Raw genomic sequence first — 277,009 nt, 5'->3', positions numbered from 1 at the left:
CAAACTCATCATACCCCAAACAGAACACACCATCTCCTCCCCGCCTCCCCCCCAACCAAGCTCCTGCTTCCGTTTTCCTTGTCTCATGCCTCGGTGGACAGCACTCCCATCCAGCCATTTGCACAGACCAGAAAGCTGAGAGCCATCCTGGGGCTCCTCCTTCCTCCTTCCTGCACATCCAGTCAATCTCTGCATCAAACATGGGTCCACCTTTACATCTCACTTGTCATCTTGCCAGCTGTGAGTCTGGCTCTCCCTCTGGACTTAGAAGACTGAGGGCAAAGACTGTCTCTATTTGTCTCTGTACCTCCAGCACCTGGCACATAGTAGGCACAAAGAAATGTTTCTTAAATGGGTGGATGAGTGAATAAGCAAATTAAACATAGAAGCAGCAAGGTTACTGTCAGACTTGGGGGAGATTGAGGTAGTTGAGTGAGTTTTTCTTGGCTGAGATGGTACAGACAGTGGAGCTGGGTGGTGGGGTTGCTGGAATAAATCCTAAAGCCTTGGAAAGGAGAGGGACATTCCAACCTTTGAGTTGGGAGGATGAGAGAGAGGAAAGGATGGAGGTTAGAATTAGCGGTGTTGGGAGATGGAGAGAAATGTGCTCATATTGATAACCTCCGTCAGTCAAGAGAGAGCTGAGGTCACCTTCTGAGCTGAGGCAGGTAGAAGAGGAGCATGAGTGTGTGAAGCATAAGAGGAAGTGCCCTAGAGAGGGGTAGAAGGACTGTCTGTGGGCAGAAGAGCCTCGCTGATGTCTCTCAACACGGATTTGCCATTTGAGAGGAGCCACTCACGTGGCTCTGTTGACTTTCTCTAGCCACACTTGGCAGTTCAGGTGCAAAAGCCACGCAAATAGACAGTGGGATCGACTCCAGCCTGGGAGCTGGCAAGGCCAGCACTGTTGAAAGTCAAGGGGTGAGAAAAGGAAATTCTCACATGGGCCATGCTGGGCAGCAAAACATGTCTTGTCATTTAATCTTCACAACAGCCCTGCAAGAGAGATATTTTGATCTTTGTTTTTCCCAGGAAGAAATGAGATTCAGAGAGTTAATTGGCTTGGCCAGAGTCACACAGCCACAAGTAGCAGAGCTGAGCTGGGGTTCATATCCAAGGTAGCCTGACTCCTAAACCTGTGCTTGTCACACTGAAGCATTTATTTAGTGCTTACTGCACGCCAGGCACCGTGCTAAGTCCTTTCCATCCATCCCTCTCTCTTTTTTTTTTTTTTACTTTTTGGCCAGGCCGTTCGGCATGCAGGGATCTTAGTTCCCCGACCAGGGATTGAACCCGTGTCCCCTGCAGTGAAAGTGTCCAGTCTTAACCGCTAGACTGCCAGGGAAGTCCCTCCATCTTTCCCTCTTGTTCAGTCTTCAAAATAACTCAGTGAGGCAGGGATCATGATTTTCCCTGTTTTGCAGCTGAGTTACAGAGGCTCAGGGCAGTTAAGTCACTTAGACAAAGTCCCCCAGCCAGTGAGTGGCAAAGCCAGCATCAGAAGCAGGAAGTTATAAAACAGTATCCTTACCAGTTATTAGAACAAGCTGTGAAGCTATGGACTGACAGACGAAGACAAACGTGGAATAGCAGTGGCGCATCTGAGCCCAGAGCTCTTAACTACCATATTTTACTGCTTCGCTCTTTGCAAGTCTCCACGCATCTTCATTTTTACTGTTTATTAATGAAAATCCCAAACATAGAAAAGTAGAGAGAATGGTATAATGAACTCATGTGACCAAACCCAGATTCAATTCTTTTCAACATTTCCCCAGTCTTACTTCATCTATACCCCAACAAACTTCTATTTTCTAGAATATTTTAAAGCCAATCTTAGTCATCGAGTCATTTCACCCATAAGTACTTTGGTAAGCATTTCTAACTGATAAGGATTTTTTTACATAATCACATGCCATTATCATAGCAAAAATAACAAAAATTTCTTAATATTATCTAAATCCCCGACCATTTTCAGAGGCTGCTGATTGTCTCAAATGTCTTTTTTTTTTTAAATAAATTTTATTTATTTATTTATTTTTGGCTGCATTGGGTCTTCGCTGCTGCACGCGGGCTTTCTCTAGTTGCAGCGAGCGGAGGCTACTCTTCGTTGCAGTGCGTGGGCTTCTCATTGCAGTGTCTTGTTGCAGAGCATGGGCTCTAGGCTCACAGGCTTCAGCAGTTGTGGTACGCGGGCTCAGTAGTTGTGGCTCGCAGTCTCTAGAGAGCAGGCTCAATAGTTGTGGCACACGGGCTTAGTTGCTCCGCGGCATTTGGGATCTTCCCGGGCGAGGGCTCAAACCTGTGTCCCCTGCACTGGCAGGCGGATTCTTAACCACTGCGCCACCAGGGAAGCCCTCAAGTGTCTTTTTAGTTAATTTGTCAAATCAGATCCAGATAAGGTCTTACATGTAGCATTTTGTTGTTTTTCTTCTCATTAATCTCTTCTAATCTATAACAATCCCCTTCCCTACCATTCTTTGTGTCACTAATTTGTCCAAGAATGATCATGGCTGTTATGATTCTCTTTTTGACATATCAGGAACTGAAGTTCAGAGAGGTTAAGTGATTTATGGAAAGTCACCCAGCTAAGAGACAGACTTCTCATTTGGGACTGCCCCCAAAGTCTGTTACTAGTAGGAGGAGATTTAGTGCCAGAGGGGGTCCCAGCTGAGTAGCCATCAGGCAAAGCAGCAGGGAGAATGGTTTAGGCCTGACAAGGAAAAGGTAAAGATGGAAGGTGATAGCAATACTAACACTATTTTTGGCTGATTCAGTTCTCCCAAGGGGCTGGGCATCTACTCAGAGCTCCATGGCACTATTTCATTCAGTCCTAGTCACAACCACGAGTAGGTCATACTTATCCCCATTTTACAGATGAGGAAACTGAGGCACAGCTTGGCATATGGAGTTGCCCCAAGTCCCACAGCTAGTGTTGGCGGATCTGGAATAGGCCAATTTAACCCCAAAGTCTGTGCTCTTTTTTTTTTTTTGCCGTATGCAGTCCTCTCACTGCTGTGGCCTCTTCTGTTGTGGAGCAAGGCTCCAGACGCGCAGGCCCAGCAGCCATGGCTCACAGGCCCAGCCGCTCCGCAGCATGTGGGATCTTCCCAGACCAGGGCACGAACCCGCGTCCCCTGCATCGGCAGGCGGACTCTCAACCACTGCGCCACCAGGGAAGCCCCTGTGCTCTTTTTGACTGTCACTAGAGAGGGGACTTTTCAGAAACCTGAGATTTTGAGGCCTCTTGGTTGGGAGAGAGAACCCTGGCCTGGGGCCCAGATACTTGGGCTCCATGTCCAGCTTTGTCAGAGACAAGCAATGTGATGCCCAGTAAGCCACACCCACCTCCAGTGTCTTCATCTGCCAAATGGAGCGAGCATAAGAGATGATCCCTGAAGGTCTTTGCCCCTCCCCAGTGGCAGGGTTCTCAGAGGAACTCTTCCCAGGATGGAAGGCCTGGGGGCAGTGATGCTGGGGAGGAACCACCCCCATCTCCCCTTTCATTTCCACATAGCTCGGCTTGCTTAGATGTTTTCTTGGTACATCATAGAGCAGATCCTTTCCACAGGTGTGGTGTGTGTTGTTCTCCCTGCAGCCCTCATGACCTTCCCTGGAGGGCTGGGCCTGCCCCGCCTCTTCCTCTGGATTTCCCCTTGAGCCTCCTTCGTTCCTGGAGTACCCTCAGAAAGGGTGTGGTATGGGCACTGTTTTTCTTGTGGTTTGAGATTCCTGTCACATGCTTTGATGTCATCCTCATTGAAGAATCATCCCAAATCACAAGATCAAACAGATAGTCACTGGATCCAGAGGCTAAAGCCAGAGCAGTTGCCTGAGGCAGGTCCATGGGGTCTAGGTCATGATGCAGTGCCCCAGGTGCCAGGGCAAAGCCCACTGGGCCTGGAAGGGCAGCAGAGCATCTCAGGATCTCACCACTCAGGGCTGGAAGCTCTATAGGCCGCTTCCCCCTATGCCCAGATCCAGATGACCATTGTGGGCAGCTACAAGGGCTCTGGGGAGTGGATGGCGTTTAGAGAAAGGGACTGCCCCAGCGACAGGGAACATGGGTTGCGAATAAGGTCTGGAGGGGGCTCTACATAAATGACCCTGAACTAAAGTATCAAAAGTGCTTTATAAACAATGAGATGCAATAAACACTTACTGTAAGGCCCTGAGAGTGCAGAGCAACAAGGAAGAGGCTGCCAGGCACTAATGGATCTGGGTTCAAGTTTAGGCTCCTCTACATTTCAGTTCTGTTACTTTGAGCAGATTATTTAACCTCTGGGCCTCAGTCTTCTCATCTGTAAAATGAGAGTTAGGTAGAGTAAAGATATCTCTGGGTCTTTCCAGCCTGGAAAGTCTAGGGTTCTGGGTGACTGCTGCCAACACTCTACCCCTTGCTGAAAATTCACGGTGCAGAGGAGGGACTCAATTTGCCCAGGCACATGGCACATATCTGGCAAGTGACAGACACTCAGCAAACGTTGTGGCTAATCTTTTCTATCAGGGGACTGATACTGGCTGGCATTTACTGAACAGTTACTACGGATGACCCCATGCATGGTCTGTGTGTTATCTGTTGCTGCACAACTTATTTTCACAAAACTTAGCAACTTAAAACAATAATAGGGCTTCCCTGGTGGCGCAGCGGTTGAGAGTCCGCCTGCCGATGCAGGGGACACGGGTTCGTGCCCCGGTCCGGGAAGATCCCACATGCCGCGGAGCGGCTAGGCCCGTGAGCCATGGCCGCTGAGCCTGCGTGTCTGGAGTCTGTGCTCCGCAACGAGAGAGGCCTGCATACCACAAAAAAAATAATAATAATAATAAACACTTACTATCTCACACAGTTTCTGTGGGTCAGGAATTCAAGAGCAGCTCTTTATTAACTTATGAGGTCAATATTATTGTCATGTGGTTCCAGCTCAGTGTCTCTAATGAGATTGTAGTGAAGATGTTGGCTGGGGGTACAGTTCAGTTTATCTTGAGGCTTGACTGGAGCTGGAGGATCCACTTCCAAGATGGCTCATTCACATGGTTGGCAAGTTTATGGGAGGTGTCAATTCCCCAGCAATTGTATCCCTCCACAGGGCTGCTTGAGCATCCTCGTAGCATGGTGTCTGGATTCCCCCGCAGAGATGGCTTCCCCCGCAGAGAGATTGACCTAAAAGAGCAAGACAGAAGTTGCCATCAGCAAAGCCCATTAACAATTCCCAGGAAATACAAATAGAATCTGGGTAATAAAATAGTGTCTAACCTTTTTCTTCCCCCTTTGTGTTTAGTCGTTTCACTTGCTCATAGGGTACCGCATGCAGAGGCCTTGCACCTGGCACTTCAGACCAAAGCTCCTAGTGCAAAATGGCTGCGCCCAACACTTCAGCTCGATGGGCTCGAAGCGCTGCACACGACACTGCAATTCAAGATGGTAGTGGTGGGCCATGTGCAGGGGTGCTGCACCCAGCACTGTGATCTGGACCTGTGAGCAGCACAGCTGCACCTCTTCCACAAGAGCTCTGCCCCTACTCCCTGTGGACAAGAACCCTGTAAAGCAGCCCTGCTAATGGCCTTTTGAGGAGAGCGTGTGCTCTAGAACATGAGCTCACACCTCTCCATTCCTCGCTTAAAGAATAAAGCTTTCATTTGCTTCTGAACCAAACTCAGTCTTAGAACTCGGTCTCGTTCTATTGGCTTGAACAACATTGGGGCTGAACGACCCTTGTTAGAGACCAACTTGGGAGGGTCAGTAACAAAATTTTGGCATCCAGGATGGGGCACACCGTGCCCTTTTAACCTGCACTTATCCACAAGGCTCTGAACTTGCCCTGGCTCCAGCAAGAGGATGGCGGAGGCTTTGGGAGGTTCACCTGAGAATGATTGACTCTGATCTCTGAGTTCACTCTGACAGGCTTCAGTCAAATTCAGTGTAACTCTGCCCAGCACACTGATACCGGGTGTGGTGCACACACAGCACAGCACTGAGTCATCTGGACTGCGCCCCCTTGAGGGGATCACACTGTGGCATCACTGGGGATTGGAGACTGAAACTCATGCATGTCTGCCCACTGCTTCTGACTGGTTTTTTCTCCGTACCAGACACCCGGGGAACGTGGGGACCTGTGGACCAGGGGGAGCTACAGCAGTCTTCCCACTGTCTCGCCAGTAGTGCTCCTCTTGGCCCCTGTACAAGGCAGTGTGGCCGCACCAGGGCTTTTTGTTCTCCTCGTCGACCTCCAGGGGTCAACAGTAGCATTCTCCATAGTCATTTCAGTTTGGTAAAGGAAAGTGGCCAGCCCTGTGAGCCAAGAGGTGAGACTGGGAAAAGGCCCAGGTAATGAGGATGCCTGATAAAATGGAACAAGGACGCTCAATCCAAGTTCAGGAAAAGGCTGCAGGGACACCTGAGTGCAAAAAGGATCCCAAAGTAGGTACGTGAGTGGTAACTTGACCTCTTCTGGTCAGTGCTAGTTTCTTTGAAGTGGGCTGGGGAGCCCTATGAACTGCTCGCCAAAGATAACAGAGCTATAGAGGAAGAAAAGTCAGAGGATAAAAGGGCCCAGAGTCAAGCCCACCTACTGGCTATTACCCTCCAATGTCAACTGGTCAGTACAGGAATCTGGACTAACTGCCCACAGAGACTCTCAACTCCAGTAAGTGACCCCTGGCCCCTACCAAGGGGGCTATCTCAAGCCAAGGAAACTAGGACCCAATCAGTGCGCCATATGTAAAAAAGAGGGACCCTGGAAGAGAGAATGTCCTTGCCACCCCTGAAGGGGGGCAGAAATGGCAGATTCTGGCCATTACCCTCGAAGGCAGATGGTCCAAATAGATGAAGAAAGACAGGCCAGGGGGCTCCTAAGCTGGCGTTGCAATCGACCCCCGAGGAGCCCTGCTGACACTGCACATGGGGGGAAAGCCTATTGAAGTCTTAGTTGACACTTACTCGGTTCTGAACCCCAAATCAGGCAAAACTGGTCACAAGACTTGTAAAATGATGGGGGTAAAATGTAAAATGGTTCAGGGAAGGCCCAAGAATGGGCATTCATAAAGCCATTAGAATGTAAATTGGATGAACACATGCTCACCCACCATTCTTTCCTGTATGTCCCCAAATGCCCTATACCCTTGCTAGGAAGAGATATTTTACACAAATAGTGGGCTACTATCCACTTAATGGGAGGCAAATTGGAGACTGGTATTCCCTTAGACAAAGGGCACAAGATGATAATGTTAATGGCTGACGACAAACCTCCCTGGACAAAACAATAATTGTCCAGCATTTGTGTCTCAAGTGATGAAGGGGATAACGGGTGCCTTGGGCATAAAATGGACCTTGCACTCAGCCTGGAGGCCCTTATCACCAGGGAAAGTAGAGAGATCCAATCAAACCTCGGAATGGGCCTTAGTCAAGCTATGTCAGGAAACCTAAGAAAATTGGGTTAAGTTGCTGTTGATTGCCCTGCTCTGCATTCAGTTAGCCCCAAGAGATAAGTTTAAAGTTAAGTGCATTTGAACTCATGTCTGGTAGACCCATTCCCAAGCCTGAGAGAAGGGACACCTTAGCCCCCATGAAATGGAACAACCCAAGTATGCCCTCCAGGTAGGAGAAACCATGAAAGTTGTCAACGAATGAGGTAACCAGGTGCTTCCTGCACCCACTGACCTGGCCCTACACTCCTTCCAGACAGGAGACTGGGTGAACCCAAAAACCTGGAAAACCGGCAGCACACAAGATACCCTGGTAATTGCTGCCATCGTGCTGGGTCTTCTTTGCGCCGCCCGCCCGCCCCCCCCGCCCGCAGACACATTTACCCCAGTGCTTGCAAAATGAGGGCCCTATACTTCCAATTTATACTTCCCATTGTGGGAATTAAAACGTCCTCCCCACTGTCGCTCCATATGGCAAAAAACTTTCTTCTATAACATGATCAGAGATATTCAGGAAGGACGGAACTTCACTGATTGTTGGATCTGTGTCACGTCCAACCTGAAACAGGAAAGGACCGTCAGACATATTTAAGAGGAACCCCAATAACCAAGGAGGAGGCATTAAATAGCACTCTCTTCCCAGCAGGTGGTAAACTGTTAACAAGTTGAAGTCGTAGCTGGTCCCAGCTGTGACACTTAGGGGTCAAGAGCACCAACAATTATGTGACTCAGGCAGTCCAACGAGGGAAAACTGTCGAGTTTGGTACCTGGGTGCCCTAATAGGACCCTGGATATACTTACATGGATGAAAAAACAGAGCACTGACCCTTCAAAGATTCAAACCAATGACACAGGACTGGTGCACTTACGAAGAGGATACATGTTCTTGGGTAAGCCCCCCAACTCAACGTGGGGTTGGGCATCTCAATGCTTAGAGGGGATATGTCACCATAAGAACTGTGGGACAAGATCCAAACTTTAATTAAGTTTACAGTCGGGGGACTTCCCTGGCGGTCCAGTGGTTAAGACTTCACGTTCCAATGCAGGGGGGTGTGGGTTCAATCCCTGGTCGGGGAGCTAAGATCTCACATGCCTCGTGACCAAAAAAACAAAACATTAAAAAAACAGAAGCGGGCTTCCCTGGTGGCGCAGTGGTTGAGAGTCCGCCTGCCGATGCAGGGGACACGGGTTCGTGCCCCGGTCCAGGAAGATCCCACATGCCGCGGAGCGGCTGGGCCCGTGAGCCATGGCTGCTGAGCCTGCGTGTCCAGAGCCTGTGCTCTGCAACGGGAGAGGCCACAACAGTGAGAGGCCCACGTACCGCAAAAAAAAAAAAAAAAAAAAAAAACAGAAGCAATATTGTAACAAATTCAATAAAGACTTTAAAAATAGTCCCCATCAAAAACATATTGAAAAAAAAAAGTTTACAATCAGACCATTACCCATAGGAAGAAGCCACGACATTCCAAAAGAGTCACAGGGCTACTAATTGCAGAAGTCATTGCACACATAAGGGTGCTTAGTGATCCTGGCCAGGGGAACCATATATAACGCTGTCAACATAAAAAACATAATAGCCACAGTACAACAGTGGCCAACAAGACTGGACTCGACTTCAACTTATTAGAAAAAATTTGACATGTGAAGCAGGACAAACCCTTAAACCCCATACAAAAATCTGTTGGCTCACTGGCTGGTATGGTCCTAGATAACAGAATTGCCCTAGATTATCTGTTAGCTGACCAGGGAGGGGTCTGTGCACTGACCAATAGGTCAAGTTGCTTTCATGTTAATGCAAGTGGCCTGATTGAAGAAAGTGCACACAGCCTACTAGAAAAAGCAACTTGGCAGACAGGCCAGGCAGCCTCATGTGGCCCGACAAAAATGCAGTGGGTGAAACAGGCCCTCCCCAGTGTCCCTTGGTTTCTACCTTTCCTGGGCCCCTTAATAATAACCTTTGTCCTCTTGCTGATATTTGAACTACGTATCTCAAATTGTCTGGTGTCCTTTGTCTCCAAAAGGTCAGAATCTATAAAACTTCCAATGGTGGTCACTCAGGGACATGAACAGCCGGGCTAAGGCCTGGTGACAATCCAAAGGCAGCTGAGGAGAAATTCTGCTCCTCTCCCAGGGTTATGATGACGCCCAAACTCAGCAGGAAGCAGTTGCAGAAGACAGACCTCTTTGCCCCTCAGCGCCCCTCAAGAAAGAGGAGCAGGACAGAAGACAGAGGAGGGATTTGTTACCAGCAAAGCCCATGAACAATTCCTGGGGAATAAAAATAGAATCTGGGTAATAAAATAAAGTCTAACTGTTTTTCTCCTTTGTGCTTAATGTAGTTTCACTTGCTCACAGGGTGCCGCGTGCAGAGGCCTTGCACTCGACGTTTCAGACCAGAGTTCCTAGTGGGAAATGGCTATGCTGACACATCAGCTCTGCAGGGCCGTGTGCAGAAGTGCTGCGCACGACACTACCATTCAAGATGGTGGCGGCAGACTGTGTGCAGAGACACTGTGCCCGGCACTGCGATCTGGAACCTGAGCAGCACAGCTGCCCCGGACCACAAGAACTCCACCCCCACCCCTGCTGACAAGAACCCTATAGAGCAGCCCAGCCCACAGCCTTTGCGGGAGCTCGCACCTCTCCATTCTTTGATCAAAAAGTAAAGCTTGGGCTTCCCTGGTGGCGCAGTGGTTGAGAATCCGCCTGCCAATGCAAGGGGCACGGGTTCGAGCCCTGGTCCGGGAAGATTCCACATGCCGCGGAGCAACTAAGCCTGTGCATCACAACTACTGAGCCTGCGCTCTAGAGCCCACATGCCACAACTACTGAAGCCCGCACACCTAGAGCCCGTGCTCGGCAACAAGAGAAGCCACCGCAATGACAAGCCTGCGCACTGCAACGAAGACTAGCCCCCCTTCCACCACAACTAGAGAAAGCCCGCGTGCAGCAATGACGACCCAATGCAGCCAAAAATAAATCAATAAAATAAATAAATTTATTTAAAAAAAAAAAAAGAGTAAAGCTTTCCATTGCTTCTGAACCGAACTCGGTCTCATTCTATTGGCTTGAACAACACCAGGCAGAAGGACCCATGTTGGGGACCAACTTGGGAGGGTCCGTAAAAAGTAGCAATGTCTTTGATGAGCTAGACTCAGACATCTCACACTATCATTTCCGCTGTATTCTATTGGTCACACAGATCAACCCAGCACAGTGGTGGGGGGACCACACAAGGATATGAGTACCAGGAGGCAAGAATTACCGAGGACCATCTTGGAGGCTGGTTATCACGGTCTGTTCTAAGTGTTTTATAGCTATTAATTAATCTATTAATTCATGAAGTCAATACTGTTATCATCCCCATTTTACAGATAAGGAAATTGAGTCACAGAGAGATTAGGCCTAAGGTTACACGTCTAGGAAATAGTCTGGGGTAATTGTTATGAACTTAATGTTTGTGTCTCCCTGAAACCCATATGTTGAAGCTCTAACCCCCAATGTGATGGTATTTGGAGATGAAGCCTTTGGAAGGTAATTAGGGTTAGATAAGGTCATGAGTTGGGGTCCTAGTCCAATGGGACTAGTGCCCTTAGAGACAGGAGAGCCTGCTTCCCCTCTCTCTTCATGCACACACATGAGGAAAGGCCGGGTGAGCACACAGAAATGTGGCAGCCATCTACAAGCCAAGGAAACAGGCCTCGGAATGAAACCTACCTTGCCAGCACCTTGATCTTGGACTTCCCAGCCTCCAGAACTATGAGATATAAATTTCTATTGTTTTAAGCCACCCAGCCTGTGGTATTTTGTTATGGCACCTCAAGCAGACCAAGATAGGACTTGAACTCACGGAGTTCAGGATTTGAACTTAGAGGGTTGGGGCTGCTTAGCCCTTGCTCTTAAAACTTCTCTCCCTCTACTGCCCCATTAACCATGGCCCTGACTCACCCTGACCCCCGCCTGGCCCCTGGGCTATTCGAGAGACTCTCTTCACTGATAGAGAGGCCAGGGCGGCACTGGGAAGACCCGGAAAGGGGCTGGAGGAAGCTCATGGCAAACTCAAGGCCCAGGGCTCAGTGCTGACACTGATGTTCCGGTGCTTGTACCCCAGAGAGTCTTGGGGGCCAGCTCCCCACCCAACCCGGCCTGCTGCTCTCCACCCCCACCAGCTTGAACCTGGGCTTTGCCACACACACCCTCAGATGATCTAGGTCATAAACAGTAAGCAGGCGGAAAACAAACTATATTTAAACCTGCAGTTGCTCCATAAACAAAGATTAAGAGACAAGTGACCGTTGGGAGAAAACAGAAGAAACCCACGTGTCGATAGCCATAATATATTAACGTTCTAAAAACAAGCAAAGGCTATAAAAAGGCAACTTACAAAAGAATAAATGCCAATGCCCCTTCCCCAAAACCAAAACCAAACAAAACAAGGCACTGGTCCTCGCTAATTTTAAAAATCTCATTAAAACCACAATAAAACCTGATTTTTCCTCTATCAGGTTGACAAAAATTAAAGATTAATAGTATCCAAGGTTGGTGAAGGTGTAGGGCAATGGATCCTGCCACTACTCTTGACCTTGGGGGAGGGGGTGCAATTTGACAAAATCAAAATGTGATATATTTATACATGTGACTCAGCAGTTGTATTCTGAGGAATCTATTTTATCAAAAAACTAGAAAGATGATGACAGAAAGATATACATACTTAGCTAGATAGGTATAGATGGATATTCAGATCTATAAATCTATTTGCATACAAGGATGTTTTCTGCAATATTGTTTGTAGTAGCAAAACCTTGGAAACAACCCCAGTGTCCATCAACAGAACAAATAAAGAAATTGTTGTGAGCGCATAGTAAATAGTATACAGCAATGAGAATGAACAAATATTACCACATGTAAAGACATAGATGAATCTCATGAAGAATGGTGAACAAAAGAGTACATACTGTCTGATTCTATCTTCACAAGGTTCAAAACAGCCCAAACTAATCTAAGCTTTTAAAAGTCAGGATAGGGGCTTCCATGGTGGTACAGTGGTTAAGAATTCTCCTGCCAATGCAGGGGACACGGGTTCGAGACCTGGCCCGGGAAAATCACACATGCTGTGGAGCAACTAAGCCCATGCACCACAATTACTGAGCCTGTGCTCTAGAGCCCACGAGCCACAACTACTGAGCCCATGCACCACAACTACTGAAGCCCGCATACCTATGGGCCATGCTCTGCAACAAGAGAAGCCACCGCAATGAGAAGCCCTCGCACCGCAAGGAAGGGTAGCCCCTGCTCACTGCAACTAGAGAAAGCCTGCACGCAGCGACAAAGACCCAACACAGCCAAAAATAAATAAATAAAAAATTAAAAAAAAAGTCAAGATAGTGTTATCCTCAGTGGGGGGGCTGGAAGGGGACAGAAACCAGGCTCCAGGAATACTGGTAGTGATCTTGTCTCTGACCTGAGTGTAGGTTATGCAGGTACACTATTTTATGAAAATGCCTTGAACTGTACACTTATGGATTGTGCCCTTTTCAGAATGTATATTTACTTAAAGAAAAAGTTTCCTAAAAAATAAAGCAAAAGCATACCCCAATAAGCATTCCAACTGTCTATGGAATAAAAATCATATATACGTAAATATTCATCCAATTAAAAAAATGACATTGAGCTTTCTATATGGAATACCAACATGAAAAGATGTCAGTGATATATTATTAGGCACAAACAGAAAAATACATGCTAAATATATGTAATCTGATTTTTTCTGTTAAAAATAATATGTATGTATGTGTAAATAAACTTATATATCAAAAATGTTGTACAGGCATCGAAAATGGCTGAACAGAAATCCTTACTGTTAAAAAGTTACTGTTCCTATGGATTAAAATTCAAGGAGCTGGGGCTCCTTACTGAGGCCTCTAACCAGGTCCAGGAGGAAATCTGAGCTACAGCTGAGTAAGCTGGGCTCTCCCCTCTGTCAGAGCTCGGCCCTGGTCAGGAGGCCTGAGGGGACTTAGGATCAGGGTTTCTGGAAGCACTGTGAGACCCCAGAACAGCCAGGTCAAGGCCTGAGGAGTGCATTTTAAGGCCCCTCTGGGCAGAAGGAGGGCAGGAGAACTAGCTCTGCCCACATGGGCCCCAGTGGTGGTAGGAAAGGGGGGAAATGGAAGGGGTCACAGCCCTACCCGGGGACCCCACTTAATCAACACAGCCCTGTGAGGTATGTATGACTGTCTTCATTTCTAGATCAGGATGCCAAGGTTAAGGATCTTGTCCAAGGTCAGACAGGTAGTAAATAGAACAGCTGGGCCTTGAACCCAAATCAGTCTGAACCTCAAGAAGGGGCTCTGCACTAGACTGGGGAGGGAGAGGGCGAAGACAGCAGGGACGAGCTGGCTGCCCTTGGCAAAGACTCAAAAACCCACCCTATAGTTCTTTGCAGGGCTCAGAGCCTTGGGAGCCCCCAGCTTACCAGGAATCACAAAAGTAGGTTCTGCCCAGTGTCTGCAGCCATGCCACCCCTCTGAGGTCAGGGCTCAACCACTAAATCTGGCCCCAGGGGCCACTCTGTAACTCAGCACTGACACCTCTGCTGGCAGCCCCGAGGTTAGTACCATCCAACATAGATCCCAGGAGAGAGAGCCTAGTCAGTCCACTGCACCTCTGCACACAGCCACCCCCAATCCCCCAACTCCCTCTCCACCCCCTCACTTCCTCTTCTGCTGCCCCTGCCCCAGCCCTGGGTTCTGAGTCACTCAGGCTCTTAGAAAGAAACAAAGTGTTGGGCCATGGGGACTAGAACAGCCTGGGTCCTGGATTCAAGTCCCTGAAGTTTGAGCCAGATGTGACCTGGCTGATTGTCCTAAACAGCTTAAGACAAGCTAATTTTCTCATTGTTGGGTACAAGGTGGGGGTAGTCATTAGCGGTTGAGAGCCTACTATGTACCAGTTTTATTCAGTCCTTACAACTGTGAGAAGTAGGTATTAGTGCCTCCAATTTACAGATAAAGAAACTGAGGCTCAGAAGGGAGGTAACTTGCCCAAGGTCACCCATAGCTTGGACTGGAACCAAGGAAGACCTAGATTTTGAGCCTGGCCCTGCTACTTACTGGCTGTGTGGTCTTGGGCAAGTTACTTTACCTCTCTGAGCCTCAGTTCCCTCATCTATAAAGATGATATTAAATTAATATCCAACTTATTAAATTATTTGAGGATTAAAAAAGGTAATATTAAAACTCTTAGCATGATATCTGGTACAGAGAAGGTCCTCAGTCAATGTTATTATGACAATGTTATATATAATTCAATTATCTGACCAAGGGCTTCCCTGGTGGCGCAGTGGTTGAGAGTCTGCCTGCTGATGCAGGGGACACGGGTTCGTGTCCCGGTCTGGGAAGATCCCGCATGCTGCGGAGCGGCTGGGCCCGTGAGCCATGGCCGCTGAGCCTGTGCGTCCGGAGCCCGTGCTCCACAACGGGAGAGGCCATGGCAGTGAGAGGCCCGCGTACCGCAAAATATAAATAAATAAATAAATAAATAGTCTGACCAATGAGAAGGTTCACTCTCTAGGAGCAGTGGGGCTAGGGAAGGTTTTTAAACTTCCCAGATCAATCCAGGAGGTCTTCCTGAGAGAAGCAGCATTCCTGTCCCATTTTTAATTTGAGACCACGAGTTCACTGTGTGTGCGTGTGCGTGCATGCGCACGTGCATGTGTGTGTGTGGTTGTGCTGGGGCGGGTGCAGGGGTTATTTGGGAGAAGGTGGCACAGCTTGGGTAGGGAGCGTTGCCTCAGTCTGCTGTGGAGGGGTCAGGTCAAGTCTAAACATGGGCAGGACTCCAGGCCTTGTTCTTGGAGGATGTCTCAGCAGCCTGCTATGGCACCTTGGATAACAAACAGGTTGTCACCCTTCAAACCCCAAGTGAACTTGATAAATCCTGGCAAAGCTGAGAAGAGGCCCATCTATAAATACTCCATGACTCAGGCCCAGTGTCCTGTTGAAAGGGCTGCTTGTGTTTATGGTTCTGTTGCTCTGTGGAGACATTCCAGTTCAGGGAGGAAGGTCTGGGCCACCCTGAGGTCTCAGAGCACCCAGTTCACTCTGCTGGGGCAAGTTTGTGGTCTGGGGCCAGGCCCACCAATGCCTGGCTTAGTATCCAGTCCATTATGAGACTCTGGGAAAATCTCTCATCTCACCAGGTCTCCTGTTATCCAGGAAATGAAACATGTTGACTCCTCCTGCTTTTGCAGATAGGCTATGAGGCAGGATTGCCTAATGGTTGGGCACACAGGATTGTTTTCTTTTGGGTTTTTTTGGTGCTGGAAAAACATGGGCTCAAGGTCCAATTTCACGCCTTAATTAGCGATGTGATTTTTTTTTTTCTTGGCGGTACGCGGGCCTCTCACCGCTGTGGCCTCTCCCGTTGCGGAGCACAGGCTCTGGACATACAGGCTCAGCGGCCATGGCTCACAGGCCCAGCCGCTCCGCGGCACGTGGGATCCTCCCAGACCGGGGCACGAACCCGTGTCCCCTGCATCGGCAGGCGGACTCCCAACCACTGCACCACCAGGGAAGCCCGTTAGCGATGTGATTTTAAACCAGTCACTTCAGTTTTCTGAATCTCAGTTTCCTGAACTATAAAATGGGGATAATAATGGAAATTCTTTTGCGGGATTGTCATGAGGATGAGAAGAGAGTATATAAGGCACTTGGCACAGTAACCAGCATGTAGTAAACCTCCAGTTAATGATAGGTATTAAGATTACAAATTAAGCAGTTTAAAATACTTTGATAAAGGAGTACTTCGGCATTTGGTTCTTCCAGAGAGAGACTTGGAGAGTCAATGGTTGCCCCAGATCTTTACCATCTCTCTGCTTTCCAGTATGAAGAGCGAAGGTATGAAGAAAACAAGACTGTTCCCAAGATTGGTAGGGAAAGGGCAAGGAACTGTCATTCATCAAACACCTACTGTGTGTCAGCTGCTGCCACGAACATCATCATTTCATCTGACTCCCTAAACACCAGCAAGGTGTAACTACCGGAAGACCAAGGCCTGGTGAAGTTCACTGAATGGCAGAGCTGACATTTGAACCCTGGTCTGTGTGCTGCCAAAGTGCTTGTTGTGTGTGACCCACTGCACCACAGTACCTTGTTGCCTCCCTGGTCTAGAAAGGAGGCCAAAGAAGGGATAGAAGTGAGAGAATGAGGAAGGAAGAATCAAGAGCTTGGCAACAGTCTGGGAGAGTATAGAGAACTGGAAGCACAGTTGGAGATAGGGAGCTGGTTGGGGAAGACACATGACTTTGGGGTGACTGCTCTGTGAGGTCAACCAGTGGACAGAAGGAAAAATACAGCTGAACTCAGAAGAAAGATCAGCCTGGGATGGAAGGAAATGTCCTTTGCTCAAGACTGTCTGAAATGACTTCTGAACTTACAACCCCCACAAGACCTTCTTCTACCTGGCTTTGAATGCCCTCTCTGAAGCACCCATCTCAGGGCCTTTGCACGTGTGGTGAGCTCTGCCTAAAATAGTCTCTTCCCTTTCTCAACTGAGATGTTACCTTTCCAAAGAGGCCTTCATTAGCCACTCTATTTAAATAGGTCCCCATCCCATTACCCTGGATTTAGCACCTGTTCTTTCCTTAAATGTATCACAATCTGTAATTGTTTTACTCAATTTCCTTGTCAATTAACGTCACCACCTCCATCCAATGAAGTATCTGTTGCATGAGTACAGGGATTGGATGGGCTTGTTCACTGATATATTCACAATCCCTGGCATATAGTAGGAGCCTAGCAAACAGTTGTGGAATGAGTGAAAGATCCAGCCCTCCCTATCTCTTAATATGCCCCTTTTTCTGATTCTCCACTCCTTTGAGACTGCTCTCCCGTATTTCACCATCATATCTTCTTCATTCTCCCCTCCTATGTGCCTTCACTTGGAGCGCCCTCACTCCTCTGCCCGTTCAAACCCTGCCCAAGGCTTGGCTCCCACGGGACCTCCTCTGGGAAGTCCACTCACCCCTGGATCCAGTGCCCCTGTGAAGTAAACAACACATACACTTGTGCATGATGTCCCTACTCCAAGCACCGCTACTTGTATGAGATCTTGAACAAGTCACTTTCGGGTGACTCTGGGGCCCATTTGCCCCACTTAAGTCTATCCTTGGGATTGTATCTAAGGGAAATAATTTAAAAGCAGAGAAAAGCTATAAATGCCCAAAGGTATACTTTGAAACATTATTTAAAGTAGAATAAAAATTTTAAACAACAATAATGTTAAATCTTACAGTAATAAAAGCTACTGTTTAGTGAGTGTTTGAACAGGCCAGGCATTGAGAAGAGCATTAAGAGCTGCAGTTGAGAGTGCAGGTTCCAGAGCCTCAGCCTCACCACTTACTCTCTGTGATCTTGAACCAGTGACTTTACCTCTTTGAGCCTCAGTTTCCTCATCTGTAAAATGGAGGTGATAAATATTCCTACTCCTAGGGCTTTTGTTGTTATTGTTGTTAAGCAAAATTTTATTGACTATAATCCGAATACAGAAAAATATACAAATAAATGTGCAGCTCAGTGAATTTTCACAAAATAAGCACAGGTGTGTAACCAGCAAATAGGGCAGCTTTGAGGATTACATGAGCCAACACCTGGAAAATACTTAGAGCACTGGTAATGGTTGGCTAATGTTACTTGCTCTGTATTTCATGGGCATAGTGCTAAGTGCTTTATGTGCATTATTTTATTCAGTCCTCACAGTAACTCTATGAGGTAGGCACTAATATTATCCTCATTTCAAATAAGGAAACCTAGATTCAGAGAAGTTAAATATACTGGCCAATGTCACAAAGTTAGTAAATGACAGAGGTAAGAGAGGAACGCAAGTCTTTTGCCAAGACCTTCCTCCCAAACCCCTTGATACACTGATTCCCCAAGACAGTGACTACAGTATCAACTAATAAGTTAAAAAAAAAAGGGAAATCAATGACCGACTAGAAAAACTGTGGTTTTCTGAATTCTTGAGTCAATTAAATAAATATTTATTGAATAGCTACTATGTACCAGGCACTGTTGTAGGCACTGGACATACAGAGCAAGCAAGATAGAAAAGTTCCCTGTCCTTGTGGAATTTATATTCTGGTGGGAGAAGACAGACACAGAAATAAATAAAGAATTTCTGATAGTAATAAATGCTATCGGGCTTCCCTGGTGATGCAGTGGTTAAGAATTCTCCTGCCAATGCAGGGGACATGGGTTCGAGCCCTGGTCCGGGAAGATCCCACATGCCGTGGAGCAACTAAGCCCGTGCGCCACAACTACTGAAGCCCATGCACCTAGAGCTGGTGCTCCGCAACAAGAGAAGCAGCGCAGTGAGAGAAGCCTGCACACCGCAACGAAGAGTAGCCCCCGCTCGCCGCAACTAGAGAAAGCTGGTGCATAGCAACGAAGACCCAAAGCAGCCAAAAATTAATTAATTAATTAAATTTATAAAAATAAATGCTATCGAGAAAATAAAACAGGATAATGGGATGGAGAGAGACTTGCAATCGGGGGGGCTGTTTTAGATAAGATGTTCAAGTAAGGCCCCCCAAGGAGGGGACCTGAATGGTATGGAGGAGTCAGCCTCACGGCAACCTGGGGGAAGCCCACTCCAGAGTAGCCATGAACTTGGCATGCTTGAGGAACAGATAGAATATAATGCAACCATTCTAAAATATCATTTTGAAAACTAAAACCTGGAAACAAGTAAAATAAAAAAGTACAAGATACCCCAAGATGCTATCTTGTCCCAACATCTGCTAGATAGACAAAATTCTCAGAAAAGTGAAATGGTGTGATGAATTGGATGGTTTTTAAATTTTTTCCTTTTCAGAAAATATCTGCTGTTGTCATGTTATGGTTTCCATACTTTTGATAAAGTCAAGAAAAAAAGGAGAATTCCAAGAATCTCATACAGACCAAATAAGATAGTTCTCTGGTTACCTGTGAAGGTTATGCAAGTGAGTTGGACGTATCATCTTTGAGAACAAGCTGTGCAGTCTCCACCAGTCACACTCCCTCTCTGGGCCACAATACAGAGCATGCAGCATGCCACATTGCCTGGTGCACCTGCCAAAAGTGAGGTCCCTCATAGATGAAGGCACTGGCAAAGTCAAGCCTTTCTGCTATTCATGTGACACATAATTAAAAGAATACATTTTTTAATAACAGGAAAAAAACATATTGAATCATTAATAAAAATCAGTCAGAAGAACGAGACAACAAGCCACAGACTGGGAGAAAATATTTGCAAAAGACATTTGACAAAGAACTGTTATCCAGGGGACTTGCCTGGTGGGCCAGCGGTTAAGAATCTGCCTTCCAATGCAGGGAACGCAGGTTCGATCCCTGGTCAGGAAACTAAGATCCCACATGCCGTGGAGCAACTAAACCTGTGCACCACAACTAGAGAGCCTGCGCACCACAACTACTGGTCCCCCATGCCGCAACTAAGACCCGACATAGCCACATAAATAAATAAATAAATAAATATTAAAAGAAAAAAAGAAGTTAACATATACAAAGAATTCTTAAAACTCAACAATAAGAAAATTAACAACCCTATTAAAACATGGGCAAAAGATCTGACCAGCTCACTAAAGAAGATACATAGATGGCCAATAAGCATATGAAAAGACATACAACATAATATGTCATTAAGGAACTGCCAATTAAAACAACAAGATACCATTACACACCCATTAGAATGGCCAGACCCAAAACACTGACCACACCAAATGCTCGTGAGGATGTGAAGCAACAGGAGCTCTCATTCATTGCTATTTGGAATGCAAAATGGTACAGCCACTTTGGAAGACAGTTTGACAATTTCTTACAAAACTAAACATACTCTTACCATATGATCTAGCAATCATACTCTTCGACATTTACCTAAATGAGTTGATAATTTATATCCACACAAAAACCTGCATGTGAATGTTTATAGCAGTTTTATTCACAATTGTCAAAACTTGGAAGCAACCGAGATGTCCTTCAGTAGGTGAATGGATAAATAAACTGTGAGACAACCCATTATACAATAGAATATTATTCAGCACATGCACCGAAAAAGAGCTATCGAGTCACATAAAAACATGGAGGAAATTTAAAGGCATATTACTAAGTGACAAAAGTCAATCTGAAAAGGCTACATATTGTATGATTCCAACAATATGACATTCTGAAAAAGGCAAAAGTATGGAGAGAGTTAAAAAGTTCAGTGGTTGCCAGGGGCCTGGGGAGAGGCAGTGATTAATAGGTGAAGCACAGGGAATTTTCAGGGCAATAAAAGTTTTCTGCATGGTACTCTAATGGTAGATACACGTCATTAAATGTTTGTCAAAACCCATACACACAAAGAGTGATGTCAATTATGGACTTTGGGTGACAATAATATGCCGATGCCGGCTTATTGACTGTAACAAATGTACTGCTGCGGTGCGGTGGGGGAGGCAGGGGGTGGGAAGGACAGGGGTATATGGGGACTCTGTACGTTCTGCTCACTTTTACTGTGACCCTAAAAACGCTCTAAAAAATTAAAGTTTTAATTTTTTTAAGTCATTTAACAAAACAAAGAAGCACTGTCTGGTAAAATTTTTAGCTCAGGTGGGGGAATGGGAAATTCCTGGAAGAGCTTTGTTCCTTGAGGTCTGCCACTCACACGGGAAGAAGCGAGAAGGAAGTAACGTGTGAAAGAAGAGATTATACTACCAACACCTACACTTTACCAGACAGACTGCACACTAAGCCCTGTGCTTATGAGTTATTTCATTTGTTCTTTCAACAGCCAAATGAAAATGTTTATATTACATGAAAGACTTGAAAATATTGTTCCCAGTTAACAGTGGAGGAAACTAAGAGATATAGATTTTTCCTAGTCACCCTGGTCTGTCTGAGTCCAGAGGCTGAGTTCTAAGCCACTAGGGTGGGTTGGGGGCTCTCTGAGCCCGCTTCCACCTTCAACATTCCACCATTCCATGAGTTGATTTGTCTCTTCTGGGGGCACCATTGGGGGGCCTTGCTCACTTGGGCATTGGATCCCTGGAAGGACAGTGCTGTGTCCTTAGGGGACTGAGAATTTGACTGCCTGGAGCTTGACTTCATGCAGGAATTTCGCACCTTCCCAGACCCTAGACTGCAGGTGGAGGGTGTCTGGCGGGAGAAGGGGCTAGGTGCTGCCAGCGAGGCCTGGAAGGGCCACTCCCACAGAGAGTGCGAGCTCCTTCTCCAGCCCTCAGCCACAGGTTCCCCAGCCCTGCCCTCCCACCCTCCACCTCCTCGTTGGAATGCTAAATCCAAGAGCTGATGGGGCTGGTTGGGTATTAATAACTGGACGCTGACGTTAGTGCTGATTAGAAAGGCATTCCCTCTTGGCAGCTGAGACGTTTGATTGCCTTTTCAGCTTATCTCTCCAGGCCTTCTGTGGCCCTGAAGAGAATGAGGGTGGCGGGATAATAATAGTAACAATAGCTACCCTGTTTGGGTGCTTTACTTTGCCAGACAGCAGTGCCAAATGGGTCATCCACACAGTTGCCTTCAATCCCTTCAGGTGCTTTTAGTATCTCTGTTATGTATATGGGGAAACTGAGGCTCGTGAGAGGTCAAGGAACACACTGCAGGCCACACAGCAGGTGAGCAGCTGGGCAGGAGCTCAAATCCTATCTGCCAGCAGCACCGAGCCCTCCCGTGGGTGGTGAGAGCCAAAGACAGGCATCTGCTCTGGCCACATAAACATGCGGTCCAGTTCCTTTAACTTCCAGGAACAGAGTGACTGGGAGGGTGTAGGGCGTGGGGGAGGGGCGGCTTCCAGGAAGTGGATGGCAGGACCTGGTCCTGGCCCCAGGCCCGTGACAGCCCAGGGTGAGGAGTGGGGGGATTGCGGTTCTGCTTAGGGCAGACCTCGACCCTCCTGCTCCCCTGTTTTCTTCTGGTGCTGGTTCTCCACGCTTCACTTCCCCCTTCACTCCTTTGAGGTGCTCAACTATTTGGGGCCTCCCAGAAGACAGCGTCAATACCAGGGAGAGGTGAGCAAAGGGGCTCATTGTCCAGGGGCTCACGGTCACAAAGGCCTCAATGTTAGGGTTTTGACATTAGCTTTTGAGGAGCAGTGCAGCATAATGGTTAAGCCTGTAGCCTCTGGAGCCAGACTACCACTGGGTCTCCCTTCCAGATCTGCTACTTAGGGCTGTGTAGCTTTGGTCAGATTCCTTAACCTCTCTGTGCCTCAGTTTCCCCATCTGTAAAATGGGGAGAGATACCTACCTCATAAGGTTGTTGTGAAAATTAAATGAGCTAAAAAATGTAAAGTGTACATTTAATGTAAAGTGTAAAGCCTGGCACAGAATAAGCACTCACTCAGTGTTAGCTTCTATTTCCAAATGATGTCACATAAAGAATCACAAACAGGGCTTCCCTGGTGGCTCAGTGGTTAAGAATCCGCCTGCCAACGCAGGGGACACGGGTTCGAGCCCTGGTCCAGGAAGATCCCACATGCCGCGGAGCAACTAAGCCTGCGTGCCTAGAACCCGTGCTCCGCAACAAGAGAAGCCACCGCAATGAGAAGCCCACGCACCACGACGAAGAGAAGCCCCTGCTCACCACTAGAGAAAGCCCGCATGCAGCAACGAAGACCCAACGCAGCCAAAAATGATAAATTTTAAAAATATATATATATATATATATACATTCTTTTAAAAAAAGATGTGATACACACACACACACAATGGAATACTAATCAACCATTAAAAAAAAATGAAATCTTGCCATTTGCAACAACATGGATGGACCTCAAGGATATCATGCGAACTGAAATAAGTCAGACAGAGAAAGGCAAATTCTGTATGGATTTCACTCATATGTGGAATATAAGAAACTAATAAACAAATGAACAAAAACAAAATAAATGAACAAACCAAACTAAACAAAAACAAACATGTAGATACAGAGAACAGAGTAGCCGTTACCAGAGGGAAAGGGGCAGAGGGGAGGTGAAATGTTTAAAGGGGATCAACTGTATGGCGATGGATAGAAACTAAATTTTTGGTAGTGAGCACATTGTAGGGTATGCAGCAGTAGAAATATAATGTTGTACACTTGAAACCTACATAATGTTTTAAATCAGTCACCTCAATAAAAATAAAAAATAAGGGCTTCCCTGGTGGCGCAGTGATTGAGAGTCCGCCTGTCGATGCAGGGGACACGGGTTCATGCCCCGGTCTGGGAAGATCCCACATGACGTGGAGCGGCTGGGCCTGTGAGCCATGGCCACTGAGCCTGCGCGTCCGGAGTCTGTGCTCCGCAGCGGGAGAGGCCACAGCAGTGAGAGGCCCATGTACCGCAAAAAAATAAAAAATAAAAATAAATCATCTCCTATAATCCCACTATTCAACACAACCACCAACACCGTTTCACTCCATTTCCTTCTAATCTTTCTCCTGTCCATCATTTTTACAACACTGCAATCACAGAGTACTTACAAGTTGTGCAACTTTGGGACATTTTTTTCATTTAACATTTTAGTCTAAGCCTTTCCTATAATCATTCAATAGGCTCTTATTGAGGGCCTATAATGTATCAAGCCTTATTCTAGGCTCTGGGCAAACAGCTGCCAGCAAAACAGACAAGCCCCTTCTCTCCAGGAGCTTATATTTTAGTGGGCATTGCTATGTTGCCTTCAGAACGCATTCTTTTACATTGCGGTCTCATCTACATAACAGCAGAGAGCACAAATATGAAGTGTGGAGTTCAGGTAATTTTTACATATATATTCACCCATGTAACTGCCACCCAGATCAAGACGCAGAACATTTCCATCACCCCAGAAGATTCCTTCACCTTCCCCATCAGTTACCACCCCTCCTCCACATAGATTAGTTTCATCTGTTTAAGAATAGGATCTGCCTCTTTGAGAATGCCTATTTTTCAGTGGCTGCAGAATATTCTGTCCTATGGATACGTTGTTGGACACATCTTTTGCTTTCAGTTTCTCATTGTTGTCCATAGTGCTACAGTGAATGCCACGTTTTTAATTATCCCCTTAGGCTCAACTCTCAGAAGTGGGATTGATTTTTGAAAGAGTTCTTGGTAAATATTGACAGATTGTTTTCTTGGAAGGTTGTACATATATTTCAATTAAAAAATAAAAAGTTTACAGCTCCACCAGCAGTGGAAGGGGCAAGCTGTGGGCACATAGCAGAACTACAGTCCCTCTTGATCACCTGCCTTCTTAGCTAGACTCACCTAGAATTTAGCTAGAACCCTCAGCATATAATACAGTGGTACAGAAGGGTGTCTCCATGAGAAATCTGACTGGCAGGAGAAGGACTCACAAGGCAGGATCTCCCTTGGTCCTGAGTTTGGGACTCAGCTTTACAATGTCAAAGCTGATTTCCTGCAGCCCTCCAAGAGGAGATTCATCTTTCATCAATGGATTGACAATAACCAAGCAACATAGTCTGAATCAATCATTAAAGCAGGTATCAATCTAAGAACTTACAAAGATAAACTTAACAAGAATGTACATACCAGAAGACTGGTGTGTCCTCTCTCTGTTAGAAGGCCACAGGGAAAGCCAAATTATAATGAGAACGTATCTTGGTGGTTCAATCTGGGTTCCCCAGAAAGCAGAGCTGGTGAGAGGAAGCTTGAGATGTCAAGAGAGGGTACCTTATCTTCAGCCCAATGGACCCTCTCAGCTCCGAGTCCTTAAGGAAAACTGAGTTCAATCTAGCATTCCTTGACAATTTGTCCTTCCCACCCTAAACCTGAAAAGCCCAGATCCTGTGCAGTCTCCCACTTGCCCTTAAATCTATTTCTCCCCATCTCCCTGATCACAGCCTAGCCCACAGCAGCCGAGAACTTTGCAACTGACCTCCTTCACATCTGTCTCACTCACTCTTGATCTAATCTCCACCTGACAGCTAAGTGATCTTTTAAACTGGAAATCTGATCAAAGTGTACTTAAAACACTTTGGTGATGGAAGGATGAATAAACAAAAATCATTGGATGAGTGGATAAAAAAATGTAATATATACATACAATGGAAGATTATTCAGCTTTAAAAATGAAGAAATTCTGACATGCTACATGAATTGAACACATTATGCTAAGTGAAATAAGCCAGACAAAAAGGACAAATATTGTTATATATTATATATATAATGTTTATATGAGTTACCTGTAGTAGTAAAATTCTTAGAGACAGTAAAATAGTGATTGCCAGGGGCTGAGGGGAAGAGGGAATGGAGAGTTATTGTTTAATGGGTACAGAGTTTCAGTTTGGAAAAATGAAGAAGTTCTGGAGATGGATAGTGGTGATGGTTGCACAACAGTGTGAATGTACTCAATGTCACTGAACTGTACCCTTAAAATGATTAATTTTATGTTATGCATATTTTACCACAATTTAAAAAAACTTCAATGACCCATTACTTTTATCTCAAAATCGATCACATGGTCTACAAGACCCTGCAGGATGTGGCCCCTGTCTTATATTGGTGTTTGGGGGCTGATCATCACACCTCTTCCCCTTTCAACTGGGATCTGGACCTGTTAGGAAATGGGAAAGGAAATCAGGAAGATGGAGAGATAAAGATATGGGCTTGGGACTCCCCAGGTGGTCCAGTGGTTAGAACTCCACACTTCCACTGCAGGGGGCACGGGTTCAATCCCTGGTCAGGGAACTTGGATCCTGCATGCCATGCAGCGTGACCAAAAAAAAAAAAAAAAAGATATGGGCTTTATTACTGATAAAGTTGGACTGGAGACAAGCCTTGTAACTATAGGCACAATGGAGCTTCCTCATACCTTCCTCCCTCCATTGCTTCCCCCAAATCATGATTTAATCTTCCACCTCAGTTCTTGGTAGAGCTGCCAGACACATATATTCCCTCCGCCCATGGTGCTCGTCCCTCCACTGCTCACTTAGCCAATTGCTACTCATCAGTCACTTCTTAGCACAAATGTCTCACGTGGAGAGGTCTTCCATGACTCAAACAACCCATCCTACCACCACTCCATGCCCTTAACTAATCTTGTGGCCTTTAGAGTTTCTCCTTCATAGCACTTTTCACAGCTGTATTTATGTGTCTCTTTCCACCATCCCTCATGGAAGTAAATAAAAAGGTAGGTGAGGGACTTCCCTGGTGGCGCAGTGATTAAGACTCTGAGCTCTCAGTGCAGGAGGCCCAGGTTCCATCCCTGGTCAGGGAACTAGATCTCACATGCATGCCGCAACTAAGGAGCCCGTGTGCCACAACTAAGGAGCCCACCTGCCGCAACTAAGACCAGGCACAACCTAATTAACTAATTAATTAATTAAAAAAAAAAAAGGTAGGTGTGCTCTGGGAGAGCAGGCCCTGTGTGCATTTGTGACTGGCCATGTGCCCAGTGCCTGGCACAGGGCCTCGCTCTTAGGCTCCATACATGCTGGAGAATATTATATTTACTAGCACTCATCTCAGGGAGAGCTCTGTATACTGTTGCAAGGAGGATGTGGGTAAGGCTTCGGGTTTGGGAGGTAAGGGGAGAGCCTAAGCAACATTTGGTGCTACACTGAGCATCAGGCCTTCTTTGTTTTGCTATGTGGGGTCTACAGGTTTTGCCCAGGGCGCAATGGCCCAGGACCATCAAGAAGCTAAGTGCGGTTACCTGGGGCTTCCTTCTCTCCCTTTTCCCCAAACACTGCACAGCCCCTGCCCTAAATAACTGTTGACCAAATATTTAAAGAATGTCAGCTTGTAGGAATGTCAAAGTGTCTCACTTGGGCCCTCAAGTCTCAATTTCAATGCTACCTCCTGTCAAAAGGCTTCCCTGGGGCTTCCCTGGTGGCGCAGTGGTTGAGAGTCCGCCTGCCGATGCGGGGAACACGGGTTCGTGCCCCGGTCTGGGAGGATCCCACATGCCACGGAGTGGCTGGGCCCGTGAGCCATGGCTGCTGAGCCTGCGCATCCGGAGCCTGTGCTCCGCAATGGGAGAGGCTACAACAATGAGAGGCCCGCGTACCGCAAAAAAAAAAGAAAAAAAAGGCTTCCCTGATCCCCCAGACCCCTTCATATCAGAACAGCTTAGGGTCCCCTCCTCTGGGCTCATATAACCCCCTTCTGGAACTAATCACCTTGTACTGTCTTTGCTCAATTAGGTGTTTCCATCTCCCCTACTAGACTTTGAGGACCATGAGGACAGGGGCCTTGCCTTCTTGTTCACTGCTTTTTACCAGCATCTAGCATAATTTCTTGCACATAGTAGATACTCACTAAATAGCTGTTGACTTAATGAATAAAGTGCCCACCATGTGCCGGGTACTAGCTGACTCCTCAGTAAGGGTATGTGTAGTGACATTTGCTGGCTGCCCCTCTAGCCTCTGGACTTAAGCCAGTAAGTTCCATCCTCCAAGGCACAGAGTGTGGTCAAAGAAGAGCCCACAACCCTAGATGAGCCAATCAGTTCTTGCACTGTGGTCTGAGGAACAGAGATTGGAAGTGACTTTCTTGTTCCTGTGGGACGTGAACTCCTATGGCTGAATCCCTAGGAGCGCTGCTGACCACCTGGGCCCATGAGAAGAGCCAGCATTAAGATGAAGTCAGCATCACTGAAGGATCTTTGGTGATATGTGAGCAGCTAAATCAAACCTTCCCTGAAGCTAGCCCTCCCACCTCCATTCTTCTTGGGCAAGCATAGCGTGCCAATCGTTCCTTTTTTTTTTTTTTTTTTTTTTTGCGGTACGCGGGCCTCTCACTGCCGTGGCCTCTCCCACTGCAGAGCACAGGCTCCAGACGCGCAGGTCGCTGTCCGTGGCATGTGGGATCCTCCCGGACCAGAGCACGAACCCGTGTCCCCTGCACCGGCAGGCGGACTCTCAACCACTGCGCCACCAGGGAAGCCCGATCATTCCTTTTAAGTCAGTTTGAGTTGGGTTTCTGCCCTTATAACATGAAGCATCCAGAAGGGTCAGAGGCAGCCCAAGTTTCATCATCTCAGTACCTGCTGAGAAGCTGAATGAATCCACAGTTTGGGATGCTCTTGGGACCTTATCTTGCAGCCCTCAACTCCTCATCCACCGTGATTCTCAGATAGGGACAACCCCCAACAGCAGCTCTTGGCACCAAGGGCAGGGGATATGGCGTTTCGTCTTAATTACCAGATACTCCAGCTGTTCTCAGTCCTCACCAAGGAGACAACTAGGACCCATCCAAAGACAAAACAGCTTGTATCTGGCACATGACCTTCTTGGGCCCCTAAATCACTTGTCTGGGGGCTGGATCAGAAATGATCATTTCAGGGAATTCCCTGGCAGTCCTGGAATTCCCAGTTGTTAGGACTCCGAGCTTTTACTGCCGAGGGCCCAGGTTCGATCCCTGGCCGGGGAACTAAGATTCCCCCAAGCCACGCAGCATGGCCAAAAGAAAGAAAAAGAAATGACCATTTCAGTCTTCTTGGTACAAGCATAGTAGAGGTGTAGGATTGAAGAATCAGAGTGTCAGAGCTAGAGGGATCCTTAGCGATGAGCTGGTCAGACCCTTCATCTTGCAGATGGGGAAACTCAGTCCCAGAGCAGGGAGGAGACTTGTTCAAGGTTACACAGCATGTTAGTGCCGAAGGAGTTTCTGCATCAGCCTCCCCCTGCAGAGATGGGGCTAGGGCTCCCCCAGCTGGGGAAGGAGAGAGGAAGGAATACTGATGGGGATTCTCCCTGCTATGGCAAGATAGGTGCTTCTCCCCCAAACAGTCACTGGTAAGCCTGGTTAGTTAGTCACCCTTAATAATTTGATAGCGGGACTTCCCTGGTGGTCCAGCAGTTGAGACTCCACACTCCCAGGGCAGGGTGCCCAGGTTCAATTCCTGGTCGGGAAACTAGATCCCACATGCCACAACTAAAAGCCTGCATGCCACAGCTAAGAGATCCCAAATGCTGCAACTAAAAGATTCCAAGTGCTGCAACTAAGACCTGGCACAGCCAAATAAATAAATAAATGAATTTTAAAATTTTTGGTAGCATTTTGATAACACCTTGTGGTTGGCCTAGGGTGAGATGACTTTAAAGGGTACTAAGTCTCTGGCAAATCATCAATGATGCCTCCAGAATTTCCACAGGGGAGGAATTTAGGGCCAGCAAACTGATGGGAAAGGGGACCAAGAGACTTGCCTTGGAGGTGCATGCATAGCAAATCTACTGTTGTTACTTAGACCAGGGTTTCTCAATTTCCACACTACTGACATTTTGAGCAGGATAATTTTTTTGCTGCTGGGGACGGTTCTATGCATTGTAGCATGTTTAGCAGCATTCTTGGTCTCTCCTACTGGATGCCTGCAGCACCTACCCTCCCAGCTGTGATAACCAAAAATATCTCCAGACATCACCAAATGTCCCCCAAAGGGCAAATCACCCCATCTGAGAAGCACTGACATTACGTTTAAGTGGCTGAGAGGGAATGATGGAGATTCTTCTAAAAGAAGAGAGGAGATAAAAATATAAGGAGCCACCCCTTTGTATAAGAAAAGAAAATCGCCAGAGGGATGGTCAGCTCTAGGGAGAACTGTGAACTTTGACCTTACTTGCCCCCCTTCCCTTTTTTTGACCGTTTTCTTCTTTCTTGGCTCCCATTCCTACTTAGAAAAAATTAATAAAATATTCAGGAAAAAATTAATATTTGCATTCATGCTAAAGTGAGACAAGCAGTGTACAATAGTTACTAGAGGTTATAAACGCAAGCATTATACACTTAAACTGTGAGAATTTCAGTGTATGTAAACTATATCTCAAAAAAATAATTTAAAAAACAAATAGGGGGCTTCCCTGGTGGCGCAGTGGTTGAGAGTCCGCCTGCCGATGCAGGGGACACGGGTTCGTGCCCCGGTCCAGGAAGATCCCACATGCCGCGGAGTGGCTGGGCCCATGAGCCATGGCTGCTGAGCCTGCGCGTCTGGAGTCTGTGCTCCGCAACGGGAGAGGCCACAACAGTGAGAGGCCCGCGTACCACAAAAATAAAAATAAAAAAAATAAAAAATAAAAAACACATAGGAAATATAGTCAGACCTGGGTTCAAGTCCCAATTCAGACATTTCCTAACTGTGTGACTTAGGACAAGTCCTCTCACCTCTTTCTTTCTTTTTCTTTCTTTCTTTCTTTCTTTTTGGCCACTCTGTGTGGTTTGTGGGATCTTAGTTCCCTGAACAGGAATTGAACCACAGTCCCGGCAGTGAGAGTGCCAAGTCCTAACCACTGGACCACCAGGGAATTCCCTCCTCTCACCTCTTAGAACCTCTGTTTCCTCAGTTGTAAAAGGGGAGTAGTAATTGTATGCCTCACAGGATAACTGTGCAGAGTAAATGAGATAATGTATAAACAGCACTTTGTACAATGCCTGGCACTGGAGGTAATAAGAATATTACCTATTATGTATTTACATTTCTATTTCTTACTTATATTTGTAGTTTACAGGTGAAATTGCTCCCTGATGATCTGCTTCCTGTGGACCTGTTCTAATCAGGGGCATCTCTGCTTGCCTCTTCCCATGTGATCCCTTGGTTAAGATAGGAAAAGTAAGGCCTTCCCTGGTGGCACAGTGGTTGAGTCTGCCTGCCGATGCAGGGGAAAAGTAAGGTCCGGAAACACAGAAATTTATGGGACTTTGGACCCTTGGCTCCACCAGTGACTTATTAGTCCCTCTGAGTCTCAGTTTCCTCAGCTGTAAAATAGTATACTAATATTACCCACTTCGTAGGGCTCTAGGCAGGTCTGGGAATTCAGACCTGCCCTAAGGTGGGGTCAGCAGCTGCACCAATAGAAGCTGCCACCAGGGGTCAGGATCGCTACAGCCAAGTTCCCACCTATCCAAGACATTTCAATTTTTTGAGCATGGTTGTCTAACTTTATATTATGGAAAAATTCAAACATACACAAAAAGTAGAATAGCATAATGAAGCCCATGTACCCAAGTTTCAACAGCTAACAATATTTTTCCAGCCTTCCTCCCTCTTTTTGTTTGCTATGCTGCTTGCAGAGTATTTTAAAACATATCCTTAACCTCATTTCATTTTATCCAGAATACATCACTGTGCATTTCTAATTGAAAAAGGCTTTTATTACCACAGGCACTATGTCATTATCACACCTAACAAAAAAGAACAAATAATTCCTTAATCAGTTAGTTCACATTCAAATTTCCCTGATTGTACCAAAGATGTCTTTTGACAGTTAGTTCACTTGAATGAGGATCCAAGTAATGTTTTTGCATTTGGTAAGTGTGTTGAGTTTTATGATTTAACATTCTACCCCCCTTTTTAATTTTCATGCCATGAATTTGTTGCAGAAACCAGGTCTCTTGTCCTGTAGAATGTCCCACATTTTGAGTTTGGCTGACGGTGGTGTTTTGTCTATGCCCCATATTTCTGGTAAACTGGTAATTAGATCTTGGCTTGATTAGGTTTTTTTTTTTTCCAGGCAAGAATATTCCATGGAGAGCACTGTATCCCCCTCTTAATGATTTTAAGGTTGGTCAGTGAGTTCAGGCAGTGTCAGCCTAAGGTCTCCATTACAAATTTTCCCAACAATTTTTCATCCAGTTGTTTCAGCATCATTTCATGATTGTTGTCAAGACTCATTATTAGGTTTTGCAAAATCGTGCTTTTCTAAACCTATCATTTCTCCTGCATTTATTAATTGGATCCTTCTATAAAAAATAACTTTTTCTTATCTACTATTTGGTTATCTGCAATATAACTCATCAAGGAAAGAGCAAAAAATTTTTTTTCTTTTATTTATCAATGTCTGTAGTAATTAGTTGATTTCCTGTAAAACTACATTGAGAAAAAATGTGTTGTTTTCCTTACATATCATTAATTATTTTATTTATTTTATGTGTTGCAATCTATTGAAGTCATTATTTTTCTTTTAATGCTCAAATTGTTCCATCTTTGGCCAGTGGAGCCCCTTTGTATTAGTTCCTCAGTCATTGTTATGTGATCCTAATAGTCTTTGATAGCTTCCTGGTTTTCAGGCATAAGACAACCCAACCTCATCTTTCCTGCTCCAGATCTGGAACCAGCCATTTATCAAAGGAGCCTTGACTTTCTTTGTTTAATTCTTAATTGATTTTTAAACTGGAAAATGGTATTTAGAGACCAAATCTGTGCACTAGGGGTGTTCATTACTACTGGGTTGGTCTTTGCTTCTAGGCCTTTTCAGCAGAGCTAGAAAATACATTTTTGAGAGAAAAAAATACATATTTCATTCATTCTGCTATGTAACTCAGATCTAAGTTCATCCTAGGCTTCTTTAATACTTGCAACTCTTTTTCTCATATGTTGAAAATCTTGATTCCTACTGCCACTGACACAACTGTTTTATCCAAAAATATAACTACCATAGCTTCAGAATAGCAATATTATTACCAATAATAAGGCTAACAAATGCAATTTAATATTTCTATGCAGTTCTAGTTCATCCTTAGATTATATCCTATTAGGGAGGTACAGTGAAAATACCTATAAAGCCACTTGATGGGGTTTATTCCAGGAATGCAAGGATTCTTCAATATACGCAAATCAATCAATGTGATACACCATATTAACAAATTGAAGGAGAAAAACCATATGATCATCTCAATAGATGCAGAGAAAGCTTTCGACAAAATTCAACACCCATTTATGATAAAAACCCTGCAGAAAGTAGGCGTAGAGGGAACTTTCCTCAACATAATAAAGGCCATATATGACAAACCCACAGCCAACATTGTCCTCAATGGTGAAAAACTGAAACCATTTCCACTAAGATCAGGAACAAGACAAGGCTGCCCACTGTCAACACTCTTATTCAACCTAGTTTTGGAAATTTTAGCCACAGCAATCAGAGAAGAAAAGTAAATAAAAGGAATCCAAATTGGAAAACAAGAAGTAAAGCTGTCACTGTTTGCAGATGACATGATACTATACATAGAGAATCCTAAAGATGCTACCAGAAAACTACTAGAGCTAATCAATGAATTTGGTAAAGTAGCAGGATACAAAATTAATGCACAGAAATCTCTGGCATTCCTATACACTAATGATGAAAAATCTGAAAATGAAATCAAGAAAACACTCCCATTTACCATTGCAACAAAAAGAATAAAATATCTAGGAATAAACCTACCTAAGGAGACAAAAGACCTGTATGCAGAAAATTATAAGACACTGATGAAAGAAATTAAAGATGATACAAATAGATGGAGAGATATACCATGCTCCTGGATTGGAAGAATCAATATTGTGAAAATGACTCTACTACCCAAAGCAATCTACAGATTCAATGCAATCCCTATCAAACTACCAATGGCATTTTTCACAGAACTAGAACAAAAAATTTCAAAATTTGTTTGGAAAAACAAAAGACTCCGAATAGCCAAAGCAATCTTGAGAACGAAAAACGGAGCTGGAGGAATCAGGCTCCCTGACTTCAGACTATACTACAAAGCTACAGTAATCAAGACAGTGTGGTACTGGCACAAAAACAGAAATATAGATCAATGGAACAGGATAGAAAGCCCAGAGATAAACCCACGCACATATGGTCAACTTATCTTTGATAAAGGAGGCAGGAATGTACAGTGGAGAAAGGACAGCCTCTTCAATAAGTGGTGCTGGGAAAACTGGACAGGGACATGTAAAAGTATGAGATTAGATCATTCCCTAACACCATACACAAAAATAAGCTCAAAATGGATTAAAGACCTAAATGTAAGGCCAGAAACTATCAAACTCTTAGAGGAAAACATAGGCAGAACACTCTATGACATAAATCACAGCAAGATCCTTTTGGACCCACCTCCTAGAGAAAGGGAAATAAAAACAAAGATAAACAAATGGGACCTAATGAAACTTGAAAGCTTTTGCACAGCAAAGGAAACCATAAACAAGACCAAAAGACAACCCTCAGAATGGGAGAAAATATTTGCAAATGAAGCAACTGACAAAGGATTAATCTCCAATAAACAGCTCATGCAGCTCAATAGCAAAAAAACAAACAACCCAATCCAAAAATGGGCAGAAGACTTAAACAGGCATTTCTCCAAAGAAGATATACAGACTGCCAACAAACACATGAAAGAATGCTCAACATCATTAATCATGAGAGAAATGCAAATCAAAACTACAATGAGATATCATCTCACACCAGTCAGAATGGCCATCATCAAGAAATCTAGAAACAATAAATGCTGGAGAGGGTGTGGAGAAAAGGGAACACTCTTGCACTGCTGGTGGGAATGTGAATTGGTACAGCCACTATGGAGAACAGTGTGGAGGTTCCTTAAAAAACTAAAAATAGAACTACCATATGACCCAGCAATCCCACTACTAGGCATATACCCTGAGAAAACCATAATTCAAAAAGAGACATGTACCAAAATGTTCATTGCAGCTCTATTCACAATAGCCTGGAGCTGGAAACAACCTAAGTGTCCATCATCGGATGAATGGATAAAGAAGATGTGGCACATATATACAATGGAATATTACTCAGCCATAAAAAGAAACGAAACTGAGCTATTTGTAATGAGGTGGATAGACCTAGAGTCTGTCATACAGAGTGAAGTAAGTCAGAAAGAGAAAGACAAATACCGTATGCTAACACATATATATGGATTTTTTTTAAAAATGTCATGAAGAACCTAGGGGTAAAACGGGAATAAAGACACAGACCTACTTGAGAATGGACTTGAGGATATGGGGAGGGGGAAAGGTAAGCTGTGACAAAGCGAAAGAGAGGCATGGACATATATACACTACCAAACGTAAGGTAGATAGATAGTGGGAAGCAGCTGCAGAGCACAGGGAGATCAGCTCGGTGCTTTGTGACCGCCTGGAGGGGTGGGATGGGGAGGGTGGGAGGGAGGGAGATGCATGAGGGAAGGGATGTGGGAACAGATGTATATGTATGACTGATTCACTTTGTTATAAAGCAGAAACTTTAAAAAAAATACCTATAAAGCCACTTGAAATTATTTTCCCTGTGTAGTTATACCACTTCATTTGTTTCCATTTGTTTTTTGTTTTTAAAATTTATTTATCTATCTTTGGCTGCGTTTGGGTCTTTGTTGCTGCATGCAGGCCCTCTCAAGCTGCAGCGAGCAGGGGCCACTCTTCACTGCGGTGTGCGGGCCTCTGTCATTGTGGTGGCTTCTCCCTTCGCAGAGCACCGGCTCCAGATGCGCGGGTCTCAGCAGTTGTGGCTTGTGGGCTCTAGAGCACAGGCTCAGTAGCTGTGCACACGGGGTTAGTTGCTCCGCAGCATGTGGGATCCTCCCAGACCAGGGATCGAACCCACGTCCCCTGCACTGGTTAGGTGAATTCTTAAACACTGCGCCACGAGGGAAGTCCCTCCATTTGTTTTTAATTTTTATGGAGTGTTTTATTCTTTTTATTGAACTGTTTTATAAGTATGCAACAATTACAAGGTTCCAAAATAGTAACTATATAATAATGTATATTCACAGAAGTCTCATTTCCATCCCTACCCACTCCATCCCACATAGCAATTTTTAGAAGATTGAGTTTAGTTTTCTATTGTTTAACTTTTAAATATAAGCAATTAATGTATATTTATATCTTCCCACTTTCACAGAAGATAGCATACTATAAACGCTACTATGTATCTTATTTCCCTTAACGTATATGGGCATCACTACATATTAGTTTCTGTTTATCAGTAAATATAAGAACTCTTCCACATATCTTTTTACAGCCGCATAGCACTCCATCCTGTGTTTGTACTATAATTTATTCAGCTAGTTCTTAACTGACATAAGCAGTTTCCAATCTTTTGCTATAAAAATAATGCCATAATGAATAGCCTTGTGCACAGAGCTTTTTGTATTTTGCCAATATATAGATTCTTGCAAGTTTAGCCCTGACCTAGGTTTACTGGGTGAAAGAGTAAATACATATGTAATGTGGCTATAGATTGCCAAATTACCTTAGTTAGAGTTACATCATTTTGCCTTCCCATCAGCAATGTATGACAATGCTATTCTCAGGAGTATTTTGGTATGATATCAAATAGAGGAGGATGCAGAAATGAATCACAGACAAGGTTCCTGTCCCCAGGAACTCTCAGCCTAGTAAAAGGCTTATGGGCAGGCTTCCCTGGTGACTCAGTGGTTGAGAGTCCGCCTGCCAGATGCAGGGGATGCGGGGTCGTGCCCCGGTCCGGGAAGATCCCACTTGTCGCGGAGCGGCTGGGCCCGTGAGCCATGGCCGCTGAGCCTGCGCATCCGGAGCCTGTGCTCCGCAACAGGAGAGGCCACACAGTGAGAGGCCCGCGTACCGCAAAAACAAACAAACAAAAAAGGCTTATGGGCAAATATAATGATATAATGTAATCTTCAGGGCAGATTTATTCAGAGTCCCTCACAGAGACCCTTTCCAAGGCCCCAGCAATGTATTCACAGGTCCATTTTGTAATCGTTTTCCTAAAGAGGACACCCCAAATTGTTTAAACATCTACCTCACAGACTTTAGAGCCAGTTCCATAACTTTGGAGTTATGGGAGTGGATTTCAAGTTCTACAACCATCTTGAGAGGAGGGATTCCTGTACTTAATGACTGAGACAAAGAGACAAAAAGGCTCCTTTGACCAAAGAAATACCCCTCCCCAGATTGTGATCAGCTACACACAGGTAGGTAGCTGTCTACACAGAGCCCTCTACTTTCCCTTTGTTCTCAAGGGCAGAAACCAAAACTCAGAATACATCAGTATTCCCAGCTGACAGCTGAAGGTTGGTACACTGCACTCAGGACTAGTCTGAACAGATTACCGAGCAGCGTTTTGTTTTGTTTTGTTTTGTTTTGGGGGGGGTAGGAGGGTTTACACCAGGGGAGAGGGTATTCAAGGCAGGTGCCCCCCACCCCAAAACAGACACCTTTCTGTCAAATAAGGCAGAGGTCTGCTTCCTTACCTGTAAAAACAGGGTTAGTAATAAACCCTGCCCTCGTAGGGTTTGGTTAGGATTAGGAGAGATCACTTAAAGACTTAACCCAGTCCCAGACTCTCGGGAGAAGGTCCATAAATGGAGAACAGAAAATAGAACGGGTAATTGGTTGATCCTTGAGAGCAGTAACAAGAAATTCTTTGCACATTGTGCCTTATACAGCACTGGGAAGAGGAACAACCCCTTTATTGACAAATAGTAGGTGCAGATTAAATCGGCGAAGAAGGAATGGACGTTTCTGGCGGTTGTTTACTGATCTATGAAACGAACTGAATGACCGATTGGTCCGGGTCTCTGAGCAACTGATAGTCCCGGGCTGCTGTCAGGCGAACGCAGGCCTGGATCTGGCTGACGGCTGTGGGGTGCCCCAGTGCCTCAGGCTGACGGTCGGGCCCCGAAAACGGCTGTCCTCGCTGTCAATCCCGGCCCCGGCCGGCCCGGACCTCCGTCGCTAGCTGCACAAGCGGGGGGCATCCCAACTCTCCACGAGGAGCTCGAGGGTGTCGCCGCCAGGCAGGGCGTGCGCGCGCTGCAGGAGCCAAGCTCCGGCGCCGCGGCCCCTTCCTCCCCGCCGGGGGCAGGGCGCCTCCGACTCGCGGCTGCCGAGCCCCGGAACAACGAGGCGCCGGCTTCTTTAAGGGAGATACCACCGCTCCAGCGGAGCAGGGGACGGCGTCTTCCCAGATGATCGCACCCAGCCCCGCGCCGCCGCCGCCGCTGCCGCCTCGGCAACTGCACCGCCCGCAAACATGGCTCAGTGACTCTGACAAAAGGTGCAGCCTCCCTCCAGGCGGGGCGGGCGCCAGGCCTCCCAGCTCGGGCTGCGCCTCCCCGCAGGTCCGCGGAAGAGGCCCGCTTACCGCAGGCATCCTAGGCCCGCGCGGAGGAAGATGCACCAGGCGTTCCACCCCAGCGACCCCGCACACCTGCCCGCAGCTCGGTAGGTCGGAAATGGGGGCGGAACGGGGGAGGGGAGGCGCACCAGGCGCGCGCACCGCCCTCGGCCCGGACCTGTTGCGGGGGACCACTCCGGGGACGCGGGCCGTGGACGCCCGCTGAGGCTGGAAGGCGACCAAGCCCTGGGTGTGGAGTGGGCTTCCCCGATCCCAGCCACCCCTGCGGGGAGGGGCACGAGTGGTGCGTTCCGGAGCGCGCACCCCTTCCGCCACTCCCGGCTCGGGAAAGCCACGGTAGCCGGGAGCAGGCCAGCGGAGCGCCGGGCACGCGCCCAGTACCACCGGCGGTTGGCGTCCCGGCTCACGCTACGGAGAGCCGGAGGGGGGCGGGGTCTCGCGGCGTAAGGGGGTGTGTCCGCGCGCACCACGGGGGCGCGCGCCGGCCTCTGACTGGAGGCCGCGGCGGCGGAGGCGCGAGCAGCCTGATAATGGCGGCCTGCAGAGCCCGTGAGAGGGAGAAGCGGCGGCGGCTACCCTGAGGTAAATCTGGCCCCTCGGCGTGGCAGAGAGGCTTTGCTGCAGAGCCGAGGGCCCTGCACGTGCCTCCCGCCCCAGGAGGCCTGTCACAGAGCTGTCAGCGGAGGCGTCCCGGGGAAGGCCCCGCGTGCCTCAGGCCTCCGGCCCCAGCAGCGGCCTCCTCTTCTGCCCGTGGCCTCCTCCTCAGGCCCCAGGCCTAAGTCGCTGGCCCCGAGGAGTCGGGCAGCTGCAGGACTGGCTCCTCGGGGTGAAGGGCCCCGGCAGGATCCCCTCCGGGTTTAATCTGGAAGTAACCGGGGAGGGGGAGGGCCTGATACTTGGCCAATGAGCGGGGCCCTGAGCCGCCGCGTCGGGCAACACCTCTGCCTAGGACTGGCCCTTCCCGGGCGCCAGCAGGTGTACGGCCTGGCCGGCCCGAGTCCGAGCGCTGGGTGCGCCCGGCAGGCGCGGGGGCCCGGGGGATGCCGTCCCAAGTCCCCGAGGTTTGCGCGGGATGCATCACCGTGCTGTGTTTTGACCCAGGATCTCAAGGATTGCAGAAACACCGTCCCTCCCCCTTATTCAGGGGCTCCCTTGTATGGGGATATGGGACATCTTCAAAGGCAGGAGCCACTTTGAGATGGATAGGAGTTGGCGATCCACGGAGAACAGGAATGTCCGCTGTGCAGCTGGGGCAGAAGATTCTGTGGCAGGAAATCAGACCCTAGGAAATCCTGCAGGAATTTGAAGAGTGGGTGTCCAGTTAGAGGAAGTGGGACTAAGAAGCAGTCTCAGAAGCTTTCATTTTCTTTATTAAATCTATCCTATGGACTTAAAATAGCCGGTCCCAGTTTCACAGGCTCTAGTGTCGGTAGCTTTTTGTTCCCCTAAACTGTACAATATAAAAATTGTTCAATCTCAGGTTACTTTTCTTGCCCACGCTGGCATTCTACAAATGAGAATTTGTTCCTGAAGCTCTTCAGAATCTTGACATTCTTCGGAGAGTGAGGAGGTACACTTTAGACTTTCTTGATTCAACACGTGAGCGTTTCCGTGTAGGGCCTTTGCTCCTGCCTTTAAATGATTTATCACACTGAATTCCAAAGAACTCCCTCAGAGAACCCCTTAAGATGCAGGACAGTTTTCGTTGGCAAAAATGACCTAGATCTAAATAACTATTGCTAAAACAACAGCAAAATTTAACTGTATTCTAAGTAACTTACTTTATCTTTAAAGAAACGTTTTTCTCCACAGACTGTATTTTCATTTATTTTGCAAGAAATAAGGAAATAACAGAAACAAAATTAAAATAAGAACATACACAGTTTGACCATTTACTTTTAAATAATAAAAACAACTGCACATTTTCACTTCTATATGTGATCTTGTTCACTTTCAGTCCCTAAGCATAAGTCAGGTTTTTGTATTTCTAACTGTGAGGGTTGGTTTTTGGTTTTGCCATTTTTATGACCTTTTATGTGTGTGTCAGTTTTCAGGAGAAGCTGGAGTTTTGTTTGTTTTTTCACAATCAGTAAATAAATACTGAATTTTTTGGTTTATTTTTAGCAGTGATGTTTTGAAGCAGTTCATGTAAGAAGCAGTATAGTGTAGTGGTTAAAATGAAGGCTGTCAGAGCCAGATGGCCTGGTTTCAAATCCCAGGTCCACCAGTTACTAGCTGTTTGACTTTGGGCATGTTGCTTAAACTCTGTGCTTTAGTTTCCTCATCTATAAAATGACCATAATAGTATCTACCTCATCATGCTGTTGTGAGGATTAAATGGACTTAATGTTATAAACTGCTTGGAACAGTTCCTGATACATGGTAAGTACTACATTAGTGTTACCTGGTTTACTATTATTAAGATATTTAGATTTACCCAGTGTATAGCAAATATCGTTCAAGCACTGCAAACAGTGAGACAGATGATAACTAAATCGTGCATAAGAAGAAATACAAGCCAGTAGGCAGACTTAATGTCAACAGAGCACTTTGTTGATTTTTCCAGAAACCTTGACCTTGAAGATGGTGAGTAGCCAGCCAAAGTACGATCTAATACGGGAGGTAGGCCGAGGTAGTTACGGTGTTGTATATGAAGCAGTCATCAGAAAGACCTCTGCACGGGTGGCAGTGAAGAAAATTCGATGCCATGCACCTGAAAATGTTGAACTAGCCCTGCGTGAGTTCTGGGCACTAAGCAGTATCAAGAGCCAACATCCAAATGTGATTCACTTGGAGGAATGCATCCTACAGAAGGATGGGATGGTGCAAAAGATGTCCCACGGCTCTAATTCTTCCCTTTATTTACAGGTATGTGTGGTTGAATGGGAAATAGAAATGATTTGAAAGTAGCATTGGTCAGCAATAAGAGGAATGAAAGAGTCAGACGAACTTCTACTTTTATTTATTTATTTTTTTTAAACAAGATGTTGGGGGTAGGAGTTTATTAATTAATTTCTTTATCTTTGCTGTGGTGGGTCTTCATTTCTGTGCAAGGGCTTTCTCTAGTTGTGGCAAGCGGGGGTCACTCTTCATCGCGGTGCGCGGGCCTCTCACTATCGCGGCCTCTCTTGTTGCAGAGCACAAGCTCCAGACGCGCAGGCTCAGTAGTTGTGGCTCACGGACCTAGTTGCTCCGCGGCATGTGGGAATCTCCCAGACCAGGGCTCGAACCCGTGTCCCCTGCATCAGCAGGCAGATTCTCAACCACTGCGCCACCAGGGAAGCCCCGAACTTCTACTTTTAAATGCAGGTGTTTATATAGTTAGGGGTAGATGGGTTCTGCCAAGAACCGAGTAGACGTTTGCTTTAAAACAAGGTTTTATTTAAACCTGTGTTGCAAATACCTAAAAATAACATATGCCACCTGTTATGCCATGATACTTGCCAATCTGCATAGGAATGGGGCAACAGGAACTAGAGAAGTGATCGAGACTAGAGTCTAATTAGTTCACTTATTTGAAATCAGTTTTTTTTTGGAACTGAATACAGAAGAGAAGGAAAAACTGTACAACTAGTAGTAGTACCCATAGGTAATTGGGCATTTCTTTATATATCACTGGCTTGAACATAAGCCTCTCCTGTTTTAGAAGGTTATTTAATGTCTTAACCATGCAATTCCATTGAATTTTCATGGAGTATGTGGTGTAGCACCTGAATGTTACTAACAGTGCTGATCGCTAACATTTGGGTTCCTACTCATTCCATGCTCTGGGCTCAGCAATCCTATGAGGAAAGTACTATTATTACCATCATTACAAATGAAGAAACTGAGGCTTAGAATAGATAATGAGTTTATCCAGAATCACATAGCAGGTGGCAGAATTGGGAGCTAAACATAGGAGTATCCAGCAGCTAAAAATTGTGCTCTTTTAACCTCCAGATTACTGTTTTGCCTCCAAATTACTCTTCTGTAGACCTGGGGAAAGCATTAATATAGGAAAACAAAATCTTTTTTTTTTTTTTTAAGATTGGCTTCTGCCATAGGTCAAAATCTCTAGTAGCTCTACACATGATGAAGAGAAAAGATACTTAAGACATAGCTAGTTAAAGGCCAGAGCAAAATTTCTTAAGTCCAGTTATTCCTGGAATAGGAAACAACTTGCCATGAGTGTGTCTAAATTCAGAATTTACCATCAGGGTACAAAAGTCTGTTTTAAAACAACAAAAGCTTTTGGACTAGGAACAACAAAGAAAACTAATGCATTATTCTGTGTAATTAGAAAGTTGCAAGTTTCATTGTATGGTAAACAAATATCAGTCTTAAGGACCTAATTTATACTGCAAGTTTAGCATGCTATGCCCTGAAGTTTTCTCTCTTTAGTTAAGGGATATAAAACACAACTGTTTAGCCTCTGTTTGTTTTATTGTATTTTTTTTCTAAAAGTGCTTATTATGTACGTTGCAGTGATAGAAAATATCAGAGGGGCTTCCCTGGTGGCGCAGTGGTTAAGAGTCCGCCTGCCGATGCAGGGGACACGGGTTCGTGCCCCCGGTCCGGGAAGATCCCACATGCGGCGGAGCGGCTGGGCCCGTGAGCCATGGCTGCTGAGCCTGCGCGTCCAGAGCCTATGCTCCGCAACGGGAGAGGCCACCACAGTGAGAGGCCCGCGTACTGCAAAAAAAAAAAAAAAAAAAAAAAAAAAAAAGAAAATATCAGAAACATTCTTATCACATTCCCTCCTAAAAGTGGATAGAACCTTGCTGGACTTTGCACTGAATTTTGGAGACTAAAGTGCATAATCAGACTGCAAGTGCAAAGACATTTAAACATATGATGTGTTTGCAAGTACTGATGGTATCCTTGAGTCCAGATCAAGCAACTGTTATAGTAACTAGGCATTAACCAGCTAATCTTTCAAGGCTTTAAGATGTAAAGTACTTCCAGACTTGATTCAGTGATTTTTTTTTAATCTAAAGTACCTTCTTGTTTAGTAATTTATTTCATCTTTTTAAAGCCTAACAGACCTGTGTTTGACTTGTGGCACTTTTTGCTAGCTGTATGACCTTGGATATGTAACCCACCTTTTCCCAGCATCTGTATCTTCATATGTAAGGAATAATAATTTCTACCTTCCATGGGAGTTGTCAAAATTAGAGGTGATGTAGATACAATACTTGGCACATAGGAGGTATTCAGTAATAAGCAGCTCTATTAAAATTGTCTTTTCTGTGGATTTATTTCATTGACCAGACATTCATCCACGCTTTAGCAAGTGCCTACTTTAAATTTACACTAGTAAAGACAACCAATATTTACATGTAGTAAAGACAAACAAATCTATAGTGTGACCACAGAGTCTCTATACATGGTCTTACCATTCTGTACATAAATTTTTTTTTCTCCATGTTTTTCTGGATATCTTCCTTGTTCTCATTTGGAATCATTCAGTCAGTTCCTGATAGCTGAAAACCTCACCTAGAAGAAATGTAAAATAATTAACAGAGGATAAATCTTATGCATAGGAACTTAGTGGCCAATATGTGTACTTGTGATGAGTGTCATGAATGAAAAGTACAAGATGGTATAGGCACATAGAGTAGGGAACCTGACATAATCCTGGGGTTCAGGAATTAAGAACTGTTTCACCTGAAACTTGCAGGGTGAATAGGAGTTAGCCAGGTGAGTGACTGAGAAAACTTCCCAGGCAGAAATAACTATACATACAAATGTCTAGAAGCAAAAAGCATGAAGCGTTCTAAAAATTGAAAGAAAATACTAAGACTGCACTATACAGGGAGAGTTGTTTTAGATGAGGCTAGAAAGATCAGCCAGGATCAGAGCACACAGGATCCCGTAGCCCATGTTAAAGAGCTTAGACTATATCCTAAGAGAACAGGGAAGCTATTAAAGGACTTCAGGCAAGAGAACCAATGGCTAACATCCTCTACACGTGACAGTAAGCAAACTGGGATCTGTATTTCTGTAGCTCTCAACCAGGGACCCTTAGACTATAGCCCTCAGCCTGTTTTTGTATGGCCTGGATACTAAAAATAGTTTTTACATTTTTTAAGAGTTGTTTAAAAAAAAAGAAGAAAGAAAAGGAAAAAGAATATGGAACACAGACCTTATGTGGTTTGTCAAGCCTAAAATATCTACTATCTGGCTTTACTCTAAACCATTATTTGAATTCTGGAAGTCTGCATTGTTCAAAGCTATTTAGGAAGTTTTCTTTTGAGAATGAAGACAGAAGAAGAGAAGAAATGAAGGAAGAGTGATGGTGCTCATCTTTAATCTCAGCATATTTAGTAACAGTGCACCTGGTAAATAATTGTATGATCTGGACCTTTCTGTTCTTTCTCTGTCTCAGTGGCAAACACATGCAACAAGGAAAATGTATGCAAAGAAGACATCTGCAGACCATTGCAATTATGGCTGTTTGCCATTGGGGGAGATGGCATGGAGAGGCGTTCTTTGCCTCTGCCCACCAAAAAGACAAAAGGAAATATTAGTAGATTTAAACATAAAATTAGCGGTTCACTCAATCTTCAGCAACTCCTCACCTTCCCTACTTAGTTTCTATTCAACCCATGGGCCTGAAAAGGACACCATAGGACAAATGCTTTCAAAGCACTGTATTTTAGAAGATGGCTCATGTTCAGTGAAGTAATTACTCTTGAATTTCAGGTAGTAGGAGAGTTATAATTAGATAATGATATAAGTAAAACAGTGGTTTATTCTAGATTTTCAGCTTGTATCAAACAAATATACAAACTCAGATTTGAATTTTTATATCAAAATGCATGTATGATTTTTATAAATTGGTTTTTAGAAGCCATCTGTTGATAGAGATAGCCAACATATTTGCATTCTGCTTGTAGAAGTTTATGAAGTAATGATGTCTTTAGTTTTATCAGTGACTACAGGAGCACTTTATTTCTATAACAACTGGTTGTTCCTTCATAATTTTCTCTCAGTTTCACAGATTATGTTGATAGTGTAAGTGCAATATGCAAGAAGTAGATTTCAGACAGTTTCATGGAATAGAATTTCCTAATTGATGTTTATTCCCCAGCTGGCAAATCTACCTGCTGAAACTTTGATCTTTTCAGGAAGCTATTAATTAGATGGTTAGAGTTCATCTCCATTGACACATGTAGAAAATGTATAGCCAGTTGGATACTTTTCAGAATAAAGCTATTTTTAAATAAGTTTTTACCTCTTGACTTGGAGATTTGGTGTGTATTTGTTAGGGACAAAGTGACAGTTTGAAGTACTAAAGTTTAAAATAAAATGCACAGGGCCTCCCTGGTGGCGCAGTGGTTGAGAGTCCGCCTGCCGATGCAGGGGATACGGGTTCGTGCCCCGGTCCGGGAGGATCCCATATGCCGCGGAGCGGCTGGGCCCGTGAGCCATGGCCGCTGAGCCTGCGCATCCGGAGCCTGCGCATCCGGAGCCTGTGCTCCGCAACGGGAGAGGCCACAACAGTGAGAGGCCCGCATACCGCAAAAAAAAAAAAAAATAAAATGCACATATGAAAGCACTGACCAAATAAAATATTCATGGAATTTCCACTTAACACTGGAGACTAACTTAATCAGTAACTCCTTCTCTATAGCTGAATTGTATAAACTATGCAGATGATTGTAATCTGTTTTTTCTTATAGCTTGTAGAGACTTCACTAAAGGGAGAAATTGCCTTTGATCCCAGAAGCGCCTATTACTTGTGGTTTGTGATGGACTTTTGTGACGGAGGAGATATGAATGAGTATCTGTTGTCCAGGAAACCCAATCGTAAAACTAACACCAGCTTCATGCTTCAGCTGAGCAGTGCCCTGGCTTTCTTGCATAAAAACCAGATCATCCATCGAGATCTAAAGCCTGATAACATCCTGATTTCTCAAAGCCAGTTGGATACCAGTGACTTGGAACCCACACTGAAAGTGGCTGATTTTGGTCTAAGTAAAGTTTGTTCAGCATTTGGGCAGAATCCAGAAGAACCTGTCAGTGTAAACAAGTGTTTCCTTTCCACAGCGTGTGGAACAGATTTCTACATGGCTCCTGAAGTGTGGGAGGGACATTACACAGCAAAAGCTGACATCTTTGCTCTGGGGATTATCATCTGGGCAATGCTGGAAAGGATCACATTCATAGACACAGAGACAAAGAAGGAACTCTTGGGGAGTTATGTAAAACAAGGAACTGAGATCGTGCCTGTTGGGGAGGCACTTCTGGAAAATCCCAAAATGGAACTTCTCATTCCTGTGAAGAAAAAGTCTATGAATGGGCGAATGAAACAACTGATTAAGGAAATGCTGGCTGCAAACCCTCAGGATCGTCCAGATGCTTTTGAACTAGAACTCAGATTAGTACAAATTGCATTTAAAGATAGCAGCTGGGAAACGTGACACATATATTATTTGCAAACATCTTGGATAATATGCTGCTTCTGTTTTAACAGTGATGCAACATAATGTGGCTGAAAAAGCATATAAAAAGCTAAACTCCACCTTTTAAGGGTTTAGATTTTATTGTGGGATTTTTTTTTCCTCATTTTTCTTAAGTCCAAGCTGGCCATTTTGTTAATATGTTTTAAGTGTGTATTACCAATGTGAGTGTAAATTTTTTTAAATGATCATTGGGAGAAGTTTGGCAGGAAAATTTTCTAAGAGCCAAGAAAAGAAGAAAGTCCAGTTTTCTGGAAATATGTCTCTAAGTATTTTAGACATTCCTCGTCAGTATTAGGAATTTCCATGGAAGAAGAGGTTTGCATGCTGGTAATGCAACCTTTGAAGCTTTGTAAAGGAAACATAAATGTATATATTTATGTATATGTAAGTATGTGAATGTGTGCATTTTGCATTCCATATGAAAAAAATGCCACTTCTGTTTAAATTATTTGATGTAGGTTTGGGTTTTTGAGATTTGTTGGTGAAATCAGTGATGAAAAATAAAAGAACCTTCCCTCGTCTCCTACCCTGTCCCTCCCTCTAATGAAATCATACTAAGTTTTTTATTTTTATAATATTCTACAGCTTTTTTTTAAGGCATCATTTTGGAGAGTCTAAAATTATCTGATTAAACGTAAGTGAAATTAAGTGATCCAAAGCTGCTGAAGTATGTTTGAGCTCTCCAGTGCTGTAAAGCAGCAGGAGTTGAATTAGCCATGCAGTCATGTGGTACAGGTTGGCAAGGAGATTGATGGTTCAGTTATACCTTCTTTAGATAACCACACATTCAATTAACTAATTAAACCACTGCATTGGGACATGTCTGCACTTGAGCATCTGCAATCTGATACAGATCTGAACACAGGATTTTTCTGTATCTGAAAACTTTGCTGTATATGAACTATACTAATTGATATATTAATTTTTTATTTCAAGACTTTGTCTAAGCCTCAGCATCAAGTTGAAGAAACCAAATGAGCTCTACCCTCACGTTGCCTGCCCTAATATGGTCTCTCGTTTAATCACTGGAATTTCTTTCATTTTGGCACTAATGCTGTTTTCTCTTGTCTAATTTGACACAGTAATGGTAGTGATATGGTTGTATTCAATGTTGATCACCTTTTTCTAAAGTGGGAAATGATACACAGTTTGGCAAATGGGTAAAATACTGTGGCATAAGTTATATCTTTCAAATAGAGAGGTTATCAATTTTATACAATCACTTGGTATGGTCTGTGTCAAGAACCAAAAGACCATTATTCTTCTTGAAGTCAGTTTGATTTTAATCCCATATGGTTGTCTCCAATTTTTTTTCCTATAAATGCAGATAGTTCAAATGTAAGGGAAGAAAGTTTTCCTAAAACAGAACATTAACAACCTTTAAGGTTGTTAATACTTTAAGACCATTGTATATAGATTAATCTTTATAAAGCACTAGAATCTTTGGTCAAAAGTTTTAAAAAAATTTTAAAAGGTAGTAGAATATTGAAATCATTGATAATTCAGTCTCCTAAGTTTTTTGAACTTCCACAACTTTTGGAATATTCCTATCGTAATTTTTTCCTTATTTAAAATGTGTTTGGGGGACTATAAAAGGTGAAAAAGCACAAAAAATTGGAGTACATAAAATTTCTGAACTATGCATTACTTGGTATGAAGTTTGAATAATAACTGAAAGGTTTTATTAAAAATAAAACCTTTTAAGTGAAAAAAATCATACTTTTAACATTACTCTCAAGCTGATAAATGTAAGAATTCTTTTGGAAATTAGAGGTGGAAATACACTGGAACTTCATGATAATTAACCCTCTGGGTAGCCAAATTAGTATAACAGATCTGGCCAAGGGGATTGAGTTACTGGAAGTAAAAAAACATTATAATGTCTAATCAATAACATGGCACTTCAGCAAGAGATTCATGATGACTTAGGTGATGGTATGCCAATGCTTCATTTGCTCTTCAGATATCTACGTGTCATGGTTTTGGCCCCACCTCACTTAAAATAGTTAATAATTATAATTTATTTTGAAAAATATTCTATGTTACCTATGAAGTGGAATTATTTCTTTCATTGGCGGTAAGGATGTCAGGCGATCAGGAAGTTTCTTCTGAAATTTTCTCAAGTCCTTGTATTCTAAAATAACCCACGATATCAAGAAAAATTATAGTAAATTCTTTGTCTCTGTTCTTTCAGTCAGGAGGTATTAAGTATCTACTGTGTGCTCAGCACTAAAGATCAGTTGATAAAATAACAATTAAAAAATGGTATATAGCCATGGGCCTTTTCCAGCCAGGAGTAAGAAATAAAAGATGATTAGTGAAGCTGGGAAATTCCTGGGTATTGCTAGGGGAAAAATGAAAGCAAGAATTTGTGCACAGTGCCTTGCACATAATAGGTACTCAATAAACAATTATTCCTCATAGAGTCTCTTGCCATGGTTTATAGTGTTTTATGAAATTTGTCTTAATTGAAAAAAGACCAAATATTTCAAATAAGCTTATAGGCAGCTGTGGCCAGTTAAAATAATGGGGTTGTACAGTTAGTTCCTAGAATGTTATTTTGCACTAGTTGTCACTTAGAAAGATGGGGTTCCTGTAGTTTTTTGGTGCTAAGGGATACTTTGTCATTATGATGAAGTAAATGTTAAGTGTCAGATAAATAGCACACTGAATAGTTCTTTCTGCTGGTCTGTTTTTTCCTCTTTGTTGTTGTTGTTTTTAACTGTAAAATGTTTATCAATCAAACTATTGTAGCAGCTACAGATAATTCACCAGCATGACAAAATGGTCAAAAAATAAGTCATCAGCACTTCAAAAATGAAAGTAACTTTTGAAATTTTCTTTTAAAATTGTCAAATATATTTTATGAAGAATTTATAAAAGGGGGAAATGATTGTAATTTATTGTTCATGACTTCTTTTTTTTAAATAAAGTGAATTTCAACCAAAAAAACACCTGGAAATGCTACATTGCTGCTTTGGTGGCTCTGTGAGTAGTTCTGTAATGCTTTACTTCATAGACATAAAATAGAGCATATAAAATTTGAAACAATGTCTTTTTCAGCCTTATCTATTAAATGAAACTATAATAGAAGCTATTGCGGAGGAAAAGATGATTGAATTATAGGAGTTTCAGCATTTCAAGTTCTCTAAAATTTTAATGTTTGCTGTATTAGAGGAACTTGTATTGCCTGAAATAAATGATCTTTTTTCATTTTTCTTTCTATCTCATTAAGCTGAGGATGCATCCCAGACTCAGAATGAAGTGTAGTAAAAGTACTAAGAGGATGCAATTTTTCAGTCTTTAACTTGAGACCATGGTTTCTATAAAAAAGTCATCTGAGCCACTTTTTTCCCTTCTTTTATAGGTTTTATTATGTATGTCTTCTCCAGAATAAACAAAGTACTGAGGATGTACTGTACTTAGTGGTCCAATGGAATAGCAGAGGGAAAATGAGAGACAGAAAACTTTAACTCTACATGTGATCTAATGATGAGTAGGAAAGTAGGTGTCAGAATTGTGGCTGCTTCTGACTCTGCCACCTCCTGGTACAGCCTTTGCAGACAGGTAAATTTTGCTTTATATTTATAGGGTTTTGTTTTGTTTTGTTTTTGAATCTTGAAGCTATAAATACTTGTATTTACTAGCCTTTTCCTTTGCAGTTTACAAAGCGTTTTCACATAGTTTTTACATATCTTTTCAGTGAGTTTTACTTAAAATAGGGGCTGATTTCTTGAGGAAGAGATTAATAGCAACTTAACACCAGCTAATGAGGTAAAGGTTTTACCTTAACACAGGGTTTTAGTGCCTAATCTCTGACTCCAGTTGGAGTTTACTCTGACAAAGCTTTATCTTTCTCACTGAAGTAATGACCCTAGGTTGTTCTGGTCTTTTCTTTAAATTCAAATGTTGCTTTCTTGGTTGACCAATCATAGATGTCCTCTCAAAGTGCAGTGTAATGATAGACAGTTGGTTCTGATTAGATAATAACTTCCACTTGAGAAACCTACCAGCCACACTTCTTGGAAGCCACACCTCTTGAGGGCAAGTGCCTCTTTTAAAGGCAGCACCTTCCCTTTTGCCGTTGTCATTGGTTAGAAGGGAGTTGTTTTTTTAAAAAAAAAATATTGCCTGAGCTTGGGACTTCACTCTTTCATTTCCAGTTCAGCCCTGGTATTTCAAGCTTGGCTTGTTCTGAGCAGAGGTTGGGCAACTTAATGTTACCAAAGGCATTGTGGTCTCGCTGCAGAAGCACAGGCAGGTAGCAGGTCTCATATTGAATACTAGCTTTCACAAATACCTACATAATTAATGTGTGGCCTTGGGCAAGTCACTTCATTCTGAGCCTCAGTTCCCATATGTGTAAAATGGAGGTGATAATATTTACATTTCAGGGGTTTTGTCAGAGTCAGAGATAATACACATAAAGTGCCTGGCACAGGGCTTTCCTGGTGGTGCAGTGGTTGAGAGTCCGCCTGCCGATGCAGGGGACGCGGGTTTGTGCCCCGGTGCGGGAGGATCCCACATGCCACGGAGAGGCTGGGCCCGTGAGCCATGGCCGCTGAGCCTGCGAGTCCGGAGCCTGTGCTCCGCAGCGGGAGAGGCCGCAGCAGTGAGGGGCCTGCGTACCGCAAAAAAAAAAAAAAAAAAAGTGCCTGGCACATTAAATTCTCAACTGGTAGCCATTGCTGTTACTGTGTTCTGATTTTGATGATTCGTTGAATGAATGAATAGATTCCCCATGAACCAGTCTTCAGTTGTAGCTTTTATTCTTGTCCCTTTGGGGAGAATCTGATGAAGGCTCTACATCCTCTCCTCGGGAAAATGTTTGCCTATAATTTCAGGAGATTTATAGATGCCCACATCGACCCCAAGTTAAGGGACCCTGAGCTATAGGCTCTACTGAGTACCTCTGTGCTATAGCTCCTGGGCTGAAAGTGGGCCATATGTGAGGAGACTTCTAGGGTACTTGTACCACTTTGTTTCTTGACCTGAGTGCTGGTTAGATGGGGTGTGTTTACTTTGTGAAAATTCATCAAGCTGGACTTACAAGTTTTACACTTTTCTCTACTGATTTTTTATACTAAAGTAAAAATCTTATTTAAACAAATATGCATTGGGGCTGGAAACTATTGTGCCAGCTGTTGTCAGAGACAGAGAGGGAAAGGACACAGACTTGCAAATCAGACACTACTTTTCTGTTACTAGCTATGTGACTTGCATGAATTCCCTAACCTCTCAAATCTATAGCTTCCCACATGTATAAAATAGAGCTAATACCTGACTCAGAGAACTGCAAAGATGAAATGAGATGCTGCATGTAGAAAGGCACGGCACAATCAACAAATGATTGCTTCCCATTCTCTTTGGAGGACTCAGGGAATGACTCTGAGCTGCTTTTACTGCTAATTTACACCCCTGATAGAGAGCAAGTTTTGTTTGTTTTTTATTTAATTTAGCTTATATTTTTACAATATTTGAAAAATATCTTGTATTCCATGACTATAATGTCCTGTCCTGCCTGACTCTTTGCCTTATACCCTCCACGGGTATAGTTCTTAACTGACAATCTCCTTAGCCCAGTCTTCTTTCCTCTATTTGCTGATAACATGATTTCTGTCCCTCAGACGTAGAGAACCATGCCTAGAAATTTGGAGAGTACTCATAAGTACCAAATCCTAGAATGTCATGCCATTTCTCCTAGCTTTGCATATAAGGCAAGGAGAATGTGAGTTAACCTGCATGATTTGAGAGGTGACAGTAGAAGCACGGCTGCAAGGGGGCCAGAGAAAAGCATGGCAATAGTGGCTAAAACTCCAATAGCAAGAATAGAATTAGACTACAGTGGTTCCCAACTCCGGCCACACATTAGAATTTTAACCTAGGGAGATTGAAAAAAAAACCAAACTGATAACTTCTGCTTCTGGCCATTAGGGGGTGACAGGGCCTAGATTTCTCTTCCTGCCTTATACAGCTAAAACGTCAGACATTGGACAACTGGCAGTGCGGGATAGTGATCCCTGGGAGAAGGAAATCAAATGAGGAGCACTGTGATTGCCCCAGCTTGCTTCCTGTAGAGAATCTTCAGGCTGCCATACAGGGAAGGGGCATCTAAACCAAGTCCAGCAATCTTGCTGAGTTGAGGAGACAGCATTCAGAGTTCAGGGAGGCCGGGTCAACTAGAATTCATGGGAGAGAGAGCTGAACAAAGAGAGAACTCCAGACATTTGCGGAGAGCTTTTTCAAGACATTGGCTGAGCACTGATGAGTATATGCTTGTGAGGAAACTACCTGAGAGCAGGAAAGACTGTCTGAAAGGATCAGGCAGAACAACCCTCCCAGCTCACACAGGATCAAGGATAATTGCTGTTCCCACCAGCCAGAATGGAGAGATCTCCTAATACATCACAGAAGTACATCCATCAGGAGTGAGGCCAAATTAGTCCTAGGCTAAAGGGTATTCTGGATCTGTCTAACAAAGCTTAAAAGTAAATCTTGAAAGAAATTCTTTTCCCTAAGAAACTTCATGTGCCGGGACAAAGCTCAAAATTACTTAAAGGAGTACAAAAATTCCAGTCCTCAATAACGTAAAATTCACAATGTCTGCCATAAAATTAAAAAGTATTAGGCATGCAAAGAAAGCAGGAAAATACAACCCACGTTGAAGAGAACAACCAGCAGAAACAGACCTCAGAAATAACACAGATAAAGTACTATACAAAGATGTTAAATATACTTCGTATGTACATTTGAAGGCAGAGGGAAGCATAAGCATGGTAAGGAGAGAAGGTATGGAATATATATATTCCAAAATGAAATTTGAGAAATGAAAAATATAATTACTGGGGTGAAAAATACACAGAAATTAGACACTATAGAAGATAAGCAACCTTGAAGACAATTCAATATAAGCTATACAAAATGAAACAGAGAGAAAAGAAGACTGAAAGAAAAAAAAATGAGCACAGCATTAGTGAGCTGTGAGACATCAAGTGGCCCATGTATAACTGGGATCCCAGAAGAAGAGATGAGAGTTGGAGAAAATATTTGAAGTAATAATGGTCAAAATTTTTTCCTAAATTTGATGAAAATTAGAAACTCAGAGATCCAAGAAGCTCAATAAGCCCAAGAACAAGAAAACTATACCAAGATATATCAATTACTTAAAATCAATGATAAAAGAAAATCTTAAATGGAGCCAGAGGAACAACATACCTTACATACAGAAGAAAAAACAATTTGATGACAGATTTGTTGGAAATAATGCAGACCAGAAGACAGTGGGATGACATCTTCTAAATACTTAGAGAAAAAAAAAATCTAGAATTTTACACCCAGAAAAAAAATACCTTTCAGGGCTTCCCTGGTGGCGCAGTGGTTGAGAGTCTGCCTGCCAATGCAGGGGACACAGGTTCGAGCCCTGGTCTGGGAAGATCCCACATGCCGCAGAGCAACTGGGCCCGTGAGCCACAACTACTGAGCCTGCGCATCTGGAAACTGTGCTCCGCAACAAGAGAGGCCGAGATAGTGAGAGGCCCGCACACCGCAATGAAGAGTGGCCCCCACCCGCCGCAACTAGAGAAAAGCCCTCGCACAGAAACAAAGACCCAACACGGCAAAAAATAAATAAATAAATAAATAAATAAATACCTTTCAAAAAATGAAGGTTAAAAAAAGGACTTTTTTCTGAAGTACAGAAGCTGGAAGAACTCATCACCAGTAGATCAGCACTATAAGAAATATTAAAAGAAGGCTTTCAGGGACTTCCTTGGTGGCACAGTGGTTAAGACTCAGCGCTCCCAATGCAGGGGGCCTGGGTTCAATCCATGGCCAGGGAACTAGATCCTACATGCCACAGTTAAGGAGCCCGCATGCTGCAACTAAGAAGACTGTGAGCTGCAACTAAGGAGCCTACCTGCTGCAACTAAGACTCGGTGCAACCAAATAAAAATGAATAAATATTAAAAAATAAAAAAATAAAATAAATAAAAGAAGGTTTTCAGGGAGAAGGAAATGATAGCAGATGGATCTGGGCCTATACAAAGGATGAAGAGCAACAGAAATGGTAAATATGTGTGAAAATATAAAACACTTTTCTTTAAAAATCTCTTTAAAAGAGGAAAAATAATAACAATGTATTGTGGGATTTATAATATATGTAGAATTAAATGTAGGACAACAATGACACAAAGGCCAGCAGAGGGATAAAGGAAGTATACTGTCATTATGTTCTTAAACTATACGTGAAGTGGTATAATATTATTTGAAATAGACCGTAATAAGTTAAAGGTATATACTATAAACCTTAAAACAATTACCAAAAGCAAAACAAAACAAAAAACCAAAGAGATATAGCTAATAAGACAATAAAGGAGGTAAAATGAAATCATCAAAACTACTCACTGCAAAAGAAGGCAGAAAAAGAGGTGAAGGGAACAAAGAACAGATGAGACAAATAGCAACATGGTAGATTTAACAATGTGATTTACACTGAAGGCTTTGGAACACATCACATCAGTTCCAACCTCCAGAGGAACTGGAGACTGAAGGAATTGAACTGAACCTCTGGGAGGGGCTGGAGACTAAAGGTCAGCCATTCAAGCACTGTGTGACAGAGCCCCATTCAAACTCAGGGGCCCAAAGGCTCAGATGAGCTTCTCTGGTTGGCAGTACTCTGAGTATTGTCACATTTTAACACCGGAAGAGTAACGTGTTGAGGATGATAGAAGCCTCACTTTTGGAACCTTCCCAGACTATGCCCTTGTGTATCTCTGCCTTTGCTTACAATTCTAGTGGGTCTGGTTCTAATGGTCTAATTGCTATAATAAAACTGCCGTCGTAAGTATAACACTTTACTGAGTTCTGCATGTCCTTCCAGCAAATTATTGAACCTAGGGGTGGTCCTGGGAACTCCTGAATTTGTAGTTAGCACCTGGGAAGTGAGGGTGACCCTGGGACTCTCAGAAGTTGCTTTTGATGTCTACAGTGAGGTCAGTCCTATGGGGAGTATGCCCTCAGTCTGGGCAGTATGCCCAAACTCCCTTATAACTATTCAGCAATAAAAAGGAACAAATGCATCTTTAATGATATTGTAAAAGCAGCCAGGCCCCTCCCCTGGGGAGGTACATACTGTATGGCTACATTTCACGTTAATAAAATCTAGAACAAATATACTAGAAAGCAGCTCAATGGTTGCCTGGGGATGAAGTGGGGTAGGTGGTAGGAGCATGGACCACAGAGGTGCATAAGGAGGAAATTTTGGGGAAAATGGGTATGTTCATGGGTTTCATATATATATCAGAATTTTCCAAACTATATACTTAAATGTATTTTATTTTGCATCAATAAAGTCGTGTAAATGTTTAAAAAACTGATGCCCAGGGTCCGTCTCATATTAATTAAGTGAGAATTTCAGTAGGTAGAGTACTCACACTAATATTTTTAAACTATTAGTGACCCTAATGTGAAGATAGGATGAAATGTTGCAACTGAAAGAGCATCGGTCAGACTTTGGGATAGGTAGATTAGGTCAAAGTATGGTCTTTCAGATTCACTTACCCTCTACCAACCAGCAGCACCCCACCCCTGTCTTCACCCTCAGGTTCCTTCTACCTCATGTTAGAACTTAACTGTGTTTCTGAGAAACAGAAGAGATAAATCATTATCAGGTATTTTGCTCTAGGGGAGGGCTTCTTAAGCAGGAATCCAACAGAGGGCTCCAGGATTGTCAGCAGACTCCCTAGAATTGTAAGCAAAATTTTGTGTATACATGAATTTTTCCATGGAGATGTTCCATAAATTTTAGCAGATTCTTAAAGAGGTCCAAAAGACTAAGAACCACTATTCTACTCACATAAGGAGAACTCTGGGTGCAGGGTAAATTGGGTGGATATTAAAAGGAAAAGAGGGGCTTCCCTGGTGGCGCAGTGGTTGAGAGACCGCCTGCCGGTTCGTGCCCCGGTCCGGGAAGATCCCACGTGCCGCGGAGCGGCTGGGCCCGTGAGCCATGGCCACTGGCCTGCGCGTCCGGAGCCTGTGCTCCGCGATGGGAGAGGCCACAACAGTGAGAGGCCCGTGTACCGCAAAAAAAAAAAAAAAAAAAAAAGGAAAAGAATGAACACCAAAGGGTTTGGAAAACTGAGTCAGAGACTAGCCTAATGCAGCCTGGAGTTGCCTGGTTGTCTCCTGAGAGGCAGCCATTCTTATGTAGGTCTGTGTGTCAGAATACAACTACTTGTATCTGCAGGGGCTCTGGTCCTTTTCCAGCTGGCTCACAAACTAACCAGCCTGCTCCAGAGGCTTGATTTGGGCCCTGCCTTTTCCATTTTAGCAGACAGGATTCCTGAAGCTGATGAGAGATCTGGTGGGCCCTCAGCCCCTCTGCTCTAATCATATCAATACCAGTGACTGGAGGAGGACACTTGGTACTTCCAGTCCTTCCCAAAGGAATGTCTGTACGTGTGAGCTACAGTGGGCTGTGGAGAAGAATTATTCTTTAAGGTTGCTCACTTCCCTGTCTTTCAACACTTTGAGCCATTTCATTGCCCTTGAGACTTGAAAAGCAAAGCACCTGGGGACTTCCCTGGTGGCGCAGTGGGTAAGACTCTGAGCTCCCAATGCAGGGAGCCCGGGTTCGATCCCTGGCCAGGGAACTAGATCCCACATGCATGCTGCAACTAAGAGTTCGCATGCCACAACTAAGGAGCCCACCTACCACAACTAAGACCTGGCTCAACCAAATAAATAAATATTAAAAAAAAAAAAAAAGCAAAGCGCTTGTCTCCCTACTGGGACAAGTGAAGCTATAGGCCTCCAGGACAGAAAGCTCTATTGCCCCCTTGAAATGGCAAAAGGAAAATTGCCTCTTGAGAAAATTAGCCCTACTGTGTGCTGAGCACTTTGTTAGGTACTTAAAAAAACTATTTTATTAACAGAAATCCTCTCTCAGTTTACAGATGAGATGTAGGAAACTAATAGTGACACACTATATAAGAAAGAATAGTAATAACCCCTAAAAATGTATCAAGCAGTTACAATGTGCCAGGCACTGCTTTAAGTGCTTCACATGCATTGACTCATATGATCCCCGCAACCCTGAAACATAAGTACTATTCTTTACCATTTTACAAGTAAAGAAACAGAGACACAGAGAGGGTAGATCACCTGCCCAAGGTCCACAGTTAGTTCAGGATCTGATGCCGATCAACTAACTGATGAATACAGTTAGTTCAGACCCAGGCTATCTTGACCTGAGAGCCCATGATCTAAATCACTACTCTGCACTGTACAAACAGAGGAAGCCCAGAATTGAGTAGAAATCATGGAGGTGCTGAGATGGACCACTGCTGGGAATGTATGTCAGGAAAAAAATGTTGGATGAATATAATGAGATCAAATTATGAAGGGTCTTTGAAGACAGGCAGAAAAATATGAACTTGTGATCAAAGCTGAAAAATTAATGCCTTTCTGTTCCACCTCACTGCACTGTAACATGCAGGGGTTCTTAATGTAGAATCCATGGATGGATCTTGGAGAATCTTGACCCCCCTGAAATTTTAGTGTATTTGTATCAATGTACACATTTCTGGGAAGAGGGTCTAGAGCTTTCATTGGGTTCTTAAAGAGGTCCATGTCTTCCAAAGATTCTTAGCAAAAGTTCTTAACCTTTAGAGGGTGAATACCAATGGTTATACCAAGTCCCGGTTCAGCCCTAGAGTTGGTGTAACCTTGGGCAAAACTCAGTGCCTATGTTTCTTCATCTGTAAAATAGGGATAATAATATCTACCTCTCTAGGTTAGCTGGGCAAATTAAATGATTTATTATCATTATAAATCATAATATATACAAGTCATACTATATGAAACTCATAACATTAAATGTATAAAAAACTCTAAAATGTCATAAAACAAATAAATGTGAGTTATAATGAAACATTTCATTTTAACATTTTTTCCCAACAATACAGTGAATTGGGTACCTGAGTAACCCTCCTGATGAAAAAAATTAAAATATTGCATAGAGGGGCTTTTTAAAAATTATTTTTTACGATGTTGCTGAGCTGCTGTGAAAGTAAGGAATATGCCAAGCCCCCAAATGAAGTGAAACCAGGAACTGTGGAGAGGGGAAAGTAAATGCCCAAATTGTCCTTAACCCTTACAGGATGCCTGTCAAGGCCTGGAGACCGTAATGTCCTCCTTTTGTGTGTGCAAAGGATATATGGGAGACAGGAGATAAATCCCAGGGCCCCTCCCAGATAGAACTCTAATAGGATATCCCAAAGGATTATAAGTACAATGCAAGAGCCAATGTCAAGTAAACCCTCACACTCAGAAAGGAGGAGATATGAAAATTTCCTATATCAACTCTGGCCCGGGGAAGAGGGGAAAACAAAATTCTCCTTTAAGAATTCATAATTTACAAGTCAGTTCCCTCATAAAATCTGAAGTCAAATCACATTACTTATATAATCCTAAAATCCTCAAACAGAGAATTTAAAGTGGTGTGGGCTGATGGCACCAGCACGTTATTGACAGCAATAAATGCACATTGTCTCTGAAGGAACTCAATTTCAACACAGGCCTCTCACAAATTTCTAGGCAATATGAGCAGCTCATGGTAAAAAAAAAAAAAAAAAAGTCACCAAACACACAAGGTAACAAGGCACCATAAGGGAGAACAAGTAGAACTGAGAGGTGGTGAAACAGACCTTCAAAGATATTGGAATTACCAGACACACAATATAAAATAAACTTGTTTAATGTATTTAAAGAAATAAAAGAGAAACTTGATACTATGTGGGAACTAGTACATTTGGAAAAAGAACCAAATACAATTTCTGAAAATACAAAAATATGTTAATTGGAATAGAAAACTCAGCAGATATTAGGTTAGAATTGCTGAGGTAACCATTACAAGAGCCTACAACCTCCAAACAAACAGAGGTGAGGAGTGGGGAGATCAATCCAAAAAAAAAAAATGTTTTAAAAAAAGAGAGAGAGGGAAAGTTCAACAAATATAATGCACATTACAAGATGAGAGAAATAAATAAAAATATATCAATCTCATTGGATGAGCTAAATTCTCCAGAGATAAAGGATGTCAGACCAAATAAAACAAAATCCAGCAATGTTCTGTTTACAAAAGACAGATCTAAAACGTAAGAACACAGAATGACAAAGTTTGAACAAAGAAATACTAGGCAAAAAATAAAAATAAAGAGGACAAAATAACTATAGTAAGGCAAAAAGCATCACTAGAGATAAAGAGGGTCACTACAAGTTGTTAAACTTCAATTCACCACAGAGAGAAGGCACATTTCTAAGGTGGTGTGCACTAATACCTTAGCCTCGAAATACTACAGAGAGAAATGGGCAAATCCACCATCCCACCGTGGAATATTTTAACACAAATTGTTAAATTTGTAACTAATTGATAGGTCAAGTAAACAAAAATTCAGTAAGGACATGGGAGATTTAAACTGTACAGTTAATAAGCTCTATATGTTCCAGTCATCTATTTGTCTATCCCTACTTCACTGTCTTATTTACTGTAGAATTAAATAAATCAACCCTTAACCTCATCCTTGTCACACAGCGAGTGCTCACTAGATGTTAGTGCAGCAGCAGCAGTAACTTACTATGTGACTTTGGTCGAGCCACTCAACCTGTGAGCCTCAGTTACCGCTTCTAAAAATGGTCATAATAATAAATTATTTTTCCAAGTTGCTTTGCAAACCAGAAGAGTATGTTTGTGAAGATATTTCATAAACTATGGGGAAAAACATAAATGAAGGATCATTGCTTTTACCAGTTAACTGGTATTACAAAGCACCAAGGGTCAAGGTAAATAACCGTCAGAGTGGTCACCTGGTGGAGCAGCAGCACTAAGGGTGTCCAGGGAGGGCACATTATGCCAGCCGTGGTGTGGACCCTTGGGCTATTGGAGCTGGGAAGAGAGCCCGCAGGTGAAGGCAGATCAGGAAAGCTAGAGGGGTGAAGGTTGCCCTCTGGTGGATGTGCCTGGAATACCTTGCTCAAACACAGACTTGCACTTTCTGGGTGTCCTTAGGTAAAGCACTCCCTAGTCGGCACCTCTACATCCCCTCAGTTCCACAGACTTGCTTCCTATATACGATGTACGGTAGGGTGGGGTAATTTGGAAGCAAAATTTTCATTGTGGCCTGTGCCTTACAGTGCCAAGAGCTCACCTCATCTCAGAGCCTTGCTAGGGTCAGTCTCTAAAGGTAAGTGATTGACCGTAGATCCCACAGTACGTCAGTAAAGAAGACGGCCTGGGCTCCCACCTCCTGATGACCAATCTCTTTTAGATCAGAGGATGGCAAGCGCAGCCTCTCTGACTATGGTTGGAACCTCCGGAAGCCAAAGGGGAGCAGATGACTCAGGATCCAGGGCCTTTATGGCACAAAGACTTATTCTCAGTTCTCACCTGAAGGCATTGAAACATTATCAAGGCTCTGGAACTAGTGGGTGCTTAATATTTGTTTGTAGAACAAACGTTGAAGGGAGGAAGTGGGAAAGGGTGTCCAAATTTGTAATAAAGTAGAAAGAGATGTTTGGGAGGAGCTGCTCAGAAGCCCCCTTCAGATGGCCTGGGGATCTCTGAAGGGAAGCTGGAGAGAGGCTGAACTGTTCCTGGGGGCTGGAACAAGAGTATGTCCCAAGGGTAATACACTGCTGGTGTCATGGCTGGATTTTCTGAAAACAGACAATGAGACAGAATTTGGGGTGCAAGGTGTTTATTGCGGAAAAACACCTATGAAGAAAAGGAGCAGGAATGAGGCTTAGGCAGAGAAAGAAGTTAAATTACAATGCAGGTTTGCAGATGACATGATATTATACACTGAGAATCCTAAAGACTCTACCAGAAAACTACTAGAGCTAACCAATGAATTTGGTAAAGTAGTACAAAATTAATGCACAGAAATCTCTTGCATTCCTATACACTAATGAAAAATCTGAAAGAGAAATGAAGGAAACACTCCCATTTACCACTGCAACAAAAAGAATAAAATACCTAGGAATAAACCTACCTAAGGAGACAGAAGACCTGTATGCAGAAAACTATAAGACACTGATGAAAGAAATTAGAGATGATACAAACAGATGGAGAGATATACCATGTTCTTGGACTGGAAGAATCAACATTGTGAAAATGACTATACTACCCAAAGCAATCTACAGATTCAATGCAATCCCTATCAAACTACCAATGGCATTTTTCACAGAACCAGAACAAAAAATTTAAGGATTTGTATGGAAACACAAAAGACCCCGAATAGCCAAAGCAATCTTGAGAAAGAAAAACGGAGCTGGAAGAATGAGACTCCCTGACTTCAGACTATACTACAAAGCTACAGTAATCAAGACAGTATGGTACTAGCACAAAAACAGAAATATAGATCAATGGAACAGGATAGAAAGTCCAGAGATAAACCCACGCACATATGGTCACCTTATTTTTGATAAAGGAGGCAAGAATATACAATGGAGAAAAGACAGCCTCTTCAATAAGTGGTGCTGGGAAAACTGGGCAGCTACACGTAAAAGAATGAAATTAGAACACTCCCTAACACCATACACAAAAATAAACTCAAAATGGATTAAAGACCTAAATGTAAGGCCAGACACTATCAAACTCTTAGAGGAAAACGTAGGCAGAACACTCTGTGACATAAATCACAGCAAGATCCTTTTTGACCCACGTCCTAGAGAAATGGAAATAAAAACAAAAATAAACAAATGGGACCTAATGAAACTTCAAAGCTTTTGCACAGCAAAGGCAACCATAAACAAGACCAAAAGACAACCCTCAGAATGGGAGAAAATATTTGCAAATGAAGCAACTGACAAAGGATTAATCTCCAAAATTTACAAGCAGCTCATGCAGCTCAATATCAAAAGAACAAACAACCCAATCCAAAAATGGGCAGAAGACCTAAATAGACATTTCTCTGATGAAGATATACAGATTGCCAACAAACACATGAAAGAACGCTCAGCATCACTAATCATTAGAGAAATGCAAATTAAAATTACAATGAGGTGTGGTGTCACCTAACATGAGTCAGAATGGCTATCATCAAAAAATCTACAAACAATAAATGCTGGAGAGGGTGTGGAGAAAAGGGAACCCTCTTGCACTGTTGGGGGGAATGTAAATTGATACAGCCACTATGGAGAACAGTATGGAGGTTCCTTAACAAACTAAAAACAGAACTACCATATGACCGAGCAATCCCACTACTGGGCATATACCCTGAGAAAACCATAATTCAAAGAGTCATGTACCACAATGTTCAATGCAGCTCTATTTACAATAGCCAGGTCATGGAAGCAACCTAAGTGTCCATCAACAGATGAATGGATAAAGAAGATGTGGCACATATATACAATGGAATATTACTCAGCCATAAAAAGAAACGAAATTGAGTTATTTGTGGGGAGGTGGATGGACCTAGAGACTGTCAAACAGAGTGAAGTAAGTCAGAAAGAGAAAAACAAATATCATATATTAACGCATATATGTGGAACCTAGAAAAATGGTACAGATGAACCAGTTTGCAGGGCAGAAATTGAGACACAGATGCAGAGAACAAACATATGGACACCAAGTGGGGAGAGCGGTGGGGGTGGTGGTGTGCTGAATTGGGCAATTGGGATTGACATGTATACACTGATGTGTATAAAATTGATGACTAATAAGGACCTGCTGTATAAAAAAATAAATAAAATTAAATTTTAAAAAAATTCATTCATGAAACAAATGTATTGAGCACCCACTGGGCACCAGGCACTGTTTCAGGCACTTGGGATATATCAGTGAACCAAACAGAGATCCTTGCCTTCATTGAACTTACATTCTAGTTGGGGGCGGGGAGATATTTATGAGCACAAACAAGTAAATTAGTATGTTACAATGTGATAAGTTGAAACAAAGAAGAAGCAAAGAAAAAGTAGAACAGAGTAAAAAGGATTGGGAATGCTGCAGAAAGGGGCTGGCTGACTTAATAAACAAGGTCAGGGTTGGTCTCACTGGGTGAGATATTAACCAAGTCCTAAGGAAGTAAAAGAGGTATCAAAGCGGAGAACTAGAGGAAGGGCATTCCAGGTGGAGGGTCAAAGGCCGTAAGGTGGACATAGTCGGGCGTGTTCAAGGAACAGGCCAGGAGGCGAAAGGTACCTGGGGTAAAGTGGGTGAGAGGGAGGATAGTAGGAGATCGGGTCAGAGAGCTAGCAGGGCCGGGTCATGTAAAGCCTTGCAAGCCAGTGAAGACTTTAGCTTTCCCTCAAGCGAAACGAGGAGCCTTTTCTGGGATTTGAGCAGAGAAGTGACATGATTGACTTTATATATATATATATATATATATATATTTTTTTTTTTTTTTTTTTTTGCGGTACGCGGGCCTCTCACTGTTGTGGCCTCTCCCGTTGCGGAGCACAGGCTCCGGACACGCAGGTTCAGTGTTCATGTAGCCAACTGGAATCCACCCAAGGAACAGCTTTGGGGAACCACTGATCTGATCCACTTTCCTCCTTTTAACAGATCAGAATCTGAGGGTGGAGAGAGAAAGTGACTTGCTCCAGACCAAAAGTGAGTTCATGTCCAAGTCAGGACCATAACTTTGGTCTCCTGACTCCTTATGGGAACTTCTGCTGCTCTTCCAGGCCAGCTTTACCACAAACCTGGAAATATCTGGTCAGCATACCTGAGAAATTAGTGTGGAGATGGGTCGGAATGGTGGGCAAACCAAGGCTGCACATGTTCAATGCTACAGGCACTGTGATGAAGGTGACCTAGTTGGGGAGAGAATGATGTGTTTCCTTCTGGTTGATCTTGGTTGTAAGTGACTTAAAAATCAACCCAACAGGGTTAAGCCAAAAAGAAATGTACTGGCTTACCCAGTGTCAAGACCACGTGTAGGTTTGCTTCACACGTGATGAGATATGGAGGCTCCACTCATCCAGGTTGGTTTTCACTGTCTGTTCTCTGCTGACTCTGTCCTCAGGCAGGCTGTCCTCTCAGGGCTCTGTCTTCCCAGGTTCTTGCACAGCAGAGAACAGAGGGAAGCTTTGTCTCAGTCGTCTCAGCAAAAGTCTCATCGGCTGTAATCAAGTTACATGTCCAGCTTTAAATGACGTACTGTAGCCAGAGAAATGTGATAGGCTTTTTGACCCACACTTAGGTCAAGTGCCCCACTGAGTCATGTTACCCCACTCTGGGAGCACAGGGACTGAGAGTGGGAGAAAAGTGGCCAAGATCAGGGTAAGAGTGCCAGGAGAAAGATGAGTAATTGCTGAAAGGTCAAAACTGCAGATGTTTCCAGTCCTAGGAACGATGGGGAACCTGACAACGGCCCTGGAGAAGGTGGTGGTTATAATCCAGTGGTGATATTAAGGTGTTGGTTATAATGCTATGGTGGTGTGAGAGATGGTGGTTATAATGCCCACCTCTTGGGGTGTCCGCCCAGTCCTCAACCTCCACTTTCTCTGGGAATTGCCCTCTTCACATATAAAAGGGTAGGTCCTCACCTTCGGGTATGTTCAGTGTGACACAACACCTCCGTGGCCATAGCTCAGTGCTACATTTACAAGTGACCAGAGAGGCTCCCACCCATAAAGGGCCCTTGATATAAAAAGTACCCCAAAAGGGCCTCCCTGGTGGCGCAGTGGTTGAGAGTCCGCCTGCTGATGCAGGGGATACGGGTTCGTGCCCCGGTCTGGGAGGATCCCATATGCCGCGGAGCGGCTGGGCCCGTGAGCCATGGCCGCTGGGCCTGCGCATCCGGAGCCTGTGCTCCGCAACGGGAGAGGCCACAACAGTGAGAGGCCCGCGTACCGCAAAAAGAAAAAAAAAAAAAAAAAAAAAAAAAAAAAAAAAAAAGTACCCCAAAAGTCATTTATTAAGGACCACATGGGCATCTGCCACTCAGGACACAGTGCTCAGCGCTGCACAGTGTAAACTCAAACCCTCAGCATCTACTCAGCCCTAACACCATTCGGCCCCAGGGAAACAGACGCTTCTCCACACCTCTTACCTCGTCCTCCAAACAAAAGACGATTGCATCGCTCTGCCGGAAGGTTTGCACTGCTGCTGAAATTGCAGACAGCCACTGTTTGGAGTGTGGGGAGACTGGGGAAAGCCCTTAGGTAAGAGAAAATGCAGATTAATTAACTGGTCAAATCTTTCCTCTCAGAGAGCATTAATGCGTAGATTCGTTCGTAAGGGAGTATTGTTTCCCAGAAAGTGCTAGCATCCATTTTCTTGCTTCACTTCGTGCTCCAGTGGGTAGCATGGTATTTGCAATAGTAGCGTATGATGGCTGAGGAACATTCTGCAGCATTAAACAATGCATTTTACACTTAAATTTGTAAATGAAGGCGAAGCATAATATGGAAGAAGTATTCTTGCCAATTCTTTACTGTTATGAATCTAGACATTGCTTAATGAGATGGTAAAAGTCGTGATATAAGATATAGGGATTTATATGATGTCATTAAGATACATTGTAATATGTTCTGTGCTGATGATAATTTATCATATACACACCATTTAAATATTTGAACATGTTATGTACCATTTATAATTCATCTCTAAATTTAAGTATTAAGTATTGAAAATTTATTTTCAATTCTAACTTCTACTACCTCAGCAGAACAAAGTTTCCTCAAATTGAAATTTTAAAAAACTGAAAAAATAAAATAACAGACTAAGTAAAAGTGGTCTAATTAGACATTACTATCAGCAGAATACAAATTATGTGAAAATTTAGTTATAGCAACACAATTGGTAATTTTGCTGAAATCAAAGCAAGAAAAATAGGTTTTATGGAATGAAGATATAATAATTTATTAATTATTCACATCTTTGTTTTTTCGCTCATCTAACATTGCTGACCCTCATCTAACAAAACATCTATGTGTGCTCAATGATAGTTAAATTCAATCATCTTTGGTACTTTGATGACTTTCTCTGTATAAAAAAATCAAAACATATTTTTCAGTGTGTCATTATGAAAGTGTATTTGTCAAGGTAGGAGGATAGATTTCTTGCCATTGCTTTTCTATGAGAAGCCCCTGATTCCCTTCCACGTGTTCCTCTACTTTGCTTAGTGTAGACTGGATGCTTTTTGTTCCTTGTGCTCTATCTAAAGGCCACTTAGTGAAGACAGTGGTGGAAGGTAGAATGCTGGAGATGTTGTTGATAAAGACGGGATGATGCAAGTGTAGGTGATAAGGCCTGGAGCACAATGCAGTTGGGGCTGACCTCCTTCCAATCCTTGCTTGGGTCCAGAAGACTTGGAAGTCCTGCCCAGCCAACAGAAAAGCAAGGCAGGAAGGCCAGCGGGCAGGGAGAGCAGACTTGCTTGAGCCCCGCCTGAGGGGTAGAATCGAGGCAGGCAGTGCTGCTCAGTGGGTAAGAGCCGGCTCTGGAGTCCCAGCTCTACCATCTGCAAGCTGTGTGACCCTAGGTGAGTTACTTTGCCTCTCTCTGCCTCTGTTTACTCACCACTTCACATGGGGTTTTGTGAGGAGTAAGAGAGGTACTGAGAGTCAAGCACTTAGCAGAGCGCCTAGCACAGAGTAAGCGCTCAGTAAATGCAGCTGGTTTTGTTCTAACTCTAGGTTATAAGCTCCTGAGAGCAGAAATCCTATCTGTTTTATTTCCGTTGTTCGTTAGCATCTTGTATGTGTTCCGGGGGAAAAATGTTTAATGACCCCCTCCTCCCCTCTTCGGCCGCCCCCGCGGCGAGTACCCGGCAGCAGGCGGCGCCGGCTCTGCCCAGAAGCCACACCCCTCGGAGGGAGAGGGCGCGGGAGCCAGGCTATTGTTGTGGCCGAGATTCCTTCCGAAACGGAAAGCCCGGAATTAGGGGATAGCGGCTCTAATCGGTACGGGGCTCACCCACGGCCGGCGTAGGGGGTCTCCTCCTGTGGTGCCGGGGCGTTACAGACCCCAGTCTGAGCCCCTCCCTCTCTCTGAACTCTCCACCTCCCACTGAACCCCCGTCCCCTGCCCTGAGGCCCCACCTCTCCTCTAAGCCCCCTTCTCTCACTGAGCCTGCCTTTGCTCGGTGTCCCCATCGCCTCCCTGCGCCCATCTCCTCACAGAAACCCCTCTCTTCCCTGTACCCCCTCTTCTCTCTAAGTCCTCTTGAGCACCGGCCCCCCTTCCCTCTCAGCAGCCGCCTTCCCTAGCCTCTTGCCCTCACTGAGACCCTGGCTCCTGCCGTCCCCTTAGCCTATTGCTCTCACCATCCCTCCCTCAACGCCCCCCCCCAACCCTGCCCTCTACAGCCTCCCCGCCCTCCCATCCCACCCCCATCAGAAATCCCCTCCAGACCCAGATCTGATACCCCCTCCTCTTTGAAAGCTTCCCACCGCAGCCCGGGCAGAACAGATGCCCCCCCAAGTGCCCCTGCTTTTTTCAACTTTGCTAACAGCAGCGCTGCTCACACTTGAGCTGTGATCAGTCCTTCACACTTCTGTTCCCCCGACCCCTGCAGCAGGGTGAGCTCCCTGAGAGCAAAAGCCAGGTCTGACCCATCTGCTGCACAGGGCAGTGTTCAAAACGACTTGGTGATGTGGCTGACAGTGAGACTGTGGGATGAGAAAAAAAGACTTAGGCCGTTGGGGTCGGGGAAGGCGCTGGAGGGCGAGACCTGAGAAGCCAAGACTGAAATTTACAAGCACCTGAGGCACCAGGTGCTTTCTCAGGCACCACTTCTTTGCGCCACACAAAAGCTGGTCTTACTCCCATTTTACACAGAAGGAAACTCAGAGAGGTTAAGTTCTTGCCTGAGGCCTCAGAGCCAGTGACTGACAGACCAGGATTAGAATCAGAGGCACCGAGGTGTGCTTGCCTGTGGTGAGGGGGCAGTATCTGGCTGGTGAGGGAAGTGACACATTTCTCCTCTGCGACAGTGTGGATCTGGGGCCTGAGGCTGGAGCTGAAGGTTCTCCTGACCTGTCCTCATCACTCCTGACACTGACCAGAGATGTGTCCCCACCCTCCCACCACCCTCTCCTGGAAGGAGCCAGTTCTGACTCAGCCATTCCCATCTACGCTCATCCTCAAGGTGATCCGGGAATGAGCTCGGAAATAGGAAGGAAACATCCCTCAGATTTGGCCTCCCCCCTCAACAAAGGTCCTGGCTCTAGGGCCAGAAGGAGTCACTTTAAGGCTCTCCCTGGGGACCCATGACCAGAAAGACAGATGATCCAGTTCAAGTGTGACCAAGAGACAGGCAGGGCAGGCAGCTGGATCTCCCACGATCTCCCCCACCTCCCACCTCTTTCAGGGCTGACTCCTTCAGGGCTCGCTCAGCCGAAAGCCAATCCAGTCAAACCTCGCCCCCATGACTCTGCTCTCCAGGATGGTAGTATGTGTCTATTGACATCCTGGGATAGGGTACCATCACCCCTCAGACTGGGAGCTCCTGAAAGCAGGGCTCTTTGACCAGTCCCCACCCCCAGACTCCTGAGGGCAGGGCTGTGTCTGGCCCTTCTGACTGGGGACTCCCAGGGCTGGGGCTGTGTCTCCCTACTCTGAGCACTCCTGAGGGGAGGTGGGCTCACTTTTAGTCACCCTCATCAGACTGGGGGCTACCCCAGGGCAGCACCTGCATTGTACTCTGAATCCCCCTCTTTCTGTAGCCCAGTATCTGTCCGGAGCTGAGAAGGAGGCCCCTGCCTGCCCTGCCACCCAACCCGGATGCTCCTTTAAGACCAAAGGGATGGGGGTTGTATAAGAGTCAGACACAACAGCCCCATCCTCCCCCTCCTTCACAGGCCAGGTTTCCTGCCATTGACAGCATCCCAGCTGGGCCCTGCCCGGCCTCATGCTTAACCCCTTCATGACCAGATCTCAGGGCTACTGGCCTGCACCTGCAAACTTCATCTATAAAATTAGGAAAATAATTGGGTTGTTTTGAGGATTAAATGTGTTAATCATTGTGTGAAGTACTCAGAACAGTGCCCTAGGATATAAGTCTCTCAATAAAAATTAGCCGTTCTTCCTAATTGTGTGAGCTTGGGTTAGTCATTTCACATATCTGAGCCTCAGTCTCTTAAGCAGTCAAATGGAGAAAATAACAAACCTACTTCCGAAACATAGTCCTGGGGATGAACTGTGATAATGTATATGGGAGCATTTTGTAGAGTGCTGTAACAACACAATATGGAACTATCTATCATGAACAAAAAAAAATACTCCCTCTAACTAAGTAATAAAAATCTCTTACCAGGAGATGGGGCTTTTGGTTTTCAGACTTATTACCTCACTTGACAGGCAGAAGGTACAGTGGAAAGAGTGGATTTGGGTTGGAAATAAGTACCCCCCTTTAATCCTGTTTCCTTACCCATAAAGTGGGGTGGTCACTCCTGCTGGGTCCTCTGTTTAGGGTCCTTGGGAGGGACAAAGGAGATCAGAGAGCACAGGTGTGAATGTGCTTTGCAAACATTAAAAAGTGCTAGAAGGGAGGGAAAGGGATTTGTGAAAAGTGGCCATGGGGTGGTGGTGCAGGAACCTCTTGGCAAGGACATTGGTCTTTGAGCTCTGGGTACTGCAGAGTTTACCCACTGGGGAGAGAAGAGGGGCTCTCTTGGAACCAGCATTGTGGAGCCTGGGCTCCCCCTTGAGACATGAGGTGTCAAATAAGAAGCTGTGCTAGCTCTAGAATTTCCCAATGGGGGCAGAGAAGGAAGGAGGTCCTTTACCCAGGCTTGGCCCCAGAATCATCCCTTCATCAACCTCTTCCCAGACAATCCCATTTGCCATCAGAGGACCTTGAGCAGAGGCAGCTCCAATGGGCTCCCTTGTGACCTTCATGCCAAGACTTGCTGGGAGGGGCTCACCCAGCACATCTGCAGCACCACTGCCCCCGCCTTTAGGTTGCAGATTCCTGGCCTCACCCCTCGGGAGAGCAAGCTTGACACCATCCACACACCTGGACCAGGACAGGTCTCAACCTGCTACAGAGGGGAAAAGCTGGTTAACTAGAACCCTGCGCCTTCTCATCTGAATGAGGAGGATCTGCCAAGGCCCAGCAGAGGGGGCTGACCCCACGTGAATCGCATGTCCCCACCCCAGGCCTCTGGAGGAAGCTTGGGAATCAGGAGACCTTGTCTGGGGTGCTGGCTGTGCCCGAGGCTCACTGTGCCTCTGTGCAAATCACTTAACCTGTCAGGGACCGTTTGACCATCTGTAAAGTAAAGGAGCTGGATGTGGTCCAAAGGTCCTCTCCAGCACTGAGACTGTGACCAGGAAGGAGTTAACAGAGGCCAGGCTCCAGGTCAGGAAGGCAAGGGTTAACCTGGGGGGGTGGAGGCTCTCTTGGCTTTTCCTGTGTAGCGTGAGGTTTGGCTGCCACCAAAGTTACTTCCAGTCCCTGCTGTCCCTCCTGCCTTCAGTCTGGACCTGCCTGGGGACCCTGGCATTCAGCCTCACCATGCAGAGGTGAGTGCATCCTGAGCCCAGGGCTGGGGTGGGAGGGCACCCAGGGACCCAAGGGCAAGGAGGCTGGCACCAAGCCAGTGAGCACAGTCCCCTAGCCTGCATCTGCATCCAAAGCCAAATGCTTGGGCAAAGTTCGGACCACTAACCCCAGTACTGGGAGAGGGTGGGCAAAGGGATGGCGGGCACAAAGATGTCTGCCAGGCTTCTAGGGTGGAATGTCTGTGGTTGGGCACCAAGGCAGCCCAGAAGGCAGGGAAGAGGCAGTAGACAGCAAACTATTTTCGTCCCTGTGTTTAGGAACTTTTTATAGCCGCCTGCACAGCGCTCGGAAGAGAAGGAGGGGACGGGAGGATACCCTTGAAGTCAGACAAGCACAGTGCCCTCCTGGGACCTTGGAATCTGACCTATTGCCAAGTTTAGTCCTTGGGAGGCAGGAAGGAGGGCACTGCTAGGCTTTCCTTGCTGCCTGGTTTCCCAGTCACCAACTACCTATGGACTGACTTGCTAGACCCTAGATGGGTGTATGTAAGTGTGTGGGGGGGGGGAGTGGGTGGGTGTTGGTGTGTGTGTGTGTGTGTGTGTATACACACAGGCTTGCCCTGGTGTGGGTAGGGTTGGCAGAGTCTCTGCCCCAAGGCCCCTTACCAGGGCTCCCCTCCCCCCATCCCTGGCAAGTTCTGTTCCTTTGTTGCCTGCAGACCCGAGGTCTCCTCAGCCCCCAGAACTGATGTGTCCCTCTCAGCTGAATGGAGGATGGGGGGAGCAGGGAAACGGGGATGGGGTAGAGTGTACTGAGCCGTGTGGGTAGCCCATTCTGTTACTGCCAAGGGAACTGTCAGCTCTTGATTTACAACCCCTCCGGCCCCCCTTCCCCAGCAGAAGGGAGCTGGATGAGAAGGGTCACGGGTTTTAGGATGAGGGACCCTGAGGGCAGATTTCTGGGAACGCAGGTTATTGGGAAGAATTAGTGGAAGGAAATTTTTAGTGAGATAAGGGGCCAATCTCTAGCAGAAAGTGCTTGGTTTTATAGCAGCAGGAATAGAAGCAAAACATAGAGGAAAGTTTTGACAGGCAAGTGAGATACTCATTTTGAACAAGTTCTGGACTGCAAAGCAAGAGATCTGGGTTCCAGTCCTGGGCCCAAACTCTCAGTAAGACCTGAACAAGCCTCCTCCTCTCAGGGCCAGTTTTCTCTTCTATGAAATGGAAATGCAGAGGTAAACAAGGTGATGTATACACTTGGGCATTGTGGAATTCCCTTCGCAGGGGCACAGAGCAGGTGGCAGGTAGCTGGCTGAAGTGACCTGGTGACCATCTCCCTCTCTTTCCCTGATGGCCCTGCTGGGCCTGGGCAGGGCAGTTGGCTGCAATTACTGGAGGCTCCTACCCTGTGGTTATATCCCTGACCTCTGTGTTTGGGGGCGGGATGGGTGGGTCCTGCTGGAGCCAGCATGTGGCTGGGAAGCCTCCTTGTCTTGGACTCAAAGTTGCTAGGTTGGGAAGAGGTATTTTTTCCGGTTGAGGCTACTTTCGGGAATTGGGCAGGGACCAGCCCCATTTCCTTTTCCAAGTGTCCTGCTTGCTGATGCTTGCTTGGCATGGCCCTGTGGCCAGAATGGGGCACCCTCAAAGGGGCATATGTTTCTGGGTGGCCAGGGAGCCCCTGCCCATTGTCTCTGAGGGACGGGCGTGGGAGGGATACCTGAGCCTCTGACCCCTGGGCATGGCACCTGGCTGACTTGGATGGGGGAGGGGTGGCTGACTGAGCCTATTCCCAGGAATGCCTGCAGGAGACGGGCAGGGACATTTCCTACTCTCCCCCTGACCATTCCTCTTTCTCCACAGGTCCCAGGAGGCCCCAGCCAATTGCTCTCAGCTCCTCAACTATCTGCCTACCTCCAGTGGCTTATGGGGCACTGTCCTGCCCAGTTCTGCTAAGATGCTCCTGGCCTCTCCCTCCACCCCATCCAGGGGACGGACCCCCAGCGCTGTGGAGAGGCTGGAGGCCGACAAAGCCAAGTACGTCAAGACGCACCAGGTGATAGCGCGACGCCAGGAGCCAGCTCTGCGTGGGGGTCCCGGGCCGCTCACCCCGCACCCCTGCAACGAGCTGGGGCCCCCTCCATCGCCCAGGACGCCCAGACCTGCCCGCCGGGGCAGTGGCAGGCGGCTGCCAAGGCCTGATTCCCTCATCTTCTACCGCCAGAAGCGGGACTGCAAGGCTTCAGTGAACAAAGAGAACGCCAAGGGCCAGGGGCTCGTGCGTCGCCTCTTCCTGGGCGCCCCCCGAGACGTCGCTTCAAGCAGCCCAGGCTCAACGGAGCGACCCGCGGCTCCTGGGGGTTGGGCCGCGCCCCAAGATGCCCCAGAAGCAGCGGGAAAGCGGGCATTGTGCCCCACGTGCTCGCTGCCCCTGTCGGAGAAGGAGCGCTTCTTCAACTACTGCGGTCTGGAGCGCGCGCTGGTGGAGGTGCTGGGCGCCGAGCGCTTCTCTCCGCAGAGCTGGGGCACCGACACCAGCCCCCAGCCCGGAACGTCGCCGCCGCCCGGCTCTGGGGACGCCAGCGACTGGACGTCCAGCGACGGCGGCGCAGAACACCGGGAGCGTGCGGAGTGCGGTGGCTCGGAAGCGGCGGGCTCGGCGCGGGACGGGCGCCCCCAGGTGTCGGTGGTGGAGCGCAACGCGCGCGTCATCCAGTGGTTGTACGGCTGCCAGCGCGCCCGCGGCCCGCCGCGCGAGTCCGAGGTGTGACTGCCGCCGCTCGTGAGCAGGCTCTGGTGGAGTCCGGGGTCCGGGGAAGGGCAAGGGGTGAGCGCGGGGCTGGACCCAGGCACGGGCGGGGACACCCTGCCTCTCACGCGCCGGGTGCTTTTGGGCAAACCCTTCCCTTTGGATCTCGGTTTCCCCTCATGAACCTTGGGAGGATGGAACAAAAAGATCCTGAAGGCCCTTCCCAGCGCAGGCGGCGGACGGGGAGGGGGCGGCCTCGTGGCCCCTGTGGAGGCCGGGAGGCTAGTGAAGACTGGGCGAGTGAGGACTGGGATGGGAGATCAGAGAACCTGCTGAATAAAGTCAAAAAGTTATTTAAAGGAGTCGAGAGGCTGGATTACAGAGCAGACGCGCGAGGGTTTTTGGAGTGTGGGTTCCAGGCAGACTGTGCCTCTCGGGACCGCAGACACACCTCTCGGTGATCAAAGTATATTTGAAATGGTCACAAAGCGCTTGGCAAAGTTCCTGGCATATAGAAAGTGCTCAATAAACGAAGCCGCTATGACCACTACCGAATTAGCACTAACACTATTATGATCGTCTCCGCCACCGACCCCCCAGGAGGGTCCAAATTAGAGCTGGGAGCCGGGAATCGCGCGTTTGTGGAGTTTTGGGGAGGGGTCTGCTCCAGAAATCTGGGGTTCACCAGCCCCTGAAGGCTCCCATTCCTGGAGCTTTGCTACCCATTTTGGTTACTAGATATGAAGGGCTGAGATGTGGAGGATCCAGAATCGAGGACAATAAAGGACTCTTCAAACCAGGACTTTGCCAACCCGCAGCCTCACATCTTGTCACCGTCTTCCTTTCCCTCAAAGACAAACAAGGTCACCTGTTTTCCTCACATGTTCACACCTGTAAGTCTTTGTTCAAGGCCTCCTCCCTTTTCCTGGGTTACCTTCCCCTTTCTCTCCACTCATCCTTCTAAGATTTCATATACGCATTCTCTCTCAGGAACTCCTGAATTTCCCAGCCGGGGTCATCTCCTCTGAGCTCCCAGCTACAGCCTTATTTTTGTGCCTCACCTTATCACCTTGTGTGGGACCCGCTGGTAGTCTGGGTTCTCTTGTTAGTCACTGACCTTCCCCTAGTACAGGGACAGCCCACGTAGCGAGGCCACAGGAAACGTTTGTCGAACTAAAAGGGGCTGGACAGGGCGGCGGTACTTGTCCTTTAGGGTTCCCCAGATTCCTGGAAAGTTGGACCCTAAATCGAACACAATCTATCCTGATACCTAGGAGGTCTCTGGTCATTTTCTCCTTGTACGTTTGTGGGGGGAGAAGGCGAGGACCACTCCAGCTGGACCCTGCCCTGAGGTTGCCCACCCAAAAGCAGCCTTCCCCGCCGTATGGACAAAAGCACGCGGTCACACGGGGTGTCGGGCCAGGGTTTTTTTTTTTATCGCGGGAGGGGAGAGGCGGTCGCCCAGTTAGGCCGGCAGACTAGTCGCCCTTGGGCGCAGCTTTCACCCTCAACTCGGCCAGTTTGTGGGTGAGGAAGCCCCACTTGAAGCCGGCTGCGGGATCGGCTTCCCGCGGCTCGGGGCGCTCGGCGGCCTCGTCCCCGGCTTCAGGGTCCTGATCCGGAGTGGGTTCCGCGTCGCGTAGCATGGACGCTGCCGCCGCCTGCTGCTGCTGCTGCCACCTGCTGGCGAACGCGTCCCAGAACCCGGTCCCGCGCGTCTCCGCCGCCGGCGGAGAGGAGGGCTGCGCCGCCAGCGGGCTGCAGGAGAGAGGCGGGGTCAGGGGCTGGCCGAGAGGCCCCGGAGAGGACAAAGGACAGGAGGCGGGGTCAAGGGGCCAGTAGTGGGGCCAGTGGGGCCCGGGTGAGGTCAGGGGCTGGAGGGGCCCGGGAGACTGGGGGCAGGGCCTGGAGGCAAGGGGAGGGCTCAGAGGCACTGGGAAAGGGGGCTGGGGTGGGACAGGGTCAGGGGATTAGGTGAGGGGTCTGGGAAGAGGGGACCGGGATCAGGATCCCTGGGGAGAGAGCTGGGGTCAGGGGTTTACGGTAGAGGAGAGAGACGAGGCCAGAGGAGGGGAGCCAGAGGCGCAGGGTCTGGGAAGGTGGAGGAGGAGGAGGAGCCCTGAGAGAGGGGCGGGCGGAAGGATGCGAAGAGACTTTGGGACCAGAATGGGAACGTTAGATCCGGGGAGGGGGCGGGGTCAGACTCTGGGGGCGGTCGTTCCGGAACCCGAGGGCAGAGCCCTGGGGAAGGAGACGGGGCGGGGACAGGGGTCTGGCTCTGGGATGGAGGAAAAGAGGGTCCAGAAAAATGAGGGACGCTGGGGAGAAGGATGGGTGGAGCGACCCCGAGGGAAGGAGAAAGGCCTAGATCAAAGGCTTACGGGAGAGGGGGACTAGGGAGGTAGCAAGTAGATGTGGGGGGGAGGGCAATCAAGGAGCAGTGATGAGGCTTGAGGTAGGGAGAGGGAGTGAGCAGGAGGGAGAAAAGGAACCCTGGGGCATGAGAGATGGGTGGGTCAGGGGGAATCTAGGGAAGAAAGGAATAGGGGAATGCCAAAAGGGAAGTGTGACTGGGCTGGAGGAAAGGGCAGAGATGGAGTGTGTGACAGAATAGAGCTAGGAGGAAGACAAGGCCCAGGGTCTGACCCTCTATGCCCCCAGCATCAAAGGCCTGTTAAGACAGTGGTTCCTAAACTATTGTCCTCAAGTCTTCAGGGAGCTCGCTGAAAATATAGATACCAGGCCTCAGCCAACACCGGCTGAATCAAAATCTTTGAGGGAGGGTCTGGGAATTTGTGTTTGTCTCAAGTTCCCTGGGAGGATGAGGGTTTAGACCAATACTTGGGAACCACTGATCTGAACCACTCTCTGTTGCAAACACCTAAAGCTTCTCTCCTGGGTTCCCTTCTTCTAGGGAGATGACCCCTCCCACATGGATGGGGAGAGAGAGCCCATAATACCTTTTAGCATCTCAATCCCAACAGCTGGTAAATTCCTCCTGAGATCTAACCTAATCTCCCAGATATGCTGATTGGGCCTCTTGCCTGCTGAGAGAAACAGAAACAGCCAGGGGCTGGCCCTCCCTAGTCCTCCGTAGTCAGAAAGACAAACAAACCAGAAGGAAAGGACACGGGAGAAGGGGATCCCCAGGCCCATCCCAGACCCCCTCAACACACACACGTACTGGTCAGCACAGGGCTCTGGGGGCAGCAGCTTGTCCTCATCTTCTTTGTTAAACAGAGACGACATTGTCAGCCAGCCTCTCGCCCCAACCCCCTGAACCTGGGAGAGAGAGGGGCTGGGAGTCAAGGAGGGGCCCCAGCACCACCCCCCAGGACTCCACAGCAGCTTCTGCCAGGCTCCCCAGGGTTGGGGTGGAAGAAGGGAGAACTCACCCGGCGGGCCAGCTGTGACATGGGATTGAAGGCCTCTTCAGCTGGTTCTGCTGCGTCAGACTCCACTAACGCTGGGTTCTCCTTCTGGGACACAAGACCCCTACCCAGCATGAGAGAGGCCCCAGAGGAATATGACCTCCCTCCCCCACTGCTAGCCTGGCACACATAGACCTGGCACCCCAAACCCCATGGAACAAGACGCACACCTAGGCCCCTGACACCCTCCAAAAATACACGCAGCTGTACCTCTACGCAAAGCTACCTGTCACACATTTCCTGTACAGTTAATCCTTGCAGACACCTTTGAGCTCGCATACTGCCCACCCACAAACACATGCATACACACTGCAAAACATGTGGACAAGGGCTTGCATGCCAGTATAGACACACACCTGTACAGGAGCGTGCCTCCACATGGCTACAACTCTTCACCTGTATGTACACAGATATATGTGCTGTGAGGCACCTACACAAGGACACTTACACAGTTATACCATTCACACCTGTGCACTTCCACAGCTGAAGACAGCTGCATGGAGGCCCACTCACAGCACACAAAACCTCTCCACCCATCCACAGACACCAAGACACAGATGTTCACACACACCCAAACACACATGCCATACAAACATAGTACCTGCGAATGCCTGCATGCCTCTGTAGACTTCTGCCCCCCCAAAACACACCTGAAAATACCTGTAACCGGTTCACACCTGCACACACACCTTAACTGGGGATTCCACACGGACGCCAATCCCAATACTGACCCACAGATACTTCTACACAGGGCCAGCCCTAGACACCAACCTGTGTAGACATACACATGTTCACACTGACATACACACACCCCAGCACTAGTTCCTGCCTCTGCCATATCTGTTTGTGCAACTGCCATTTATCACAGCCTCCAGAGGTAAGACTGTTTTGGAGCCTTTTCAATTTTTCTTTTTAAATGTCAGAACAAACATGGTCCAAGTATGGCTCTGTTCTGTTGCTGCTACAGTAACCCTCAGTGTACAAGTGCCACTTCCCCTACTTCCCGGGGGCTTGCTTCCTCTCAAGGCGAGTCATCCTGCTTTTGCTCAGCTCTTCCCATTAGAAAGTTGTGTCAAGCTGAGTGTATCTGCGTGGGTACTGCGCATGGGTCCTAAAAGGATCCCTTCCGTGTGGCAGCCCTTGAGATCTTTGGAGACAGTGACCACTCTTCCAGTGCCCCCCAAGTCTTTTCTTCCTTGGTTTTCTGGAGCGTCCTGACTTTCTGACACTGCACCGTGCCATTGGTCATCCATGAATTGCCAGTTGCTTCTGCACAAATCCCTCTTTCTCCCTCTCTCATAGCCAGTCCCTTGCCCTTCTTAGTATCTTTCACTCCTGCTGCCCCTCTGCTCATGCCCCATCCAGCAAGCAGGATAGTACCCACCTCCTCTGCCAGGTCCTCCTCAGATTCCCCACTCAGGGTCTGTAGCACTTTGGACTTGTAGGTTTTCCAGAAGGTTTGGTTCATGGCTGCAGGGGAAATGGGCCTGGCACCCAGGCACAGGAGGCACCCAGTGTGTCTGGCTCCAGGAACTTGGTGAGGCTGAGAGCCTGTCCCAGGGATCAGGTGACCTCATTAAAGATGCACCAGCCTCCCCAGATGGCACAGTGCCCAGCAGGTGAACCCGATCCAAAGGAGTCTGTGGTGAGAGCCAGCTTCTGCCACTTCAGCCCCTCGTCTTGACCCATATTCGCCAAGAATAATGAAGACATAGTGAAGACTCCCTCCACAGGAGCCTCCTTCCTGGGCCTAGGAGTTCTTGAATTTGATCATTTGGAATGGCTCCAGAAATATTCTCTTCCATTCACGAATTCCATTTACAAAGTCCTTGGGCTCAGGACCCACAGTGGTTCCCCTGTGACTGTAGCCATACCAGCTGTGCCCTCAACAGGGCTCTGCCCTGTGTCTGCACTCAGCCTCTGTGAACTGGAGTGGGAAGGTCCCAAGGCTCCCAGTTGGTGCCCTGGGCTTACATTTCACCGCTTTGTCTGGGCTGGAAACTGATTCCTTTCCCCAGGGATGCACGTGCTGGTCTCCCTGTTTCCTGGCAACAGGTTCCAAGGAACCCGGAGCTCCTGAATTATTGCTGAGTTCCTCTGGTCAGCCTGGAAGGCACCAGGCTCTGGTGCATGGGGAAAGGCTCTCTGGCCCTCTCCCCACTCTGAGCACACAACACCTGGGCCGTATCTCTCCCTTTGATGCCAGCCCACGCCTGGGAGTCCAGGGCTCAGAGAAGGGGCTCAAAGATGGGAGGTCCTTCTGTGAGCATCTCCTTTTCCTGTGAGAGGAGCCGACCCCTCTTGAGTCTGACAGTACGCCTAAGCACTGTGATCTCTGGGGAGGAATAACTGGGGAGGGGTGAGAAGTGGCGAGGGCTTTCTCAGGGACTAGATGTATTTCTGTGGGGGCCGGGATCCCAAACTTACTCACTCTCATTCATTTATTAATTTATTAACATCACATTTTTCAGTGCCTCCCAAAGATGCAGCATCCCCCCGACACACCCGCAACGCGGAGTCTAAGATCTGGGAACCAGGAAGGGGTGATAAGGCCAGAGGACGGTGCTGTGGGCCAGGCGGGGCGGGCAGGGCAGCGGACGGGCCGGCATCCCCCCAGGGCACGCACCACCCTGCCCTTCCAGCGACGGAAGAGGACGCTTCGTGGGGTCCGGCCCCGAGCTCCGTCACTGACGTCGACGGCCGCCTGGGGGCGCTCGAGGCGCGGCCCGCGCAAGTGACGTCATCAGAGGCGGTCTGGCAGAGCCTGATCATTCCCAGGGCGTCTCAAGGCGTCATTGAGCAGTCCGGAAGCGCCCACACGTGTTCTCCCAACTCGGCTCTGGGACCCCTAGTCTTGCTGTCACCCGCCATGGGTCGCTCCCGCCGGACGGGCGCGCACCGAGCGCACTCCCTGGCCCGCCAAATGAAGGCGAAGCGGCGGCAGCCAGACCTGGATGAGATTCACCGCGATTTGCGGCCCCAGGTTGCCGCACGGCCCCGGCCAGACCCAGGCGCGGAACCCGATCCCGACCTGCCAGGGGGCGGCCTGCATCGCTGTCTGGCCTGCGCGTGAGTTCCGGCCGGGCCCAGCCTGAGGAGGAGAAGGGTCCGCGGTACGGGCCGGGGGTGTGAGATCCGGGTCCCGGGACGCGCAGGGTCTCTTCTCCTGGGACCAGTGGGTCTGCCGGCCTCCCATCCCTTCAAGCCCGGAGCCTAGCATCAGGGAATGAGCTAGGGTCAGGGAAATAGGCGTACCTGAGAGGTATCACCTTCTAACTATCCTCCTTACCCCCCATCCCTACAGGAGGTACTTCATCGATTCTGCCAACCTGAAGACCCACTTCCGATCCAAAGACCACAAGAAAAGGTATGAAGGAGTAAGGAGAGGATTGATGGATGTGTGCCGGGCAGACAGGGCTTGCATCTGGTCAGCTCTCAACTCCTGTTCTTTTTCCCAGGCTGAAGCAGCTGAGTGTGGAGCCCTACAGTCAGGAAGAAGCAGAGAGGGCAGCGGGTATGGGTTCCTATGTTCCTCCCCAAAGGCTGGCAGTGCCCACAGAAGTATCCACCGCAGTCCCTGAGATGGACATGTCTACCTGACATGGCCTGAGGATGCAAGGCAGAGGAGCTTCCCATGGACAATGATGCAAGGGCTAGGCTGGGAGAGACTATGCCAGCCTCTTTTGGTTTGGGAAGTAGATGGCCTCTTCCGGGTGCCCTCCCTCCCAATAAAAGAACTGGATAAAGAGGACTTGCCTGTGACTCGCTAACCTCCAGGCCACTCCTCCAAATTCAAGCTCTGTAAGGGTTTCTCTCTACTCCTGTGTACAGGGTCCAGGGTGTTTGCTCCCTACTTGATTCAGCTTTAGAACCTGCATCCTTTCCTTTCTTCAGGGGTCCTGGCATATGAGCCGAAGCCCCCCATTGCAGCCCAGGTGTGTGGGGGGGATGGCTAGGATCAGGTTTATACTACCTTGCTTCCAATGAGGGCAGGGAGTGACCCCCCCCCCTCAGAAAAGAAGTAGGCTCCTGAGATTGTAGCCCCCGCGAGTCACCTACCCCGCAGGGCCGAGGTGAGAGGCTGCCCACTTCATCATGGAGCCTGTGGCGGCCGCCGCTGCCCCACCATCTTCCAGACAGCATAGCAGGAGCCGCCCAGCCCGAGGATAGCCAGCAGTGCAGCCACGATCCCCACCAGCGGACTCCGGGGCTCTGCCTTCAGCTCCCCGGCTATCTGCATCTGGAGGTGCACAGAGGGTCCACCTGAGGGGTCAGCTGAGGCTTCTGGGAGGGTGGGGGGTGGAAAGGGGCTGAGAAGCTACAGCTGAGGGAAGGAGATATGGATACCATTGCTGCCCCAGGGAGATTCCACCCCAATCCCTCTCGCTTCACTGCCTATGTGGGCCCTGGCTGCTCAGGCGGCAGGGAACGTGACAGCCTGGCTGCTGGGTATCATCCCAGCCATGGTAGGGGGAGGAAGGGGTCGGTCCCAGAAGCCACCATTTGGGGTGTTTACCTGTAGCACTCGGAAGTAGCCAGGTGTCAGGCGTCGAAATCGCATGGTGGGTGCTGCTAGTCTTCCTGACGTCCTGTGGGATGGAAGCGGGAATGAGTACCAGTGGCGTTCATGGTGCCAAGAAGTGGAAATCAGGACAGAGAGGATGCTCACCAGCGTCTGCCTTCCCAGGTCTGGCAGGGGGCGGGGCAGCTAGACCTTTAAATCTGTCCCTTCCCCCGCCTGCCCGCCCTGCCAGCCTTAGGAGCAGCTGTCAGGAGAGATCAGCATCAGGCCTGAGCAGCACCTCCCCCACCCACCAGGGAGTCCAGGCTGGGTAGGCAGGAGAGGCCTTGCCTGGCAGTGTTGAGAAGTCTCAGGCCTGGACCAGGTATGGGAGGGCCTCCCAGCCCTGGTCATGGCCCTAACCCTACCTCAGATGATTGGATGTCACCAGCCAGCTCTCAGCAAAGGAGGGGTTGGGTGCCTTATTAGCACCCCCTCCAAACAGGAATAGGCCTTTTTCACTTGGTTTCTGTTGGATCAACCACACCTACCTTGGGGGAAGGCACATTCCACCCCTTTCCCCAAGATGGAGTTCCTGTAGGGACTTCCTTATCTCAGCTTGGGGACAATAAAAGATCTGCATCTTAAGAAAGCTGTCTGAGGGCTTCCCTGGTGGCGCAGTGGTTAAGAATCCGCCTGCCAATGCAGGGGACACGTGTTTGAGCCCTGGTCCGGGAAGATCCCACATGCCGCGGAGCAACTAAGCCTGTGCGCCACGTTTACTGAGCCTGCGCTCTTGAGCCTGCGTGCCACAACTACTGAAGCCCACATGCCTAGAGCCTGTGCTCCGCAACAGGAGAAGCCACCGCAATGAGATGCCTGCGAACCGCAACGAAGAGTAGCCCCCGATCGCTGCAACCAGAGAAAGCCTGTGCACAGCAGCAAAGACCCAATGCAGCCAAAAATAAATAAATAAAAATAAATAATAATAACATTAAAAAAAAAAGAAAGCTGTCTGAGGTGTGCTAAAAAATAGTAGCTGACTGGGAGTTCCCTGCTGGCCTAGTGGTTAGAATTCCAGGCTTTCACTGCCATGGCTTGGGTTCAATACCTGGATCCTGCAAGCCACGTGGCGTGGCCAAAAAGAAAAAATAGTAGCTGACTGTGCTGGGCATTATTCTATGATTTCATTTGGTATTGATTAACTCATAAAAATGGGGGGACAAGTATATTTCCAGAATAGCATGTAGAGTATCTGCATATAGAGAGGATGGAAGAACACCCAGAAAACTTAACAGTGGCCCAACCTGGGCAACAGGATGGGGACATGCTGGGGAAAGGGCATATCCTCCTTCCACTTAATGACCTAGTTATCGCTGAAATTTTTACAGCGAATAGATCCAAAGACCTTTCATAAACTCACAAAACTACCTTCAAAATAGAAGCTGCCATTTACTGTGCCCCTAACTGCCTAGCCCTGCCACGTGTTGGGGGCCCAGAGTAAAGGCACTGGTGTGGTTGTTAGGACCCCAGTCCTTTACAGGGAGTATCTGAGTACACGTGGTGAGTTCTTGTTGGTTTCTCCCCTACAAGATTGTGAGTTCAGGGAGGGCAGAGGCTGGCTGGCTTCTCCCCTCTATCTTGTGCCAGCTCAGGGTAGGTGTTTGATGAAGTCAGGATGGTGGAGATAGGTCTGTGTTTATTGGGTTTTCCCAGAGTGCCACAGGGAGGCCAGTGTAAGAAGAGGCAAAAACATTAAAGGGGAAAGCACCGAGGAGTGTTAAAGGGATACACACAGTGCAGCGTTTGAGGACGTGAGGCCAAGGACAAAGCCAGAGAGGTGAGGGCCAAATTGCAAATTGGAAGCCTACTGGTTCACAAATGAGGGAGCAAGTCCTGTGGGGACCTGGTGAGCTGGAGTCCCCTTGAAAGGAAGCAGCCGACGATCTGCACTCATGTTTGATGCCACGTGTGAAGGTGGGATGGGGTGAACAGAGCTGGCCAAGTTTCAGAGAACTCAATTTGTATGTGAAATTGTTAAATGATGACAAAACACACACACCACATGGACATCTGTGGGCCAGATTCAGACTTCAGGTCTCTGGGTGACAATCAAGATCATGACAGGCTTTGGAGGCCAGGTATTGGGGCACTGGTAGAGATTCCAAGTTAGGTGACACAGAGGGGGCAGGCCTCCCAGGCCCCTCCCCACGGAATTAAAGCAATAATAACTCATATCTACCTCATATTACAGATTTCAAAATATTTAAAAGACATCCTCACAGAGCTAAGGTCTAGTCACACACCCCCAGCCCCTGGCTTTTAGAGAGGAAGAAACAGGTTCAGAGAGGTGTAAGGGGTGGGCTCAGTCACATAGCAAGTGGAGCTGATTTTTTTTTTTTGGCTGCCCTGGGTCTTAGTTGAGGCACGTGGGATCTTTTTTAGTTGCAGCACGTGGACTCTTAGTTGCGGCGTGTGGAATCTAGTTCCCCAACCAGGGATCCAACCCAGGCCCCCTGAATTGGGAGCATGGAGTCTTACCCACTGGACCACCAGGAAAGTCCTGGAACTGATTATTTTTTTTAATTGAGATGTAGTTAATTTACAATGTGTTAGTTTCAGGTGTACAGCAAAGTGATTCAGTGATATATATATATATATAAGAATACAGGGCTTCCCTGGTGGCACAGTGGTTGAGAGTCCGCCTGCCGATGCAGGGGACATGGGTTCGTGCCCTGGTCTGGGAAGATCCCACATGCCGCGGAGCGGCTGGGCCCGTGAGCCATGGCCGCTGAGCCTGCGCGTCCAGAATCTGTGCTCCGCAATGGGAGAGGTCACAACAGTGAGAGGCCCGCGTACCGCAAACAGAAAAAAAAAAAAAAAGAATACATATTATATATATATATATATATATTTTTTTTTTTTCTTTTTTTGGCTGCACCACACGGCATGCGGAACTTCCCTGACCAGGGATCAAACCCGTGCTCCCTGCAGTGTAAGTGCAGCGTCTTAACCACTGGACCACCAGGGAAGTCCAAGAATATATATATATTCTCGCATATATACTCAAATTCTTTTCCCTTATAGATTAGTACAAAATATTGAGTATAGTTCCCTGTGCTATATAGTAGGTCCTCGCTGGTTATCTATTTTATACATAACAGTGTGTATGTTCATCTCAAACAAGTGGAACTGATTCTGCCTGATTCCAAAGTCGTGGGAGTCCCCTGGCCTGGGATGATGATAAGGATGATGATAACTGCAGACACTTAGTCTGTGTCAGACATTGTTCTAGAGGAAAGCTCTTAACCCGTGCTTCCCAACTCAGGGGGCCTATAAACTTGCATGGCAAAAAAAATTATATATTTATTTTCACTAACCTCTAACTGAAATTTACCACTTCCTTCTTCATGGATTGAAATATTAGCAGTATCTGTGGCTTTGTCACCAGTAGAAATCACAGATATTTTCATATCAAATTGTAGTTATCACAAGTATCCCAAAATATCACTTATGCTCATAACGATCTCAAAATGGTGACAGTTATGAACCCACTGCTAAATCACACTGTTTCAGACACTCCTGCAGCATAGCTGCCATTGATGGTGCCCAGTAGAGGGTCAGTGACCAAATGCTGAATCCATCTGCTCTCACATTGGTCACTCAGCTTATTTGTGACTCTCTTGCAACCTCTATCTGTAGGTGTTGGCTGATCAATAAGTGCAAGGAGGTGAGTCAGAGGCCACCTCCACAGCTCAGTGTTATTCACGCTGAGTAACAACATGCTGATCATTAGAAAAGGAATTTAATTTGCCAGTCTTGTTATTTAATGCTGATAAATGCATATTACTATATCATAAATTTGTGGTTTTTAATATATTTTGATAACAACTGTCCTCCTTGTAATCTTCAGCATTTTGCTTTATGCTTTTAAAAGCATCATTCTAAGAAACTGTCCAGGGTTTCCACCAGATTGCCAAAAGGGTCCACGGTGCAAAAAAAGAGGGGGCTAAAAACCAGTTCTAAAGATTGTAGAGCTATTAACACTCTGCATAGCAGCCCTCTGAAGTAGGAACTATTATATCCATTTTACAGACAGGGAAAGTGATACCTGGTGGGTAAGCTTAGCCCTTGGTCACACAGCTACCAAGCTGCCAAGTCAAGATTTGCACCCAGGCTCTGGCTTCCTAACCTCTGCGCTTTGCTACCGTGCTCACTGCTCGCTTTTTGGCCCCTTTTTGAGGAGCCTTGAAGGTCAGGGTCGCACCCTGCCATTTGAGGCCAGTTTTGGGCGGGGATCCCAGGCCAGCTCTGAGGTCCCCTGGGTCACACATCAGTGGCACCACCCCCAGGTCTGGCCCTAGGATGCCTGAAGGGCAGGGCAGGAGGTGGACAGGCAGTAGGCCAACGGCTGTCACAGCACCTCACCTAGCCAGCTTTGTGGGCCCAGGTATGCTAGTGGCTCCGCCCCCAGCCCAGCCCAGCCTCTCCCCAGGTCAGAGCTCTGGGAGCGGAAATTCCTGCGCGGGCGAGACGGAGCTGGTGCGGATCCGAGAAGCCGAACTTGGCCATGGAGCCAGTAGCGACCTGGACCCCCGGGAAGGTGGCGGCTTGGCTGAGAGGTGGGTGGGGCTGGGGCAGCGTCGGGCGTGAGGGGCACCGGGACGGGGAGAGGAAAAGGACAAAGGACCTGCCGAGTTTGTCAGTTGGTTAGTCGGTCAACAAGTATTTACAGTGCCTGCCGTGAGCCTGGCAGAAGGATAATGGACATGACCCCGGGGGGCCCCCCCGGAGGACCCAGAGGGGGTCTCCCATCCCTCCAGAAGCCCAAGAAGCCTCCAGGGTGGCAATGGGGAGGCAGTGGTTGTGTAGGGAACACAGACGGTGTCTCCCCAGCTGCCCGCCCCCACTGTATCTCCTTCATCTTCCCTCTGCCCCAGGGCGCAGTGGGCTCTCATTAAACCCATTTTTCAGAAGCCGAAAACTACACACTGAGCCAGGAAGTGATTTGCTGAGGCTTTGGAATAGGGCCGGTGGGGTGTCTTTTCCCTTCCCCCCACCCCGAAGCTCCCAGTGAGAGCAGAAGCCCCGGCCTGACTGGAGGGGTCAGCACAGCCCCTCCCTAGGCCTCCAGGGGGGATGAGCCCAGTTGGGTGGGAAAGGTCCCAGACTGTCAGCCGACTCAGAGAAGTGAAGACCTTCTGACATGCAGCTGGGAGCCGGGAGGTGAGTCAGGACACTCCTCCTACAGGGAGGAGCCAGAGTGGAGGGGGCAGCCGGAGTCCACTGAGGGCAGGCTCAGGGTGACCAGCCCCGGTGAAAGCAGGGATTCAGGGCTGGCGTCAGACTCCCAGACTGAGTTCCAGGCCCAGCCCCTCCACTCACCAGTTGAGTGACCACAAGTCTCAGTTTCCCTATCCATAAAATGGCAAGGGCAACTCTGATCTCATGAAGTGAATCAAATAAGACAATCATGTTGAGGGCCTGGCGCGTGCAGTTCATCAGGGTCTGTCGGGAGGGAGGCAGCACGGCACATTGGCTGTGTGCACAGGAAGGGAGGTGCTCGAGGGCCCAGAGCCACGGAGCAACAGGTTCACGAACTCCTAGTCAAGTGCTCTTAATGTCACACAGGGAATGAGGGAGAGCTATTGATCCCAAAAGACCCTGGCTTGGAATGGCAGGGGTTCCTTCAAAGAGTGAGAAAGCTAACTGTTAACCTCTATTTGTATGTTTTCCCACCTGTAAAATGAGGATAACAGTATCTCTGCTTTCTAGATTCGGTGAGGATTAAATGTGTTAGTATGTATAAAGCCCTTAAATTTTTCCTAACACATAGTAAGCATTCACTAGATATTTTTCTTACTTGTGAGTGTCTACCTTGTAAGAGGCCTGGGCTGGAATTAGAGATGAACACTTGTTTAAGGCCCAGTCCTTGAAGAGCTCGTGATCAAGTAGGAGAGGTTAGTGCTTTGATGCAGGGGTTTGTGGAGGTGCAAGGGGCAGTGAGAGCAGCCCCCATCCCAGCCTGAGGAGTTGTGGAAGGCTTCCTGGAAGGTGTAAGATGAAAAGGGACGTGAAGGAGCTGTAAGAGCAGTCCAGGCAGAAGGAAGAGCACATCTGAGGACCCTGAGGCAAGAGAGCATTCCACGAGCTGCAGGGAGGTAGTGCTCTGGATCTGAAGTGTCTAGTTTGACGGGCTGTGCGCCAAGAGATGACTGTAGAGGCAGGTGGCGGCCGGATCATACAGGGCCTTGGGGATCACGGTAAAGAGTCTGGCAATAATAATACGGGGGCTGTTACTGACTGTCTACCATGAACCAAGGCAGTTGGCCAAGTGCTTGACATGTGTCGTGTCATTTAATACACATGATTAGAAGGTAGGTGTTTTAATTTTCCCCATTTTATAGGTGAGGAAACTGAGGCACGGAGTAATTAAGTAATTAAGCTCAATCGCTGTCACTCAGGTCTCCCTGACTCCAAAGCCCCATCAAGCATGAGTTCAGCAGCATCAGAACACCTGGAGGATTTGTTAGAATGCAAATTGCTGGGCCCTGCCCCTGAGTTCTGATTCAGCAGATGTGAGAATTCGTTTGTTTTTGTTTTTTTGGCCATGCCGTGTGGCTTGCGGGATCTTTGTTCCCTGACCAGGGATTGAGCCTTGAGCGGGGGCCATGGCAGTGAAAGCCCAGAATCCTAACCATAGTCACCATGCTGTACATTACATCCCCCAAACTGACTTATAAATAGAAGTTTGTACCTTTGGACCACCTTCACCCATTTCCCCTACCCCCTCATACCCTGCCTCTGGCAATCATCAATCTGTTCTCTGTTTCTATGAATTTGGGTGTTTGGGATTCCACAAGTAAGTGAGATAATACAGTATTTGTCTTTCTCTGATTTATTTCACTTAGCATAATGCCCTCAAGGTCCATCCATGTTGCTGCAAATGGCGAGATTTCCTTCTTTATGCCTGAATAATATTCCCGTGTGTGTGTGTGTGTGTGTGTGTGTGTGAGAGAGAGAGAGAGTGTGTGTGAGACATTTTCTTTATCCATTCATCTGTCAGTGGGTACTTAGGTTGTTTCCATGTTTTGGCTATTTTTCTTTTTTTTTTTTTTTGGCCATGCCACATGGCTTGTGGGATCTTAGTTCTCCGACCAGGAATTGAACCCGGGCCACAGCTATGAAAACACTGAGTCCTAACCACTGGACCACCAGGGAATTCCCAGAATTTGTATTTCTAAGTTTTCCAGTGAGGCTGCGGCTGCTGGTCTGGGGACCATCCTTTGAGAACCACTGCCCTATATGACCCTACTTCTCAACTCAGTAGGCTTATCTGTGAAATGGGCAGGGCAGAACACTGCCTGGGTCTCAGGGTCATTAGGAGAAGGACTTGTGCACTGATCAGAAAGGCCTTGACCCCCCCTGGCTCCCCCATGCTGACCCTCGTTCTTCCACCAGGCCTCGATGATTCCCTGCAGGACTATCACTTTGAGGACTGGGAGCTGCCTGGCAAGTACCTGCTCCAGCTCTGCCCCCGAAGCCTGGAAGCTCTAACTGTGTGGCCTCTGGGCCACCAGGAGCTCATCCTGGAAGGGGTAGAACAGCTCCGGGCCCTGGTGAGTGAATGGCGGCCACACTGGCTGCAGCTTCCACCCACCCTGGGGGTGCTGATGGGGGGCTGGCCGCTGCCAGGAATTAACCTGCCCCTCTGTGGTACAGAGCTCCGGGCTACAGTCAGAGAACCTGCAGAGCCTGACAGAGGGGCTGCTGGAGGGGATCCGGGCATTCCAGAGCTTAGTCCAAGGTCGCTTGGGGGGCTGTGCTGAGCCTCCTGCAGATGTCCTCAGCGCAGCCACGGAGCTGGTGCATGAGGCCCGTTCCCTCCTCTTCTGGCTCAACAGGTACTTCAGTCTCCTCCTAGGGTCTGAGTAACTGGTGAGGGGACCCTTCTCATCCTTGGCTTCCTCTGGGACCTGGGAGAGAAAAATAGAGCTTTGCTCTTGTTCAGATATAGTGGAACTGGGCAAAGAGGTTAAGTGGTCTGTGTAGGGGCACTGGGTTGCCTGGGTTCCCACCCCACCTCCAGCTTGTAATCATGACAGTCACATCAACAGCATTATATAAAGAGCTCTCTACCCCCTTCACTGGCCGCTGCTTGTCCCATAGGTCCGAGCTCTAATGTCACCTCCTCGGGGAAGCCTTTCCTGTTACACAGTCTCAGAGCTCCCTACACTTCACAGCAGTAGAAGTTAAATCATTATTGATGTAATTAGATGTTTCATGTCTGTCTCCCCAGTGCCTAGAACAGTGCCTGGCATTTATTAGGCACTTGACTAAGGTCTTTAGATGTATCAGTCATCTCCTTTACCCCAAATCAAAACCCATCAGAGTCTCAGATGCGTAGCCGGCGCAGGGTGGTTCAGTGGCTTGACTGTTAAGCTCAGTTCCTTAACCACTGCTCCATCCTTCCCTCTGCCAGGTACCTCTTCTCCCACTTAAATGACTTCTCATCCTGCCAGGAGATTGGGGAATTGTGCGGGGAGCTGGGCCAGGCCTTGCAGGAGGTAGGAGGACCAGAGGCCAGGCTTGGCCCAGGCTGTAGAGACCAAGTCAGGCTAGAGCTTTTTATAACTTGTGAATCAGCACAGGATCAGGTGTGAGAGCTGGAAGAGGCGAGGGCCGAAAGAGAGGAGGCCCGGCCGCTGGGTAGGGGGTGATGGGGGTGTGGGAGCTCTCACTGGCGAGGGCAACACAGGAAGTTTGATTCTCAGGAGGGGGTGGAGCGGGGGAGGGCATGTGTGGTGACTTCTGGGGGCCTGGCGTCAGGGGGATGAGACCTTGGGGCGAAAGCTCTAAGGCCATGTAGTTCTGGGAAGGGGGCCAGGGTACGGGACGCCGGGAGGGACGGCAGGGAATCCCCCTGCCCTCAGGCGAAGGCAGTGCGCCCTGCTCACTCTGCTTCCAGGACTGTCCAGCGGCTGAGAAGGAGAGCAAAGTCCTGAGGATTGTGAGTCTGGGGGGTGAGTGGGGTGTGGGGATGGGGTGGGACGGGGCTCAGGCTAGACATCCTGCTCTCCATCCGCCAGAGCAGCCACGTGGCCGGGATCTGCCACAACATCCTGAGTTGCAGCCCAGAGGAGCTGCTGGAGCAGAAGGCCGTGCTACAGCACGTGCCGCTGGACGAGCCTTCGGTGAGCCCTGACCTCTCAACTCTCACCCCTGACCCCTCGGCAGCCTTGTCTGGGCCCTGAAATCTGGTTCTAGGATCCCACAGAATCCTATACTGTCACAGCTGGAAGGCCCTGTTTTTTTTTCTTTTTTTGGCCGAACCGCGTGGCATGTGGGATCTTAGTTCCCCCACCAGGAATCAAACTTGCGCCCCCTGCAGTGCAAGCATGGAATCTTAACCACTGGACTCCCAGGGACTTTTTGTACAGATGTTAAAGGCCCAGAGGACTTCCCTGGGGTCTCACCGTCCTTCAGCCCCTTCTCCGGTCCTGAGGGGCTGCAGCTGGTGTGGTCTCAGGTGACACATCCCAGCCCTGGGACACGGACCTAGGGGAGAGGGGAGAGGACATGAACTTTCTTGCTTTAATCTTTGACCAGTTGGGAAAACCAGAGGCCCCAGCCCTGCCCTGTCCTGCTTCTGTCCCTGAGGTATGAGATGCTTCAGGAAAGTTGCTGAGAATCTCATACCTCAGAAGTCTGCAACCCGCTCCCCTCAGCCCTTAGGGGAGGAGGAGGCAGAGCTCAGAGAGGTGCAGCGCTGAGCCCGAAGTCACGCAGCAAGTCGAGCGGTGCCAAGCTGAGGCCAGCTCTCTCCCCCATTCCACTCACCTGTGAGTCCTGGTGCCTAACAGGCATCCTGGTCCAGCGGTCCCCACACCCTTAGTGACTGCAGCCTCTGCCCTGCAGGGCCTGGAGATCTACACCACCAGCAACTGCCTGCACTTTGTGTCTCGAGTGGGCACCCAGGTGAGACTCTTACACCCTTCTCAGCCGCCCACCCCCGTGGCCCTCCAACCTGCCAGCCAAGCCAGCTTCCAGCCCCATGAGGGTACACCCTCTGAATCCTACCCCCCACCAGGTCCCCACTGATTCCCGGCTGCAGATCCTGCCTGGAGACGAGATTGTCCAGATCAATGAGCAGGTGGTGGTGAGTGAGGGGAGGGGCATGGTGGGCGGAAGGGGGTCCTGAGTAGAACTCAGGTCGGTGGGTGGGGAGGTTCCCTTGGGGAGACCAGGGCTGTGGGAGCTGCCTTCCGTGAGGCCAGCCAGCTCACACAGGTCAGAGGGGCTCGTGGAGGCTTCCTGGAGGAGGAGGAGGGGAGGCTGAGCGGGAGGCTGAGGGAGTGCTCTGAGGCCAAGGGCTGTCGGGTTGCCTCAGAGCCTCCTGCCCAGTTCAGTCCCGCCCAGCATCCCTGCCCTGCCCTCTGCCCTGTCCCCCAGGTGGGCTGGCCCCATAAAAACGTGGTGAGGGAGCTGCTCCGGGAGCCAGACGGGGTCAGCTTAGTGCTGAAGAAGGTCCCAGAGCCGGAGACACTCTCACAGGTACCTGCCGCCCGCCCCTGCCCCCAGTCTGCTTTCAGACCCCTGTCTGTCGCCAGCTCCATCACCTGTTTCTGATTATTCCTCAGAGCCCTCCTCAGGCCCTGGGCCCTCCACGCCCAGTGAGCCCATCCCTGGCTCCGGCCCTGCCGTCTCCCAGGTGACGGGCTCGGGTCCCGGGTAGGTCTTGGCCCCGGGTAGGTCTTGGCGGGTGGGCCATGGCTCACCTCATCTCTCCCTAATCTCTCCAGGGCCCCATCGGAAGACGTCTTCGCCTCCAACCTGACTTCAAACCCAAGTCCCGGACCCAGCCCTGCTGCCTGGACAGGTAATTTCAAAGCCCCACCAGTCGGCAGATGCCCTGGACAAGGCATGTGGGCTGCCTGACCCTGGACTCTTACACCCCGCCCCTACCACTGGGCCCGGGTCTGAGCTCAGGGACCCTCCCTCTCTCTCCTCCCTCCCTGACAGCCTCGACCTCCCTTGACCCGGAGCCCCTGCCCAGCCCCCATGCACCCTCAGCCACACTCCTAGCTGGGGTAGCAGACGCTCCAGAGCCCCCAGAACACCCTGACAAGGTAAGCTCTGGGGCTCAGCAAGGAGGGGTGTGTGGCTTTGAACCCATACGCTTCTCTAACCTCCTGTGGTCTTTTCAGAGTCCTGTCCCTGGTCGCAAGAAATCAAAAGGTATGAAATGCACCTGACGGTGTGGGGGTGATGCCCTGATAGGAGGAGCTCTTAGAAGTCTTTACAGTGCTGGGCAAGACCCCCCCCCCCCACCAACACACACTTCACACACATCCTCTCCTGGAAACAGCTCTGTTTCTGGGGTCAGACAGACCTATGCTCCCAGCCTGGGCCTCTCACCAGCTCTGTGACTTCGGACAAACAGCTCATCCTCTGATCTTCAGCTTCCCTGTCTCTAAAATGGGAAGAGTCATCCCCACCTCAGAAGTGACACGTGTAACATTCTGAGCCCAGAGCATGGGTTCAGAAATATCAGCTGGGGGTGCTTGTGGGGGGCAAGGGAGCAGGTTGGGGGTCCGGGACACCCCGCCAGCCCCTCACTGACCAGCCGCGATGTGCTGCTGCAGGCGTGGCGACGCAGCTGAGCCGCCGGCGGGTGTCCTGCCGGGAGCTGGGCCGGCCTGACTGTGACGGCTGGCTCCTGCTGCGCAAGGTGCCTGGGGGCTTCATGGGCCCTCGCTGGCGCCGCTGCTGGTTTGTGCTCAAGGGACACACGCTCTACTGGTACCGCCAGCCTCAGGTGAGACCCCATACACACACACAGGTAAGCAAGTGAGTCACCTCAGGGCCTCGGCTCTTGTCCCTCCTCCACGGTCCACTCCCATCTGTGGTCACAGGTGGGCCCCAGTGTTCCTATGTGTAAAATGGGGACACTCCTCAGAGAGAACTGAGCAGATGTGTGTATAAAAGCGGTCTGGAAAAGGTATCACAGGCCGGGTAGAATCTCTTTGATTCCACCCGCCTTTCCTTCCTCTTCTGTTAATCTGTTCATCCTAGTTATGGGCCGTTCAAGCAATTGTTTATTCATTCAACTAACATTCAAGGTGCCTACTGTACACCCAGCTCTGGGCCGGGCCCTGGGCCACAGGGAAGAATTGGACCGTTTCCGTTACTCAGGCTGGTGGGGAGAGGGATGAATACACACTCAGGGACAATATGGGAACACAAACTATGATGGCAGAAGAGCCAGGGGTGGGTGGGAACCCAGCAAAGGTGGCCAGTCCACCTGAAGAGTGGTGAAGGCTTCCTGAAAAATCAGTGCCTGAGAGTTAGTCAGATGGAAAGGAGAAAGAAAACCAGGCAGGGAGAGGAGCATTTGCAAAGCAGCTTTGTCTGTGTCTGTGATGGAGCAAATGCACGAAGGGGCTCCTCTTCCTTGGCTGTTTCTCTGGATATCTTTGGCTCCCCGTGCCAGGCTCAGAGGCACCCCTTGGTCACACCTCCTGACCTCACCCCAGCTTCCTGCCCTGAGCTCTGGGCACTGAGAGATGAGCGGTTAGAGAGCCCAGGAAATGCCCTCTCCCCTCCCCCGCCCTTAGGAGCCTGACTGGGCCTTGAGGGTATTGGGGCTTCAAGCTGACCCTCACACTATGATCTCCCCAGGATGAGAAGGCTGAGGGCCTCATCAATGTCTCCAACTACAGTCTGGAAAGTGGACAAGATCAGAAGAAAAAATAGTTAAGTCCTGAGGTGTGACAAGCTGGGGGTGGGGAGAGAAAGGGAGAGGTGGGTGACAGGAGGGGCGGATGGGGGCAGCAGGTAGCTGGGATGCCCAGTCCAGCCTCTCTGCGTTCTGGATGGGCACCCCCAGGTGAGTGAGGCCCCTGTGCTCCCTGGCAGTGTGTTCCAGCTCACCCATAACGTGTACAAACCCTTCATCTTCGCTGCTGATACCCTGACGGACCTGAGCATGTGAGTGCCACCCCCTTCACCTCCACAGCTTGCACGGGAGTGCCCAGGGGCTTGGACTCAGGAGCCTGGATTCAGAGCCCAGCTCGCTGATACGGCTCAACAAGACACTCACTCCTCTAAGCCTCAGTTTCATCTTCTCTAAAATGGACTAGTAAGAATTCCTATCTCTCAGAGTTGCTCTGAGGATTAAATTAGACGATGATATAGGCGAAAACCCCTGGCATACAGTAAGTGGAAACTCCCTGAGACCCATTTGCCCCTCCACAGGTGGGTGCGCCATCTCATTACCTGCATTTCCAAGTACCGGTCTCCAGGCCGCGCCCCCTTGCCCCGAGAGGAAGGTGGGTGCCTCACAGGGCTGGGTCTCCCCTGAGCCTCTGCCTTCCCTGGGATGGGGGCTGGGAGCTCAAGTCCCCCGAGCCCACCCCCCTGGCCTGCCCAAACCCTGTGAAGCTGAGTGGGTTCCCCAGCCACTCTTGTCCACCCCAGACTGCTACAGTGAGACGGAAGCAGAAGACCCCGACGATGACGCAGGATCCTGCTCAGCCTCGGTGAGTGGGAGCTGACGCGGGGTGAAGGGCAGGCGTGGAACTCAGACTGATACCCTCCTCTCCTTCCACCCTGCCCCCAGCCCAGCCCGGCCCAAGCTGGGAGTTCGCTCCACGGAGACACATCACCTGTGGCCGCCCTCACGGAGGGCAGCCCACAGACCTCCTTCGGTTCTCCGACAGGTGCCGAGCCAAGCGGGGGGGGCGGTGTGTGTGCTGGGAGCCGAGACGGAGGGCTGGGGGCGGGGGCGGGCACACGCTCACCCTGCTCCCCCTCCCACAGACAGCAGCGAAGGGGCCCTGGAAGGAATGGTACGGGGGCTGAGGCTGGGTGGCGTGTCCTTCCTGGGCAGGCCACAGCCCCTCACTCACGAGCAATGGCGGAGCTCTTTCATGCGGCGCAACCGAGACCCCCAGCTCAATGAGCGAGTGCACCGCGCGCGGGCGCTGCAGAGCACGCTCAAGGTCAGCAGGCGCAGGGCACTGTTAGGGGCTGGGCTCGGGGCTTTCGGCTCGGTTCCTGGCCCTCAGCCCTGGGCTCTGCTGTGGACTGGGCCGAGTTCTAGGTTCCTGGAGCCAGGCCCTCGATTTGAGGATGGGGGCTGGACCGGGCCAGGTGCTGGGTTCTAGGCCACTGGACTCCAGAGCCAGCTCTGGACTCAGGCTCTGCCCGCTCCCCGGGTGATCATGGCCCTAACCCCTACCCCTCTTCCAGGCAAAGCTGCAGGAGCTGCAGGCCCTGGAGGAGGTGCTAGGCGACCCCGAGCTCACTGGGGAGAAATTCCGCAGGTGGAAGGAGCAGAACCAGGAGCTCTACTCAGAGGGCCTGGGGGCCTGCGGAGTGGAGCGGGCCGAGGGCAGCTCCCAAGTCCCGAACTCTGACTCCGGGGAACCGTCTTCCCACCCCCCACCCTCTCAGCCTGAGGAGCATTCCTGTCTCTGCCCCCTGACCCCAGAGAGTGACCTCTGACCTCCTGACTTCTAACTGACCAGCACCCTAGTTCCTGACCTCTGGCCTTGAGGACCACCTCTGACACATCTAGGACTGAGCATGCCTGCATTCTGTTCCAGTTTGGAAGTAGTGCTTGTCCGTGGTTCTGTCCCAAGCTGACTGCCTCTTCCTGAGCTGCTGCCATTTCTGCTCCTTCCTCCCCTGGAGTGGGGTGAAGTGAAGTGAGCTTTGTGCCAAGGAAGGAGCAAGAGGCGGGGCCGAAAGAACTCTCTCCTACCCTGTGCTCTCTGGGGTCACAGACCTGCCCCCTCCGCCCCGCGGCACTTCGTTCCCCAAGCCAGTCTGTACGGGCGTTCTTCACTTTACCCAGGAGACACTTTTCAACTAAATAAAGTCAGTTTCTTTAACAGAAACCTACATGTGCCTTTGACTTCTGTATTAGAATCTGGAATCTGCTTCCCGGAGGGGACTGGGATGAAAAGCTGTCAGACGGGGGGTGAGCGCTTTTGGTCACTAGTCCACTGTGTGGCCCACCAGCCTGGGTTCTGTACCTGAAGCCCCATGCTACCAGGGTGGTGGGGACTCCTACCCATGCCCATCTCTCCCCAGCCCTTCAGAGACCGGAGTGCTGTCCTGCCCCATCTCCAGGGGCGAAAGGTGAAAAATAGAGAACAGCCTTTCACTCTACAGCTGGGGAAACGTACCTTGCCTGGAAAGGCGGCCGTGGGGGGTGGGCAGCCCTGGAGACTGGAGTGGTGGGATGGGGTAGCTGGCGGGCAGGGTTGCAGGCTGAGGTCTGCTAGGAGGAGGACCACAGAACGAAACACCTTTCTCCTCTTCTCTCCTTAGCCCAGTCTCACCTCCAGCTCCTAGACGCAGAGCAGGGACCCGCCCCTGTGTCTCCATCCAGGCTGCACAGGAGACCTGACCTGCTCTCAGCCTCTGACCTCTGACCCCACCCAGCCCCTTGGTGTCCGTGGCCTCCTCTGTGGCATACTGAGGTGAGTCAGTGGGAAGAGCTGCTCTTGGTATGAGAATTCCTTGGTGGAATGCGGACAGGTGGAGGTCACAGAGGCCTCTATGATATCACCACGAAGGGGGGCAGGACGGCTTGGAATGAAGTTTCTTTGAGGAGTGGGAGGGACACTGAGCAACTATGGCGGATAACCAGAGGACCTGGTGGCAGCACTGGACCGACACCACCTATATCAAGCCTTTGAACCACATGGTAGGTGGTACCTGCCTGGCTGCCCTGCCCAAGCTGAGCATCCTGGGGCGGGACGGGGCACTGGAGGACCATACTGAGTCCGGAGGGGCAGTGGCTGCACTGATGGGCCCTCTCCTCACCCTTGCAGAGGGCCGCTCACGAGCCCTACCTCCAGCCAGAGGAGCAAATGCTCATCAACCGCCGAGATATCACCAGCAGTAAGGTAAGGCCGAGGCCGGGCCTGCAGCCTGTCGGGGGGCCTGCAGCAATCCTCACCCCCACAGTGACCCTTGTGCAGCTGTGTCTATGGGGCAACCGGCCCTCAGAATACCGCTGCCCCTTCTGCCTTCTAAATGTCCCAGCTGTGATCCCTGCAGTGACCACCCCCTCCATGGTATGTTAGTAACCACCCGGCTGTGCCCCTACAGGAGCCCCTATATAATGACAGCCACTCCCCAGCAGAGACCCCAAAAGAGTCTCCCTTACAATGACCCCAACAAAGACCACCCAGCAGTGACCCGCTTTTAGTGGCCATTTAGGTAGTGACCTCTACATTGAGGCCCCCGTTCCATGATCCCTTCTCAGGCAACTTCTTTCCCAAGAGTGGCCCCCAAGGGTCCCTATTTACTGAGAGCAAACTTCCAGGCAGAGGCCTCCTGTGGTGACACCTGCCTGAAGGAAGGTCCCCCGCCCTCTCCCAGGATGCCTGGGACACGCAGGAGTTCATCACTTGCATGTACGTCAAGAAGCTGCTCCGACACCCGGCCTTCCAGCTGCTGCTGGCCGTGCTGCTAGTGGTCAACGCCATCACCATCGCTCTCCGCACTAACTCCGTTCTTGGCCAGGTGGGACTCCAGCCTGACCTCTGACCCCACTGATCTAACAGGGGCCTGGGCAAGCCACTTCCCTCTCTGGGCCTCAGGTTCTTCATCTGTTCATGATGGTTGGATTGGATGCTCTTCAAGGGCCTGTCAGTGCTGACTTGCCTAAAGCTCAAGGAAGACTTCGTGGTGGGGGGGACCCAGCTTTGAGAAATGCATTGGATTTGCAGAGGAAGGGCAAGAGAAAAATGGTGTGAGCAGAGGCAGGCAAATGGGTGCCTTATGGGGAAGGGTATCCCATTTTAATCAATAGCCACTAAGTGAGAATCACTCTGTACCAGATACTGCACTCAGTGCCAGGTATGGACACAACAGACCCAGTTCTGTCTCAGATAGACAGACATATCATTCCAAATGCCTGGGTGTCACAGAGTATGTGGAAGCTCAAAGGAGGCATTGACCCTAATCTGGGGGTCAGGGAAGGCTTCCTGGAGAAAGGGACATTTAAGCAGAGAGCAAAGAATGAATAGGAGTTGGCCAGGCAGAGAGAGGTGGAGAAGAGTGTCTTGGGCAGAACAAACAGCATGGAAGTGAGTTCTGTGTGTCCAGCTTGAAGCTTGCTATGGCTTGGGTCTTACCCGTGATGTTTTAATTTCTTACAAGGAGTCTACCATATACATGAATTGTGCTATTGAAGATCAGTATTTTTAAAATGTCCAGTGTGGTGACTGATGAGTTCAGAGAGGTGGTCAGCAGCCAGATCACACAGGGTCTTTAAGTTTTGTTAAAGAGGATGGGTTTTATCCTATGTCATTGGAAAGCCAATGTTTATTTTATTTTATTTTACTTTTATTTTTTTAATTGAAGTATAGTTGATTTACAATGTTGAGTTAATTTCTGCTGTACAGCAAAGTGATTCAGTTATACATATATATATATATATATATATATATATATATATATATATACACACATTCTTTTTTTATATTCTTTTCCATTGTGGTTTATCATAGGATATTGACTGTGGTTTATCACAGGATATTGTATAGTTCCCTGTGCTATACAGTAGGACTTGTTGTTTATCCAGGAAAGCCAGGGTTTAAAGTATGGCAACGTGAGAGTGACTGGCATCTAGGTGGATGGTTGCCGAAGCTCAAGGAATGGATGAGGTTGGCTGGAGAGAGTGTTGAGTGAGAAGAGGACCAAGACAGAGCTCTGAGGAGAGCCTCCAAGTAGAGGGCAGAAAATAGAGGAGGAGATGCCAAAGGATGCTTAGGAGGAGTGGCCAGAGGACTGGGAGGAACCCCAGGAGAGCGCATTACCAAGGGAGCAGGCACAGGGTCAGGTGTGGCTAGGAGACAAGGCAAGGAAAGGACTCTGAAGCGTCCCTTGTTTAGCTCTTGTGACCTTGACAAGAGCTGCCTCTGATGTGGTGGAGGCAGAAACCCAATTGCCAAGGTTTGCAGAATGCATGGACTACAGGGCAGATCAAAACCCATCAATGGCTCATGAAATGTGTTCAGAGTGTAGATAGCAGCATTTTGAAGTAGAATGAAATAAAATGAAAAAGAATGAAGTAGAAGTTGTAGTGGGGGAGAGGGAGGGAGGGGAGAGGGAGAGAAAGCATTATGGTGTAAAATGTAAAATATATTTCTTTGAGTCCCAGTCAAAAATGCTAAAATCCCTGATATAGGGTATGTGCCCATGAAGGTCAAATCCTAGAGACTTGTGAATGCTAGACTGGTTTTGAACCTCACCCTGCAGGCCATAGGGGGCCATGGAAGCTTTGTGGGTGGAGAAGGCAACTCTGATTTAGCCACAGATGTTCATGACTTGGAGAAGGCAGGGGGACTGTTTAGGAAGCTCTTTCAATAAATAGTAAGGAGAGCCTATTGCCACCAGTGGCCAGTGGGTAGAGCTGAAGGGAAAGATGAAGGGAAAGAAAGCCCTTCCTTGTTGTAGGCAGACGTCCCTGGCCCATGATGCCCTTTGGAATTTGGAACAGGCTGGAAGTCCATAAACTTTAGCTCCCATCTGAGTTTCAGAAGCTCTGCCTAGAGAATTCCCTGGTGGTCCAGTGGTTAGGACTCCACGCTTCCACTGCAGGGGGCCTGGGTTCGATCCCTGGTCGGGGAACTAAGATCCCACATGCTGCGTGGTGTGGCCAAAAAAAAAAAAAAAAGAAGAAGAAACTCTGCCCAGCCTCGCATTGGCTGGTGGATGGGGTTGGTGGCAAGGTGTGGGGAGCAAGAGGCTTGAAGCACTGAGTCTGTGGGCCATGGAGGTGAGGAAAGGGAGGAGTCCAGGTGACTTTGGTAACTGCCAGGGTGGAGTCGGGGGCTGGGAGCTGTTCATGTCCCAAACTATAGCAGAGTCACAGCTTAACAGGAGATTGCGTGAACGTGAGTTGGGTTTTAAACAGAATTCAAAGTCATGGATCCACCCATCAATCCATCCACCCAGGGGACATGTCTTGGACCCGTGAGTAGGGGGATACCCAGGAGTTTGGTCAGGCCTGGCTGGGGGGGATTTGGGAGCTGGAGCAGCAGGAGTGGTTGGGACAGTCAGAGAAGCAAGGATGGGGCTTGGTGTCCTCCATCTCAAGGGCCAGGTCTTTTCCTCCCAATCCTGGAGTCTCTTCTGCCTTTCTCCACCTCCCTTTTCCTACTCTAGAGGTTAAGAACAAGGGTTTGTAGTCAGACAACAGTCTTTATCATTAACTGTCTGACCTTGGGCACCTCTCTGAGGTTCCCATCAAGTGCAAGATGGAAATAAAACCTACTTCATAGGACGATGGTGATGGTAACATGAAATAATACATTTGTGGTCTTAGCATGGTCCTACAAAGATGCTGAGGATGAAGAGCAGTAAGAACCTGGGCTTCCCCTCCCCTGCAGACATGCTCTCTCCCTGGTCTTGCCACCCCCCTTACTCACCTCTCTGCCCTTCCTTTTCTCTGTCTTCCATGTAGAAACACTATGAGTTGTTCTCTACCATAGATGACATTGTGCTGACTATCCTTATCTGTGAAGTTCTCCTCGGCTGGTTAAATGGCTTCTGGATTTTCTGGAAGGTGAGATCCTGGGCCCTCCCTGCCATCACATCTATTCCTCCCATCCCCACCCCATCCCCATCCCCATCGCTGTGCACCTGGCCCTGGAAGGTGCAGAGGGGGAGGGGTGTGTGTGCATGTGTGTGCATGTGTGCTCATGCAGAAGGAGAAACTTCTACTTCTGAGATGTCTGTGATGGGGCAGAAAGTTAATTTGTACTAGAAGTGCAGCCTCCCGGGGTTCCAATTCCTGACCCAGCCTTCCCTGGTTCTGCGATCTTGGGCAACCCTTGATTTCCTTATTGGAGAAATACAGTTGAGAGTAACCACCTTAACTTACAGGGTTCAAGAGCAGGGGTCAGCAAAGATTTTCTGTAAAGGGTGTTGACCTTAAGAATAAAACAGTCAGTTATTTTACCAGCAAAAAAGGGTTTATTTGGGAATAGCAGAGGAATCGCAAATCAGTACTAGCAAACTACAGCAAAAGCCAAAGGCTAGTCCCACAGACAATGGAGAGGAATGTTATTTTATAGAGAAAAAGGAGGAAGTTCGGAAGGGTTGTTTTGAACCAAAATCTACTGGAGAAAAGTGAGATATCAGGGTGATGATGGTCTCTCATTGGCTGAGTTGCTGGAATAGTTGATTTCTTGTAGGAGATGCAATGTACATCTTTTCCTGTTGGGGCCTGTAATTGATGATTCTTTCCCCTTTGAGATTTTTCTGTTGAAGTCTGTAATTGACAATTCTTCCTGTAATTGACATCTAGTGATACTGCGTGAGAGCTCCCCCTTTTGGCCTCCCAATTCCATTGTAGTGACGTTTTCCTTTATTTTCACAAGGGCCAGATAAATATTTTAAGCTTAAATATTTTAAGCTTTGTGGACCATACAGTCTCTGTTGCAAACACTCACTTCTGCTGTGAGAGCACCAAAGCAGCCATAGACGGTACACAGAGAAATGAGCATGGCTATGTCCCAAATCAGTTTTATTTGTGAATACTAAAATTTGAACTTTATGTAATTTTCACATGTCACAAAACAGTATTCTTCTTTTGATTTTCCCCCTAACCATTTAAAAATATAAAAACCATTCTAAACCTGAGGGTCTTTAGAAAGAGGGGCTGCTGGTCAATTTGGCCCTTGGGCTATAGTTTGCCTACCCCTATTCTGGAGGTTATCAAAAAGCTGGGTGGGAACAGATCTTAACATTACATACAATGAGACAAAGACTCAAATTCTTTGTTTGAATAGGACTTCTGGAGTCAAGGGATTTACCTTGCCTTTGGGCATGTGCAAGAAGAGGCTTTAAAAAAAAAACACCTATCAGATTTTTATACGTTTCATAAAAAGGAATCATCATTTAAATACCTTTACCAGGAAAACCAATTAGAATTACCAGCTTTCCAGGGCTCAGAGGTGTCACTTCACAGAACACAGAATGTAGAACCTAGAACAATATTTCTGAAGTCCAGATGTCTTTTTTTAAAATATAAATTTATTTATTTATTTATTTAATTTTTGGCTGTGTTGGGTCTTCGTTGCTGCACACGGGCTTTCTCTAGTTGCGGCGAGCAGGGGCTACTCTTCTTTGCGGTACACAGGCTTCTCATTGCGGTGGCTCCTCTTGTTGCGGAGCACGGGCTCTAGAGCACAGGCTCAGTAGTTGTGGTGAACAGGCTTCGTTGCTCCGCGGCATGTGGGATCTTCCCGGACCAGGGCTCAAACCCGTGTCGCCTGCATTGGCGGGCGGATTCTTAACCACTGTGCCACCAGGGAAGCCCCAGATGTCTTAAAGACTGCTTTGTGAAAACACCACTTGGGATGATGTTTATTAACAGAAAATATAATAGGATGGTGCATATTTACATGTCTCCACACTGGAGAGGAGAATAGGTACCATGCTTTTTGTGAATATTTTAATGCACCAATTTTTCAGAACTAGCTCTAGGTTACAGGCAGACATCTGTTGCATGAGAACATTTCTTCCTTCCTGTAGACGTGAGATTTCTTTTGTTACCGGCCAGGGTTCTTGGCCTCCTTAATTAATAGAAACTGATCAGAGGCCAGACAAGAAATTCAGGCAAGGCTTTATTGGGGCCCCTGCTGCAGCAGGGGGGAGAGAGAACAAGTAACAAGTTCCCTTGCTCACTCGCTTCGGAGGGGGGATGAGCTTGTGGCTTGGGTGGTTTGCCCACCCCTTTGGTGATGTTGTGTGCAAGGGGCATGCACAGTACCCTGCTTTTGATCCCAACCCCCTGCCTTTGCTCCCTGCTCTTCAGAAGTGGCATTTGGACCTTTTGTATCTTTTTATCCATAATTTGCCCCAGCTGCTCATGTGGGCAGTTATTTTTAGTCCCTTATAGTTTCTTTGTATTTTGTTGCTCCAGGAGTCGTGTATCAGGTGCAAGCACTGCAGCCAAGGGTCCCAGGTCCCAGCCTGCCTCACTTTTAGCAGTTAGGAAGGTCTGCACTTTCAAGGGGGCTGCACTTTCAAAGCTAAGCTCCAGCGTTTCATTAGCACAAGAGAACTGGAGCAAGCCTGAGAATCTTCTGTTCTTCCAAGCCACTCTGCTTGTCCTATCAAGGACAAGATTTCTCAACCTTGGCACAGTTGACATGTTGGCCTGGATAATTCTTTGTCGTTGGGGGACTGTCCTGTGCGTTGTAGAATGTTTAGCAGCATTCCTGGCCTCTACCCATTAGATGCCATTAGCACCCTCCTACCTGTGACAATCAAGGATGTCCCCAGACATTGCCAGATGTCCTCTGGAAGGCAAAACCACCCTCCAGAACTAATGGCTGAGAACTAATGTCCCAAACCCTAACCTTCATCTGGGGCCAGCCTCCCAGGGCCAAAAGCCAGGGCTTGTTAGAGGCCCTCTGCCGTCTCCTTCCCCACCCCCAACCCCTCCCCTGGTCCCAGTGTACAAGGACTGCTCCCTGTTGAATGGGTAGATGGAAAGGGAGAATGCAGGGGAGGGAGGAAAGTCTGCAAGTTAATATCTCAAATATTACCCAGGCACGTGGGGATCCCCAGAGTTTTGCTCCCAGTGCCCCCTTTTCTATGGCCCTTGTGTGACTCCTCCCTCTCCTTACCTCCATAGCCCATTAATTACTATTTCACCACCTAAATATTTCTCAGATTTCTTGCTGCCTCTGCATCTCTGCTATCCCTGTTCTAGCTCTTACTTTGTCTTCTCTGACCAGGATGTTGCTATGGCTTCCTGTGTACCCCACCTGCCATCAAAGTAATTTTCCGAAGGCCCAAGACAAAGTACCCTTAAACTACTCCAGTGGCTCCCTGTCGTTTATAGGATCAGAGCTAAATGCCTCACTGTGCTTAAGGCCTTCCATGATGTGGCTCTTGCTTGCTTTTGCAGCCTCATCACTCCTGGCCTTACCCTTGGGTATTCCAGCTACGTCAAGCTGCTTGTAGTGGCATTCCCCAACACACACTTTCAAGTGCATGCATGCACACACACACACACACACACACACACACACACTGCTGTTTCTCACCTCATGCCCATGCTGACCCCTAGTCTACAAAATCTCTTTGCCACTTACTCACTTGCTTTCCTCCTACTTACAGCTTAAGACTCTTGCAGATGTCTTCTCTTCCAGGAAGTCTTCCTGTCTCTTCCAGGCTAGGTTAGTTGTTGCTGTGTCTCCCTAATGCTTTATACTCACCTCTCACCTGGAGTTAAAATTTACTGTCGATCCACCTCCCTCAAAATAGTCTGTGAGCCGAGCAGGGCAGAAATCCTATATCTTCAGGATCTGATTTGAGGTGTGGAATATAGTAGGAGCTTAATACTGAATGGATAGAGGGATGGATCTGTAGACAGGCAGACTTGTGTCTCCCTGTGTATGTTTAGGCACCGACACTTTGAATGTGAAACACCAGGAGGGCTTGTGTTTATTGGACTGCCTAATAAATTTAAGAACTTTTTCTCCATTAAAAATCATTTTTTGAATATTTAATGCAGCTACATATTGGTCAAAACTGTACTGAGAGACTGTCATATAGAATGAAGTAAGTCAGAAAGAAAAAAACATTACCACATATATGTGGAATCTAGAAAAATGGTAGAAATGAACTTATTTGCAAAGCAGAAATAGAGACATGGACGTAGAGAACAAACGAATGGATACCAAGCGGGGAAGGGGGGAGGTGGGATGGATTGGGAGATTGAGATTGACATATATATACTACTATGTATAAAACAGATAACTAATGAGAACAGGGCACAGTGTGTATGGCACAGGGAACTCTACTCGGTGCTCTGTGGTGACCTAAATGTGAAGGAAATCCAAGGAAGAGGGGATATATGTGTACGTGTGACTGATTCACTTTGCTGTACAGCAGGAATCAACACAATACTGTAAAGCGACTATACTACAATTAAAAAAAAAAAAGACTGTATTGAAAGGCACACACAGAATTCTTGTTCCCACTCCTGACCCTTCATCCCTTTCCCTCACCCACACCCTCTTCAGATAATCTTCGTTATTTATGATCTCTTGTTTATCCTCCTAGTGTTTATTTTGCAATCATAAGCAAATATGTACATATTTTTAGTCTTCCCTTTCCTAACAGTAGCATACTGTAAACACTGTTCTGCACTTTCCTTTTTGTCACTTAATGGATCTTTCTATATCAGTACATGGAGACCTTTCTCATTATCCTGTACTCCACTGAATGAATGTGCAGTAGTTTATTCAACCAGTGTCCCAATTGCTGAATACTTTGGTTATTTTCAGCCTTCTACGAATGTCATTTTGTACTCGTACTAGAGTTTGTGTGGGTCGGATTTCGCGAAGTGGGATCACTGGTCAAAGGTAAATGCGGATTGTTTATTAGAGCGAATTCTCCTCTGTAGTGGTTGTGCTCAAATTTGTCATACACATGAGCTTCCTTCCTCCATCCCTATTCTAAAAGAGTTTGTGCCATATTGGGCAAAGGGCTTGCAAAATGTGCCTTTCTTCCACAGTGAGAGTTAGTTCACCTCTGACCTGACTATTGAAGCACTGTTCCTTAATGTTTTGTTTTGTTTTTTTTGCCGTACGCGGGCCTCTCACTGTTGCAGCCTCTCCCGTTGCGGAGCACAGGCTCTGGACGCACAGGCTCAGCGGCCATGGCTCACGGGCCCAGCCGCTCCGTGTCATGTGGGATCTTCCCGGACCAGGGCACGAACCCATGTCCCCTGCATCGGCAGGCGGACTCTCAACCACTGCGCCACCAGGGAAGCCCCCTTAATGTTTTAATCAGTATTTATTTTCATTTTATTATTAATTGTAGTGTGTGTCACACAAAGTTGGAGCATCCAGACACTCTCAGGTCACCTAACTGCAGGGCAAGGCCATTGTCAGCAGCGCACTAGCCAAGGTGGGCACTCAGCTTAGGAGCTGGCTGTGTATATGTGAGAGACTCCACTGTGTGCTTCAGACACTGCACTTGGCTATTGACACATGTATGAGACAGCGAGCGCATGCATGTTTTGTGGCATGTTTGGGGCGACAGCAGGATGAGTAACAGCAGTGGATGGCAGATGACTGGCCCTGCTTCGAGAGGACCATTGAGTCCCCCATCCTTGGGGTGTAGGGAGGGCAGACCCAGGATGAACCCATGGGCTGCGCCTGACAGACCCTGCTGGGGCTGGCCCACCCCCCAGGACGGCTGGAACATCCTCAACTTCCTTATCATCTTTATCTTGCTTGTGGGGTTCTTCATTAATGAACTCAGTGCCATCTCTATCACCTACACCCTCAGGTAAGCTGGGAACTCTGAGAAAAGAAGGGACCTGTCTGGACCCTGGGAAAGAGAGGAAGGGGTTGTTACCCGGTGGGGATCAGCTCTGCCTTTTTGGGCAGATGGGGAGACGGTGAGGAGGAGGGGTCTGGGAAGGGCCGAGGGGCACCCCTGAGAGGCTCTGCCACAGGGCACTTCGTCTGGTGCACGTGTGCATGGCGGTGGAGCCCCTGGCCCGGATCATCCGTGTCATCCTGCAGTCAGTGCCCGACATGGCCAACATCATGGCCCTCATCCTCTTCTTCATGCTGGTCAGTGCCCTCCCCTGCCCCCGGCTACTCCCCTTCCCTGAACAGGCCCCTAGGTCCCTGGGGATACAGGGTGTCTGGAGAAGAGGAGAGGCTATGGGCCTGAAGCCCTGTGACTCCCCTGGCAGCTCATTTGCATGTCCTGTCCCCAAGTTCCTCGGGTGAAGTCCGGGCGGTCTCTGGTCTCTCTGGCAGGTGTTCTCAGTATTTGGGGTCACTCTCTTTGGTGCGTTCGTGCCCAAGCATTTCCAGAACATGCAGGTTGCCCTGTATACCCTCTTCGTCTGCATCACCCAGGATGGCTGGGTGGACATCTACAGTGACTTTCAGTGAGTGCCCATGGGGCTTCCAGTGTTGGGGGGGGCCAGTCCAGGGGAGCTAGGCAGGGAGGGGCTGGGCTCCCAGGGGCAAAAAACTGACTGGGGAGGGAGACAGGCTCTTGGGTGGGAGTGCGGCTCCAGGGCTTGGGATGAGGATGGCACAGCAGGAGGGGGATGCCTGGGGCTTTAAACTGGAGAAAAGCAGACTCCCTGGAGCTGAGGGCTCTGGGTTTGTAGTCTATTTGAAGAGTCATCCCAATGAAAACTCCACCCATTCAAGGTCCCACTGCAGGCTATTCATAGAGATTTCTCCCATTATGCTCAGCAGCTGGGCAGCTAGGCCTCGGGCAAGGGAGCAGGTCTGTGGTTGCATCTAGGGTTCCAAGGCAGCCTCCCAGCCCACACTGGAGCCCACCAAACTGCCTGGACTCCTGAGAACTTAGGGTCTCATTTATTCATTGAGACCCACTGCCCAAGGTCATTATTGGCCACAGATGGCTACCTGGGTTCTGTTCTTTACCTCTTTCCCATTAAGCCTAAACCCTATTTGTTTCCAGTCTACTCCAGGGAGTGGGTCCCCCTGAGTGATTTTCTTTTTATCTTCTTCGTGTGAGAGTAGAAGCCCAGTTGGTAAAGGGGCTCCTGCACTCACTACCCATTATGATGTAGGCAGTGGAAAAATCATGGAGTGTGCAATAAAGGTGGCCTGGGGTTTTGAGTCTGCTTCACTGCACTAGCCATGCAGCCATATGAGCCTCAGTTTCCTCATCTGTCAACTGGGGATTATTAACCGTGTCATGGATTGCTGTGAGAATTAGTAGAGACTGGCACTGTGTGCACACACATGCACACACACGCATAGCAAGAGAGAGAAAACTATTATTTGGGAAAGTATTTTATGGGAGATTTACAATAGGTATTAACAGTGAGTGGGATTTTTTTCCTGTATATTTTCCTTCTGATCTTTCTATAATGAGCTTGAATTACTTTTTATAATAAGAACGACATGACTAAAGAACATGGCCAGTAGATTAAACTCGATAATGCTGACATACAAATCCCCACCTTGCAGGGCTGGCTTGAGGACCGCCCACTGTCTGGCAGTACAGCTGGTGCTCAGTAAAGAGCAGCTGCGGGGACTATTAGGAGTAAGGCATTAGAGCTCCACAACAGCAGAGAGGCAGCAGAAGTCCCAGTGGGCCTTGAGATAATTTCACAGATGAGGAAACTGAGGCCCAAAGGGCCAGGGAGGTGATAGGGCCCCTGACTGCCATCTCCAGGATGGAGACAAGGGAGTACGGAGTGGAGATTGGGGGCGCCATCTACTTTGCCATCTTCATCACCGTCGGTGCCTTCATTGGCATCAACCTGTTGGTCGTCGTGGTGACCACCAATCTGGAGCAAATGATAAAGGCAGACGAACAGGGGCAACCGCATCAAATAGCCTTCAGTGAGGTGAGTGAGACGGGGAGGGCAGAGGGGGGAGAGGCAGAGTGTATATGAGTGCTGAATTGAGCATGTGTGTTTGTGTGCGCGCGCACACGAGAGGGTCTGAAGAAAGCCAAGCCTGAGATGCAGAGGCAGCATTGCCCACGGCCAACTCAGCAACGGGGGCTTCTGAGGAGTGTGGAGTTCCTAGGTGTCTTGTTCTATGGCAACTAAAATCTAAGCAGCTGAGTGACCTTAGGGCGTTTAACCAATCTAAGCCTCAATTTCTTCTCCTGTAAAATGGAAATAATAGTACTTCATAGGGCTATTATGATAATTTCATGGGTAAACGAACAGTACTTGGCACAAACTAAGAACTCAATAAATATTAGCTATAGTGTTATTCATTCAGGGGTAGAGCTTCCGAAAGGCTGGAAAGTGTAGGGTGGAGTATTGCCTAAAATGTAGAGTGCTGTGGGCTGTGACTTGAGAGTAGATAGGGTTTCAGAAGTTTGCTGGGTAGGATTTATCAGGAGTGAAATGGTGGGGGAAGCACTAAGTTTTGAAAAGGGGTGAGAATTTCCAAAAAGGTGAGGGATGGGCTCGCACATTTCAAGTTGAGCTCCCACAGCAAAGGAGAGAGCCTAAGATTGGTGAGAGCTGAAACAAGGGGCATTAGAACCCTGGTGTCCTGAGACTCATCCTCCCTGAAGCCAAGCAGGAAGGGGCAAGGGGAGGGGGTGCCGGCTGAGCTGTCCTTCCCTCTCCATTTCTCCCTCCGCAGACAGGCAACGAGGAGGGAAATGGGAATAACGAGCTGCCGCTGGTGCACTGTGTGGTCGCCCGTTTGGAGACATCTGGCGTCCCCCAGGAGCCGTTTATGGGGGGCCTCCCGACGAACCTCTCAGAAAACACATTCGACAACTTTTGCTTGGTGCTTGAGGCAATACAGGAGAACCTGATGCAGTACAAGGAGATCCGAGATGAGCTCAACACGTAGGGCGGGTACTGGGGGTACCCTCGAGTCTCGTGAGTCAGGGCTGAGTGGAGCCTCAGGTTCTTCTGGCCTCAAACCCTCACCATTTTTTTTTTTTTCTGGTACGCGGGCCTCTCACTGTTGTGGCCTCTCCCGTTGCGGAGCACAGGCTCCGGATGCGCAGGCTCAGCGGCCATGGCTCACGGGGCCCAGCCGCTCCGCGGCATGTGGGATCTCCCCGGACCGGGCCACGAACCCGCGTCCCCTGCATCGGCAGGCGGACTCTCAACCACTGTGCCACCAGGGAAGCCCACGCCCTCACCATTTTATAATGCGGACCCTGGGGCCCAGAGAGGTTAGGTGAATTGCCCAGTTTCCCCAGCCCGTCGGTGAGGGAACTGGAATCCAGACCTCCCGGTTCCTCGCATCTCACAAGAGCCTTGAGCCTCGGCCTGGGTCTCTCTCAGAGTAAAGGGGGAGGGCGAAGGGGGCTGGACACTAGGGAAAAGATGGGAGGGCAGCCTTCCAACCCTCACCCTCGGAACGCACTCACCCCTCCGCCCTCAGGATAGTGGACGAAGTACGCTCCATCCGCTTCAACCAGGAACAGGAGGAGGAGCTGATGCACAGGCACTTGTCGTGGAGCCTGTCGAGTGTGAGCGGGTCCTCCATAGCCATCCGTGAGATGACTTGCCAGCAAGACTTGATCACCGCGCTCGTCAACAGGGAAAAGGTGCAGCTTCCCTCTCCTACCCAATGGGTACTCAACTCGCCACGCCACCCAGCTCAGCCTCAACCCCATTAGTGAAGGTCTCTGTCTATTCCAAGATCTGGCCGGCCCCCTAGACTCCCAAGCACCCCAGCAGTCACCGCCAATCTGGTTAGGTTCCAATTTTTCCTTCTTCTGGAGGCCCCGCCCCTCCCATAGGGCTCCATCCACTGAGCCATCTCTGTCTTCAGCACCGTCAAACCTACCCTTTCTTAGTGAGACTTGAGAGGTTCAGTTCCTGCTTAGTGACAGATACTCAGGCCCACTGGGGGCATAGGACCCCCAGGTCCTGTCTAGGGTGCATAAGAGGAGCAGCCTCCTGAGGGAGGAAGATTCTATGGAGAAAAAGTCACACTCCCACATTATTTAGTTTCTTTCTGCTTCCCACACCATCAGACGGGGAGCCTTGTGAATGTCCACGGCCTGAGCTCCCACGGTCGGAGAGCAGACTCGGCAGGCTAGAGTTAGACGTGAAGGACTTCCTGCCAGGCCTGGATGAACAGCTGTTGAGCTGAAGGAGGGGAGTAAGGGGGTGTCTGCCATGTCAGGGTGGGGGTATTGACAAGAAGACCTCTTGGTTTGCAGGTTCAGGAATCCAACACAAATGTACTCCTTAACAAACACAAGTCCAGCCGCAGAGAGGGCAGGACGGGAGCCAACGGGCATGAGCACACACACTCAGCCACTGCATCTTCTGCATCACTAGCATGACTTGGCACATCCTGGCCTGAACCCATCCTCTCCCTTACACCCGGGCAGATGCCTGGGGATGGAAGGGGGCAGCATCTCTAGGGCTTGTGCCTGTGAGCCCCAGGTCCAGAGGAGCCGGGATGGAGAAGGATGCTGGATGAGAGTGGGAGCCCTACCATGAGGATGAGCACAGAAGTGGGTGCTGGCCAAGGCAGCCAGGATTTGCCCTAAGGATGGGCATCCCTGGAATCCTGCTAGACCAGAACTAGATGGAGTCTAAGTGGGCCCAAGCACCGAGAGAAGAAAGGTGAGGCCAGTGGGGCCAGGTATCTGTATCAACAATAAACTTTTGTGTTGGGACCAATGTGTCTGACTGGTGGATCTCCAAACCCTTGGGGCAGCCTTGCCCCTCGAAAGCCTGTTTGTCCAATGGGAGAGTCACTGACTGTCCTCCAGAGCTTCCAGTCTAATGGGAAAGAAAATCCACACCCTGAAAATTTTTGACTTAATGGTAGAGATATAATCCCTGCCCTTAGGGTCCTAAATTCGGGGGGTGAAAATCTGGTCCTCACAGTTGGGAGTGCCTCTCTTATGAAGGAGAGGAGACACCCTACCCTCTCTCTGTGTCTGAAGGTGTAGGAGACTGGTCCTCATTCTGGGGAGTTCTAGTCTGATGGGGTCACCATCGACCAAGTCATGCAGGTACAGGAAGCTCTATCCTGGATCAATGGAGAATGGCTGGGCGAAGTGTGGGTCCTGGAAGGCTCTCTGGGGGAGAAGAACACTGAAGCTTCCTGGAAGGCATCAGGAGGAATTTGAGGGTCAGGTGAATGAAGTCCGGTGGAGAACTTGGGACCTGTGAGACCTCTTTGGGAGCTTCATACCAAAGAGCCACAGCAGGTTCCTGAGCCAGGCAATGCAGAGGCTGAGAAAGCTGTGGCAGTCGTGGGCGCTATGAAGAGCTGCCTTGGTGGATTCTCATCCTTGGGCAAATCACTGGGCCTCATTTTCCGCATCTGTGCAATCGGAAGAGGATACGAATGAGCACCAGCTCTAAAATCAAATGGCCGGCACTCAGCCCCAGAGTTGGGAGACTGATGAGATCAGCTGTAGGGCTGAGACTCAGGTTCCCTGATGTTGTGTGAGGGGGAGGCTGGAAGAGATGTGTGAGAGTTCTGCCCAGCGGTTCAGCAAAGACTGACAGCTAGGGGCCTTGGGGATATTCACCAGTTGGAATGGGAATCCCCAGAGGCCCACTGATTGCAGGTGATGGGAAACTCCACCCTTCATCCCCTCCCACTGGCATTGCTTCCAGCCCTGAAAAGCCCCCTGGGGCCTGCTGGGAAGGAGTCCGGACAACTGGGGCAGGGGTGGTGCTCTCAGCAGGCAGGTGAGAGGTGGCACCCCAGCAGTGCTTCACTGTCTTGGAGTGCTATCTGTTTCCCCTGTTTGGGCCAAGACTCCAGGACCATCAACCAGCAGAACGATGGGCAGCCAGTGGCTTTCGCTGCTGCTGCTGCTATTTATTGGGAATGGAGCCCTCAATCTGCCTGGTGAGTAGCCACATACACCCTTTCCATCCATCCTTCTCTGGGGGCTCTCAGCCTTCTGGCTCACCAAGGAGGGGAAGAAGGTGGTGGAAGGTCAAGTAGTGTCCCCAGGAAGATCTCATGTGAGCACAGCCATCCCCCAACCCACCCCTAAATTGTCTGAAAGGCTTGGGGCACCAATGAGCTTGGGGGCAGGAACATGATGGGATGACCTCCAAAGAGCTTCTGGCTTTGCCCATCCATCCTCATCCAGGATGCTATATTTGTCTGTCTATTCCCTCCATTCTGTCTGTCATCTCAGCTGTCTCCCCTTTTCTGTCTGTCCTTTCCATCTGGGCTGGGCCAATAGCTTGGGGTTTCAGTAGGCTAGTTCCCTCTCAATCTGGCCCAGAACTGAGGGCCCAGGGGCTTGGACCCCTGCTGCCCTCCCCTGCCCTACTCCAGCAAAGATCAGCCGCCACCCCCAATGCCTCACTGAGCCCGATGGAGGAGTGCAGCCCTGGATCCTGAGCTCCTAGGACAATATAGGGGAAGATATTGGGAGGTGGCAGGGAATTGCATGTCTTAGCAATCCCATGAGTCATGACTTTTTCCAAGGCCAGGAGTATCCTTGGCAGAACACCCGGGAAGCAGATAACAGTTTTGGTAGGAGGCACAGAAGGGGATAATTATTATCAATAGCAGTTTCTACTTATTGAGCACCTACTTATGCTAAGCACTGTGCTAAGTGCTTCACATGCATTATCACATTTAATCCTCATGACCACCAGTGAGGTAAGTATTGTTATCACTGCCGTTTTACAGTTGAGGAAACCGAGGCTCAGAGACATAAAGTGATTTGTCCCCTCATCAGAGCTGGGAGTCTGTCCCAGGTCTGACTTAGAGTTCAGGCCACATTCCATTGTTTCTCAAAGGAGCTGCTGTTGGCAGGAAACTTCAGTATCATATAAATGTCAGTTCTTACCAAATCTTTAATTGCGACACACTTCCAATCAAAATCCTAACAGGGTTTTTTGTAGAAGTTGATATGCGGATTCTAATACACATAAGGGAGAACAAAAGGCCAGCAATAGCCAAGATAACTTTGAAGAGCAAGATGGGAGACTCACTCTACCAGATACTAAGACTTACATTAAAGTAAGATCATGTGGTGGTGTTGCAACAATAGACAAGCAAACCAATGGAATGAAAGAGCAGGGAAATCGGCCTGGAGGCGTAATAACAGGTAGCATGACAAATCGATCAGTGGGAAAAGGATGGACATTTCCATAAGGGTTCAGGGACAACTGGTTAACCACATGGAAAAAACATAAAATCAGATCCAGTGGAAACATCTCTTCCTGCAAGTAAAAACTCGAGACTCCGGTAGCAAGACATCTGTTCATTTCAGCCTGGAATTTTGTTGCAAACAGACCCACGGATCACTAGAGTTTAGAGGACTCTTGCGATATTAAGCCCAAGTCCCTCACTGTGCTGAGGGGGATGTAGAAGCACTGAGAGTGGTGGGGGTCTTCCGCAAGACTACACAGCAAGTCAGTACTAGAGCCAGGTCAAAAGCCTAGATCCGGGCTTCCCTGGTGGCGCAGTGGTTGAGAGTCCGCCTGCCGATGCAGGGGACACAGGTTCGTGCCCCGGTCTGCGAAGATCCCACATGCCGCGCGGAGCGGCTGGGCCCATGAGCCGTGGCCGCTGAGCCTGCGCGTCCGGAGCCTGTGCTCCGCAACGGGAGAGGCCACAACAGTGAGAGGCCCGCGTACCGCAAAGAAAAAAAAAAAGCCTAGATCCCCCACTCTTTCTGTGCATCCTGGCCAGCACTCCTGCCCTATTGTGACCTCTTAGCTCTATTCAGGGCTAGAAGAAAGTGGGAGGTGGAAGGAGCAGATGCCAGATCGGGGCGGGGTCAGGGAGAAGGATCAGTGCCTCTTTGGAGCTAGGTTGTGGGAAGGACAAGCCCATCACCTCCAGTTTTCTGAATTAGTCCTTTGACAAAGACCAAGGTTGCAATGACAGGGCATCAGGTGATGCGCCTATTTCTGCCCATTGCCCAGGGGAAAGGGGAAGGTTTCCAAGGGATCCAGCTCAGTGTAGCTGATTTGGGCCTTTTTCTCTAGAGAGGGTGGCTGGCTCGGACATGAGAAGGAAGCAATGTCTTTGTGAGGCAGTGCAGCGTGGTAGGGAAGACATTGGGCTCTGGGATTTGATGGATCTGATTTCAAATCCAGTGCCACCACTTCCTGGTTGTGTGACCTTGAACAGATGCCTTCAGCTGTCTGAGCCTCAGTTTCTTCATCTGATAAATAGAAATAATTGTCCTTACTTCAGGGTGGATGTGAGGATTCAGTGCACCAACACTTGCACATTGGAACAGCACCTTAATCAGACAAGACGAAAAACCAAAGTTTGTCAAAATTATCTTTGACTGCTATTGCACTAAATGAAGCACTTGGCTTTTGATTAGGGGTCACGTTGTAAAAAAAAAAATTGTGTATCTTTAAATATTAGAATCATATTCAATGCAGTAGGAAACTCACATCAAAAAAGGCATTGAGGGCTTCCCTGGTGGCGCAGTGGTTGAGAGTCCGCCTGCCGATGTAGGGGACGCAGGTTCGTGCCCTGGTCTGGGAAGATCCCACATGCCGTGGAGCGACTGGGCCCGTGAGCCATGGCTGCTGAGCCTGCGCGTACGGAGTCTGTGCTCCGCAACGGGAGAGGCCACAACAGTGAGAGGCCCATGTACCGCAAAAAAAGGCATCGAGAAATCAAAGATCAAGGGTGATAATAGATTTCCATCTCTTTCTGACTCTGTCTATGTAATAGTTCTTGAGTGGAATGAGACATAGTTGCCAGAATTAGTTAAATTCGCTCTCCCTGGCATGCATCAGCTGAGATCTATGAGCACAGAGCTGGCACATAAATGAATGCGTGCCAATGTAGTTGGTGTTTTGTTTTTTGTTTGTTTTTTGTTTTTTGTTTTTGTTTTTGGCTGCGTTGGGTCTTTGTTGCTGTGCGCAGGCTGTCTCTAGTGGCGGCGAACGGGGGCTACTCTTCATTGCGGTGCACGGGCTTCTCATGGCAGTGGCTTCTCTTGTGGAGCACGGGCTCTAGGCGCGCAGGCTTCAGCAGTTGTGGCACGCGGGTTCAGTAGTTGTGGCTCGCAGTCTCTAGAGCGCAGGCTCAGTCGTTGTGGCTCACAGGCTTAGTTGCTTCGCGTCATGTGGGATCTTCCCAGACCAGGGCTCAAACCTGTGTCCCCTGCATTGGCAGGTGGATTCTTAACCACTGTGCCACCAGGGAAGTCCCATGTAGTTGGTGTTGATATCTTTTTTCTTTTTTTGCGATACACGGGCCTCTCACTGTTGTGGCCTCTCCCGTTGCGGAGCACAGGCTCCGGACGCACAGGCTCAGCAGTCATGGCTCACGGGCCCAGCTGCTCCACGGTATGTGGGATCTTTCCAGACCGGGGCACGAACCCGCGTCCCCTACATCGGCAGGCAGACTCTCAACCACTGCGCCACCAGGGAAGCCCTTGATATCATTTTTATTGAATCTTCCAATAAGGATATTTGATAAAGTGAGAACATCTGAGAAGAACTCTGGATTGGTGGAGGGAACGGGTATATAGGTTTCTTTTTGTTTGTTTGTTTGTTTTACAGGCATTATGACAACCTGGATGTCAGCTACAACATCTTCCACAAAAGACTCTGGAACTGTGGGAACTATAGAGTGTTCCTCCACAATTTCATCTCCATCCAACAATGGGAGAGACCATGGCCCTGCAGTTCCACCTAACGCCTCACCAACAACCGGCAGGACAGAACCGTCTGAGTCCCAGCAGCATATCACATCAACTGCTCCTCCAGTTTCACTACCAGCCAGCAGCTCTGCTGGGTCCACTGAGCAGACAACCCTAGCACATGAGACTCAAGAGGAGAGATTAAATACAGTTATCACCACAACCTCTGAGGGCACAATGCTGCCAAATTCCATGATGACTTCTACATTGAAGGACCAGAGAGGGACAACCAGAAGCACAGCCTCATCCAGCATGGCCACATCAGCAAACCCCTCAAAACAGAACCAGTGTGCTCCAGCTGCAACCCCATTCGCATCAAGCTCCGGAGCCAATGGATTGGAGTCATCAGTGGTCGCTGACTCTCCAAAAGTCAGCCACGATCACAGCTCCAACGGCCTTAAACACACCAGGCAATGACGTCACATCATCGGGGTCCATGAGAACCACTGTCTCTGAGAAGTCAGCTACAGTGCCATCCCCCGCAACATTGGACAAAATCACTGATGTGAAAGAATCTTTACCTGTGACAAGCCGTGCAGTTACACCGCTTCGCTAACCATGACCACCTGGAGACAGACATGCCTGGCACTCAGGAAGGAGTAACTACCGCTGCACCCCCAACCCCAATAACAGCCCCTACGATGAGCATGCTGTCCAGAAGACATCACAACATCATCACACAAGCACCTTCCCATCCAGTGGAATCAGCCCCCAGTGCTGGCACTGCAATGGCCCAGTCACCTGAGACAACAGCTGCTCATTCAACAACCCTTATCGCCAGCTCCTCGGGGATGACAAAATCTGCTGCCAGCACTGGAGCCAGTCAAGCCTCCCCTAAACACACCAAGAACAGTAGTCCTGGAGCAGGAGTCTGTACTTCGGATGACTACCCAGCGGACAGGAGAGTTTGTATGTGCAATAACAGCTACTATGCCCACTCAGGTAAGTCTGAGGAACTCATGTCAGTACAGCGAACAACTCTTCACAACTCTGTGAAGGCCCAGATGAACACATGTCCAAAGGGTGTGGGAGGGCCAGTGAGGTTTGGTCAGACATTGACATCTAAAGAGTCCATCTGGGCAGAGGTGATTTCTAGTGAGAGGAAAGGTAGCTGAGCATATGAATTCGTCTTAGTCAATTCAGGCTGCTATAACAAAATACCATGCACTGAGTGGCTTATGGACAACAGAAACATTTCTCACATTTCTGGAGGCTGGAAGTTCAAGATCAAGGCACCGGTAGGTTTGCTATTAGGTGAGGGCCCACGTCCTGGTTCATAGAGAGCTGTCCTCTTGCTGTGTCCTCACATGATGGAAGGGCCAAGGGAGCTCTCTGGGGTCTCCTTTATAAGGGCAGTAATCCCATTCATAAGGGCTCCACCCTCATGACCTAATAACCTCCCAAAGGCCCCACCTCCTAATACTGTCACATTGAACATTAGGATTTAACGTATGGATTTGGGGTGGGGGTGTGTGCAAATATTCGGTATATAGCAGAGGTAGAATGGACAATTCATCAACCCCCAGCCCCCAGGATTCTAATTACTGACTAGAGATTAAGCCTTCCTGGGGGGAGTAGATGATGATCCACCAAAGAAAAAGGCTGTAGCCCCAACACAGGCCTGGAGGACTAGACAGGGAAACTGAGGCAAAAATCTTGTTGAGAGAAGACCAGTGTGGCTGCGTTCACAGGGTCTCCCTGTGTTAGTAGCAGTACAACTAACACCCAGGCTCACCCTCTGGCAGGGCAGAAGCTGGGTCCTGGGAACCAAAAAAGATAATGGTGTCCCCCAAACATATGCCTCCTACAGTTGAAATAGATCTAACCCCCCAAAACTTTTCAAGTTAGCAAAATTCTGATTTTCCTAAAATGACTAGCCTGCTTTTTTATTTCTTTTTTTGGCTGTGTTGGGTCTTTGTTGCTGCATGGGCTTTCTCTAGTTGCAGTGAGCGGGGGCTACTCTTCGTTGCTGTGTGCAGGCTTCTCAATGCAGTAGCTTCTCTTGTTGCAGAGCACAGGCTTCACTATTTGTGGCTCGTGGGCTCTAGAGCACAGGCTCAGTAGTTGTGGCACATGGGCTTAGTTGCTCTGTGGCATGTGGGATCTTCCTGGACCAGGGATCGAATCTGTCTCCCCTGCATTGGCAGGCAGGTTCTTAACCACTGCACCACTAGGGAAGTCCTACCCTGCTTTTTAAAATATCAAATTTCTTCAAAAAATATTTCTTTGGCATTCCTGCTTTGGTCTATTGGATAATCCAGCCTTAGGATGAAGCTCCTATTACATTTAAAACTAGGCAGTGCTTAACTTATGGGCCAGTATTTTCCAAAATGTATTTTGTGGGACACCAATGCTATGGGATTTCAATAGACATTACACTAAAACAAAAGGGTTGTATTGTCAAATATATTTTAGAAATACTGGATTAAACAAAACTGGTTTTGTTTTTTTTTTTTTTTTTTGCGTTACATGGGCCTCTCACTGTTGTGGCCTCTCCCGTTGCGGAGCACAGGCTCCGGACGCACAGGCTCAACAGCCATGGCTCACGGGCCCAGCCGCTCCGCGGCATGTGGGATCTTCCCAGACCGGGGCACGAACCCGTGTCCCCTGCATCGGCAGGCGGACTCTCAACCACTGCGCCACCAGGGAAGCCCCAAAACTGGTTTTTGACTGCAGGACTTTTCAGAGCCTTTAATATTTAGTATTCCACTGTTCACTGTGACTCCTTTCAAAGTCAGAATTTTAAAACAGATTATGGCATGCATTTTCCAAGAGGGTCCCCAGAAACCTCATTCTTAGAAACATTTAAGCAGTACCTTGGAATATACCCTGTTGCCAACGAGGGAATTCAGATGAGAGTTGAGCAGGCTGGGCAAGGTAGAAGTGACCAGGACGACAAGTCTGACCCAGCGGGACTTTAGTCAAACTCTGGCTCATTAGAGGTTTGTCCCCATCTCAACAAACTCTCCTGGGGAGACCAGGGTTATGTGCCCACTTGTACAACGCAACATGTGTCCTTCCACAGAATATAGGAAGTATATCATTGTGTTTTCACACATTGAGAATGAGACACCTTTTCTTTTCGTGTTAACTTTCTTCCCTGTGAGTAAGAACATGGACTGTGCAAGATAGACTGTCTGGGTTTGAATCATGACTCATTTTCTTCTGCTGGAGATAATATGATCACATTTACTTCAGGGCATCAGTTTTTGAGTGTTAGCTATTACTGATATTATTATTTGGCATTCCATATCACAATATACTATTGTTGCAATAGCAGAAAGTTATGTGACTGACTTACACTGCTCCCCTTCCACCAACTCAGGTTGGTACAAAACATCTGCTCTTTTTTTTTGGGTGGGGGAACTTCCCCCACCAGGGATTGAACCCAGGCCACAGCAGTGAAAGCCTGGAATCCTAACCACTAGGCCACCAGGGAACTCCCAAAGCACCTGCTCTTATATTGCAGCCCATCCCTCTGACCAAACATGCCTTCCAAGATAGAATCAGTGAGCTTTTAAAAAAAGGAAAGGAAAACAAAATCTTTAAATTCAAAGTAATAAAACAAGTCCAGAAATATTTAATATTTCCATAACATTTTACATTTTCTTCCCTTTTTGCTTTTTTTTTTTTTTTTTTTTTTTTTTTTTTTTGCGGTACGCGGGCCTCTCACTGCTGTGGCCTCTCCCGTTGTAGAGCACAGGCTCCGGACGCGCAGGCCCAGCGGACATGGCTCACAGGCACAGCCGCTCCGCGGCATGTGGGATCTTCCTGGACCGGGGCACAAACCCGTGTCCCCTGCATCGGCAGGCGGACCCTCAACCACTGCGCCACCAGGGAAGCCCACATTTTACTTTTTAATGACTAACTATAAGCAGTTCATCCCAAATTCAACAGCAAGTGTGGAAAGAGCAGACACAGAAAGAGGGAAGGGTTAAGTATAGATATTAGCTTCTCCTTCATCACCTGAAACCACTGGTGCCTCACATGTATCAGGGCACCATGTGGTGCCAGGGGCAGAAAATCAACACTAACTGGCTTGAGCAAAATTAATTAATTAATTAATTTAAAAAATTGAAAACATGAAACAAAATAAAACAAAATTTGTTGCCTCATGAAACTAAGAAATCTTAAAAAGGACTTGAAGACTCACTCCTCTCCCTCATGGCTCTCAAAGGCACTCCCTCCCTCTCCTCCCTCAGTAATGTCTCTTTGGGATTTTAGGCTTTTATAAAACAGAAAGAGCCATTGATTTCAGACAGTTTAGGTCCCTCAAAAAACCCCCAAGGCCCAGGTTACCTGCTGGAATGAGAAGGAAATCAAAGAACAAAACAGATAATATCTCCAAAAATAATCTTCCAGGCAAGTAACAGAAACCAACGGGGCTGGAGAAGGGGAAACAGGAGAATTTATTACAAGGGCATCTCATGGAGCCCAAGGATAGCCTCCAACCAGGGTCTCCAGGGACTTGGAACCATGCATGTGGTGGAACCCAGGGAGTTGCCTCTCTCTTCTCTCAGTCTTGCTTCTCCCCTTCTGCACCTGTACCTGCTTTGTTCCCTTCTCCACACACTGGCTTGTCCTGCCTCTCAGCCCACGTGGCAGAAGAGGGCTCCCTCACAACTCTCAAGCTTTATACCGCCTCCTTTCAGGCTCAGTTCCTGGGAAAGTGGTTCTGAGTGGATCAGCTAAGTCCAGGAATCAGGGTCCCCCTGTGCAATCATGGCAGAGGGGTCTCACCTCCCGCTGGGGAGAGTCTTCATTTAAGCGAGTTGTTATGGGTTGGGCTAATATCCCCACAGTGTTTCCTCCACCCAGATTAGAATGCATGGCATTACCCTTACCCATGGCATCATCCCAGGAGCCTCAGGAGGCCTCTGCCCTGGCTCTTGTCCTCCTGCAGAACTATCCAGGGTGTTGGTGGCCCTGCGCTGCCAGCCGCAGGAAATTGAGGTGGTCCTGAGCAGCTGCTTCCTGAAGACTCGCCACTGGATCTTGGAAGAAGGTGCCTTTTCAGGATGCTCCAGTGTCAGTAAGACAGAGGAAGGTCTTAGTGTCCAGGTCTTCACAGTGGAGAAGAAGGAGGGTACCTGTGGACTCCGCCTCTCCGTGAGCAATCTGGGAGGGGCCCTCTGATAGGAAGTTGGGCTGTATATGTGTTTTGGGGGAGGGACTGGGAAATGAATGATCGGGCACCAGTTGTGACTTTATTTCCATTTAACTGAAGAATAATTATCTGGAATGGAGTCCAGTCTTAGCAGTCAGACCAGTCTTTTTGGGGAAGAGACCACGTTGTCCCCCATCAGATTGGGAATGCCTTTATACATGGTGCCATGATTGATGGACTGGGAAATTGGTTTCCAAACTTGTCAGCCACAGAATCCTTTAAAATAATACCTACCACAACCACAACCAATATTTAAAAATTTCTTACCGTGTACCATGTGCTGTGGGTCAAATTCTTTTTGACGTGCACTATCTCACTAAATCTTCACAATAATCCCGTGAGGTTCCCATTTTACAGATGAGCAATCTAAGGCTCAGAGACGTTGAGGGATTTTCCCAAGTCACACAGCTAGTTATTAACAGAGCTGGTTTGTGCTCCTAACTGCTCGCTCTGCAGTCACCTCCTCTCCTTGGAAGGGATCTTACATAAAAGCCAAATATAAAAATAAATATATAAAAGCAGGGCCGGTCTGATTGAATGGAGTGGGAGGAAGAGTGCTCTCCTGGGTCAGCTTCCCCCTGGCACATAGGTGGGCTTTAACGCCCCTTCAAAGAGGCTCTGGAGCTCCCCGGGCTCACTTTGAAAACTAGACTTTGTTCTAACGGCAGAGTGGGGTGGGTGATTTAGTTCCCCCAGTGTCTTGTTCTGCCACCCACAGATTCATGGTTTCTCTTGCCTAAGTCACAGAACAGAATCGGCAGTTTCAACATGTAATAGCTAAGTCCTTGGGTCTGCCCCTAGAATTCTCTATCAGTGTTCTTTTTGACTAAACTGCTGGATTTATAGCAATAAAACAAATCATTTTGATTCCTTTTTTAAAATCCTATGGAAACAACGAAATACCAAAAAGATATCTGAATCTTGGGATAAGGACCAGGACTTGGCACTTTTAACAAGCCCCACAGTGATTCTTTTATTTTTTTCCAAGAGATTCTAAAATGCACATTGAAATTTGAGAACCACTGGCACAGAGGTTAAGAACATGGGCTCTGGGATCAGAGAGATGTTGAATTCTGGCTTTGTTAGTTGCTTTGGGCAAATCTTTTTACTTTCTAAGCCTCAGTTTACTGTTCTGGGAATTCCGTGGCGGTCCAGTGGTTAGGACTCTGCGCTTTCACTGCTGAGGGCCCGGGTTCAATCCCTGGTCGGGGAACTAAGATCCCGCAAGCCACATGGCGCGGCCAAAAAAAAAAACAACTTCAGTTTACTCTTCTGTAAAATGGGACTAATAACAGAACCCTCCTCAGAGAGTAGTGGTCAGGCCACAGTGCCTGAAATACAACCCACGCTCAGTAAACTTTAGTCATTACTCTTATTTAAATGAACAACTTGAAGCAAATGGTGATGGAAGAAAGTGATTCCCCTGGAGAGCTGAGAGTAATGGCTGCCTCCCTGTTTCTTCTAGACCAAGAACAGCCATGCCCTTTATGCTCTGGAGGCTCAGCTTCTGCAGGTTCACCCTGACTATACCAATACTGGCTCCACAATGCTCAACTTCAGCTGCACGTACCCTCTGGTGGTAAATGTCAGCCAGACTTACCCCTACCTGGTGGTCTTCTTCCCGTGAGTTCCTTTCTGTCAGCTGCCTCTTGGGCTGGGCCCTGCGGAGGCTCTCGAGTTCCCACTGCTACCTATAATCCAGGCAAAAGGAGTCAACAACCTCAGGATGTTGCCCCGCCATGCCCACCCATCATAGGTACCTCTTAGATTGAGACTCGGAGTATTATTGGAAGAAAAAGATGTTCTGTGAAGTAACGCATTATGGGTTGTTTATGTAAATTACCTTGAGGTAGGATGGCTCAGATGGCTTCAAGGGTCCTGGGGTCTGGGGATCTGTGATGTGGCCCCTCACTTTTTAGGGGGTCCAGGAGGAAGGTTAGCAGATTTGCTCCTCCCCTCCCCTCGTTCTCTATGGCTACCAGTGCTCAGTGACCTAGGGTGCAAGGCAGAATGCGAGTGATGCCCCTACCTCTAGGGTTTGGTGGTGAGGGTCTCATTCCCGTCCCTCTCCAGATATATCACCATCCATATTACGGGCACTGGGGACACCATTGTCATCCTGGGCATCTTCACAGACCCTCAGCTCTCATCTCCACTTGAGAAGAGACCAGTTCCCCTTGGCAAGCCTCTCTACGTGGTCCTCAGAGCCACAAGCAGTGACCCAGACAGATTTGCCCTGGTGGCCAATGAGGTCTTTACCAGCACCAACATCTCCAGGACAGGTGCTGTTAAGGCCACCTACTACTTTGTGAAGGAGAGGTAAGTACCTGTTGGACTCTGGTAACCTCTTTTCAGTGCCACACTAGCTCTTGGACGGTAGCTTGTGCTGGATGGTTTTGTACCTATGAGCACAGATCCTGTCACTCTTCTCTGTATCGCTGGTACATAGACAGTGGGAGAAAGTAAGTGCTGGGTGAATGTTTGTTGAAAAATATGCAAGTATTATTACCATTCCCATTTTTCAGATGAGTAAATTAAGGCGTTGGGAGATTAAGGTCTGTCCAAGATTACAGCCAATTAATGACACTCATTCCTTGTATTCTTTCCTCAAACAATTACTGAGGACCTACAGTGATAAAAGTAAAAAACAAAAACAAAACTAACATTTCAGGGTGCTATACACTATGTAATATATTTGACATTTACTCCATGTCTGACACTGTTCAAATCACTTCACATATATTAACCCACTTAAGCCTCACAACACACTCTATGAGATAGTTATATTTTTGTTCCCATTTTATAGATAGAGAAACTTAGACTCAGTTCACACAACTCGAAGCAGGAGGTCTTGCTAAGTGCTGGGCCAAGTCCTTACCCTCAACAGCTCATGGTCTAGGGAGGGAGCTGTGTCTCCTGTCTTCTGGTTGTATTTCATTAATATTAACAAGTCTTCGCAGAACACAGTGAATCACTCATTACCTCATTTATACCTGAAAACAACACTGTGAATTATTATTTCCCCCACTTTAAAGATGAGGGGATTAGAGAGGGTACAGAGTTTAATGACTAGACCAAGGACATAATGCTGGTCTACTCATGCTCCAGAGTCCCGGTTCTGAAATACCTCAGAAACAGTCCTAGCATGCAATTCTTCCTTTGTCAGGAGGAAAGAGAACCTAGTGATTAAGGGTATGGGAGGGCACTGCAGCCAGGTTGCTACCTGAAGAAACTTGGACAACCTACTTAACTTCTCTGAGCCTCAGCTTCCTCATCTTTAAAAAAGAAAAAGACCATCAAGGGGGGAAACTAGAATGGACTTATTGATGGTGAGTTTGATTCCTGGAATAAAGATCACAGGGTAAAAAAGACTAAATGGGCTTCAGGAAGCACAAGAGACAGAGTTCAGAGAGGTGACTCCCTAATGCCCACAGGAGGTAGTGTCTGTGTGGCTGGTAACTCAGTGGGAAGATAATTTCCTGTCCCTTAGTCTTTTGCATTGGCTGTTTTCTCTTCCTGGAACCCTGAACTCCCTGATACCCATATGGCAAATTCTCCTCTCCTTAGTCTTTGCTAAAATGGTACCATTTCAATGAAACCTATCCCGTTCATGCTATGTAAAATTGCAGCTACCTTCCACTCATCCAGTCTAGATCCCTATTTCTTTCTTCTATCTACTTAACACCTCCTATTATATACTACATTACATGAGATCATTTACTTTTTTTATTAAGTTGTTTTTTGTCTGTCTCCCCTCACCCACAAGAGAATAGGAGGTTTGGTCTGTTTTGTTCACCCAGTTTTCTAATTCTGCCAAGCACCTAGAACAGGGCCTATGTATAATAAGACTTTCTTTCTGCCCATGGACTCTACACCACAGGTCTATCCAAATACTACCAGTTATAGTGAAGGGGTTACATCTAGGTTATTGTTATCTCAAAAAAAGTCACCATGACAATAACGTGAACAGTTGAAGCCTATCTATCTCCGAATCTCTTAGCTCAGAATTTTATATGTCTACCAGAGTTTGTCACCAGCAACTAAAGTTTCCTTTTTTAATGTGGAGAAGTTACTGCTAATAAGTGATCACTGATAAGCTATGCCCGGTCAAGAAGCAAACTTTATTGAAGGGGAGAGCCTTAGAAAAACAAACAAGAAAATTAGAGGTCATCTTGCCATGATTTACTACCATCACACCGTCAAAATAATAATCGAAGAGGGGAAGGAGAAGAAAGGAAAAGACAGAGGGAGAGAAAATGTGTTAGAAAAAAAAAAAGAAGGAAGGAAAGAGAAAGAAAGAAAAAAGGGAGGGAGGGACGGAGAGAGAGGGAAGGAAAGAGGGAAAGAAGGAAGGAAGGGAGAGAGGAAAGGAAGGAAGGAAGGAAGGGAGAGAGGGAGGGAGGAAGAAAGGAAGAAAGAGGACGGGGGCAAAACTGTCTTCCTGCTAGCACTGATGTGAGGATGAAATGAAATAATGCATGTAAATTTTCATTATGAGACCCAGCATCTACACCCACAGGACAAGCAAAAAAGGGGAAATCAGTGTTTGCCGGGGCTCCTAGTAGTGGGTGACAATAAATGCTTATAAAATAATCCACCAGACAACACTTAATGCATGTGGAAGTAGCTCTAATTACATGATTATGAAGATGCAGTTAATTTTCTCACTTTCCTTGGTTAAATTAGGGTGGGACATAACTGGCCAACTCTAGTCTTTTTTCAGTCATGTCAGGTGATAGTTCCATTCATATATCTTACTGAAATATGCAAGTGGGTTTTTTTTTTGAATTTTATTTTATTTTTTATACAGCAGGTTCTTATTAGTTATCCATTTTATACATATTAGTGTGTACATGTCAATCCCAATATCCCAATTCATCACCCCCCAGCCCTCTCGCCGCCACTTTCCCCCCTTGGTGTCCATATGTTTGTTCTCTACATCTGTGTCTCTATTTCTGCCCTGCAAACCGGTTCATCTGTACCATTTTTCTAGGTTCCACATATATGTGTTAATATACGATATTTGTTTTTCTCTTTCTGACTTAACTTCACTCTGTATGACAGTCTCTAGATCCATCCACGTCTCTACAAATGACCCAATTTCGTTTCTTTTTATGGCTGAGTAATATTCCATTGTATATACGTACTACATCTTCTTTATCCATTCATCTGTCGATGGGCATTTAGGTTGCTTTCATGACCTGGCTATTGTAAATAGTGTGCAGCAAGTGTTTTAAAATAGTAAAGTAACTGAAGATTTACTATGTCATAACTAAAAATTGTGAATATTCTCTGAAATTAGTGCCAAAATTTTTCGTTAAAATATAAATGAGGAGTCATTCACATTTGAAAATTGGTATTATAATAATGGAGTTACCTTTAAAACATAGATACCCATTGGAGAAAACTGTACAAGTGTACTGTTTGCCAGTTGTAAATTTAAATCTCAGCACTTCCACTGTTCCCAGTCTGGTTTCTCTTCCATTCTCCGTATCAGCTTTTCAAATCTTCCCCATTCTTCTCAGCCCTCTACATGCCTCTGTTCCCTCCCTCCTTACAGTTGCTTTTCACCAAAGAAATAGAAGCCATCAAGTGGGTGTTCCCACCACCCACCAGCCCACAAATTTACTCATTTACACACCTATCCTTACCATTTATATTTTAATAAAGACTTCTGGTCTTAATTTCAGAGAATACTCCCTAAATTCATCTATCATATCATACCCAGATTCATTAGCAATTAAATCTTATTTTCTGCCATCTATATTCTTACCTTAAAACACTATAAGAGAGGGCAAGTGATAGAACCCCAGAGCCCTTCCTTTAGAGTGAATTTGGTCTGGTAATTAACTCTTCATGTCTGGTTCTTCAAAGTTAAGAAATCACACAACTTTTATTTTTCTTTTGTTGAGTTATAATTGGCATACAGCACTGTATGAGCTTAAAGTGTACAGCATAATGACTTGACTTATACATTATGAAATGATTATCACAGTAAGTTTAGTGAACATCCATCATCTCATACAGATGCAAAAGTAAAGAAATAAAAAAGAATATTTTTTCCTTGTGATGAGAACTCAGGATTTACTCTTTCATATATAAAATACAGCACCGTTAATTACATTTATCATGTTGTATCACACAACTTTTTAATGCCTCTCCCTCCCAAGTCGAGTTTCCAGATACCTGGAATTTTAAACAACTTCAGTCTGATTTTTCAAGTATGTATTAATGCAGATAAACTTAGTTCCTTTTCCTAGGGACCGAGTTTGAGTAGAGAGGCAAGACTGACCCCTTACCCTTCAACCTGAGTCCTGATCACAGATTGACCACTGACTCTAATCCAGACCAAGCCCTGACCCTGGTAAGACAGTGACTCTGGCCACACCCTGACTCCTGGTCACAACGTCACCCTCTGCTTCAGGTGGGAGTACTGATAGATGGTGAGGAATGGGAGGAGGGTGGGCAGGTTAGGTGGGACCCCGGAATGAGCTGCGCTGGCTGCCAGCTTCTCGATCTTCACAAGCCAAGCAGACCACTTCAGGCCGGGGTGAACAGGGCTCCGCCCAGAGGCGAGACCCGCCAAGGGGTAGAGGCAACGGCAGAGAGCGGCGGCGGGATCATGCGCAGAGAGATCCGTCGGTTCTCTGCGCCGAGGGCGGCGTGCAGGGGCGGGACACCCGCGCGGCCCGACTTCTAATTGGTCGTACGAGAGCGGAAAGGGGCGGGGCCGGGGCGGTGCGCGCTCTGAGGCGCGCGGCCTGGCGGGTGTGTAACGGCCGTTAGGCGAGCTGAGGCGCTGAACCGCCGTCCGCAGCCGACGTGGTCGCAGTGGTTGGTGTCCCTGAGTGAGGGATTTCGCTGCCCGCTTTCAAGCTCACGTAAGTCCTCCTCCCTTCGGGGGCCCCCGTCGGACTGACAGACCCTGTCCCCTGCCTAGAGAGCCTTGGCGGAGCCTCAGACACTCTCGACCGTCCTCCGTGGTGGGGAGGGCCGCGGGAGAGCGAAGAGCATGCGCAGAGCGACTGAGCCGTTCGCCTTGGGTCTCTGACGCCCCGGCTTTCTGAAATAATGTCCCCCGCTCGCCTCCTTGGGTCTCAGTGGCCTCCCGCCCTCATCGCCTCGCTCTCTCCCCGTCACTCACTCCGCAGCTGTTGCGGGACCTTTGCGATGGACGGGCCCAGTGCCGGTCGCCAGGGCACGGCGGGAGGGAAGTTCTTGCCCTCCAGGAGCTCGCAGCCCCGGGAGAGGAGTAGACATCCCGCGGGTGGTTGCTCGGCCAGCACTCAGTAGTGCAGGGTGGAGAAGTACGGGAGCGCGGAACCCAAGGCGCCGACGGAGTCTGAGGGGGCGGGGAGCCCTCCCCGAGGAAGTGAAGTTTGAGCCGAGATTTGGAGAAAGATAGAGGAGGAAGGTCGGGGGACCGAGAGCCCTTGTGAAGGCGCTAGGCTGGAGTTTCTCAGCCGGCGCGATTTTGCCCCCCACGGGATATTTGACAGTGTCTGGAGACATTTTCGGTTCTCACAACTCGGGGATTGCTCCTGGCATCTGATGGGTAGAAGTCAGGGGTGCTGCTAAACAGCCTGCAGTGTGCAGGACAACCGCACATCAAAGACTTACCCGACCTCCAATGTCGTTAGTACCGAGCATGAGGCACCCTGCTATAGACAGGGAGGAGCTGGTTCTCTGGATGAACAGAAAGTGTGTTAGAGCTTATTTATGCAATAGAAGGTGTTCAGAACTTACTTCATCACATTAAACCGGGAGGATCGGAGCCCTGTTTGTCTTTTACACCAGTCTACTTCCACGATATGGCACAGAGCCAGGCAAACAGGCTGGCTGTTTTGGTTGATGAATTGAATACGGTGTGCTAGGAAGGGAGGAGTAGTGATACAAGGACGATTAAGAGAACCATGCTTCGTTGCTTGCCCTTAGGCCCTGTCTGTTTTATTATGTGGTGGTGTTCAGGACTTGTTCTTTGTAAAGGCAGCATCTTGGCAAGGATTTGGCTTCTCTTTCTTTAGGTTTGGTTTAATGAATGATCAAGGCGATGAAAATAGTGTGATGGTGTGAGGTTCTTAGTGTGTCAGTGTCAGCTGCCTGTGTTTCCCTTCAAATCCTCTACTGTCTTGATGTGGTTCTGTCAACAGCTGCCAAGTGTGTTCCACACTAAGATTATAATTCTTCAAGGGGAGAACTACTTATAACAGCCAAAATCTAATTCTCGGGTAGCAACTTGGGAAATAGAGCCTGGGTGGTGACCAGGGACAGAGTGAAGAAATTACATGAGCTGCCCCTGCTCCTAACTGCTTTAGGGCTTTTTTTTTTTTTTTTGCGGTACGCGGGCCTCTCACTGCTGTGGCCTCCCCCGTTGCGGAGCACAGGCTCCGGACGCGCAGGCTCAGCGTCCATGGCTCACGGGCCCAGCCGTTCCGCGGCATGTGGGATCTTCCCAGACCGGGGCACGAACCCGTGTCCCCTGCATCGGCAGGCGGACTCTCAACCACTGCGCCACCAGGGAAGCCCTGATTGACTTTTCTTTTCACAGACAATTTTTCTATAGCATGCAATGCTGTTTGATACTATTTTCCCCACAATGGAACTTCTTTCAAGATTGGAGTCAGTCCTCTCAAACCCTACTGCTGCTTTGTCAACAGAGTTACATAATATTCTAAATCCTCTGTTGTCATTTCGACAGTCTTGACAGCATCTTCACCGGAAGTAGTTCCATCTCAAGAAACCACTTCCCTTGCTCATTCATAAGAAGCAACTCCTCATCTGTTAAAAGTTGTATCATGAGATTGCAGCATTCAGTCACATCTTCAGGCTCCACTTCTAATTTTAGTCTTCTTCCTATTTCCACCACATCTGCAGTTACAATAGTAACATCAAAGATCACAGATCACCATGACAGATGTAATAATGATGAAAAAGCTTGGAATACTGCGAGAATTACCAAAATGTGACACAGACACGAAGCGACCAAATGCTGTAGGAAAAAATGGCACCCTTAGACTTGCTTAACACAGGGTTGCTGCAAATCTTCAGTTTGTAAAAAATGCAATCTGTGTGGGGCTTCCCTGGTGGCGCAGTGGTTAAGAATCTGCCTGCCAATGCAGGGGACACGGGTTCGAGCCCTGGTCTGGGAAGATCCCACATGCCGCGGAGCAACTAAGCCCGTGCGTCACAACTACTGAGCCTGCGCATCTGGAGCCTGTGCTCCGCAACAGGAGAGGCCGCGACAGTGAGAGGCCCGCGCACCGCGATGAAGAGTGGCCGCCGCTCGCCGCAACTAGAGAAAGCTCTCGCACAGAAACGAAGACCCAACACAGCCATAAATAAATAAATAAAAAAAAAAAAAAAAAAAATGCAATCTGTGAAGCTCACTAAAGTGAAGTTCAATAAAAAGATGTATGCTTGGACTTAATACATGAAAATGGAAACTATCAATGTTCTGTCTGCCTCCATTCATTCTTACCTTTCTTGGCTGTATAATTGGTTATTTGTGTTACTGCTGTTTATTTATTTTTAATTAATTTATTTATGTGGCTGCATCGGGTATTAGTTGCAGCATGCGGGATCTTCGTTGTGGCCTGTGGGGTATTTCGTTGTGACTTGGGATCTCTAGTTGTGGCATGTGGGCTTAGTTGCCCCGCGGCATGTGGGATCTTAGTTCCCCCACCAGGGATCAAACCTGCATCCCCTGCATTGGAAGGCAGATTGTTAACCACTGGACCTCCAGGGAAGTCCCTGTGTTACTTCTTATACATTCATTTCTCTCACTTTTATCTCAAGAAGTCTGTCTCCTTCAAATGGTCCTAAAAATTTCCACCAGTAGGCCATCTACTTCTGAACTTAAGTAGGAAGAAGTTTAAAATTATTTATTCTGTACTGTTTTACACCTTGGAGTTTTTTTTTTTAATTAAGGTATAATTCACATACCATAAAATTCAATTTTATGTATGTCCAATTCAGAGGTTTTAGTATATTCACAAGCCATCATCACTATCTAATCTCAGAACATTTTAATCACCCTAGTAAGAAACCCCATACCATTAGCAATTGCTCCCCATTTCCCCCTCTCCCTGCCCTCTTAGTCCCTGACAACCATTAATCTGCTGTCACTATGAATATGCCAATTCTGGACATTTCATATACATGGAATTATACATGTAGCCTTTCGTGTTTGTCCTCCTTCACTTACTGTAATGTTTTCAGTAGCAGGTATCAGTGCTTCATTCCTTTTTGTTGCCTAATAATATTCCATTGTGTGGATGTACCACATTTTATTTATCCATCAGCTAATGGACATTTGAGTTCTTTCTATTTTTTGGCTATTATAAATAATGCTGCTATGAAGATTTATGTATAAGATTTTGTATTGACATATGTTTTTATTTCTCTTGAATATATAACCAGGAGTGGAACTAGAGTCATAGGATAACTCCATCTTTAACTGAGAGTTCGTTTGTCATCCCATTTTCAACCCCTCTGAATTTGGAAAGGTGTCAGAATCCAGTGGGCCTACCATTTTGTTATATTTTAAAGAAAGGGGGACTTCCCTGGCAGTCCAGTGGTTAAGACTCCACGCTTCCAATGCAGGGGGCATGGGTTCGATCCCTGGTGGGGGAACTAAGATCCCACATGCTGCGCGGTGCAGCCAGACCAAAATAAAATAAAAGATCCTTAATTTAATCACATCCGGAGGAAAAAACCCTTTAGAAAAAAAAGAAAGGGATTAAAAAAAGCGTTTTAATATTGACGATTCGGTATGAATAGCAGGTAGGGTACCCTTCTGTGTCACGAATAAAACGCTGAATAATACTAGCGATAAATGGAATCTTTTTGCGGTACGCGGGCCTCTCACTGTTGTGGCCTCTCCCGTTGTGGAGCACAGGCTCCGGACGCGCAGGCTCAGCAGCCATGGCTCACGGGCCCAGCTGCTCCGCAGCGTGTGGGATCTTCCCGGACCGGGGCACAAACCCGTGTCCCCTGCATCGGCAGGTGGACTCTCAACCACTGCGCCACCAGGGAAGCCCCTGGAATCTTTTTTTAACTGAACAAAGTTTCTCTTACCCAGTATGTAGAGACCTGGGATTTCAGGGAATGGTACAATTTCTGTTGTAGATACAGTGAATTAGTGAGGGTTTGTGTTGTTGTTACTAAGAGGAGACTATAGAGGTCAGTAAAGCACATCAGAGAAATAATACCATAAAGCTTTTTTTTTCGCCACCCCCCCCACTCCAGAGTTAAATTTCACCTCTCAGAATTGTGTTCTGTTGACAGGGTTTGTCCCGAACTCTTTTGGGGCTCTTATAAATTCAGAGTTTCTAAATTTGTACTTTATCTTCTGAGGACTGTACTGTGTCACTTTTCATTAATATAAACTGTTAATATGCCAAGTATAACAAAAACATTAATTAAGCACTTAATATGTGTCAGGCACCATTGTAAGTTAATTATAAATAAGTTAGAATGAATTAGGTCCTGGCTTTATCCTCATTTTTATATGAAGGAACTGAGGCACAAAGATATTAAGAAATTTGCCCAAGGTTACACAGCTAATACATTGCTAGTGTCAGGCTTCAAACCCAAACTGTCTGATCAAGAGTCAGTACTCTGGGGACTTCCCTGGTGGCACAGTGGTTAAGAATCTGCCTGCCGGGCTCCCCTGGTGGCGCAGTGGTTGGGAGTCCGCCTGCCTGTGCAGGGGACGTGGGTTCGTGCCCCAGTCTGGGAGGATCCCGCATGCCGCGGAGCGGCTGGGCCCGTGGGCCATGGCCGCTGAGCCTGCGCGTCCGGAGCCTGTGCTCCGCGGCGGGAGAGGCCGCAGCAGTGAGAGGCCCGCGTACCACAAAAAAAAAAAAAAAAAAAAAAAAAAAGAATCTGCCTGCCAACGCAGGGGACACAGGCTCAAGCCCTGGTCCGGGAAGATCCCACATGCTGCGGAGGAACTAAGCCCGTGCGCCACAATTACTGAGCCTGCGCTCTATAGCCCGCGAGCCACAACTACTGAGCCCGCATGCCACAACTACTGCAGCCTGCATGCCTACAGCCTGTGCTCCACAACAAAGAGAAGCCACCACAATGAGAAGACTGCACACTGCAACAAAGAGTAGCCCCCATTCGCCGCAACTAGAGAAAGCCCGCGCACAGCAATGAAGACCCAAAGCAGCCAATCAATCAATCAATCAATCAATCAATCAATTTATAATAAAAAAATCAATACTCTGAACCACTTCTCTTACTCTGTACTGCCTCTCAGTTACTGTGCATTTACAAGGTATTATTATTATTTGCTATTATTAGTTACAGTTAAAGCTTTTGTTTACATAGATAGTAATCAGACTTATGCTGAATTCTCAGAACCTACCGTTAAAATAAATATAAATGTTTTAAGGAATGGGGTAATGGGAAGAAAACCTCATGTTCCCAGCTGAGTATTGAGGTTCTGCTTATGACCAGAAAATCTATCTTTGTACATGATATGACTAACTTTCAATACTGGAAGGAATCGGGGAATTCATTTTATTTTAACCATAACTGAAGTTATAATACTTCACTGTTGGTTTGGTTATTTAGTTTTTTTTCCACCTCACTCTTCCATCCTGTTCCCATGAGTAAGAAGATCCATGGCAATGTTTGTTAATTAAAAGTAACATTTTTAATTTTTGCAACGATTGGAGGGGCTCTAGCTAATAGGATCAGTATTGGGAATCTGTTTGGTTCTAGGTTTTTTCTTCTTGCTTCAGGAGAAGTAGAGTGGAATATTGGGAGTTGCTTTGCCTTAAAAAAACATCCTCAGGAGTAAAACATGTGGAAGAATACTTGAATACTCTGTGTGTTTTTGACAGTTTCAGCTGAGTGAGAACAAGTTACAGGAAGTTAAAAGATAGTGGAGAGATCTAACTGGTTCCTTCATTCTACAGCTGGCTCAAATAACTGTTGATGGCCATGCAGGAGAAATACCCAAGTGAGCGGTTCTCTCATGCCACATCACCAGGTGAGTAGTCAAAGTTTTCTGGGTTAAATTCTGACCTTTGCTCTATTATTTTATAACAGAAATTTCCTTAAAAGGAAATACTGAACAAACAAGCATTCACTGAAAGGCTGGCGCTTAAAGAACAAAAATGACATGGGGCTACATTGAATAGAAAAATAGGTCTCTCTGAGAGAACAACTGTTTATCTCTGGTCCTACGTAGCTTCCAACAAGACCACGTGATTGACTGGGAGAGGAGGACACATAAAGGATTGGAACAAAATGACTTTGGAAGATAGTTCCATTTGAAATCAGAAAAACACAGCATAAATTACTGTGTTCTATGTTGTCTTTGTAGTCCTGTGGGTGGGTCAGTCATCTGTTAGCCCACAAAGATTGGAATTCTTCTTGGATGCCAACAGTCTCACTTGTGTTGTCACTAGAGACTCAGGAATTTATCTCTAGAATGGATTTACAGGGTTTTGAAAGCTCAGTAGATACCCTAAGTTGATATGTTAAAAGTTTGTGTATGTATTTAATAAATATATTAAAATGTAAATATATACACATTCTCAATAGACAATATTAAGTAGATATGGTATATTCAAATAGGAAGTAGCATTTTAGAAAAATAACTTTTGAATTTGGGGGGATTTATAAAGAAAGGAGTACAGGGCTTCCCTGGTGGCGCAGTGGTTGAGAGTCCACCTGCCGATGCAGGGGACACGGGTTCGTGCCCCGGTCTAGGAGGATCCCACATGCCGCGGAGCGGCTGGGCCCGTGAGCCATGGCTGCTGAGCCTGCGCGTCCGGAGCCTGTGCTCTGCAACGGGAGAGGCCACAGCAGTGAGAGGCCCGTGTACCGCAAAAAATAAACAAATAAATAAATAAAGGAGTACATTTGATGGAACTAATGGTATGTTTTCTTTAACTTGAAAAATCCCACAGTGCCTTATAGCAGACATTTGGTAGATATGTTCTCCTAGGCATACTGCCTTGCATATAATAATAAGCACTTCTAAAAGCATTTGTTGAATCAATTCAAGGTTCATTCAGCAAATATTTATTGAACATCGCTATGTGCCACGCGCTGTCTTAGGATTGAATTATACAATTTCTTATGACACTTATGTGTATAGTGCACATTCTTGGAATGTAGCAATTCCTAACAAAGCTCACTGCTTTTCTGATGGCTTTGTTTTCAGTAGTCTCTCATTTCCTACTTTTTTTTTTTTTTTCCGGTACGCAGGCCTCTCACTGTTGCGGCCCCTCCCATTGCGGAGCACAGGCTCCGGACGCGCAGGCTCAGCAGCCATGGCTCATGAGCCCAGCTGCTCCGCGGCATGTGGGATCTTCCCGGACCGGGGCACGAACCCGTGTCCCCTGCATCGGCAGGCGGACTCTCAACCACTGCGCCACCAGGGAAGCCCAGTAGTCTCTCATTTGATTGATAATGGTCTTAATATTTGATAAGGATCCTGCTGATATGACATGATACCAGCTTTCAGACTTGAATTTTGAAATAATCATAGTCTCTATAACTACATCAAAGCATATTTTTATTTTACCAAATATCACTTTTATTTTTTTTTATTTTTAAAATTTTATTTATTTATTTATTTATGGCTGCGTTGGGTCTTTGTTGCTGTGCGCGGCTTCCTCTAGTTGCGGTGAGCGGGGGCTACTCTTCGTTGTGGTGTGCGGGCTTCTCATTGCGTGGCTTCTCGTTGTGGAGCACGGGCTCTAGGCGCACGGTTTTCAGTAGCTGTGGCTCGCGGGCTCTAGAGCTCAGGCTCAGTAGTTGTGGCGCACACGGGCTTAGTTTCTCCATGGCATGTGGGATCTTCCCGGACCGGACCAGGGCTTGAACCCGTGTCTCCTGCATTGGCAGGCGGATTCTTAACCACTGCGCCACCAGGGAAGCCCCGCAAATAATCACTTTTAGAATTGATGTATGGAGTGGGTGAACAGAAAAGTGGTAGTGGTGAAGAAGATTAGTAGTAGTAACAGGGAGTGATTTCCAGTAGGAGGCCAGGAACATGGTAATAGAGACCCTCAATTGATTTTCACTATTCAAAAGACCTGACAAATTGTACACTGACTAGAGAGATAATGCCATATAGACTCACCAGGAGGTCAAATTTCTTTGCTTCTGGCTAGAATTATGTTAATTTAGTATAGTAACACTGGCTAATCTTATGCTGATCAGATGCTCTGATTTTTGGCTGTGTTTTCTGTTAAAGATTGTTACAGGGACTTCCATGGCAGTCCACCGGTTAAGACTCTGGGCTTCCAATGCAGGGGATGCGGGTTCGATCCCTGGTGGGGAAACTGTGATCCCGCATGTCACGCGGCACAGCCAAAAAATTTTATAAAAAAAGAAATTGTTACAGATTACTGTGTGTATATAGATTCTTTCAAATCAGGCAGTCCACTGAGACCCAAAGAATAAAAGGAGTTCTTGGGGAAAGTGAGGTTGTCTTCAGTAGAAAGCAGAAGTAAGGGTAGCAAAAAAAAGGAGCAAATGTAGAAGAAAGTAGGTTCAAAAAATGGGAGAAGCACTAAATGCAAATATCATTTGCTTCCCACTAAATCATAGAGTCTGTAGAACCACATTTTCTGATTTCAGGTCAAACTCTCATGCTTTAAATGGGTAAGTAGCTACCATTACCTGTTTGTTTGTTTACATGGATCATCAGGTAAAGTTTAGAAAAATTACAGTGGTTTTTAAAAAATAATTTGAATTTAATTCTTTGCTAGTATATTAGTAAATCAAGTATTTATTGAACACTTTGTATCTACCAGCCCTCAAACAGCAAGCTGATAAAGTCAAATAAATCTCATCAATCTTGTTTCATCTTACCTGCTCAGAAACTTTAGTAGTTTCTTTGCATTGCCCCCACCCCACAAACTCTTCAGATTAACTTATAAGACTCATCTTGATTTACCCTAACCACAAGGGTACCCTGATGCAGTCAAGCAGTGGTTTTCAGCAGAGGACTGGATTGCCTGTTACCCTGCAGAGCATTTGGAAACATATGGGATGTTTTCAGGTTTTATAGTGATGGTGGGATGGAGTGAGAGCTGCTGCTGGCATTTAGTGGACGGGGAGGGACTAGGAATGCTTAACCATCCTGTAATATGTAGACCATACGTTGAGGAATTGTCAGGCCCAGAATGCCAAAAGCACCTGTTGAGAAACCCTGTAGGAAAGAATGTGGGTATTGGAATCAGAACAACCTGGGTTCAAATCTCAGCTCTATCCTCTGCAAAATAGGGGTTACAATACTTTTCAGTGAATAGGTAGATGAGATCATGTTTGTAAAGTGCTGTGGCTTCTAGATTGCAAAGAATGGAGCTGCTATTAACTATTACTGTCCCAGTACTCCTGGATTCTTGGTAGTTTTTATTTCTGTCTTTGAACATTCTCACCTCTTATGCTATTTCCATTTAAAATTAACTGGGCTTCCCTGGTGGCGCAGTAGTTAAGAATCTGCCTGCCAGTTCAGGGGACACGGGTTCGAGCCTTGGTCCGGGAAGATCCCACATGCCGCAGAGCAATTAAGGCCACGCGCCACAACTACTGAGCCTGTGCTCTAGAGGCCGCAAGCCACAACTACTGAGCCTGCCTGCCACAACTATGGAAGCCCGTACACCTAGAGCCCACGCTCTGCAACAAGAGAAGCCACTACAGTGAGAAGCCCACGCACTGCAGTGAAGAGTAGCCCCCGCTCGCCGCAACTAGAGAAAAACCTGTGCGCAGCAACGAAGACCCAATGCAGCCATAAATAAAATAAATAAATTTATTTTAAAAAAAACTCCCTAAAATTAACTAATTCAGAGTAGCTGAAATAGGCACAGGAGAAAGAAAGGTGTGGGGTGCCACTATTCTCTGATAGGTTTATGTGGTTTTTTAAAAAGTCTTGTGGGGTTACATGAGCAGGTTCACACTAAAGGTGGGAAATGCCACTTGTTTCAGGTTCCAATGTGATTCAGAGGGGAGGTTCCCTGGGGACTGAATGGCAGACCCCAGTTATCTCGGAGGGCTTTCGGAGCCGCTTCAGCCGCTGTTCAAGTATAGCCGACAGTGGGGACACAGCCATTGGCACATCATGCTCAGACATTGCAGAGGGTAAGTTTGGATTAATGATTTGATTACCAAAATGTGTTGTCAATTTCAAATTGTATTCCACGTATATTGTCATTTCCAGAGTATTCATAAATCAGTCCATTCAGTCAAGGAGTCTTCTTGATTCTTCTTATCCTATGCCCCTCACAGCCGGTCCCTTCCTCTCAACTTCTACTGTTTGTCCTGTCTGAAACAACTTTCTAATAGGTTTCTTGGCATCAGGTCTTTCCCTCTCCTACCAGATTAATCTTTCTAAAAGCCTGATTTCATAGTTTCCCTTTCCTGCAAATCCTCAGTTGTTTCTATCACTTGGAGGATAAAGGTCAGAGTCCCCAATTCTGTGATATGGCCCTATCCCATTCAAACATATTTCTTACTCTCACCAGGTATGTTGTCTTAACTATGCTACGAGCAGAACCTTTTGTTTTGTTTTGTCACTTGAGCTCTTTCCTTCTTTAATCTGGGCCCCTTTGTGCTATTCTCATCTCCTCTTGCCCCTCCCAGCTATGCTTATCTTATGATCTAATGATGCATCTGAAAAAACTTTTCCAATTTCTTCCTCCCATTACTGATCTTCCTTTTTGCAATTTTATATCTTTATTTTTTTCTGCCACTTGTTTTTGCACTTAAGTATTAACCGTCAGGCTGTACTTTACAAGAGTATTTTGTTTTTTCATTTAGATGGTGGGTTCCTAGGAGGGCAGAAAACCTAATGATAATAATTAATTACTGTTTATCAAATACTTTATGATGCATACTGTGCTAAATTTTTTCTACATTTTTTCATTAATACATTTAAGAACTCTATGAAATATTTTATTTCCAATCTACAAATGAGAGAGCTGAATTTCAAAATGATTAAATGAGTTGATTAAAGTCATAGAACTAATTACCTTGGTACTTGGTGCATCTGATAAGATGTCACACCCACTAGGATGGCTATAATCAAAAAGATAGTAACAATCGTTGGTGAGAATGTAGAGAAACTGGAACCTTTGTACATTGCTGGTGAGAATGTAAAATGTTGTAGCTGCTTTGGAAAGCAGTTTGGCAGTTCCTTAAAAGGTTAAACATGGAGTTGCCTTATGACTCAGCAAATCTAGGTATATATACACGAGAGAATTGATGAAAGCATACATCCACACAAAAACTTGTACACAGATGTTCATAGCAGCGTTATTCTTCATAGCCAAAAATTGGAGACAACCCCATGTCTATCAATTGACAAACAGATGAGTAAAATGTGGTATATCCATATGATAGAATATTATTCAGCCATAAAAAGAAATGAAGTACCAATACCCCCCACAAACTGGATTAACTTTAAAAACATCTATGCTAAGTAAAAAAGCCAGGCGCGAAAGACCACATATTGTGTGAAATATCCATAATAGGCCAATCTGTAGGGAGATAGAAAGTAGATTTAGTGGTTGCCTAAGGCTAGGGAAGTTAGAGTAAATGTAGCATGACTGCTAAAGGGTAAAAAGATTTCTTTGGGGGGTGATGAAAATGTTCTAAAATTGATAGTAGTGATGGGTACATAATTCTGTGAATGTACTAAAAACCATTGAATTGTATGTTTCAAGTGGGTGAAAGTTGTACAGTATGTGAACTATATCTCAGTAAAGCATTTAAAAAAAAAAGAAATGTTTGGAAAAAATAAAAGAAGAATGAAAAGGAGAAAAACACATCCACTACATCTACTACTAGTACTGACTCCTGGACACCTGGCATTTAATTTTTTTTTTTTTTTTTTTTTTTGCCACACCACGTGGCATGCGGGATCTTAGTTCCCCGACCAGGAATGGAACTCACGCCCCCTGCCGTGGAAGTGGGGAGTCTTAACCACTGGACCACCAAGGAAGTCCCTGGGATTTAATTTTAATAGTTTGACAGCTGTGTGTATATGGGCCCAGTGTCAATAAATATTGAGTTAATGGAATCATAGATTTTAAGGTAGACAGAACTTTAAAAATCACTTAATCCAGTTTTTTTGCAGGTGAGTAGCAAAAATTCCCTGAGGGGTTAAGTAACTTGCCTGGTCACACAACTAGTTATCAGATTCAGATCTCCCACCTGTAGTGTTCTTTCCATCACTTGTGTAATCAGAAGTGTTACTGTCAATGTAGTTGTGACTTGTTAAGGTTTTGTCTACATGTGCAGTCATGGGACCTTTTTCATTCTGACTAAATAATAGGACTTATAAAAATCAAACAATGGTCTAGATTTTTTCCCCCCGTTGAATTGACTGGCTATATCTCATTCAGTCAAATTGTTACACAGATTGTGTGTGACTGTGTGCTTTTTATTCCTTTGGGGAAATATATATATATTAATTGCATAGTACTTTTTTTTTTTTTTTTTTTTTTGGCGGTACGCGGGCCTCTCACTGCCGTAGCCTCTCCCGTTGCGGAGCACAGGCTCCGGACGCGCAGGCTCAGCGGCCATGGCTCACGGGCCCAGCCACTCCGCGGCATGTGGGATCCTCCCGGGCCCAGGCACGAACCCGCGTCCCCTGCATCGGCAGGCGGACTCTCAACCACTGCGCCACCAGGGAAGCCCATTAATTATCTATTTTATATATAGTAGTGTGTATATGTTAATACCAAACTCCTAATTTATCCCTCCCCCGTCACACCTTTCCCCTTTGGTAACCATAAGTTTGTTTTCTAAGTCTGTGAGTCTGTTTTCTGTTTCGTAAATAAGTTCACTTGTGACATTTTTTTAGATTCCACATATAAGTGATATCACGTGATATTTGTCTTTCTCTATCTGACTTACTTCGCTTAGTATTATAATCTCTAGGTCCATCCATGTTGCTGCAAATGGCATTATTGCATTCTTTTTATGGGTGAGTAATATTCCATTGTGTATATGTACCACATCTTCTTTATCAATTCATTTGTCAATGGACATTTAGGCCCTTTTTTTTCTGGCTGCACTGTGCAGCTTGTGGGATCTTAGTTCCCTGACCAGGGATTGAACCCAGTCCACAGTAGTGAAAGTGCAAAGTCCTAGCCACTGGACCACCAGGGAATTCTCCATTTAGGCTTTTGCTTCTACCCTTCTCTAAGGTGTTTTACCTTGAAGATTCTCAAGGGACAGGATAGAGGTGAGTACTGGAGAGCTCAGAAGGCTTTCAGTTTTTTGATAAAGACTGAAATTGTCACTGGCATAATTCAGACTACCATACCTCATAAACCAGTAAGTGATGTAGGCAGAAGTGATCAAAATTTAGCAATAGCTAAGTCTACCCCTTACCAAGAAAGGGAGGTTGCTAGAAAGAACAAATTGCTTTTGGGGGGGATGGGGGTTTAGGGGCAGGGAGCGTGTTTGAGGAAAGGAGAAATTTAGAAATATATCCTTGAAGTGGCAAAAACCCAGTGATTTGGGGAATTGTAAACTTCTCATAAAAATCACATATCCCATACACTAAATTTGGAAAGCCTTTGAAAATTGTAGAAGATAGTGGCCCTTCTGAAAATGTGTTGCTATTTCGTTTCAGAATGCTCTAAAACACAAACCAGACTTAAAGTGTGATCTAACTTGACATTTTATAGCACTTTCTGAGGATTACACAGTTTCCTTAATATAAATAGATAAACCCAGTAGATAAGTGACAAATGCTGACAAAGACCTCACTTCATCATCCGTAGGTGGACCACACTCACCAGAAAATTAGAAAAACCATATTCTCTTGGGCAGCTGGTACCTTTCTTCTTGGCTTTGGTTTTGCCATTACTGCTAGGCATTATGGGCTCAAAACTGAATTTGGTGAGTCTTTAGAGAGAGTGGTGCTGTGGATGGAGAATGGAAGGAGGTGTTGCTGAGTTCAGCATAGTAGCAGCCCTCATAACCACAGTCTTACTGTCCTCTGTTCCATAATTATATTTTGGGAGTGGGGACCCTTGGTGAGAGTGGATATTATGGTGCCATTATGGAAGATTTCAAGTAGAGAGCTTACTAGTCTCAGAAGTCTTCATCACCACCAGTCTACCTTAACTCTGTTGACTAGTTCTGTATTTAAGTTTTGGGACATCAAAAACTGTGTCCTTTGACTCTGAAATGCCCTTTCTTGGTCCTGAGAAGCTGATGCATGTCATCAAAAATTACTACTTGTTTTGCTGCTTGTTTGTTTTTAGTATGGCATTTTATATATCCCACGATCATCTGAGTAGAGGAAATTAGATACTGTGCATATATTATAAGGGATAATTTGGCTTGCCTGTGTTTTTAAAGAGCTGCTTACAAACCCATATGAGAAGATGATAGCTGATCTATACTCATATAATTCTGGAAAAGGTTAGTATCTGTCCTCATTACCTGAGTGTGTTCTGTGTTGGTTGATGGAAAATGAAAAGAAACAAATCTGAGGTCTACTCTTCTCCATGGTAGACATGCTTAGTTTGGAAAAGAATACTAGACGTAGTTGAAAAAGGAAGACGTTAATGTTCCTTGTCCCCCTCACTCAGTTTTCTGCCTGCTGAAGGTAACAGGTGTGTTTCCTCATATTCCTGTATTGTTCTTCACTTGCAGCCTACTGTCCCGTGTTAATTCTGTGACCTTGTAGTCCTCTTCAGAGTAGCACTTGAAAGTTGGAAATATGTAGAAATATGAACCTTCTATAGCAGGGCCAATCAGCGAGTTGTCTCCCAAGACTAGGCAGGAGCTAAAGGAAACATAAATCCAGTCTGAAGGAAAGTGAAAAATCACAGTTGTATACAAACAAGTGGGTAAATAAAAGGCAAAATATAAAATAGAGGATTTCACTGTTTACCACTTGAGAGTGCTCACTGTGCTAGAATGAAACCTGAGAGTTACTAAGAATAACTTCACATATCCCGGCAGTCAGGTCTGGTGTGTGGGAGAGAGAACAGAATCCTGATTCAGATGCTGTGCTCCCTGCCCTAGATACAAAGCAGCACTATCCAGTTCGCCTTATTTTTTGGATAGTTTAGATTCATTGCTCACCTTCACAGGGGAGCTTTTGGAGATCACAGAGGATTCTGGCAGCCCTTGGAAAAGACATTTTTATTAGATTGGATTATAGCTTAGAGTTACCCAGCTCTTAGAAGAGTAGGATCTAATCCATTTCCCTTAAGTAAGTGATTTTTTTTTTAAGTTCCGTTTTCAGCTTTGTTGACTGGCAGGATTTTTTATTCAAATACAAGGGACAGAGTATAAGTTAAAAGTGAAGCCAGTGTTGCCTTTTGTTGGTTTGCCTTGTGAATGGCATTTGAGATCCTAGAACACACATCTCCTGTTTAGGCTGCTGTGTTTTTTGCCTGATACTTGTGATGACAGTGCCTTTTCTGCGTGGTCTTAGGACAGGCAGAGAATGTCTGGCATAGCAGCCAAAGTCAAGAAATTTTGACTTATGGAAGACTGTTCTCTCCACAGATTTTTGCAGCTCAAGTAGCAGTCCTTCTTTCCAGCCCATCAAAAGCCACGTAACCATTCCAACAGCCCATGTGATGCCTTCTACTTTGGGGACCTCTCCTGCCAAGCCAAATTCTCCTGCCGGACCCTCTTCTTCCAAACTTCCTTTGTCAGGGTTGACTGAAAGTGTGGGGATGACAAGAAATGGAGACCTCGGTGCAATGAAACGTTCTCCAGGCCTATGTAGAGATTTCACGTATGTTTGTGGTGGTGCTAGAGAGAATGGAGTTGAGCAGTCCTGGTTTCCAGCAGTGGGCCATGAAAGAGAAGAAGAGGCGAGGAAGTTTGATATTCCCAATATGGAGTCTACCCTCAATCAGTCGGCAATGATGGAGACGCTTTATTCAGATCCCCACTACCGAGTCTCCTTCCACAACCCAAGAACCGACCCAAACAAGGAGTTATACAAAGTGTTGCCTGAGACCAAGAAGGCACCAGGCAGTGGGGCAGTATGTGAGCGGAATGGACCACACCCTAGTGGCAGCGGGGTTCTTCCCTTGGGTCTCCAGCCTGCTCCTGGGCTCTCCAAGCCTCTACCTTCTCAGGTGTGGAAACTGAATCCTGACCCTTGGCATCCCCGCGAGCGATCTTCTGAGCTCAGCAGTTGTCAGCAGCATCTGGATTTGATCCGTTTACAGATGGGACAAATGCAGGTAGAGACCCTTCTTTCCTTGGATTTTGCAGTTTCTGTGCTGATCTTAGAACTGTATAGGTTTTGTCCTATAAGTTTTGACTCCAAAGAAAGCATTTATAAAAAGGAGGAAAGATGTTTGTAGATAGGAAATGAAGTCTTGTGAATGTCATCAAATCTGTTGGTGGTCTAATTAAACACCATATAGTTTCTCCAAAGCAGAGGGTTATAAAGGGAAACCCAGAGTTAGGACACCAACACTAACTGTGTGTGTATGTATTTATGTACCAGTCACTAGGCTAGGTACTTTAACATTACAGAATCTTATTTAATCCTCATAGCACTCTGATGAGGTAAAGGTAGAAATTTACCAGGTTCTTAGAATAAGTAATCTGTCCAGGGTCACAGAGCTGGTGAGTGGCAGAGTTCTAGGGTTCAAAAACTATCTTTGAATCCCAGGTTCTTTCCACTATAACACTTTTGGGTTAAAAAAAAAAAAAAAAAGTCCGTGTGCTGCTTTCTGGGAAGAAAGGAAGCAGGACACGTTCTCCTTTCCTGGTTGGTGAGGACATCTTAGCTCCTGGTTAGCTTCGGTTGCCTGATAATGAAAGACAACTGACCTTTTCTTAGAAACTGGAGCCTTTCTGAGCAGGGAGTGTCCAGTTGGCAGAAGTCTCCCTAGCAGGTTCTTTCCAGTCATACATCAGAGCTAAAATTATTTCATAAACAGTGGGCCTTCTCAGACTGAGCCAAAGTAAGCCTTGACTGCAGACCCAGCTGTAGTCAGGTGTTTTCAGGTGCCTGTAGGTCAAGATTAAGCCGCTCTGGGCCTGCTTGTCTTTCAGCTTCAGAATGGAGCCAACTGCCACCATCCTGCTGCTTTTTCTCCTTCATTGCCCACATTAGACCCAGCACAGTGGATCAGCATCTTGAACAGTAATGAAAACCTTCTGAAGGAAAAGGAGCTCCTTATTGACAAGTAAGGGGGCAAGGGGTGTCATAGGGCTAGGCTCTGCTGTCCCAGCCCCCACTAAGGATGTCTTCCCAAGGGCAGCACATCCTCCTCTGTTTAGGACCCTGCCTTGCCTCATGATAGAGCTAGGTCAGTAAGCAGCCTAGTCCAGTATGTGAGTAATGTGATAGGCCAGTTGCATATCTCTGCAGGGGCTGTGGGGAGTGCCTAAAGGAGGCAGCTGGCTCTTCACAGCTGATCTTTCTTCAATTCCCCTGTCAGTTTTCTCATTTGCTCTTCCTCCTCCAGGAAACAGCACTGACCAGAATCCAAGGTCTTTGCTTAAAAAATGTGGTTTGTACCTAAGGAAAGTGGGGGCTCATATTGCAAGTGGATTTGTGTCAGGACCCTGGACCTCATTCTATTCTGGCTTTTGCAGGCAGAGGAAACATATCTCTCAGCTGGAGCAGAAAGTGCGAGAGAGCGAACTACAAGTCCACAATGCTCTTTTGGGCCTCCCTGCCCCCTTTGGGGATGTCTGCTTGCTGAGGCTGCAGGTAAGCCTTGGCAGCCAGGATGGCATTCTTGTCATAACCCAGTATCTTCCCTGTGCTTGGCACTGTTAGGCATCCAGGAGATAGAAAATGGACCAAGTGATATAAGGTGTCCCTGCCCTCAAAGAGTAAACATTTTAATTATAAAGTATCTCCTGTTCTGCCCTTGTGGGGGCAGAAAAGGCTTGAGGGTAGATCAAGTGGAAGTCCAGGTGCCTTGGTATCAGGACATACTTGGGAGAAAAGGAAGGCAGAGCAAGGTACATAGTAAGACCCTAGAACTGAGTGATGCTTTGAGAAGTCTTAATATAGCAGCCCTGGCCAAATGGAGGGGGAAGCAGAGGTAATGCAGGATTTAGAGCCATTCCCACTTTTATTCTTCCATGTCTAGGAGCAACTGAAGGAAACCATGCTCTCACTTAGGTCAGTAGCTCTAAAAGAAGTTGGCCAAGCTTCTTCTGTAATTTGGGCTTTTGAGTGATGTCTGTTAGACAGATTATAGTACTGTACTGGCTTTGCCACCTAGTGGGCCTGTTAAGATAGTGTTCCATCTTGTAGAATCAGAATGTTAGTGTGAGAAGGGCCATTAGATAAAATCTAGTTCGGTCCTCTAATTTACTGATGAGAAAATTGAGGCCCAAGAAGGAGGAAGAATTTGCCTGAAGACATATAGAGAATGAGTGGAGGAGAACCAGGCCTTGAGCCCAGGTCTTCTGATACAGTGTCCTGTATTCCTTTGTAAGACTACAACTCATCAAGTATTGCTTTAAGCCAGTGGTTCTGAAATTTGAGTATGCATCTGAATCACCTGGAGGGCTTGTTAAAACACAGATTATTGAGACGCATCCCCAGAGTTTCTGATTCACTGGGCCTGGGAGTTGGGCTTAAGAATTTGCATTTCTAACAAATTCCCAGGTGATGCTGAAGCTGTTAGTCCTAGGACCACACTTTGAGAAGCACCGCTTAAAGAAATTCTTAGAGAAAGGTGATATTTGACCACAAAGTATACTAGGTATAAGTAACGTGTATGGGACTGTCAGGGTAAGGAACAGTTATATATTGAGAATCTTTCTGCAGGAATTGCAGCGAGAGAACACTTTCTTACGTGCACAGTTTGCACAGAAGACAGAAGCCTTGAGCAAAGAAAAGATGGAGCTTGAAAAGAAACTCTCTGCTTCGGAAGTTGAAGTCCAGCTCATCAGAGAGTCACTCAAAGTGTCATTGCAGAAGCATTCAGAGGAGGGGAAGAAACAGGAAGAAAGGGTGAGCTAAGGAGCCGATAGCTTTCTAATTCACAAAGGAGTTGGCAGTCAGTCCTCTCCTGACAGACCCTAAGCTGTTTCTGGCCCCTATTCTTGGAACCTGGAGGAGCCAATTGGGTGAAACCCCCTGCATTGACTTCTTATGCAGGATTGGTCTGTTAGAAATGGAACCCCTCCTTTCTGCTTCATCTGCACAAAACTACCACAGACAGGGAAAGCCGTATAATCCCTCACTGTCCCAGGTTGTGATGGGCTACCAGCTGGCCTGGGTGGAAAATCAGCCTGGGCAGTCATACGAGATTGTACTGTGGCAAGATGTACCTGTGGTACATCATTCAGCCTGGTTTCTCCTCACTCTACCTAAAAAGTAGGTGAAGAATCCCATATATGCAGATATTTTGGGAGTTTTAACGTTTTTGCCAGTGCCCTTAGAATTGCCTTAGGGTGAGATTGGTTATCATAGAAGGAGCTAAATCTTTTGGTTCTGTTCACAGGTTGCACTAATGCAGACATTCTTGGGGAACCAGTTTAATAATGTTTAGTTCTGGACCACTTGCATCAAAGTCAGCTAAAGCAGTGTTTCTTAAACTTTAATGTGCTTAAGAATCCTTTGGAGATCATGATAAAAATACACATACAGATTCAGTAGTTGTGGGAGGGAAGGGGGCCCTGAGATCCTGCATTTCTAATAAGCTCCCAGGTGATGTTGGTGCCATTGGTACAGCATAGACTTAGAGGCTTGTTAAAAAAGAAACTTTTAATCAAAATAATACATGTATCTAAGTTAAATAACCAACATGTTATCAAATATCAACATATTTATAGTAAAAATTAGTGGTTCTGTACCCAGCCCCACTCCACAGAATTATCTGTCCTCAGCTCTTTCTTTCTCCTGATATATACCTCTATATTTCTGAATAGTATTCTTTTATTGCATTTTTTGCTGTTTTTGTTTCATGAATGCAATATCTTTTCTCTGATGATATTGATTATACCTTTTGGGATATCTGCATCTGCTCATAGTGTTGTTTCTTGTTTCCTTCAGGTCTTTTTATTTTGTTTTGGTGTCTTTCATGTTAGAGGCTTGGTGATCCTTGAATGAAAGAGTGCTCATATTTAAGAATGTAGTATTTTAGGGACTTCCCTGGTGGTCCAGTGCTTAAGACTCCACACTTCCACTACAGGGGGCACAGGTTCGATCCCTGGTTGGGGAACTAAGATCTCACATGCCTTGCGCTGCAGCCAGAAAAACAAAAAAACCCAACGTATCAGTAGTATTTTAAAGCTGCGTGGAAGCTCTGGGTTCATGGTAGTAGCGTGGTGGGCTTCCCTGTGGGATGATCAGGCTTAATCTGCCCTTTTCACTTGGGAACCTTCAAATATCAGTATCTGAATATCTCATCTCACTCTCTAGGAAAGAATCTTCAGCCTGCTGCCTGGTGGGGAGACTGGGGACAGGAATGATTTTGGCCTTTGGGTTCTCAACACTGAGGAGATTAGGTTTAAAGTCCCACAGTTCTATACATAGATTTTTACTTATACTTATTTTCAACACAGTGCCTCACACACACTCTCTCTCTCTCTCTGCCGTGACTGATGTCCCTGAGCTTGACTCTCTCTCAGTTGCCTTCTCCGGAGAATAAATCTCCAGTCTCCTTTTGGGGAAACCTAGGGTGAGAATGGTATCCAGCTAACCTGAATGTAGACTTCTAGCGAGTCCCCCTATTTTTCAGGTCTATGGCTGATACATACCTCCCTCAGGTATCTGGTGCTTCAAGTACAGGGGTTCTTGGGGATTGTGAAGGGCACCTTGTTTCCCAAGTTGTCTGTAACTCCTACTGCAGGTTATAACTCCTGTGCTCCAAGTCATTTATCCCCCCATTCACTTGTATCTTCTGAAAACATGTTGAAGTATCTTGTATACCTTTGTCTCCTCTGTTGACTTTTTAAAATCAGTACTTTATTTTCCTCCTGTTGTTTAGAGATGTTTTGGAAGAGAGAAAAGATAAACATCTCTGGCCAGTCTACCATTTTTTAAATTCACAGTTGGTTATCAGCATTTTTAATAAGCTTCCCAGGTGATTCTGATGCATATTAAAATGTGAGAATCTGGAGAATCACGTGGAGCTTAAAGATTGTACCTGGGGTAAAGGTTTTGACTGATCTTCAGGGATCCCTCTTAGTACTGTGTTATCTTTGGATTAAATTAGGCCTGTGCCTCTTTGGCATCAGTAGATCTGCCTTACCTTTTCTCTGCTTTCTCTTACTTCCTCCCCCTTCTTTTTTCATAAGCCAAAGAAAAAGCCATAATAGTGAAGAAAAAGTTTCCATTCAACAAATCTTTTTTTAAAAAATTTATTTGTTTTATTTATTAATTTTTGGCTGTGTTGGGTCTTCGTTGCTGCATGCGGGCTTTCTCTAGTTGCGGTGAGGGGGCGCTACTCTGCATTGCGGTACACGGGCTTCTCATTGCAGTGGCTTCTTTTGTTGCAGAGCACGGGCTCTAGGCACGTGGGCTTCAGTAGTTGTGGCACGCGGGTCAGTAGTTGTGGCGCATGGGCTTAGTTGCTCCACGGCATGTGAGATCTTCCCAGACCAGGGCTCGAACCTGTGTCCCCTGCATTGGCAGGCGGATTCTTAACCACTGCGCTACCAGGGAAGCCCCATTCAACAAATCTTAATTGATCGCCTGCTCAGTGCCAAGCATTGTGCTGTGTGTTGGGGATATGATAATAAGCAAAATGGACACAGCCCCTCCTCTCAAGGAGTTTAGAGTCTCATTAGCCCTTCCAGATGATTGCTTAGCTTTATATCATATGTGGTGCTTAGGGAAGAATGCATTACCTATCTCACCAGAACAGACCAGACCAGGTGTATGTCTACTGTATATACAGTTATATTTACTTTTGCAATTCAGTCCTGATGCAGACCACTTAGAGTTAGCATTAGATTCCACAGGTTTAAGGGCATGGTCCCCCAAAAGACTATGCTTATTTGTTACTTCCGATGCCAGCTGCAAGTTTTGGGTTCCCTAGACTGCCTTCTGACCAACTGGCTATAAATCCAGGGGTTCCCATGACCCCTTCAGGTTCAGTAATTCACCAGAACAACTCAGAACTCAGGATTACTTAAGATTACAGTTTTATTATAAAAATACAAATCAGGACAAGCCAAATAAAGAGACAAATAGGATGAGGTCTGGGAAAGTCCTCAAAGCAGGGCTTCTATACCCCCTTGGAATCAGAGCCTGTCATCTTCCTAGCACATCCATGTGTTCACCAACCAGGAAGCTCCGCTGAGCTTCGGTGTCCAGGATTTTTAATTGGGGTTTTATTATGTAGGCATGATTGAACTCAATCTCCTGTCTTTGTCCCCTCTTCACAGGGAGTTGGGCTCAACTCCATCGGTCTTTATAGTGACCAGTCTGCTTTCTGGCTCATCTCATTAGCATAAATGCATTTATGGTGGGCTCTGGTCCACTAAGAAAAACAAAGATACTCCTGTTCTATTATTTGGGGTATTCTAAGAGTTTAGAAGTTACCTCCCAGGAAGCTGGACAAAGACCAGACAAATTTTTTTTTGGCTGCACTGTGCAGCATGTGGAATTTTCCCAACCAGGGATCCAGGGATTGAACCCAAGCCCCCTGCAGTGGAAGTGCGGAGTCTTAACCACTGGCCTGCCAGCGAAGTCCCAAATTCCTTATTATATGGTAGAGCTACCAATTTTTGAAAACTCCCAAAGGAGCCCCCCTTCCCTGCCCTTGATTAGAAGGTTCTTGTGTGTTAACTCTGCATTTTATGCCCTAATCTCAAATGGCAAAATTTTATCAGCTTCTTGCATTCATTGTAGTGGAAAACATTTATAGCCCTAAGGGCAAAGACATCACTTCAAAAAAGTTGATGTTCAGGGTTGTAGAGGAGGAGTCAATGAAGACAGATTCTCGACATTTCTTCCCAATAGGTCAAGGGTCGTGATAAACATATCAATAATTTGAAAAAGAAATGTCAGAAGGAATCAGAGCAGAACCGGGAGAAGCAGCAGCGTATTGAGACCTTGGAACGCTACCTGGCTGACCTGCCCACCTTGGAAGACCATCAGAAGCAGAGCCAGCAGGTAGCAGCAATGTCTGGGCATACCTGGGGCAAGAAGGGAGTGGCCAAGCAGGGTGGCTTTCTCAGCCTCTGCTGCATGCAGTTACCTTGTGGCTTCCTGAAAGGAAAATCCCAAAGGAGTCATGTCCACACTCATATCACAACTGAACTGCAAATTTTTTGAGATACCCAGACAGAGTCTTCCTTGGCCTGTTGATCTAAGCATGGAATCCTGTCTTTCAGCTTAAGGATTCTGAGTTGAAGAGCACAGAGCTGCAGGAGAGAGTGACTGAGCTGGAGAGTTTGCTGGAGGAGACCCAGGCAGCCTGCAGAGAGAAGGAGGTTCAACTGGAAAGCCTGAGACAGAGGGAAGCAGAATTCTCCTCCACTAGACATAGGTAAATACCCCTGTGGGGTTGAGGAAAGGAGTAGAGAGCTATGTTCTGGTCCTGGCTACCCCACTCATTACCTGTGTGACTTTGGGCAAATCACTTCACTTCTCTGAGCTTCATTTTCTTTGGATTGTAAGTAATAGGAAAGCTGTTTATGGACAAGGACTATGCTTTGAGATGGAATGTGGGGGGTATAGTGGTGCAGTGGGGTGGGATTTGTCACTGTATCCTTTGGAGGGCTCCAACCCAGTACCTGGCATAATAATACTAGATAATAATCCTTGAATATGTATGTGTTGAATGAACGGGAGCACTTTATAAACTGGAAAATGAGTATCTATATTTGCAAAAGTAGCTCCTGGTGCTGAGGACTGGGGGTTATCCACATTTTGAATTTTACAAGGTAAAACCTACCAGGAGCATCTGTTTCTTCTCCTTAGCCCTAGGGATTGCTCTCGATTGCCACAGCAGGTTCTGAGAACAAAACAAGATGCCATAATGTACTCTCAGGGTGTCTTGGGAGCCTCCTCCATGTTAATAGCAGTTTCTGAAAATGTAGTGGCTGTGTTTCAGCAGCCTCTTGGACCAAATCCAGCTGCTAATGGGATGGATTGGATTTCTCATCCCATGTTCAACCACAGTGACCCTGTTGTTTATTTCAGCAGATGGGCCATGATGAAAGTGATTGTGGGGATCCATGGGAGGAGACCATTGGTTGGAGTCAGAAGCGAGGTTAGGGGACATGGCTGGGTCTGCCCCAGACTGTATGTGCAAAAAGAAAAAGATTTTTTTGGTATTTTCTAAAATTTCTGCATTGTATACGTGTGACTTTTATAATTTAAATACATGTGATGAATGTTTACTTTTAAATATCAAAACAAAGAATAAAAAAACCTTGGGCAGGTAGAGAATTGGTAGCACATTGTATAGATGCTGGCCTCTAGGGAATGGAACTAGCACAGACTGAGCAAGCAGCTTCTGTGTGGCACTCCCTACGTTATACAGACCTAAGACATTATCCCCACCTATGGCTTGGAAGGGCGTAAATGTCTTGCCCCAAAACGTACAGTAAATAGCGGAATCAGGAATCAAAGCCACATCCCTCTAACTTCAGAGTTCTTTAAGAGGCCACTGTTTTTCAGCCTGCAAGATAAGCAGTGTGTGGAGGCGGCCAGTGGAGAAGATACAGCTCAACGGGGAGAAGGTCCCCAAGTGGAAATGGAGTCCTGGCAGAAGGAATGTGATTCCCTTCGAAAGGTGACTGAGGGTTTCCAGGCTGTAACGGGGTAGGCTTAGAGGAAAGAAAAGATTGGGTATTGGTAAGGAACCATGAATTTCTGACCCTGAGCCCCCTAGGATCTGCTGCCCAGAGTTTTTCTCTCGTTTCTGAGAAGTCATCCCTGCATAATAAATTTGCATTTTAGATATTCATCCTTATGACTGGCAAGCAAAGTTAGGGAAGGACATGCCTCTGAACATCCAAATTTATATGCTCCAAAATGGTACGCTGAAGCTTGGCGCACTTCATTCATGGCTCAGGCCCTATTCAGAACCTCTTGCATTGGGCAAAGTTCTACCCAGTTTGGGGGCTCTAATTCAGCAGAGAAGAAGGAGCTCAGGGCCTAGCAGTGAGACTGGTTGAAGGTCAGCAAAAAAGAAGACCCAGAAATGGTTCAGAGAGTACCTGAGGTCTCAAAGGACAGGAAACTAGGCCTTTGTAGGTTCTCTCCTCGAACAGTCAGTGTGACCAAAGCTATAAGTAATGATAACTATCACAGCCCTGGATAGGGCAAGCTTCATTAAACTGAATTTTCAGTCATGTCCTTTACCAAAGAACCAGAATATACACTGGCTGTATATGAAGTTGATTCTACTGGCCTACAATCATCAGGGTGAGGGTGTCTCTCTCCACCTGACTTCCCCATGGTGGTCATAGGTCCACACTACATTCCTCTTTGTTTAAATCTCTTTGTGACTAGAGCACAGGAGTGTGAAGCTAGTTAGCCAGGATAGGGAGTCTGGGTTATATTTCTGTAGGTAGAGCTAACTTGTCTTCACTCTGTTCTCACTATTGACTGGCTGTAGCCAGTTGGGCTAAGAGCCAGACCACAGATCCTAGTACAGCCTCTTGCCCTCTGACCTCACTATCAGCATGTGCTTACAGCCTTCCTTGATAACTTTGCCTTTCAGATTGTGGAGAAGCAACAGCAGAAGATTGATCAGTTGCGTTCAGAAGTACAGGTGAGCTGGAGTCCTTGGGACATGGTGGGCAGGACCTAATGATGGAATTTCTAGAATTCAACCAACACTATTCTCTGCCATGCAATTTACTCGGTGTTAGGAGCACAAGAATGAGACCCAGTCAGTGCTTTTAGCCTACATTCTTGTTGGGAAGGGGTTTTAGCACATTACTGTTAGAGCACCCATATGACCCTGGGGGAGCATAAAAGAGTCAGTGGAAGTAGGGAGGTCAAGGAAGGGTTTCTGGAGCTCATGAGCCTTCTTTTTTTTTTTTTTTTTTTTTTTAATTAATTATTTTTGGTTGCATTGGGTCTTCATTGCTGCACACGGGCTTTCTCTACTTGTGGCGAGCGGGGGCTACTCTTCGTTGCAGTGTGCAGGCTTCTCATTGCGGTGACTTCTCTTGTTGTGAAGCACAGGCTCTAGGTGCGCAGGCTTCAGTAGTTGCAGCACACGGGCTCAGTAGTTGCGGCACGCGGGCTCAGTAGTTGCGGCTCACGGGCTTTGAAGTGCAGGCTCACTAGTTGTGGCGCATAGACTTAGTTGCTCCGCGGCATGTGGGATCTTCCCGGCCCAGGGCTTGAACCCATGTCCCCTACATTGGCAGGCAGATTCTTAACCACTGCGCCACCAGGGAAGCCCTCATGAGCCTTCTTGAAGGAGGAGGAAGAGTTAGCCAGTCAATGAGGAGGCGCAGGATAGGATGGTATTTCCTGATAGAAGGAACAGCATGGGTAGGAACATGAAGGCATGAAACAGCAGGGTTTGCACATGGAGCTGCAAGCAGTTTGATATTGTTGAAGTAAAGGTGGTAAATGGAGACCTGGGCTATGGGAGGGCTGGGACTGTTCAACCAAGTTAGCTTTTATTCTTTAGGCAGGTGATGGGAATCTACTATAGTATTTAATTGGGGCGTGATGTGGTCAGGTTTGCAACTCAGGCTTGAGTGTGGAAGAATATTGGCACTTGGAGAGTTACAGGGCTGGAGGCCAGTGGACTGTAGCAGAAATCCTAGTGAGAGATGATGAAGGATGATGCATAAGGCAGCATTGCAAGAAGGAGTTGTGAGGGGACAGATGTAAATGAATTTTAGGGGCAAAATTGAGAGGAACCAGTGACTGATAGAACGTAGGAGGTTGAAGAGTAAGGAGAAATCAAAGACAACTCCTGGTTTCTATTTTGGGCCAGAGTAGGAGTGGCCTTAATTGGGTTCTCCAAGAAATCCTAGGTACAGATTCTCTTTGGACTCGAAAAGAGGTTTTCACACCAAACAGGAGAGATGCACGTCCACTGAGGAAGAACTGAAAGCTGCAGTCCTACCCTTGCCATTATGGGGGTCTATTTAGTTCACATATTTCAAGTCCTGTAAGGAGATAGTCCAGCCTAGTGAGTGTTTACATCCATTTATTATTATTATTATTATTATTATTAGCTGCGGCGCTCGGCTTGCAGGATCTTAGTTCCCCGATCAGGGATTGAACCCAGGCCCTTGGCAGTGAAAGTGAAGAGTCCTAACCACTGGACTGCCAGGGAATTCCCTACATCCATTTAAAATCCCAGGATTTTAGTAGTTTTTAGTGGATCTCAAAGTATGTTTCCTGGAACTCTGAGGTTCCACAGCATTTAAAGTAGTATATTTACCCATGTTGAGACTTTGGTGGAATTAGGTGGATTCAAAATGGTCACTTTGGGTGTTTCATAGTGGTGAGACGTTCTCCTTGGCTGCTAAATTTTTTATTAATACAAAATGGAAAAGCTCAGAAATACTATTTATACTTTATTTGTTCAAGTCAGTTTCAAAACTCGGGGGAAATTGGAATGAACCAGAATGAGAGGCAGAAGATAACAAATATAAATACCCCCCTCTCCTGACCCTGACTACCCCTACACACACACGCACGCACGCACGCATTCTAACTAGATGAGGTGCCCGAGAGAGTGCGCTCTCTACCCTTTCTCATCTCTGTCAAAAACATTTAATACACAGTATTGTCAAAGGCATTTGGCTTTGAGCTCCTCAAAAACAGGGATTGTTTGGTATTCTTTTTAGTATCCCCAGTGCCTGTCAACAGTAATTGCTCGATAAATAATTGAACTCAACTTAATGGACGTTCCTTGCCCTCAAGAAAGTTATGGTCTAGTGGAGGGAGGAATCATGTGCACAGCCAACAAATGTATTCATGAGCCATGATGGAGGTATGAGTAGCAGGGCAGTATTAGGATTAATTGGATCTAATTTGCAGATTAAGGAAGGTTCTGGCAGAGCAGAGGGGCATTCTGGGCAAAGGGGAAGAGGAGTGAACAACAGTTTGGGAACTGGAACCTTTGGTGATGAAGGACAGTTAGTCGTTCAGTGTGACTGGAGTAGAGGCTGTGTGGAGGGTAGAAAGAGATGAGGATAGAAAAGTAAGTAAGGGCCAGTCTGGTCAGGGGCTAGAGAAGGGTTTTGATGCAAAGTCGCAGGTCAGGGCTGTTGTAAAATAATCTCTTAGCAGCAGTGTGTGGGCGGGGTGGAGCTTTACTATGTATATAGTCCAGACCAGAGGCGATATGGTCTGAAGTAGACTTGTTACCCCTGATGTGTTCTCCCACCCTCCTTGCCATGGGATGCAGAGCCTAGAGCAGGAAGTGGCTCAAGAAGAAGGAACAAGCCAGGCCCTGAAAGAGGAGGCCCAGAGGAGGGAGACAGCCCTGCAGCAGCTGCGCACAGCTGTGAAAGAGGTGAGTAGCAACAGCTAGGCCTCTTGGTACTGTCTTTACAAACCTGATTTCTCTGTGTGTCCTCCCGATCCCTTCTCCCACAGGAGCCCCCACGTTGGGGAGGTCGCTGCTAAGCTTTTTTGGCAGAGGAGTAAGAAGGGACATTGCATCATCCTTTATATTAAAGGTCCTAAGCCTTTGAGTGGCCATAATTACCCAGGAATGCTTTTTGGATATGGAAGATCACTCTCTTATTTTGTATTCCCTCAGCCACAGGTTTGTGGGGTTAGGGATAAAGGGTTCAAGAAGATTGAAGGTTTGGTGATCCTCATGGAGTAAACAGAGTTGTCGGCAGGGGGCGGCCAAGGTCACTGCCCAAGTGCTGAGGAAGGAGTCTCCCAGAACTAGGATTGTCACATGGCCCAGTGTGGGTGAAGGGCGGGGACTGGAGGAGAAACTCTATTCAGTGTCTTTAAAACAGAATAGAGGTAGGAAGGGAAGGAGTGTGCATTAAGCTGTTCTGGGAAAGGGAGGGAAAGAGACACAGATAGACGTGAATAGCTGGTCTCTGTAGTGAAGCCTGACTCCACTGAGGTGAAGGATTGAAAAGGCAGGACACATTTCAGCACTATGTCCTCCAGGTCCCCAGCTTCTTCAGCACCCCCCGCCCCATCCCTACCCACCCAGTGGCCACTAGCTGTCTTGTTGTCTTTCTTGCCTGCTTTATTCCTCTGACACACTCTGATCCGGCTGGCTGGTGGCCACTTTTGTCAGGGTGGCAGGGAGAGATTGAAACCAGTGTCTTCTCAGATTTCACAGTTCACGTTAAACCTTCTCTGATAGCCTGGCTAACAGAGTTGGCTGAGGGACTGGCTTCAGATAGAGTTCCGAGGGGCGGGAGTATCTTCTCTGGTTCCTGAACAGAAAAACCTGGAGGCTGCTGACTCAGTCTGCTGAGGTGCAGTTTCCCCTCCAATGCTGCAGCCCTGTGGGCCCAACCTACCTGCAGGAGAAACTAGGCCTGATATGTAGGGGAGAAGAGGGGAGTGCAAGGAGGGGGGACATCGCCTTTGACTCATAGCTTCCCCTCCACACACATATATATATATATCCACACTCATGCGCAGATACTCTGCTTTTCCCTGGGCCTGGGTTAATGTGCTCACCTCTCTATCTGCTCAGCTTTCAGTACAGAACCAGGACCTCATTGAGAAGAATCTGACGCTCCAAGAACACCTGCGCCAGGCCCAATCAGGGTCCCCATCTTCATCAGACGCGGCCCAGCTGGCATTTGAGCTGCATCAGGAGTTGGCCAGTTGCCTTCAAGATCTGCAGGCTGTCTGTAGCATTGTGACCCAGAGGGCCCAGGGTCATGACCCCAATCTCTCCCTGCTTCTGGGCATTCACTGTGAGTCCTCAGGCCAGTCTGGGACCCAGGAGAGAGTGGTTTTCATTCTCCTCTCACCCCTATCCACCTTTCCCATCATTACTGGTAATGTGTGAACTGGGCTCCGTAGACCTGGTCACCACTCTCTGGGAGTTTATGTGTTTTTCAAAGTAGATGTTCAGTAAATCTGTTTTGGAAACAGGCATCCTTATGGGGTACCTGGGTGAAGGACAAACACAAACGTGGCCCTTAGGCAGCAAGATTTCAGCCCATTATCCCTAGGTGCTTTTTAAAAAGTGCCATGTTCCAAGACCACAGGCCTTATGGTACTGCATATCCGTACTGCGCTTTCCACAGGAAAGTGTCTCCTGAGTGATCTACTAATAATCTCTCGAAATGCTCTCCTCCCCAGCTACACAGCACGCAGGGACTCAGCTAGATTTTCAGAAGCCGGATGTGATCAGGAGGAAACTAGAAGAGGTTCAACAGCTACGCCGTGACATCGAGGACTTAAGGACCACCATGTCAGACAGATACGCCCAGGACATGGGAGAAAACTGTGTCACACAGTGAGGAATGCTGGGGGTGGGACAGGCTGTATTCCCCAAGGGAGAATCTGGTCTGCTGAGAGCCCGGTCCAGCAGGTCCTGCCCTGACAATCTCCTGCCTCCTGTCTGCTGCTGTTCCCAGAGAGAAGGGATGGAGGGGAGGTATGAGCCTGCATCTGGGGCCAAGGGCTGATTAGAGAATTTTGTTTGCCCTGCCCCACTCTGGCTTTGTCTTGTTGGATTGCATTTGTCCTGTCATCCTGATTCACCCTTTGAGGGTGAGTTAATTAACTTTTGCAGGTAGACTGGTAAGTCCTCACAGATTGTTCCCAGTTGCAGGCTGACGTCAAAGGCAAGCAGGCCGCTTTACCTCCTTTCTCCATCCTTTGGGATGGCTCCACATTCATTCCCACTCCATACCTTCGTCGTGCTGATGCCCAGAGTTCCTTAGAGGGGCCAGGAAAGGCTGAGTACCGGTAACAATGGCCATTTGAGAATTCTCAGGCCCCATGTGCCAGCCTTCCTGGGACCTGAGCTGGCTCTGGGTTTTCCTAGGCCCAGTCCCACTGCTTCTTCCTCAGGGCTCTTGTTCTCATAGATGCCTCAGGGTGATCTATTCCTTAGCAAAGTACTAACTAGAATTGGGAGCCCAGGGATTATAACCAGGGCTTCTTCATCTGTGCTACCATGCCCGTTTACAGGAGACCCCACTCTAGTTGTCCTGTGCCCTTGGGGCCCTCCCTGGTCGTGTGGTTAGCACAGCCCTTTCTCCTTTGTTCTCAGGCTGGCCAGGTAGCCCCCTTGAGTGCAAGCTCACTCCTCTATGGTTCTGGGTTTGGGCAGGATTTTCCCCCAGGATACCGCAGGGCAACTATCAAGCTGCTCACCCCCTTCCCCCCGGGGCTGGGGCCAGTGCCCGGCCTTCTGATTTGTGCCTCTTGTGTTTGGGATTGGGGGTCCTTTCCCTTTCCTGCTTTGGGCTCCTTGAGAGTTCAGAGTACCCAGTACAGGTCAGCTTTAAGGTACAGCTTTCAGTGTTTTTCGTTGTTTCTCCGGGATCTTTGGACCCTCTGCTTTCTGGTTTCTCTTGCCTCCTCGTTGAGGGAGCATCTCGTAGTTGATTGTATCTGGTTGTTGGGCCAGCCCCAGGCCTCCTCTAGGTCTGGAGCCAGGCCAAGCCAGGCCGTGTGTGGGGAAGCGGGGGTGGGGGGGGGCACTGAGTAGTTCAGGAGTCCAGAGCCAGCCATTGGGAGATTCTTGCTAAGCTTTGGGCTGGCAGGGCAGCATCCTGGACCTCACTCCTGGCCTGAATGAGACTCCTTAAATGTTTTTACAAGTTTGTGTTTTATTTATGTAGTGACTTATCCCTTCCATTCAGAGCAGCCCCACCCAGCCATCCCCTCAGCCTCTGGGCTCCTGCCTCCTAAAGGCAGAGCTGCCTGATTGGTCTCTACCCTATATTGGCAGCCCAGCCACCATGCTCACGGGTATTTTTCCTCATAAAGTTTATAAGCAGTTATTTATATGAATCCTTGTTATGTCAACTGGTTTGTATTGCCTATTTTTATTACAAAATAAAAATTTAACAGACTCCTCGGTTTCCCATTGCTTTCCATCACCATCAGCTCATACTCCACCCCTCATTTTGGCTTGTTGGAGCCAAAGCCTGGGTGTTTAGCCAAGTTCTCCAAACAGCAGCAAGGAGGGAACTTTGGCAGGTCCAGCCTCAAGTCTATTTCTACCACTTCTGCTCCTCTGTCTTTCTGTGGGGACAGATAAGATCTCTTCCCACAGCACTTTCTGTTGGGTGAAGCTGCCCTGAGTCACAGAGCAAGTTTGTCATTGAGTTTCAGTAATCCTCTGAGGAGGAAGTCTGCTGCCTGTGGGTTGCTGTAGGGAAGTGGCCTCCCCAGAGCAAGGCAGGACTCTGTTTGCCTCCAGGAGCTAGGGTTGTCTTCCTGGGCTGTTCTCGGAGCCCTGGACCTGGGAGGACTGATGAGGGGTGTCATGTCCAACCCCAGACAGATGGCTGAGTATCCAAGGTTGGGCTGGCTGCTTCCTTTGCACCCTGTGCCATCTGCTGCGAGGAGTTGGGGTGGGGCTGGGGCCACCCCAAGACCAGCGGTGGATCTTTAACAAGGGCCCAGACTCTCAGGAGTCCTGACACCAACCTCTACCTCCACCCAGTCCAGAACTAGAAGCCTCTTTCATACCTTGGCCTCCATCTGGCTCTGTGAGGGTGTGCCCCGTCTCCTGCCGCCACCCTCACTTGTCTAAACCTGCCGATCTGAGCGGAGAGGAGCTCTGGGGAATTCTCTAACCAGAAGCCCTCCGTGCTGTGGTGTGCCGCGGGGTTAGCTACGTGTGGGTGGCCCCTGGGGCAGTGTGTGCGTGTTGGGGTTGGGCAGCCCGTGAAGCGAGGCTCCCTAGCTGGGGAACTTTAGGTTTGAAAACAGCCCAAGACTTAAAAGCCCGGAGCGGAGCAGCGCTGTCGTGGCACCGGGGGTGGGTAGTTAGTTGGGTGCAGCAAACCCGCGCGAGGCTGAAGGGGAGGCCTCTTGCCAAACCCTCACCCACGCCCTCCCCTACCCTTCCTGCCGTCAGCTCGCTCCCCAGCCTCACACTGTCAGCCCCAGCTCGGAGGGCTGAAAAGGGCGGCCGTGCGTGGGACGGGGGTCCTCGGCGCGCCCGGTCCGCAAGGGGGGCGGGAGGGGGCCCGGCGCTGCGCGGGGCGGGGTCGCGCAGGCCCCGCCCCGGCCGCGCGCCTGTCCGCGCCGCCCATTGGTCCCGAGAGCGATGACTCGCGGGCCGAGCAGGAAGGAAACCGCTCCCGAGCGCGGCGGCCTCGTCTCCAGGCCGTGCAGCTGCTGCCACCGCCACCCCGTCTGCCTGTCGGCCCGTCGGCCCATCCGCAGCATGAGCGGCCTGCGCGTTTACAGCACGTCGGTCACCGGCTCCCGCGAAGTGAGTGCGCGTCCTCGGGTAGAGCGCTGGTGGTGGTCCTGTTGCTCTGGACCCGGCGCCTGGGACCCGCCCCCAGGGCGGGGGCGGCGAGGTGCTGGGCACGGCCTCCTGAGTTGGGTGGGGCAGGGCCCCCGGCCCCATCCTGAACACTGAACACCTTCGGGCATCCTGGGGCTTCTGCACCCCCACTACCAGGCTGATCCGTGACCATGTCCTTATCTTGCCCTTCCTCTCCTCCACTGTGTGTGTGTGTGTGTGTGTGTGTGTACCTGGGGCGGAGGTGGCGCCTTACCCGTCTCCACCCAGGCCTGCCCTGCTTTCTCTTTGCCGAGCTCCTGGCTCTCCCCACCCTTAATTTATCTCACTTATGTTCACTCTGACTCCCCTCCTCATGGTTGGTGGTCCCTCTCTCCTTCCACACCACCACAATCCTGACTCCTTCTCCCAACTCCTGGTGGCCAGAACCCTCCCCTAGGGCGTGGAGCGGGACATGGGGACAAAAGCTCCTGGCCACAGTCCCTTTTTTTCTGCCCAGGGTTCCCCCCATAAACCCTCCAGTCTGCTCACTAACGCCTGCCCGCCCTTTGCCCCCAGATCAAGTCCCAGCAGAGCGAGGTGACCCGCATCCTGGATGGGAAGCGCATCCAGTACCAGCTAGTGGACATCTCCCAAGACAACGCCCTGCGGGATGAGATGCGAGCCCTGGCGGGCAACCCCAAGGCCACCCCACCCCAGATTGTCAACGGGGACCAGTACTGTGGGGTATGGGCCTGGGGGTTGGGGGTGGAGGGAGTGTTGTAGGAGGATACCAGCCAGAGTCAGACCTGAGACAAAGCACCAGCACTCAGGTGACCACCTCTTGTCCCCTCCCCCAGGACTATGAGCTCTTCGTGGAGGCTGTGGAACAAAACACACTGCAGGAGTTCCTGAAACTGGCCTGAGCCGAGTCAGCCCCCTAGACTCCGTCACATTCCCCCCAGCCGTCACCCATGAAGGACCTTGTGACAACTCCGTTGTTCCTAACCTTCCAACCTTGGAGCCCCTCCCCTCAACCCAAGACCTATCGCCTCCCCTCTCTAACTGTAGCTCCCTCTCCTCTATTCAAAGACAACATTCCTTACCCACTAGTCTCAGAAATTGTCTTAAGCAACAGCCCAAGTGCTGGTTGTCCTCAGCCTGGCCCTGAGGCTGCCACCCTGCCTGGCACTGGCTGATGGGCACCTTTGTTGGTTCCATTAGCCAGGGCTCTGCCAAAGGCCCCGCAATCCCCATCCGGGAGCACCGCAGAAACAATTAAATGTTCCATTCCATTGGCATCGTGTCTGTTTGTTTGGTGTGGCCTGGACATCCTGGGTCCCTGCTCTGAGCAAGTCTGGTAGATGTTATTGTGCTGAGGCTGTGCTCCTGTGTGGCACCTCTGTGTGCGACTGACAGTGTGTGTGTTTGGATATATGTCCAGCACACACATACCTGTGTGGACCAACGGTTTCTAGAGCATGTGGGTGGGTCACCCTCCAGTGCACATGCACGTGATGGTGTCCATTGCCTTGGTGTATACTGCACGTTTGCATGCCAGTCAGTAACGCGGCTGTGCCTCGTGGCCTGTGTCCCAACAGCTCGGCTAGGTGTGGGTGTGTCATGGAAGTGGGTGCCCACATTCAGTTCTGCCAGCGTCGGGGCAGTGGCTTTGGTGCATAGTGTTAAAGTCCCCATGTGCTTGTGGCTCTGCACGTGTCTGTGCACAGGGATCCGCACACTGGCACATGAGGCGCTGGGCTGGGGCGTGCCCTCTCTCCCCTGGAGCAGCTTAGCCCTTCTGGGCAGAAAGAGGAACCTAGAGGACAAAGACCCAGTGGCCAGGCCCGCCAGCTGGGGCTCGAGTTACAGAGGGGCAGCTCAGCGCCGCCCCCTCCTCGGCGGAGCTAGTGCTGCTGGGCTGCCCTGCCAAGAGAGCCTCGCAGAGCAGCCGGTGTCGTCGGGATGGGCGCTTTATTCGGGGCCGGGGGCGGGCGGCGGAGCCCGGCGTACCCGAAGCAGCAGCGTGGCGTTGGGCACTAGGCCCGCGGCCTGCAGCGTGAGAGCGTCATTGTGGTAGACTGTGGGCGGGAACGTACTGAAGATCTCGAAGGTAGTGGCCTCCATGGCCCTGGGGACAGGGAAGAACGAATCAGGCCGGGTCGTGGGGCCAGAGCCCTGCTGCAGCCGCCAGCTGAGCCCCGCGCCCACCTGGCCTGTGCAAGCAGGGTGCGCACATCACCGACTGTGTCCTCCGGCCGCATCATCAGCAGGAAGGCCTGCTCGCCATTCTCAGACTTGATGCGCAGCGTGGAGAGCGCGAGCGCGGGCGCGGGTGACCCCGGAGACTCCTGGCTCCTGCGGACCCAAAGGCCGTCAATACCCGCTGGTAGCCCAGTCCCAGGGTCCTCACCTCTCCACTCTGCCCTCACCTCTCCCGCTCAGCAGCCAAGGCAGGCGTCTCCACCACAATCTCCTGGATCTGGACACGTAATGGGCAGCCGTTCTGGAAGGCATCGATGGAGTGGACAGAGCCCTGGGCCCTGCCAGTCACACTCTCCCCCCAACCCCTACAGGGGACTTCTCCTGACCAGGGAGGGATGAGACCAGTGAGCCAAAGGGGGAGGGAGTATTCTGTGTAAACGGGGGCCCAAGGAGAGGAAACAGAAGGGAAGCTTTGGAAGGTAGCCCCATCATTCCCTTCCCTCATTCTAGTGGGGAAGACAGAACCCCACACAGTGACCAGGCTGGGTGCCTAACCTAGCATGGGTCAGGGAAGGCTTCCCTGGGGAAATGACACCTGAGCTGTGACTGAAGGATGAAGAGGAGTCCTTAGAAATGGAATGGGGGGCAAGGATATCCCAGAGAGCATAGGTCAGGGAAGACTTCTGAGAAGAGGTGATACATTTGAGAAAGGGTCAGCATTCATGTGGCTGACGCTGGGAATCAGGTTGGACTGGAAGAAAGAAAAGGTTAGAGGTGGGAAGAGGACCAGAAAGGAATGACAGGCCTTACCTAAGAACCACTGGAGGGTTTCAACAGGGAAGAGCCAAGATCCAATTTGCATTTTTAGAAGAGCACAGAGGCTGCTGGGGGAGGATGGCTGGCAAGGCGGGAGTGGAGGTGGGAGGCCAGTGAGGGGCCACTGCAGTTGTCTGGGAGACACTCTGGAGCCTAGGCTAGGATGGCGGGCGGCGGGAATGGAGAGAAGAGATGGATTCGGGAGCGGTTCTGGGGATAGACAGATCTGACAGGACTTGGCCATGTGTGGTGAAGGCAGAGTCCTGGGAAAGGGGTTTGGTATCTTTCACAGGTGGAGACGAGGGAGGGGTAGCAGGATACTGAGTGAGGAGAGAGGATGATGAGTCCTGTGAAGGCCAGGAAGGTGTATTTTGGTCTGGACCTCAAGAGGGTGGCCTGAACTTGGGCTCACCCCCAACCTAGACTCCCCTGACTTTCCCACTCTTACAGCCACACTCCTGCGTTGGCCAGCTGCTCTCTGGTCCCAGCTCAGAGAGACCAGGAGACAGTCTTGAGAGCTCACCAGCTCCATCGTTTCCAGGAGACAAGGGAACAGCTCTGAGGAACTCATCTCTCCATCCAGGCCATCCTCAGGGGCCCTCAAGCCTGAGCCTCTAGGTAAGCCGCTGCTCCGGTAGGCTGGGCCAGGGTTGATGGTAAAGCCCACCCCACCCCACCGCCCCACCGCCAATAAGGCTGGGGGAGCCAGGGCTGGCCTCACCTTCAGGGTGTCCCGGATGGGGCCTCGAATGTCAATCACCTCGCCTTGTCGGATCACAAATTTGGGCAGCCTGTTCAGAAACTTCTCGGCGGTCATCCTGGAGCCTGCAGAGAGGGCATTGGGAGCCTTGGCCAGGGCACAGACTGTGTGTGATGGTGGAGGAGGCTACCTGGAGCTTGCCCTGCACAGTGCCCCCACCCCCTGGCTCAGCCTCAGGGCCGAGCTCACCTGGGTGCTCCATCCTGTCCAAGGGCTTTCGAATCCTCTGCCAGCCCACCACTCGGCCCTCGCCTGGGAACAGGTCCAGCGCATTCTCTGGGTAGACCTGATTGCGCCGGTCACTCACCTGGCAAGAAGGAAGGGAAACAGCGGCTGACACAGCTCTTCAGCCCTGGGCTCCATGCCCACCCCTACTTGCCCAAACAGAGGCCCCAGGAATAGGCCCAAGGGATGGTCTGATGCAATCCCCATTTTACAGATGAGGAAACTAAGGCCCTGGGAAAGAGCAGGAGAGCTGCAGTTCATGCTGCTCCCACCCACCTGAGCCCTGTTCTTCCTGCAAGCTCCCCTCATCACTCCAGCTGGAGCCACAGTACTGACATCCTCCTCACAGAGTCCCTCTCGGGAGCAGACCAGGAGGGGCGGGATGAGGATGTTAGGAGAGGGCAAAGCCCTGCTTGGCATGAACTACCTCAAACACCCCTGGTCGTGACTTACGCTATTTTCCAAGCCATGGTGGCACACACTCCCTCACACGCCCTCACTGTGGAACTAACGCACCACCCTCTGGGACACGGCCTCATGTGCTCCCATCACAGCACCCTCATCTCGCTGCCGACTGCCCCCACAGCAGGGGGCTGGCTCCATCTCAAGTCCTTTAGTCCCAGCGTTTGCCCCCCAACGGCACTACCTTCCACCCCAACCAGGAGGCTCCAGGAGCCTCTGGGGGGAGCCAGGACACTTTTGCGTGGACTCCTCACGTTCCCCAGGCTGTCCAGGTGTCCTGAATGCTGGGGAGGAGGGGCAGTGATCCCACGCAGCTGAGGGCTTTGCTTTCAGGATGCCAGAAGGGGGCGCTGCCTGCCGTTCAGCTACATGCCTTCCCCACTGCTGATGCAGCAAGTATGGCCACGGCAGCCTCCCCGCTCCCTTCCCAATCCTGTTTCAGGCTCACCCTCCTTCTGGAGGTCATCAGACTGGGGTCTCTGAGGTGGGGCAGTGTCCCTAGGTGATGCCCGAGGAAGCATTCCCACCCCCTCCAAAATCCCCACACTGGGAGTGAGTGGTTTGAGGAGAGCCCATCACCTTAAAGGGGACCCCGTCAGGGTACAGCCGCTGGAGCTCTGACGGGAAGAAGCCATCCAATATGTCTCGGAGGCAGCGCTGCAGGAGGAGAGGTAGGGTGAGGCCTGGCTGGACCTGTGCGGTGCCCTACACCCTGCTTCCTGTCTAGATGGCAGGCTCTGGGCCCCGGAATCATGGGGCCAATTACTCTGTGGATCAGACTCTGGAAACAGAGTCCCAGGACATGGTTGGCGGGGGGGGGGGGGGGGTTCTGGAGGCTCTGCATAAGCCTGGGTGCTGGGGGTGAGCTGGGCCCATCATCTCCAACTAATGGTGAGCAGGGGATGGGCCACCACAGTGGCTTGAGGGTGCACAGGCCTGTCTCCCCTCCCCGTCACTCCTACCTGTGTGGAGGGATCGTGGAAGGGCCGGAAGGGGCCATCGAACATCACGATGCCATTCCGGTAGAGCTTCAGTGGGATGGGCTCAAGGACACAGTGTGGCGCTCTGCTGGGCACTGGTGTCAGCTGGGTGTCACTGTCTACCGCCAGCTCACTGAGATCCTTCAGGCTAGCCAGCAGCCTGTCAAAGTCCACCTCGGGGGGTACCAGTGAGTCTCCTGGCAAAGAGGATTGACACCCATGAGCCTCTCTTCATGGCTGCTGTGTGCTCCAGATCCCTGGCTTCCACAGCCCCCTCCCATGCTGGGCAGGGGCCTTAGCATCTCTTTAAGTGACCACCTGGGGAGGAGGAAGGACAGCTAACACTAGATAATAATAATAGCTGTCTTTTAGTGAGCATTTACTTTGTGCTAGGGGTTTAACATCTATTATCCCATTCTTTCTTCATACCAACCCTATGCTGTAGGGACTATAAACATCCCCATTTTCCATATTAGGAAACTAAGGGTTAGAGGTTAATGGCTGGCCTAGGGACACACACAGTAAGTGGCTGGAGCGGGATCAGATCCCAGATCAGATGTGCCAGGCGCTGGGTGAGCAGCTGAAAGGCACAGTGCAGAGTTCCCAGCTGTCTGGGCTCAAATTCCAGCTCCTCCACTTCTACCTGTGTGACCTTGGTCAAGTCATTTAACACTCTGCACCACAGCATTCTCTTCTAGAAGGGGATCATGATAGGACCAGGATGGCTGTGAGGGTCCAAGATGACCACGTAAGAATTCCAACAAGTATCTATCTGTGTTAGTTATCGTTACCAGCTCTACCGTGCACAAATGGACCTCAGGCCAACCCAGAGGCCACGCAGCAGGGGTTATTTATCTCCATTTTATACCTGAGGAAACAGGCCCACAGAGATGAAAAATGATTTGCCTCAGGCCACTTTTGGCAAGTTAGAAGAGGGGATCGACTCTGGAGTCTGTTTTTCCCACCCATCTGCACCATCAGGAGAGAGAGGTGAGGGTCAGGACACCTGCTGGACAGAACAGACATGGGAGACCTTGGGCTGCACATGTATTTGGCCTCCTCTTCTGAAAAATGTGTTGTCCATAGAGCTATTTATAAGGTTCACGGGGTGCAGGTGGGGTGATGAGGAAGCCGAGACAGACGCCAGAGCAGAACGGATACAGGGCAGGTGGGATGCTGCTGGGGGACAGGCCAGGAGCTTGTTCTCAGTCCTGAAGGGATCTGGCCCCGAACTAAGTCATCTACTAGGGTGTAACCCTATAACACACTGGTGACTTTCTGGGCCTTCTTGGAAGCTGTTTTTCACCAGGAGAGCCAGGCTGAGGCAGGATGTGGGTCAGGACTCTGGGGACCCAATTCCTTTCCCCACAGTGGTGCAGTGGCTGTACCGGGGAAGTACAGATGTGGGCGGCCCTGTTTCCTGTTGCCTTTGTGGCTGCTGAAACGGTAGGCCCCAGCTGGCCTTCCCTTCTCCCCTACATCTCCTACTGCTGCAGGGGCTGCACCTGCGCCCCGCTCTTCCTGGGGTCCCCTGGAGTCCCTGAGAGTCCCAAGAAAAACTCACAGAACTTCCTGGATATCCCTGGTATGAGCCAGAACAATATCCAGACACTATTTTCCTTTAACAACTAACTAAGTACTTTCAGAACACCTAGGTAAACCTAAAAATAACAACAGAAAAGCTCATCACTTTCAACACCTGCCCCCATCCCTATATTCTTACAGATGGGAAAGTGAGGCCTAGAAAGTCACATGACTTGGCCAAGGCAGGCCACACAGCACAGCCAATAGGACGACTCAGATGTGCGCGCGGACTGCTAATCCAGCTGCCTCCTGGGGCCTGGGCTTTTTCAGGGAGCTGAGGCGTCGACAGGGGAAGGGGCAGGTGGAAACCCAGGGAGGATGCCAAGAAGCAATGAAAGAGAAAAGAAAAGTTGGCCGAGAAAATCAGCCCCGAAGGCCCTCAGCCAGGGCTCGGGGGTGGAGAAGTGAAAGCAGGGTGGGGCTGGCAGGTATCAGATGCGACAGAATGGAGGTGAGACAAGGGGCCCGGGAGAAGGAACCACCGCTCTGGACAAACCAGGGCTAAGAGAATAAGGCAGGAAGAGCCTGGCATTGCCACCTCGCAGCCGGGAGTGCTCAACAGAAGCCTGGCCCCATGCAGCCACATCACATGGGATGAGGCAGGTCAGAGGTCAAGTGAGGCATCTCCTCTCTGAGCCGCAGCTTTCTTTTCCAGGGACTGGGTAGATAATAGAAATCTTCATCCTGCCCGCAAGATCCAGGGGTGAACTGACTGTGATGATGACTCAGCATTTACTATGTGCCAAGCACCAAGAGGCAGGTCTTCCTTCTCCCGTTTTACAGATGAGGAAATTGGGCCTTGTAAGGTGACATGCCCTGGGTCACGCAGCTTGCAGGGCCCGGGTGACTCTAAGCCTCTGTCCTCAGTGACCACGCAGGCTGCCTCCCAGTGTTGGTTCTTCAGATACTGCTCACTGGGGTTCCTTTCCAAGGAGGGGTACAGTGCAGGGAGATCACCTCTGAGGCCTCATCCAACTTTTGAGAGCCCATGATTTTATTTAAAAGGGGAGTGAAGAGGTATGGAGATCAAGTCCAAGCTCCTTGGCCCAACTCCCCAAACCCTCAGAGCCCTGGCTCCCCAGCCTGCCCTCAACAAGCTCCCCCACTCACTCTGAAGCCATACAGCCCGGGCTACCACTTCCAAGCTGTGTGACCCCGGGCACATGGGCCAACATCTCTGGGCCTCAGCTTCCTCTTCTATAAAATGAAGACAATAACAGCCCCACTTTACAGGGTTGCTGTGAGGCTCACAGGAAGTGCCTGGCAGACAGAGCTGTTGTTGTCACTAACACCCCACCCTCTTGATCATCACAGGGCTCAGGTGCTCTCTCACCACCTCCTTGGAGAAGCCTTGCCCGGAGCCCCTGCCCCTGAGCCTGGGCCTCTGTTCCTCCTGGGTTTCTGGAGCCCTTGGGCCCACTCCTGACCCTCATCACAGGCTGGTGTCATTTTGTTTGCTTATTGGTCTTTCCAGCTACACCGGTCACTCCTTGAACACAGACAAGAGCATCCAGCCCTGGGCCTGGCCCAGAGTGGGTGCTCAAGAAGCACTGGATCCGTCCCTCCACCCCACTACCCCGCCATCCAGCAAGTATGTCCGCAGCGCCCGTGCCCTGCCAGGCCCTGAGCAGCATGGCCATGCCCATGCCCAGAGTCCTGCCCTCCTCAGGCTCATACTTGAATGAAGGAGACAGGGTGACAAAGAGTGACAGTGGCATGTGTTAAGTGCCACCGTGGGGCTGCAGGGCCCAGAGGAGGGCCAGACCCTGCCCCTAGCGCAGGTGAGTGGTGAGCCTGCCCTGGGCTGGCCCCTCGCACCCTCACTGGGAGGACAACCTGCTGCCGTGAAATCCCCGCAGTGCCCGACGCGCCCCAGCAGGCCCGTCTCAGCACCGCAGGCGAAGGCTGTGAAAGGCAACAGACCCACTGTTTCCACACACCTGCACGCCAGGCCCTGCTCTGGGGACTTCACCTACATTCACTCTGCTCTTCAGAGGAGCCGGCGGGAAACGGGCTCTGAGAGTCTGGGCACCGCCAGGGCCACAGCCAGCCTGTGACTCGGCAGGAGCCAACTTCTCTGGCTCTTGCTTTGATCATCACGCTGCTTGTCCCCACCTCATCCTGTACAGAGGATCGTCCCAGCGGGCTCTGACCGTCCAGGCCAAGGACACCCAGGCAATGCCTGCCAATCACCTGCATGTGCACGTGCCCTGGCCTTCGGGCCTAGCCCTGTGCGGGCCCTCTGGAGCACAGCAGGGGCGGGGCAGTAAATGGTCATGGGCATCATTCACCGACCGCGTGTCAGCCTGAGAGAGGCTCCACGTGCTCCACGCTGGGGTATTCAGTGCTCTCAGTTCAGGGCCTAGGGGTCAATCGTACCATCTCCTCACTTCACAGAGGAGGATGTGGACTCAGAGGTGAGGCAGGTTCCCCACACAGGGTACGATCTGACCCAGGCCCCCCTCTTCAGCCAGAGCCTTTAAGGCTTTCACTGCAACGCAGAGCCCCTAACCACGCTCCCGGGGCAGCTGCAGGGCGGCACAGTGCCTGGCGCCGAGCAGGCACTCCACGCACGTGTGCTAGAGCAGGTGGGGTTTGAGCTGAGCTTCCCAGGAGGGGAGAAGAGGGGGCAGGGCACTTGGGGGGACACAGCACAGGCCCGAGATAGTGGGAGGGCGGGTGGGAGGAGTCCAGCCTGCCTGGGGTCTAGGTCAGGCCAGTTCCAGGGGCCCAAGGGCAGCCCAGGGACAGCCCATGGAGGAGTCAGGCTGGCTTCCTGAGCGGGGGAGGGAAGAGGCTCCCACACAGATGCCGGAGCCTGGGCTTGAGGAAAAGGGTTGGGGAGGTGGGTGCTGGGAGGGGGAGGGGGAGATGTAGAGAGAGGGCAGGGACTTGATGAGGGGTGGGGGGTGGATAAGGAGCTCAGAGGCGAAGCGGGGAGGAGGGCGGGAGCTCAGAGTTGGCTGGAGCTCTCAGCCCTGAGGCTCAACACCTGACCCGAAGGTGGTAGGACCAGAGCCGGAACTGTCCCTTTCATGTCTCCGCATACCCTGAAGCACCTGGCACAGGCATCCTGTTTGCTACTCAACATACTGGTGGGAAGGGGTGAATGATCGGGCCTGAGGCCAAGCCCTTGCGAGGCTTCCTCTCCCCTGAGCCCCTTCATGGGCCCAACTGACCCTCCTCCCTAAGAGTCCCAGGCTCTAGAATGTTTGAAGCAGCCCCAGTCTGCCTAATACAGACGCCCCGGCTCACCAATCCACTGGCCTGCTGTCCCAGGGCCTGTGGGGAGGGGTGGCAACAGAGGGAGATCCAGAGAAACAAGCCAGAGCATCAGCGTCAGCCAGAGGCTGGCTTCATGGACCCAAGGGCCCTAGGGGCAGGAGCAGGTTGGCACGTGGGGACAAGGCCATAGGGAGAGGAAGGGAAAAAGCCAGGAAAGTGGGGGGGACAGTCCCAGGAGGAAAAGCTGCTAGAAATGAAAAACATGTTGTTCATCTGTCAGAAGAGCTAAACTGAGGCCCCTCCATGTTGAAGAATCAAAAGGCAAAAGAAGAAAAAGACACAAATCAGGAGCTCACGGCCAGGCTTTATAACAAGTGGCTTTAGAACAGCCGTACTCTGAGCAAAAACAAACAACACAGAGCAGTTGGGAGCTGCTCTCTTTTTGGGAGGAGAGAGTAGAATCCACAGAACCAGGTCCAGAAACCAGCTGTCTGGTCTCACCCCTTCCCCAAAGGAGAAGGGAGGCCCCCACTGGCCAGAAGGAAGTCTGCCCTCCAACTAGTCAGCAAGGCCACATGAGGCCTGAGCCCAGCTCACCACACAGGGGTGGGGTGTGTGTGTGTGTGTGTGCGTGCGTGCGTGCGTGTGTGTGTCCATAGTGCTGGCAGGCCTCTGGCCCTAGACCCCAGGAAGGGGTGTTCTTACAGCTTCTGGCAGTTGCCTACCAGGGTCTCGTCTCTCACCCAGGGAGAACTTCCCATAGCACTCAGCCCAGGGTTCAGCTCCTGGCATGGCCCGGGTGCCATACAGCTCCCCAGCTTTGCCGTGTCCCAAAGGGGACATCTTCCCCGACAGCCGTGACCCCCAGGGTCATCCCAGGTCCCTCCCACCCCCTTCCTAATGTTTGAGCCATCGCCAAGGCCACGGATTCCCCTCCTAAGTCTCTCTGCTCTGCCCCTCTCACCAGCCCCACCGGTATCACCCTTATGCTGGGCATCATCTCATCTTCGGCCTGGATGACTGTAATCGTCTCCCAGTGGGCTCCCAGCCTTAAGTCTTGCCCCCTTCACTCAACAGTCCTCAGACTGCTTAAGTGCCTCAGTTTCCCCATCTGTAAAATGGAATAACCCCTGGCCCATGCCAAGTCTATTTGTGAAAATGCTTTAAAAGTGGCAAATATGGTGCAAATGGGAAGTGATGTTTTTGAAACAAGGGTGAGGGGGTTTTCCCCTGAGACTTAGGGGTATCTAGCCAATGTGCAGCAGGTGGGACTCTCATGTTTTCAGTCTGGGTTTTTACCCAGCAGGAAACTTATGAAGTTAAGAAAGTACAGTTGTCTTCCAAACAGTCCCCCGGGAGCCAAGCTCATGTTCCCATGAGACTGCCATTGCCTTCTGACCGTGGAAGACAATGAGAGCTCCCACTTGTGGGGCTGATGACATGCGAGGTCAGTGCTAGGTGCTGCGTCCAACCCACTGACTCCTAGTAACTCCATGGGAAGGAATACACACCCATCTACTCATGAGGAACTGGAGGCTCAGAGAACGGAACTCGCGTACCCAAGTCACACCTGGGCTAGGCGGTGGCGGTGAGGACCCAGGTGTGACCAACAGAGCCTGGAGAACTACCTTCCAGGCAACGACCTCCATTCTTTGAAGAGAATGGACCCAGCTTTCAGAAGTGGCCAGTTCTGGGACTTCCCTGGTGGCGCAGTGGTTAAGAATCTGCCTGCCAATGCAGAGGACACGGGTTCAATCCCTGGTCTGGGAAGATCTCACGTGCCGCGGAGCAACTAAGCCCATGTGCCACAACTACTGAGCCTGCGCTCTAGAATCTGCGAGCCACAACTACTGAGCCCGCGAGCCGCAACTACTGAAGCCCACCCGCCACAGAGCCCGTGCTCCGCAACAAGAGAAGCCACCACAATCAGAAGCCCACGCACCGCATTGAAGAGTAGCCCCCGCTCACCGCAATGCAACTAGAGAAAGCCCGCACACAGCAACGAAGACCCGATGCAGCCAAAAAAAAAAAAGAAAAAAAAAAGAAATATATATATATATATATATTATATATATATATATAAAGGAAGTAGCCAGTTCTATGGCCCCAAATCTCTGGAGTGCATCCCTCGGGATATTAGCAGTTGAGTTAAAAATAAAACATGGTGGAGGCCCAGAGATGCAGGTAGATTTCAATAGTTTGCTACAAATGAACCTGGAAAGGGAGTCCACAGAGGGGGCCAAGCCCTTGGCCTGAGGGCCAGCTTCCAAAGCAGGGGGATTGCTTCTGAAGGCCACAGCTTTTGAATATGTTACATTTTGTAAACTATGGTGCCTGAGACAAATGAGGTCTTGTTACGTTTTGTATCCCTGGGTCCCTGGAGCCTTAGAAAGATGAGCAAGCAGAGCCTAGGGTTAGGTGGTCAGGGATGGAGGCTGAGGCCTTTCCCTCCTGCCCCTGTGTCAGTGGAAAGCTGTGGGAGGCCTTGGGGCACCTTGTGCTGGGAGGAGGGGCATGAATGAGCTGGCCTCTGGACAGCTGTGGGCCATTGGGAGCTGTAGGGGAATTCCCTTTGCAGGAGGGGCCGGGGTGGACCCCGCCTCTACCTGGCTTCCAGAACTTCTTGGCTGTCATCCAGTCCCTCTCACCATCCTCCGAGTCCTCCTCATGCATGGGCTCGCCCACCCACTGCAGGCCGTAGTCACCGAGGAACCGCTGTGGGGAGAGAAGAGGGAGATGTAGGAGGCACCGTCAGCTCAGCCCCTTCCAGGGGAAAAGGCGGCATCAGCCCAGCCCCCAGCCTCAGGCCTCAGCTCCCAGCTGACTGGATGGGGCGATAAGCCCGGGGGTCTTGGCCACTTCCTGGCTGTGGCCTTGGGAAGCCACCTCACCTCCCAGAGCCTCAGGCTTCTCCTTGTAAAATGAACCTTGTGAGGACTCACTAAGGTAATTCACGTCATGTCCTTAGCACAGGGCCTAGCACAAGTAGGAACTCGCTTAAGTCAGCCATTATGGCAGCGGGGAGCCATGTGGGTCTGGCCCAAGTGGGAGGAGAGGAAGGGACACCTGCTCTGCAGGTCTGAGAGGACATGTCCACCCACATGTCCCACACGTGGCCTCTCTAGGGCTGGCCGCCCAGCGCCTTTGCCACAGGAAAACTGAGTTGTCTATGCTTCCTGTTGCTGCTTCCTCACCTCCACTCCTTCCCTCAACCCACTCCAGCCCGGCCTCCATCTCCACAACTGACTGCAACTGCTAACAAGCAGCCATCAGCAACCTGCCCGCTGCCTAACCCAGCGAGCACACTTCTGCCTTCATCTCTTTTTTTTTTTTTTTTCTTTCTTTTTGTGGCACGTGGGCCTCTCACTGCTGTGGCCTCTCCTGTTGCGGAGCACAGGCTCTGGACGCGCAGGCTCAGCGGCCATGGCTCACGGGCCCAGCCGCTCCGCGGCATGCGGGATCTTCCCGGACCGGGGCACGAACCCACGTTCCCTGCATCGGCAGGCGGACTCTCAACCACCGCGCCACCAGGGAAGCCCTGCCTTCATCTCTTGCAGCATATGTTCTTCTTTTTCAGTTTCAAATTTCTAGCCATCTACACTTAGATGTCCAATAGTCATCTCAAAATGAACTTGGCCCAAACAGTCATGACTCCCTGCCCCCACTCCCAAACCTCTTTCCCTTCAGCCTCGCGGGCTTAGTCAATGGCACCCCCTCCACCTGGGCCTCATCCGTGACCCGATCCTCTCCCTGCCCTCCAGGGCCCACAAGGCCTGTGGCACCGGCTCCAAGGCAGACTTGAGTCCATCCACTCTGCTCCCTCTCCCCTAGTTCAAGCCGTGGTCATCTCCCTCCTGGACAACTCAAACTGCGCGTCTACCTGCGTTCCCCCACCCGCTCCTCTACCTGAAACCTTCCTATGGTTTCCCACTCTTGAGGATTCTGTTCCCGCCCCCGCCCCGCCCCCCTGGGATGTGGTCCCTGTGGTCTCTTCTCCTTCTCCCTTTCGCTCCCCACAACTCCCAGCCACAAGCCAAGTCTACATGGCGGGAGGTGGAGGCTTTCATCTCTTCAGCCTGGATTCTCCTTTCCTGGTCCCCTCCTCATCCTCTAGATCTCCTGCCCAGTGTCACCCCGCAGCAACCTGTCCACTGACTAACCCAGCGGGCACACTTCAGACTTCAAATCTTGTAACATATGTTCTTCCTTTTCCATTTCAAATTTCTAGCCATCTACACTTAGATGTCCAACAGGCATCTCACAATGAACTTGGCCCAAACAGTCATGCCTCCCTGCTCCCACCTCCCAAGGCAGGGAGTGGCCCACATCGCAGCTAGTCTCTAATATGTTACCCTTTTAAATGTTTCACCATACTTCGTACTTGTGTCTCTTCCTGTGTACTTGTTTATGTGTGTCCCCTCTAGACTGTCAGCGCCATGAAGGCAGGGACCTGTCTGCATCCCAGTGCCTGGCAGGGTGCCGGGCGCACAGGAGATACTTTGTCTGAGTTTGCTAAATTAATGAAGCAACAAATGTGTGAACAACGTGAACGTGGGAGCCCCAATACCCTCTGCCCTGAGGGGGCAGCCCTCACTCCTGTGGCAGCTGCTCAGAGAAGCCCCACGGGCTGCCGGAAGTCCTAGCAGGCCGCTCAGGGAGCAGCTGTTTACCCACAGCCCCGGGTATGAACAGGCCTGGGTGGGAAGGGCCCTCAGCTGCAGCTGCTGCTTGGGGGTTTGCATCTGTAGTCTTAAATTAGGTTGGGGCTTTGGAAACCAGCTCGGTGTGGAGAGGGAGAGGCTAGACCCCAGGAGGAGCTTCTGGTGGGGCCGGTGAGGCAGAGGGGGGCCCTGAGGATGTATGCATGCCTAGGACCCTCCCTTGAGCCTGGGGTCCCTCCAGCTCAAGCCCTGCTGTGTGAACGAGGGCAAGAAAGGTGACACTGGGTGAGTGAGATGCCACATCCAGAGGCAGGGAATGGCCATGACCAACGCAGTAAACACGCATGGCCAGGCCCCTGCCAGGTCCTGGGCGTGCAGCAACGAACAGGAGGAAAGTGGTCCCTCCCTCCTTCCCTCGTGGAGTCCATGGTCCCCAGAAGAAGAGAGATGTGGAGCACCTGCCCTGGTCACAGGTGAAGGGGGTCCCCTGGGAAAGGGCTCCCGCCTTGACTTGAGACCGAGGATCAGTGAAAACTCGCCAGGGGAAGGTAGAAAAAGAAATTTCAGGTGGAAGGAACAACACGGACCAAGGTCCTGAGGTGGGAAAGAGCTTGATGTGATCAAAGAAGCAGAGGCAGGTCCCCGTGGCTGGAGGGGAGAGTAGTTCAAGACGACACTGAGGAAGGGGGAGGGGCTAGCCCAAGCCTGAAATGGGGTGGGGGGTGCCCCGGGCCCCTGTGTGGGATGTGCGGTGAGGGGACCCCAGAGAGGTGGGCTCTGACTCAGTCCCTGGGGGCAGACAGCCCTGGGCCGGCACCTCCCTCACCTCCATCTCCCCGACCTGCCGCTGCAGCTGCGCGCACCTGGTCTCCAGCTCCTCCTGCCGCTGCGAGGTCACCGTGCCTTCAGGAAAAGACGGGGAGGGGTGTCAGAGCCCCCCGCACGGAGGCTGCCAGGCCACTTCTGGCCATGACAAGAGCTTTGGCCTGAGGGTCATCTGGAGAAGCTGCTTCACGGGAACTCGAGGGATCCCCGGGGAAGCACCTCTTGGCCTCTCGCCCTGACCTTGAGAGGGGACGCCCTGACTCTTGGGAGGCCGCCAGCCCACCGAGCGAGGCTCCTGACGGGGCTGCCTTTCCTCCAGGCTTTGGCTGGCAGGCCCTGTGCCCAGGGCTGGGCTAGGGCTGCGCTCGGGGGACTCAGTCCCACACAGAAGGGCACCGCCCTGAGTGTCCCAGCTCCTCTCTGGGCTCCATTGCCCAGACTCCACCACAGGACTCAGCTTGATGCTCTTGGAGCCCTGATACCCAGAGGTCGCCGGCCCAGGGGGTACAAAGGGGGGCTGACCAGCCCACAGAGACGGCCTCTTACCCTGGTGCTCCTGGAGGGTCTCCACCAGCTCCTCCAAGGCCCGTATCTTCCGATCCTGCAGCAACGAGACAGGAGGGGAGCAGATCTGGTGGTTCCCAGAGCCCAAGGGAGCCCCTTCCAGATGGGAAGACCCGGCTTAAAGCCCCTGCCCCGCTCTGGCACTGCTCCGGTGCTCAGATGGCCCTTGTGGTCCCACTGAGGTGGGGGCAGGGGGTGGGCACCCCCAAGTGCCCAGCACTCAGCAGCCACTGCTGCCACCCAATCTGAGGTCTACGGGCCTTGCTCAGACGTGGAGAAGACCCCTAGCCTCTCTGCTCAGGTCACAGGGACCCAGGTCAGTCCCAGGCCAGACCTGGCCCTCCAGTTGGGCGGTTTGGTCAGGGAGATTGTTCTAGAACCCATCCACCATGGCCTATTGCAATAGTAGCTTCACTGGCCTCCCCAGCCCAGGCCCTTCCACCCCTCAGACCAGACCCTGGCCCTCTCCCCACTGGGGCCCCACCTTGGAGAGCATCTCATCCTCCTGGGCCTTCACCTGCCGCTCCAGATCCTGCACTTTCCTCGCCATGGTGGCCATCAACTCCGAGTCGTGGTACACAGGGACTGCCAACCAGACAAAGTCCTAGAGCCCGGGCCTTGAGCTGAGGCTGAGGTATGGGGGTCCAGGGGAGGGGAGAGGGAGCGGGCTCCCCAACAGCGGAAATAAGGGTGGTAACAACAGGTGCCACCGAGATAATGGGGACAGTTCTACACACTTTTCATATGTCAGCTTTTCTGAGGAAATGAACTGTTTTGGGAAACTGAGGCACAGAGATTCTGTAATGCACCGAAGATGTATATACGAGGGAGTGGTACAACATACGGGTTACATCACCTTGAAACACTGTCAAAAAGTTCACCCTTAAAGCAACTATACTCCAATAAATATTAAAAAAAAAAAAAGCTCACTCTCAGTTGAATCACACCTCTAATCTCACCCCTAATTCACAGGAAATACGGTGGATAGAGGAGCAAGTTAAACAGCACCGGACAAATCACTACGGGGGACATCCTGCGGGACAAGTAGCCTGGACTCTTCAAAAAGTGTCATTTTTTAAGAGGCAGGGATTCTGCTCTAAAGAAGTATAACAATCAAATGCAGTGCATGACCCTCAATTAGAACCTAAATCGGTGGGGGGGGGAAGCTATGAGAGATATTTTGGAACACTGGGATGTTAGAGAGTTACTGGATTGTTCATATTCTTAGGTGTGATCACAGCATCGTGGTTATGTACTTCCTTTTACTCCTAGAAGATGCAAAGGGAAGTAATTAGAGCTGAAATGTCATGATATCTGCAACTGATTTCTAAATGGCTCATCCAAAAAATACACTTGTGTTCATAACATATGTGTATATGGATAGAAAGCAAGTATGGCAAGATGTCACTAACTGTTGAACCTAGGCTGAGGACGTATGGGTGTTTGCTGTACTATTATTTCAACTTTTCTGTTTGCTGACAAATTTTCAAATTAAAACATTTGTGAAAGAAAACAAGAGAGACACATGGGAAGAAACAGGCCCCCTTCTTCCCCTGGATGTTGTCTCTCTCTGTGTGAAGCCGGAAATGCAGCTGTAACCACGTGACCATGTGGAGCTGACAGGCCCAAGGATGGTTCAGTGGAAAGGTGGAGAAACCTGAACTTCTGACAATGTCTTTGAGCTGTCTCCCTAGGACTTCTTGGTCTGTGGGATAATAAAGTCCCCTGATGCTCTTTGGTTGAATCAGGGTTTTCGTTGACTTTAGTCAAAAGCTTCTTAACTGATATATAGACATTTGGAAACTGTCAGCACACGGATGACAGCACGTGTTTGAGGCAGAGTGGAGAGAGAGAGGCGATCCCAGGCAGGAGGAACATCACACGGAAAAGCTGGAGCTGGCAGAGATCCGAGAGGGAAGAGCCTAGGAGGCAGGAGGACGGCAGGGAGGCCAAGAGCCCGGGGTGTTCTGAGAAGAGGGAGCGGGGAGCTGTGTGGAATGTTTCCCCGCAGAGAAGTGAGACAGGACAGGCAAGTCCTTGACTGTGAGCTTGGCAGGGGCAGCCCCCGGCTGAGAGTGGGCTGAGGGGTGGTGGCGGGGGAGACCGGAGGGACCTGGGGAACAGCCAGTTGCCGTGGTTGCTGTTGAAAGAGTCCCCCCTGAGGTGATGGAGATCCTGGCTTTGGGACCGAACGGCTGTGGGGCCGGGCTCTTCCGGTCTCCTTTTCCACCTCAACCCCTCCCTACCTGTAGAGCGGAGGGGGCATTCGGTGGAGGATCAGAGACCGAGAGACAGAAACGGAGACAGAGAGACAGGAAGCTGCTTACCCAAGATATCACAGCTAGTGGAAAACTCTCACCTCATCCCCAGCTCCCCCAGACCCCCAGCTCAGACCCTGCCCCTGCCCAGTGCACCACACAGCTCACCCTGCCGGCCCATGCGTCCCCTGTGCCCAGGACTGCTCAGTCCTACCTCCTCTGGGAAGCCGCCCCAGTGAGCCCCATCTTACTTTGGGCACCTCCACAATTGCAGTGTTGCCACAGCCCTTTGCGGATGGTGTGGGTCAGCCTAGGGGGACCGTCTAGGGGACTTGGGCCTTGTCCAGAGCCCTGTGGAAGCACGAAGCAGATGCCCGGAGGCTGAGCTTCACCCTCAGGCCCTTCATTCCTCTTGGACCCTGAATCCTAGAGCCACTGACATCACTCCTGATGGGGATTCCAGCCAGGTGTACTCCAGAGGTGCCAGCCACAGCCCGCCCTGGGGCTTTTTTGTTTTGTTTTGTTTTTTTGTTTTGGGGTTTTTTTTTGCGGTATGCGGGCCCCTCACTGCTGTGACCTCTCCCGTTGCGGAGCACAGGCTCCGGTCGCACAGGCTCAGCGGCCATGGCTCACGGGCCCAGCCACTCCACGGCATGTGGGATCCTCCCGGACCGGGGCACGAACCCGCGTCCCCTGCATCGGCAGGCCGACTCCCAACCACTGCGCCACCAGGGAAGCCCCGCCCTGGGGCTTTGCCAGACCTCCTGAGCTAACGGCCAGACCTTTGTGTGGCTTTACACCAACCAGGCTCTGAACAGGTCTGGGGTGCAGGCCCAGGGCCACAGTCAGCCAGGAGTAGAAGCTGCGGCCTCAGGCCCAGCAGGTGGGAGAAGGTGCCATGCCTCTCAGGGCCTCCCTTTCCCCAGGGCCTCTCCTGCTGCCAGGGACACAGACCCCTTTGGGCCTCTGCACTCACCTTGCCTACTCACAGGGGCACTTATGCCACCATAGCAGGAAGGAACAGAGATCCTTTCTTCTGAGCCGTGTGCGTCATTCAGCAAGTCCACCTCATCTTCTGCAGACAGGGATGCCCAGGTCACTGCTCTGGGGCTGAAGCCCATGCGAAACGGGGGCCCTGGGCCCTGGTCAAGATGAAGCAGCCTGTTCTCTGTCCCCCCAGCATATGAGGATGGAAAACTTGGGATGCTGGAGAGCAAGGATCCAACCAGAACAGGCCTCTTCTTGGAGTTCTCCCAACCTGGCTCCCTGGGGGGACCTGGGTGGCCAATGCCAGCACCACGGTGGGGGCTAAAGGAGGGCTGGGATGCAAAGGTCTGAGCCTGCCGGAGGCAGGGCAGCAACATGAGGACTGGCTTCAGGGAGAAAAGGCTGTAACGGGCTGCAGGTGGCTGTCGGAGGAGGAGGGCTGGGGTCCGCCCCCTCGTGGCCCACCCCACGGTGAGTGGAGGGGTTCAAATGTTAGTGAGGACATCTCCACTAAGGGTGTGGGGTGTCCAAATCCGAGAGCTGCAGACAGCACAGCAGCTGGCCAGCCACTCTGGCTGCCAGGAGTTCATCGCGCTCTTTCTCTCCATCTGCCCGCCGCAAGGACATGAGGAGGACACGAGGGCAGAGCCCACACTCACCATTTCCGTAAATTTTTATCCCTCGCCTCCTGGGAATGGGGCAGGAAGGAGAAGGAAGACAGGCAAGTCAGGACCCCCTGGATTGCCTTCGGGGGAGGCTCTGGCACCAGGTCCCCCATCAATCCTAAAGAAGGTGTCTCCTGAGGACATTCACCCCCAAATCCCATCCCGGCCCAGGGATGAGCCAAGGGGCAGGCTTCAGGGTGTCCGACTCCTCCCAACAAAGAAGGATGGTGAAGAGCTGAAGAAAAGAGCCTTGGAGAGAAGATTACAAGAGTCCCCAAGCCCAGGAGCCCAGCCCCAGCTCTGCTCTGAAATGGCTGCAGGACCCCAGGCCTGTCACTTAACCTCTCTGGACTTCCTTGGCCATGATGCAAATGACTCAAAGTGGGCTTCAGAAGAGCAAGGAGAGAGGTAAAAAATGCTTTGAAAAGATGAAACTGATAGATGGACAAACAGGATTCTCTTCACTGAGAGCCCAGCATGTGGCCGGGCCTGGAACAGGTGGGCCATCAGTGTTTGAAGAACTAATTCGTGACCAGTGAATAAACAGAGGGATGCCGAGCCACCTCACTAAATGGCACAGCCCAGTGTGTGCTTAGACACGTGGAGAGCCTCCCAGAAGAAGGTTCGAGAAAGATAAGGTGATCAGAGAGAGATACATAACGTCTTATCGTTTTCCTCAGGACACTGGAAGTCAATCTCCTAGTCCACGGGAGGGGGTGGGAGGAGGCAGGGGCATGGACACAAAGATCCCATGAGGCCGGCTCCTTACCCCGGATTCACAGGCTCCGAATGCAGAGGCACTTGCCGGGTCTTGCCAAGGGAGGCCAAAGGTGAGCTCATAATTCTACTTCTAGTCTCTAGCTGTCAGGAACTCCCTGAGAAGAAAGAAGTCAGCCCTTGGGGACAGTCACTCAGGACCAGGGAGCGGCCTGAAACTTCCTCTGCCCTGGCTACTTTTCCCAGGAGGGAGCACTGTCCAGGGAGCGGCACCCCTCACTTCTTCCCACTGCCTCTGCAGAAGCTTCTGGAGGCAGCCTGGCCTCAGGGTCCCAGTGCTTGATGTCCACCTGCTCCGCTGGATATCCAGCTCTCTGCTCTGCTCTTGGAGGTCTCTGGCCTAGCAGTGCTTGGGAAAGGGTGATGCGGGTAGGATGGGGTGCAGAGGTGGGCCGGAAGACTGGGACTTCCCCAGACTTCAAGCCCTGGCACAAGACTACCAAGCAGACCTGGGGCTTTTGTCATCACGCCCAGGTGTCTCCTCCCCTCCTACCAGAACCAGGTGCCACCTCCAACTTCTCAGAGCCAGAGAGGGGCAACCCCAAGGCAGGATTCTACCAAGACACCACCTGCGTGGCAGGGAGGTCAAGAGCCCAGACCCTGGATAGGTTCTGCCATTCCAGTATAGCCTGTGCCTCAGTTTCCTTTAGCGTAAAGTGGGGATGGTAATAGTACCAGCCAGGTAGGGGTAACACACATAAAGCACCTAGCCCAGTGAAACGCTCAAAGGAATTACTTAAAAACGTGAATTGTGGCTGCTGCTGTTATTGGCACATAGAAGGCCCTCATAAATGTTGATTTCCCTTCCTTTCCTCTTCCTTCTGGAAGGATGAATGAACATCAGGGGTGCAATTAACAGTCACTGCTCTATTCAGTGAATTAAATATCACGTGGCTAATATCTAGAAATCGAAGAATCAAATGACCTCCATCAGGGCCTGAATCAATTCTTTCATTCCACTTTGGAAATGTGTGGCACTGGCCTCCACCAGCCCCTGAATCTGCTCAGCAAGGGGACCTGCATCACCAGGAGGCAGCTCCCTTGGTCTTAATGCTGGAGTTTGGGACTCATGCCCCGCCCCTTTCTCAGAGGTGCCCTCCAAGGACAAGGCCAGAGTTTCCTGATCCCCATCATCCAGCATCCAGCCTCCCAAACCTGCCCCCAGCCTGCCTGGTTCCTGCCGTCTTGTCCGGGCATCCTCAGGGTATGTGTGGCCAAGTGTGACAGCCCCTGTGGCTCCCTTCACCAGTCTCCATACACTGCCAGAGGAATCTTCTTAAACCCAAAGCTAACATGTCACTTCCCTGCTCAATACTCCCAGTGGCTCCTTCTTACCCACAGAAAAAAAATTAAAAATTCCTTAACATGGATGATCTAGTTGCTGCCTGTGTCTCCGGACCTCACCCATCATCACCCACGGTCCCCCCGCATCCCACCCTCCACTTGAGCCACTCTGAACTGTCGGCCCTGAAATGCACCAGGGCTTTCTTTGCACACATGGCTCCTCAGGCCGGGAACCCGATCTCCCGAAATGGTCTCCCCACTCCTACCCACACCCTTCCCTTGGCTGGCTAACTCCTTTTCTTTTTTTTCTTTGCTTTTATTTGTTCTTTAGTTATATTTTAACTTTTTACTTTAAAATTATTATAGATTCACAGGAAATTAGGACCATAGTAGAGTGGTCTGGTGTATCCTTCACAGTTTTCCCCAATAGTCACATTTTACATGACTATTGTACACAGTATCAAAATCAGGAAATTGACATTGTATAATCTGTGTTATCATTCTATGCCATTTCATCCCCTGTATAGATTCTGTGTAACCACCACTGCCATCAATATATGTACAGAGGACTTCCCTGGTGGTGCAGTGGTTAAGAATCTGCCTGCTAATGCAGGGGACACAGGTTCAAGCCCTGGTCTGGGAAGATCCCACATGCTGTGGAGCAACTTAAGCCCACGTGCCACAACTACTGAGCCCACGTGCCACAACTACTGAAGCCTGTGTGCCTAGAGCCCATGCTCCACAAGAGGAGCCACTGCAATGAGAAGATCACGCGCCGCAACGAAGAGTAGCCCCCACTCGCCGCAACTAGAGAAAGCCTGCACACAGCAACGAAGACCCAACGCAGCCAAAAATAAATAAATTTATATTAAAAAACGCTATGTACAGAACTATTCCATCACCACAAAGATCTCCCTTGTGCTACTCCTTTAGCATCACACTCATCCTCCTCCTCACCACTATCCCTAACCCCTGGCAACCACTACTCTGTTTCCCACCTCTATAAATTTCTTACTTCAAGAATGTTATATAAATGGAATCAAATAGCATGTGACCTTTTTAAAAAAAAAACAGCTTTATTGAAGTATAATTCACACACTTAACTCTTTTGAAGTATACAATTCACTGGTTCTTAGTATATTCATAAATTCAGAGTTATGAAACCACCATCACAATCAGTTTTGGAACATTTTCATCACACTAAAAAGCCCCAGGCACTGTGCCTTGAGTAGCGAAAACTACCCTGCATGAACTCCCACCAGACCTGATTATCCCTCCTTTCTCCAAATTCTCATCACCATAATGACCCCTCAAAAGAAACTGGTCAAAAAGAGAGAAATTAATAAGCATTGGCAAGGATGAGGGGAAATTGGAACCTTTGTTGGAATGTAAAATGGTGCAGCTGCTGTAGAAAACAGTCTAGCAGTTCCTCTAAAGGATAAACAGAGTCATCTTATGGCCTCCATGCCTAGTTATATACCCAAGAGGAATGAAAACTTACATCCACACAAAAATTTGTATATTTGTTCATAAGCAGCATTACTCATAATAGCCAAAAAATGGAAACAACCCAAGTGTTCATCAACCAGTGAATGGATAAACAAATGTGGTATACCCTTACAATGGAATATTATTTGGCAACAAAAAAGGAATGAAATACATACTACAATGTGAATGGACCTTGAAAACATTATGCCAAGGGAAAGAAGTCAGTCACAAAAGACCACCAGTTGTTATGATTCCATTTATATGAAATGTTCAGAATGGGCAAATCCATAGAGACAAAGTAGGTTAGTGGTTGCCTAGGGTAGGAGGTGCTAAAGTGAGATGGGAAGGGTGTGGGTGGACTGCTAAAGGGTACAGGGTTTCCTTTTGGGCTGATGAAAATGTTCTAAAACTGATTGTGGTGAGGGCTGCACAATTGAAATTTACATTTTAAAGGGGTGAAGTATATAGTATGTGAATTATATCTCAATAAAGCTATCATAGGAAAGAAAAGGACCTGGTCTCCAAACCAAAACCAACATCTTCCCTCAAAATAAGCTCCTCCCACTTCCCCCTTCTTAATGGGACCCCATCATCCAAGCACAAAAATTTTCCCTCCTTCTTTCCCTCTTAATCCCATCAGTTACCAAATCCTCCAGGTTAAACTCTGCAAGTCTCTCACACACAGCTCCTCCTCTCCATGACCACTGTTGGCCATCCTAATGGGACTCTCACTGCCCTTCTTTGGGCCTGTCACAATGGCCCCAAACTGACTTCCCCATTCCAGTCTCACTCCAGGCCAATCCAACACACTGTCTCCAGATCCATTTTCCCATGGATTATAGGAGACCCGTGAGGACGACGATTGTATCTTCCTATCAGCCTGGGGACTCCTGAGCGCAGGGCTGTGTCTCCTCCCTCAGACCGGGGACCCTGAGGACAAAGCCACGTCTACTCCCTTCACTTTGGGGTCTTCCTGGGAGGACTGTGTCTTCCCCCTCAAGCCAGAGGCGCCTAAAGGTTAGGCTGTCTGCCCCTTCAGACTCAAGCTTTGAGAGGAAAGCTCTGTGTTATGCCTCTACATCTTTGGGAGTCAAATTTATCCCCCCACAGGTCCCAGTGCTCTCCAGCGCCGACAAGGTCCAGCAGGCTGTACGCCTTCAACCCCTAAATCCCCAGCTGGAAGCGCTCATCACGTGACTTCTACCATCAGTCCCGCTCTAGGAGCTGCGTCACCGCCCCCCTGCCTCCACACGTAGCCATGGTAGGCGGGGGCCCGAATCTGCTCCCAGGGCGCGGGGGGGGTTCTGCTGGGGGAGCCGGGCCGCGGGTCTCGCGTGTCCTCGAGGCTCTCGGGGTGAGGGCCCTAGCCTGTGTGGGGAGCTCCATGGGCAGAAAGGTCTAGGGCTGTGACTCACCACGCAGGGCTGCAGAGCCGTCCGCGGCGCCGCCATCTTGTTGTTACACGGTTTCCCAGGCGACCAGGACCCGTGCGCTTCTCATTGGCTAATTCGAGGGGTGTCCCTGAGCAACCATCAGGCAGCGAAGGCGGGTACAGCGGTCTGTGCTCGAATTCTATTGGCCCACGGAGTCTAAATTCATCGCTGGATACTGTAAATCCCAGAATCCACCGCTCTGAGCGGACTCGGGGTCCGGAGAAATGGAGGGCCTGTTCATGTCACCCCAAGGCACAGAAAGCAAAGAACCTGGGATTAGATACACGAAGCTGCTGGAAGCCTCTGGACCTGAATGTGTAATCCCGACAATGCCACTGTTTTGCTAGATTGATTTTGGGAGAAATTACATTTATCCCTCTGTTTTTTCATCTGATCAGTACAGTACTAAGGGGGCAGTTCTTTTAAGCATGAATGGAAATGATGCAAGTACTTAATAAATGTTTCTTAAATCTGAATTTCTCTGCTAACTTCTTGACCAAACGGCGCCCTGAAGGGACGCTCCTATTCTATTTCCTTTGTGTAAAAATTTGGATGAGACTCCCCCTGCCTTTGGATAAGACACTTTGTGTGATTTGGGGTGAAACACTTCCCCTCCTGAGCCTCACATGAAAAAATAAGGTTTTGGATTAAAGCAACTAGAGATAGTTTAGTTAAGAGCATGGACTTAGGCCTCTGGAGTCGTGGATCCTGACTTGTGTGTCCTTGGGCAAGTTACCTTAATTTCTTCTGTAAAGTGGGGATAATACCCACTCCCACAGAGTTGCCATGAGAATTAAATGAGATAATGCATACAGAGTACCTGTCACAATACCCATACAGAATAAGTTTTCAAAACATTTCCTGCTTTTAACTAGCATTATCATTATCTCAGTCTTCCAGCTGTGATCTGGGTGTCTATGATTTCTGGCACCCACTTCCTTATGCCTTGGCTTAACCACCAAAGCCCTTTCTCTGCGTGTCTCAAACTGCACTTACTAATATTTTCCATTTGACTTTCCCATCTACTGCATTTAGGGCAGGGCAGGCTCCTTGAGGCATTCTTTACACACCAATTGAAGACTGAAGGAAGCTACCGATTAATGAGTGTCTTGCAAGTGCCAGATGCCAAAATTATGAGCTTTACAGATGAAAACTGAAGCTCAGAGAAGTAAAGTGACTTACTCAAGACTATGCAGGTAGAAGGCAGAAAAGTGGATTCAAACCCAGAACTGTCTGCCTCCAGAATCTGTGCTCTTTCCAGAAGCTCCCACTTCAGTAAAGCAGGCAGGCAAAGGTAAGCCAAGGTGCAGGTGGTACAGGTCCATGGCCAAGGGAAGGGTTCAGGTGGAAAGTGTGACTGGAAGTTGGAGATGGGAGAGCTCTCTTGCCACTAAGCTGCTCCCAGAAAGTTCTCAGGGGCTTGAGATAGATGAGAAAGTTCGAGGTCATGCTGGGGCCAAGTGTTTTGGGGGGTTGGAGCCATAGTCAGGGGACTAGCAACCTTTTACTGTCACCTTGCTCATGTTCCTTCTGCTCTTAAAGGTAAGCAAGGACCAACAGCAATGGGAGGCAGGGGGCTCTGGCCTCATGGGTCCTGGTGTGCCCGCTGCCTCCCACCTCAGCAAGACTGGGGAGTGAACTGGCATTTACCCAAGCATCAGAGTTTACAACATACCTCCCTCTTACCCAGGGCTGGAAGCATGGCCTGAGATTCTGCTGTAGGCAGACATTCAGCAAATATCTCGTTCCTGTGAGGGAGGTGGGAGCCCTCTAACCTGGCGGGCAGTTTATTATTATTATTTTATATATATACATATTGGGCTGCGTTGGGTCTTCATTGCTGAGCACGGGCTTTCTCTAGTTGCGGCAAACGGGGGCTCCTCTTCGTTGCGGTGCGTGGGCTTCTCATTGTAGTGGCTTCTCTTGCTGTGGAGCACGAGATCTAGGCGCCCGGCCTTCGGCAGTTGCAGCATGCAGGCTCAGTAGTTGCGACACATGGATCCCAGAGCACGCGGGCTTCGTTAGTTGCGGCGCGTGGGCTCAATAGTTGTGGCACATAGGCTTAGTTGCTCCACGGCATGTGGGATCTTCCCGGACAAGGGATCGAACCTGTGTCCCCTGCATTGGCAGGCAGATTCTTAACCACTGCACTACCAGGGAAGTCCCCAGTTTATTATTTTTTAAAAAACATTTATTGGGGGAAGTCAGGGCCTTATTATAAAAGTATACATTTTCTTCATAGAAACTTGGAAAATAGTGATGGCCATCATTTATTGAGGAAATATTATGGGCCACCAATACTTAACAAGTCTACGGGGCTGGGATCTGTCACTTACTAGCTGGCTGTTTCTGCTCCAGCTACTCCACTGAGCCTCAGTTTCCATATCTGGAAAATAGAGGTTCTAATAGAACCCACCTTGTAGGGTTATCATGCAAATTAAATTTCTCATAACATTGTCATATTGTTTTTAAAAAAATGTTTTCCAAAAACAAAGTTATGAAAATGAAACAAGAGTCTAAGCTCGCCTAATAGTTATTTTTCTGACTTATATTTTTCCATCTCCCATCTTAGATGATTCTGGAAATCTTTCCAAGGTCTCCAGGCTTACATAAGATTTGAGTGTTAGGGACTTCCCTGGCCATCCACTGGTTAAGACTTCGCGCTTCTACTACAGGGGGCACGGGTTTGATCCCTGGTCAGGGAACTAAGATCCCGCGTGCTGCCCAGTGCAGCCAAAAAAAAAAAAAAGATTTAAGTGTTAGAAGGACATTGGAGGAAAATTTGTCCAGCTTCCAAGCTCACCCAGGACTCCCTCTGGACTTCTGGGGTGGGGCCACTTGGCCTCTTCTTGATTCCATCCTGGAGTGGATGCTCATTGCCTGACAATGGTGCAAAGGCCCTGGAATGGGAGGAGGGAGGCTCTTTCTGGGTCTGCTCCCCACCTGTGGGATGAGGAAGTAGAGGGTTACAGGGTTAGAGGGTTACAGGGTTCTGGAGCCTTTGTTCTTGAGGATAGAGTCCACTTTGCTTCTAGGTCATTTCCTGAAAAACCCTTATCAATTATGACCCCTTTGGGGCTAAAGAGTTTATCAACTCCGGGCTTCCCTGGTGGCGCAGTGGTTGAGAGTCCGCCTGCCGATGCAGGGGACATGGGTTCGTGCCCCGGTCCGGGAAGATCCCACTTGCTGTGGAGCGACTGGGCCCGTGAGCCATGGCCGCTGGGCCTGTGCATCCGGAGCCTGTGCTCTGCAACGGGAGAGGCCACAACAGTGAGAGGCCCACATAACGCAAACAAAACAAAACAAAACAAAACAAAACAAGAGTTTATCAACTCCTAGCAGCTCAGGAGAGAGAGGTAAATAATAGTGGAGAAAGTGGTCCTCTCAGTCCAAGCATTCCTTCAGAATAAAAACCTGGCTCTCTCTCCCACCTTCCCCCTCTTCTCCACCCACATCACGGGTGCCTTGGGTCAAGCCCTCCCTATATCCTGTTGACATTTAGGACCTTCATATTACGTGTCCTGCCCTTCACCCTTCTCAGTGTTCCAGAAACTATCATGCTCTCTCCTATGTTGAGGCCTCTCCTTCCAATGGGAACATCCTCCTTTGCCTTTTCCCCCTGGGAAAATCCCCCTCCATCCTTCAAGAACTAGTTCAAATGTCCCCTCCTCCATGAATACCCCCACTCCCCCCAGGTAGAATTACACTCTACATTCTAGTAGGCCTGCTGCCATTAGAGCATTCCTTATTCCTTTTTGTGATTTTTTTCTGTATGTGTCTCCTTCTTGGACTATGAACTCCTCAAGGGAAGGGATCTTTACTCATTCATCTTACTTGATACACAGTAGGTGTCAATAAATTGTCTGAAATGAATGGATGGACGGATGGATGGATGGATGAACAAACAGATGAAGATTTCCCTTGGAATGTTCTGTGGTGCTGTTGGATCACAGCCCTCTCTCAGTGGGGATGAAAGCTGCAGGGTAGATCATACTGTAATATGTGCTGCAACCCCCTTCTTTTCTCTCCATCCTTGCTGTGTTCCATTCTGTCACTGAGCTCAAGTACATATTGAGCACTTGCCCAGTGTGAGACTGTGCAAGGCCCTGGGAACAGTCATTAAAGAACACTGTGAAACTGGGACGGGGAATGGTCTGAGGTGTTTTGCTCACCCAGGTCCCTCTCGTTCTGCACAAACATTCCCTTTGAGTGGTCTTCCCTGAACACTAACCTACAATATGTCCTCCTCCCATTTCCCTTTTCTCACACCACCCTTTTGACTTCCTCACAGCATTTACTGAAATCTTAAATTACCATAATTTTTAATGTTTTCCCCCATTCAAATGTCAGTTCCATAATAACAGGGACTATGTCCTTTTTTTTCACTTCTGTAGCCCCAGTGTGTGCAGTACCTGGCACACAGCAGATACTTAACAACTATATTATGCTGTAAGATTTTAGTATCATTTTCTACTTCACTAATTCTCTCTTCATTTGTGTCTAATCTGATGTTAAAACTATCCACTGAGTTCTTAATTTCTATTATCGTATATATTATTTATTTATTTATTTATTTATTTACTTTTGGCTGTGTTGGGTCTTCGTTTCTGTGCAAGGGCTTTCTCTAGTTGTGGCAAGCGAGGGCCACTCTTCATCGCAGTGTGTGGGCCTCTCACTATCGTGGCCTCTCTTGTTGTGGAGCACAGGCTCCAGATGCGCAAGCTCGGTAGTTGTGGCTCACAGGCCCAGCCGCTCCGCGGTGTGTGGGATCCTCCCAGACCAGGGCTCAAACCCGTGTCCCCTGCATTAGCAGGCAGATTCTCAACCACTGCGCCACCAGGGAAGCCCTCTATTATTGTATTTTTAAGTCCTAGAATTTCCATTTGGTTCTTTTTTTTAAATAAATTTATTTTATTTATTTTTGGCTGTGTTGGGTCTTCGTTGCTGCGTGTGGGCTTTCTCTAGTTGCAGCGAGTGGGGGCTACTCTTCATTGCAGTGCACAGGCTTCTCATTGTGGTGGCTTCTCATTGTGGAGCACGGGGTCTAGGTGTGTGGGCTTCAGTAGTTGTGGCACATGGGCTCAGTAGTTGTGGCTCGCGGGCTCTAGAGCACAGGCTCAATAGTTGTGGCACACGGGCTTAGTTGCTCCGTGGCATGTGGGATCTTCCCAGACCAGGGATTGAACCCATGTCCCCTGCATTGGCAGGCGGATTCTCAACCACTGCGCCACAAGGGAAGCCCCTCCATTTGGTTCTTTTCTATAATTTCTAATTTGTGGTCTTGTCTTATATGTCTTTGAATACACTAAGCATTGTTATTTAAACGTTTGGTTGATAATTCCATTATCTGGATCTTCTGTGTAATTGTTTCTATTATATGTTGTTCCTCTTTGTTTTTTTCAGGGTTTTTTTTGTTGTTGTTTTTTGTTTTTTGATCACGTTGTCTTCAGTTTCTATGATGGGCTGGGCTGTTATTTCCTGTTTACTCTTACTCCTCAGGTGTTACCTTTCATGGTCCCAACCCAAAGCCTAGTGGAGGTTGAGGGAGTTTACCAGCGCCCCCATTTCCTAGTAGGTCTTGAACTACAGTTTTTCTCCCCCAGCCCCATAAATCTGTAGAAAGCTCTGCTCAGTTTCTCAGCTGTCTCTTCTGGAAGTGGCAAATACTTTTAGGGGAAAAGCAGCCCCAAACAAAGGGCTCACCTCTTTGTTCCCCTTAATTCTTTTCTTCATTGATAACTCCCCAGTACTTAGTCTGCTATTGCCCCATAATAAGCATTTATTGACTGCATGAATACAGGTATGCAAGGCTTGGAGGTGGGAGTGATCACCTTATATTCACCCATTCATTCAGCTAGCCTAACTGCCATATTCTGTTTTTTTGTTTTGTTTTGTTTTATTCATTTGTTTATCTATTTTTGGCTGCGTTGGACTTCCTTTAGTTGCAGTGAGTGGGGGCTACTCTTCGTTGAGGCATGCGGGCTTCTCATTGTGGTGGCTTCTCTTTCTTGCCGAGCATGGGCTCTAGGCGCACGGGCTTCAGTAGCTGTGCCATGCGGGTTCAGTAGTTGTGGCTCGTGGGCTCTAGAGTGCAGGCTCAGTAGTTGTGGCACACGGGCTTAGTTGCTCGGCGGCATGTGGGATCTTCCCAGACCGGGGCTCGAACCCGTGTTCCCTGCATTGGCAGGCGGATCCTTAACCACTGCGCCACCAGGGAAGTCCCATATTCTGTTTTCTGCTGAGTTAAAGAGGTGACGAGACCTAGAAGAACCTGGTGTTGGGTCAAGCTACTAGACCATATTCTTAGCAGACACAACCTTTAGTGCAGTGACCAACAGAAGGAGCTCTTGGAACACTGAGGAACTCCCTCTCTTTGAAGGAGTTGTAGTGGGTGTGGATTGAGATTTCCCATGAAGTCAGGTTGGGAGAAGGTGTACAGTAGGACAGGGAAGTCAAGAAATAGACTAGGTTCTATCTCCAGCTCTGCCATTAACCTGCCCTTCTTGGGCCCTCAACTTTCCCATCTGTAAAATGGGGGTCTCTCTAAGCTCTTTAAGCTCTTTAAGCTTTGCGACCAGGGTTCTGTCTATCCAGATGGTGTCAGAGGGCAAGAGAGGAAAAGGTTTGAAGCCCCACTTCTCTCAGGTACTGACAGACTCCAGATATCCCTTCATGCCCCAAGTCCTGATGACCCTACAAACCCTTCCAGCACCCAGATCCCCCCACCACTAGCAGCTCAAGCTCAAATGACAGCAGAGACCCAGGATGTGGAAAAGAAATTTCTCAGGTTTCTAAGAATATTTTTGCAAATATGAGCTTGGCATTTAAGTATCCTCACAAGAATCCACAGCATGAAGAAAAGGCATCCTGGCCGGCCCCAGGGTTTAGCCCATCTTAGCTGCCTCTTCGTAAGAAGGGAGAAGACTGCCCAGTATGATGGCGCCAATTTTCAGCAGAGCAATCTTGGACTTCAACGTGGACCTCTTGTCTCCTGGGCTAGTGCCCTTCTAGTATCTCTGCCTCACAGACTCTCATGAACCCCCAGAATCACCCACCCCAACAGGTGCACCAAAGGCAGCTGAGACTTGAACAGAGGGTCAGGAGAAGCCTCTGGTGAAGGAGCTGATGGGGGTGGGCAGTGATGGGTAGTTGAGGGCTCCACCCACTTCCTTCCTTACCCACCTCCTGGGGGCGGGGCGAGATTCCTACCCCTCTCTCGCCACTTCCTGGCTTTCTCTCTCCACCCTTGACTTTCAGTTCTTTTCTGTTTCTTCTTAGCCAGGGCTGGAGGCCCTAAAGGCCCACTCAGGTTTTTCTGAGGCTTCATACATGAGACACAAAAGCATAGAAGGGGAGTGAGAGGCTTTATTTTTTTCACTATCTGGCATGCAAATGAGACACAGAATAGACTAAGGAAGGGAGAGTAAGTGAGGCTGGAGCTGGGCTGTAGAGCCAATCCCTGGGTCCTCCAGGAGGGAGTGGGTCAGGGAACCAAGATTTAATTGGTGACTTCTAGGAAAGCCCCAGAGGTTACATACATGGCTGCAGCTTCAGACATACCTGGATTCAATTTCACATGAAACTGGCTCCACCTTTTATTACCTTGGACAAGTCACTTAATATCCAAGCCTCAGTTTCTTCATCAGGAAAATGGGGATAATTACAAAACCTACTGCAGAACCCCACTGAGAAAATAAAATGAGAGGATGTATAAAGAATGGAGCACTGTCCAGGCACCTTTGTGATTCACCTCATCCCCCACCCCTGGCTAGAACTTCACAGCCACCCCACCCCAAACCCCTTCCCCAGCAGTTTATTAACTTCTGGTCCCTCCACTAGCCCTCCTCCTATCCATCTGAGATTGATATACACAATCTGTTATTTTCTTCATCCAAATCACAAGATACTAGGTCTTAATAAACTTCAGAAATAATCCACTTCAGTCTTCTCACTTGAAATGAGAAACCTGAGACCCAGGGGGAATGGGCTCACCTAGAAGCTAGGTTTCTGGATTCCTAACACAGTGCTCCTTCGTTTTCACAGAAATCTCCTCCCCCACCACCCCAAATTTTCATGCTCCCCAAGCCTTCATTCTGAACCTGTGGAACAGTCTACAACCTTATCCTGAAACCTAAATTTATCCCAGCCTTTCCTCCTTCAGTGCCTATCCCCTGCCCCAGTCTCCTTTTAATTATACTGTATTTAATTCTCTGGCAGCTCTTTTGTTAAAGGCTCAGAGAGGTACAGTTTCTGGCCCAGGGTCTTGGAGTTGATAGGTGATTAAACCAAGATTCAATCCCGGCTATGCATGACTCCAAGCCCAGGGTTCTATTTACTGCTCCACAGGTGCCTTGTGGATGCCTACCTCCCATCCCCTGGGATGTGCCTCAGTCCCTCTCCAGAGCCCATCATCGGCCAGGGCTGTAGAACCTAGGGCCTAGCACGCTCCACCCCAAGGTCTTTAGGAAAGCAGCAGCACCCCACCCCACCCTGTAGGCCCTCCTTCCTTTCCCTCCACCCCGCCTCCCTGCCTCCTTCTCATTCAAAAGCAGCCAAGCCAAAAGAGGCCTGCAGACAGCCCTGCGTTCATCTCCAAAAGCTGCTACAAAGAGGGCCATTGAGAGACTCCCAAGATGAAAGGCTTCCTCTTCCTCCTATTCACCATCAGCCTCTTGATTATGATTCAGGTAAGAGCAGCACCCCAGAGCCCCCGGAACCATCACCCAGGACTCCCCAGATCTGCCCGGCATGGGGGAGAGGGCATGCAGGCTCCTGGGCACCCAGCCTTCTTCCACGGGAGCCGAGGCTCCAGCACAGGAACCAAGGGCTCAGGGGGCCTGCCTCCCAGCCTTCCAGTCCTTCTGGTTGGGATCAGACTGTTTGAGGGCTGCCCCTGAGCAGGACTGTCTCCTGTACCCGAGGCTGGGGAGCACTTACAGGGTGCCAGGCACACTGAGGCACCCAAGGGGTGCTGCAGAATAACAGGGGACTGAGAGGCTTGGGAAGACAGCCCTGAGTGAGGATGGCATCAACCCACAGGGAACCTGGGGAAATGGTCCTATGGGAGGGGGCCGGAAAATGTCCAAATGGAGCCTGATCCGGTTCTGGAGGTGGCAGGAAGCTCCCCGGGAGAGGAGCCTGCGTGTTCAGCAATGCTAAGATAGAAATCTCCCACTCCGGAAACAGATAGAGTCTCGCGAGATCAACTGCTATTCCAAGAGGCAGCTTTGGCAGCATCTCACATGTTAGTCAGCATAGGAGATGGGAACCATCAAGTTTTCGACCAAGAACAGCTTGATCAAGCATCAAGAACAGCTCGATCACCATCAAAAACAGCTTAATCTCCATGAGGGGCAGTTTTAGTTGCAGCCTGATCAAGCATTGAGAACAGTTTGATCACCATCTGGCCACCTCCTCAGGGGAGAAGTCACACCCTCCCCACCCACCTACACTTTGCCAGGTGCCTTCTCACCAGCCCTGTCTCATGTGACCCCCATGACTGTGACGGGCTCTTCTCCCCATTCACAAGATGAAGAAACTGAGGTTCAGGGAGGCTCAGGCCCTGGATGGTCAAGGGCTGGGGCCACAGGCTCCCCTATCTCCTACATGCTGGAGGAGCTGGTGGTCTGGTGGACGTGAAAGGCAGGTTCTGTGGGACGAGGACCAGTAACCGCCTCTGACCCTGCCTGTGTTGAGGCAGGAAGCAGCCAACCATCCCCACAGGACCTTGTGGCAGAAGTTGTAGTCACTGGGGCAGGGAACTGAGAACTACAGTCTCGGGGTGGGGGAGCTGTCTCTAAACATCAAACATGAGATTCAACCCCCCGTGAGCTTGCCGCACTTCTCTTGCAGATACAAACTGGAGTCTTGGGAAACCAGACCACCACCCAGAAACCCAGGAATGGGGCCCCAGCCCTCGGCAGCCTGGGCGGCGGCAGCATCCTTCTCTTCTTCACTAACATCCTCATCCAGCTCTTCCACCTCAGATGAGGTGACATGCCCCAGCCCAGCCCTAGCCCCGTGCCCCCAGGACAGCTGCCACCATCACTAGCAAGAGAAGCCCCTCCCCGCCCCATCCTTGGGAGGGGCTGATGCTAGAGATGAGCAGCTTGTGGGAATTGACAGGCAGAGCCTGGGGGGCCATGGCCGACACAGCGAGATACTGACATGGAGGGGCAAGCACCACCCAGCCGGGGCTCAATAAAGTTGTCATGTACTTGGAGTGGGGTCCTGTGTGTGGTCACTGGACGTCACCAGGCCCGAAGAGCCGGGTCTGCAGCAGCACCAAGGGGCCACCTATAGCCCCATCAGCAGGCGAGGTGGCACCAGCGAGCTCGCACCTCACCTGCCCTGCGCCAAAGTCCAAATGCAGAGGCCCTTCCCCTTCGAATCCCCTTGCAGGGACACGACCCAGAACCTGCCATCTTCACCCTCCCTTTAGTTGCATTTGCTTACCTGTCCCTGGGAGCTTGGGAATGATGGTCCCAGAGGACCCCACCCCCACCCCCTCCCAGACCCTGGACATTCCCAGTTGCGGAGGCTCAGAGAGCCCCCCACTCCACTGCCTCGGTGTCCTCAGAATGACAGATTCAGAGAGAAGCACCCCCCACCCAGCCTATAGGGGTTCCCAGCCTCACAGCCATCCTCCTGTCTTCACGTCTCCAACCACTGGGGGCTGAAAAAGATGAAGAGGCCACTGTCCATTTCTTCCCTGCCTACCCATGGGCTGGGAAGGCAGGAAGGACAAACAGCTGTTCCAACCACTCCTACCCCTTCTGGGTTTGGGCTGGTGGAATTGGGAGCTGAAGAGTAGGAAGGGAACTCTGGAGAAGCCCCCAAGGGCCTCGGCCATCTCTGCCTCTTCCTGGAGGATGTTGGCCAAGGGGACAAGTGTCTACCGATTGAAAGACTATGTCCTGCCCTCTCTGAGCTGGGTTAGGGACCAAGACCCCCTGTTCTGGCTTCTTGGGGGCCAAATCTTTAGGACTTAAGACCAGAGTTGGGGGAAATTGAGAGGAGCCCGGGTGGGCAAGGCCCTTTGAGGTGTAGCTCCCACTTGCCTTTCCCACCCCGCCCACTGAGTCCCCCCGGCACTGCACTTCCAAGTTTCCGCCCCTGGACTTGTCTGCATCCCTCTGCCACCCTCTAGCCTGGCTGACTCCTCCTCATCCTCCACATCTTAGCTGAGGGTTCCCTCCTCCGAGCAGGGTTCCCTGCCCTGTGCCCCTAAAAGGTTTAGGTTCCTCCCCTGTGCATCCCTTCACTTCCATCCCTACCCAGTCACTGAGTGTATCACCGTTCCCATCGGCATCCCCCACTGGACTGTGAGTGGCTTGAGGGTGGGGACCCAGGGGCTTGGTTCGTATTTGTGTCCCCACAGCCCAGTGCCGAATCTGGCTCAGAGCAGGACCTGAGAACACATCATTTGGGGTGACTGCGTACAAGACCACACTCAGCGGTTAGCCTGCCTCCCACTGTTCCCTCTGGTGGCAGACGGAGGCCTTACCTGGGCCCCAGAACTGGAGCTGGGAGGGAAGAAGCCCACCTGAGTGCAGGCAAGTAAGAAAGCAGGTGAACAAATCCTCACTCCCACCCCCAAATATCAAGGTGCACAGAGATGAGGATACCTGGGAGCATATTATAAAACAGTTTATGTTACAACTAAAAACCCTATAAAAACATTTCATCCCAGAGAGAGCCTCCAGGGCTGGGGGGTGGGGGGGAGGTTCAAAGCACACGGACAGTCCAGATCTGGGACGCCCTGTCCTTGGCCAGCTCCCACAGCACTGCGTGGTCCCGGTCGTAGCCCTGGCCACCTGGGGGAGGGGGTAAGAGATAGGGAGATGGTCAGAGAGAGCTGGGGACTCTGCTGCCTGCAGGGGCCTTCTCCCACACACATGCCCAACTTACCCTTCACATCTAGGATCCGGCCTTCAAACATCTGGCTGCAGATATGGCCTGATTCGCTGATGCTCCACGTCTGGCGGGGCAGGCGGCTCTCAGCCCACAGCACTACCTTGGAGCCTGTGCTGGGGCTGCCAATCACCTGCAGGCTCATGGTGGGGGCCACCTGAGGCCCCAGGAGGTCGTCACGCACTGGCCCTCCCCACAGAGACTCCACCAAACCCAAGACACCATTGACACACCCAGCTTTGAACCCTCGCTTGTATGGACTGTGACCCTGGGCAAATCTCCTAATCCTTCCGAGCTCTGGTTTCCTTGGGGACGGCTGTTGTGAGGTTTCAATGTGAGAAACCATAAAAGGGCTGGAAAAATATGAGCTCCTCCAGGAAGCCTTCCATGACTGACTCCTGAAGCACAGGCTTTAGCAGCAGACAAGCTTCCACATACTTACTGGCTATGTGACTTTCAGCCAGTTACTTAACTTCTCTGTGCTCTCGTTTCCTCACCTATAAAATGGGAAGTAGAATAGAACTTGCCCCCTAGTGCCCTCTAGGGATTACATGAGGCATTCACATGCAGAAACCTGCAAGGTGCCTCCCTCCAATGCCACCTTCTCGGGAAGGGCTCCCCTTGTCAGAGCTACTGATAGTTCCTAATTTCCTTTCTTATTGTATTTTCCCTCTATTGCACTTTTTAACACCTAAGGTACTAAGATATTTTACTCATTTGTTTCTTTCTCTCCCCACTAGGATGCAAGCTTCAGGAGGGCAGGAGTTGTTTCTGTCTTCTCACTGTTATACTCCCAGCACCTAGAACAGGGCCTGGCACATAGCAGGTGTTCAGGAAATGTTTGTGGAGTGGATCTATCATTATTAATAGGATCCAAATCTGTCACAGGATATCAGAGCTGAGTGGTCCCTTAGAAGCATCTGGTTCAACGTTCTTGTTCTGCAGACGGGAGACAGGCCCAGAGAAGAGCCCGAAGTGCCCAGGGGTACACAGCCTGCATGTTTGTGTATCTCTCTGTCTCTCTGGCCCAAGGCTGGGTCCTGTTCCTGACTGGGAACAGGCTGGGACTCCCAAAGGTAGGCTTGTGAGGGCCTGGGGCCCTGGTGACCCTGTCCCAGTCCCTAAACTGGTACCTGGTTCTTCAGCAGCCCATCCTCGTAGTACCAGATACAGCTGCCTCCAGCCTGGGGCTCAGAGACCAGCACGCGGCCCGCCTTCATGTCCTCCATGTGGTCCGGCGCTGCCAGGAATCCCCCCAGTGCCGCATTCCAGAGGTGGAAATAAGCCCGGCGCTGGTGAGTGGGGGGAGCTGAGAGTTAGGGGTCTCTGGGCAGGGATGCTCCCACTTGGGCCCCCAATGCCTTCAACTCTGGACCCTCCAGTATCCCAAGCTCCCAAGCTCTCCCTCCTGCCCCAAACCATCCTCGACCCTGCTTCTAAGTCACTCCTTCTTTCTCACGCATGTGCTGGGGGCACATACATAGTGCACACGCACACAGTTCCACGTCTGTAGAGATACACACAGAAACACTGGCAGATACACCCAAGATCCACATGGTTGTACAGGAGTGCCACAGACACAAACACATGGATACACGTCGACATGTACACTCACACTATTTGCTCCCCCAGCCAACTCCACGCCAGGTACTTATATTTGCCAAAAGTTTGGATGTGTATGGGAATACAGAGAGAAATGCATGCACTACCCATGCTGAAGAGGTACCACAGCAGGGGGGACACTGGGCTGTCAGACATCAGACCTGGCTCGGCCACAAATCACCTGGGGGTCTCGGATGGTGGTGACAGTAATAATAGTAATAATAATAATCACGGCTAACGTTTGTTGAGTGCCTAACCATTCAAGCACTGTTCTAAGGGCTTTACATCATTATTATCTTCAATCCTCTAAACAACTCTATCATACATAGCACCCCCATTTTAAAGATGAGGAAACTGAGGCCCATGGAGGTAAAATACTTGTGAAGATTGCAGAGCAAATTCCTGTCCACTTCTCTGGGCCTTTATTTCCCCACCTGTAAAATGTGAAGGTTGGAGATAATCTCCAAGATTCCTTCTAGCAACGTTATAAGAGTCTGAAATAGGGACCACACAAGTTTCCTCACACAAAGACACACACTTTCAACGGCGTCACAAGTACAGGCACGTGCAGTCATAAACATACTCTCATAGATGTACAGGGTGAGGGGATGACAGACATCCCCCCACAGATCACCTCCAGAGGACACACGGATACAAGTGACATCACAGACACAGAAACACCCTCAGATGGGCATGCGCGTGCGTGCACACACACACACACACACTCTCTGTGGCCATGCCTCCACATAAATGCACATGCACATAAATGAGACACATGTCCAGACATGCACTCACAGGTATACGGAAACACAAGTACAGACACAGTGTTTCAAAGTGAGGTGTGCTTACCACTGGTGGGTGGTACAGGAGATAATTTTCAGGCTTATGTGGATAAGCCTTACTGTTAAAAATTTAATGGTAATGAATTTATCACAGTGTCTATTAAGGAAAAATCATCCATACACATCAAACCCATGATCTTATGGACCTTACTCCTTAGGATAGGATAAAGTAAAAAAAAAAAAAAAGTTAGTTGGTTTAGAGGAAAATGTTAAGGGAGACAATAGTTCAAAAGGAATGATGGTGTGACAAAAATTGTGACAAAAGTACACAAAGGCTGCGTTTGGGAAACATGGGAAACGCACAGACAAACAGCCAGACAGACTGGCCCAGACGTGCTCAAGCCGACATGCTACCTACCTGCTTGATGGGGTAGAGGGAGCCCACCCTCTGGGTCCCGCTGTACGTCAGCCAGTTGGTGATCTCGCAGCTGCCCACCAGCCACTGGCGGCCCCGGAAGTCGCTGTGCTGGCACAGCACCCAGCTGGGCCAGCAAGTGCCACAGACACAGCGAGGAAGATAGACAGACAGACAGACAGGCAGGTAGAAGAGGAGGAGCAGCCGTCAGAACATCCTCCACCTCCTCCTCTCTCACGCCCGGACTCCTCTGCCTGGGGTTCAGGTCCCGGGAGCGGGTAGAGAGGGAGGCTGGGAGGGAGCTCTGGGGTGTGCAGGGCAGAGGAGGGTCCTGGAGAGCACCTCGGGCTGGGGTCCAAGCCCTGAGGGCCAGTGACCCTTCTCAGCCTGCACTTCCCCCCTCTCCCTCCTGGCGTGGAGGGGAGTGCAGTAGAAGTGGGGGGAAGACCTGGAGGCCCCCGACCTCCCTCCCTCCCTCGCAGCCCCCGCATCCCCGCGGCACACTCACAAGCCCCCCTTGATCCGCACAGACAGCACGTGGTTGTTGAAGCCCTCGGCTTGCAGGCTCCGCAGCTCCCCACCGAGCTCGATCTCCTTCCCCTCGAAGCACTCCAGGCCATACAGGAAAATGGATGGCTCTGAAAAGTGCTGTGGCCGGGGGCACGGAGAAGGGGTGAGACCATGAGAGACCCCGACTCAGCCCCTCTAGTTCCAGACACCCCGATTCCCAGAATGGTCTTTCAGGCTCTCTTCCCTCCCGAGCTCCACCCCACAGGGCCCCTGACTCCTGGACACCGCCAGCTGGGTGTCCCCCAGATTCTCAGATGTAGCATGTGCCAGATGGAACCCCCATTGCCTCTCAAACCTCCTCCCCAGTAAATGGCACTTCTAAGATGAGTGACAAGAATAATACTGGTCATTAAAGCAGTTCTCATGTATTCAGGGCTTACTACATGCCAGGTTCTGTGCCAAGTGCTTTACCTGATCTCATTATAACTTCTCAACAGCCCCATAAGCAGGTGCTATTATTATCCCCACTTAGAGGGAAACTGAGGCTAGAGAAGGTAAATCACTTGCTCAAGGCCCTAAGGCCAGGCTTCAGAACCAGGTCTGTTTGTCTTCAGAGCCCAGCATGTAGTTGTACAGAACCTGGCTCTGTCTATTACCAGCTGCGTGACCTGAAGCAAGTCACGTGACCTCTCTGTGCCTCAGTTTTCACGTCAGAAAAAGGGAGAAGATAATAGTTATATGGCTCATAGGGCTGTGGTGAGGATTAAATGCCTTAGTGCATGGGAAGCCTTTTAAACACTGCCCAGAGCATGGTACAGTAAACACCAGCTGTTCTGCTCCTGCTACTCCCACTGGCCACCCAGTCCATAACCAAGTCCTACAGACTCCAGGTCCTTCATCAGCCCATGTCACTTCTCTCCACATCTTCCTAGTCCAGGACGTCATCATTTGTCCTGGATCACTGTAGCAGCAGCCCCGCTGCCTTCCTCCCGCCCACCGTTCCCCCCATGCAGCAAAGCCATCTTGCCGTTCCACTCCTCCCTGCCCAGAATCACCACCTCATCGGTCGCCCCTGCCCCCAGCCCACCCGTGAGCTCTAGCCCCTCCTGGCCCTGTCCCACCTCAGTTTCAGGACACAGCACTCTGAGCTGTAATCTTTCTGGGTTCCTTGAAGGCAGGGCTATGTCTGATATATTGTAGGGTTCTAGGACCTGTCTCAGCAGGGGCTCAATAAATCCCTAGGAAGCTGACCTGGCTTTGAAGCCCTGGGGTCGAGGGGTCCTGGGGTGGTTCTGAACACTGGGTTTAAGCCCCAAAGCCCACTCAACAGTGAGAAGAGGCTCTGTGTGGGGGCTGCCCCAGCAGCAACCCCTGCCTCAGGGGTGCCTGGAACTGGAGCGGGGCACTTACCAGGGGCACCTTCTGGAGAGAGCCCAGGACCGTGGCGGCCCGGCAGCCCATGGCTGTGAGAGTAGGGAACTCGCCCTCAGAGAGAATGTGCTGCTCACCCTCAAAGTTCTTCTCATCAAACAGGATCCAGCTGGGGAAGGGTGGGGGGATGTGAGTAGATATTTGAGCCCACCCTCTCCTTGGCCTGCCCAGGCCCCCCTGAGATACAGCAGAGTGGATGCAGACTTGATGGGGATCCCTCGGTCCAGGGGAGGACAAGGATAAACAGGCAATGCAGCAGCAGGGACTAAGGTCAGACTTAAGAAAGGACTGAATGAAATCATACCGCCCTTCGGGGGAAATTTGGCAACATCAAGCAAAACTCCATGCACAGTTACTCAGCAATCCCATTTCTCAGAATCTATCCCAAGGACACCCTTCAAAAACATGAAATGACACATACATAAGGCTATTGATTACACACTGTTTGCAGTGGCAGAGTGGGAGCAGCCGAATGTCCATCAATTGGGGATTGGTTGAATAAACTAAGAATCTGGAGTGTAACATAGCAGTCAAAAAGAATGAGGAAGAGCTCTTAAAGGGATATAAAGTGATATCCAAACTGTTAAGTAAAAAAATCAAGGTGCATAACAGTGTTTACAGTATGCTTCCTTTAAAAAAAATTGAGATATAATTCACAAACCATAAAATTCACTCTTTTAAAGTGTACAATTCAGTGGTCTTTAGTATATTTACCAGGTTGTAGTATCCTTTTTTGTGTAAGAAAATGGAGGAGGAGGAAAACCAAACATATTTGGTTTCTATAATTATGTGTAAATTTATATGAGTGCATATTTGCTTATATCTTCAAATAGAAACAATGGATGAATAAACTAAACACACACATACACACACACACACGCACAAAAGATTACCTATAGGGGGAGGGAGTAGAAAAGGTAGGAGGGACAGAGATGAAAGCTATTGTTTTTTTAAGTCTTGACTTTGGAAATATTATGGACTGAATGTTTGTATCTCCCCAGAATTCCAGTGTTGAAGTCCTAACCTCCAATGTGATGGTCTTTGGGAGGTAATTAGATTTACATGAGGTGAAAAGGTTAGAGCCCCCATGATGGGATTAGTGTCCTTATAGGAAGAGGAAGAGATAGGAGCTCTCTTTCTCAGCCATGTGAGGACACAGCAAGAAGGCAGCCATCTGCCAGCCAGGAAGAGAGCCCTCACCAGGGAACCAAATCAACCAACACCTTGATCTTGGACTTCCAGCCTCCAGATCTGTGAGAAAATAAATTCCTGTTGTTTAAACCACCCAATGTATGGTATTTTGTTATAGTAGCTCAAGCTGACTAAGACAGGAACGCTACACATATTTTATGTAATTAGAAAACAGAATTAAGTAAAAATGAGAAGTATTCATAAAAATTAAAGTAAACAAAATAAATGAACCTAACTGTATATCAGGTTGGTGGCATAACTGCACAGAAAAAAGTATTATTTCAAATGTCTTAAAAACACAATAGTTTGAACTGTACATACCTAATGGGATGTAGGTGAATGTTCTGAGGACAAAAAGAACAACAGAGAGACTTCAAACAGCATTCACTGGTTTTTACTGTTAGTAGTAATATCAGTATTATAATTTTGAAACACCTAGCATGCAGATTTTGGTCTCTAAAGAGCATTATGCATTAAAAGCAACCAGGATTCTTTGGGAAATGATTCCTGGTTTGAGGCAAAAAATGTACAAAATGATCCTGGAACATCTTACTGTACCAGAAAAACAAGGAAGTTATAAAAAAAACTATTGGGGTCATATAAAAAATACCCAGGAAGCAATTTGGAGGTGCTCCCATTTGCCAAAGATGAAACAATTTGAGTACACAAAAGAACAAGTGACTCCAAGGGCCTGGAGCATTTCATATTCATAAAAAACCCGTGAGTTCATAACAATACTTTAAAAAATCTTCATTGGTCGGCTCTGGAGGTTGCTAGGGCACCAATTCAGAAATTATTCTGAAAATTGATAGAAAGGGGCAAACACTGACTCTTCGGAAAAGATCAAACTGCCTTTTTTGTATAAACTATTTCAGGTAAGCAAATAGTTGAAAAGGGAAAGTTCTTTGTAGAAGTATTCCAGCCAATATATGTATAGGGAATAACAAAACTTAGAAAATCATTTTGTAACCTCTAAAGAAATAATGGGTCTAGGCAATTATCATCAATGTATGCTAAAAATCTTTAGGTGAAAGGTCAGGGAGGAATCTTATAATGTAGGGATCTTAATATCATTAAAAATGGGACAGCTAGACATGTGCCTCCTGATGTGATGCAGTGGCAAGTATACATACCACCTCTAATAGTCTTCTTGCCAGCAAAACAAAACAAAACACCCTGGATCTCATCAAGCCTCTAGATCTAACTACCAGTTTACAGGAAGTATGGGGCACAGAGGAACAAAATTAAAACACCACCAGGAAGCAATCAGCTAAATACAGAAGATGGGAAACACACAGGGCAAATTATTGGGTTCTTTAAACGAATAAATGGTATAAAATAAAAAGAAGGGAAAGGTACTGTTATACATTATAGACCAAATGGACCACATGCAATGTGTGGACCTTGTCTGGATCCTGAGAAAAACAAACCAATTTCACAAAGGCAATTTTTGAGATAACGGGAGGAATTCGAACATGGACTGGGTATTAGGTAATAATAAATTATTGTTAATTTACACTATACTGTCTACAGTTTGTACATTTTCTACTAAAACTTTATTTTGCTTTGTTTGCTTTAAGATTGAATGATTCGGGATAGAATAGCTAATCTCAAGGAAGCCAAAGGAAGGAAATCATTTGCAACAAAGACCTCTAATTACAGCCTCGATTTCCAAGCTGAGCTAAGTGCTTCTGGTCAGGTGCCCCCCGCCCCCCTCCCACTCCCGTCTCCCCTTCCCCATTTCCTCACGTGCCGCCGTGGACCCGGCAAGACTGGGGCTGGAAGGAGCGGGGAAGAGAGGTCTGGTCATCCTCAAAGGAGATGTGGTCGCCCAGGAAGTCTGGACCGGAGAAAAGCTGAATCTGGCGGCAGACACGGGAAGAGATGAGAGTGAAGGAGGGTGATGGAGTGGGACAGAGAGAATGGGGAAGTGGGGGAGAGATTTGAAATGAGGGAAGAGGAGACATAGGCCCCCACCAGCTCCTTACCTTTGAGACAAAGTGCAGATTGTGCTCCCCGACCTGAAGGAAGGGACCGAAGTTTCGACATTTAAGGAGTGTGCTGGCCCCCAGCCTCAATTCCTCTGGTTTCAGTATTCCCGACCCTTTTCGCAGGTCCCTCACCTCCAGGTCCGTATTAGCCCCGCCCCTTCCAGGAGGCCCCGCCCCCAGGAGCTCCAAGCCCGGTTGTTCCACTCCCGCCCCACCCTGCGGGGGGACGCCAAGCCCCTCCCCTCTAAGAGGCCCCGCTCCTGCGGCGGGCACACACCTGCAGGACCGGCTGCAGAGAGGCGAGGGCGCTGTTGCTCGCGCCCCAGTCGTCGCAGTTGCGGTACACGCCCTTCTCCAGCACGTACTGCTCCCCGGAGAAGCCCACCTCCTCATAGGCCACCCACCTGCAGGAAGGGCGGGGCGCGGGTCAGCATGGAGGAGCCACTGCCTCTGCTGGAACCGCCCCCGGCCGGCCCAGCTCCCGGAGCTTCGGTCACTCACACGCCGCTGAGCACGTGGATGGCCTGCGTTCGGGGGCCGTGTCCCGCCAGCGTCACATCCGGCAATGCCTCGCTCACCTCCACGCCATGCCCCTCAAAGTCCATGGCCTCAAACAGCACCACCGCCGGGTCTCCGAAGTCCTGGGCCCCAGGGACAGTCAGGTTTCTCCCGCCCACCGACGGAAACCCCTGGGAGTGCCCAGACCCCAAGGACACAGTCCACCAAGGGACTTTGCGGTGAGGTGGTCAGTGTGGGCTGGGGAAAGGCAGCAGGAGGGAGAGAGGCTAGACCTCAGGGAACACTTCCAGGTGCTCTAGAGAACAGGGAGAGGAGGCGCAAATTCTTCCCTCAACAAGTTGTGTTGGGCTAAGTATGGCTGCGGCCACAGGCAGAGGGATGTCCCAGTTGCTCTTGCTTACCGTCCGGATGACTCGCAGGGAGGTCAGCGCCTTGTTATAGCCTCCCCAATGTGACCAGTCAGCGTATTCTCCCTCCTCCAGCAGATACTGGTGACCCCGGAAACCCTCCTTCTCGTAGCCCACCCAGCTGGGGGAAGGGGGAGGCAGACAAACAGACTCAGTCACAGGAAGCCCATGGATGTGTAAGAGAGCTGCCCCCACCCCTAGGCAGACCAGGTCACTTCCCATCCTGGAGGGTAGAGGCTAGTGGGGAGGATGAGGTAGAAGGAAGGGTCCTGAGTCCTCACCAGCCCCCAAGAATTTGCAGGGACCCCACAGAGGCCAAGCTGGGGCTCTGGCCGTCCTCTGGCTGCTGCAGGTTGTAGATGTCTCGGCTCACTTCCCAGCTCTGGCCCTGAAAGCCTGGGGCCTCATACACTACAGCCTGCGGGGGAGAGGGGCTGTGTGAGGTTGGTGGGGAGTGATCTGGACCCAGACCCACCCAGCCACCCCAGGATGACTCTACCCAGCATCAACCCAGAGCTAAGCCCTCCCACTCCCTCACTGAGCCCCAAGCCCTTACCTAACTCCTGTCTCTTCTCTGACCTCTGACCTGGTCCTTACACATCAAAAGCCAGTTCCCAGTTAGCCCATCGGGTTTCCACCCCGCCCCTCCCCAGCCCAGCCTCTAGCCCCCAGCTCCCACCTCTCCCACCTTCTAGTCCAGGCCTTGATAGCCACACACATACAAACACCCCACCCAAAGGTCCTCTTTGACCCTGAGGCCCAGATGCTTACCTTGGGCTCCCCTGGCTTCTCCACACTTGGGCAACCCTGCAGAGGAGACACAGCTGAGACACCAGCCCAGAGGTGCGGGAAGACAGGTGGGGCTGGTGACCTAGGGTTTACTTGTTCCTGGGGCCCCTAAAAATGGCCAACCCCATGTCCTCCCTCTCCCCCAACCCTTGGACTAATCCTCCCTCTCCTCCAATCCCATTCCCAGTAGGAGCTCCCAGGCCCTGCCTCTTCACCCAGACTACAGGACAAGGCTGCTTGGGACCACCTGCTCCTTACCCATCTCATGGGCTTCAGGGAGCCCACATTGGGGTCTGATGCACCCCAGGCCTCTGGGGTGGGGTACTCTCCAGGCTCCAGGATGCAGGGAGTGTCTTCAAAGAAGGGCTTGGGGTATAGAAGCCACCTGAGGGGAGGCAGAGTGGCAGCTGCACCCCAGACTCCCGGGAACACAGATTAGTGGGTGGGGTGGAAGGGGTAGAGGTGGGAAAGAAGTTTTGGGGGAGAGGCCCCCATCAAGGGGACTCTGGAGGACATTTCAGGCCCCCATAATTTCCTGCAGCAGCCACTCCATTGATCTCCCCTCCTCTGACCTGGCCCTCTCTAATTGCACACAGCGGCTGAGAGTTCTTTCCAGCAGCCGGACCCGCTTAAAAACCCCTGGTAATTCCCCATTAGCCTCACAATACTGCCCAGCTGCACAAAGAGGCCTTTTGTCCTGTCCCCCTGCCTTCCTTCTGGACCTCACATCTCCCCACTTGCTGCTTTCTTTGGCCAGAGTGAACTTTCAAAGTCAGTCTCTCACTTCTGGGCCTTTGAAGGTGCTAGTATATTCTTTTCCCCATTCATTCAATTAACAAATATTTAGGGGCATCTACACCATGCCAGGCCCTGCTTCAGGCATCAGAGATACAGTAGTGAACAAAACATACAAAGTCCCTGCCCTCATGGAGCTTAGATTCTTCTGGGCCTGACTCATCCCAGCTGAGGAGTCTCCTCCTCCAGGAAGGCTTCTCTGACCTCAGGCTGGTTTGGTGCTGTTCTGTACTCCCACAGCCCCGTGTCTCTCCACCCTGGAACTCTGGATTGCCACTGTCTGCTTGCTTGCCTGGCCCCACCACTAGACTGAGCACTTCTTGAGGGCAGGAACCATGTCCTGTCACCTGTGTCCCCAGCACCCAGCACAGTGAATGTTAAATGTAGGGTTTCCAGAACAGCCCAGACTCACAGTCCTGCAGAGACAGTGGCAGATGCCACCTGCAGAGGCCTCTCCAGGCCCTGGGAGTCCTCCAAGGCCTTGGTTAGCTTCACTTGCTCCCCCTTGAGGCCTTCCTCAGAGTACAGGCTGATCTCTGGGGTAATGTAGTCCTACAGAAGGAAAGGGGTGGAAAAATGAAGTATAAAACAACAGCCCTCAGAGACTACCCCCACCCACACCTTCTTCCCCAAGTCTGTCCAGCTGGGACTCCCTGGGACTTCTCCCCAGAAGCCAGAAATGACTAGGGTGTTCTCTTGCAAGGTCAGCCAGACAAGCCTGAGACCAAAGCCCTCACTGGTCCCGCACTGGCCCTTTGGGACCTGAGGCCAAAATTCCCAGTAGGAGCCTGCCAAGTGCCATGCCCTTTGCTTTGCCTCTGGGAGCCTCAATTCCAGCCTGGTGGAGGGATGGGCGGGATAGACAGCCACTTCCTGAGGTCTCACTTTGACTCTTCTTTTGTATACAATTCCAGACTGTATACAAATCTCTATGCCTGTCCAGACTGGCCTCCTTATCCCAGGAAGCTGCACCTCATCCCAGGAAGCTGCAGGTCCTCTCTGCATTCTGGGTGTCTCTTCCTCACTAGGGCCATTTTCATTCACTCACTCCTTCATCAGATGTTTATGAAGCACCTACTGGGTGCAAGGCATATATATAAGGGCCTGTCCTACCCCTTCTCGTTTGGTCTTCCCAACGAGAGTTATTACGCATTTCGCAGACTAGGAAAGTGAGGCTCAGTGAAGTTAAGTGGGCCGCCCCAGGGCACACAGCCTGTAAGTAGCGAGACCAAGAACAGAGCACTGCGGTTTTTGTTCACCGTTGCAACCCGGCACGTCCCAGGTGCCTGATACACACTAGACACCCAATCAGTGCTGAATGAATCAAAGGAACCCAGGTCCACTGGACTTCAAAGCCCTTGTTTTTCTCTTGTACCTCATTACCTCCCACGTGAAGATGAATTTATTGTGAGAAGCTCACAGTAAATTGTCCACAAATATTTGTGTGTTTCTGGAGAGGCTTTGAAAATTCTTGTCCCCTCCTTTGCGTGGCTGGGCCACTGCCCTAGTTAAGATTCTCATCCTCTCTTACCGGGAGGATTTCAACAGCTCTGGACTCAGGGTTATTTGTCCTTCCATTAAAAACAACAACAACAGGGCTTCCCTGGTGGCGCAGTGGTTGAGAGTCCGCCTGCCAATGCAGGGGACATGGTTCGTGCCCCGGTCCGGGAAGATCCCACATGCCGCGGAGCAGCTGGGCCCGTGAGCCATGGCCGCTGAGCCTGCACATCTGGAGCCTGTGCTCCGCAATGGGAGAGGCCACAACAGTGAGAGGCCCGTGTACCGCAAAACAACAACAAGAACAACAACAAAAAATTAAAAAAAAAAACCCAAAACATCGGCTAGGCCCTGCTTTTAGATCTTTGCTTTCTCATCTGAGTCTCCCTAGTGGCCAAGACGGCTTTGTCAAGCTTAATTTTAGCAGTTTGTAAATTTGTGTTATGAGAACAATATTATTTTTCCCCACTTTACAGATGTGAAACTATAATAAGACTATGCCTTTTCAAACCACATACCCCTCCCTCAAAATTCAGAGCTTCCCCTCAGCTGGAAATCACAGCCCTTCCTGGTCTTCATGTCTCCATAATCCCTGTCTTTTCTCCTCCTGGCAACCAGAGGAATGTTTCTAAATCTCTAATCTGTTTATATGGCTTTTCTGCTTCAAACCCAGCCCTCATACCCTAGCTTGACCATGAGTCCTACAGGGCAGAGAGCAAATCTCCCAACCTACTCATTGCCTGGCGTGGTGCTGGGCACACAGCTGACATGAAAGAGCATCTGTGAGCACGTGAATCAACACACATCCATGGTACCTTGGCTCTGGCCGTGGGCCTGAAAGCTTGGGCCCGGGGTGGGGAGGTGAGTGCTCACAGCCACCCCTACCCAGTTCTGTTGCTCTAACTGAATCCTTCTCCAGCACTAGCTGGAGCTACTGGAGCTTGGCCTCTGCCTGGCCCCTGCCTCCCCAAGCCAGGCTGAGCACACCCAGAATCCTTTTCTTCCCCACTGGCTCCGAGGTCGGGACTTTACAGGTGAGAACATGATAAACCCTCTCCAGGCTCTGATCCCATATGATCTCTCCCAGAAATTCCAACTCTAGGTACCTGAGGCTGTCTCCCTCCTCAGGGCCTGGGTCTTAGGGTAGATGGGCAAAATCTGGTTCCCCACACCCAGCCACTCACCCGGACAACCCTCCTCAGGGAGCCAATGCCTTGGGTACTCCATGCTGGCCCCAGAGCTCCAAGTTCCACATCTCCTTCAGGCAGGACCAGCTTCTGGCCCTGGAACGCCGGCTCTTCATACAGCACCCAGCTGCGGGCACAGAGACCTAGGGTCACTGAGTGGGGAAACGATGTACCCACAAGACAGGGTCTCTGGGTAGCTGAGGGGGTTTGTGCCAGGCACTTCTCACTGGGCACGTCCCACTGCCCTCACATCCCCCAGGTTCACACGCAGGACCCCGCCAGGAACTCCGCACTCACCAGCCTCGTACCACCCGTATGGAAGCCACACGGGCCCAGCCGGAAGCATCAGCAGTGTCTTCCCAAACCTCCCTTCTGCTGCCTTGGCAGCCAGGCTCCGAGAAGAGGATCATCTGGAGAAGGCACAGAGGGGGTCCTCAGGCCGTGTCCGCAGGCCCCCCACCTCCTGCTGCCCCACCCATTTGCGCCCCACACACCCTACCTTTCCAGGCCTGGTGTTCAGTTTGCCCTGCGTCTTCAATGCTGAGCTCTGGAATGGAGAGCGGTGATAGATCTTATGGGGTTGCCTCCTTACTGTCTCCCCCAACCTGCCATGCCAGGAACCCCACATCCTCCCTATGGCCCTCCACCCCCAAAGAGCTGGCCCACAAAGGATGCTACACTTGCTCCCAACCCCCAGGTGCCTTCATCACTCTGTCCCTGGAAGCTGTCCCCTTCCCCAGCTTCCAAGATATCAAGCCCTTTGTAATCCACAGTGCAAATCTGCTGTTTGGATAGGGAGACGGAGGCCCAGAGAAATGTGGTCACACTGAACTAGACCTCAGACCCACACCCCTGGCCCCTGGAGACTCTGCCCCCCAGTATCATGGTCCTCACACCATCCAAACCCTGGCCCAGATGAGGCCAGGCCCCACCCCGTTGCCCACCCAAGGCCTCACTTACCCACCCCTCCGAGGACTGGACACATGCGGGCTTCTCTGGAGGTGGTCTTTCCCTGTAGAGCAGGGGCAGCTGTCCTGGCATCTTCTTGAGCCCTGGTGCCCCATTGGGTGGTAGAGCGGATGGTTTTGTGCCCAGTGGTTCCAAAGTGGGGGCCTCCCTGAGGGCAGGCACCAGATCCCCAAAGAGAAGGCTGCCTCCAAGACGGGAAGTAGGCCGGCTGCCTGCCTGCCACTCTGGCCCGACTTCTGGGTGGGCGCCCTTGACACCTGTTGTGTGCTTCTTCATCATCTCCAGAAGACAGCAAGAGACCTGGGGGGGTCGGGCAGGTTGGGAGTCCCAGGAGGGGCTGGGCCTGGCTTTCTCCTGCCTGCGCTGGAGGTTTTCACTGTCGCTCAGGTAGGGGTTCTGTGGTTCTTCCTCCTCCTCCTCTCCCTTTTCCTCTTCATTTTCTTCCAGTGTGGGCACCCACTGGGGGCTGGGTCCCAGCTCCCATGGCCCAGGCTGGTCCTCCTCGATGGCAGGCAGCGTGGCATATATGGCCAGGGAGGAGGAGCGGGGGGCTCGTGGCAGCCGGTGAGTGCGGAGGATCTCGGGGGGCTCCATACTCCGCAGGGTGTCCAGGAAAATCTCCAGGTCAGCGGTCAGGGCCACCTCCTCCTCCTCCCTTGACGGCTCCAGGAATGTCTTGCCCTCGGTGGAGTCAGGGACAAGCTGGGACTCCAGGTTGACCTCTGCTCCCATCAGCCTTGGGGCAGGGGGGCCTCCTGGGCTGAGGGATACCTTGCCCCCTGAGGAGGAGGGGGCAATGAGAACAGTAGGGCCCTGGACAACTACTTTCTGGGTGGAATATGGGACAGTAGAAGCACCAGGGCCCTGGACAACCTCTTTCTGGGTAGGAGATGAGATGGGGCTCTCCTCAGATTCTGGAACCTCCCCTTCCTGTTTGGGGGGAGGGACAGGAGGAGCTCTCAGGCCTTGACCAGCCTCCTCCTTGGTGAGAGGAGGGGCAAGGCTGCCTTCAGTACTCTGGACAACCGCTTTTTGGGTGCTAGGGCTGCCTTCTGGGGCCTGGGCAACCTTGGTTGCTTCAGGGGATGAGTCAGCAGGAACCCCAGGGCTCTGCACTTCCTCATTCTGGGTAAGGGAGAAGATAGGGATATTTTCAGGGTCCTGAACAACCTTATTCCTTGGGGAGGATGGAGCAGAAAGACCTCCTGGGCTGGTGACAGCCTTCCTTCTTGTAGAGGATGGAGCAAGAGATTGTCCAGGGACTATAACAACCTCAGTCTTCACCGTGGGCAGGCTGGTGGCAGCAGGGGGATCTGGATGCCCTTCCCTTTTGACGGAGGACCAGGCCTGGGGTCCCCTGGGCTCGAGAGTCAGCTGGGCCCTAGCATGAGTAGGTACTTCAGGCTGCTCTGGGGGGTGACCTAGGCCCAGGGAGGGGGTTTGGGTCTGGAGTCTGGGAGAGGAGGGTACGGGTGTGTGGCCCTGAGAGGTCTGGAGAGGGAGCTGGGTGGGGCTGGACGCTCTCTGCACTCTTGGGACCTCATGGACCCTGGCATCTGGGACTTTGTCCTGGTCTTGGTCCGGGTGGGTTGCAGGGACATCCTGGTTCTGAGGCGGGTGGGCATAGTCCGGGAAGCCTGTGGGAGCCAGGACAGATCTGTCCTCTGGCTCTGCTGTCCCCATCTCAGGCAGCTGCCCCGGGGCTGCACCCTCTGTGCTGCCCAGACCTGGACTCCTTGTCACAGCAGCCAGGGGCCTGGGAAGCCCGCTGGCAGGTGGGCTCCGCCCAGCAGGCACAAGGCTACTTAGCAGCTCCAGGGCCTGGCTGCGGCTGGGTGAGTCCTCGGCTCGGGGGCTCACCACCACTGCCCGCACCACGCGGGCAGCATTGCGGCCCCTGGGCAGGGCCTTGCTCGGAAGCGTTAGCCTCACAGAGTTCGTCACAGAGCTGTTCACCTGTCGGTGCACGTGCCCTCCCACCACCACGGTAGTCCGCACAGTGCGTGTCACCCGCCGTTCCTCGAGGCTCCGGGAGCTCCAGCCGGTGAGACTCACACCTGGGTTGGGCCTGGGTTCATGGGGCCCATGCACCGGCGCCAAAAACTCAGTCTTGGCCGTGGCTCCTGGGCTCGGTGGCTCAGTCCTGGGGTCCTGGGGACTGCCATCACCCTGGTCCACAGCCTCCTTTGGCCTTCCCACTGGCCTTTTCTCCTTGGGGGGCAGTGTGTACTTTTTGGAAAAGATGGGCCCATGGCTCTGGACACTTTTGGAGCCAGCCCCGTCCACGGGACCCTGGTGATTCATAGTCTCTTCTTCCCGTGCAGCAAAGCCATTGACTTCCTCCCGACGGTGGCCATACTCAGACATCTCCTCCTGGGGGACTTGCAGCCAGGCCCCTGATACCAGGGACACCTTGTGAAAACGGAGTTTGCTCTCTTCCTGGGTAGGGGGCCGCTGCTGCCATGTCAGTGTGGTGCTCATCACTCGGGCCTTGGCCCGAGCTGGGGGCCCACTGGCCTCCTCCTTGTTGGGCCCCAGTGACGGATCCTGAGGTGCCCTTGGCTCACTGTGGTCCAGCTCACTGCAGAGGGTGCCGGGAAGAGGAGAGACAGGGTCAGGCGTGGTCAGGGTGGCTGTCTGCAGTGCAGAATCACTCCCCCTGCCAAGGTCAGGCTGAGTAACCTCAGGCAAATCATGTGAGCTTTGGGGCCTTTGTTTCTTTTTCTGTAAACCAGCACGATACTCTCAGATCTCCCACCCCTCTCCCTACTTTCAGGTGTTCTCCTATGCCAGGGTCCTTCAACGGGTGAAGATAAGGCCTAAGCCTAGAAGGAGAGAGAAGAGAGAGAGCAGAAAGGCATATGGGTCTGACCCACTGGTCTGTGGATGGGGCTGGGACTCTGCCCAAGGAGCCCTGGGGCTAGTCCTCCAGGAGCTGAAAACTAGAAAACCGAAAACCTGAGAATTAGGCAAGTGATGTTCTGACCGTGTTTCTGATCACTATAAAGGGAGGTAAGGAAAGACAGCTTTGGCCTCCAGCAAAGCTGGGTTCCCCCTGGCCCTGTCACTCACTAGCAGGATGACCTTGGGCAGCCACTTCTCCCCGGCAAGCTTCAGGGCTCCCAGCCACAAAACTGGAATAACAAGAGTATGTGCTTCACAGGGTTATTGTCAGCATCCAGTAAGAGAGAAAGAATAAAAACTCACTTTATGAGAAAAACAAATATCGTATATTAATGCATATATGTGGAATCTAGAAAAATGGTACAGATGAACCTATTTGCAGGGCAAGAATAGAGACACAGACGTAGAGAACGGACGTGTGGACACGGTGGAGGGGGGGAAGGGGAAGTGGGATGAATTGGGAGATTGGGATTGACATATATACACTGCCGAGTGTAAAATAGATAGCTAGTGGGAACCTGCTGTATAGCACAGGGAGCTCAGCTCAGTGCTCTGTGGTGACCTAGATGGGTGGGATGGCAGGGAGGGAGGTCTAAGAAGGAGGGGATATATGTGTACATATAGCTGATTCACTTTGTTGTACAGCAGAAACTATCACAACATTGTAAAGCAACTATACCCCAATTAAAATTTTAAAAAAAGAAATAGATGTTAAAAGAAAAAAACTCACTTTATAAGCTAAAACACTGGCTCATAAGCTTCCTCGTAAAGAACAAATTATTCACTATGGAAAACAGTATGGAGGTTTCTTAAAAAACTAAAAATAGAGCTACCATATGATCCAGCAATCCCACTCCCGGGTATATATTCAGAAAAGATGAAAACTCTAATTCAAAAAGATACATGCACCCCAATGTTCATAGCAGCGCTCTTAACAATAGCCAAGACATGGAAGCAACCCAATTGCCCATCAACAGACGACTGGCTTAAGAAGATGTGGTATGTAAATACAGTGGAATATTACTCAACCGTTAAAAAGAATGAAATATTGCCATTTGCAGCAACATGGAGTATTATACTTAGTGAAGTAAATCAGACAGAGAAAGACAAACTTTATATGATATCACTTGAATATGGAATCTAAAAAATAATACGGGGGCTTCCCTGGTGGCACAGGGGTTAAGAATCCGCCTGCCAATGCAGGGGACACGGGTTCAAGCCCTGGCCCGGGAAGATCCCACATGCCGCTGAGCAACTAAGCCCGTGTGCCACAACTACTGAGCCCACGTGCCACAACTACTGAAGCCCACACGCCTAGAGCCTGTGCTCCGCGACAAGAAAAGCCACCGCAATGAGAAGCCCGCGCACTGCAATGGAGAGTAGCCCCCACTCGTCACAACTGGAGAAAGCCCGCGCACAGCAACGAAGGCCCAATGCAGCCATAAATAAATAAATAAATAAACAAACAAATAAATAAACAATAATAATACAAATGAATCTATATGCAAAACAGAAACAGACTCACGTACATCGAAAACAAAGGGGAACGGGAGGGGATAAATTAGGAGTATGGGATTAACAGATACAAACTACTATATATAAAATAGATAAGCAAAAAAAAATAGATAAGCAACAAAGATTTACTGTATAGCAAAGGGAACTATATTCAATATCTTGTAATAACCTATAGTGGAAAATAATCTGAAGATACATATAACTGAATCACTTTGCTGTACACCTGAAACTAACAATTATAAATTGTTATTAACTACACTTCAATTTTAAAAAACAGAATAAATTATTTATAAATTATAAACAAGGGACTTCCCTGGTGGTCTGGTGGTTAAGACTCTGTGCTCCCAATTCCAGGGGCCTGGATTCGATCCCTGGTCAGGGAATAAGATCCCACGTGCATGCCGCAACTAAGAGTCCGCGTGCTGCAACCAAAAGACCCCACGTGCCACAACTAAGACCTAGCACAGCCAAATAAATAAATAATTTAAAAAATTATAAACAAACATTCCCACTTTGCACATGAGGGGGGGAAGGCTCAGAGAGGTTAGGAAACTTGCCCAGAGTCACACAGTAGCAGAGGCAAGAGTTGAACCCAACCCTAAGTGCTTAACCACTAAATCAAATTCCCTGATGTATCTGGTAAACTAAGACTCTGTGGTTTGGGGGTTTACTTTTAAAGGAGGCCACACAGTCCTGGAGGGGCCAGTCAGCTACTCTGACTTCCAGGCTGCACTGAGCAGGGCAATCCTATTCTCAGGCCTCAAGGACCCAAAAGGTCAGCTTGTTCCGCATCAGCCTCAGTAGCAGCCTGTCTTCAGCTCCTCCTCTCTGTGAGGCAGCCCCCAGACCATTATAAAGGCAGTTAAGGCTGGAAATGGACCCATGCCCCCAACTTCCCTCCTCCCTCTCTATTTTCCTCCCTCCTGAGAGGCTGGTAGAACCCAGAACTTTGGCCCTGTCCTGTGGCCCCAGCAGCGACTCAGGTTTTATGAGGGGCAGAGATGAATGGGGGTGAGGCCCAGGGAAGCCTGACCTGACTCGGGGACCACTGGTGGCTGTGACAGCATGTGGCCTGGCCCAGGACGGGGTCTGAGTGGCCCCAGAAAAGCCTTGTGTATGGGGGAGGTGAGGGGCTGAGATGGATGCCCAGTCCTTTCCCCAGGCCAGAATTCCTGAGAGCGACACACTCAGACACCTGAGGCCCTGGATTGCAGCCCTTCCCTGAGGCCTGACCCTCTCCCCTGTCCTCCTTGCTGAGACTCCCCTGCACATGGAGCTTCACCCCTTGATGAGCCCCTGTCCCAAGTCTCATCTCCATTTCTGAATAACAATAACAACTACCATTCACTGAGATTCCCTGTCCGTGATGGCAGATAGTAAGGGTCAAAGCCTGGGTTCTAAGTCATTTATTCATTCATTCATTCAGCGCTAATCGTGTCATGTGACGCGCTAGGCCCTGGTTAGGCTCATCCAAAGCCAATTTTCTCTTGGAGGTGGTATCCTAGGAGTCCAGAAGTCAAAGAATTAGACATAAAAACAGGAACCACATTTGGAAAGCCTCCATAGGCTTTGGCAAAGCAACAGGAGAGCAGCTTCAGAGGAAGCCATTGGTAATCAGATCAGATATATCAGTGACCTATGATTCTATGCTTCTTTCAACCTAACCCCTGGACAACACCCCTGATAGTCATTCATTCTACAAGCATGTGATCATTTGTTTCTGCTTGCATACCTCTAGCGACAGGGAGGTCGCAATTTGACAGCTGACCTGTCCCATCCCTGAATAGTTGTGATGGCTAGAATGTTCTTCAAACTATGCAGGAATCTGCCTGCCTATAGCCCTCCCCCATATTGTCCTTCCTCTGAAGACACACCCCAATGACCCAGGATGCCTCTCCCAGGCCAGCAGAAATGCCCATTTCCAGAGCCCTCTCTTCTTCAGGGCCCCGGACCATAGGTGGATTTGTCACAGGTTAACCTGTGGCTTCCAAATCAGGTGTGTGGGGTTGGGAAAGGGAGAGGCTGAGGAGGGGGCGGGGGGAGTGTGGGAAAGAGCCTCTTCTAAACCGACACGTCCTGGATTCTCCCCACTTACCTGTGAGTCACCCACAAACTAGGTCAAACCAGCCCACAGGCGTACAGCTCATGCTGCGTCACACACAGACACACACGGCACAGACGCACAGAGTCACACAGGCACTAAAACACACATAGATGCTTACCCCAATGTACGCAGTCAGACACACAAACACAGAGGCAGTCACAGACACTCGGGGATATACACACAGGGACACAGCAGACACACAAGTCACACACACACACAGAAACACACAAACACAGTGACACGTGCACACACATTCACAGTACACACACACACACAGAGTCAGTTCACAGCCCCCAGCCCTCCTCCCCTTGAAATTCACCCTTATTTGAACAGATGCACACGCTTGGATGCATACACATCTTACATTTCCAGACCAATTGTGTTGCGCCTCCCCACCCCCCATATTTGCCAATCCTGGCCCAGAGAACCCTCCCCCAGAAAGGGAACGGAGAAGGATGACACCCCTGGAGGCCCACTTCCTTCCTTTCTAAGTGAGCGCTTGCCTCCTGCGAGTCTGTCATTATCCACCTGTGCCCAAAATAGTCAGGGAGTGGAAGATGGAGCCCAAGTCCCCCAGGTGAACCGCCTGCTCCTTCCTTTCCCCTCTCCAAGGACTGCCCCTCCCACTCACCCTCCCTCTCTCTGCAGCCCTTCTCCCCCAGCTGGGGCACAACCTCCCCCCGCAGCAGGTCTCTGAGCCAGCCTGGGTCGCACACGTCCCTCTTCCTTGTCACAGAATCATTACCCTGACTCCGGCCCAGAGGCCTGGTCATCCCTGGTGCTGCCTCTGCTGACACAGTACCGCCAAATCTGCCTCCACGAGGTTACAGAAAGCTCTGCAGTCCACACAGCAACCACACTCAACGCTCCACTGCTTGCACAGGGCCAACGAGGCCTCCGTTAGAGGCAGGAGAGAGAAGTAGTTAGAACACAGGTACCCGGGTTCAAATTCTGGCCCCTTTACTTTCTGCTTGACTTTGAGCAGGTGATGAAACCTCTCTGAGCCTTAGTTTCCCTATTGTAATTGGGGTGGAAAGGTGGAGAGCAGGATTAGTCAACTTCATGCGGCTGTTGTGAGGATTAAATAGAATTACGCTTAGAAAACAAACCATAAGTGACAGCCACCACCATCATCATTAGGAAATTTTCAGAGCCCTGTTTGAGGCCCAGTGCCCTTCCCGGTGGTTCTAGAGAGATCCCATGTTCATCCCCTCTTCAGTGAGTTTTAGGGGACACGTCCTTCCACTTCTGAGCCCACCAGGCAGATTCAGGAGAGTAATTTCCACACAAATTAAAAACGGAGGCTCGGGAGCCTTGGTGCCTGTTTCCGTGGCCGCCAACACAGAACCCTGTGGGGTAATTATTGCTGCGATTGAAGCTTTATTAGTAAGCATCCCTGGGCTTACCTGGTGGCGCAGTGGTTAAGAATCTGCCTGACAATGCAAGGGACACAGGTTCGAGCCCTGGCCCGGGAAGATCCCACATGTCGCGGAGCAACTAAGCCCGTGTGCCACAACTACTGAGCCTGAGCTCTAGAGCCTGCAAGCCACAACTACTGAGCCCACATGCCACAATTACTGAAGCCTGCGCTCCTAGAGCCCATGCTCCACAACAAGAGAAGCCACGACAATGAGAAGCCCGCGCACCGCAACGAAGAGTAGCCCCCACTTGCCGCAACTAGAGAAAGTCCGCGTGCAGCAACAAAGACCCAAAGCAACCAAAAATAAATAAATTTATTTAAAAAATCATCTGTGCTATTTCAGCAGCCCAACTCTCTAGAGTTCAAAGTATTTTCCTGTAACTACCTCCTCCTTCCTCATCTCCAGCTACCAAATCTACCTGACAACTCAAGGCCCAGAGAAGTTAAGCAACTTGCCCCAGGACATACAGCATTTTGGCTGAGAGCCTCTTCTCAGGCTGGGAATGTGGTCTCCGGAACAGAACGAGGGAATGAGGGGATGTTGCTGAGGATAAGGTGATCCCTCCCCCATCCTCTCCCTGACAGGATATCCCCCTCCTCAGGTGGACAGAGGAATAGGGAAGCACTGGGCCCCAGGAGGTAGCCTTTGGATGAGGGGAGGGAAAGGAGGGCAGAGTTGGGAAGGGGAGGGGATGGCAGAGTCAGCTCACCGCCGGGGAACTGAATGAATGGGCCTTGAGTTGGAGAAGCCCAGAGACAAGATAGAGACCCAAGAGGGGGCACCCAGGCCGGTTTCCCCTCCCCCACGTTGTCCCACATGGGGCGAAGTCGACTCACCATCTATGCGGGGACCCAGGCATCTGGCCAGCCTGGAGCTCCTGCTGCTGGGCCGTGCTCCCCTGAGGTGGTGGGGCTCTCAGCCGGGGCTCCTGAGGCAGGTCCACCAGGCACCCTGTGATGGGGCGGGGGCCCTGGGGAGGCGCCTCCTGCCAGCCCCTGGATTCCTCAGGGCCGCAGTCGTGGGGAGCTGGTTGGGCCAGTTTAGGCTCCTGAGTCTCCTCCCCAGGTGCTTGCCCACGCCCCTGCAGGGGGCCGGTGATGTGGTAGCGGGTTCTCCTGGCAGAGGGACACTCACGTAGAGTCTGGGCTGGCTCGGGTAGGGCTGGCCCTGCGCTGGTAGGCTCACCCTTTGCCCCCTCTGCCCTGGGGGAGGATGCTGGGCGGGGCCGCACGTCTTCCGGGTTGCTGGGTGGCTCAGGCCTCAGAGGAATCTCCGGGGCTGTGTACGGGGGTTGCAGGCAGGTGCAGCCTGGAGATCCTTGGTCCAAACATCCAGGAGCTGGTGGTGGGCATGAGGGACACCTGGTCCCAGCAGGCTCTGCTGAGGTCACCGCCAGTGCCAGGCTCTCTGGTCCCACAGAGGCAGAGTTGGCCAGGTCAGAGGCGCTGCCCACTGCTGGTCTCTGTAGGCGCCCCAGTGGCTCAGCAGACCTCCCTGAGCTGTGTCGTTGCTTCCAAAACCAGGAGCCACGGCTCCCTGCCCAAAGGTCCAACTCTGAGAGGCTCTGGGCTTGGGCCTGAGGGAAAGCAGAGGCAGAGACCGGGTGACAGCATTGCTCCCCTGCCTTCTGGGTACCCCTGACACCCCGGCTGCCCTCCTTGTCACAGAAGAAGCTGAGCAGAGCTCTGACACCAAGCAGAGCTGCCTTAAGGAGAGACTGCCTCTTAGGCCACAAGATCTGGACAAAGAGGCAGCGCTCTGGAAAGGCCCTTCAGCATTTAACTCACCCCTTCCCATTCTACACATGAGGAAAAGTGAGGCCCAGAGTGGACACTGACATGACTTAAGTCACACAGTGAGGGCTCCTGATTCTCAGGCCAACTGCTGATTTCCCAGGAATCCTCTGGCCTCCAGCCCTTTGGCACCAGCTGCCCTGGGCATTAGGGGCCTTGTGGGCATGTCTGCCACAAATGCCTGTGGCCTCTGCCCGCTCCTGGCTTCTAGAGAGCCTGCAGCCAACTCCCCAGTACCCTCCCAGCCCGAGATCCCCAAACACACCTGGGAGGAGGTACTTGGGCACAGAGATGTTCTTGGGACAAGATGGAGCCTGGAAAGAGGTTTTGCCTAAGTGGGACAACACTGACTTCTGTCCACTGTCTTCCCCTGGGGCCCAGCCTAGTTGTGGGTGTGAGGGGAGAGGGTTCAGGACCACAGACCCAAATGGACACTGCCACCCAAAACACCAGTTTTCAGGGATGGGTTTGTGTCCCTGGCAACAGAGAAGCCAAGTCTGGGGTCAAATTCCTCCTGGGGGGACCCTTGATCCCAAATGCCTTAATTTACTCATCTGTGAAATAGACGCAGCCTCTCGCTCCCCAGAGGCTGAACATCTCAAGAAACAGGAGGGTTGGATGATTCAACTGGGGGCCCGGAGCAAGGCAAGCTAGGCTTGATTCTCAGCTCTGTTACTTTCTAGATGCAATACCTCTTGCATCTTAGTTTCCCCATGTGTAAAATGGGCGTGATAATAAAAATATTGCTTCCTGGGAGTGCTGTGAAGATTGTATGAGATAATCCATGCAGAGTGCCAGCAGTGCTCAATTAAATGCTAGTAATTATTGATAGCATTCAGGATCACAGAGAGATACATGGCTGCTTGAGCCACCTCCAGAGGAGGCCGTCTGCTCCTTCAGGGGGTGGAGAGTGGGGGACCTTGTCTCTGTCCAATCATGGCTCAGGTCCCCAGTGATGATGGGGAAACTGCAGGCAGAAGGTTAAGCCACTGGCCCAGCATCACCCCTGGGGGCTATGCCAGGAAGTGGGGAAAAGAGGTCAAAGATGGGGAAGGTCAAGCTAAAGGAGGGAGTGTGGAAAGGGGGTCCTGAGAACAGGTACTGCCCCTACATGCCTCCCCCAGGGGCCCCGACATTAGGAAGCTGTTTTCTGAGCATCTAGGCCCCACACTGGAGGTTCTACATTATTTCTCACAACAGTCCTAAGAGGCATTACTGTTCCCATTTTGCAGATGGGGAAGCTGAGGTTCAGAAGTGCGAAATGATCTGCTCAGGGCCACACAGTGAATCCGTGGCAGAGGAGGGATGAGAGAACTCCAGCTGCCTAACCTGTAAGTCAGGGTTCTCAGGGCCGGCCCAGCCCCTCCCAGAGCCTGTGCTCCCCCATACTCCCCCACCCTTGTATTCTCTCCTACCTTGAGGCTGACTCTGCTGGTGCTGCCCTGGCCCTGGGCCAGGTCAGGGCAGCTCTGGCCACCCCAGGGCCTGGGAAGGAAGCACAGGGAAAGGAATGAAGGAGGCTCGTCCTCTCCCACCCCCAGACTGGAGCTGGTGGCTCTCCCCGCTCTTCTCTCAGGGCCCACACAGGCAGGATGAGCACCTGAAATCTTGGGGGGTGGGGGTGCGGGGCAGGGGAGGTCTATGCAGCAGCCTCCTCTCTGCTCCCTCCCCCAGCTGTCCACTCCACCTCCAGAGACAGAGAGACAGGGATGGGATGGGCCTGGGACCAAAATGGGGACTAGGCCTGTATCAGGGCCAGAATACAGAAAAAGGACAGTACCCTAATAATTCAAAAGTTTGCCATTTGCTGAGGCCCACCCTATGCCAGGTTTAGCACTAGGTGTCAGGCCTACATAATCTCCTTTAAGCCTCACAAATAATCCTAAAAGGTAGATATTATTGTCCTCATTTTTCAGGTAAGGAACTGAGGTCCAGAGTGGTAAAGTGACTTGCCTGGAGTCACCCAGCTAGTGAGCCCTGGAGTTAAGACACTAGGGTGGTATCACTCCAAAGGTTGGTTGGGCATCACCACGCTAAAGGGGGCAAGATGAGGAAGTGCCTTGGCTGCCCCTCCGTACACTCTGCCCCCCACTCCAGACAATCAGCAGGGAGCCGAGGCCTGTGCCTCAGGGCCAGAGTCCCATTCCCACAGCCAGTGAGAACCAAGTCCAAGTGCATACATAGGAAGTATCATCACCCTGGGCCAGGAGCATGTGAAGTCCCTACCCTGCCCTCCCTGTCCCTGACTCACCCGCAGCCCTGCCTCCTCTCAAGTGGGGAAAGAAAGGGAGGAGCAGTGCCATCTGGGCCTATAGGGCAGTTTCCTGCCAGACAGGGTAAAGGGAGGGGGTGTGACTTCCAGGGAGGGCACTGGCAGGGTGTGGGCACCCCCTGAGGCCACCCAGGCTTCCAGGTATAGGGTGGCTAGGCCCTCCGCTCCCTTCTCTCTTTGGTGTGAGAGAGCAGCACAAACTCCTCCCCTCACTCTGGCCCCACCACGACCCGCCTCCACTCCTCCCAGGGTAGGCTGGAGACAGCCCTGTCATGATAAGATCAGAACAAATTGCCCAGTCACTGCACAGAGACACAAACACCCCGTGCCTGAGAGCACACGCCATGTTCTTTGCAGATACAGGGCCTGTGAGCTACTGGGGTCCTCTTTGCTATGCCCCTCCCAGCCATTCAGCCTGGCCACCCACAGAGCCTTTTCCCTTTCTCTCAGACATCAGGTAACAGTGAACCAGCTAGGAGAGATGTCGCAATTTGTTCAGGGTCACGTGGCCAGTGGCATCTAGGGTTAGGACGGAGCTCCGGCCCCCTGGCTTGCAGTCCCGAAATCTCTCCAAGCAACAGAGCAGCCCAGTGCTTCAGGATGTGGGCCCTGGAGTCAGACTGCTTAAGCCTGTGTCCCAGCCCCACCACTTCGCAGCTGTGTGACTGGGGCGTTGACTTCACCTCTCTGGACCTCCATTTCCCTATCTGACTCACACAAAATACCCGCCTTGTCTGGCTGCTGTGAGGATTAAATGAGATAATCCAGGTACAGCACCAAGCAAGTGACAAATAGAAGTTTAATGTTATTACAATCTGAGATGACCTCTCCATGGCATTTAAGGGTGAATGCAGTGCAGTCTAAGCCAACTCAGGAACCTGTCATACTCATGACAAAGGGACGTGAAGACCAGAGCTAAACTGGCCTGTGATGAGAGAATCAAAGTCCACAGGGGCAGGAGGAGCCACCATATTTGCCTTTCAACTATCTCTGGAGAGAAAATCAGGAGTTCCCTGGCATGCCACCTGCCAGATTTAGGAAATTGCAAATTTGTTGTAAAGTTTCATAAAAGCACAGGAACTTTATAATATAAAGTCCACATAACCAAAATCGTGGTACACCGACAGGTATATTTTTATGCTCCCAGACACTCATACAGGCTTATTTGAACATCAGGTACACTCCAAGATGCACACCCACACCCTTGGGCCCAGGGGCGCCCCAAGCGGCCCTCCTCCAAACCCCTCACCTATCCCGGGATCTGGCCTCCTCCGGGATCGGCTCCCCCTTGCACTCCCTCCGGACCCCTAGCCCGGCCAGGCGGCGAGCCAGGCGGGCCCCCAGGCCCCCGCGCCGCTCGGCCATGGCAAGGGCAAGGTCCCAGGCTCAGGGCGTCAGGACACCTGACCGGTCCCGGGCCGCGGGGGCCTCCCGGATCCCGCTCATTTGCAGAGAAACGCCTCCTCCGGCCCGCCTCCCTGAGCAAACAGCGCCCGGCCCGCAGTGCGGGCGCGGGGTGAGGACCGATCCAGATGCTGCCCAAGCCCCAGGGCAGGGGGTGCGCTCTGCAGGGGTCTTCCCCATCCGGGCCACCCCCCCTTGCTTCCCCCACCCCACCCCCGCCCCGCTCCAGCTCTCGGCCCTGTCTGCGCTACTTCTTTAGGCCCCCGGAAGCGCCAGGGGCCCACCGGGTCCCGGTGCTGGAAGCCTTCAAGCTGGGCCTGCACAAAGTAGGACGGAAAGGAGGGTCCTGGGCCTAGAAGGGGCCAGGAGGCTGGACTGAGCCAAGGCTCTTTCCCGCCCCCCCGGAGAAGGAGGGGCTAGAACGCAGGGGCGGAGCCAAGGGCGGGAATGGGCGTGATTGGGGGGCTAGCCTGATTGGTTGGCATTTTGGGCGGAGCCAAAAGGGTGACAGGGTGGGCTTGGAACCTAGACCTCGATACTGGTGGGGACCGACGCCGACCCTGCCCTTACCCTGCCATGGTGGGCCCTTATGAGAGTTCTCTCTCTCGATCCTGGAGACCCTATGACACAGCGGGAATCTCGCCTGTGGGGGAATCTTCCCCTGGTGGGGAAGCCTATCCGAAACCCACAGGGATGGGAACGGCGACCCCTGCTGGAAGTTGGCCAGCTATTATGATTGTTGTGATTAGACTGTTGTGATTATAACCTGGGCCTCCTGTACCCCCAAAGGGCAGTACCCTTTCCCACCTGATGCTACCTCTCTTAACTCTCGGGGGGGGGGGGGACCTTGCACATTGGGGGATCCTCTGGGACTGCAGGAAGAAAGGCCATCAGGAGGGTCCCAGTTCCCCAGGCTCTCTGCCAGTTCTTCCCTGCCGGCAGTCCTTGTAGGACCTCTACCCCTTTCCCCGAGCTTGGTGCCTCCTTAGCCGTTTGGCCTCTGTGATGACTGGTCCTGACACACGGGGGGACATCTTGCTCGTGGATCATGAGTGGACACTGATATCCTTGTGTTCCTGCCTCTCCCACAGGGAGCTCAGATCCTGGCATGTACAGAGGGAGGAGTATGCCACACCTGACCACGGCAGGGAGTACCAGCTGAGGGGGCACGTAGGAACTGTGAGACAAGAACGTTGCGGGAAGCAGCAGACAGGCATCTGGGCAGGTGCTGGAACATCTGTTCGGAAAAGAGGGCAGTGTGTCCTGTGCTTGGCAGCACGGTCTGCACCTTGCAGCGACCTGGAAGGCTGGACTGTCCATCGGCGAGCTGAGATGGTGGGGCTGGTCCCAGAAAGGTCCCAAACAGAGTGGAACTCAAACCCAGCCAGAGTAGATGGCTGCAGGCACCCACCCCACGCGGTGGGTAGCATAGTCTCTTCCTGGCTGTGTTCCCTGAACTGCCAGGTGGAGTAGGGTGTGAAGTCTGGCAAATACATGGTGACCTCCCCCTCCACTACTGAAGCTCAGGAGGCCTCAACTCATCATAGAGAAAATCCTTTAATTTGTCTGCCTCTGCCCCGGCCCCCTCCCCAGGGCAGTCCTGGCACCACTGCTCAGGCTGGCTGCCCTTGCTTTCCCCAGGATGCTGAGGACACCTTGACCTTGTCCACGTCCCAGTCTATCTGCCTCTCTGATGGGGCCACCACAAGATCTAGTGCCCCCTGGTGCCATCGGGCAAGGCAGGCAAGAGATGCCAGGGGCAGGTGGCTGTGAGCAAGGCTGCAGGGCCGTGGTGCATGCAGCCGATGGTGCAGCTTCAGGTGAACGTGCTGGGTGAAGCGACTTGGGCAGACACTGCACTGGAAGGGCCGGGCCCCTGAGTGCAGGCGCAGGTGAGTCTTGAGGTTGCTGGAGCTGCTGAAGCCTTTGTGGCACATCTGATGGGAATGGGCACTGGCGTCAGCTCTACCCACCTGGTTGACCCAGGATCTCTGCTCCCCCTCCCCATCTTGAAAATACCCCCCTACCACCTCCCTGTAATGCAGGCCTGGAAGCTTTCCCCCCATGATTCCTCCCTGGGACCCACAGTGTCTGGCAGATTGTAGCCAGTCAGACTGGGTTAGTATCTGGGTTCTTTTACTCCCTGCATGACCCTGTATAGGTGACTTCCCCTCTCTGATCTTTGCTCTCCTTATTGGTAACATGAGAGTATTAATACCTAACCTCATAGGTATGGTGGACTGAATGAGATAATCACATAGAACCCTTATGCGTGGGGCTGCAGCTTCAGTGGACGTAATTAACATTTCCTGGGAGCTGCTACATGCCAGGAACTGGTCTCGTGTACTAGCCTTCTCCAGGACTCTGGAGAAGCAGGACTAAGCACTACTCCTATATTACAATGAAAACGCAGAGGCTCAGAGAAGTGAAGCCACTAGCCTAAGCTCACACAGCAAGTTGGAGGCAGAGCTAGGATTTGAACCCAGGTAGCCCGGACTATAACCACTATGCTGCTTTCATTTCTGCCTCTTTAAAACAGGGAAAGAGTCCGGGCCCTTCTGACCTCCCAAGGGACATGGTGAGGCTCAAAGAGGGAGGGAACTAACATTGAGCTGATGTTATAAGTAGTGTTTATATACTTTGCACACACTATAGCATTAACTCCTCCAACTATGCTGGGAAGTAGGCAATGGGTATCCCCAGGACCCCTAACTTCATTCTTCTCCCCCCACAGACATACATCTCTTTTCTCCTCTCCAGGCCCAGGGGGTGACCTCCAATATCACGTCCTGGCCCTTCCCTTCCACCTCCCTCTTCCCCCCAGTCATTGCCTCCTGTCCTGTCTCCACTTGCTCAGGATGGTTGGGGAATGGAGGCCATGGGTGCCACCCCCCAGGGGCCTAGAATTCTTCCGCAGCCTGCAGGAGTACAGGGGAGGGGGAGGATGGTCTCACCGGGCACTTGTGGGGCCGCTCCCCAGTATGCACCAGGTGGTGCTTCTGCAGGTGGGCCAGCTGGGTGAAACTCTTCTGGCACAGGGCACACTGGAACGGGCGCTCCCCGCTGTGCACACGCAGATGGACCTGAGCCAGGTGTGGGAGAAATGCTGCCAACTGCCCAGAGCCCTCCAGCAGGGCCGGGGATCCTCTTCAAATCTCTACCCACATCCCCATAGGGCTCCCTTTTGGCATCAAGGCCTCTCAATCCCCCTGCATCTGTATCACCTCCCTGAAGGCCAATCTACCATTCCCCAGGATCCCCTCTCTCTCTCTGCTGCCCTGCACGAGGGGAGATGGCTGTGGTCAGCAGGCCAGGTGAGGGGTACCCCGTGTGTGTGTGTGTGTGTGTGTGTGTGTGTGTGTGTGTATCTTGTGCAGTGCTTCTCGAAGTATGGTCCACAGACCCGCAGCATCAGCATCACCTGGGAGGGTGTTAGAAATGCAGATTCTCAGGCCCCACCCCAGACCAGCTGAATTAAAATCTCTGGGGCTGAGCCTAGGAATATGCATGTTTACTAGCTCTCCAGGTGGTTTGAGGCTCGTTAAGGTTTAAGAATTCATGCCCTAGAGGATGCAGAAGGGCTCTTCTCCAATAACCGTAACTTTTCCTCAACTTCAGCAGGTACCAGCTCCCCCCAGCTTCCAGCCTTTGCTGATACACAGAGATGTGCCCATGGTTGCCCCCTGCTGGACGATGCCTATAATGATGCTTAACAGCACAGTGCTGATGTGCAGGATCCCACATGAAAAAGGCTGGCTGTCAGGTCTGTGGTCTAGACTCACTAAAATCTACCTGTTCCCCCACCTGAACTTCAAATGAGTAGACAAGAGGAGGCTTAACTGGGAATCAGAGAGGATGGTTGTTCAAGAAAGGACTTTGCCCTAGATGTTGAGAGACTGAGATCAAGACCTGACTGCACCATTAAATCAAGGTAACCTTGGGCAAATCTTTTCTCAGTTTCCCTATTTTTAACTTAAATGAGAGGATCTCATAGACAGTCTTTTAGTGTGGAGAGGACTCGTCTCTACGGTTGTGAAACTGAGGGGCCAAATGAACCAGCCAAGGTCATAGGCCCTAGAGGTTGCCCAGGCGTTCCTTCTGGCTGTAAGGTCCTTGATTCCAGAAGCAGGATGGGAGTGGGGGGGTCATCGAAGGATGCCGAGGGGAGCCACGGAGCCCAGAGGCAGATACCTTGAGGTTGGAGAGCTGCCCAAAGCTCTTGCTGCACACGTTGCACTCGTACAGGATCTTGCCATTCTCTTTCTTCAGCGGATAAGGCAACGCCGAAGAGCCCACCTGGGAACCCGGCAGGGCCGACTTTGCTGGAACCGCCCAGCCAGCATGCTCCAGCCCTGTGGAGTCGGTCCTGGCAGCTGCAGAGCCTGGATTCCAGGCCTGGGAGGGTTGAATTTGGCCAGAGGCTTGAGAGGCCCCTGGGTAGGGGTACAGGGTCTCCCACTGGGTGCTGGAGTGCCCGGCCTCATAGACATTCATCAGCAAGCTGGGCACAGCCATGGTGGTGTAGGAGGTGTTCTGGGGCAGCATGAAGAGGGGGGGACACTGCACAGAAGGTAGGCCCCCACAGGTGACCAGGTAAGGTGAGGGCAGGAGAAGTGGGTATGCAGGATAGAACGGGTGGAGGTGGGATGGGAGTTCTTTGGAAATAGGGGTGGGTGGGGGCCAGGAGCAGAAAGCCAAGGGGCTGGGGCTCTTTTTTTCTTGCCAAGGGTTTGGGAAAGAGCTGTTGTGAGGAGAGAAGGGTGGGCCGGGGGACCCCTCGCCAGCTATTTCCAGCTGGCTTCCCATCTTGTCCCTGCTCAGAGGGTACTTGGCTGTGAGTTTCTCGCCATTGGAGGAGCCGGCAGGCCGCCTTGGTGGCTGGTGCCCTGAGCAGGAAAGGGAAGACGGTCAGGGCCACACAGACTCGGGTAAAGTTCTGCTCTGCATCAACCTGCCTGGCTCAGAGTTGAGAGAGGGCTCTAGCCTGCACGGCATCTCCCCTCTCTGGGCTTTCCTGGTCTGCAATTGCCCTTGCCAATAAAAGAGGCTAGAATTTGTGCAGCGCATAATAATTTCAGAGAGTGAAAGCGATCGATTCAAGAAACCTATTAGATGTACAGGTGGAGAAGTCAAGTGGGCAGTTGGGTGAATTGGTTTGGAGATTAACAGAGCAGCCTGAGCTGGAGACATAAACCTGGGTGCCATGGGCCCAAATGAGATCCCATAAAAGGTGGTCCTAGATCTGCTGTGTCCAAAATGGTAGCCACCAGACACATTTAAATTGATTAAAATAAGTACAGTAAAAACTTCAGTTCCTCACTTGCATTAGCCACACTTAAAAGGCTCAGTAGGTATGGTATCAGACAGCACAAGTACAGAGCATTTCCATTATTGCAGGAAGTTCTATCAAACTGCTACTCCAGATAAAGAGAGCAGGAGAGGAGCGGGGGGGGGAAGAAGAGAGAGGAGAGGAGAAGAGAGGAGATGGGAACAGGGGAGGAGAGGGGAGGGGAGGGATGAGGCGGCAGCTCTGGACTGAGTTCCTGAGCAGGGGAAGACTTAGGAAGTAAGTAATGGAGAGCAAGCAAGGGAGACGGAGGTGCAACAGCCAGTGAGGTAAGAGTTAAACTGGGAGTGATATAAAGTAAAATACTAAATAAGTATAAAGATTAAAAAGTAGATTGTCTGCTTGGATCCTCATTTATTCACTCAACCAGCTTTACTGAGCTGCTTTACTCTGTGCTGGGGAAATAAAGGACACAGCAGCATGGTCCCTGCCCCCCAGATCGAGTTGCATAAGGAAATGGGGGTATCGTAAGCAATAAACGTAGAACATAGGTTAGTGAGATTGTACTTTTGTGGAAGAAGAAACTGGCCTCCATGATGTCATAGAGCCAGAAAGGGCAGAACCAGGACTCCACCCCCGACTCCCTGACTCCCAGTCAGGGCTCCTGTCTTATAAAATAGGCCCCTCTAGCTCAAACGTTCTAGGCAGACAACGCCACTCTCAACCCGCCGGGAATAGCTATGCCTACACCAGATCCCATACCCGTGCCTGAGAAAACCACTGCCCACCTCTGCTCACGTGTCACCACCTGAGAGCCCCTCGCACCCCCAGGCAGAGCTCCAGCTCAAAATGTGGCAGTAACGCGTGCTTGAGGCTCTGTCCTCACGAGTGACACTGGGTCCGCAATGTCTCTCATCCCCAGACCTAACAGTGCTTCCCACCTCCAGCCTCCACCAAGGTGCAGCCCCGTGCCCCGGGCTTACTTGTGCTCAAGGCATCCTCCCGGAGACCCTGCGGGGCTGTGCCCGGGGGTGCCGACTGCAGGGTGCACAGGTATACGTCCAGGCCCTGAGGGCAGGCTGGCAGGGAAGACCTGGCCAGTGCCAGTGGCAAGGGGCACAGCCAGCTGGCACAGGATGGGCCACAGGCATCCACTGTGTCTGGAAGTGGCCTGAAGGCTGGGAAGACCTGGAGGGCAGGGGGAAGGGGCTTGGGGGCTAGGGACTGGGAGTCCCCTGGGATAGTCCCTTGAGATGGTTCCACCCCTAGTTTAGTTTCCAAAGGGGGAGGAGAAGCTAAGACCACCCCCCAACATACACCGGCCTCCACCATGTCTGTCACTCAAATGGCTTCCCCTGCCCTCATCCACGTTCCCAAGGGACTTACACATCCACCCCCAGGATTACCCTCCCCCTGCCCCAGAACCCGTCACTCAGCCCTGTTCTTCCTCCTACTCTTCCTTCCTGACCACCCTCAGACTATCTACTTGAATGGAGCCAAGGTGAACTTAGAGAAAATCCTCATCAAAGACTGTGTACCCCACAGGAGGGCCCTGAGCCTCCTCCCTCTAAGGCCCAGGTCACGGTCACACAGCCAAGCTTCCTGCATGGCCCTGTCCCTTCTCATGCCTCACAGGAGAGTCGGGCCCCTGGGGCACGGGAGAGGGTCTCTGGCACTTCCAAGGGCCCATTCCCATGATGTGCCGGGGTAGGGGTGCTCAGGACCAGAGGAATCTAGGTCCCTTCAGATTTTCCCCCTACTTCTTCCTAACATCCCCTCTTTCCAGAAGCAACCTGGCCTCAAAATTGGGGAAGGGACCGCATCTTACCTGATCGCCTTGGCAGAGCTGGAAGTCCGAGTAGGGGGACAGGGAGCCTCCTGTGCTCCCCAGGGGCTTAGTCTTGTGGCAACAACCCAGCTCTGGAGCGGGTTCCCGCTTCATGCCCCCACTACCTGCTGGGAAGACAGGTCAGTCACTGGTGAGCAGTGAAGGTCCTCCAAATAAGAGCCTGTCTTCGAGGGCTGGCTCTCCCAGGACACCACTGTGCGACCTTGAGTCAGTCACTGCCCCTCCTGGCCTCAGTTTCCCTATCTGCAGACTGGGAGGGTTGGACTGGCTGATGTGAAAGGACTCTCTCAGCGATGACATCAAAGCCAATGATGCTTTCCTGGTAAGGGCAAGAAGAGGATTGAATGGAGACTGGCCAATCAGAGGCAAAGAGCAGAACTGGCCTGATCCTCATCCCTGGGGAAGGGAGGAGAGAGGAATGTCCTCATGGAGGTACTTCCAGGTGAGCTCAGAGATCTGAGGAAACATTCCAGACCTCCTCAGGGCCACAGGGAGTTGAGAAGCTAGTCCAAGACTCTACCAGCCACAGGCTCCTCGCTGAGGGGCACCCCTGCCCCCCAGCTCATCCACACAGCTTTTCTGGGCCACTGAGGAAGCCCCAGTGTCCTGCCACCCAGACTTCCCGGGTTCAGCTTCCTCAGCAGGGGCGGTCTGAGCGAGCGGACCCAGAGTCCCCCGGTCCTGACTGGCCTGACAGGAGGCTGCCCTGTGCCAGCTGTCTGCTCGGCTAGCGCCTCACTTCTCTGCTGCTTTCACTGAGGGCCGCACAGCCCAGGGACCACGCAGCTTGGCAAGTGTCCCGAGGCCCTTCCCCTTCCCCCCCATAACCCTCCTTAACCCCCGGTGCCCCTCAGAGCCTGGCACCCTCACGCGGGTGTCTCATTCCTCCAAAACCCGGTCTCCTCTCCCTCTTCCCTGACTCCTCCTGACCTGCCCCAGGTCTCAGAACACCCCAGAAGGAGAGGCGGCCTGGGTGAGGCCCTTCACCTGGCTCAGCAGAAGTCCCCTCTGGCTGGGGAAGGAAGCAGGTAGGCAGGTGGGCAGCCAGCCTCTGTCTGTGTTTGAGGCCCCCGTGGGTGTGAGAGGTGACAGGAAGGCGCTACATTTGAAGTTGCCACAAATAGGAAGGGGGGGCAGGGAGGCAGGCGGGGGCCCTATGGGACCTGACAAGGGCGAGCCGCCCACCTGCCTTTACCTACCTGAGACAACACTGCCAGAGCTTGGGGCCACAGTAAACTGGAGCTACTGGGATTTCAGTGTGTAGGCTGGGATGGAGTGGGGTGTGGTTAACTCTGGTTCTCAGAGAACTCAGATGGCTGAGCAGGAGGGGGACAGAGTAGGGCTCAGAGGCTGGAGCTGGGGTCCTTCCAGGGATGCGGGCCCAACGGGGACAGAGACAGGCAATGATGTTGACAGGGAAGACAGTGACAGTGGTGACAGGGACAGAAACAGGCAGAGACAAGAGCAGGCAACATAGGGTGAGGCAGGGGAGAAAGCAGGAATCCGATCTCACACAGCAGGGGCCCAGGAGGAAGCGAATATATCTTCCTCCTCTTCATCCCATCTCTGATTTCTCAGTTCTGGGGAATCCTTTCTCTAACTTAGATAGAATGCTGAGGCGCCCCACTCTGGGCAAGAGATAATTCAAAGACACAGCAAAATGCTAGTAAAGCATGACTAGATATCAAAAGGGAGACACTTTAGGCCAGAAACAGCTTTAGGCTAAGCAATTTCATCGTTCCTGTGAGCAGGAGAAGGTGCATCACCCCCCAGCAACTCACTCAGAGTCACACAGCAAATAGCCAAGAGCTCTCTAGTGCCAACCCTCAGGTTCCACTGTCTCTTGGCAATGTCAGCCCACCCCCAATGCCACCCCCACTGCTTCATTTCTGCCCCTCATGCTCTCTTCCGAAGTGCCATTCCCAAGGCCCAGACCACCCTCCCCATCCTCTCCCCCCACCAACCCTGCACATACCAGTTGCCCTCTCAGCATCCTTCAGGTTAGTGAGGACCCCTTCCCATGGCACTCCTTGCCATCTTGGTCAACCAGAACTCCACTTCCCAAAGCTGGAGCCCTCCCAGCCTCCCAGGACACAGCCTGCCTCCCCTCCAGCCTTGCCTGGAATCTAGGGGTGCAAGAGCCTCACTGGGTACCCGCGGAAGGCCCCACCCACATCTCGAAGGAGGGTTCACACACACCTCTGGCTTCCATCTGCCAACTCTGCCCCCTCCTGGCATCACACTCTGCTCCCAGCTCACAGAAAATTGTACAACCTCTTGGTTAGGAACAAAAAAGGAAAATGGCCTTGGAGGTTTCCAGATCTCCAATCCCTGAAAGGCCTGGTTAGGAGTGTCCCAGGAGGAGGGCTGGGGACACATTCCCTCAAGTTCCCACTGGAAACAGCCTCTACCTGCCAATCCCTTCCTTGCTCCCATCTCTTGGGCCTTGCCAGGTTCTCTGTCTTGTCAGCCTCCAGGTCCACTCAGATGTCACCATGTCACCATGTCCCACATCCCCCTGAGGGGTAGCACAAGGGGTAAGACCATGGCCTCCTGGGAAACCTGGACCAATGCCTGGACCCAGATGAGAGACCCAGGCCAAGGCAAGTCCTTGGAGACCAGAGGGGGCTTGAGAAATGATCGTGGAGGGGAAGCAGGGTTGAGGAGCCTTCAGTGCTGAGCAGAAAACACCAGGGAGGCCTCAGAAAAGAATCAGTGTCCAGAGCAGAAGAGCTGGAGGGGTGGACAGGGGTCTTCAGGCTCCTGGCTCACTGTGCGCTTGCTTTCTTCATCTTTCTGTTAATTAAAAAATAATACAGATGAGTGGTCAACGATTCAAGCAACATAGAATATAAAGACCAAAAATGGAAGCTCCCCTCCTTCACAGTTTCCCAGTGGTGAGTGTGAATTGTTTGGTGTTTATCCTTCCAGACATTTATCCATGAACCTACAAACAAGTAAATGGACTTAAAATTTTTGTTTTTATACACAAATGAATTATATGATAGCACTGCTGTGCAGCTCTTTCTATCAACAGCCTACTGTGGCCATCATTTCATGCCAGAATGTACACATCCTCTGCCTCATGCTTTTTTCCTGACTATATAGTGTTCCATTGCAGAGGACCACCTATATGTCCTCTGATGGACATAATATGTAGCATTTCTCTGTTGGTGGACTCCAATTTTTCCCTGTTCCACACAAGGCTGGAAAGGATCTCCATGCAGAGGTAATATGCAGAGTGTTTAAGAATATTAGGTCTCAGACACAGAAAGACAAATATTATATGATACCACTTACATGTGGAATCTAAAAATAATACAAATGAACTTATTTACAAAACAGAAACAGACTCACAGACATAGAAAACAAACTTATGGTTAGGAAACATGAAAGAGGAGGGGGAGGGATAAATCAGAAGTATAGGATTAAAAGATACACACCACTATATATCAAATAGATAAACAAGGATTTACCATGTAGCACAGGGAACTGTATTCAATATCTTGTAATAACCTATAATGGAAAAGAATTGGAATAAATAAATAAATATATATATATACATATACATATATATATATATTTTTTTAAACAATGTTAACTCTGCTGGATTTAATCCCAGTTCTGTGACGTTAGGGCAAGTCACTTAACCTCTGTCCCTCTTTCCTCATCTGTCAAATGGGGATAATAATAGCACTTGCCTCACAGCGGTCTTTCAATGATTCCTCAAGATAATTTATGTAAAGCCCTGAGGACTGTACCAGGCCCAGTGCAAGCACTTGACAAATGTGGGTTACTGTTAATATTGTATATCAATCTTTGCCTAGTTAGGCAAGTATCTGCAAGTCAGCTTCCTAAAAGCTGATGATGAATGTTCCTGGCTCACTTTGGAAGACCAGAATTTGGGCACACTTGGAGACATGAACTACATTCAGTTTTATTGCTTTATTCATTAAGCCCTGGTTGGAGACCATTGCTCTCCTCCAATGCAGTCTTGCCCTCACACCAGTCCACATACCACAGCAATAGTAGCTCCTGGCATTCGAGCCCTCCCCATGTGCCAGGAACCCTGCAAAGCACTTTGACCAGCTTTGTCTAACTCCATCAACACAATGGCAAGATGGATGCTATTATTTCTGTTTTTTTTAATTTTTTAAATTTTTTATTATTATTTCTGTTTTACAGACAAGAAAACTGAAACTCAGAGAAGGAAAGTGACTGGCCCAAGATCACATGACCCAAGTTGGGGCTACGATGTCCCAGAAGAGAAGGAGACCTCAGGGAAGAATTCCTGGGGCAATTCAGGGGCACCTATGAACAGACAAAAAGGGCCACAAATGTGGTACAGTAGAGTCTGGATTCCCTTCAGAGGCCAAAGGACCCTCGGAAAAGTAAAGATGGATAGAGACCCAAGTAAAGGACTGGGGAAACGTGCTGCAGAATTAGCATCTGGCACAGTGCAAGCTCCCCAAGATCCTGTCATTCATTCATTCACTCACATATTCATTCACATATTTATTGATTGCCAACTATGTATCAGGCATTGGACTAGTTGCTGGGAATAAAGCCCATAGGAACATGACCCAGACCTGGCAATTTACAGCCCACTTATCAGAAGGCTTGCAGGATGTTGCTGAAATAAAAAGTTGTGTGCCACTATCAAAGCTTATTATCATCAACCAGTTTGGGAAGCAAAGTAGAGCCAGGAGTGTTGGGCTAGCTTGTGCAGTACAAAGAGAAACAAAGTGGAACCACAAGCAAAAGCCCCACTTCCTCTTCAAAAACCTCAAAAACTTCTCCAATCCATAACCACTGCCACCTCCAACCTTGAGGACAGTCAGGTGAGCTCCTGGCTGGCTCAGTGCTGGGGTCCTGGAACTCTGTTGCATGCATAATTTTGAGGGGGCACCCGATCAGCCAGGTCAGGAGGGGGATCTAGGACCATCATTGCTTCAGAGGGTTAAGAAGCTCTGTGACTCTGACAGGGTTGAGGGTGGAGAGCTCAGCCCAGTCCACAGTGTGCTCACCTGCCCCCGCTCTGTTGTTGACACCTCCCTCCCTCTGCCTGACACCCACTTATCTCATCTCCCCGGACAGCCCAGCTGTCAGTCAGATGCGAGGAGCTGGCCTTTGGCTTCACACCCCAGGGCGGGGAGATCCTGAGATAGGGCTCGCCAGCTCTCACATTTGCAGAAAGGGCCTTGAGATTCTTGCATCTTCCCCTGCACCCACCTGTAAACTTCCAGTCCTTCTGTGGACAAAACTGTAGATATATCTTCAAATGACATCTGAGATCATCCCACCCATCCCCTTATCTCAACCATTTCAAGAGGATAGGAGACAAAAAGAGGTCATACAGCTGGGATTCAAATCCAGTAGCGCTAATGTACTCTTAACCACCATACAGCACTGCCTACCATATACACGGATGTCCTATCCAGCCTTGTGTGAAACAGAGAAAAATTGAAGTCTACCTATATGCCCACCATTAGAAGAATTGTACCTATTATGTACATACATGCAATGGAATACTATGCAGCCAGCAAAAAGCAAAGGGTAAATCTACTGAGTGCTAAACCTCTTTATTTATTTATTTATTTATTTATTTATTTAGCGGTACGCGGGCCTCTCACTGTTGTGGTCTCTTCCGTTGCGGAGAACAGGCTCCGGCTCAGCGGCCATGGCTCACGGGCCCAGCCACTCCGCGGCATGTGGGATCTTCCCGGACCGGGGCACGAACCTGTGTCCCCTGCATTGGCAGGCAGACTCTCAACCACTGCACCACCAGGGAAGCCCTAAACCTCTTTATAGTCGTCTCATTTAATCTTCCTTGAAGTCTCTCAAGGTAAGAACTATTAATGTCTCCATTTTATAGATAAGCAAACAAAGATTCAACAAGGGTAAACCAGGTAGCATCCACTCAAATACCTACAGTGGCCATGCAGTTAACAAAGAGTGGTCCAGGAATAAGTATGATCCAAATGGTACCTGACACTCAGCCTTGGTGTCAGGATTAACAAGGAAAGGTGGGGACTGAGGTAAACCAGAGAGCTTAGGCCATTCATAATGACTCAGCATATTAGAGGCCAGTGCTGCCAAAGGCTCTGACTTTTCTAGAGAATCTGAAGATCAGGATTCTTATGTGAAATCTCTAGATTTTTTTTTAAGTTGGTTCAAGTGTTTTAGAATAATGTGCCCACCAATCAGAACAGATCTGTGTGTCAGATTCAGCTGCCTCTGTCCAAGGTCCCAGAGCCCTAGCTCTTTCCTGTCTCCAAAGGATATGACCCACATTCCATCAAACATTCAAAGAATATCAATTCTTGACAAAATCTCCTAAAAAATAGAAAAGGAGGGAACACTTCCCAACTCATTGTATGAGGCTAGTATTACCCTGATACCAAAACCAAAGACATCACAACAACAGAGAAATATCTCTTATGGATGTATATGCAAAAATCCACAACAAAATATGAGCAAACAGAATCCAGCACCACAAGAGAATGATTATACACCATGACCAAGTAAGATTTGTACCAGAAGTGGTTTGACATCCAAAAATTGACTAATGAAACACACTATATCGATAGAATAAAGGAAAAAAACCACACAATCATCTCAGTAGACGCAAAGAAAGCACTTGACAAAATCCAACACGCTTTCATGATAAAAACACTCCACTCAACTAGGAATAGGGAACTTCCTCATCCCAACAAAGAACGTCTACAAAAAGCAAGTGGCCGACATTACACTTAATGGTGAAAGCCTTGTTGCTTTCCCTCTCAGATCAGGAACAAGACAAGGATGACTTCTCTCACAACTTCTATCCAACATTGTCTTGGAGGCCATAGCCAGGGCAATTTTAGGCAAGAAAAAGAAGTAAAAGTTATCCAGACTAGAAAGAAAAAGTAAAACTATTTCTATACACACATGACATGATCTTATATATAGAAAATCCTAAGGAATCCACAAAAACATATTGGAATTAGTGAACGAGTTCATCAAGGTTGCAGGATACAAGATCAACCAATGGTGCTGAGAAAATTGGGTATCTGTGTACACACAAAATTCTCACACCGTGTACAAAACTGACTTAGAATGAGTCATAGACCTAGAGATAAGAGCTAAACCATAAAATTCTTAGAAGAAAATATAGGAACAAATCTTCGCGACCTTGGTTAGTCAAAGCCTTCTTAGATACAACATCAAAAACGCAGGGAACAAAAGGGGAAAGAAAGGTAAATTAGACTTTAAAACTTGTGTGCTTCAAAGGATTCCATCAGGAAATGAAAAGGCTAGGATGGCTGTAATTAAAAAAAAAAAGTGTTGGGGCTTCCCTGGTGGCGCAGTGGTTGGGAGTCCGCCTGCCGATGCAGGGGACACGGGTTCGTGCCCCGGTCCGGGAAGATCCCACATGCCGCAGAGCGGCTGGGCCCGTGAGCCATGGCCGCTGAGCCTGCGCGTCCGGAGCCTGTGCTCTGCAACGGGAGGGGCCGCAACAGTGAGAGGCCCACATACCACAAAAAAAAAAAAAAAGAAAGAAAAGAAAGTGTTGGCAAAGATGTAGAGAAATTGGAACACTCATCCATTGCTGATAGGGATACAAAATGGTTCAGCTGCTGTGGAAAACAGTTTGGTGATTCCTCAAAAAGTTAAAGAATTACCATATGACCTGGGAATCCCACTCCTAGACATATACCAAAAGAATTGAAAACAGGTATTCAAGCAAGTACATGTACACGCAAGTTCATAGTAGCACTGTTCACGATAGCCAAAAGGTAGAAATAGTCCAAATGTCCATCAACAGATGAATAAATAAATTATAGTATATATATGCAATGGAATATTATACAATGTGGATGAACCTCCAAACCACTATGCTAAGTGAAAGAAATCAGACACAAAAGGTCACATATTATATGATTCCATTTATATGAATGTCTAGAATAGATAAATTCATAGAGATAGCAGATTGGTCATTGCCAGGGGCTGAGGGGAAGAGGGAATGAAGAGAAATTGCTTAAACGGTAAGGGATTTTACTTGGGAGTTATGGAAGTCTTTTGGAACTAGATACAGGTGGTGGTTGTACAGCAGTCTGATGACAGTGAATTGTTCACTTTAAAATGGTTAATTTTATGTTATGTGAATTTTACCTTAATAAATTATTTTTTAAAGAAGAAAGTGAAAAAGCAACTCACAGAATGGGAGAAAATATTTTCAAAGCATTTATGTGATAAGGAACTTGTATCCAGAATATATAAACAACTCTTACAACTCAATAATAAAGAACAAATAACCAAATCAAAAAATTGGCAAAAGATATGAACAGACATTTCTCCAAAGAAGACATATAAATGGACAATAAACATAAAAATTCTCAACAGGGCTTCCCTTGTGGCGCAGTGGTTGAGAGTCCGCCTGCCGATGCAGGGGACACAGGTTTGTGCCCCGGTCCGGGAAGATCCCACATGCTGTGGAGCAGCTGGGCCCGTGAGCCATGGCCATTGAGCCTGCTCATCCGGAGCCTGTGCTCCGCAACGGGAGAGTCCACAACAGTGAGAGGCCCACATACCGCAAAAAAAAAAAAAAAAAAAAAAACTCAACAACAGCAAAAAAAGCTCAACATTAAAAGTCATTAGAGACATGCAAATCAAAACCACAATGAATTACTATTTCACACCCACTAGGATGGTTATAATTTTTTTTTAAATATGATAAAAGACAAGTGTTGGTAACAATATGGAGAAATTGGAACCCTTATACATTGCGGGCAGGAAAGCAAAATGCTGCAGCCACTGTGGAAAATAATTTGGTGGTTCTTCAAAAATTTAAACAGTTACCGTATGACTCAGCAATTCTATTCTTAGATAATATATACTCCAGAGAATTGAAAACATATGTTCATATAAAAACTTTTATATGAATGTTCATAACAGCTTTAGTTGTGATAGCTAAAAAGTGGAAACAACACATAAATCTAATATATTTCAATTTAAAAAAAAAAGAAACAACCCAAATGTCCATCAGTTGATGAATGGATAAACAAAATGTGGTATATTCATACAATGGGATATTCTTCATCTATAAAAATAAAGTACTAATACATGCTACAAAGTAAACATTAAAAACATTATGTTAAAAGAAGGAAGCTAGTCACAAAGGTGACATATTGTATGATTCCATTTATATGAAATGTCCAGAATAGGCAAGTATATGGAGAAAGAAATTTGATTAGTGGTTGCCTAGAGCTGAGGGTTGGGAGGGGGAAATTGGGAGTGTCTGCTTTTAGTGTGATGAAGATGTTCTAAAATAGGTCATGGTTGGGCTTCTCTGGTGGCACAGTGGTTAAGAATCCACCTGCCAATGCAGGGGACATGGGTTCAATCCCTGGTCCTGGAAGATCCCACATGCCGTGGAGCAACTAAGCCCATGCACCACGACTATTGAGCCTGCGCTCTAGAGCCCGTGAGCCACAACTACTGAGCCTGCATGCTGCAACTACTGAAGCCCACCTGCCTAGAGCTGGTGCTCTGCAATAAGAGGAGCCACCACAATGAGGGGCCTGTGCACCACAACGAAGAGTAGCCCCGCTTGCCGCAACTGGAGAAGGCCCGCGCGCAGCAATGAAGATCCAACACAGCCAAAAATAAATAAATAAAATAAATAAATTCAGAAAAATTAAAAAATAAAATAGGTCATGGTTAAAAAAAATATATGATCGTGGTGGTTGCACAACTCTGGATATACTAAAAACCACTGAATTGCCCACTTTAAATGGATGAATAGTACAGTATACACTGTATTATATATTAAAGCTCTTTAAAAGAGAGAGATAAGTATATTCTTGCCTTCTTTTTTTTTTTTTGCAGTACGCGGGCCTCTCAGTGTTGTGGCCTGTCCTGTTGCGGAGCACAGGCTCTGGACGCGCAGGCTCAGCAGCCATGGCTCACGGGCCTAGCCGCTCCGCGGCATGTGGGATCTTCCCGGACCGGGGCACGAACCCGTGTCCCTTGCATCGGCAGGCGGACTCTCAACCACCATGCCACCAGGGAAGCCCCTATTCTTGCCTTCTTAACACTAGAATGCCTTCCTGGAGTTTCCATAAATGCCTCCTGCTAGAATGGGAGCTCCATGAAATGAGGGCTCTAGTGAAGTATCCATCAAAACCTACATGTCATTTCTCCAAAGAAGACATACAGATGGCCAACAAACACATGAAAAGATGCTCAACATCACTAATTATTAGAGAAATGCAAATCAAAACTACAATGAGGTATCACCTCACACTGGTCAGAATGGCCATCATCAAAAAATCTACAAACAGTAAATGCTGGAGAAGCCACCTCAAGTGAGAAGCCCACTCATCGCAATGAAGAGTAGCCCCCGCTCGCCGCAACTAGAGAAAGCCCATGCACAGCAACGAAGACCCAGCACAGCCAAAAATAAAAATAAATAAATACATACATATATTTTAAAAATAACATATATGAGGAATCTAGAAAAATAGTATAGCTGATATTATATGCAAAGCAGAAATAGAGACACAGACGTAGAGAACAAATATATGGACACCAAGGGGGAAAGGGGTGGGGTGGGAGGAATTGGGAGATTGGGATTGATATTTTTGATACTATATATAAAATAGACAACTGATGGAACGTACTGTATAGCACAAGAAACTCTACCGAATGCACTACGGTAACCTAAATGGGAGGAAAGTCCAAAAGGGAAGGGATATCTGTATGTGTATGGCTGATTCATTTTGTTGTGCAGTGGAGGCTAACACAACATTGTAAAGCAACCATACTTCAATAAAAATTCAAAAAAAACCCCAACAAAACCTGTATGTCAGGCTCCCCACACCTTCAACTTAATGGTATGGGAGCAGGAGCAGGCCCAGAGCAGAGTATTTCCACGCACAAGCTCTGCTTTGGAGAAATGGTGATGGAAATGGTGGCTTGGCGCTCAACATCCCTTGCTCCCTCCTAGCATGCCTTCCTGTATTGCACAGGAGGAATGTGAAAAAACTACATTTCCCAAACTCCCTTGCAGCTAGGACACTGATTATGAATATGGTTGTGCTAATCCAGATACATTTGGATGAGATTTGGAAGGTGAAAGTGAAGAGGTCAAAGGCTCTAAGTCAGCCTTTTTTACAAGAGTATCAGCAGCAGGACCAGAGTCAAAGTTTGGAGCATCTTTTGTTTTCTTTTTCCTTGTGGATCTGGCATAGGTCTGGAGCCAGCCCTTACAGATTCTCCACCTTTCTGAGTGAAGCAAAGGGAGCAGCTCCCCAGCCTGGTCAGTTCTGTAGAGTTGTTCTGGAATTACTCCTGGAGGCCTAGTCTAGAACCAGCTCCCAGTCCCTTCTTGTTATTTTGGAAGATTTAATGCACTGTATGACACCCCTTTCCAATTGGCAATAGCAGTTTATTTATTTATTGAAACTATCATTTGCTTTTTTAAAAAAATAAATTTATTTATTTTTGGCTGCTTTGGTTCTTCGTTGCTGTGCGCGGGCTTTCTCTAGTTGTGGTGAGCCGGGGCTGCTCTTTGTTGCGGTGCACGGACTTCTCATTGCAGTGGCTTCTCTTGTTGCAGAGCACAGGCTCTAGGTGCACAGACGTCAGTAGTTGTGGCATGCAGGCTCAGTAGTTGTGGCTTGTGGGCTCTAGAGGGCAGGCTCAGTAGTTGAGGCGCATGGGCTTAGTCGCTCCACGGCATGTGGTATGTTCCCGGACCAGGGATCAAACCCGTGTCCCCTGCATTGGCAGGCAGGTTCTTAACCACTGCACCGCCAGGAAAGTCCCAATAGCAGTTTATTTATTTGCAGCTTAGCCTTAAGGAATACCCCCACTTCGCCCATGTTGTCTTGCGTGAAGACATGTAATCATTCTGAGCCTCTGTATCCTCATCTTTAGAATGGAAGTAAGAATACCTCACTGAGGATTACATGTGAAGTATTTTAAGCCAGCATACTACTTGACAATAGTTTCATGAACTGAAGCTATCTGGTTCAGTTCAGGGGTCCTCATAGCTTGGACTCCTGTGAGGTAACAAACAGACTCAGGCTACACCCTCCTTCCTCCCAGAAGTTCACCCCGACATTTCCTATCTCTGCATCCTTAAAACCCAGAGCCAAGTGGTGCAGGTCCCGTTGTGTCAGGTATGAGAGAGTAGGGCAGGGGAGAGACCAGCAGATTGGGGCTTGGACCATGTCGAAGCCAGTAGCCCTCCTTTACAGATGAGAAGACTGACATTTAGGGAAGATAAAGGACTTGCTTAAGATCAACAAGCCACAAAGGCAGAGAATGGATCTGAAGGCACTTTTGTCTGACTGCAGACTGAGGCCTTTGTTCAGCTCACTGTACGCAGACCTATTACTTTTGGCACGTGATCCACTCCCCACTCTGTTTGAGGAAAGGAGGTGGCAACCTCATTTCAATGAGAAATTACCTTGAGAGACAGCCCCCTGGATTGCTCAGTGGGCAAGGACACCACTCCAGAAAACTGGGGCAATTTGGGTACCACAAAGAGCATTCAGAAGGCAGCAGGTCCTTTGCTAGGATCTAGTTGAGATGACAACTCTGACTGCTCACCCAAGGAGTCAGGAGAGAAAGATCTAGTCACTCGGCTGACGTCGACCTAAAACATGCTATGCATGAGGTGCCACAGTGGTTGTGGGAACCTGTGCTGTAGCAGGGAGCCCAGGCAGGGACTGTTAGTCTACCCTTGCCTGCCCATCAGCAGGCCTCAGACCTTTCCAAGGACACCGTTCCCAGGGCCCCAGGACTTTCACACCTTCAGAGAGGGTCCCCATCCCGCCAACTGCCCACCTTTAAGGTTCAGTGGGCAACTTCCTCCTCTAAGACCGGACCTCAGGTCAGCAACCTATCCCACCTCTGAGGGTCTGCAGCCCTCATTTCAGGCAGACCGCTCCTCAGGGACACAACAAATCCTGCCTTGTGTTATGATTACAGGGGGAAGAATAGGAGGCCTGGGCTGACCTCAAACCTACATCAGCCCCACTGTACTTGTGTGGCCTTGGCCTGTTACCGAGCTTCTATGAACCTCTTTCTTCACCTGTAAAACAAGGTTACTAATACCTACTTTGCTGGAGAGGTAAAGAGAGGTAAGCATGTACTGGGGCTCCTGTTCAGTAGATGGTCGTTCCTTCCTCCTGGCCCCTCTTCTGCTATTTCCTTTCAGATTATACCATCCTTCAGGGCAGAGGCAGGACCTTATTATCTCTTTATCCACAGCCACACCCGCACCCAGATGCTGCCTGACAAAACCTGTTGAATGAATCAACAACTAGAAGCCTATGGTTTACATCACTCCATTTGTTTCATTCATTCGTTTGTTGAACAAAAGTGTCTTGAGTCTTAACCAGGTGCCAAGCCCTGTGCTTGGTGCCAAGGATATAAAACCCAAGGGGCCCACAGGCTGTGGTAAAACAGACATGTGTGATATTATAGTCCAGTGTGATCACTGAGCTAGGGGCATCCAGAGGGGAATGTCTAACCTGGGGAGGTGGGGACAGAGTTGTCAGGGGAAGTTTCCTGGAGGAGGTGGGGCCTTGTCTGACTTCATTTAGTATCTGTGTCTCTCCAGCCATTAGAATGGAAGTACCATGAAGGCCAAGATTTTTGTTTTGTTCACTGCTGTGTCTCCAGCACCTGAAAGACTACCTGGTACATAGCAGGTGCTTGATCAGTATATGTGAATGAATGCATGAAACAGGCAAAGAAGAAGAGTTTTGCTCAGAGGCTTGGAGGCAGGAGACTGCTTGGCTCCTCTGGGCTCCTGCATCACTTGCTCTTCTTTCAAGGGACACCATAACCCCATACAGGGCTCAAAGGCTCTCATACCCCTGTGTCAATCTCACAATAGCCCAGTGAGGTGAGCAGGGCAGATACAACTCTCCCTACTCACCGATGGGGAAACTGATCTTTGGAGAGAAAAAGTGATTGGCCCACGGTCCCATGGCAAATAGGTGGACTTGCTGAGAGGAGAACTCAGGTCTCCCAGATCTGAAACCTGGCTCTAACCTGCTACCCTGAGGGCAGGACTCAGCGCAAGCTGCAGTGCTCAGCTGAGCTGGGTGTCTCAACCTTCAAACCCAGAGAGGGGACCTCAGCAGGCAGTAGAGGAAGATCATGGTCCTGAGAATGGAGACGGTATAATAATAGTAATGATGAAGAGGAGGAGGAGGAGAATTAGAACTTTTCTATTGTTATGAGACATTTTTTTTTAGTAAGTTCAGTGCTAGACATCTATTCTTTCATTTATTCCTCACCACAACCCTGTGAGGTAGATATTCTTCCCCCTATTTAACAGATAAAAAACTGAGCTCAGAAAGGTTAATTAACTTGTTTGAGGCCATAGAGCTAATAAGTGGTAGAGCTGAATCATAAGCCAAGTCTGTTGAGCTTTTTACAATCTTTCCTCATCTACAAAGGGCAAGGGATATAGGACAGGTGTGATGCTATGATGCTGTATTCATGCTGGGGGCCAGGAGGACCTCAGAGCCCTGGCCAGGAGGCACTGCCAAGGTCAGACAGCTTTCTCCTGGCAGCAGAGTCTAGGGCTTTCGGTACCGGGAAGGCCCACGGTTCTGACACAGAGCTTCTCCTGCTGCCATAGCTGTCACACAACAGACACTTACAGATGCCTAGGTGCCTAGCACAGCTGGGATGTAAATGTAACCCAAACACCCAGGCTTCCCCATTTATTGGGAATAAATGAGGGCATGTTAATAGAAACGACTTAAATTTCACTCCAACCCAACCTTGAAACCGCCCTCAATTATTTCTCCTGTGGCAGTTGAGTATTTTGGTTAACAGACCAAGACCCTAAAGTCAACCAGACTAAGTTCAAATCCCATCTCTGCCACTCTAGCTTGCACCTTGAGCAAGTTCTGTGACATGCCTCAGTTTGTTTCCTTACCTACTTACAAAATAGGAATTGTAACAGACCGAGGTCTTGGGATGTTAGGAAGATTGTAGCAGACAGTGCATGGAAAGTGCTTAACCCAGCACCTCGCCCAGAGTAAGGGCAGGATGAATGGAGCTGCCAAGAGGATCTTTCTGAGAGGTTCTGGGGACAGCTTGGTGGGCTCTCAGTCATGCCACCTGAGGGACACTAGCAACTGCCTCCATGGGAAGCCAAGGATGCTGCCTCTGGAGCTCCTCCAGCACTGGGCCAGCAAGTCACTCTTAGGACATGTTCTGCTCTCAGTGATGAGAAGGGTGTCCCACTCATGCCCCAGGTCCCTCTTTGTCAGCAGAAGGTGAGGGAGCTGAAAAGGCACCTCTTGCTCTCCCATACATCAGAGCCCATCATGGTAGCAGCTCCTGGGACTCTGACAAGTGGGCTTGTTGATCAGCCAGACTCCGTGGCTCTGGCTCAGCATCATGGCCATTTCATTCCCCAGGGAACTCCTCAGCCCTCGCACCCGTGGGCCTCAGGGGTCCATGCCAGCCCCTAATGTCTGAACTTCAGCAGACTCCACACCTGCTTCTGGTCACCCAAAATCTCCCAGGTTGGGTAGGGAAAAGACTCCAGTAAGTGATAATGATGAAAGCCTTTAAGAGACAAAGAGAGAAACTGTTGCAGGAGCACAGAGCAGGGAGTCTTTTTTTTTTCCTGCCTGGACCAGGGAAGGCAATCTCACCGTGTCACTAATGACTCAAAATGCTTCCATGGCTCCTCAGACCCCCAGTTTAGCCTATGAGGCCTTATATGATACAGCCCCTGCCCAGGCCACCACAAAGTATATGTGACCTCACCTCATCCTGCAGCTTTATTTCACAGAAAAAGAAATAAGGCTCAGAGATTTTAAATGATTTGCTCAAGGTCACAAAACAAGCTAGAATTTGAACCCAGACCCAACCCCAGAGCCTGTGCTCTAAGAATCACAGAGTCATTTTAAAAACTAAATGAGCAACTTGTAAAAACACTTTGGAAAGCATACAAGAGAAATTAAAGACACCATTCGTAGTAAATGTCTTTTGAGTTAACTTGAAAATATTTTTCTCATCTTGATCAAAACTCTCAAGGAATCCAATGATAATATCACCTCTAGATTTGGTCACTCTTAAGACATCAAAGGTGACCAAAGGGGTCAACAAGAGGTGGTTTACAAAACTGAGTGTCCTCCTTTCTGGACAGGGTGGGCAGGCACAGATTCTGGAAGACTGTTCCCTATGAATTAGGGCAATACCAGACTCTACTCTGCCCTCAGCCAGAAGGAGCTGTGTGAAGCCCATTGCCCGGAGCAGCATCAGGAGCTGAGAAGTTGTGCTCATTCAAGACGGGTTCTGGCCAGCTCTTCCCAAAGTTTCCCATGGAACACTTATAAAGTAAGGATATTTTAGCAGAACACTACCAGGAGGTCATGACCTCCAGATTAAGGGAGACAGCCCAGCCTCTAACAAAACAACAGAGGTGTCAAATTAACTGCTACAAGAAATGATCAAAAATTGATTCCTATTTTGAATAGACAGTAAGCATTGAGTATCACAATCACAGGCTGAAATTATGAGACAAGTTGCAAGACATAGTAAAATGATCAAATGTCTTGACTGCAACTTAATATGTGGTTGGTGAATACGTTCACATGGAAGTGAAAATATTTGTTGAAATGAAACAATGCATTTATGCATTGGAGATGAGTTCGTGAAACTCATAGGAATTCTTGATGTGTTCGTTCAGGTCCTCCAATAAGCAAATGTCAAGAGGGGATTAGATGTGGGAGAGATTTATTAGGGAAAGTACCTAAGAGGGAAAACGTGCAAGGAGCCAGAGGAAGCTGGGAGAGCCAGCTGACCACAGTGCAAGTGAAATCCCCATGGAGGACAGAGGAAGGAGGGAGGGCTGGGCAGGAAACATCTTAGACTGGAGTGCAATTCTAAGAAAGTTTCAGCAGAGCCAATGGGGAGTCCTCAATGCAAAATTACCCATCACAGGACTCCCTTGCCTCCCAGGATGGCCCTGCCTTCCTGTCCTTGTTGACTCAGTCACTGCCTGGGAGCCACCCATTGGAAGTGTGGCCCCAGAGATTCTGTGGTGAAGGATTCCGGCCATTATGGTTGGGGCACACATGACACTTGGTTATGACATACCATTTATTAAAGGCGATAAGTATGTCACAGCAAGACCAATCATAGAAACGTGTTTAGTTTTTATTATGCAAGTATTTTTCCAGTACTTTTTTTTTTCCTTTATTTTTTTTTTTCTTTTTGCGGTACGTGGGCCTCTCACCGCTGTGGCCTCTCCCGCTGCAGAGCACAGGCTCTCGACGTGCAGGCTCAGAAGCCATGGCTCACGGGCCCAGCCGCTCCGCAGCACGCGGGACCCTCCCGGACCAGGGCACGAACCCGCGTCCCCTGCATCGGCAGGCGGACTCCCAACCACTGCGCCACCAGGGAAGCCCATCCAGTACATTTTAAGAGAAATAAATATCACAAGCCTTAATTGTGTTTTCCGAATACTCCATGAAGTCTCAGGAAACATTTTGGAAAATTCTGGAATCCGTGAATTCCTGGCCAAGGGATAACTGGGACTGCGGAAAGAGGACACAGGACAGAGCTGGGAGATCTGGGTTCTAGCCTGATCCTGTCACTCACTTGCTGTTGGAGCTTCTTCAAGTCACTTCATTAGTTTCCACACCTTAAAATGGATGCGAGGAAGAGGAGCTCCTATGTGTCCCTGGGAACCTGCTGTTCAGAGCCCCTTAAAGACAGACTCCTGGACAGAGGATCTATAGCAAAGTGGCTGCTTTTGTGGCATTAAAACCTTCTGGTCATGCACCTGCACCTTGTGCCCCCATGGGCGTGCCAAGCCGGGACCTCGTTCCCACCATCCTCTGCCCCTGGCTTCTCCTGAGCAGACTGGCTCAACTTCTGGTCTTGTGGTTTCCCTCTGTCAGCTGTCATAGCAACTGTGGGTGCTGGGAAGGGGGAGGCTCTGGGAGGAGCTGTGGTAGGCTGGGGGAAGGTGTCACCTTCCAAAATAACCCCCGAAGAGAGACTGGTGGCCACTTTGAAGCAGATTCTCATCACCACGCTGTTTCCAGGAAACCCCCAGAAACTGAACAAAGGAGAGGCTTTTAAGAAATGAAGCCTGGTGCAAGATCCTTAGCCTTTCTGGACAGATGGGAGACAAGCCAAGCATCTAGAAGTCCAACCAGATTTGGAGGGGGATCAGGGAGCAGAATTAGGAGGAGGGGGCAAGGTTAGTGGTGAGAAGGTCAGGGTATGAGATCCCCAAGAGGAGGGCCTGTCTCCCCCATCTGCCTAGGGGTTCCTTGAAGGCTGTGTCCTGGTCTCCCCTTGAGATGAGGAGGCCCCACAGTGTGGGCTCTGTATCTTGCATGAGCCTCTGAAATGCAGCCTCGTCCACTTGTCTGCCCAAGCCTAGCACAAAGCTTCTTCCTGTCTCCCGGAAGTCTGCCTCTGTCAGTGCCCGCACCTCTTATCTGCCCCCTGTCCCGTCCTCCACCCAGGGGTCCAGCCCCACCACACTCTTTCCAGAGCCACTGACTGATTTCCAGCTGCAACTTCCTCTGGACTTCACTGGACTTTACCTTGGCCTCCTTCTCAGCACACTTAGGCCAGTTTTTTTTTTTGTTTTGTTCGTCTGTTTGTTTTAATCTGTTCAGTCAGAATCCTTCCTTCCTCTGAGAGGGGCAGAGGCCTCTAGCTAACCCATCACCAATGTACTCCTGACAATTAGCTCTAACTCTGAGCGTATGCAAATGGTCCACAAAACAGACCGCATCCAGTAAATGATAACAGTGGCCACCCCTGACTGCAGGCTGGGCATCTGCCAGGCACAATGCTAACTTCACACCTGGCATCTCAGGTCATTCCTTCCTTCAAGACTATTACAGAGCTCCCATTGTCCTCCAGCCCTTGCTAGGTACTGGAGACACTGCAGTCAAAAGCAGACAATGATCCTTGCCCTTCTGGAGTTTACATCCTCACAGCAACTCTGAGGGTAGGCATTCTTGCTCCCATTTTCTATTACCTAAGGGAAGAAAGCCAGTAAGCAGACTCCACGCTCAAGCTCAGCCCTTTATAAGGCAGAAGGCTTCTTAAGAAACATGAGATTTTGGACTTTACAAACTGAAAGCACTAGACTAATAGGAACCGGCTTCTGCATAACACTTTCAGTTTATAAAACACTTGGCTCCTTGAAGAGATGGCTGATCTAGTGCTGGGCTGAGGAAGTACAGGTAAGCCTGGAACAGCTTGCTTTGCCAGAAAGCAAGGAAGTACTCAAAGCAAGACGAGGACACAAGGACCTGGGAACCAGTTTGAAGGGGGTCCCACTGGCCAAATTGGGGGCAATTTAAACATCAGAACAACTGATGGTAATTGATTATAGCCCATTGAAAAATGAGAAATCCATGAATCCATTCTGATATAAATAAATTTATTTTTTTTAAGTCTTTATTGAATTTTGTTACAATATTGCTTCTGTTTTATGTTTTGGTTTTTTTGGCCACAAGGCATGTGGGATCTTAGCTCCCTGACCAAGGATCCAGCCCGCACCCCCTGCATTGGAAGGCAAAGTCTTAATCACTGGACCTCCAGGGAAGTCCCCCATTCTATTATAAATAAATGAATGAATAAATGGAGAAGGAAAAGCTCTTCTAACAAATGTAGAAAGATAACGTAATTAGAAAATCACATTTGGTAAACATCAAAATAATAATCACTTTAGCCAAGGATTAATCAATGGATGCTAAAACTACGGGATGAAGGTTTGTGAGAAACAGGAACTATATCATCACAATGTATGTCCGTCCCTACAAGATACTCACTGAATACAAAGGGAGAAAAAGTAGCAACTTGGCAATGGAGGAAACTGACACCTCAACCAAGTGATTCAAGTTCAACATACAATGGTTCAAATTAATATCATTTATCTCCTGATATGATACACTGAGAAAGATATATCAACTTCTGTGATATTCCTGCCAAAAATGTAAATTTTCAATCTAATCATGAGGAAACATTAGACAAACCCAAATTGAAGGATATTCTACAAAGTAACTGGCCTACTGGACTTCCCTGGTGGTGCAGTGGTTAAGAATCTGCCTGCCAATGCAGGAGACACGGGTTCAACCCCTGGTCCGGGAAGATCCCACATGCTGCAGAGCAACTAAGCCCATGCACCACAGCTACTGAAGCACTCTCACCGTATCTAGAGAAAGCACGCGCATAGCAATGAGGACCCAACACAGGCAAAAATAAATAATAAATCAATTAATTAATTTAAAAAATAACTGGCCTATTATTTTTTTAAATGTCATGTCACAAAAGACAAAAACCAAGGAATGATTCCAGATTAAAAAGACAGAATTTAATGGAATGGGTGATCCTGGATTGATTCTGGACAAGAAATAACATTATTAGACCCTTAACAGGACAATTGAAAAGACTCGAGTAAGTTCTGTAGATCGTAGTGTATCATCCTGGCTTTGATAACTATGCTATGATTATGTTTGAGAATGTCCTTGTATTTTTAGAAAACACTCTCTGATGTGTTTAGGGATGAAGGAACATTATGTCTGCAATTTACTCTGAAATAGTTGAGTATACATAGAGAGAGGGGGAAGGGAGAGAGAATGATAACAAATGAGGTAACTTTTTAACAGTTGGGGAATCTCCGTGAAGGGTATACAGGAATTCTTTGACTCTTCTTGCAACTTTTCTATAAATCTGAAACAATCTCAAAATAAAAAGTTAAAAGAAAACATTTTACCATTAATTATCTCATTGGCTTTTTTTTTTTTTTTTTTTTTTTTTGTGGTACGCGGGCCTCTCACTGCTGTGGTCTCTCCCATTTTGGAGCACAGGCTCTGGACGTGCAGGTTCAGAGGCCATGGCTCACGGGCCCAGCCGCTCCGCGGCATGTGGGATCTTCCCTGACCGGGGCACAAACCCGTGTCCCCTGCATCAGCAGGCAGACTCTCAACCACTGCACCACCAGGGAAGCCCTCTCATTGGATTTTCATGTATAAGTTAAAAGCGAAGGTCTTATTACATCCTTATTTTACAAATGTGGGTAACAAGAGTTTGGAGAACTGAGCGTACTGGCTCAGGCTGTTCAGTTAGTGGTGAATCAGAGTTTGAGTCCAGATCTCTAAGCCTCAGAGGTTCTTCCATGTGGGTCTGAGGGATTAGTATGAGCTAGTACCGATGGGGATGTACCCCTCTTTTAGGCTCTATCTATCCTAAGAAATCACATCATTCAAACCATTCTCACCTCTCCCCGCCCATCTCAAAATACCTAAGCAACGCAAGTGGACTGGGCACACTTTGTCTACACCACCACCTGGGAAAGGGTCCATGGAGACACGTCTGACTCAGGACTAACACACATCCATGAAGTAGATGTCAAAGCCACTGAGGCCCTTAGAGCTGCTGGATGGGTCATCATAATGAAGGAATGAACTAGTGGGTGAATGGACATTGGCATGCACACAGACTTTCATTTCAGCCTAAATACCTTGGATAGTTGAAGGTGGCTCCTCTTCTGGGGGCCAGCTAAGGAAGGGCTGAGGAGGGGCAGCTCCAATGCTCTGTAGCCCTCAACATGCTTCTCCACCCCTCTTTCCAAAGGGCCCCTCCCTGGCATTCCTATAACCCATGAGCCATCGGACCACAGGCAGACTGATCAAAGGGAGAGGAAGGATCCAGGGGCCAGTTAAGGTCTGGAGCCAGCAGTCAGGCTCTGGAGTCCCACTCAGGCAGATGCAGGTCTTATTGGGCCTGGAGCTTTTATAGTTTAGGAGGCCCTCTTTAAGAAAAGAAATACAAGATGATAAATATAAAATATATAACCCAAGTGAACATTTATTTAGAATGAGAAAAGAAGTCATGATGAATCATAAATTTTATTTAACATCATAAAATATATTTGTATTATATTTGTGTTAACTAATATATTTGTATTAACTAATTGTCTGGCACACCTCTGTACTACTTTTTACCAGACTAGTGGCTGGTATTTCACATTTCAGATTTCCAACTGTGATTAAATATCTCATTTGTGGGGAATTCCCCAGAGGTCAGGGGTTAGGACTCCGCATTTCCACTGCAGCAGGCTTGCGTCTCCAATCCCTGGTCGGGGAACTAAGATCCTGCAAGCTGTGTGGCCAAAAAAAAAATTTTTTTTTCATTTGTTCACATTTTATAAAAATGTGTGAGGGCTTCCCTGGTGACGCAGTTGTTGAGAGTCTGCCTGCCGATGCAGGGGACACGGGTTCGTGCCCCAGTCCGGGAGGATCCCACATGCCGTGGAGCGGCTGGGCCCGTGAGCCATGGCCGCTGAGCCTGAGAGTCCGGAGCCTGTGCTCCGCAACGGGAAAGCCCACAATAGTGAGAGGCCCACGTACCGCAAGAAAAAAAAAAAAAAAGTGAGCATATGACTTGGCTCCCTCCACAGCCTTGGGAGGGGCCCTGAGTTTTAAACTAAATCGACTTCTGTTCCACTCCTTCTGGACAAAAAGTTTTGAGCTTAGGGAGGGCATGAACAGGAATTCTCCCTCCCAAGCTTGGTTACTCTAGAAAGGCCCCAGAGACCTGCTGGCTCTCTCTCCTCCCCTTCTCCCCCGAAAATGCAATTCTCAAGAAAACTGAGCCTTGGAAAGTTGAGGGCTCTAGCTGTGCATGTTCCACAATAGAAGAGGTTAAACCTCTGACCAACGCTGGATGTAGCCACAAGGCAGGCTTCTTTCCTCCCTTCTGAAGGGACGCTGATCTTTCCTGCTTCAGGTTTCTGAAGCACATTGTTCCCTTTGTCTGAAACACATCCCTGCACATCCCATCTTCACCTCTTTTCCACATTGTCACCTGGTCAAGATTTAGGCATCTGTTAAGTCTCAGTTTAAAAAGCAGTTGCTCAGGAAGGCTTTGTCTGATCCCCTTTCCCTTAAATTAAATCACAATAATTATCTATTCACTGTAATCCTACCCTGCCAGCACCACGAAGCCTAGGACCTGGTTTGTCTGTCCTTCCGTCTCGTTGGTGCCTGCATTTTTGCAGTCCATGGCATACTGTCTGGTGCACAGTGCCTGGCACACAGTGGTGCTCAAACAATATTTTTGAATGGAAGAAGGAAAGGAAGGACTTGACTCTGATGGGTGAGGAAAGGGGAAATGTGGGGACGGAACGCCCCCTACTGGACACGTGGAGTACCAGGGACCCAGGACTCCTCCCTGCCCTGGGAAGAACAGTGGGGCGGTAAATTTCTTATCTGTGGGGTAGTCTTGGGAAGACTCCTACAGTTTTATTCCCTCTCACTTCTACCAGCTCCACCACAGCTCTCCTCCCAAGCTTCAGAGCAGGGTCTGAGCTCTGCACTCATCCTCCCCGACACGGCAGACCACCCCCACACAGCTCCATAGGGACCATCCCCTGAGCTTCCCCACAATTAATATCCCTCCCTCCTGGACCTTTAGCTTCCAATAGAATAGGCCCAGATTCTTCCATCGACCCCTTTTTCTCCTCCTCCCTAATCAATCAATCAGAAGTGATTGGCTAGGGCACTGTGGTGGATGGATGTGGGAAAGGAATGGTGGGCAGGGAGCATGGAAAGTTGGTGGGATGGGGGGCGAGGGTGGGTGAGTGTGCTTCCGAAACAGGGTCCTGCTAATATTATGGCCAGAACAATGGGTTTGTTCTTGCAGGGATGCGAGGGATGAGAAGGTACCTGGGACGAGATATTTAGAAAATGGTGAATGAGGAATTCCCATTGACTGCCTTGACTGAAAAAGCATAAAATTGCTCCACATTGGGACTTCCCTGGCGGTCCAGTGGTTCGGACTCCGCACTCCAACGCAGGAGCCGTAGGTTCAATCCCTAGTTGGGGAACTAAGATCCTGCGGGGCTCAGCCAAAAAATAAAAGAAAAAGAAGAAAACTTGTTCCAGATTATACAGCACGGGGTGGGGTGGTGGCGGGGAGGGAATCACAGAAGGAGGTTGGGCTAGGAGAAATATAGGGTTTCATTGAGGGAGGAATGGGGCTCAGCAACCAAGATGGAGGCTCAGATAGGAGTTTAGGGTTCAGTGAGGGGAGCCAGGGCTCAGTGCTAAAAATATGGGAGGAGACAGAGAGGGCAGGAGGAAATCTTGGGTGACGGTAAGAAGGGGAAGAGGGTGGGGGTCAAGGAGAGATAGAGGTCTCGTTCTTCCTCTGGTGGGGAGGGGAGAACCGACCACACCTGTGTCTCTCCATAACGGTTCCCATCCCTGGCCCCTCCCCCAGCAGTGCCCCAAGTGGGGCTGGGGAAGAGTGACAGTTACTTAAGGACCCTGAGTCCCACTTGCTCTTCTAAGCATCCTGTGGTCACTGGAGGGCTAAAGGGGGCTGAAGCCAAAGCTTGGGTTATTGATCTCTGGCCCCAAAGGTCAGCTTCAGGGGCAGAAGGAGTGGTGTGGCCACAGTGGGAGCCGCCAGAGACCCCGCAACAGTGGGGCTGTGCTGCATAGCCTGGTTTCCATGTCTGCATCCTTGGCTTCCCATGATCCCCCAACACACACACACACACACACACACACACACACACACACACACTCATACCTTCTCCATCCAGTCCTGTCTGACACTTCTGCCTCTGAGATGTCTCAGACTTTTTGTGTTTGGATTTTGGAATAACTAGAGAGTATAAAGCAGGGATTTGGGTGGAATTATTTACTACTAATCCCACCCCCAAGACAAAGCCCTAGGAGTCCATGAACGCATCAGTGAACTCAGTGCGAAAGCACCAGTCTGGTAGTCAGGAAGGATGGCCACAATTTGCAGTGTGGCCTCAGGCAAACCACTTAAGCTCTATGGATCTTAGGTTTCTGATGTATAAAATGAAGGGGTTTAATCAGATGAGCGCTAGCATTCCTTCCAAATAAACAATCTAAGATTCTAAGGAATTAAGTGGGAACAGGGACAGTAGGGGTTAGGGTAGGAATTAGGTTAGGTTCAGAAGATGGTAAAAAGAATTCTTGGACTTAGAAATAAAACCTGGATTCTGATTTAGGCTATTATTAACTATGGAATACTGGGCAAGTCATTCATTTATTCATTCAACAAGCATTTAATAAGCAATTACTCTATTCCAAGCTTTGTGCTGTATGCTGGCCACACAAGAATAAGACAGACATAGTCCTCATGGAGTTTACATTCTAGTAGCCAGTGTGAGAGAAAGATAAATTAAAAAATATAATAAAGTGGGGGCAAACAGTCTGTTAAAGAAGCACAGGGTACTATAAGAACATATGAGGGACTTCCCTGGTGGCACAGTGGTTAAGAATCCGCCTGCCAATGCAGGGGACACAGGTTCGATCCCTGGTCTGGGAAGATCCCACATGCCACAGAGCAACTAAGCCCTTGTGCCACGACTACTGAGCCTGCGCTCTAGAGCCCGCAAGCCACAACTACTGAGCCTGCATGCCACAACTACTGAAGCCAGCACATCTAGAGCCCGTGCTCCGCAACAAGAGAAGCCACTGCAATGAGAAGCCCGCGCACCACAAAGAAGAGTAGCCCCCGCTTGCCGCAACTAGAGAAAGTCCATATGCAGCAACAAAGACCCAACGCAGCCAAAAAATAAATAAATAAAATAAAAAATAAAAACCCTTCCCCCAAAAGCCATCGGGGAGTTTAGGTCTTTAAAAAAAAAAAAAAGAACACATGAGAGTGGTGTTGGGTAAGTGAGTGGGTGGAAGCAAGGAGATCCCTGGACAAAGTGTGACATCTTTGGAGCCTAAAGAATGAATAGTGATCAGTAAAGTGAGGTAGGAGAAATGGTGCTGCTGGCAGAAGGTAAGCATGGGAAACGCCAGGGAGGAGAGAGCAAGGCATTCGGAGGCCCTGGAATGCTGACTGTGAGAGGAGTGAGGAGCGTAAGTTAGGAGGTAAGTCTGGTATTGGGGTCAGAGACCTGCCTCACCTGCAAAACTGAGATAACCACATGCCAGTCATGCCTCCCTCCTTTCCAGCAGCCCTGTTTTCCAGGGTCTGGTGAGATAATGCATGGGAAAACACTTTGTGGTTGGAAAAGCATTGTGCAAAGTAATGCACAGACAATGGAAAGGAGCTATGGATCACTGAGGATCAAGCTAGGTAAATCTGGCTTTAGGCTAACTTCCACAGGAACAGTGGGAAATTAACCAAAACTGAGGCATTGAGCCTCCAGTAAATTTGTCCAAGGTCACACAACCGGGGAGGGGTGGGACTGGGGTTTGAACAGAAAGCTTGACCCCAGAGTCTGCCCAAGAGGGAGGGGACTTGTTGTAAAGACCCCAGTGGGTAAAGGCTATCGACATCAGCTTCAATTCAACGGAAGAAAGAACTTTCTAAGAGTCCTAACTATCAGGGGATGGAGAAGGCTTCCAAAAGCAGTAAGCTCTCTGTTGCTGGAGGTTTGTAAGCTGAGGCTAGAAAATGGTTGATATCAAGCTTGGGATCTGGCAGGGAGTCAGCCGATCTGTAAGGTCACTTTTGGCTCTGAGAGACATGGACTCAAGGATCCTGGGTCTCCTTTCTCTTTGTCCCACGGCCCATCCTTTAACAGAACAGCAGTGGGGGCATCTCTTTGCAGAAACCTCAAAGTGCAGCTTGCATTCACGAGAGGCTGGAGGAAAGAAGGGACATCTTCCATGCGTCTGTCCTTCTCTCGTCCTTCTTCCACGATGGCCAAACCACAGGAGCCCAGTGCTGAGGAGAGGGAAGAGGTGGTCCCCTGTTATCTGGAGGCTTTGACTCCAGAGTACCTTATATGGAGTCTGGCGCTGTCTCAGACGTCATCACTGAGATGAAGTGTGGCTTAGTAATTAGGAGCATAACCTACAGCATCAGACACTTCCTGTTACCCCATTTGAAAATGAAGATAGTCAGAAAGAGAAAGACAAATACCATATGATATCACTTATATGTGAAATTTAAAAATACGATACAAATAAACATATCTATGAAACAGAAACAGACTCACAGACATAGAGAACAGATTTGTGGTTGCCAAGGGGGAGTGGGGCATGGGGGAGGGAAGGATTGGGAGTTTGGGATTAGAAGATGCAGACTATTATCTATAAGATGTATAAACAAGGTCCTACTGTATAGCACAGGGAACTATATTCAATATCCTGTGATAAACCATAATGGAAAAGAATATGAAAAAGAATATATATATGTATAACTGAATCACTTCACAGTACAGCAGAAATTAACACAACATTGTAAATCAACTACACTTCAATAAAATTTTTTTAAAATGAAGGTTGTTGGGGGATTACATGAGCTAATGTAGGGTCTTGACACAGTGTCTGGCATGTGGTAAACACTCAAACATTTTAGCTCTTATTTTGTTGTTGTTACTTGCTGGGAGAATTTGAGGAAGTTATTCAAACAGTCAGAGCTTCATTTTTCTCTTCTGTTAAGTGAGGAGATAACATCTCCCTCATAGGGTGGTTGGAGGGGGCTATGCTCGGCACACAGCAGAAGTTAACAGATGTTATTTCCTTCCTTCCGCTAATGGAGGGGAGTCAAAGATACCTCGACACCTTTTGTCCTATTCTTGCTCTGTAATTATCACAGATGCAGCAAGTACGAAAAGGCCTTAGAAATCATAAATCTGTACTCCCATTTAATAGATGAGGAAACTGAGGCCCAGAGAAGAAGAGATTTGCTCAAGGTCACACAGTGAGTTATTGATAGAGCTAGGACTAGAACCAGAACTTTCTTACCATACAATTCTCTCTCTATTATTGACAAAATGTTGAATGAATGTGTGATTGAAGATTGAATGAAGGGAGTACAGGTCTCTCTGGATGTCTTCACAGGGACGTGCAGGACTTGCTAACGTGGGAACCAAACTCTGTGGCTGTTCACTTTCAACCATCCTTGTTTTCATTTCTGCTGTTCCTCTTCTCTGTAGTGCCCTGACCTCTCCTGGCTTTCAAACTCCTATGCAAGGTCCAGTGCAATGCCACCTCCCCCCGGGAAGCCTTCCATAACATATAAAATGAGTCAGCTTTCATTGTTTCCACAGTGCATTACATATGTCTCTATTATATGTCCCAGACACAATCTGATGGGATATATTGGATTGGCCAAAAAGTTCATTCGGGTTTTCCGAACAAACTTTTTGGCCAACCCAGTATATCTTTTACATGTCCTTTCCACTAGTTTTCTCCCCACTAAACAGACAGGGAAACCAAGGTACAGAAACCAATCCTGAATTTGAAGCCCCATTCCCTGACTGAAAAGGGAAATACTAGGAAACCTGAGTTTCTAGTTCTTATTATTAGCTAGCTATGGAACTTGAACAAGTCTCTTGGATTTTAGGTCTTGTTTCCACATTTACAAAACAGGTTGGGAGAAGATAAAGTCTGAAGATACTAACTTATAAGCCTCTTCTAATAGAAGAAGTGAAGTGTAGATTATTGAATCTGAATGCTAATTCCAGAGTCAACCTACCAGGGTTTTAATCCTGACTCTATCACTTACTCCGTGACCTTCAGGGAGTTACTTAACCCCTCTGTGCTCAGCTTCATCTGTAAGAGGGGAACAATAACCATGTCTATCTCATAAATTTGGTGTGAGAAATAAATGAGCTAATTTATGTAAAGCACTCAGCACAGTGCCTAGCACATGGAGAACCTTCGAAAAGCATTAATGGTTGTAATTTTTATCCCATTGACAGCTCTGGGTTCACAACCTCAGCATCTAGAAAAGACATCTCCTACTTCGATATCCTCAAAGCAAGCCAAGTGTCTTTTTTCATTCTGCTAGGGGTCAGCAGAGCAGAGTGGTAAAGAGTATGGCTTTGAAACCATCAAAAAAGTAATGTTAAGAAGCAGTAGGCTCAGACTTGTAAGGTCCAAAAAGTCCCCCTCCCGTGCCTCCTTTCTTTTTTTCCTCTTCTTTTTTTTTGGCCACGCTGTGCAGCTTGCGGGATCTTAGTTCCCTGACCAGGGATCGAACCCGGGCACCTGGCAGTGGAAGTGGAGTCCTAAACACTGGCTCACCAGGGAATTCCCCCATGCAGCCTTTCTTAGGTGGTTACTTGAGGATGCTCATCCAGTGTGAAGCAAGAAAAAAAAGATCCAGGAAAGAGTGGCTGTATCCACTGTAGTGAGAGGTTGTGAAGGTGACAGCTGTGAAGCAAGTCGAGAGAGCAACCAGGAGGGAGGGCTTCAGGAAAGGGCTTAGTGGAAAAGATAATATGATGGAGCCCTTGAAAATAGTTGAGGATATTTCAATGACAAATATTGTGGAGAGAGAGAGGAGGTCAGAGAGTCCAGGGAAAATAAAACAGAGTATAAGAAAACAAACGTTGTCCTAGTATACTACTTGGCAATGCAGTGAACATTTCCATAATCATGACAATGTAAACACTGGTCATCAATCTAGTTGCAAATGGTGATTTAACTGTACTGGGAAGAAGAGGAAAGGAGAGGTAGGCCCTGTACACAAGGTAAGTCCTCATCCACCATAACAGGAAATCAATAGATAATATCTAAAATTGATAAATCAAGGAACAGAGGTACATGCATATTATTTAGAGACATGGAAATATCCTCCAGAAGAAATGACTTGTGGGAGTGGAGGGGGTAGGGTAGTCAGGGTACTGTTGTTTTTCATTATAATTCTTTCAATACGAATTGATTTTTTTAACCACATGCATTAATTACTTTAACTGCTAAAAAAAAAAAAAGAAGAAGAAGAAGAAGAAGAGGAAGAATATTGGAGTGAGCTAGATCTGGGGTGCACCCTTTGTGACTTGTGAGTCGCTTAACTCCACTGAGTCTCAGTTCCCTCTCCAGTAAAATGGGATCAAAGTAGGATGGTTGAGGACAGAAAGAGACAATATACACAAAGCATTCAGCTCATACCTGGTATATAATCAGCTCTCAAGAGGTAACTGCAGCCTCAGGGAAGAATAAGTTAAGGACTAGGCTAAAGTTGTTTTGGGGAAATGACGGCATTCGCTGAGATACCCTGCCTTTTGCCTCCATGGTGCATGACAATCACTGGACACATACAAATGGACACCAGGTGAAAGACAGCTGGATGAGTTGTGACTCACAGGCCAGAGTAGAATCACAGTGAGGAACACTGAAAAGATCAGCAGCCAGGAGGGAAATTACAGTTCGGCTTGGCAAGTTCCACTGCAAGAGGACACCTGGTGAGTTACAGTCTCTGGACAGTGGGCTATAGCAGGCTCATCATTTCCTCCTCTTGCTTGTACTTTGTGGGGGATATGTCAGAAGGAAAAGATTTAGAGGCTGTCAGGGTGAGGGTCAGAGGTCAGCTGGGGTCAGGAAGTCTATTTCACTGAGGTCACTCTAGTCTCCTTTCAAAGTAATGAAGCCATTATTGGTGAAAGCAAGTGCCTGGCGTCTTGCTCTGTGAAGCAAGGCCCACATGGGGAGCAGGACTGAAAGAAGGAAGGGGACTCCCTTGGCTCATCCTCCTTCTGCCAATTCAACAGGCCTAAGAGGTGAGAGGTGCACAATCCTGCTTGATGTAGGAAGCCCTGGTCCTTGGAGAGGGATGAAGATGACAGCATGGGGTGAAAACAGATTGTTTCTCAGAGCAGTTAAGAATGGGGTCTCTCTCTCTCTCTCTCTCTTTCTCTCTCTCTCTCACACACACACACACAAACACACACATCATATCACTTTAGAATGTCAGAAACGGAAGAAACATTTGTCTAAGAGCTAACCCAACTCCCTCATTTTACCCTTAAAGCATAAACCTAGGTGTCTTTCTTGAGATCACAGGACAAATTAACAGGCTGGAACTATATATATTATACATTTTACTTAATTATTTGTTTATTATCTGTCCCTCTCCTCTAGAATGTAAGCTCTATGAGGGCAGGAACTTCATCTGTTTTGTTTACTGATGTATCCCCAGTGTTGCAAACAGTGCCACCTGACTCATAATAGATGCTCAATAAATATTTGTTAGATGACTTAGTGAATGAACCAATGAATGAATGGAAACACTGCACACATCGTATTCCCTTCCTCATGAATCACAAAGCATGTTACCATACTAAAGGCTTTACAAAGTCCTGTATAAGAAACCTACTTAACATACCATTTTCCAAATGATTTCACTATAGAGACTTTTTTAAAACGGTAAGATGTATTAATGATCCCATGGAACTAGTATCCTGAGGGACACATTGCGGAAAATACTTTTTTCAAATGCACACCATCATTCATATTAGCATATGGTCAAGGCTTTAATTCCAAGCAACCACCCTGGACCTCACCACAGGGTTCTCAAAACACTTCAGAAATGTGAGCTGGATGTGGATGATTGCCCAAAAGAGGACCTGTTTTGGCTCTTGTCAGCTCTTTGATTTAGAAAGTCAAGGAGTTTGGGGAGGGTGATCAGTAGAAATGGCAGACTAGAGCTCTGGCCCAGGGAAGAGGAATCACAAGCTTGAGTCCTATTTACTAATTATATAGAACATATAGTCTCCCCTCACAGCCATTTTGTTTGCACATATCTTGTTCCTCATTGGTAAAATGCGGACTGTACCAGTCATGATAACAACATACTGGGACTGTGGAAAGAATGTGAGCTTTGGAGTCAAACATATGGGTTCAAATATGTCTCTGCCATGTATTAGCTGAGTTACATCCGCCAAGCTGTATTGATTCATTAGGCTTGTTTCCTCCCCTGTAAGGTAGAAACATTAATACCTATTACTTAGATTTATTGACAGGCTCGAATGAGACAAGAAAAGTGCTTGTATTCTTGATAAATAATAGCTGTTATTATTATCACCTATCAGAATATAAGCTCCACAAAGGTGGGATTTTTGTTTGCATTGTTTACTCCCAACACTTAAAACAATGCCTGCCATAGAGGAAGTGCTCAATAAATATATATATTTTTTAATGTTGATGAGTTATTATTATTACTAAGACCTCTTTCAACTCTTCCTTTTATGGAGATATGAGCCTACACAAGAGAAACTTAGCAAAGTACTATAAAGGGGAGATGTTCTCTGTGTTGATACTAGACAACTTTGTCTTTTCTGAAGAGCTCCCTTTTCTTCCTTTTACCTAGATAATATTATTCCCAGAAACCAATACACAAGAAATTTGCAATACTTAGCTATATCATGTCTTGTCCCCCTAACTAGACTGTAACTTCTTGGATGGCAGGAAATGTTTCTTCTTTACTTTTGGGGGTACATTTTTGGTCATTACACTACTTAGTGCATATTATGTATCTGATTCCTCCACCAAATGTGTGAGCTAGCACAATGACTGGATCATAGTAGCTACCTAATAAGTTTTCACTGAGATGGGGACCCAAGAAAGGGAGAAAGTTCAGTCAGGAGCCTCCAATTCCCACATGGAAACAACCCAATGTGGATGAGGAATCAGTTATGTTGGGAGCCATGTGTCCCTTCCTAAATCATCCTCTGCCTCCACATGTGCAACTTTATAGAGTCCTGAGCCTTCCTGGGTTTGTATTGCTTAGACTTGAGAGAGGCAGCCTAGAAGAATAAGTATTATGACTGTTGTAACAACATTCATTATTTCAATCAAAACCTATTCAGACTGGTATATATAGAATGCATATACAACAAGGTCCTACTGTATAGAACAGGGAACTATATTCAATAGCCTGTGATAAACCATAATGGAAAAGAATATGAAAAAGAATGTATGTATATGTATAACTGAGTCACTTTGCTGTACAGCAGTAGTTAACACAACATTGTAATTCAACTATACTTCAATAAAAAATAAATTTTAAAAAACCTATTCAGGAAACTCTTCTTGGGTGTCTTCTGTGGGCCAGCCACTGTGCTAAATACTGGTAAGGATGTGAGAGAAGATGCAGAAAGAAGTAACACATGAATGATCCAAATCCTCAGGGAGCAAATAGTCCAGCAAGTTCTAGATCACAGAAGCAGGTGCACAATAGCTATAATAATAGTAATAATGTTCATTGTTAAGAACTAACTATATGTCAGACACAATTTTAAAAGCTTTACCTAGATGATCTAACTTTATCCTCATAATAACTCTGAGAGTTAAATCCTCATTATCCCCATTGGGCAGAGGAGGAAACTGAGGCATAAAAAAGATAGAGAAGTTGCCCCAGGTGTCAGAGCTATAAATAGATATTCAAACATGGACAATCTGATTCCAACGTCTGTGTTCCCATGAAAAGTGCTAATAATTAAAGAAATAATTTGAAAAAAAAGATTAGTCTCTCTTCTAGTCTCATATTATTTGAATCAAAAATATTATTTCCTCTTTCCTCACTCTCTGGCTACTTTCATAGTTATACCCATTTTTCTGAAGGGGAGCTTGAGATACTTGCACTGCTCTCACAGAATCATGTACGTCTGGAAATGCCCTCTCTTTAGCGTTCAGAAAAGTCTGTTCCTTCGTCTCAAATGTGTCAGGGTCACTGGGGAGTTGAGAAGAACCAGGTTTTCTGGGAAGGACTTGGAGGTGAGAACTCAAGAAGGCATTCTCAAAGCTGGGAGCTGGGAGACAGGAGAGCGGGTCTCTATTCAGCACCGTGGACAGAGCTCCGGGAGCCTTCAGGACCCTGGACAGAGAAGCTGGTCGACCCTGCCGGGAACAAGTCTGACTTGAGAGCAGACCAAGGGAAAGCAGAGCGCTAAATTCCCTTATTCCCTCTTTTCTTCAGCGAGACCTCAGTCACCTGCTCCTGAATCTTAGGAACAGGGGTACAGAGAGAGAGCATATTTTAAGGGGGCTAGTAACGGGAGGAGATAAGACTTGGGTGAGGAGTATCATATATATAAAAAATGGCTTTGCCTGATGTACTCGCACAACTCTTGGAAGATCTAAATCAGGGTCCTCATATGGGAGTGTGGCATTGTTAGTGATATTTTTTAATGATTTGTATTTTTTTAGGCTGAGTAGCAAAGGGCCACTGTTGTCCTTTTTATCCCAAAGTCCTATCCCCCATCTCATACTGAAGTTTTAGTCTCTTGGAGAGCACTCCTGGCAGGAAAGAGAGAGAAATAATCTCTTCGCAGCCCCTTGCTCTCCTCCCCATCTTCCCGTTCCCTACCCCCACTCATCCCCGTTCTCTGTTTCTCAAGTATACACGTGCGCGCGCGTGCGCACACACCCACACACACGTGCGCGCGCGCGGGCGCAGGGTGAGAAACACGAGAGCTTCCTGCACACTTAGTGGAGACGACTGAATTCCGAGCGAGCGGATGCCCCCGAAAGCAGGCTCTGTCCCTTTAAATGGGTTGTAGCAGTGGGGGAGGGGAACTGGCCGGAGCTGGCATTGTCCAGTTTGAACTGAGCACCGGAAGTGAAGGGGCAGGGCCAGGGCCGTGCACTGAGCCCCGGGCCATTGTCCATCTCCGACCAGGGCACTAGCCACCCCCCTGGCCAACCCTCTTTATCTTCTAGAAGGGGAGGCTAACTCTTCAAATGAGGAGAGCCCCTACTCCAGTTCCCCTACCAACCTCACGATGGGGAAGAGAGCGCACTTCAGGATGGGGCTCAAACGAAGAGGGTTTGGGAGCCTGAGAGTGTCGGGATCCCAGCAACGGATAGGGATGGGATGGGAATGGGGGCAGGATGAGGGCAGCTGGTGGAGAGAGGAACACCCTTCAAGCCTCTTTGGGTCCCTCCTGTTCTCTCAGGGAACTCCACGTGGGGTCAGTTTTAGACACAGGAAACAAGGAAGGATTCTTTACACAGAATCAATTTAGGAGCGCTTTGAGAGATCCAGAAAAACTCAGTCGGAAACGCAGGGAGGCAGAGACATTCAGTTAGTCAGAGACAGACTTTGAGAGGCTGCACCTAGGTCAGGAGTGGAGATCAGCCCTGTTGGGTCTCCAACCTCCCCCCTGCTTCCCCATCCTAGGCTTCCTAGTGTCCTGAACTCCAGGTCTATCTAAGCACACGGGGGTGGGGGTGAGAGCGGGTCAGCGCTGAGCTGCCGGGTCAGCTCTGAGACCTGAAGGGGAAGGGAGGGGGAGGGGCGCTCAAGGGATGGGGGAGGGGGAGGGCTCATCCATTTCTCCCTTGACAGGTGGTTTGTGTCTCTGATTGGCCAGCGCTGCCAGGCTCACACCTCCCTCCCCCAACTCTCTGGAATGTATAATTATGTGCAAGGGGGGTGGGGGTGGTGTGTGAGTGTGTGTGGGAGCAGTCACGTGGCTTTAAAACTATCCCCCCACACACAGGCCCCCCACCTGTATGCTGCTTTGGGGACCCCCACTGGGTCCTTAAAGTGCAGGATCCCAATTCCCGGGTACTCAAGACTTCTAGGGCTGACAGCCCCAATCTCCAGATGCGGGGGGGGGCGGGGGGTGTCAAACCTCAAGGTTCTGAGAAGGGACACCCCAGAGGTGTCAGAGACCGATGGGGCGGGGGTGGGGGGTGGGGGCCGGAGCTGGAGCCGGAGGGAAAGGGAGGGGAGAGGAGAGGGAGGGGAGGGGAGGGGGGCTGCCCGCGGGGGGTTGGGTCATTGTCTTTTAGAATTTGGGAGCCTTTGAAAAGCCGTGGGCCCTCCCACCGCTATTGTGCTGGGGAAGATGTAGCAGCCTCTTCTCCGAGCCACCCCTTTGCCTCCGGACTTCTCTGGGGCCAGCAGCCGGCCGACCTGGGGCCCGGGGCCGCGGGCTCAGCCGACTACCATGGGCTCTGTGTCAAACCAGCAGTTCGCAGGTTCGACCTCGGGACTTAATGGGGACAACTTAGGCTGCAGGGGCGCCCAGAAGCCACATAAAAGGGAGGTGGGGGAAGTGTCCCCCAGGCTAGCCGAAGGACCCTAAGTCTGCGGCCTCCTGTTTCAGGGGGCGATCTCTGGAGCAAGGAACCCTGGTGTCCCAGTGGCGTGCAAGCTGAAGCTACGGGGGCGGGGGGCAGAGAAGAGGAGGGGCCTGTCTGGCCGTCTGTCCCCGGGCAACGTGTTGTGGGAAGATGAGCAAAACTTTCGGGGCACCACTGGCCTCAGTTTAAGCTTGGGGAGCGCGGGAGGCAGCCGGGACAGGTATTCTCTCGCCGGCAGCTTGGTCTGCAGCGCCCTGGGTGTCCACCCGCGGGCTGCACACTCGGGTCTCCTAGCCGGGTCTCTGGTGGGGTCCTCCAATTCCGTGGCCCCCCAGCTGAGCGCCCTCCCAATCTCCAGGTGGCGGCGCCAAGGCGCCGGAGGAGGCGCAGGGGGACGCGGCCCGGGCGGCCGAGGAGCCGCAGCTGCTGCACGGAGCCGGCATCTGTAAGTGGTTCAACGTGCGCATGGGATTCGGCTTCCTGTCCATGACTGCCCGCGCCGGGGTCGCACTCGACCCCCCGGTGGATGTCTTTGTGCACCAGGTGAGACCGATCCCGGTAACTTGGCCGCGGGAAGGGGATGTTGGCGCGCGGATCCAAGGGTGGGCGGACGGCCTCGGCTCTTGGGTTGAGGGAGATCAAGGGCCCTCATTGTGCGCTCCCATCTGTGCCGTGGCACCCCAGTTCTGAGTCCCCTTTAACTCCAGCGGGACGAGAGCTGGGGGCAGAGCCGAGTATCAGCACCCCTACCCCCCTCCGGGAACCCCTCTGGTTTACCACGTGTCTGTTACCTCTTTCCCCTGGGCAGGGGGCAGGGGGCAGGGGGCAGGGAGATGACCCCATGTGGCAGAACTAAGGTTGTATTGTGCTTGCCAGTGGGGGGAGGGCGAGCAGGCCGGCCAGGGAAGCACATGCCCGGTCAGAGCAGAGCCCTGAGCGCCCGCGCCTTTCACTATGGTGTGAATGGAGCTCCCGGCCTGGAGAGAGGGAGGGAAACCACTTTGGGACCCTACGGCATAAAGCTGAGAAGTCAGCGGGGTCTCCTCACCCAGGTGGTCACCCAAAACTCAAGCTCTGGGGCCTGGGTGGGTTTGGCAGATCCTTGAAGGATCTCTCTGGGGGCTTGAAAGTTCCTCAAGAACACAGTCTCAGGCACACGGTTCACTCTCTGGGCTTTTACTGTTCATTTCCTATTAGGAAAGAAAACCCAAGGAGCCCAGGCCTTAGATTACTGGGCCAGCCAGGCTCAGAGGGAGTTAGGTTGCAACCCCAAGTTCTCAGTTAAAGCAAGGCAGCACAGTGGGGGTGAAATTCAGTGTCGCAGGGCAGAGGGTGGAGGGAGGCTAGCCTCTGGACCTATTCTCCTCAGCTTGGCATTTATGGCCCCAGACAGCCATTGATTGCTGTCCTAACATTCCCAGCCTCAAACAAGGAACCAGAGACTTCAGGTTTCCCTCCTCCCTGGCCACCCCTTCCTGAATATCTTAGAAGCATTTCTGTGGTCCTGGGCACAAGCCACACATAACAACCACGTAAAGGAAGTTGTTGCTTGTGTTCCCTCCACCTTTGGAGGTTTGGGGCTGGACCTGAGAAGAAATTGCTAATCCCAGGCACCCAGCCGGGCATGGAGGGGTTACTTCGGAGAGGTTGGCTTTAGGAGCAGTGGGGGAGGGGAAAGGAGGATGTGGGGATTAAGGGTTGGAGCCTGAGGGATGGTATTCTGGAGGGGGAGGGGTGGAGATGCTGGGTGGAGTAGTTGGAGGCAGCGGGGAAGTCTCTGAGCATGGCCCTCAGCGAGGACACAGAATGGGGGGAACAGGGGAGATAGAGGATAAGGGGAGACGGGGTCCCACCAGTTAATGTTGGGGTCACTGGGCTACTAGAACATCTTTCCAGAAGGGTCGGCAGCAGAGTGCTTGGCTACCCCCTTGCTTCACCCAGTTCCTCCACCCCCAACTTTACCCCCTCCCCATCAGACAACTAATTCTGGCTGGTGGCTTTGCCCCCTTCCCTGTCTCATTTACATATGTGAATGATAACCCACAGGAAGTAATTGTGGGAGAAAGAAGGGAACTGGCCTCTTTAGATCTATTAAATCACTTTATTACAGGAACCAGCTTTGAATGGCCCTCCTCAGCGGGGTGGCCAGCTCCCCCACTCTTCCATTTATCTGATCACAAAGAGATTAAAATCTCTCCTGGTCTGGAGATGACTGGACAGCTTCCCCAACTTTGGAAGGCTTGGAATAAAAGAGTCAAACCCAACGTTTTCTTGCTTCCCTTCCAAAGGCTGTTGAATAGGGAAGGACTGAGGGGAATGTATCCCCTCTGAGGTTCTTTGGTGATATCCAACTCCCAAGGAAGGTTTTCCTGAGCAAATGGATCTGTGCCTCAGCCCACTTACCCTTAGGATCGAAAGCAGTTGGGAAATATTGGAGGGCATAAAGGAAAGCAGGGACCTTCTGGTTTGGGGAGTGGAGCCCATACCACGTTATTTCAGATGGGTTTGCTGGGAGATAACTGGACTTTAGGGTCTTGGAATGTCCAGGGACATTCCACAGTTGAATAAGTTATCAGGAGGAGTTGAGCTGGGATAAGGAATCAAGAATTTTTCTCCCTAACACCCCCTACTAACAGTCACAGAGGACAATGGTGGAAGTTCCCTGAGCCTTACCTGGTAGCTCTGTCTTTTGATTGTGCACTGCTGGGGCTTAGGTTGATCCTCAAACCCGACCATAGCAGTCAGACTAGTGATTCCGGTCCTGCACTTGAGAAATTTGAAATCTCTCCCTGGGGATCTAATATAGAGGAATTAGGTAGATGCAGGACAATCCTTAAAAATCCTCCTGCGGGAGGGGCATGTTCCCGAAGAGGAGAGAGAGTAAGACATTTCTCTTTAACAAGAAACCCTCTCCTTTGGCTGCTGGTGGTGGGTACCCTAGAATTGCAGGGTGGGTGGTGAGCAGGATAATTGTCCTAAGATAACATCTGCTAAGGGAGGGTGTCAGGGAGCCCCTTTCCTAAGGAAAGAGGAGGGGGGAGCAATTAAACAGTTTCTTTTCCCTTCCAAGGTTGGGCCTATTTGGTTCCCAACACACTGTTCACTACTTTTACACTCCCTGTCAAACACGCAGTGCCCCACAGGGGTGGATGACTGGGAAAGAAAACCTACCTTTAGCTTTTTTAAAAAATGAGTAAATAAAACCCATAAAGCAAAGAGACTTCTGTAACAACCCTTTTACTCAACCACAGGTCTTATGCTAGAACTCTCTTCCTGTCCCTGAATTTGGGGGAATTGAAGAATCATAATAATGGCAGGTGGCCAGCCCTTAAATCAAGGTTTCTCAACCTCAGCACTATTGACGTGTTTTGAGCAGGATAATGTCTCATTCTGGGCATCCCTCAGTTGCGACAACCAAAAATGTCTCCAGACATTGCCAAATGCCCCCTGGGAGGCAAACTCACCCCCAGTTGAAAAACAGTTATACATCTCAAGGTGGAACAAGAAAGAGCTAACTACTGTTTCCTGGTTTCCTGAGGTTCACCAAGGATTCTCAATTCTCTATGGCCATTTTAAGAGTTTTGGCTTACCTCCTGTTTTCCTGTGGCTCAACTCCCAAACCCCTTAGATTTGTAGAAATTTGAAAATGAGGAAAAGGTCCCCTGCTTTCTCCCACAGCTCTTTGGAACCCAAGTCTGTTTAAAATGGCTTTCTGGCTAAAATGCTGTATTACAAGGCTTGGAGGCAAAAGAAGAGCCCAACTTTGACCGAGGGACCAAGTTTGGGTTAGGAGAAGAAATTTCCAATACCGAGAAATTGCTGAAGCCACGTGGCCTGCTTTTCTGAAAAGGATGAGTGCGGGGGTAGTGAGAGCAACCTCAGGCCCATCTAGAGTAGGGCTCTTGGGTATGGGGGCAGGGAGAATGTAAAGGGATCTTTCCCACCTGGTTTATAACCTTACTAGTGCCTCTGATTACCCACCTTATGTTTCATTTTTTGATGTACTTGTCTTAACCCCTCCTCTAACCGGTAAACTCTATGAAGAGAGAGACTAGCAGTCTGGTTAATTTTCTAGTAAGCACTTGGGCTGAAGAAATGAATATGGGTCCCCTGAGGAATCAGGAGTACACTAACAGTTGGGGGTCCTTGTCAGCAGAAGTCTTCCTCCAGCCAAAAAAGGCTGGAGGTAGGGAGGGAATGTTAACTGATAGTTGCTCTCTCTTTCTGGACTAGGGCCTGAATAGGGCCTGGCACTCGGTAGAAACACCATGAAAGCTTGTAGAGAGAATGTCAATGGATCGCAGTCGAGCTCCAGACAGGATATTGGAGGCAGGGGTTTGATGGGTCATTCATTAGTTATTTCATTTCCATCTTAATAGGAAACTATTTTTTAAATGAGTGGATTTTTTCAGGAAGTTGGCAGAGAAGCACATGAGTTGGTTTGAGCATTATGGGATCTTCTTGGGTCCTTCTCTTTCTGAAGAGACATGCTTTCTAGACAGCGTCCCAAGTAAAGGCTGTGCCACCATCATGAGCAAAGCTTGTGGTTGGTGACACCACAAGCTTGCCATACAAGTGGTTTTCAGTGATTTTCTCCAGGGCAAGGTTGTTTCTGGAACATTCCTAATCAAACTACCTATTGGAATTTGCTGGTGTTTTTTTTTTTTTTTTTTTTTTTTGAGAAACAGCCCTAGGCAAATCACCCCTCCTTTCTTCCTGCAGGCAAGAATAGCAGTTACTATCAGTGTTAAATCTGGGAGGTCAAAGGAGGTGGGGGGGAGGAGGAGAAAACTTTCAAGAATAGTACACACTTAGTACAGCGGCAGCTTGGAGTTACTTAATTCGGACTGGAAAGGAGAGTAAATGGCTTTTGTCAACAGAGCAGAGCAACAGCTGGGTTACTGGTTTAAAACTCCTGGACCCTTTCGTCACTCCATGGGTAGGTGGTGGGGGGGTGGGGACCTACCCTGGCTTGGATCCTCATCAGAGTTCAGTCTCCTTGAGACTCCATTTTCCTAAGGACCAAGGAGAAGACGCCCACCCTAAGGAGCTGGGAACATCAATCTAGGTGAACACTTGTGTGCAGAGTTGAGAACCGCGCGGCTCCTTCCTCTCTTCTGCTCCCGTCTCCCCCTGGCTGCCTTTGTGCAGCCTGGCTGATGAGCAGCGCCATCTGGTGGAGAGCTCCAGGCTGGAGCCGGTGGTCCTGGCGGTGTGTCTGAGCAGAGGTGATATGTGTGGGGTTGTATGCTCGCAGCCTTTGGTTCTGGACGGATCTCTTTTCCTCACCCTCCCTGACACACACATCATCAAAATAAACTGCTTCTGGGCTTCCTTGGTGGCGCAGTGGTTGAGAGTCCGCCTGCCGATGCAGGGGACACGGGTTCGTGCCCCGGTCCGGGAAGATCCCACATACCGCGGAGCGTCTGGGCCCGTGAGCCATGGCCGCTGAGCCTGTGCTCCGCAGCGGGAGAGGCCACAACAGTGAGAGGCCCGCGTACCGCAAAAAATATATATATATAAATAAATAAATTAAATAAATTGCTTCTAATAGAACCCATTGGTTTCCTAGCTCCTACCAAACCCTACCTTCAGGAATGACGCTTGGGTTGAACTGCGAGGACGCCTTGGGACCAAGTCATTAAAGTTACTTTCACCTGCTGCTTTTTACTTTTTCATTGTGGCTGTTAGAGAAAGTTTTTAAGCGGCTGTGCGTCTTGCATTATATTGCATAGTGCTGGATATAGAGTCAGGCTAGTTGCAGTCTGCTCGGGGCTCTCACACTATAAATTTGGGCAAGGTGCTTCACCCCTCTGCCTCTGTGACCTCACCTGTAAGGGGGCATGATAAGGTCTACGTCACAGGCTTGGTGTGAGGGTCCCATGTGTTACAACATGTAAAGTGCTTAAAACACTGCTTAGCCTATAGTAAGTATTAGTAATAAAATTAAATATGAGTCATTTTAGATAGTAGAGAACTTAGTTTCTTTCTTCTACAAATGTTTGTGCACTGCTAGGCACCTAGAACTGAGGGTATAAACATGCACTAGGTAGTCTTGAGCTGGAATGGCCCTGGGTATTGCAGAAAAGCCAGAAACCCAAGCTTTGATCAAGTCTGATCCCCTGCTTTTACAGATGATTATAGAAACCAGAACTTATTTATCCAAATTTCATAGAGCAAGTTGAGGGAAACTCGGGTTCCTGTGAGCTTTTTACTCCACGTGCCCTGAGTGACCCCTAAGGTCCCTTCTATACCTAAGTTATAAAGGCCTAATACTTGATGTGGGGGAAGCTTAGAGTAGGCAGTGGTGAGGTATTAGGGGAGCAGGACTAAGTACTGTAACTGGCCCAAGTCCTTCCCTGCCATCCAAAAAAAAGAGAAATGCCTCCTGTAACTGTTTTCTGTCTGATTAAATGCCGTCTTCCCCTCTCCCCACTATAGACTGCCCACCCTCCTACCTCAAACAAATTGGGAAAGGAAGATGGGAGCCCTGCCTCCCTCCCACCTTTAATATAATTTATCTGAATAAATAACCCTAATTAGGTCCCTGAGTAAAAGGTTTGACTGAAAGCCCTGGAAAGGTGGGAGGGCAGGTCAGAAGGAAAGATGGCTGTTGGCGGCGGTGACTTTGGCAGACCAGCAAGCTTGACTGGGGAAGAAAGGTGTCTCTGTATCCGTTTCTCTCACCGTGACCATAACCCCTATGTGAAGAGGAAGGAAGGAACTGATGAATGCGGTGAATGTGGGGTGGGGGGAGTCAGGGGGGAATCTGCAGCCTCTGGAACTCCAGGAATCTGACCACCAGAACCAGCCAGTGTCAACTCTTTGTTTCCCCGGAGCTGGGCTCTATTGGGGGAGCTCAAGCCTTGCCCCTCCCCCCCAGGTCTTTTCTTTTTGGAGGGGATGGAGAGAGGGGCGGGGCCCGGGCCCCGCTTTGTGTGTGGCTGGGGGTGGGGTGGGGTGATAGCAAG

At 49.1% G+C, this 277,009-nt stretch overlaps 14 protein-coding genes across 18 annotated transcripts in view; 9 read left to right on the top strand and 5 right to left on the bottom strand.

The window, feature by feature from the left end:
• The first annotated feature begins 36,758 nt into the window (after positions 1-36,758).
• PDIK1L (PDLIM1 interacting kinase 1 like) lies at positions 36,759-49,665 on the top strand. 2 transcript variants are annotated; one of them, XM_081225838.1, is made up of 3 exons: positions 36,759-38,361; positions 40,842-41,143; positions 45,940-49,665. In XM_081225838.1, exons 1-3 carry the CDS (start codon positions 38,106-38,108, stop codon positions 46,678-46,680), a joined length of 1,299 nt encoding a protein of 432 aa, XP_081081964.1. In that variant the 5' UTR covers positions 36,759-38,105; the 3' UTR covers positions 46,681-49,665. The 2 variants fall into 2 exon arrangements, with proteins under 2 accessions (XP_081081964.1, XP_081081965.1); XM_081225839.1 differs by lacking the exon at positions 36,759-38,361 and adding an exon at positions 38,769-38,857.
• A 504-nt stretch (positions 49,666-50,169) lies between these two features.
• On the top strand, positions 50,170-74,599 carry FAM110D (family with sequence similarity 110 member D). 2 transcript variants are annotated; one of them, XM_081223826.1, is made up of 2 exons: positions 50,170-50,289; positions 73,043-74,599. In XM_081223826.1, the coding sequence occupies exon 2, from the start codon at positions 73,137-73,139 to the stop codon at positions 73,947-73,949; it is 813 nt and encodes a 270-aa protein (XP_081079952.1). In that variant the 5' UTR covers positions 50,170-50,289; positions 73,043-73,136; the 3' UTR covers positions 73,950-74,599. The 2 variants fall into 2 exon arrangements, with proteins under 2 accessions (XP_081079952.1, XP_081079951.1); XM_081223825.1 differs by lacking the exon at positions 50,170-50,289 and adding an exon at positions 71,152-71,197.
• Positions 74,600-75,406: 807 nt separating this feature from the next.
• Positions 75,407-78,827, bottom strand: LOC308612037 (uncharacterized protein C1orf232; the record flags this gene model as incomplete). The annotated part of the gene is made up of 4 exons (XM_081224243.1): positions 75,407-75,686; positions 77,113-77,210; positions 77,324-77,407; positions 78,744-78,827. The coding sequence occupies 4 exons, from the start codon at positions 78,825-78,827 to the stop codon at positions 75,407-75,409; spliced, it is 546 nt and encodes a 181-aa protein (XP_081080369.1).
• Positions 78,828-80,189: 1,362 nt separating this feature from the next.
• ZNF593 (zinc finger protein 593) lies at positions 80,190-81,110 on the top strand. The gene is made up of 3 exons (XM_081224009.1): positions 80,190-80,428; positions 80,664-80,726; positions 80,818-81,110. The coding sequence occupies exons 1-3, from the start codon at positions 80,229-80,231 to the stop codon at positions 80,957-80,959; spliced, it is 405 nt and encodes a 134-aa protein (XP_081080135.1). The 5' UTR covers positions 80,190-80,228; the 3' UTR covers positions 80,960-81,110.
• A 20-nt stretch (positions 81,111-81,130) lies between these two features.
• On the bottom strand, positions 81,131-81,920 carry ZNF593OS (ZNF593 opposite strand; the record flags this gene model as incomplete). The annotated part of the gene is made up of 2 exons (XM_081224008.1): positions 81,131-81,599; positions 81,876-81,920. 2 exons carry the CDS (start codon positions 81,918-81,920, stop codon positions 81,453-81,455), a joined length of 192 nt encoding a protein of 63 aa, XP_081080134.1. The 3' UTR covers positions 81,131-81,452.
• Positions 81,921-86,379: 4,459 nt separating this feature from the next.
• CNKSR1 (connector enhancer of kinase suppressor of Ras 1) lies at positions 86,380-96,733 on the top strand. The gene is made up of 21 exons (XM_081225405.1): positions 86,380-86,482; positions 89,322-89,479; positions 89,583-89,764; positions 90,343-90,427; positions 90,829-90,870; positions 90,950-91,054; positions 91,779-91,838; positions 91,951-92,019; positions 92,313-92,414; positions 92,501-92,571; positions 92,663-92,739; positions 92,883-92,989; positions 93,068-93,098; positions 93,506-93,678; positions 94,542-94,615; positions 94,779-94,850; positions 95,118-95,191; positions 95,340-95,401; positions 95,482-95,581; positions 95,682-95,863; positions 96,114-96,733. The coding sequence occupies exons 1-21, from the start codon at positions 86,431-86,433 to the stop codon at positions 96,366-96,368; spliced, it is 2,133 nt and encodes a 710-aa protein (XP_081081531.1). The 5' UTR covers positions 86,380-86,430; the 3' UTR covers positions 96,369-96,733.
• A 773-nt stretch (positions 96,734-97,506) lies between these two features.
• On the top strand, positions 97,507-111,692 carry CATSPER4 (cation channel sperm associated 4; the record flags this gene model as incomplete). The annotated part of the gene is made up of 11 exons (XM_081215550.1): positions 97,507-97,578; positions 97,706-97,780; positions 98,259-98,402; positions 101,350-101,451; positions 107,104-107,201; positions 107,371-107,491; positions 107,684-107,817; positions 109,089-109,263; positions 110,021-110,232; positions 110,780-110,945; positions 111,567-111,692. The coding sequence occupies 11 exons, from the start codon at positions 97,507-97,509 to the stop codon at positions 111,690-111,692; spliced, it is 1,425 nt and encodes a 474-aa protein (XP_081071676.1).
• A 17,250-nt stretch (positions 111,693-128,942) lies between these two features.
• CEP85 (centrosomal protein 85) lies at positions 128,943-161,072 on the top strand. 2 transcript variants are annotated; one of them, XM_081214414.1, is made up of 14 exons: positions 128,943-129,062; positions 135,111-135,184; positions 139,141-139,293; positions 144,691-145,382; positions 146,206-146,339; positions 146,752-146,869; positions 147,944-148,129; positions 152,090-152,242; positions 152,464-152,618; positions 153,755-153,869; positions 154,803-154,853; positions 157,467-157,574; positions 158,736-158,961; positions 159,353-161,072. In XM_081214414.1, the coding sequence occupies exons 2-14, from the start codon at positions 135,130-135,132 to the stop codon at positions 159,511-159,513; spliced, it is 2,307 nt and encodes a 768-aa protein (XP_081070540.1). In that variant the 5' UTR covers positions 128,943-129,062; positions 135,111-135,129; the 3' UTR covers positions 159,514-161,072. The 2 variants fall into 2 exon arrangements, with proteins under 2 accessions (XP_081070540.1, XP_081070541.1); XM_081214415.1 differs by lacking the exons at positions 128,943-129,062; positions 135,111-135,184; positions 139,141-139,293 and adding an exon at positions 142,101-142,141.
• Positions 161,073-162,284: 1,212 nt separating this feature from the next.
• SH3BGRL3 (SH3 domain binding glutamate rich protein like 3) lies at positions 162,285-163,768 on the top strand (the record flags this gene model as incomplete). Its single annotated transcript, XM_081220556.1, has 3 exons — positions 162,285-162,452; positions 163,047-163,214; positions 163,328-163,768. 3 exons carry the CDS (start codon positions 162,285-162,287, stop codon positions 163,391-163,393), a joined length of 402 nt encoding a protein of 133 aa, XP_081076682.1. The 3' UTR covers positions 163,394-163,768.
• A 616-nt stretch (positions 163,769-164,384) lies between these two features.
• Positions 164,385-187,698, bottom strand: UBXN11 (UBX domain protein 11). Of its 2 annotated transcripts, XM_081220535.1 has the most exons (16): positions 187,649-187,698; positions 183,454-183,559; positions 182,679-182,707; positions 182,009-182,107; positions 179,259-179,359; positions 178,757-178,811; positions 178,212-178,288; positions 175,331-175,439; positions 170,610-170,696; positions 167,898-168,112; positions 167,515-167,592; positions 166,438-166,555; positions 166,210-166,313; positions 164,900-164,973; positions 164,679-164,825; positions 164,385-164,598 (listed from the first exon to the last, which is right to left on the bottom strand). In XM_081220535.1, exons 2-16 carry the CDS (start codon positions 183,522-183,524, stop codon positions 164,442-164,444), a joined length of 1,521 nt encoding a protein of 506 aa, XP_081076661.1. In that variant the 5' UTR covers positions 183,525-183,559; positions 187,649-187,698; the 3' UTR covers positions 164,385-164,441. The 2 variants fall into 2 exon arrangements, with proteins under 2 accessions (XP_081076661.1, XP_081076662.1); XM_081220536.1 differs by lacking the exon at positions 170,610-170,696.
• Positions 187,699-196,212: 8,514 nt separating this feature from the next.
• CD52 (CD52 molecule) lies at positions 196,213-197,888 on the top strand. The gene is made up of 2 exons (XM_081226146.1): positions 196,213-196,353; positions 197,519-197,888. Exons 1-2 carry the CDS (start codon positions 196,300-196,302, stop codon positions 197,654-197,656), a joined length of 192 nt encoding a protein of 63 aa, XP_081082272.1. The 5' UTR covers positions 196,213-196,299; the 3' UTR covers positions 197,657-197,888.
• A 1,456-nt stretch (positions 197,889-199,344) lies between these two features.
• On the bottom strand, positions 199,345-227,102 carry CRYBG2 (crystallin beta-gamma domain containing 2). The gene is made up of 22 exons (XM_081224897.1): positions 226,923-227,102; positions 224,817-224,886; positions 222,445-223,184; positions 213,656-216,245; positions 213,195-213,242; positions 212,993-213,105; positions 212,693-212,822; positions 210,424-210,563; positions 209,475-209,601; positions 209,199-209,234; positions 208,709-208,845; positions 208,422-208,548; positions 208,003-208,142; positions 207,779-207,905; positions 207,499-207,531; positions 207,260-207,372; positions 204,299-204,428; positions 202,887-203,026; positions 202,382-202,505; positions 200,713-200,871; positions 199,577-199,736; positions 199,345-199,482 (listed from the first exon to the last, which is right to left on the bottom strand). Exons 1-22 carry the CDS (start codon positions 227,036-227,038, stop codon positions 199,394-199,396), a joined length of 5,589 nt encoding a protein of 1,862 aa, XP_081081023.1. The 5' UTR covers positions 227,039-227,102; the 3' UTR covers positions 199,345-199,393.
• A 1,303-nt stretch (positions 227,103-228,405) lies between these two features.
• Positions 228,406-236,307, bottom strand: ZNF683 (zinc finger protein 683). The gene is made up of 6 exons (XM_081224608.1): positions 236,189-236,307; positions 234,193-234,320; positions 233,348-233,552; positions 231,269-231,963; positions 230,032-230,160; positions 228,406-229,014 (listed from the first exon to the last, which is right to left on the bottom strand). Exons 2-6 carry the CDS (start codon positions 234,304-234,306, stop codon positions 228,691-228,693), a joined length of 1,467 nt encoding a protein of 488 aa, XP_081080734.1. The 5' UTR covers positions 234,307-234,320; positions 236,189-236,307; the 3' UTR covers positions 228,406-228,690.
• A 33,595-nt stretch (positions 236,308-269,902) lies between these two features.
• LIN28A (lin-28 homolog A) overlaps positions 269,903-277,009 on the top strand; it is a gene marked incomplete at its 5' end in the record, with an annotated part of 12,020 nt that continues 4,913 nt past the window's right edge. The window contains 2 exons of the mRNA XM_081218552.1: positions 269,903-269,933; positions 270,397-270,581. Coding sequence (XP_081074678.1) covers positions 269,903-269,933; positions 270,397-270,581 — 216 coding nt within the window. The remainder of the gene's footprint in view (positions 269,934-270,396; positions 270,582-277,009) is intronic.

Source organism: Mesoplodon bidens (assembly GCF_964165515.1).
Source record: "Mesoplodon bidens genome assembly, chromosome: 2".
Lineage (NCBI taxonomy): Eukaryota > Metazoa > Chordata > Mammalia > Artiodactyla > Ziphiidae > Mesoplodon > Mesoplodon bidens.
The sequence above is the reverse complement of the archived record's forward strand: the minus strand, read 5'-3'. Positions and strand labels throughout refer to the sequence as shown.

Bases quoted from the DNA above. Each gene is read 5' to 3' on its own strand.
- CEP85 (XM_081214414.1), top strand. From the start codon at position 135,130: ATGGCCATGCAGGAGAAATACCCAAGTGAGCGGTTCTCTCATGCCACA. The intron at 135,185-139,140 runs GTGAGTAGTCAA...CACTTGTTTCAG, and splicing joins CTCTCATGCCACATCACCAG to GTTCCAATGTGATTCAGAGG. The intron at 146,870-147,943 runs GTAAGCCTTGGC...ATCTTTCTGCAG, and splicing joins TCTGCTTGCTGAGGCTGCAG to GAATTGCAGCGAGAGAACAC.
- CD52 (XM_081226146.1), top strand. From the start codon at position 196,300: ATGAAAGGCTTCCTCTTCCTCCTATTCACCATCAGCCTCTTGATTATG. The intron at 196,354-197,518 runs GTAAGAGCAGCA...CTTCTCTTGCAG, and splicing joins GCCTCTTGATTATGATTCAG to ATACAAACTGGAGTCTTGGG.
- UBXN11 (XM_081220535.1), bottom strand. From the start codon at position 183,524: ATGAGCTCACCTTTGGCCTCCCTTGGCAAGACCCGGCAAGTGCCTCTG. The intron at 178,289-178,756 runs GTAAGAGGCCGT...CTTTTCCTGAAG, and splicing joins GACCCTCCAGGAGCACCAGG to GCACGGTGACCTCGCAGCGG. The intron at 167,593-167,897 runs GTAGGAGTGACG...CTCCTCCTGCAG, and splicing joins TCCACGATCCCTCCACACAG to CGCTGCCTCCGAGACATATT.
- PDIK1L (XM_081225838.1), top strand. From the start codon at position 38,106: ATGATCGCACCCAGCCCCGCGCCGCCGCCGCCGCTGCCGCCTCGGCAA. The intron at 38,362-40,841 runs GTAGGTCGGAAA...TGATTTTTCCAG, and splicing joins GCACACCTGCCCGCAGCTCG to AAACCTTGACCTTGAAGATG. The intron at 41,144-45,939 runs GTATGTGTGGTT...TTTTTCTTATAG, and splicing joins ATTCTTCCCTTTATTTACAG to CTTGTAGAGACTTCACTAAA.
- CNKSR1 (XM_081225405.1), top strand. From the start codon at position 86,431: ATGGAGCCAGTAGCGACCTGGACCCCCGGGAAGGTGGCGGCTTGGCTG. The intron at 92,415-92,500 runs GTACCTGCCGCC...ATTATTCCTCAG, and splicing joins AGCCGGAGACACTCTCACAG to AGCCCTCCTCAGGCCCTGGG. The intron at 95,402-95,481 runs GTGAGTGGGAGC...CCCTGCCCCCAG, and splicing joins CAGGATCCTGCTCAGCCTCG to CCCAGCCCGGCCCAAGCTGG.
- CRYBG2 (XM_081224897.1), bottom strand. From the start codon at position 227,038: ATGGCCGAGCGGCGCGGGGGCCTGGGGGCCCGCCTGGCTCGCCGCCTG. The intron at 208,846-209,198 runs GTAAGCATCTGG...TCTCCCCCGCAG, and splicing joins AGAAGCCAGGGGAGCCCAAG to GCTGTAGTGTATGAGGCCCC. The intron at 208,143-208,421 runs GTAAGCAAGAGC...CCTGGGGCCCAG, and splicing joins CCCTGCGAGTCATCCGGACG to GACTTCGGAGACCCGGCGGT.
- ZNF593 (XM_081224009.1), top strand. From the start codon at position 80,229: ATGGGTCGCTCCCGCCGGACGGGCGCGCACCGAGCGCACTCCCTGGCC. The intron at 80,429-80,663 runs GTGAGTTCCGGC...CCATCCCTACAG, and splicing joins CATCGCTGTCTGGCCTGCGC to GAGGTACTTCATCGATTCTG. The intron at 80,727-80,817 runs GTATGAAGGAGT...TCTTTTTCCCAG, and splicing joins TCCAAAGACCACAAGAAAAG to GCTGAAGCAGCTGAGTGTGG.
- ZNF683 (XM_081224608.1), bottom strand. From the start codon at position 234,306: ATGAAGCGGGAACCCGCTCCAGAGCTGGGTTGTTGCCACAAGACTAAG. The intron at 231,964-233,347 runs GTAAGCCCGGGG...TTTCCTGCTCAG, and splicing joins GGAGGATGCCTTGAGCACAA to GGCACCAGCCACCAAGGCGG. The intron at 229,015-230,031 runs GTGAGACCATCC...CATTCCCATCAG, and splicing joins AGCGGCCCCACAAGTGCCCG to ATGTGCCACAAAGGCTTCAG.